Source organism: Lemur catta, chromosome 15 (genome assembly GCF_020740605.2).
Source record: "Lemur catta isolate mLemCat1 chromosome 15, mLemCat1.pri, whole genome shotgun sequence".
NCBI classification, from domain to species: Eukaryota; Metazoa; Chordata; class Mammalia; order Primates; family Lemuridae; genus Lemur; species Lemur catta.
The window spans coordinates 33,784,422-34,051,793 of record NC_059142.1 but is presented as its reverse complement, the minus strand read 5'-3'; the positions used below and the strand labels follow the sequence as shown (position 1 = coordinate 34,051,793).

The window sequence follows — 267,372 nt, the reverse complement described above, 5'->3', positions numbered from 1 at the left end:
AAAGAGCCACAGCAGACCCGAAGGAGGGAACTGTGCATCTGCTGGGGGTCCCTGCCTGCGGTGGCGGCCCCAGGAGATGGTGATGGGGTGGGACGTGGCTGTCTCTCTGCGGAGCAATGAGTGTGCTCCATGTGCGAGGGGAAGAGCGAAACGGCTGCTTAGGGACCACTGGGTGGCCTGAAGCAGGGACTGGCTGGATGCCCACCAAAGCGAACCCTGCTACTGCCAGGTCCCCTGTGACACCACACTGCCCACCTTCACTGCAGCTAGCCGTGGCCGTGGGCGGAGTTCTGGCCAGTGGAAGGTGGGTGGAAGTGACGTGCTTGTCCGTCATAAAACCCCATAAAACCTCCCACACCATCCTCCTCGTTCTCGCCAGGCTGCTGGCTGGAGGTAGACGCCCAAGGCCCATGTGGAGGCCACAGGTCAAAGACAGTAGGATCGGGTCCGTTTGTGATGTCGGGGAACACAGGCCAATTGGATTTTATATGAAGAAATATAAATATAATTCCATCACATCCAGCTACTGAAAACTTGGGGTTTGTCTGTCATTGAGGCTGGTTTCACCTTAACTAAAGTAGAGTGGAAGCCGCCAGAGCAGAGCGGCCAGTGCAGGGAGAGGCGGGAGGAGAACGGGGCAGCACCCTGGACAACACCGACGCTTAAATCACGGCTGAGAGCCAGGTGGGGCAGCAGAGACCGAGAAGGAGGCAAGAGGAGAATGAGGGTGGAGGGACTTCTGGCAGAAAAGGAGTCTGTGTTATGCTGCGATAACAGAACACCTGAGGCGGGGTCATTTATAAGGAGCAGAGATTTATTTTTACAGTTCTGGGGGCTGGGAAGTCCAAGACCCAGGGGCTGGCGTCTGGTGGGGGCCTTCCTGCCGTGTCAGCCCACAGAGAAGGTGGAAGGGCAAGAGAGGGCGGGGGGCAGCAGGGAGAAGGGGACTGAAGGCATCCTTTGATAAGGAGCCCACCCCTGCCGAGGTAGCAGCCTTAGCCCCTCCACCTGGCCCTAGGCCCCCTCCTAGCACTGTGCCATTGGGGATTAAGCCTCCAGCACATGCTTTTTGTTTTTTTTGCTCCTAACCTGGGTCATCCACTTGGGTACCAACACATGCTTCTGGGGGGACACATTCAAACTGAAGCAAGATGGAACACTATAGGTGTATTTTTTTTTTTTTCAAACTAGAAAAGGACTTTGTTGAGGGCAAGAGGATACAGACAATGTGAAAATCAAAAGCTTATCATTTAATCAACTTCCCTTTCTCTGTTGGTCAAATGGGAGTTGGATTTTATCTATATGTTTTCTAAGGGTCCTGGTCTGCTGACGAAATCTTATTTTTTTATTTTTTATTTTTATTGTAGAGATGGGGGTCTTGCTCTTGCTCAGGCTGGTCTTGAACTCTTGAGCTCAAGCGATCCTCCCACCTCAGCCTCCCAGAGTGCTAGGATTACAAGTATGAGCCACCTCGCCTGGCCTCTTTTCCCCTTTTAATAAGGACACCAGTCCTAGTGGATTAAGGGCCCACCCTAGTCCAGCATGACCTCACCTTTGCTAATTACATCTGCAACGACCCTATTTTTAAACAAGGTCACATTCTGAGGAGCTGAGGGTTAGGACTTTGACATATCTCTTGGGATGGACACAGTCAACCCAGAACACCCTATGAGGGAACTCACCTTTCCTTAGACATCCCTGACGCTGAACACCCCTGGGTGTTGGTCATGCTCACACGCCACACAGTCCCCCAGCAATGGCAGCCCTGGCAGGGCCGGGAGCTGTGGGATTTTCACGGCCAGGCCTGGGCGACCAAGAGCACAAATCCAGCTCCTGCCACCAGAACCTCCCTTCCAGGGCAATCTGGTGAGTGACAAGGTGCTGGTAATGCATAGCACGCAGCTTAGGGCACGGGCGTGCTGCCGCCAGCCCCGATAATCCCCTCCAGCCTCAGCAAGAATGTGGCAGTGGCGGGGCCGGGTCTCAGGAAGGTGGGGAAGGAGGGTGGTGGGGTGCTTGTCTTTCAGGTGGAGAGTTCTCCCCACGGACCAGCTGCAAGGGGTTAGTGGGGAGGGAGGGGCCGGGTCTCTGGCCTGAGCTTCCCGATCAACAGTCCCTGGCCAGCGCTGGGCCCCAGGGAGGCTGCAGGGAGGCTGGGGACGGTGCAAAGCCCTCTCAGCCCTGGGCCATGTTTCTAGCAGGGGGACCTAAGACTGGGTCAACTCAGGACCACGCGGGAGTCAGGCTCAGTCTGATCATTAATTCACTCCTTCGTTCTGCAAACCTTCACTCAGCAATTATCACGCACCAGATGCAGGGCCGAGGGGACAGAAAGGCAAAGCAACAGGAGAGATGCTGTCGTTGGCACCATTCAGAGGAGGAGAGGCTCGGGGCGGGGCCCTGTGTGGGAGAGGCCGGGCGCTGTCATTTGAGACCACGACTGAGGGGTGGAGTGAGCCTGGTTCCCCAGGGGACGTGCTCTAGGTGGAGGGGACAGCAAGCCTCAGGGATGGAGACGAGAACCCTGGGCCCTCCAGGGATGCAAATCCCTGGAGGCTGGGACGTGCCTAGTGCAGGGAAGCAGGTAATATGGCTGAGGAAACAGGCAGGAGTCAGATGACAAGGAGTCTCTCACCGAGCAGTTTGGATTGACTCTTCCGAGCTGGGAGTCGGCGTGGGTGGGGTTTAAGCAGATGAAGGCTTGATCCAGTTGGTGAGTTGGATCACCCTGGCTGCGGTGGGCTAGCTGCTGGGGCAGTAGGCGTTACTGGAAGTCATGGGCACCTGGGTGGTTCGTGGACCCTGTGCGAGGGGTGTGATGCACCTGCTGGTGGGGACTCTACCTTGGGAGGGTCAACACCCAGTTTAAGGCCCGAAGCCCCGGCTGGACGGAGCAGGGCCCAGGTGTTCTGTGTCTGGGAAGCGCAGCTGTTGGGATCGGCTGCCCCAGAGGCCGGGCTGCCCAAGCCAGTAACTTCTTCAAGGCCACATTGGATGGACCCCAAGGATGTTATCCAGGTGGATGGTGACCTCCGCAAGATCCCCCTCATTAGCCATTAAATGGCACAAGGTGGGGGGCGTCCCACAAGCAAAGGGTCAATTGCTAGGTGCCAAACTGTCCAGCTGAGCAGCTGGAAAACTTGCTCATGTTCTTTGTCCTTCAGGGTCTTGACAAGCCTGGGTGTGCCAAAGGCACAGCCTGGGCCAAGGCGGAGCACCCCGTGTTCTCCACTTCAGGGAGTGTCTGGGACTTGTGGTGGCAAGAGCTGACGCTGCCCCCCATCCAGACTCTTCAGGTTGAGTGTGACAGAAATCCAACGTGAGCCAGCCTAGGCAGAGAGGAAACTGCTGGGGTCCCCCAACATGCTCTGGGAAAGCCTTGCTCTCAGGCACGGCGGCATCTGGGACCCAAAGCCCACCCGGACCCTCTTCTGTCAGCTCAGCTCCTCTCTGCCCCCAGCAAGTGGTTTGTTCTCACCCGCTGTAGAGCCGGATGCTCCACTCATGGAAACGCCCAGAGCTGCAGAGCCCTGTCTTGGTTGGGGCTCGAAGGGGGTGTGGCAGCCCCCCTAGGGCCACCAGGAGAGAGGGGATGCTCCCTGAAGGGGCGATGGGGCAGACCAGAATGCGGATGTGCACCTGGCTGTCGTGGCCCCATTGTCTCTGTGTTGGACTAAGGTCCTGCCCTGTTGGTTGGGCACAGAAGCAGCTCGTGGCCCTGGTGGTAGCACAACTGCCCCCGCAGAGGTGACACAGGGAGGGGCTGGGGGGTGGGGCGGAAACAGCCCAAAGTAGAAAACAACACAAGCGTCCATCCACGGGTGAACAGAGCCACAGAGCATAGCACACACAGACAATAGTGTGTTGTTCAGCCACACAAAGGCACGGAGGGGCAGCACCCACTACAGTATGGAGGGGCCTTGAAAACATTATGCTAAACGACAGAAGCCAGACACAAAAGGCCAGTATTCACGATTCCATCTGGGTGACGTGTCCAGAACAGGCAAATCCACGGAGATAGAAAATGGTCTAGCGGTGGCCGGGGGGCTGGGGGGTGGGGGGATCAGAGAGCGACCACTGGCGGGTGTCACATGGGGGTGATGAGACGTTCTGGAGCGGAGAATGGTGGTGACTGCACAACGGTGTGAAGTGCTTGCGGCCGCTGCACTGACGCTTCCAAATGGTTAAGATGGTAAAACTGATGTTATGTGTGTTTCACCACAATCATGACAATAAAAAAAATTACATAGGCTCCCTCCGACACACACCGGGGGGCTCGCAGCACCAAGACTCGGGTGAGCACGTGAGCGGGACTAGGATGGACGCCCAGCCTGGGGACGCTGGGACAGGGGATGTACTGGCCGTCAGGCCTGTCCCGGGGAGAGTGTGGAGTGGGGGGCTGCAGGGGTGCCCCTTGGCTGGGCCCCTGTCTTCAGAAAAGGCCTGCCCTGGGGATTTTGACCTTCCCTCTCAGCAAGGTCGTCTGTCCACAAGCAGAAAAGCATGGGTGGGACGGGAAGAAGGATCTTACCCAGCCTCACCCTGTTCCTAGACCATATTACCCACCGTGAATTAATAAATTCTGTCATTGTACATGCATAGCATTGTTCTGTTGTAGGCTACTTTAAAAACATTTAAGCTGTCGATGACCAGCATGAGGCAGGCTGAATGATGGCTCCCCCCCAAATCAGGCCCTAATTCCTGGAACCTGTAAATGTTTCCTTATATGGCAAAAGATGCGATCAAGTTAAGGATTTTTAAAGGGGCAGATGGCCCTGCATTGTCTGGGTGGGCCCTAAGTGCCATCACAAATTTTCTTCCAAGAGGGAGGCAGCTGGAGATGTCACCACGGGAGAGAAGGGAGAGCTTGGAGTGACGTGGCCAGGGGCCTGGGAGCCCACAGAAGTGGGAAGAGGCAAGGACAGACCCCCTGTGAGCCTGACCCCAGAAACACGAGTGTCAGACTGTGATCTCTTGTACTGAGAATGAATAAATGTCTGCCGCTGTGAGCCACCCGGTTTACGGTAATTTGTCACAGCAGCCACAGGAAACTAATACACAGTGACCCACAGTTATCATTAAGCCACAATTAGTATAATATTCTGTCTTATTTAAAATGTAAAATGAAGGTAATTTTGCTACAAATCTTCTGACATTTTGCATCACTCAAAACTACATCAACTATTATACTTTTTTTTTTTTTTTGCGACAGGGGCTGGAGTGCAGTGGTGCAAACATAGCTCACTGTGACCTTGAACTCCTGGCCTCAAGTGATTCTCCTTCCTCCCAAAGTGCTAGGATTACAGGTGTGAGCCATCCACCGTGCCTGGCTCTGACTGTCATGCTTTTTTGGGCAGAGAAATAAAATATTTCATTGCTCATGTGTGTATGAGCAAAAACACTCATTTAATAACTATAGCATTTAAAATATGCCACAGTTTTAGAATCTCTGTTTTGATATTTTTTGACTTTTAAAAATATACTGGGAGCCTCAGAGAAGGGGGAGTGGCCTAGGCCTTTTTCTGTCTGAGAGGTCCTGGCTGCTTCTTACCAGGCCCCCGTGGGCAGATCCCTTCGACACTCTGGTGCACTGACGACCAGCACTGGGACTGTCCCACGGGGGCCTGGCTGGGCCTCCTGTGGCCACATCTGCACCACCATCCCAGCAGCAACCTCAACCACCATTCCTCGGCGCTTTCTGAGCTGTGTAAGTCACCAACTTGTGGTCTTCCCTTTCTTGCTTTCCTCGTACAACACACACACACCTAATTCTCAAGCTTCAGAGAGTCTATGGGTGACCTGGGCAGGGTCAGGGATCTGGGAATGTACTGAGGGCATCTCTAGCACCCCACAGTGTGACAGCCTCTGCCTTAGGTGCCGGTGGAGAGAGACGCCTCAACTTTGTGGACTCCAGTGAATTCTCAGCCCCAGAGAGACCAGTCCAGGGGAACCATGCATGGTCCTTGTGGACTAGGGCCAAGAGAGAGCCTCCCTGGCCGGGGGCCACCCACTGCTGTCTCGGCTTGCGGTGAGACTCTCGACATTTTCAGTTCACTGCATCCCCTTTTCCCCGCCAAGTGACATTGGTAGGTTCCCTGAGGGGCCACAGTCCTGCGTGTAGGGTTAAGGTGAGTGCCGTTGGGGCCGCACACTTCCAGACTTGTGCCTCTCCAGGAGCTAAAGGAATATGAAGCCAGAGCTACAGTCTGAATCGTGGGGGAAGAAGAAAGAGCTCTCAGAGAAATGAGGCTGAGTGTCAGGTTCCTACTGGAAAGCTACTGGTGGCAGGACAAATAGGAGCTTAGAAACCAGGAGGGTGAGTCAAGGCCGGTGGTTCAGACTGGAGACTGTGAAAATGCCGTGCTGTCTAGAAGCCTATTTATGTGCAGAGCTTGCTGTGTGGTGCAGGAGGAGCTTTAGGGCTTTGAAAAGAAAGATTTTGCCGTGGTTTGAAAGAGGGTGCCCCCTTCAAAATTCATGTGGAAACCCAATCCTCTGTGCAATAGTATTAAGAGTTGCGGCCTTTGGGACGTGATTAATTCTTGAGGGCTCATTACCCTTATAAAAGGGCTCGAGGTTGAAGGAAGCCCTCTCTTGCCCTTCTGCCCCTTCTGCCATGTGAGGACACAGCATTCGTCCCCTCCGGAGGATACAGCAACAAGGTGCCTTCTTGGAAGCAGAGGGCAGCCCTCACCAGACAGTAATCCTGTAGGCACCTTGAGGTTGGATTCCCAGTCTTTAGAACTGTGAGAAATGAATTTCTGTTGTTTATAAACTACCCAGTCTGTGCTATTTTGTTACAGCAGCAGGAACAGAGTAAGATATAGACTCTCCCATCAGGTTCCCAATCCTCTAGGCCAGGTGGGGTGAGATAGAAGAATCTTCATTTCTAACTAGCAACCCAGGTATGTGCCTAACGTGTGCATGGGTGTACATATCTACGTGTGAGTGTGTGTATCTCTGTGTATGTATATATTAATATGTATGTACTTGTGTACATGTGTGTATTTGTGTTTATGTATGTGTGTACATATATTTGTGTGTGTTTGTGTGTGTATGTATACATGTGTGTCTGTACGTGTGTGTACTTCAGTGTGTGCATGCATTTGTGTGGCTATGTGTGCATTTTCCTAGGCAGACTTGAGAAGGGCTGGTGATCAGCTGGAAGGTGGGGAGAGGGAAAGAGGGTAGTCAAAGATAAATGAGAAGTCTGACTTGGGACCTGGGGACTTCCCAAGACTCCAGGGCAATGCCTGAGCCATGCACGTATAGCTGCACAATTGCAAGCAACCGGGAAGGCAGTTTTGGTCCTAACTGCAGATGCTTCCCCAGAAAGGACCAGTGTGGCCTCAGCTGTGGCAAGCTGGCCTTTGGGACCCTCTTCATGCCTGGTTATCCTGGTTTTTCTGTGTCATCCTCAGCCTCTCCTCTCCAGTCCTGGTGGCCCGCACTGGGCAAGCGCGGTGCAGACAGTCCCAGCCGCCTGGCCGAGATCTCACAGTCCAGGCCTCATCAGATGCTCAGCCCCACCCGGCGTGCTTCGGGCACTCTGGTGGCTGCTCTTCCTAGCCTAGCCCCGCGCACTGAGTGTGGCTTCCTCTCCCCCAGACCTGCTGGGGAAAACACCTGCGTGGCTTCCCACTACCAGGGGGCTTCTCTCGGCTTTGTCTCTGCACCACTCCCAGCCGTAAGAGGGGCTGTGCAGACCATGCTGAGCTATGGCAGGAAGAGAACAACTTTTCAGTTGAGTGACAACCAAAAAGGTCTGCTCCTGGTGCAGGGAGTCCTCAATTCCAACTGAGTCCCCCTTCCTCCCCCACACCCACCCTGCAGCAGCCCAAATTTAACCATTTCATACCCAGTGTATAGGCCTGGCATCTCTGTTCAATGGAGAGTCTCAGTGGCTCCCTTCCCATTGGAGCTGAACAAGAAAGAGGTACCTATGATGCCAAAACCGGCATGGGCCTCGGGTGCGGAGAGGCTCGGAACAGTGAGGAGGAACAGCAGCTGCTACAAAGATGCGTAGGGTCAACAGAGGGACCCGAGGGCTGCAGGTGGGTGTGACAGAGCACAGGAGAGCCTAAAGCACCCACAGAAAGCCGAATCAGTGCAGTGCTGCCATTGCAAATAAGAGACACCCTGTCTGGAGGGACAGCAGGTCCAAGGTGGGTACATTCAGTAGCTCTGCAATATCACTGGAGACTCGGGTCAGTCCCTTGTCCCCTCTGCCTGTTTCCTGTCCTCTCAGGCTGGATCCCCTGGACTCAAAGACAGTTTCCATAGTTCCAGGCGTCAGACCATTAGACTCAGAGGCAAAGTTCTACAGCTTCCTTATCTTTTGTCTCCTTTTTTTTTTTTTTTTTTGAGACAGAGTCTTGCTCTGTTGCCCGGGCTAGAGTGCCGTGGCGTCAGCCTAGCTCACAGCAACCTCAAACTCCTGGGCTCAAGCGATCCTCCTGCCTCAGCCTCCTGAGTAGCTGGGACTACAGGCATGTGCCACCATGCCTGGCTAATTTTTTTCTATAGGTATTTTTAGCTGTCCAGATCATTTATTTCTATTTTCAGTAGAGACAGGGTCTTGCTCTTGCTCAGGCTGGTCTTGAACTCTTGAGCTCAAACGATCCACCGGCCTCGGCCTCCCAGAGTGCTAGGGTTACATGCGTGAGCCACCATGCCCGGCCTCTTTTGTCTCCTTTTAAAAATGAAAAACACCTTCCCCCAAGCCAGCTTCCCCTCATGTTTCATTGGCTGGAGCTGCTTCACCTGTCCACGCCGCACCAATGATTCCTCATCAGACGTAAACCCGCACAGTTGCTTTGAACAAATTAAAACCTACGCCCGTGGGGCTTGGCAGGACCCAACCTTCCTGAAGATCACAGCTACTTCCCTGAAGAGCAGGGTGAACCCAGCTGAGGCCCAGCTCGCAGGAAGAAGTGGGGGGCGGAAGGCACTGGGAGAGAGGGGAGGTGTGGGTGTTTAGGGACAGCACTCGGCTCCAAAGAAGGCTGGGATTTGAAGGCTGAGCCAGGATCCCTTGCTCCGCTTGGGCGCCGGCTGACTGTGGTCTAAGGTAACAAGGGCTGTGTTTATCAGTCCTGTCCTAGATTGTTTCAGCCACGTACACCGCTCCCCGGTACTAGCCAGGAGGGGGTTCTCAGTGAGCTCTGTGGGAGCTCGGCCGTGACCGTTGCAGGGCAGGAGGCCCAAGGGGTTGGAGTGTGGGCTGGCGGCGCCGGGGAAGCCTGGAAGGGGGGCAGCCCAGGGGAGGGGAATTTGAAGGCCCTTAGCGTCTCTGCCGTCCCATTCAAAGGGACCTCAGCTCCTTGCCAGGGCAGGAGATGGAGGGAGAGGACTGAGTCTTCTGGTCCTCTTCTGGTGGGAAGAGAAGCACAGCTTGTTGAATCCCTCTGCAAATTCGGGGGACCCTCAGATCCGAACGGTGACCCCTGCAGAGGCGTGCCTGCACAGCACCTGGAAGCCCCGGACCTAAGCGTGGCAGGCAGAGTCTGGTGCCCTCCCCACCCCAGACACCCACATTCGAATCCCTGGGACCTGTGACCGTGTTGCCTTCCATGCTGAGAGGGACTCTGCAGATGGGATTAGGTTAAAGATGCTGAGATGGGGACATCACCCCAGATTTTCCAGGTGGGCCCAGTGTAGCCACGTGGGTCTGTATGAGAGAGACAGAAGGTCAGAGAGGAAAGATGCTTCGCTGCGGCCTTTGACTTTGGAGGAGGGGCCGAGACCGAGGGGTGCAGGCCCCGGGAAGAAAAGGCAAGAAACAGATTCTCACTGTGTCAGCTCCCTCTGGCTGCTGTAACAAATGACCTCCAGTCTGGCAGTTGAAATCAACAGAAATTTCTTACAGTTCTGGAGGCCAGAAAGCTGGAACCAAGGTGTGGGCAGGGCTGCACTCCCTCTGGAGGCTCCAGGGGGACCCTGTTCTCTGACTCTTCCAGCTCCTTTGGTTTGTGGCTGCGTTGTTCCAGTACCTGCTTCCGTGGTGGCCTCGCTGTCTGTTTCTCCGTGTCTTCTCCCCAGTGTGCTCGCTTACAAGGACACAGGGACTGCACTCTGGGCCCACCTGGGAAATCCGAGAGAAGCTCCTGCTCTCAGAATCCTTCACGTAATCACATACTTTGCCATGTAAGGTCATATTCCCTCTGTTGCCATATAAGGCACCATCCGCAGGTTCCAGGGATCAGGACATGGACATAACTCTCTGCGGGCCACCGTTCAACCCACGACAACCCCCTAGAGCCTCTGGAAGGCACAGCCCTGCCCACACCCCGGCGTTGGCCCTGTGAGACTCGTTTTGGACTTCTGAACTCCAGAACGGTGAGAGAATAAATGTGTCATTTTAAACCACGACATTTGTGGTAATTTATTACCGTAGCTGCGGGAAACGAATACACTGTACTTATTGCCATGAAAAGACACACTGTGGAGTGAAGGAAGAAGGACAGGACGCTAAACAGGACTGGACAGAAATCTGCACGTGCCCGTGCGTGTGTCTGCGTGTGTGCATGTGTGTGCACACGCCTGAGAGGCCCAGACCCGAGGTGCAGCAGGCTGGCCTGTCACCCGACCCCACCCCTTCCTGCTCCCTCTCTCTTCCAGGGAAGATTTAAGGGCAGGGTCACCGTCCCCATGCGTTCTGCTCCTGTCCTTTCCTCCCTCACCTTCCTCAGTTCCCTACAGTGCCCCCAAAGCTAACTTGAAGCCAGGCCATTGGGGAGACCTCCGGGGGCAGGAAGAAGATGGAGGGAGGCAACCTGGGGCACTAAGGAGGGTCCTGCCAGGCCCGGGCTCTGGAAGGGCTGCCTTACATTTTCGCACCAGGGAAATAGGTCCAGGGAGGCAGCCCCCTCCCATCTATGTGACCTGAAGCGCTGCCACCTGGCCTGGGCTCCGCCTTCTGTCCCCGTCCCCACCGCCAAGCCTCCCCCTCCAAGGGGCTGTGGGAGCCAGGCCCAGCCCCTCATGGAGTGGGGAGGGCAGGCCAGGAGGCCCGAGCTCTGCCCGCCCGTGGGGGTGGGCTCCAAGGAGTGGGTCCTCCCTGCTTCCTCCTCCTCCCCCCTCCCACTGGCACCCACCAGCCTCACCCCACCCCTTCCCCTCGCAAAGGATCCCCTCGAGGGTCATAGACTTCCCTGGAAGGTTCTCAAGAACTCTCAAGAAATCTGCCTGTGACGACCAAACCCGCTGGGCGGACTGGAGGCTTTGAGGGGAGACCCTGACATTCTGAAGAGATGGGTCCTCCTCCTAGAGAGGAGGGGCCCGTGGCCCTCAGGGCAAGCGCGGCTACCCAGGCCTCCGCATGGCACAGGGGAGGCCATTCCCCTGTTGGCTCTTCAGAGAGAAAAGTCAATCCCTTGGTTGTCCAATTCCGAAGCAGGCAACCTGCATTTATTTAAAGATTCTCTTGGCCGGGCGCGGTGGCTCACGAATGGAATCCTAGCACTCTGGGAGGCCGAGGTGGGAGGATGGCTTGAGGTCAGGAGTTCGAGACCAGCCTGAGCAAGAGCGAGACCCCCATCTCTATAAAACATAGAAAAATTAGCCGGGCGTGGTGGCTCATGCCTGTGGTCTCAGCTACTGGGGAGGCTGAGGCAGGAGGGTGGTTTGAGCCAGGAGTTGGAGGTTGCTGTGAGCTGTGATTGCACCACTGCACTGCAGCCTGGGTGACAGAGCAAGATCTCATCTCTTTTAAAAAAAAATTAGCATCTTGACCTTATGAATAGCTTCATCCAAATAGACTCTTAACCCCTCCCCCTCTATGCTTGTCCCCCCCCCCCCCATCCTGTCTCTGGAACAGCTCAGAGTGCATTTTCAACATGATTTGGCAGTGGGAGAGTGACTGGGAGGTACAGTAGCACTTCCCGCTTCTGAGGGCTCTCTGCAGACCTGGTCCTGGGGAACCAGACCACCCACTGGGCTAAACGTCTCTGCAGCCTCCTTTGAGCTGGCTGGCTGGTGACCAAGCCCTGGGGGTCCTCTTAGAACCAGGAGACCATCTAAGCCTGAGCAATCATATCTGTTCTTCTTTTAATTTTAGTAAAATACACGTTACAGAAAACTTACCATTTTAACCACTTTAAAACATACAATTCAGTGGCATTGAGTACATTCACAGTGTTGTGTAACCATCACCACTATCTAGTTCCAGAACTTTTTCATCACCCCAAAAGGAAACCTGTTACCCACTAGCAGTCATCTCAAATTCCCTCCTACCCCCAGCCCCTGGCCACCATTTTTCTGCCTTCTAACTCCATGGATTTTCCTGTTCTGGACTTTTGGCACTAATGGAATCCAACAATTCCATTAAAAAAGTGGGCTTTTATGTCTGTCTTCTTTCACTTAGCATGATGTCTTCAAGGTTCATCCATGCCATGTGTCAGAACTTCGTTCCTTTATGTGGCTGGATAATATTCCACTGTGTGGATATGCCACGTTTCCGTATCTGCTCTCGAAGGAACTGGAAGAGGGTGGGGTCCCCAGCATAGGTCTGCCTGGAAAAATACAGCCAGGAGCACAAATGATACCCCCGGGACCACCTGTTAACCCCGCCCGTGCTTTGCCACACAGTAGCAAGGGCTTGAGGTGCCCCAGGAGCCAGAGATGCTGGCAGGGGACTCGGCTGGGGCTGACAGCCATGGGTCATGACAGGTGAGATGATCCAGCATCCGGGCTTTCTGTCCCAGAGACCCACACTCTGTACCCCTCGGGCGGCTTCCTCAAACCTCCCAGGGGACACAGGTGTGCTCCCCGGCAAGTTGGTGCCTCCCTGCACAGCCCAGCAGGGGGCGCTGGGCCAAGTGCGGTGGCAGGAGGCCGTCTCCTACCTGGGCTGCCTGCGAGCTTCCCCCTTGCTGTGCTGTTTTCTTCCTCAGTTTACTCCGCACATATTTGAGTGAGGACCACTTGCCCTTGGGAAGGATGGACTGTTTCCCTTTTCTTACTCTGTGGCTACACCTGCAACATCTTCATTCATTCACTTGTTCGACAGAACTTCACAGAACGCCCTATGCCAGCCACCACGGCGGGCGCCGGACATGCAGTGGTGTGTGAGACACGGTTCCTGCCTTGAAGTGGCCTTGGGGAGACGTGTCGCCACATTCCAGTGTCAGGCACGCTATGAGAAACAAAACGCTACGCCCAGCTCAGGGTAGGCTCACAGAAGCAGATGCCTGGCTTACGTCTGGGGAATCACCTGGAAGAGGTGACTTCTGAGCTGAGACTAGCAGGATGAGAGGACGGTTTCCCAGGTCAGGAAGTCAGGAACAGAGAGCGGTGACCATTGTCAGGGGTGCGGGGGAAGCAGAGAACTGAACCAAAGCATCACAATTTGGGCATAGACACTTTAGCAATCTAGGTTTCTGAAAAAATCATGACTTAAGAGATAAAAATAATAAACTTGCTTCTGGATATACTACTAAGATCTCAAAGAGAACTACTTCCCTACTTAGTCCGTTATGGAATGTGTGGACAGATGATATAGAGACCAAAGGAGGAATTGTGTGAATTCAGTGTGAGTCTCTAGAATGGCAAATGCGAAAGCTGAGAAGAAATCACTGGACCTGGCTCGATGTCTTTGGGGACTCGAGGTTGTCTTTGGATGTCGCGGGATCTGCAGGGACAACTTTGAAGGCAGTGGCTTGAAACCCTGGCTGCGTGTAACAATCACCTGGGCAACACTGTAGCAACTCTGATTTACCTGGTGGGGTTTGGGTTACAACATCTGGGTAGAAGGGGAAGCTTCTGGAAAGCAGACAGGAAGGAGCTACCAGAAAAGTGGGTGGGAAACCAGCAGAGGGTCACGTCCCAGATGCCCAGGGAAGAGCAGTCACAGAGGAGGAGCATGGTGAGGGGGAAGTGAGTGTTCAACAGGTCACCATACACGGAGGGAATAAGAAAAGGAGGACTGGATGTGTCATTTAGGGCCATGGTAGTCACTGGTGACTTTAGCAGCAGGTTTGTTGGCAGAGCGACCTGTGGGAGGCTGGATCAGGGAGTGCAAACAGTGAGATGTGAGTGAGGACTTGGGAGGTGAGACAACGGGGACAGAATGCAGACCGATTTTGAAAGCAGGAGACGGGCAGGGTTGTTGATGGAGGGGGCGTGGGGGGCAGAAGGAGTGACTTGATGATTTGTTTAGGATGGGGGAGACTTGAGCGTGCCCAAACGCTAATGGAAATGATCCAGCTGCGAGGAGGGGGCTGGTATTTGGGAGAGAGAAGGCATACTTGACGGTATAAAGTTCCTAAGAAGGTGGAAGGGAAGAGAAGTGTTGGGATCCAACACATTGTTGGCAGCACTGACCCTAACCAGGAGGGGCGTCTCCTCGGTTGTAACTGGAGAGGAGATGGGGAGGACGTGAGGAGGGCAGCGGGGGGGGGGGTGGCTGATTTATTGGGTGGGGGCTGAGAACATTCATCACCCGCAGTTTGCTCGTGGATGGGGTGACTGCGTCTTCAGAGGCACGTGGCCTTGACGCAGGCTCTCTCCACGCTCTCTCTTCCTTTTCTCTTGCTGTCCTCTCTCTTCTCCTAAATGGCAGCCAGACCTGAGGCCACTGTCCCAGCGATGTGTTAGCCGGGGCGTCCTGGCCACCCCCTCTCCCTGGTCCGTCTTCTCCACGTGTGGCTGGGTGTCAGGCCAGTCAGCCACGTTCACCCCGCAGCTCAGACCCTGGTCTACACCTCAGGGCCCAAGCGCCACGCCCAGACAGGTTCTACCTTCCGAGAGGGTCTCTGCACCGGGAGTGGGGCTCAGACACCAGGGCTACTGGGGACTGAGAATGCGGTACTGTCCCCTGTCCCCTTGGTCCCTGTCGTGTGTGTGTGTGTGTGTGTGTGTGTGTGGGTGTGTGCTCCCTCCCTGGGGAACGCCAGACGGGAGGGGATTAGTCACAGGACTCATTGAACCCTCACCCCGACACCCTAACAACCCCGTACCCTCAGAGATGGGGTCTTTGCCTCTGTGATCCTCGTGTACCTGAGGCCGCAGCGGGCAGGTTGGCAGATTCAACGTCACTGCCCATGGGTTGAAAACTGAAGGCACAGAGAGGCTGACTTCTTTGCACAGGACCCCACTTCCCTGCTGCTGACTCAGACTCAGGAACAACACCTCTCAGATCTTCGGGAAGCACCTCTCCTTCCTTCTGCCATGGTGCCCACTCCCCGGACTCAGGGTGAGAGAAGCCCTCCCCTCCTGGGCTCTTCCTGGCCCAAGGTGTCCTGGTGGCTCCTGACAATTGGGCCTGGCGCGTTTTCTGCCCATCCTCTGCACCCAGCAGTGTCCCCCACCATTCCACCATGAGACGGGCAGTGGCTTTCCCCACTCAGCCGTGTCATGGTCACAGACGCCCAAATACTGACCGTCATTGGTTCTTACATTTTCGATCTGATTGCTACAAGCTAGAGCAGTGACTGACCTAGATGTTTTCTGCGGTCTGTCTCTTCACTTAGCTGCACACTGGGTATTTTTTTCTCAAACCTCCACCCCCAATACCTACCCAAGACAGAGTTCAAATGGCAAAGGAAACATTTCTACAATAGAGGGTAAAATCAGGGCCTCCTTCCTGGTGGTGGTGTAGGCATGGGTCAGAAATGCTCCCCTCTGAGTCCCACTTGTAGGGACCCCTCCTCTCTAGCCACCCTTCCAGTGCCTCAAATGCTCTGTGCCACCACCTGCGTCATAGCCTTGGGTGTGCCGTCCCCTCTTGGCCCAGCTAAATGTGATTTATCCTTCAGGGCCCAGCGTTGACGTCAGTTCCTCTAGAAGCCCTCCCCTGACCTCTGTTCTGAATTGGAAACAGGGCTCCTAACCCCAGCACTGCTCCTGGAATCTGAGCTAGCCAGGTGTTCTACGTCTGCTCCAGACGACTTCCCACTGCTCACAGGTGGAGAAAATAGACCAGGGAGAGGCGGGTGGCCTGGGCCCTCTTGCAAGGTGTCAAGCACCCTGTATATTTCCTTTTAAGCACCCTCCATAATCCATCATTTATATCCGCTTGTGTATTTGTCTAATATCGGTATCCCACAGATACAGGCCATGACTTATTTTCCACCGTCTCCCCAGTTCCAAGTACAAGGCAGGGGCACAATAGCTCCTCAAAAACGCAACATATGAATGATCAGTCATCTTTTGGCCGTGGTCTGCTGGCCAGGAGTCTATTGCCAAGCACACGCCCCAGGCCCCTGTCATAAGCATCGCTGGAAGCACAGACTTGGAGAAGAGCCCCGGCTGTTCCATCTTGCACCCTAAAGGGAATTCTGGCCATGTTCTCGTCTCCGCCTCCCGCCTGGTCATGAGCGCCATCGCTGAGAAGCTGAAACCAGCCTCCCCCACAGTTCCTGCTCACTTTGGGGCTAACAATTCTAACTTGAGAGCATGCCTCATGGTAGACAGATTCCTGGGCAAAGCAACGGTTGTTTCTCTTTATCATCATCTTCATTTCATATATTCTGTAACCTTAAAATTGGATGGAGAGTGAAGAGTTTGGAGACGTCAGCAACACCAGCATGGGAGCTTGGATCAGGCAAGTGTAAAGACCTTGAACCCCTGCTAAGGGCTTCCACCCACCAATATTACTTCCACTCACAGTCCTTGGGCTGGAACCAGTTACAGGGCTTCAACCTAACTTCAAGGGATGCTGGGAAATGTAAAGGGCACAGGATAATTGGTGTGCACTAATGGTCTCTGCCACACCTTCTCTTCCTTCTTGCCTTTGAATGTTGTCATGTGAGCACTTCGAGTCATGGCAGCCATTTTGTGACCATGAGGAGAAGGTCAAGAGAATCCCGGAAAGGCTGACCTGAAGCCCTAGTGTTGTTGAGCTGCTGAAGTAGCCCTGGCACCACTTATTCTTTGACTCCTTGATAGGAGAGATGCTTTGGGAGGGTGTTCCATTACTGCTTTTGTAGCCAAAAGAACTTCAGCTGATACAATGGTGAGTGGTATGAAGAAAATAAAGCAGGGTGAAGTGTAAGGTGACTCAGGGAGAAGGTGGCAACAATCTGGGTGTAAGTGTGTGTGTGACAGCAATAGACAAGGAGGTAAGAAGAGTCTTTATGGGAAGAGTACTCGGGGCAGAAAGAACACATGTACAAAGACCCAGAGGTAAGAGCACACCTTTCATGTTTGAGAGGGAAGGCCAATGAGGCTGCAGCACAGTGGTAGAAGAGGAGAAGAGAGTCTTAATCTGTTTGTATTGCTATAAAGAAATGCCTTAGACTAGGTAATTTGTAAGGAAAAAAGTTGTATTTGGCTCACAGTTCTGCTGGCTGGATGACTGGGCATCTGGTGAAAGCCTTAGGCTGCTTCTACTCATGGCAGAAGGTGCAGGGGAGCTGGTGTGTGCAGAGATCACATGGTGAGAGAGGAAGCAAGGGCAGGGGGAGGTACCAGGCTCTTTTTAACAACCAGCTCTCCTGGGAACTAACAGAGTGAGAACTCACTCATTGCCAGGAGGCGGGCACCAAGCCATTTATGAGGGATCTGCCCTCATGACCCAAACACTTCCCACCGGGCTCCACCTCCAACATTGGGCATCGACTTTCAACATGAGGTTTGGAGGGTCCAAATATAGCAGAGAGGATGAAGACAAAGAGGCTGGGTGGGGTCTGAAAAGGCAGGGTCTCATAGATAAGTTTGGAGCTTGGCATTTTAAATTTATTGTTGTATAATTGACAAACAGTATGCTGCACATGTTTCAGGTGTACTCTTGGGTCTGTTTTCTTTCACTCAGCATAGTTATTCTGAGATCCATTCCTACTGTTGCATGCATCAAAGTTCATTCCTTTCTATTGCTCAGTTGTATTCTATTGTATGGATATATTGCAATTCGTTTAAACATTTACCTGTGGAGAAACTTTGAAGTTCTTTCTGGTTTCTGGCTGTTACAAATAAAGCTGCTATGCATGTTCAAGTACAAGTTTTATATGACTATGTCCCTTCATTTCTCTTGGGTAAATATCCAAGAGTAGAATGGTAGATGTATTAATATGCTTTTTAACAAGCAAATTATTTTACAAAATGATTGTACCATTTACAATGGTCTACAATGTCCTCATTTTCCCATTAGCAGCATACAAGTGTTTTGGTTCCACCACGTCTTGTCAACACTCAGTATGGCCGGATTTTTGTTTACCATTCATACAGCTGCTTTGCTCAAGTGTCTGCTCTGATCTTTTACCTATTTTTCACTGGGTTGTTTATTTTCTTATTATTGAGATTTGAGGGTTCTTTATATATTCTGGATACAAGTCCTTTATCAGACATATGTTTTGCAAATATCTTCTCTCAATCTGTGGCTTGTCTTTTTATTCTCTTAACAATGTCTGCAGGGCAGAAGGAACTTATGACTTTTTTCTTTCATGGATCATGTTTTGGATGATCATGTATCTAAAAACTCATTGCCAAACTCAAGGTCACCTAGATTTTTTCTTGTGTTATATTGTAGATATTTTATAGTTTTATATTTTACACTTAGCTCTTTGATCCATTTTTAGTTAATTTTTGTGAAAGGTGTGAGGTCTATTATATATATCTAGAGTTTTTTTTTTGCATATGGATGTCTGGTTGTTCCAGAGCCATCTATCGTTTCTCCATTGAGCTGCTTCCGTTCCTTTGTCACATATCAGTTGACTATATTTGTATAAGTCTATTTCTGGGTTTTTTTTTGTTTCATGGATCTATGTGTCTATTCTTTCGCCCATATCATGTTGTTTTCATCACTGTGGCTTTATAGTAAGTCTTGAAGTTGGGTACTGTCAGTCTTCCAACTTTATTTTTCTTCAGTATTCTGTTAGCTATGCTGGTATTTTGCCTTTCCGTATAAACTTTAGAATCGTTTTGTTAATATCACAAAATAGTTTGCTGGCATTTTGATTGGGATTGTGTTGAATCTATAGATCAAGTTAGGAAGAACTGACATCTTAACAATTTTGAATCATTTAATCTATAAATATGGAACATCTCTTCATATATGTAGATTTTCTTTTATATCTTTCATCAGAGTTTTGTAGTTTTTCACATATTGATCCTGTACATATCTTTCAGATTTATACCTAGGCATTTCATTTTTTCGATGCTACTATAAATGGTTTTGTCTGTTTAATTTCAAATTCCAATCATTCACTGCTGGTAAAAACGAAAGCAATTGACATTTGTATATTAACCTTGTACCCTGGAACCTTAATGGAGACAACAGAAGCCCCCAAAACCCTGGCCTTTGGCTGTTCCCAACCTTCCCAAATGATCCTCAACTTTTAGAATACAAAAGAGCGTACCACGTATAGAAAGGGCAACCATAGTTTTGTGAAACTTGTTTCAGTTATTCATGTGAATATGTGGACTGAATCACAATGAAGAATGTATTTCTATGTGTTGCAGGCAAACATTTGAAAGCCTCTGCCACAGAGGAATTTCCTTCCCCCAAGGATCACAGAGTAAAGGTGGGCTCCGTTCAGCTCAATCTCTTGTCCAGTGCCTGCCTCCTAAGGGTTTGTCCCGTGCCACCAGCGTCTCTTGCCTTGTGGGACGGAACAAGGCTTCTAGTGGTTGAGTTCACTTCTCATCTGTCTGGCCACCCAAGTTCCACCAGGTGTCCTGCTGGTAAAGTGCTGCTGGGAAGAGTTCTTTGAGACCATCTTGCCCCTCAGTTTCTGTTGTTGTTAAACAACAACAATCATAGTTTAAAAAAAAACAAGCATTGAGTCTATGGGCTTGCCAGAAAAGAGAACACACTCCAGTGAAGCAATTCACTGCGCATTTTTAGGAGGAACTAAAAAGGAGCAGGTTGTGGTGGTTGTGCCATTTCATCACGACCAGGAAGGGCCACTGGAGAGCTTGACAGGTGTATTCAATTCCTAGGGTGTAATTAATTTCCTATTCATCCATTTCCTGCTTTAAAAAATTACCACAAACTTGGTGGCTTAAAACTGTGGTCCCCAACCTCCCAGTCCGTGGACCGGTACTGGTCCATGGCCTGTTAGGGACTGGGCCTCAGAGCTCTGCCGCTCCCCCCTGCATCCGTGGAAAACTGTCTTCCATGAAACTTAGGAAGTGTGTGTGGGGGGGGAGGTGGCACAGCAGGAGGTGAGTGGTGGGCAAGTGAGGGAAGCTTCATCTGTATTTACAGCCGCTCCCCATCGCTGGCATCACCGCCTGAGCACTGCCTCCACCCCCTACCCACCTCCCATGTCCATGGAAAAATTGTCTTCCATGAAACCGGTCCTTGGTGCCAAAAAGGTTGGGGACTGCTATCCTAGATAATCCCACATGATCTCAGCTCAAGATCGTTAACTTCATTACATCTGCAAAGACCTCTTTCCAAATAAGCTCACACTCACAAGCTCTGGGGGTTAGGAGGTGAACATATGTTTTGGGGGGCTACCATCAACTCACTACATTGAACTCTTAAACTTTGCCACACCTTTTGTAACCCAGTTGTGGCTTTCTGCTTTTGTTTTGCTTTGTCATTTAAAAACTCTACCAGGAAACTCCAAGATGGAAAGTGGCTTTGGTCTTCCTCACCGTCCGAGGCCAGGAAGGTCTCCTGAAAGACGTGGCTTCTGAGATGGGTCAGGCAGCAGTTGGCCAGGAGAAGATGGAACCAGCCGGGAGCGGGGAGAGTGTCTGCCAGAGGACAACGTTTGTGTGAGAGGCTGGAGGGGCAAGACCGTGTGGAGATTTTAAAGACCTGAAAGAGCAATGTGGCAGCTGCCAGCATTTGAGAATGAGAGGGATGCCCGATAAGCCTGGAGAAGTAAACTGAGGCAGAAATCCATGGTGGCCCAGGTAAATGCTTTGGCCTCATCTTGAAGGCGTGGGGAAGCCATCTCTAAGCTAGTCTTGGAATAATGGTCAGGAATAAACCTGTTTCTCACCACCCCGCCCCCCGCACACAGTTGCACGTTTTGTGTGGTTGGCTGAGTGTGAGGGACATGCCTGGCCTTAGAGAACATGTGCCACATTGCCCGGCAGCGAGCAGGGAGGCAGAGAGACCCCGAGTCTCAGACCCTCTCCTTCTCTCCCATCCAAAGGAAGAAGAAAGGATTGAGGCAGAGAGGGCGGGAACCAACCAGCTTAGAGTTGAGTAGCCGGGGGAAGCCTTTAGGCCAGGGACACCTGCGTGGGCGGGAGGCCACGTGGCTATTTGGGGGGACTCTGCTGAGCCCCCAGGCCTGGGGAGGTGGAGCCCGGCCCTTGCTCTCCCTCAGCAGAGCACGGCGGTGGAGCCCACACCGGCCCTGCGGCCTCTGGCTTCTGCACACCCGTGTTTGTCTTGGCTGAGAGCTGCGTGGGGCTTTTTGAAGCTGATTCCACCAAGGCAAAGCGGGAGGAGTCTGGACTGGAAGGGGCCTGAGCTGGGGAAACAGAGGGGGTCCCACAGTGAGTTGACGGCAGACCCGGACGAGAGCCCAGGACTCCTGATGCCCTGTGCTGCGCTCAGCCCGAGCACCGTGGAGCTTCCCGGGTGGGTGAGGGTCCGACGCAGGCCCGACGTCCTCCAGGAAGACATCTGAGTGCTCAAAGGAGCCTAGCGTTGTGCCCCCGTGCCAGAAGTGTGCCTCCTGCTCTCGCTGCATGACACGCAGACACCCGCCGACGCCACACTCCAGCTCCCAGGGGCTCCCACACCAGCGGGCCCTCCTGGCCTGGGTGGGGGTCTCCAAGGAGGCCCAGCTGGCTGGGGGCACTGGGCCGTGCTCCACCCCCGCCAGCCCCATGATTCTCAGACCTTGATCCAGCACGTCCCCCCAACCGCCGGCTCAGCGAGGACCCTCCTATGTCCTGTTCCGCACAGATGCTGACGGGTCACGTGCCCCACAGCTGAAGGCCTCCCCCATCCGCCTCCACCATCTGCTGAGGCCCCATAATTATTCCAAGGCCCGGTGCAGCCTCACTCAGAGGGGAGAGTTCACACAGCCTTGTAATGTAACCCGGCAGAGGCTGCGCGGGCAGGGGGTCCCCAGCTGGGTAATGAGCCGCTAGCTTTATTGAATTCCCTGGCTTGGCTCTGACTAATCACTGCTTTAGCTAAGGCTGCCCATCCAGCACCCTCTCCAAGGACTTCCTTCTTCTCAGCACCCCAATTCCTGCTCCTCAAATCCTTCCTCCTCCCCAGACAAGTTTGAATGACCAAGACCAGGGCAGGAAGGGCCCCCAGGGGAACGGCCTCCCCCATCCATCTGGGAGAAAGTATGGCTGCCTTAGGTCTGGGGCCCGAGCAGGGCAGGCCAGGATGGGCTGCTGGTGCGGCTTTGCTGGGGCCACCTGTGCAGAGCCCGCCCCCACCCTGGCTCCTAAACCTGCCGACTTCCCTCTCGCCTCCCCTTTCCGGAGGCCTGGGCCCCATGGAGGGAGGGCCTCGGCAGGGGAGGCTGTGCTGTGGGCCAGGCCTTTCCAGGGAGAGATGTAGGAAACTGCCTTCCCTCCTTCGCCTGCCATCTTCTGCTCAGTCTCGGGCCCCACCCGATGTCACGCCTGTGTAGCAGCAAACCCCAGGTCTCTCCCCCCAGCACGGTAAGGGCCTCCAGCCCAGCGTTCACTCTTCTTACTGCTGTTGCGTATTTGTTTTCCGGCCAGACTATACCCTCTGTGTTGACGAAGACCATTGTTGATCTCTGTGTGCCCAGAACTTAGCACACAGTAGGTGCTTTTAAAAAACCACTTGTGGAAAGAAAGAAAATAGAGGCAAAGGGAGCAGGTACGGCAAGAGATGAGAGGTTTGGTCTGTGCATGAGTGAAGTGGCATCTCTGGGCCTCTGTGCGTCCCCGTCGCGTGTGCGGCTGATTTGGGAAATGGTATTAGCCATGTTGTCCTGTCAAGACCCTAGTGGCTCAGGAATTGTTGTGCTCTGGGTGAACCTGAGGTCAAGGTTTACACAGAGTTCACTGTCTGGGCATGACCTGCTGCCTTGGCACCTAGAGCAGGGCCTGACCCCACCCTGGAGGCTGTGATGAGCCCACGGTGCCCCCACCCTCTGACAATGGTGAAGGTCAGAAGGGGCTCTTCCGAGACATCTCACAGTCCGGCCCTCTGACCTCTCACCCTGGGTGGCAAGAGAGACTGAGCTGCGCCCGATGTCCCTGGGCAAAGGGTGAAAGGCAGGGGACACCCCCAGGCGGGCCAGGCCTCTGCCCCAGGGGCCTGAGTCGGGGAGGCCCAGTGGATGTTGGTAGTGGGCCGATGAGCCACCCCAGCCGAGCCCACCCTTGGTTTGCTGAGGGGGGGTCAACGCCAGCCACCAGGGAAGAGTGTGCGGGAGACAGTCAGACAGACACACGGACAGGAGAGGGAGCCAGAGCCTCCCGGGAGGGAGGGCCCAGGAGGAAGAGACTTCAAAGGGCTCCCAGAGCAGCTTATAAACAAGCCAGGAGGGGCAGGGTGGCCAGCGGGGGCTGGGGGGTTCTGGAGGGGATGGAAGCTTGCACGGGGCCAGGCGTGTGACAAGCACAGGCCTGGGGGCAGGCAGAGGAGGCCGTGGGGGCCTGGGTGGGCCCAGCCTAACCTCTCTGTGACTCGGTTTCCTCTCCCGCGCAGCAGAGCTCCCTCCCTCCTGGGGCTGCTGTGAGGTCAGAGCCATGGTGCAGGTGAAAGCGCTGTGTGGGCTCTGGGCCCTGATCAGATGTTATTTATTATTCTGAGCCGTGTTTTGGTGGGAGACTTGGAAGGGCTGAGAGGCAGAGTCAGAGCATTCTAGGGCCCCTGTCTTCCCTGATGCTGTTCTGAGAGCTCTCAGAGCAGAGTGGCCAGGAATGGGGCCCGGGAAGGAGAGGCCCACGGCTCCCACAGGGCCGGGCTGGGGGAGGGCAGGATGGACGGCTTCCCTGCCCCACATGCTCCCCCCACCTGCTCTGAGCCTGCCCCTCTCCCACCCCCTCCCTGATCTCGAGGGGCTCCCCAGAAACCAGCCTCCTCTCCTTGGATACTTGTCCTTGCGTAATGGGGCTGTGACAGTTTTTCTAAGTCCTGCTTAGAAATGTGTCACTGTCCATTTCCCTTTGTGATATCACAGGAGGCTGCGCAAACCACGTTGTTCCAGAGCTTGCTGAGGCCCCTGCTCCGAGCAGCTGGAACACGGGTTTATGAAATTACAGGGAATTCAAAGCAGCCGGCGTCGCCCGCTGTCTGGCTTCATTACTGGGACCAGCCTCGGAGGGAAGTTTATTCCAATAATTTAGAGGATTAGGATCTGACACCCTTCATTAGTGATTCGACATAAGCAGAAAAGACAGATCTTGCAGAATGACCCGCACAACGGGAAGGAGGCGGCTCGGGCAGGGAGAAGGCAACACACCACCCAGCTGGGAAGAGGAAAAGTCTGTAGGGTGGAAAGAAGGATCGTGTTGGCTTTTTTGCAGTCAAGTTAGATGGTGAGCTTTGTTCCTGAAGGGGAAAACGGACCTGGGGGAGGGAGAGGCCTGGGCCCAGGCCTCAGTTTCCCCATCTGTGCAATGAGAGCACTGCCGAGGGTCTTCGAGATCCTTTCCTGCTCTGATGTGTGTGGTGCCCACCCATCTGCTACCCCTGGCACATGGCAGCTCCCCAAATCCCTTGTGGTTTGGCCTTGACAAGGTACCTCTCTCTCCCGGGGCTCTCTCCGTACTGGCCTCCCCCCCCCAGGATTGGATGACCACCGCAAACACACCCTGCCTGCTGGCTGCTCCGTGGCATTTTAGATACAAGCCATTTCCTGCCACAGGGGGAGAGCTCGCCCCGGCCCCTGGCAGCTTCTGGCTCTCTTCCCGGCCCCTCCACAAATATTGCCCCTGATGTTTCAAAAATTTCTTGTCCGGTCTGTAAAAACCAGCGTCTGGGCTGTGCCTTGACAGCAGTTCTGACAGATGGATGGGGGAGGGGGCTCTGCAAGGCCCCTGCCCACACCCAGCAAGCTGGTGTCCCCGATTCCTGGATAATGGCAGGGTGCTTAGCTTCTCCGTGGGTCCGTTCCTCCCACCTAACGTGGAGGTGCCGTTTGCCGTGAAGACCAAACGAGGTGATGTGCATACAGAGACCCTGCATGTGTTGGGAGCCCTGGTGACACTACTACTGCTTACTGTGTGTGACCTTGGGCAGGTCGTTTGCCCTCCTCGACCACAGACCTTTTCCTCTGCGGAGTGGGGCCATGCGATGACACCTGCAAAGCCCCAGCGCTCGGAAGGAGCCCCCTGGAGAGGGTGCGGCGGTCGTCAGGGAGGGCAGCTCGGCCGTGCAGTGCAGTCCTGAGACACTGTTGCCGCCGCGGAGGTTTTCTTGGAGCCGACAAGTGTGTCGATGGAGGAGTGAGGAATGTGATACGTCCCGGCAGCCGGGGGAGCCGGAGCATATCTGGTATGTGTCTCTGGAATGATTTGGGGAAAATTCACCGAAGTTGGAACGTAAGACACAACTGCCCGGGACGTAGAGATACGAGCTGTCCGTGTGCGCACCCCCCACAGAGGGACCTGGGGCTGGGGTGGGAGTCAGCTTACACGGCACAGCGGCACAGCGCGGCTCAGGCCCGCCCTGGAATGGCCGTGAACTTGTTGTTTTTCCACGTCATTTGCTCTCAAATGTACTATCGAGCCGGGCGATGCTAACCGGTGGCTGCAGGTCCCTCCTGGTAACAAGTGATTGTGTGTTCTTTAGAGGTGGCTAAAGGGGAGGAGGGGGCCCAGCCCCAAGGCGTGGGGCCGGGGGGGAAAAGGAAACAAACCCTTCTTTACAGTGAGCTTGCGTGTCCCGAAGCCAGCTCCCCCCAAAGCACATGCCATTTTTGGCCCTTGAAGGGGTTAAAGGCCTCCTGGAGTCAAAAACAAGCAGGTGTCCCACCGTGCCAGATACGCTGCCTAAACTGCTTCCAGCTTTTTTTTTCCCCTTCTGCAATAAGTCTGTGATCGGCCACGGGACAGAGGCGCCAGCAGCCTGCCGGTGACAGGCATCAGGTTAGCTCGCTCCCACTCGGGTGGCGCGCCCAGGATATAAATCCAGGCTCGGGGCCCCTGCTGCGGCTCCTCTCCCTGCACACTCAGGAGAGGGAGTTTCTTTCCAAAGACCTTTCTTTTATCTGAAGCCGCACGGCCCAGCAGGCTGCACTGACTTGGTGGAGGCAGCCGGCAGCAGCAGCCTCAGCACAGCCTCAGCAAGGAAGCCTGCTGGGGTGGGGAGGGCAGGTGTCTCCAGCCCCCGAGGAGGCCCTGGTGGCCCCCAGCCCCTGGCGTCGTTGCAGGGGAGGTCTCTGGCCACCACAGACCGCACCATGGGGGCCCCGGGGTGCCGCCGGTTCTGGTCCCGCTGGGAGCAGGTGGCAGCGCCGCTGCTGCTGTTGCTGCTCGGGGTACCCGCTCGAGGCCTGGCGCTGCCGCCCATCCGCTATTCCCACGCTGGCATCTGCCCCAACGACATGAACCCCAACCTCTGGGTGGATGCACAGAGCACCTGCAAGCGGGAGTGTGAGACAGACCAGGTGAGTGGACCCGTGAGTGTGTCAGCGAGGCGGGTGGGGGCTGTGGGGTAGGGACGGCTCGGAAGTGCCCTGCAGGACTCAGGATCGTGAAGGAACACAGATCCTGTCGGCCCAGAGATAGACAGGGCACGATGCCTGTCTGTTAGCACCCAGGCCTGGAAAGAGGCAGGAGCGATGTCCAAGTTCATCAGGGACTAGGAATCCGAGGATTCCTCCTTGTCTGCCGAGGGCTGCTGTGAGCTGGTGCTGTGGCAGGCGCATAGTGGGGACTGGCACGACACCTTAGCGCACAGGCACCAGCAGCCCATCCACAGGTGAGAGAGGAATGCAGAGCTGTGCAGGGAGGGCCCAGGGTGCCATGGCCACTGAGGGCGGGGTGGGCCTGGAACCCACATCTGACAACATCTCTGAGGCCTCATTGGCCCCAGGGGTTTGGACCCTGAGAGCAGACCAGGGTGATGGCAGGCTAGGCACGAACAGTTTTGCATAGTCCCTCGGGTGTCCCTGGGAAGGAAGGGGGCTAAGTGTCAGCCTCCCAGGTGCCTCGATCCGGCTCTCTGCTCCTCCTCAGAGGACACTGCAGCAGGGCTGGGCCGGCTGTAGGGCAATTCCCTCCCAGTTCCCAAGCCATTCCCAAGGGCCATTCCTGCCCACGCCCCCGCCAGGGGCCATGGGCCACGGTACCTGCACCTGCTCCGGGCAGAGCCACGTCCTGCCCGGCCTGGGCAGCTCTGAGGACAGCACACAGTCTCCCAGAGCTCCAGGTCTGGGGTGCCATCCCCAGGGAACTTGAGACCCACAGGAGAGCACAGGGCTTCCCTGGGGACAGCGCACGGGGGACCATGCTCAGGCCTCTCAGGCCAGATGCTGCCAGCGGACATGGGGTGCTGAGCGAAAGGGAGATAAGTACTGGGGAGCCGTGGCGGCTGTTCCCGCCCAGCTAGGGTCGTGCCATTAGTTGGCTACGTTTGCAGGGAAGCCTGTTTCAATGGCACAGGCTGGCCTGCTAAGCCAGGTGGGGCCTGGGCACAGTGGACTCCGGCCCCGTGTGTCTCGGGTAGAGGCTCCTGTGTGGGGCTGGGGAGTCAGCTTGTGGGGACACTCTTGCCCTCGAGCAAAAGTGTTCTAAGGATCAGTCCGGGTTTCCTGTGCCCCGAGGACCCAGCCTGTCACGGACCTCCAGGTCCTGAAGGAGCCTTCCGGGCCAGTGTCCTAAGGAACCAGATGGCCCGCAGGCTGAGGGGCAGGTTCTCCTGCTCCCACTTTCCCTCCTGCCCTCATCTCCCCGCATGGCCATCTCCCTTGGATGCCGGCTCTGCGAGCTGCCCATCCCTGTCCCCAGCCTCCCCTGGTGTGGCCTGGAAGCCTATGCCAAACAAGGGCTGCAAAACAAAGTCCCTATTCTGAGCCAAAAGGGGTAGCGCAGTAAACAAGCCAGGCAGGCAGGCCCCGCGTAGCCGGGGTGGCGGGTATTTTCCCCCTCTTAGCTGATGTGGAATGTCAAAGAGGCTGAAATAAAAGTTGGAATGACAAGAGGCCAGCCCTAGTGGGGAGGAACTCACAGAGTTACTACCTGGTGGAGGATTAGGAGCGCTGCCCGCCTGCCCCATGGGTACGATGTGTTTTTGTTGAAAACACCACGTGAGATCCTTGTTTGTGTCGGCCCCAGGAGCATGGTGCTAATTTCGAGGAATTAAACTAATGCCTTACGTGGCTCCACAGAAAATCAGAGGGGATTACGGCCTGCCAAGTCCCCGCTGACCTTTGCCACACAAGGAGACTTTTCTTCTTGTTGCTTTCCCCCTGAAATGTCCCACACGGAGCTAAGTGCCCAGGCCCGTCTCACCTGCCTTCACTCTTGGCTTTGGGTGAACCTGGGCCCTTGTCACAGCCTCATGTGTTCCTTGTCACATGTTCCTCATGTGTGTGCTGGTCTCCTCCAGGGGGCAGAGGGTGGACAGCCTGGAACATCTGGTTTCCTTCTTGGCATCTGCTGTGAACTCTTCAAGTCGGCAGAGCATCCTCACCCCACTGGAAAAATGACAGAAAGGGCGGCCTTACTTATTCAAATTAGACCTCATTTGTGGTCACCATAGGGTATGGAAGAAAAAATGCCATTGCAGCATCCCAGCCACTAGGAGCTCGGAGCCCTTGTCTTCGGGCATCACCTCTGGGGCTCTGTATTCTCCTCGGTGAAAGGGTCGTAGGAAAACATCCCCTCTTAGAGGTCTGTGGCCCACACTGCTAGCTGTGTGACCTTGGGCAAGTTACTGAACCTCTCTGTGCCCCAGTCATCACCATCTGTAAAGTAGGGATAGTAGCTGTACCCACCTCAGGATTGTGATGGGCATAGTAAGTTGACAGATGTCCAAGTTCTTAGACGAGGACCCAGAACACAGCAAATGCCATGCAGGCATTAGCCGGGATTATCATTAGGTGTTGCTGCTCACGCTAGACGGTGAGCACGTAGTGTCCCTCCCCATGAACCATCGGGCAGGGAGCCCCTCCGCCCTTCCTTCTCCTCCCTGTTCAGGCCTCTCTCTGGCTCTTTCAGGAGTGTGAGACCTATGAGAAGTGCTGCCCCAACGTGTGTGGGACCAAGAGCTGTGTGGCGGCCCGCTACATGGATGTGAAAGGGAAGAAGGGCCCCGTGGGCATGCCCAAGGAGGCCACATGCGACCACTTCATGTGTCTGCAGCAGGGCTCCGAGTGCGACATCTGGGACGGCCAGCCCGTGTGTAAGTGCAAAGACCGCTGCGAGAAGGAGCCCAGCTTTACCTGTGCCTCGGACGGCCTCACCTACTACAATCGCTGCTACATGGACGCCGAGGCCTGCTCCAAGGGCATCACGCTGGCCGTCGTCACCTGTCGCTATCACTTCACCTGGCCCAACACGAGCCCCCTGCCACCCGAGACCACCGTGCACCCCACCACAGCCTCCCCCGAGACCCCTGGGCTGGACATGGCGGCCCCAGCCCTGCTCAACCACCCTGTGCACCAGTCGGTCACAGTGGGCGAGACAGTGAGCTTCCTCTGCGACGTGGCGGGCCGGCCCCGGCCCGAGATCACCTGGGAGAAGCAGCTGGAAGATCGGGAGAACGTGGTCATGCGGCCCAACCATGTGCGTGGCAATGTGGTGGTCACCAACATCGCCCAGCTGGTCATCTACAACGCCCAGCCCCAGGACGCCGGCATCTACACCTGCATGGCCCAGAATGCCGTGGGGGTCCTGAGGGCCGACTTCCCGCTGTCGGTGGTCAGGGGGGGTCAGGCCGCGGCCACCTCGGAGAGCAGCCCCAACGGCACGGCCTTTCCGGCAGCCGAGTGCCTGCAGCCGCCCGACAGCGAGGACTGCGGCGAGGAGCAGACGCGCTGGCACTTCGACGCCCAGGCCAATGACTGCCTCACCTTCACCTTTGGCCACTGCCACCGCAACCTCAACCACTTCGAGACCTACGAGGCCTGCGTGCTGGCCTGCATGAGCGGGCCCCTGGCAGCCTGCAGCCTGCCCGCCCTGCAGGGGCCCTGCAAGGCCTACGCGCCCCGCTGGGCCTACAACAGCCAGACGGGCCAGTGCCAGTCCTTTGTCTACGGCGGCTGCGAGGGCAACAGCAACAACTTTGAGAGCCGAGAGGCCTGCGAGGAGTCGTGCCCCTTCCCCCGGGGGAACCAGCGCTGTCGGGCCTGCAAGCCGCGGCAGAAGCTCGTGACCAGCTTCTGCCGCAGCGACTTTGTCATCCTGGGCCGGGTCTCTGAGCTGACCGAGGAGCCCGACTCGGGCCGTGCCCTGGTGACCGTGGACGAGGTCCTGAAGGACGAGAAGATGGGCCTCAAGTTCCTGGGCCGGGAGCCGCTGGAGGTCACGCTGCTCCGTGTGGACTGGGCCTGCCCCTGCCCCAACGTGACAGCGGGCGAGACGCCGCTCATCATCATGGGCGAGGTGGACGGCGGCATGGCCATGCTGCGGCCCGACAGCTTCGTGGGCGTGTCGAGCACCCGGCGGGTCAGGAAGCTCCGCGAGGTCATGCACAAGAAGACCTGCGACGTCCTCAAGGAGTTCCTGGGCTTGCACTGAAGCCCCCCACCCCTCCCCGGCCCCTTCCTGGCCCTCTCCCACCTACCCCCGCCCCGTGCCCCTCAGTCAGCAGACTGGGCAAGGGCAGATCAGACAGTCGTGGGCCGGCAGGGAAACATCCATCAGCATGTCAGAAAAAAGCCACCAGAGGGTCTCAGATCAGCTTCTATTCTTTGGGTTCTATAAAGCGTCCATTTTTTCAGCTGAGGGGGACAAAAGGGGAAGTCAGTAGACACGTGTAGGTTGTTCCCGATGACCGGTCTGGTCAGGCATTCTCCTCCCTTTGCCACCCCCAACCCCTGGCTCTCCCAGCCACCTACCCACAGCCAGGCCCGGCCAGGGTTCAGGGGACGGCCGCTGCGTGCTGGTTACAGGAGAGTTGAATGAAAGGGCTTGCAAAGGGGCAGGTGGGGGGAGACAGGAGGGCCCGGGGACTTGCAGCACAAATTCCCCACAGCCTCCTAGATCATTGTGAGCAGAGACCGCTTAGCGTTAGAGGTGGGGGCCCGAGGCATAGTCCAACCCAGCACTCAGCTGGCCCTGAGCAGGGGCTGCTGGGACAGGTGGCTCTGGGTGCTCCGCCTGTGTCTCTAAGGCCAGCGCAGCACCAGCCGAACACATCCTTCCTCTCGGCTGCGTTGGTTTGTTGATCCAATTGTGTTCACTTCAACCCAGTGGACATTCTCTGAACACCTACTGGGCGCCAGGTGCTAGGACCACAGACTTCTGTCGGTCACTGCTCGGCTCCAAGCACCCGAACACAAATGCCATGATCCCAGGGTCCCCCTAGAAGCAGGCCCGTGGGCCCCCAGCTCTCGCGTCTCCATTTGACGGGAGGTGTGCTTTCATAGGCCGCTGCACGTAAAGCAGATGGAAGCCCTGGGACCTGTTTTGGTAGCAAGAGAAATAAAGGAAGAGGAAAAGCAGGCGGGAAGGGGCAGTGGAGGAACAGGAGGGGGAGGCAGGCTTGAGGAGGAAGAGGAACCCTGCTCGCTGCTCCCATCTGGTGGTGGCCTCCGGAGCCCGCGGGAGCCGGGAGAGAGGCCCTAGGTGCGGTCTGGGAGGGAAGGTTTGGGGATGTGGCAGCTCGTTGACGATTTTCTTGTGTTTCCAGACTCCCGGGATGGGCCTGGCCACTCCCCCACGAGACAGAGGATCTGGGAGCCCCACTGTCAGCCCTGCGTCTGCCCCCACACCCTCCTCAGCCCTGCATCTGTCCCTGCCCCTCCAAGGCTAGCGAAGGTCATTGTGGGGCATCCTCATTTCTTCCTCAAATATAGGGAGGAAGATACCAATTAAAAGCTCATAGTATCAACAGCCCTTCCTGTGTGATTCCTGTGGGCTCATGTTGGGGAGGGGACGGGAAGGGAGAGTGGTAGTGGTCATTGGCTTGGTGACCTTCTGGGAGGGAAGTCTGGCCAGTGGGACCACATTTGGGTACCAGAGGGACACTGCTCATATTCAGGCCCACGTTGCAGCTCTGAGGCCCCTGAACGGTGCTGCTCTGTGAGCTAAGCACGAGAAAGCGGAGGCCAGAGAGGCAGGCAGGGGTGGGGCGTAGGCCCACAAGTTCTGACACGAAATCTGGGTGCCCAGACCCCATTATGACAGCACGGTGGGTCAGGTGCACAGCCCACGCTCCAGCACTGATGGCGTCAAATTCAGAGGTGACAAGGTGGAGGAGATGGGAGTGGGGCAGGCGGGGGCTGTGCCACCAGCTGTGACTCCCTAGGGGGGCCTCTGGGTGGGGCCTGGTCCCTGGAGGACTCTGCGGCAAAGCCCCAGGTGTGCCCAGGGCATGGGGCTTGGTTCTGAGAATGGGGACAGCGATGTCTTTGGCCTCAGGGTGGCCCAGACCTGCTCCTCACCCCTGGAGACACGTTCAGGAGCCCTGCAGCTGTGGCACTCCCCACAGCTCCTCTGTCCCCTGCAAGAGACACTGCTGCCCTGCCTGCTTGCCTGGGCTGCAGCCCAGTGGAGGACTCAGGCCCAGCCCAGCCCAGCTCAACCACAATGAGGGCACGGGGACTGGGCCGGGAGAGGGCAGACAAGCTGCTCCCTGAGAGGGGAGAGGCCAGAGGGCCGGGAGGTTCTCAGGCAGCCACTGGGGGAACACTGAGCCCCAAACTTAGCCACCAAGATGGTGTGATCTGCTACGATGACACCACTGCTCTCCAGCCTGGGCAACACGGGGAGCCCCTGTGTCTAAAACACGCGTATAAATTAAAAATAGATGGTGTGATCCCTGCTCAGGTCAGGTAGCCAGAGGGCGAGGACTGTCTCCTCAGCCCCCTAGAGGCCTGGGGACGTGGGGTCGCACCTGCTGCTGCCCAAGGTCCAGCGCATTACAGCCTGAGGAAGCCAGTGTCCACACTAGCACAGGTCACCTCCCCGTCACCGCCACTTGCACAAGTACGGGGCCTGAGCCCCGTGGCAGGGGCCAGGTGGCACTTCTGCTCCCCCAGTGGTGGTGTGAGGTTCAGGAAAATCCCACCTGAGGGGTCCCTCTCCCAAGATCACTGCCCACCCTCAGCCCCAGACCTCGAGGTCCCCGTCACACTCCAGCCCGTGAGCTCAGACTCACCCAGGTCTGTCTGGGCCCTGCCACTTACCTGCTGTCTCTCTGAGCCTCAGTTTCCCTTATCTGTAAAACAGAAGGCAGTAAGAGCACTTTACAGAGACTTGGGGAGCTCGACCCCATTAGCCTTGTAAAACAGGACAGGCTGGGAAACAGCCTGGCACGGGGTGGCTGCTGCCCCGTCTCACCCTCAGCCACCCCCTGGCCGGGACAGGGCAAGACCTATAGCCCTGCCGCCATGCTGGGCGCTGGGCCTCCCAGCTCCAGCAAACACAGCTTCAAATGTTTTATTCTGCTGTTCACAGCGTGTGGCCAAACTGAGTGCCCTACGCAGGCTGATTTGGGGTTCAGAAAATACGGGCACTTAGGGAATGGGTGGTTTAGACTCTATCATAACTTCTGACCTACTACATGGCATTTCTTTTTTTTTCCTTTCTTTTTTTGTTTTAGAAACAAGCTCTCTCTCTGTTGCCCAGGTTAGTCTCGAACTCCTGGCCTCAAGTCATCCTTCTGCCGGGCGGCATTTATTTTTCTATCCTGGAAACCAAGCCTGAGTCCCTTACCTGTGTTACCCTAGGCCTTATACAATGCCGGACATCTAGTAGGTGCTCAGTAAAGGGCGGACTGAGCTCCCGGTTGCCAGGCAGCCTGGGGAGGTCACTTCACTCAGTCAAACCCGGGAGATTTGGCCCCGGCCTGGGCCCCAGGACATGGGGAGGTTGAGCCTCCTTCACCAAAGCCAGACTCGCCTGCTTCCCTGTCTACGCTAGACACTCGCTCCTCCCCTCCTTGCATCTTTGCGGCTCTCCGTCCCCCGAAGTGCATCCCCCTGTGCGCGTCTTCACAGACCCACCCTGCGCAGCCTGTCTCCGGACCAGCCCCGGGGCTTCTGGGCAGGACAGCTTGGCTTTTTCCACCCTCCGGCCTCCCGCACCTCTGGCCTCCTAGGACACTCTGCTCCATTGTCTCGCCAGCTGCTCTGTAGTCTGATGTCACCCGCTGGACAGTGGGGCCAGAGAGAGGGGCTCGGGCTGGAATCTGCTAGGGAAGGGAGAGGACAAACACGCAGCGTCGTGGTGATGTCCCCAGGCCGTGGAGGACTCCCCGTGTCCCGTCCTCTTGTTAGAACAACATCAGCATGAGTGAGCGCTTACTATGTGACAGGCACGGGACACCAGCGCTTGTCGTCTCCCTGGCAACTGTGTGAGACAGAATGCTGTTTTGTAGGTGGGAAAACTGAGGCTGGAGGGCATGAGAAACTTGCCAGAGATCACACAGCCGGCGAGAGAGTGGCAGAGCCAGGACCTGAGTCCCGCCCGTCTGACTTTGGAGCTCGTGATGCCCACATCATGGTGTTTCTCCCCGTGTGCGACACACACACACACACACACACACCCTGCTCCACGCCATGCAGTGGGGAGTCCCACCAGGACCCCAAATATCTCCAAAGAGCAAGCCTCCAGGCAGTGCACACACACCACCCTGGCGGTTGACGACCTCGCCGTGTGACATGTCTTTCTATCACGCACATAAGCAGTCATGGCCTAGATTCCTGAGCGAGACATCAGCCTTCTGCCTACTCATCCTTCAAGACTCGGCTCCTTGGGGAAGCCTCTGCTGTCCCTCAGGCCTCGTGAGCACTCCTCTCTGAGTCTGTCCCCGTCTATACTTGCACTGATCCAGATCCGAGTAATTGCCTAGGGGCTCCAGGGGGGCTGTGGGCCCAGCTCCCACAGCTCAGGGGGGTCTGCTGGACGAACAAAGGATCCTGGGACCGAGGGCCACGCGGTGGTATTGCACCAGACAACTGCGAGGCTGGGAAGGGGCCTCTCTGGAGTCTTCCCTCCTTTTTCTCGGCTCCACCTCTTGACACCTGCTCCTCCTCCTTTTCCTCCCACCACCCCACCAGTCTGCAGCCTCCCTCCTACTCTGGGGAATGTGTGATTAATGCGGGCAGGATGGGTGGCAGGGTTCCTGGGTCCTATTCTTGGCTGTGGCCTCATTCTGGAATGTGCCCTGAGGTCAGGTGACACTCCTCTCCCCAGACTGTGTCAGGAGGAAGAATAAACCTCCAGCTGGAATTTTTCGGGGGGAGAGGGCAGGGCAGGCCATGGGCAAGGCTCCCACCCTCTCCTTCCCACCTCTCAGGCTCCCGAGCCCCTCCGTGCTGCTCTTCCAGGGTCAGGTTGGTGTCTCTGTGTCCACATCCCAGATTATCCTGGGACACAGAACTCTGGCACCTACGTCTCCAGCAACACTCTGGCCACCCTCAACCCACGAGGGAAAACAGGACTCAGCTCCAACGCTTCCCAGACTGGCCTCTCCGGAGGTGGGGCCCCTTCCCAGCATGCCTGTCGCAGGGGCACTTGGATGTTTCTGCCCCTCTCATATCTTGGGGATACTGCCAGGGACCTGGCAGGAGGAAGATGTACCCATCCTGAGAATTTGGTTTCCGTTTTGGTACGAGCGACACATCCAATTCTGTCCATAATCTAAGAGGGGACAGAGGATGGTGACTGTTTTGTCTTCTTTCAACGTGGGCAGCCAGGAAGCGAAGAGGGAGCCTGGGGTATTGTCACAGACCCTGGGCAGGAGAGCAGCGCGGTGCCGGAAGACGGGGAGTGGACGTTTGAGTACTAACAGCTCAGAACCAGCACTTCACTATACTGCCCAGTTTCATCCTCTCAACCCTCTCCAAGCTAGAAATTATTTCACTGTTCCACCGTTTGGCAGATCCCACCCTAGGTTACAACCTTCAGGAGCGCAAAGACAGGCTGTGCCTTGCTTACCTCTATCTACCAAACACAAGCCTGACCATGGAGGATATCCGATAAATATTTCTTGAATGAATGAATGAATGAATGAAGCAAGTCCTACAGACCTTATGGAGGAAGAGACAGAAGAGACGCCCTCATAGGTATTATTTCCCCTATTTTACAGATGATGAATCTGAGACTCTAAATGTTTAAAGGACACGTGCCCAAGGTCATAAGGTCAATAAATGGAAGAGCCAAGACTCAAAGCCAAGTCTGTCTGTCTGATTTTAGTGCCTAACCTCTTTCTACGGTGATATGTATATATTTCTTTCTTTCTTTCTTTCTTTCTTTTTTCTGGAGGCAGGGTCTCTCTCTGTCGCTCAGACTGGATAGCAGTGACATCATTATAGCTCACTGCAAACTTGAACTGCTGGCCTCAAGTGATCTTCCTGCCTCAGCCTCTGGAGTAGCTGGGACTACAGATGTATGCCACCACACCCCGCTAAGAGGGTGATATATATATTTTAACCATCACAGCTAAAGGCTGAGGATGAGGGTGGCTGGAGAAGAGAGAGAGAGGGAAAAGAAGACACACTCTGGGTGGTGCAGGTGGGGGCCCAGGAAGCAGAGATAAAGTATAATAATTTGGGTAGAGATGGGGACCCTCTGGGACCTCCATGGAGGCCTTAGGAACATTTCTCCAACCTTCATTCCCAGCTCTAATACCTCAGTGCACAGACCTCAGCTCTCACTGACCCTGTATTTCAAGGGCCACTCATCTTGTCAGTGTGCTACAAGGGGCAACAGAATAAAAGGAATACCAGCCTTAGGGCCCTGGTATGATCAGTAACAGACTCACAGCAATATTCATAATCATTACGACCAACGATATCACCCTGGGACCCTAATAAGAGAAGCTGGTATTCACAGGAGAGCAGAATGCAGCTTTAGTGGGACTTACACAGAGGGCAACCCATCCTTTTGCCAGTTAGATGCCCTGTTGGCAGGGTTAATAATTTCCATTACTAATAGCTAACAGCATTTAATATGTGTTCAACATGCATGATCTCATTAAATATTTGCAACCTTGTGGTGTATATATTGTTCACCTCCATTTAATGTTCTCCTCATTTCAGAGATGATGAAACTGAGGTTCATGGAGACTGAATAATTTGCTCAAGGTCCCTGGCCAACCAGGGCCCCAAACCTAGGTGTGCTATGCGATGCCAAAGCCCATGCCTAACATGTATAATACCTTCCATCACAGACTCAAGAATACTCAAATATGGTTTTCTCTCACTTTTGCTTCCTCCCTTCTTCCTGCTAATCCTAGGTTTTACTTCCTAGGATTCTCATGAAAAGGCGGGTTTAAGGCCAGCCGACCTCCCCTAAATAGGCCAAGCACATGGCCTTGAGGCTAAGCCAGAGAGAGAGAGAGAGAGAGCCTCTCACTGAAGAGGGAGTTCAAGTCATTCAACGTGGGGAAGAAAGTTATCCTTAATGCTTTATATATCCTACATACCCATCACACCAACCCTAACAAGTAGAATTTTTCAACCCTCTTTCACAGATAGGAAATCAGAGGCTGGATAGGTTGAACTCGCAGGGCACAGCTACGTAAGAGTGAGTTTGGGATTCAGTTCAAAGTCTGACCCCAAAGCCCATATTCTTTCTCATACAGAGTCACGAGGAGTGATGTTATTTGGAGGCTTAATGAAGCCTACACTATTCTAGAGCATTCTTGCTTCTTAGCAGTTGCCAAGGAGTCTAGAGGGAAAGTTGTGGGGCCTAAACATTTGTCCCTGCTGGAGATGCTGGTGTATTCTGCACCAAAGCAGGATCCGTGTTTTGCACAGAGCAGTGATGCTCTCTGAGCAGTCCCAGGTCACATGAAGGAGCTTGGCCAGCTCGTGGTGGTATTTTCAGCAGATGACAGAGTGCTCAGCCACAAAGCGAACTTAGGGGAGTCTGGAGAAGGGCATTGCCAGGGGAAGTGACCCAGGGGAGAAGCGCTTTGGGGCTGTGCATTTCTGGCTGAGATTTATACAAAGCTTTCCCTGCAAAGCCTCGTTCTTTGATTTACGTTCAAACCGGAAGACATTGCGAGCATCCAAAAAGCCAGACTGGAGCACGAACAGCTGAGCTCTGCAAAGACTTTATCTTGGCCCGGGGTAGGTGTGGTGATGGGGACAGCAGGCGGGAGTGACCTGGGGGCATCTGAGTTTGTGAACCCACACTTTCCACCAGCACCAGCTTCTGGGAGGGGGGGTACATGCGGTGATCTCTGACATCACAAAACCACAAGAGCTTTGGTCACCAAGGTAGGAGAACAAATGAGATGACCCCTAGAGGGAGCTTCTAGCCTGAGGCAGCTTCTCACATAATCATTAAACTGAAAATCCATCTTGAAGGGCAGGGATTAGAGCCACCCTCCTACACAGCCTCTGCCCCCCTCTCTACCTCCACTCTCTCCTTGCTCTTCTAACCTGTCTCCCCACCCCCTTCCTACCCCTGGGTTTGATGAATAAAGAAGTTCCAAACCACCTTGCTTTCATAATGTTTCTGTACAAAGCTTGAAACAGTGAAAAAATAAATTATAATGTCCAAATTCAAAGGCGGCTTCTCCCAGGAGAGATGGGCTGGCAGCAGAGCTTCTATTTCTGATTTCCTCTGCCTTTTTTCCCCTCAAGGGCTAGCAGCACACATTCTTCCTACTGTGGACACATCAGACGAAGGAAAAAAACCAGGACCAAGTCTTTCCTCTCCTCTGGCTGTTCCTGCATGGGAGCTGGGACTTTGCGGCAGCCCAGGCTCTCCTGGGTATTTCCAATAAACATTTGCCCACTCTTGATAGCTTGATAACTCCTCCTAGATCTAGAATCCCCCAATGGGCACGGTCTCTCCTTTTTTTTTTGTTCATACCTCTACATTGTCCTATGTATTATGATTCTTTGGGCCTGTGTGTTATCTTTTGTTAGACTGTAAGCTCCTTTAGAGGTTCTAAAGGTCTTCATAGATCACCACCAGTTCCTAACCCAGTAGGTGCTCAATAAATGTGTTGAATGGATGAATACAGGGGCTGTTTTTAATCATACCTCACCTTGTTTGGGAAAGAATTCAGGGACAAGAATGGAATCTGAGCCCAGAGCAGTCACTTGAGTCAACATCACCCTTTTGCTATCACAAGTACTAATAAAGTTCAGGACCAAAATCTTCAGCATGTGAAGTGCCTGTGGCTACTTCTCAAAGAATCTGGCTGTCCGGAGAGCAGTAGTAAAGTGAATGAGTAAAACTAGCACACAGCCCTTGAACTCTTGTATCTTATTCCACTGGCTTTTTGGCAACAGATTTCCCTTTCCTAATTGTGCCTGGCAAAGGCTGGTATTAAAATGAGTTTGGGGTTGCTGAGCATTCAACCACTTATAGGACCACGCTGGGTAAGCAGGACAGGGACACTTGCCATAAAGTGCATTTTAGATGACTTCTGAATAATCAAGTGTGGCTCTTTTGGAGTCTACCTGTTGAGGTCAACCAAAGGAGCAGTATAGCACAATGGTTCCCAATCTTGAACTTTGGAAACGGACTCCAACAGTTCATGTCCTAGCTCTACCAGCCAAGACTCTGCCACAAGCTCACTGCCTCCATTTCTTTTTCTGTAAATGGGGGGAAAAAACACAACCTTTGGAGAGGCATTATGAAATTGAAGTGAGGTAAAATGGGGCAGTATCTAGCACAGAGTAAACGCTACATGAGTGTTGCCTCTTCCTGTTACTGAGTTTCGGGGGTTGATCATTCCCTCTGGACTCCCTATGATTTTGTGATGGTGCCAAAATCTCCATCCTTCAAACAGGCAATTCTCTACATGATAGCAGCTTCCTACCCTCCTTCAAAATCTGGAAGAAAACACACAGTCATCAGGAAACCGTAGGATTCCTGGACTAGGGGTGCTTGTCCTGGATCTTAGGACTTCTGCAAAGCCTCCATCGGGCAAGTCCAGGGCGGTGCATACAGAAGCTGTCTCCTTTGCTGTTCTTTAGACCTTTCCAGACCCCGAAGGAAAGGCAGACAGAGGGCACACACCCTAGCCCCATTCTCGCCAGCTCCTCCTCTAGCAGATGCTCCTGGGGGGATAAGGTCTTACCTCTGTTGCTCTATTCCTTTTACACAGAACCCCAAAAGTTCTTTGAACTTGAGTGATTCAGAAAATAAACAAGAATCTCCTTCCAAAAAACATTTCTGTCTAGGTTACAAAAAAAAAAAAAAGGAAGAAAAGAAAAGAAAAAGTTTCCTTCTTCCACTCTTTTGCAAGATTCAGAAAGATGAATTTCCCCAGGTAAAATCCTTCATAGCTGTGTGAAAACTGGGTTGTTCTCCAAGTCTTTAGTTAAAGAGCCTCCAGTGACACCTTAGTTTCTAGAAAGGCTGCCCAGGGATTGCAGCTATCTTAAGCATCGTAGTGAAATGGTTTAGAGATCCCCAACCTGTATCCTGGAAATAGAAAAGAGTTAGAAGAAAGTCAGGCGCCAGGACCACACAGAACTTTAGAAAACAAGGAGCGGTGTTTTGGGAAAAGAGCTCTGAGGACAGTAGGCAGATCTGGATAATCAGAGTAAAAAAAGAACAGGCTTGCTCCTTACAAAACAAACCCAAATCCAACCTTCATCCTTGCTAGAAATGAATTGATGGGTGATGGAGTGGTGTTAAGGAAAAGCCAGCTGAAAGGAGTACCTGCATTTAGTGCAAAATGGAAAAAAGGGTTATGCCTAGGAAACTTGTACTAAAATGGCCAGTATTTGCAGGGTCCAAGAATGCCATTTTTTAAAACCATGCTGAGATGATACCGACAGTATTCCTTTCCATCAGTATCCAGAAGTCGTCAACTTACATCCATTTGCTAGGGACCAAGCTAGACTGATGTCATATCCATGCTCGTCACTCTTTATTTCTGGCCTAAACGAAGCACAAAATTGAAGTCAGAATCTGGTTTTAGGAGGCCACACAACCTAGCCCTCACGCTGCAAGAGTCTATAGCACCGTACTTTTCTAGCTCTCTGAACAGCACTAAAGAAGGAAGAGCAAGAGAGACCTCAAGAGCTGTAGAAAGTCACGTGGAGACCCAGCGTTTGGAAATAGCTACGACCTGGTGGCTGGTGAGGAAGTTTATGCTCGACTCCAACATTCACTGCAAAGAAAGAAAAAACCCACACACAAAAGCTATGTCTAGCTCATTTTTGTCAATGTGGTTTTTTCACGAATTATTTTTGAAACACTTGAGGAGTGTATAGACAGAAGGGATGCGACCTACAGTATATGCCAAGGTTTGTCTAAAAATATTTTACACCTGTTCTGTTCTGCACACTGGTCATATTTTATCAGTGAAGTAAGTACTCATGATGCCAGACGGAACGTGTTTTTCCTCCCAAGTCTTCAATGTTTTTCCCTTCTGTAAAGCAAACCTCCTCTTCTTTTCTACCTGCACTAAAATAAAGCTAGCACCATTATCCATATGACATATCCGCCACCACAGCTACATTTTAACTACTATTCCTGAACCAATATTGTTTAAACAAGAACTACTTCGATATTTTTCACAACAGCATGGACGGTTTAATTTAGCAAACATTTTTGGCTGTTCCCAAAAGGAATGTCAACTGGTGTACTGGGTTTAAATCAACTTGCCGATTGTATGAAAAAGAATGCTGAAACATTGGTTTCGTTTAGTGCCTCGAAACTAGAAATAACAAACTCAGTGATAGTTCTGAAGTATGAATAGAAGACCTTTTAGGATATTACAGTAGAACTTTAATTCTCTGTTGATGCAAATAACTGACTAGACAACAAAATGTTGATAAAAGACAGTTGTGGTCTTAATTTACTTTTCTGATTTCAAAGGACAGCAAATGAGACTAAAATTCTGGACTTCATGGCTTCTAAATACTGTAAGCACCTATGGACTCATGTTCTATTGATTCATGGATAATTCTTAATAGCAAAGTGATTGGTTCTTATAGCTCCCCAAGGAAGTATATTGGTATCACTGTACCCATTTTGCAGATGAATAAACTGAGTCAGCTGAGTCAAATGATTTAATATGATTAAGCAAGGAATTAGACCCATAATTTCAAATAGCCTCCAGACATGAACTGCTTCCTGATTAAATGTTTTCTTCTAAGGTTTGCCCAATTGTGAGATGATCTCAAAGTTCTCACTAATTACTATATATACAAAGCAAGTTTTTAAAAATATAAAATCTTAAAACTCACATGTTGAGGAATAGGTAACAGAGGTTTACTACTTAACAGTCAAATTCCATTAATAAGACTTTTAGCCCAATGTAAACCCCCTAAAGCCCATGTAAGAGTTTAGGAGTATTTGGTTCAAATTCTAATTTACTCAAAAATCTGAATAGTAGGCAACGTAGTTTAACAGGATTTAATCCATGCAGAAACTACAGAAATTCTCCCGAGCCGTTTTTAAATGGGCTCTTCTGTTTACTGTGCAGTTTAAACATGTTCAAAACTGTTAACAATAAAGGGCATATAAGCTTACCCATAATAGCTTATGCTTCTTAAATGTAGCCACTTTTTATTTTAAACCAAAATATATTTTGATTTTTTTCAAGAAAGGCTTTCAGAACAAGTTTGAAATGAGAAGTCATTTGGTCTCTTTTTTTCTTTCCTTTTTTTTTTTAGACAGTCTTGCTCTGTCACCTAGGCTGGAGTGCAGCAGTCTCATCATAGCTCACTGCAACCTCCAACTCCTGGGCTTAAGCAATCCTCCTGTCTCCGCCTCCTTAATAGCTGGGACTACAGGCACATGCCACCAAACCCAGCTAATTTTTCTATTTTTTGTAGAGACCAGGGTCTCGCTCTTGCTCAGGCTGGTCTTGACCTGGCCTCAAGTAATCCTCCTGCCTTGGTCTCCTAAAGTGCTAGGATTATAGACATCAGCCAACTCACCTGGCCTTAGTTTCCTTAACGTTTTAAAATAAAAGTAAAAAGACCATTTATCACAACATCTATACATATAGAAATCCTATATTACAAAGGTTTGCCTTAAGGTAGCTTTTCAAAGTAATTTAAAAATAAATCATAGGTATACATTGCTGAAGACTACTTTGGTAAGACATTCGGCCTTTCTTTAGATTGTTTATCAATATGCACAGATAAGAAATGTGTGTGAAAATAGCCACAGGGGGCCAATGGTTATAATTTTACTTAGACGTAATGGGGCCACTAAATCTACAGTCTTTAGTTTCAGGGAATCATCCAGTCGTTCTAAAATGAGAGAAGTAATTTACATGATTGATTTAAGAAAACCAACATGAGTATTGATATAACTTAATGATTTCTAAAAACATTTCCAGATAACCTGTGATTGCAGTTTACAGCCAATGGAAATATCAAATGTCTCTCTCAGAACATCATGCACCTCTGTGCATGTTTCACGCTAGATAGACCTTTCTCATTAACACTTTTGTAGAGATTCTGTAAGTCATGTGGCTAATACAAACATGGTTTTATTTCTGATTTCAAATCAGAATAGCAACTAATCTGAGGGAACAAAGCATGGTGCTTAAGAGCATGAACTCTGGAACCACTACCTGAGTTTGAATCCCAAGTCCGGCACTTATGGGCCATGCCATCTTGGGTGAGTTAAGCTTTCTGTGCCTCAGTCCTGCTCCCCTCTGCCCTGCCCCCCCAATCTTTAGAACTGCACTTGACACATAGTAAGTGCTACACCAGTATTTGTTAACTAAAAGATTTAAAAGATCAAAAGGCAGCTTCAACAAACAACAAAACTAATTTTCCAGTCATATGCACATAGATATTGATCCTGTGTCCTTTGAAAAGAATCTATCTTCCTCATATACCACAAAAACTAAAGAACTCTATCTCAGGTGACCTCCTGGGCCAAACTGATTAAGCATCAACTGACTGGCATACTAAACAACGTTGTGCTTTATTCAGCAATGGCCATTATACATGCTTGTCTTCTAATATGGCTGTTTTCCTCTTACCTGTTCTTGCACTAGAGCTGTTCTCCAGCTTCTGATAAAAGCATGCATTCCAGTCAAGAAGGATATCCATCTGGCATACCACGTCTACACAATTTTCTGTTTGTGTAGGAAAAGGGTGTTGAGGAAGGTCTCCAATCAGCATTTTCATTAGTTTAAATATGTCCAAAGAGACATACATTATTTATCTATTACAGTGGCTTGTTTTAAAATAACCTAAGTCCTGGAGGTTTGTTAGATTAAGTCTCTCAATCAATATGCCAGTACTAAGATATCTATATGTGAATGAAATTTACACTAACACGCATTAGAAAAACTTTTGAACTTGGGAGCACCTTTAGTTTCACCTTCAAAAGCTAAGTTAACTAATCACAGCAAATAAAGATTGTCATCTTTAAGGAGGCATTTTGCAGAAGGCCTACACTTGCCATCTATTATAGGTGAAAGCTATTTAAAGGAAATTTCACGATGTATCTGATTTTAGAAAAGACAAGGCAGGACAGTAAAGAAATATACTAAATTCAGAAAGCTACCTTTGGGTATCATTTTCCTCACTCATCCATGAGCTATGTAATCTTTAAGGCAGCATTTTGGACACAGGATAGGGTATTCAGAGACTGCTACAGAATCTATGCTTATAGGAGTCAAAAAGATGGGAAAGACCTATGAAGATAATGAATTCATCAAACCCTCAACCAAAACAGTCTCCACACAGAGGGCCAAAAGCATGATGGCACAGTGGGCAGGAAAAGATTTGGGACTAAGATGTAAGTTTTTGTAAAGATGTGCTAGACAAAATCAGCTTTTAAAAAAATTTCCATTCCTAATGAGCAAAAAGGGCATGAAAACAAGACTTTTGTTCATTTAAGAAAAAAATTAGCACAGAGGCTAATGCCTGTAATCCCAGCACTTTGGGAGGCCAAGGCAGGAGGATCACTTGAGGCCAGGAGTTCAAGACCAGCCTGGGCAACATAGTGAGATTTTTTACAAAATAATCAAATTAGCCAGGTGTGGTGGCATGCGCCCATAGTCCCAGCTACTCAGGAGGCTGAGGCAGAAGGGTTGCTTGAGCCCAGGAGTTTGAGGTTACAGTGATCAGGTCACTACACTCCAGCCTGGACAACACAGTGAGACCCTGTCTCAAAGAAAAAAATAATAATAATGAAGTTCTCAAGGACACCAAGCTCAAATCAAACTAATAGTTTTCATGACTATCAAGATAAAATTTCGAGGCCAGGCGCGGTGGCTCACGCCTGTAATCTTAGCACTCTGGGAGGCCGAGGCGGGTGGATCATTTGAACTCAGGAGTTCGAGACCAGCCTGAGCAAGAGCGAGACCCTGTCTCTACTAAAAAAATAGAAAGAAATTAGCTGGACAACCAAAAAAAATATATAGAAAAAATTAGCTGGGCATGGTGGCGCATGCCTGTAGTCCCAGCTACTTGGGAGGCTAAGGCAGGAGGATCACTTGAGCCCAGGAGTTTGAGGTTGCTGTGAGCTAGGCTGATGCCACGGCACTGTAGCCCGGGCAAGAGTGAGACTCTGTCTCAAAAAAACAAAGATAAAATTTCAAGTCAATCCTTCTCAAGTGTCAAACATAGGCACCAAGATGAAATTTCCCTGAGATTTTTGTCATTACATATATATATCCTTAAGATCTGAAACAGATATTCATATTTACATTAAGCTCAATATTTAAAATCTGAATGTGTGTCCCAGACTGTTACAAATTCTATTGTTTATGTACTGTCCAGTTACCTTATTCTGATTTTCAGAAAATGTTAACTTGAGCTTTTCATTTTTAAATAGGCAGTTTTCTTCCAAGCCTATAACTTCACCAAGTCTGTTGCAGAAACTAGAGCTTATAATCATTACCCGGCTTATTCTCTTACAGCTATTCAAACTCTGTGATCACAAAAGCACATAATTGGCAAGTGTTGGCAGACCAGATCTCTGCGGGTCCCACTCACTTTTCCAATACTTCTTCATAGCCTCATTCTGTCCACTAAAGGACAAAGGCCTCACCATGGAGCTGACAGAACAGCTCAGCTCTGTTATTCCCAGTGCTTGTTTCTTTAAAACTTTTTATTGCTCTAAACTGCACGGGTAAATGACAAAAGGCTTTTGTGGACTGGTGTCCAAAAAACTCATTTGAGACCAAATTTATTTCACTGGTAACTCAGAGTGTGCCAGTTTCTTACTATAAAAGTACAAAGTTATTTTTTTCTTCTAGTTCAAGACAACTTTCTCACCAATACTGTATCAACACTATATCAATGGACACTTAAACAGTGAAATGACTCATTTTACTTTAAAAATAGTGTTATTCCTTCTAACTCCTTATGATTTCGAAAAATTCCATCCTCACCAAGCCACTACAATTTGACACACTATAAGTAACTAATCTCTAAACCCCACAAACCAGGTTGGACACCCACTTGCAAAAAATATGTATGTGAACATTTCCGCTGAACACAAACATTAGCAACCTGTCCAACTGAACAGATTTTGATCATAAATTCTCTAGCTAAATACAAGGACTAGACTCTAAAGATTACTAAACAGATCGCAATCTTTTCTTTTTAAAGTTAGGTCAGCTGCTTTGTCTAAGAAAGTTTCCCGAGCTCTTCGTCTCCCATGCAAAAACAGAAAACTGACCCAATGGTCTTTCTCTCTCTCTCCATATAAATTTCAGATAAATCCTCTCGGATTACACGAGTGAATTTCATCTTATCACCTGACTCTCTTAGATGTCAGCATGCTGACACCACATTTTAAAATTTGCTAAGAGTTGGCTAATTTTAACATACCATTCCTACCATGAGACAAACGTGGACTGAAGAGGGTTGTTAAAAAAAAAAAAAAAAGCTGTCCCGAGCATTGGTCAGTCAGACTACACAGTTTATAGTTTTGACAGGACAACTTCTTATGTGGCAAAACACTAACTGGTGCACTGATTGAGCAACTGCTTTCCATTACTCCTTCATGATTCAACAAGTCCGAGTCAGATCTTTCCCCATTCTTACTTAGCATTTACAACAGAAGTTCAGAGGTAGATCTTTAGAAAATGCTTAAAAATAAAGACAATAGGCATTTTTAATTTTGAAGAATTTTAATACAAACTTAATATAAACTATTTCAGTCCCTCTTAACATGTAAGACACTGACTCAAAATACTTTTATACCATTTTTTCAAGTATTGCACAATATAGGTACAAAATTAATATTTACGATTACATTTTCTTCCATAATATATAGCAAAAATCTTTAAACTTTTAACAGAAAATACATTTTTTTAAAAAGCAAATATTCGTACATTTTAATTCCACCACTAAAGGAATATCCTGTACACAATTTTTAGAATAGTTGATGTCTTTAAGATGGATATTTTACAATTTCAGTAAAAAAAATACAACATGAAGCTGCTGCTGTCACAGATCACTGTAGTAAAAAGATATAAATGCAATACCATGTCGTAGAAACAATATATATATCCTCTGATATTTTACAAACTTTGTACTAAATTAAATTATACAATTAGAAAAGACCAATAAACCCACTTATTAGTGCCAATTTTTTATAAAAAAAAAATCAGCCATGTCCTTGCTATATCTTAAATACTGTAAGAGGCCATATCTGAGAGTATACTTTAAAATATACAGTCAGTATAAAATAACTTTGTGCTTGGTTGGCAAATGAAAAATGATGCATGTTTTGTTTTTGTAACCAAGCTTGAATGTATCCTTACTATAAGCTTAAAAAAAAAATCTCAAGGAGGTACAAAGAAAAAAAAAAAAATCCCCCTTGGGCCCGTGCATTTTAACTTGTACATTTTTTTCTTTTTTTTAGTTAGCCATAACAGGCTGGAATTGCTGGTTAGAATACTGCATGTTATTTAAGCTAAAATTCAAGCCATCTACAAAAGACTTCTCGTTGAGGCCTCCATAGGCCGCAAACACATCAAAGGCATTACTGTACTGGAGAGGACTGAGGTTAAGGGGGCTGTCACCTGGGAACATTCCATTGGTACTACTACCTTGACCCTGCATATTAGGAAAAATAAATTCCTTGGCATTAGGAGAAAGAGCAGAGGTTTTCTGCTGTTGTTGCTGCTGTGGTGGCGGTGGCGGTGGCGGTGGCTGGGATGGCTGCTGCTGTTGCTGTGGCTGCTGCTGGCTACCCAGGCCAAGCCCATACAGAGAGTGCATTGAGGACGAGATGGCTTTCTGCTTCAAGAGGTCATTCACATTCAAGCCGAGGTTGATAGGAGAAGTACGTGCAACCTTGTTGCTACGGCCACTATTCTTCATTTTGGTAGAGCCAAACTTGGTGGCAGCAAAAGTGGCAGTGGTAAAGGTTAAAGGCTGAGTGGACCGGGGCATGAAGGTAGGGCTTACAGCAGCAGAGTGACCAAAGGGAGGCGATGGAGAGCTGGACACTGATGAGGCTGGGTCACTTATGGGCATAAAAACCTGGGCCTCTGGGTTAAAGCTGTTTTTGATCTCCTTATCCAACTCACATCCATTTTCATTATTATCATCCACATAAAGCACCTTCACTGGTCCCTTTTCACCAATTTGGTAGGAAACCTCAAATGGGTCGATCCAAACACTAAGATCCTGTGGCAGATTGCCACGAACATCATCAATGTCCAAACCACTCTCTTTGGATGCTTGTTCAATCACTGGGTCCACTTTCTCCCCTACGTGTATACATCTAAACCCTGATCCTTTGTATGGCTTTTCAGGATACCAGTGCCCTTCATATTTCTTCTTAAGAAGTCTTTCAAGCTCTTCACCAAAAATGTTGACACGTCTCCTGGGAAGCTTATTGTATAAATATGAAATAATAAAATTTAGTGCTACTTGGATTTCAAGCTGCATAGCTGCTATGCCACAAAGTTAGGTTTGTTTCAACTGTCCCACCAAAAAAAAAAAAAAAAGAAAGAAAGCGTTCAGTTTGTGGCAGGCAAACAAATTTGCATTCAAAGTGCTGGTATTGTTGGTAGATTATCCTTCACCTTGAGTGATCTTGTTCCTTAAAACAAAACAAAAGCAAACATGTCCGAATAAGATGAATGTAATATAAGTCCCATGACCTTTTTGTTTACTCCTAGAGTAATTTTACTTTTGAAAATCTCTAATAGGCTACAAAGCCTGAAAAATATAATTAGTACAAAATAAAGTAACATACGATAGAGAATTGTTTAGTTCAGAATCTCATGGGAAACTGCAGATTTATAGTTAAAATGATATTTTTAAAAACCGTGTTTACTTTGTTTTTGAATGAAGTTCTAAGAAAAACATCTCCACAATATGCATTATTCTCACAAGAATATTTACTGGAAACTGTACTCAGCAGATGCCCCACATATACATGCCACTTTTAGAAAGTGGTCATTAGTTTTTATTGTTATTCACCAATTTAGAAGTAGATACTATATTTTAGTTCATTTTGAATATATACTGTCTAAATCTGCTCTGTTAACATTTAGAAATTTGAGAAGTTAGGAAAATTATTTTAATTTCCAAAGTACATGATGCTAAAATTAAAGATACTAAGTACTAAACTCGAATTGTCATCCTACTCGATGATTAGGAACCAAATCGTCCTATAGTTGCAAGCCTTAAATATACGACGGGCACACAATAATGGAGCTTCTCTGTGTTTTTTTTCAATGTGTATTTTTCTAAATCTGAAAATACCTCTTCGGCCCAAGTGTAACAAAAGTAACAATGAATTTTAAAGCTCCATTGATTATTCTGTTTAAAGGCCAGGGCATCTGAGTTTTATTCTGCTTTTAAAAATCACCTCCCTCCCTCTCACGGGAGAGCAGCCGGAGAGGCATGTATGATAAGGTCGACCTTTAAAACGTTTGCTGGATCAGCACTGGGTGGGGATAAGAAAAGATCAAGGGCAAACAGAAGATATTTGCGAAGGGGACCTATTTGTACACTGAGGTTGATTAAAAAGGACATTTAAAAATCAAGTTGGTATGAATTCGTCTGTTCCATTTTCCATATCCGTGGTGACAAAGGGAAAAGAAAAGAATCCCTGGCTGCCCCTAAACTACAAACACTTTCTAAGTCAAAAGCCTGAGCGCCGGCACGGGCAGCCGATTAAGCCCAATTGCTTGAAGGTGCAGCCGAGCCAAATTCAGGCTCGGTGGAAGGTAGTTTTAGAGCAACGCCTTAAGACAGACGGGAGTGTGAAGAAATTACATAAACAGCCAGTTGAGTCTCATTAGATTTCTGCTCACAGCCCTCGGAGCCCAAGCGCTACAGCGGCAGCAAAAGCAGGAGGAGGTGGAGGTGGAGGAGGAAGAGAGTACAAGCCTCCCCGCAGGAGGAGGAGGAGGAGGAGGAGGAGGAAGGCCACGGGAATGGAAAAGCAACCTCCCGAGGCCGAGCACCGGCACCGACCGGGTCGGGGCGCCGGCTGCAGCCGGGTCAGCCGCTCCCCTCCCCCGCCGTAACCTGACCCGCCGCTCCCCGCCCCCCGCCCGAGGCTCCTGGGACCCGGCCAGAGCCCAGGGGAGCACCGGTTCCCCGGCACCATTTTCGGTCGGACTGCAGCGTCCCCCGCGAGCTCGCTGCTCCTCCCGTGCGCCCCAACCCCCGACTCCCGTCAGCTCGCCCCGGGCCGCCCTTCCCGGTCACCCGCCCGGGCCAAGCCCGACGCGCCGCCGCCCCTCGGAGCCGCCTCCCGCGGGGCCTCGGGAGCCGCTCCCCTCGGGTCACGGCGGCTCCCCCTCCGCGCCCCGGGCCGCGACGCTGCCGGCCCCGAGCCCCCGAGGGCCGGGGCTGGACGACGCTGCAGCCCCTCCTCCGCTGCACGGCCCGGGGCTCCGGTCTCCTCGCCGACCCCGCCCGCCACCCGCGATACTTACGGGCTGCTTCGGGGCTGCTTCCAACACGGGCCGGCGGCTGGGCGGGGGAGAGGGGCGGCAGGGCGGGGACACGGGAGGGTTGGAGCGCCGAGCTGGCCGAGTGCAAGACGTTGCCGCCGCCGCCGGGCGGAGGACAGCGGCCTCGGGCGGGCCTTAGGAGCTTGCAGCTTCTGGCTCGGGGTGGCGGGGACGGGGGTCTGGCAAGCGCGCTCACTTCACACAGCCCAGTGCCCCGGCCCAGCGTCCCCGTAGTCGCCCTCTCCGCGCCGGGCCAGAGCTTCGCTCCTTCTGCCGCGGCGCGCGCCCCGCCTCTCGTTTTATATTCTCCTCCCTGCCCCCATTCCCCTCCGTGGGGGTGCGCGCGCCCGCCCCGCGTCACACAGCTTTGGGCGGTGTAACCATTCCCCTCCCTCCGCGCCCGGCGCCCCGGACCGTCTCCCGCTGGCTCCGCCCCTGCCCTGCCCCCCGACGCCATTGGCCAAGTCCCGCCTGCCCATGTCCTGACGGGCGGCGGACGGCCGGGGTGGGGAAAGTCACACCCCTCGGGCTCCTGGAGGACCAATGAACCGACGAGCTGGGGTGACTGTGGGCGGGATTAAGAGAAAAGTTGGAAAGGGATTGGGGGAGAGACGTGCCAGTGAGGGCGAAAGGGGTGGGGAAGAGCGGCCGCGCTCGGTCTAGGCGGAGAGCGCCGGGGAGAGGGGGGAGGGGAGCGGAGCCGGTGGAGCGGTGGCGGCGGATAACGCGGAGAGCCCCAGGCCCCGAGAGGGAGGGGAGAGGATACAGAAAAGGCCCTACCCGAGTGGGGCTGTGGCCGGGGGAAATCGCACTCGCGGACTAGCTACCAAGTCGGCCCCCAGCCCACCCCAGGGGAGTTCAGAGAAAGGGCGAACTGTGACCGGGACTCGTGCACCCGATTCATTGCATATTAATCACCTCAGGGCCTAGGCCAACTGCCACCCAGAGAGTGGCAACTGCAGAACCCAAAGCTGTGGTGCCGGGCTGGGGGTGGGGAAGGGCCACCTCGTCACGCCTCCCGCCCAGGTGACAGTTTAACTGCCTCCGCAGTGCCACCTCAGCCCTCCCCGTGCGAGCCGGCAGCAGCTCGGACGTGGGGATGGCTTGAGAAGGATCACATTTTATTGCAAACGTCCCAGCCCGGGCCTCCACGGCCCAGGGCGTGGCGACGCGATGCCAGACAGCGTGTGTCTCTGAGTGTCTACGTGTACGTATACGTATACACACATGCATGGTGCATTTCAAGGGCTTGCTTTAACATGGGTGCACGGAGTAAACACGATGCCTTCCTGTAATGCGCATTTAAGATAATTTCCGATTGACATACGTGAGGGAGTGGGGAAAGAGAGGGACCCAAAGGGTGCGAGCGGGTAAGCGCCTCTTTTCACAACCTGCCCCAGAGAAACACACGAAGTTACACTGGGAGTGGAATGGAGCGTCCCTCTCGGCTAAAAATATTACTCACAGGTAGCAACGACGCCTGATTGGCCGCGCTTGTCCCTTAGCAACCAGGCGATTGGCCATCTGGTATCCAGGAGACCGACGTCAAACTCCGACTGGGGAAAGGGGAGAGAAAGTCTGGGGGGAGCTAAGGAGGGGAGGGGGAGAAAGAGAAGCAATGAATGAAACGCCCATCGCCTGGCCTTCCCGTTTCCCCCTTCCTCTGCGTTCTTGGAGCACTTCCTGGAAAAACACCAGTTGGGGCGCCGCCTTCCCCTCAAAACTGCGGGGCCTGCCCTCAACCTGCTGTAAAGAAGTTAAACCGCAGCTCACCCAGGCGTGGGGTGTCCGCGGGGCGGGCCTGTGTAGACCAGCTGTGCTCCTCGGGCGCAAACCCGCTTTACGAGTCGGGCCTGGAAGCTTTTCGCTTTATGGATTCGAGATCTGGAAGTAGCCTTCTTCTCCCACCCCGACTCCCCCCCTTCTCCCTCTTAGAAGGAACCGCATTTAGAAAGGACATTTCTCAATGAGGGAAAGATGGGTTTGTGGAATGGGCTGAGGGTGGGGAGTGGTCAGGTGACCGATTTCATGTTATTGTGTAGATTCCTAAAACAGAGTTTTACTCAGTGACTCTTTAAGTTCGGTTTTTTTTTTGGTTTTTTTTTTTTTTTTTTTTTTTTTTTTTAGGATTTAGGTTTTCTATTAATAGTTGCAAACGAAAGTGGAATTAAATTGTGAAAATATGGCAAGCATTTTAAATTAAAATGCCCCTTCCTCTGCATCGAAATATCATCAAAATATCAAATATAAATTATTCATTCTGTTTGCTTTTTTTTGCTCATTCGTATGTTTTGGGGTTTTTTTTTAAATAATGACCATTAATTCCATTTGTAATAAAAATGAGTTATTTTTAATTTTATAATTAGTTGAGAACAGAAATTGCAAGAAACTAGGTAGGATATTTTGGGAATGGCTTACCAAGAGAAACACTTGATTTTTCATGTGCTCCAGAGCATAATTTCTCTTACCATTAGGCAAATAATGTTACTGTGCCAAACATCCAGAATTTCAGGACCGTGTATCTGGATTTGTAATTTGGAAAATATATTACTATAATTAGGGGAACGTATTAAGCTTGGCTGAGATTAAAATGTCTAACTAAAGATAGATGAATCATAATTTTGTCAAGCCTCTCTATACTTTTCATGAATTCTCTAAAAGGACAGCACAAATTCTCTTTTCTGAATGCCCCCAATCCATAACGTTTGTTTAAAATATGAGAGCAGTCATCCGATAGTTGCTGATTAAATATCAATAGCAGTAAATGAACATTTTAAGTCAGAAATTTAGATGTCAAAAATTTATGAGTTATTGCTGCTCAGCCAAGGGGTATGAGAGGGTTTCAAACCAAATATAAAGACACACACACACACACACAGATACACATGGAGGCCCTATCGCATACTGGAAAAAGCACTGAAAGGTAGGTATTGGAAGATCTGAGTTTCAACCCAGTTTTTATCAACTTTTAGTTTTCTCACCTACAGAAAGGGTTGGATTAGATAATCTCTAACATGTCTTTCAATAAAAAATATTCCACATTTAAAAACTCAATGTCCCTAACATAAATAATATAGTTCTTTTTCAAATATGGATTGCCAATAAAAGGGAAAGCCAATTTATATCTTTGAACATTGCCAGTCACAAAGTATAAAATGTCCTTTATCCAAGTTTTGCGCTTTAAAGAATCCCTTGTAGGGCTGATTACTATTTAACATTGAATCTGGAATTAGCTAGAGTGGACAGCTAAATGATTATTTCAATTTATGGAGGGGGAAAAAGGAAGAATTTGGTATTAGGCTCCAGGCGGTATCACAATCAAGAGGTATACCTCTCTCTGAGCAAATGATAGTCACTAGAAACCATAGCCTTTGCCTTTCACATCTTACCTTCCACACAATTCCTAGCCTCGCCTTACAATAAAGGTAGTAATTGTTTGGTAAAAAAAAAACCTTCCAATATCATTATAAAATACAGTTCTTGGAAGTGCCCTGAATTATTCCCTCATCCACACACACATACACACAGCACCTGATTTCTGAGAGAGATGTGTCCTAAACTTTCTAATTCTTATTATGTTTCCTTGCAAATTGAGGTAGGATTGCAGGAGAATGGCTATCACATAGTGTGTATTACTAAGGCTCATTGCACTTCTAGGGAATCGACCATTTACCTTTATTTGAAAAGAAGGCAACATACCAATATAATATTGTTCTTATCATTATTATTCATTTCTTTATAGACAGTCATGCAACACAACCGTAGCATACTAATTTTAAAAATGATAAACTAACCATAGAGTTATTAAAAAAACAAGAAAACCAGTCCTTCCCTAAACATTTCTCAAAGGAAGGCAACGCACTGACGTCTGAGAAGACCTCGGTGTGGTTTCCTGTGGCTTTTCGCATGGGTTTGTAAAGGAGGGCCATACATTCTCCAGAACAGCCTGGCACACAGATATTCGTAATTAAAAGATACTAGATAATGTCGAGCAAACCCATTTATCTTTGGAGCAGGCAATTCCACCGAAGCAACTTGGTCTGATAGGGGAATGTCTCCTTATAACTTCCTTACTCTCTATAATCTTGAACAAAAATCCAAACTAAATCTTGAAATTTCTCTCCATTAGCTAAGGATGAGGATATTGATTTCAGCAAGGGATTATCATGCAGGTTCTAGGAGTGATACAGTGTTCATGACATTCTGCATACAAAGAATATTTATTTAAAGTTCTCTGTGAGCAAATGTTATTAGAGTACTTTAAATACATTTAAAGCATGGGTCGCATATGTTATTATGCAGCTCTGCTTACTAAAATAGAATATAGTTTTATATATATATAAAACACCAGTTGTGGCAGACACTGTTGCCAGCTCACCCATTTCCCATGCCCCATTCTCATTCCCTGTCTTCCTGACTAAAGCGGCTATGAGAGCTAAATGTGTGTTTTCCCAGGCTTCATGGCAGTAGGGGTGGCATTGTGACACTGTTCTGCCAATAAGACATAATTAGAAGTCAGCTGGGATAGTTTCTGAGAGCACTTTGCTTTTCTTATCAAAGGAGTTCGTTCCAGTTACTACTGGCTGCATAACAAACTCTCCAAAACACCCATTTATTATGGCATGAAAATGCCCATTTTATTATACTCTTGGTCAGGAAATCAGTCAGGGCACGGGGGATGCATAGCTTGTCTCTGCTCCACGATGTCTGGAACTGCAGCTGGGAAGACTCAGCACCCAAGAATTATCTGGAGCAGATGTGTTTAACAGAACTTCCTCCGATGATGGAAATGTGCTATATCTGTGCTGTCCAATGTGATAGCCACATGTGGCTATTGAGCACTTGAAATGTGGCCAGTGTGAATGAGGAACTGAATTTTTAAAAATGTAATTTAATTCTAATTAAATTGAAATTGAAATAACCACACGTGGACAGCAGCTCCTGAATTGGACAGCAGAGATCTGAAGACTTCTTCATGCACATGTCCAGAACCTGGGCTGGGGATACTAAAAGGCTGGGCTCAATTGGCACTGTTGACCAGACACATGGTCTCTGAACTCCCCCTGCAGCTTCTCACAGCATGGCAGCTGCTTCTGAGAGGAAGCAGAGGGATTTTCCAGAAAGTGGACATTCTAAGAGAGCCACGTGGAAGCTGCATCGCCTTTTATGACCCAGCCTTGGAATTCACAAAGCACCACTTCCACCATACTCTTTTTTTTTTTATTTTTGGTGAGACAGAGTCTCGCTTTGTTCCCCAGGCTGGAGTGTGGTGGCCTCATGGTAGCTCACTGTAATCTCAAACTCCTGGGCTCAAGCGATACTCCTGCTTCAGCCTCCCAGGTAGCTGCGGCTAACAGGTGTGCACCACCATGCTTGGCTAATTTCTTTTCATTTTTTGTAGAAATGTGGGTCTCACTTTTGCTCAGGCTAATCTCGAACTCCTGACCTCAAGCAATCCTTCCACCTTGGCCTCCAAAAGTGCTAGGATTATAGGTATGAGCCACCGTGCCTGGACCCACCATGCGCTATTGTAAGTAATCACAAGCCAGATTCAAGGGGAGGGGACATAACTTCCACCTCATGTCAAAGAATTTGGGGCCATTTTTTAAAATCACCACTGAGGCATTTCTACCTTCCTCCTGCCTTGAACATGAATCTGATGGTAGGAGCTGCAGCAGCCTTCTTATAACCATGAACAAAATGTCAGTTCATCATAGAGATGGGGGCTCTCACCAATGCCGGTAACTGCCTAGGTCTGGTCCATTTTTTAAACCACATTAAGTGTTCCATGACTTGCAGCTCAAGTATCCCCAGCAAAAACACCAACATTACATCTTGAACTTGATTCTCAAAAAAAATCAAAATAATTTTTTTTCTAGTCTAGAATATCAGGGCTTCAGTGTCATTATAAAACCTGGAAATGCTTTTATAGAAAATTTGGAACACAGAAATAAAGAAGAAAATAGCAATCATCTGTAATCTCACCACGTAGTGCTAACCATCTTGCTCCATTTCTTTCTAAATGAGTTTCTATTGTGAATACAATTTTGTATCCTGCAGTTTGCCTAATATTACATTGTTCCTATTTTCCCCTGACATTAAGCATTTGTCATAATCATTATTTTTAATGATGGTGTGGTATAATCCATTCTACAGATTTAGAATAATTAACCATTGCTGGGTGTGTAAATTGCTAAAAATTTCTCTGTATTAAAAACAAACATATTTAACCAATATTTTTATATATAAATCTTTAACTATATCTCTGATTATTTCCTTGGGCTAGATTCTATAAGTGAACTTACCAGGTCAAAGAGAAGGGACATTTTTTAAGGTTCTTAATACATAATGACAATCCATTTTCCAAAGAGATTGTACTATTGTACAATCTTGGGCTAGATTCTATAAGTGAACTTACCAGGTCAAAGAGAAGGGACATTTTTTAAGGTTCTTAATACATAATGACAATCCATTTTCCAAAGAGATTGTACTATTGTACCCTCCCAGAGTATATTTATTGCACTCTTACTACATTTATAGCCATCATTGCCTACTAAATTAAAAAACAAATTCTTGGCTAATTTGATAGGTAAAATGATATGTACTATTTCTTTTTTTCGTGAGACCGAGTCTCGATCTGTTGCCCGGGATAGAGTGCTGTGGCATCAGCCTAGCTCATAGCAACTTCAAACTCCTGGGCTCAAGCGATCATCCTGCCTCAGCCTCCCAAGTAGCTGGGACTACAGGTATGCTCCACCATGCCTGGCTAATTTTTTCTATGTATATTTTTAGCTGTCCATATAATTTCTTTCTATTTTTAGTAGAGACAGGGTCTTGCTCTTGCTCAGGCTGGTCTCGAACTCCTGAGCTCAAACAATCTACCCGCCTCGGCCTCCCAGAGTGCTAGGATTACAGGCATGAGCCAGCGCGCCCAGCCTCACATTTCACATTGTTTATTGGTAATTACTTGAAATATTTCATTCTGGCTTTGAAGACTTTGCATGCTCTTGTATTGACATAGATTGACCCAGCGTGGCTCCCACTTTGTATCTCAGCTTCAGTGGAACATAGTAGAAAAATTATGAATTTGAAGTTAGAGGATTGTGTTTGAGTCTTGCTCTGCCTGATAGTAGCTGGGTATGGCTGCTCGGAGTGTCAGCCCTTGTGTAATAAATAGAAGTAATAATTACCCTCAGAGTTGTGTGAGAATCAAATGAGGTGATGCCTATGAAAATACTTTAGGAACTATCAAGCCCTACGTAGATGTTAATATTTTCTTCCTTTCTTCCTCACACCCTTCCTCCTTCCCTCCTTCTCTCTTCCCCTCTTTCTCTTTCTCTTCCTCCTTTGCTTCTTATATCTGGCAGAAATTCAAGTACCATTTGATTCAGCTCAAGTAAAAAATATGTGAAATTGCTTTTAAACTATAAGTGAGTATTATTAACACTCTCTGCTGTCCTATACAGTGTCCCCAACTCTATCATTTCCATCTTCAAAATGCCTCTCAGAATCTCATATCTTGGTGTTTTATATTATTTAATTCTTAGTTTATTTATAATAACTTTCCGTGCATTTATGTCCTGTCTCCTTTGTTGGATTCCAAGTTTTTTAGAGCAAGGACCATGTCTTATACTTTTTTACACCTTTGTACACAAGCTTTATAATGCTTTGCAGTTAATCAATATTGATTGATTGATGACTTTGCTATGTCACTGCCTAATCCAGTGAAAGAACACAGAATATTTGAGGAAGGGTAAGTGGTTCAGAGTGGCTGATGTATAAGGGTCAGAGGTGACAATCTAGAGAGGAGGCTGCATGGTAGGCAGAAGCCAGGTTATTGAGGACCTTGTATTAGGAAATTTAGAATTTTGCCTTTAATAGATGAGAAGATGGCCAGGCATGGTGGCTCATACCTGTAATCCTAGTACTTTGGGAGGCCAGGGCAGGAGGATTGCTTAAGGCCAGAAGTTTGAGACCAGCCTGGGTAACATAGCAAGACCCCCATCTCTACAAAAAAAAAAAAAAGTTAAAATATTAGCCAGGCATAGTGGTGCATGCCTGTTGTCCCAGCTACTCAAGAGGCTGAAGTGGGAGGATTGCTTGAGTCCAGGAATTCAAGGTTACGGTGAGCTGTGATCACACCACTGTACTCCAGCTTGGGTGACAGAGCTAGAACTTGTCTCTAAAAAAAAAAAACAAAAACAAAAGAAGAAGAAGAAAAGGGGAAGAATTTATTCACTGGCTCACATCTCCCACTGATCAAAGGATTCATGCTGTGTTAGATAACTATATTGCACAGGTATATGTCCTATTTCTTCAAAAGAACTAATTTGTCACTCGAGCAGGCCAGTAGCTTCTACTGCCTTGTGCCTGTGCCATCCACTGAATGCTTAATAAATATTTGGCTGAACTGACTTTTCAAGTTTCATAAAATTCAGCATTCTGCTATTTGGTCATTTGCATCGCAATGTGCTTTTCCCAATATGTGCTGTTTTATTAACCTGTTAAGTTTTATTATTTGTGCAGTACTTACACAATCACCAGATGATTACACATGCTCAGTGGCATTTGCATTCTAACGCCAAGTCATTGTTCTTCTAGTCTCAATATGGTTAATATGAAAAAATGTTAAACGGCATGTAGAATAGCTTTAAGAGATTTGATATTGACCAACACAGGAATGGCAGAAATTACAAATGGAGAGAACAAGGAGAAGGAAATAACAGAAGAAATCAGAGGGAGAAAATTGATATACCAATTAGTTAAAAATTAAAGATTTGACTAATATAATTAATAAGTTTGATTTAGTAGATATCTGTGTTCTTACAGGACTTTCCAAGAATAGACATTCTTTTCGACTATCCATGGACTGGTTTTAAAATTGCCTATGTAATATGTCAGAAAATTTCCATGCATTTTCCAAAATGAAAGCCTTATGACCCAAACTGCTCACAGAACATTAACACTAGAAATTAACAACAAATATAGAAAAACATCTATGTACAATTGGAAAGAACTTTTGAAATAGCTCTTACATTAAAGAGGAAATCAAAACTGAAATTACATGTCATTTATAGTAAGGAAATCAAAACTAAAGCAACAGATTGTTTTAGAGTAACAACAATATGATTATTATATACTGAATTCCATAGAATGCAGGTAAAGTGATAATCAGAGGAAAATTTATTTCTTAAACACATTTATTAGAAAATGAGAAAATCTGGGGGCTGGGCAAGGTGGCTCACGCCTGTAATCCTAGCACTCTGGGAGGCTGAAGCGGGCTGATCGTTTGAGCTCAGGAGTTCAAAACCAGCCTGAACAAGAGCGAGACCCTGTCTCTACTAAAAAAATGAAAGAAATCATATGGACAGCTAAAAATATATATAGAAAAAATTAGCCGGGCACGGTGGCGCATGCCTTTAGTCCCAGCTACTTGGGAGGCTGAGGCAGTAGGATCGCTTGAGCCCAGGAGTTTGAGGTTGCTGTGAGCTAGGCTGACGCCACGGCACTCTAGCCCTAGCCGGGGCAACAGAGTGAAACTCTGTCTCAAAAAAAAAAAAAAAAAAGAATTGCAAAGGGAATGGAAGCTACTTAAATGTTCATCAATAAAGGATGGTTGAATCATTTGGATATATTTTGTACTTTGTAGGTGTTGATGAGATGGATCCTTAGTGATGGAGGAAAATACTATGTATCAGGCATTGTTCTTCCTGATTTGCATCTGTTTAATTCTCGCTAAAATCCTGTAAGGAAGATACCATAACTAGTGCTTTTTTATAGATGAGGGAACTGAGGCGTAGGGGTAGGTCATTCATCTGAGAGTACGCAGCTCTGTAGGTGGCAGAGCTGGGATTTGAACCCCAATCACTTTGCTCTAGAGCCTGTGGCTTACCTGTCACCTTAAATCATGTTTGCATATAACTATGATATCCTGGGAAGATAAGAAAGCCATAGAAAAAGATAGAATAATTTCATCTTTATTAAAAGTGGAAAATATGTTCTGGTGCATAGGAAAAAGTGGTTATGTTTGACAAGGGGTAGCTTTGGGGGTGAGTGTAAAGGGCACTTCACTTTTGGCTCTATTCTTTATATGTTGCTTAAATTTTTCACAGTGAAAAGTTCCTTTTGCAATTAAAAATAAAATATTAAATAAATTTGAACATTTATTGTACTTATATATTATATATAATTTTATATAATTTATATCTATAGATATGTTCATATTTGGGGCTTCTTGGTTTATGTAGTATTTGTTTCTAAAAGCTTCCTTCAGTTCAAACTATTATCTCTTACAAAAAGGAGAACAGAATTCTCACACCCCACCTATCTGTCTACATTCCCAAACCATTCCTTTATCACTTTGGAGAGAGCTGATTTTTGTGCATTTTGAAATGCCTATCTGTTACAAGAAATCTGTAAATGGTTCGGTTAAAATGGCTTTAGCTCAACACTAACATACTCCCTAACAGAGGGAGTTTGCCCCTTTGTGGGTCTGGATTTCCCTCCCACCAGCATTGTTCGTAGGAGGGCTCCTTGCAAGATGCTCTGCAGGGTGGGGCGGAGGTGGGGATAGGAGACTAAGGAAGCCCCAGTCTAGTGGGAGAGACAGACACTTTTCAAGTCAGAAATGCAGGAGTCCTCTGGGACACCGCTTTGTGCTCATTCCGTCCCTAATTCCAACCTGCCGCAGGGCCCATCAGCCCGACCTCCTGCCTGTTGTTCCAGTGTGCCCACCACTGTCCCGGCGGTGAGCACCTCCTCCCTGGACCACCGCACCAGCCGCCCACTGGCCCTCCTGGCTTCCCTCCTGCCTGCTTTGCTAACCCATTCCCCAACCCCACAGCTGAGGGATGGATCTTCTAAAAACGGCAGATCAGACATGTGCCCATCGCCCTGCCCCCACTGGGGTGAACCCATCGCTGTCTTCGTTACTCTTAGGGTGAGGACGAAGGCCCTCACTGTGGTCTACAGACCCTGGAGCATCTGGTCCCTGCCTGCCCATCCAGCCGCAGCCCAGAGCTTGCACAACTCCCTCGGCCCCTTTACTTCCTCAATACGCTCTGCTCCCTTCCACTTCCTGGCCTTTCACTTGTCCTTCTGCCCCAGCCTCTCACCCCACCCCTCATCTCATCAACCCCTATGTAGCTTTCTGCTATCATCCCCCTTCTTGGGGGAAGCTGCCCCACCCTCGCTGTTAGAGCAAACCCCCTGCCATGTGCTGCCATCACTCCCGCTCAGGTATTTACTCAGTGGCTGTCTCCACCCCTGGGCTGTAAAGTCTGTAAAGGTAGGGCCCGTGTCTACTTCCTTCCCGTGGGATCCCTGGAACCAAGCACAGAGCCTTGCTCATAGGGTGCTCCACAAGTGCTTGTTCAAGCAACCAATGAATGGATGAATGAATGATCCAGCTGTATTACCAGACAGATTGTGGTGGGGGCAAAAGTTGCAGTGAGGTGTGGCGAGGCTGCCTTTGCCTCGGATTGGGGGAAGGCAGGGCGGGGCCCCAGGGAGGGTGTTTCTTCATGGGCAGGGAAGGGAAAAACATTCCAGACTCAGAACCTGCACGCAGGTGAGGCAGACTCTGTGGTTGCCGGGTCAGAGTGGGGAGAGGCAGAGATAAGGCTGCCATTGTGGGTGAGCCCAGCCTGGGAAGGGCCCTGCGTACCAAAAAAAGATTGAACTTTATTCTGCAGTTAATGGGGGAACCTGGCAAGGTGTTAGGCAATCTGTCCTACTCTCTTCCTCTTTCCATCCCTCCTTCTCTGTCTTCTTCCTTCTGGAGATAGTGCCAAACTGTGCTTTTGGTTGGAAAGGGGTTAGTGGGTCATTTGACTCAGTGGACCCCTTTCCTTGGCCCTGTCCCCAGATGTATAAAGCAGAGCTAGAGTAGTAGAAAGAGTGTGACACTACCCAGAGCCACTGCACTCACCCAGAGAGGTGCCTGGGAGGCCTGAAGCCCCCGGGACCCCAGCCTCAAAGGTGGATGCTAGAGGGAGGAGTTGAGGGGACAGGTGCCCATCCGTGAGAATGACAAGTTGACAGAGCTGCTGACAAGTGTCTGGGGAGGGGTGCCATCTGCCAGGGTTTCTTCTGTACTGTTTGCTTTGCCTTAAACAATCCAGAGGTTGAAAGTCATCAGCCTCCAGAGCCAGGTCTAGGGGACAAACAGGTTCCAATTTGCCCAAAGCCAGGCAAAGTCTCCTCTGTCTGGACAGAGGTTGGAGGGTAGCAGAAGCTCGAGGTGGCACCTCACTCTGAGATTCGAAGCCTCACCTTGAAGTTACCAGTGTCCCAGGGGAAGGCACTAACGCCTGGCTGGAGGTGGGGTTAAGGGAATCAAGTGCACACGGGGCCAGGCCAGCAGTTTCCAGGGGCTTAGACACCTGCTCTCCTGGCTCCTCCGCTGGTATTTTAAACCTTTCAGAGTTTCAGAACCATAGTTTCCCACTCTGCTCTTTGGGCTTGAATTTGTGCTTCAATTCAACATCACTCATTGGCACTGACTCTGCTCAAAGCCCCGTGGTAGGCTGTTGAATCAGAAAGGTGAATAACTTATGATCCCTGCTCTCAAGAGATTTATAGTCTAGTGAGGCAAACAGATACAAATAGAAACTTTCAAAGCAATGTGAAGACCTCAGAAGAGGTCAAATTCTAGTGGAATGCATCTGACTTTTTACTATCTTGATGTAACTGCCATATACAATGCATGACCTATAACACATGGCCCAATATTCTGTCATCTTTGGAATCTTTGTTTATTTTATTCTTTTCTTAGTAATATTTTGGGGTTTGAGATTATTTTTTCTGGCTACAAAGAAGGGAGGATGTGCCTCAGTCTCCTCAAAATTTCTTCTGCATTATCAATCAGCTCAGTCTCTTCTGAATTTGATCTGCCCCATGCCCTCACCTGGGCAAGGCAGATCTGTAGCAGGTGAGCTGCAAGCTGCCGAAGGAAGCAGCCACTTTATCGCTTCTCAAGAGCAGGCAGGAGGGGCCCTGACCATAAATACGTCTGTGATAAGGGCCTGAAATCCCACTGGTAGAACTTTATTCCTTTGAAGCTGCATAAGGAATGACACCTTAAATCCTGACCACTTATCAACTTTAGCAGAGATTTGTTTATAGCCAAGGGGGGTCCCAGGATGGGCCCAGGAAGAGCAGGGAGGCGCAGCCAGCTTTCCTGGCAGGCCCTGACTTTCTTCAGATTTTGAGGTGGTTTCAGTTACCTACTGTGTAACAAACCACTGCAAAATGTAGGGGTTTCAAACAGTGGTTTATTTTTCCCCACAGTGCTGTGTGTTGGCTATTTGGGCGGTTCTGCTGAGCTCACCTGGGATCACTCAGACAGCTGCAGCCATTTGACCTGGGCTGGGGGCGTCTAACACAGCCTCATTCACATGTGGCAGTTGGTGCTGGCCACCAGCTCTCCAGGTGGCCTCTCCTTCTCCAATAGACTGACCTTCATCAGCATACGGTGGTCTCAAGGTTATGAGAGGGTGATTGTAGAGGCTGGAAGACCCCGTTAGGCATAAGCTCCAGAATTTGCACATTTTTATTAATATTTCCACCACATTCTATTGGTCAAAAAAGGCCATAAAGTGCAGTTCCACCTTTAGCTTCCGCTACCCACCAACCTCGTCCAGATTCAAGGAGATAACAAAATAGCCTCGACCTCTGGATGGGGGAGCAACAGCATCGTATAGCAAAGGTGCAGGGACACAAGGAGGCATGATGCGCTGGGGCCGTTATTTTAACAATCTACCGCGGAGGTGAAGAGATGTAACCTATGGAGCGTTAGCTTCAGGACAGCAGAGAGCGGGTGTAAGCCCCCTATTATTTTGCCAGCATCTGTTTCCATGGTCTCGCCCAGGGGTCTGTTAACTTTTTCCAGCAAGGATGTAGCCTACAGATCAGTCTCCTCTTGACTCCACAGAGCCCATCAAACCACAGAGCTGCTATTTCACTGGCCCTCCTGACTGGTTCAAGCATGTTCTGCCCCAGGCCCAGTGGTGGGCTGGCAAACTGGGTGGGGACGGGCCGGGGAGACCCTGGTTAGTAGCATTTGCCAATTTCTATGGTGTAAACACTCCTACCATGGCTGATTTCAAACTACAAATGTAACATCCCTAAATAAGGAGCTCAGACTACTTACACATAATTAGCTCTTGGGTTTATTTATACAGGCCGACTTCACGCCTTTTCCTTATCTCTGGAATTTTCTAGAAAAAAGGACTACAGTTTTGAAAAAACATGAACCTTTCTTGGTGCCAAGAGAATAAAATGGGTTAAGGGGTTAAGAAGACAGAGTCTTAACTCGGAAGGCTGGGAATTCCATAGCTATTAGGCAGACTTGGAAACTAGGCGGGAGCTAAACACACCTAGTGATGTGTTTGTGTGGGCACAGATAACTTTCTGGAAGGGTGTTCACCTAACTAATAGTGGTTATTTCTGAAAATGGTAGGTGGAAATGGGAGACCTTTTTTGATGCATTTCCATACCATGTTCACTTTTTTAAAATAGTGAATATACAGTAGATTTATAATTAAATAATTAAAACTAAATAAGCGTACATAGCCTCATTGAACTTTACAGACTATCTGACTCAGGAAAACATAATTCCGGATGAATCGGGGGATTTGTCTCAGTCAGGAGTGCAACCAACACTAGGACTCGGGTCTCTGGACTTCTGATTCAGAATTCTCTCCCCCAGCTTCCAGGCTGCCCCATCTCAAATCAAATCAGAAAGAAAGTGATGGTTCTACCACCAAAAGCTTGTGGAAGTTTGGAAAACCTCATCTTGGGAGTCTGGGCATAGGTCAGAAGGGTGTCCACCGGGAGTTGCACGGGCTTGGCCAGCCACCAAAGGGCAGCCACCCAGAACCCCCTGGGGACATACCTCTGGCCCCAGAGGAAGTCTGACCACTGCTGGTGTCATTTAGCCTAAAGTAAAGCAGGTGAAGGAAATCTCAGATCTGTATCATTGGTTGGCCTGAAACATCCTCCCCACCAACTTGTTTCTGTTTTTTTTTTTTTTAGAGACAGGGTCTCGCTCTTGCTCAGGCTGGTCTCGAATTCTTGAGCTGAAGCGATCCTCCCACCTTGGCCTCCCAGAGTGCTAGGATTACAGGCACGAGCCACCATACCTGGCCACCCACCAATTTATTTCTGGACTCTCTTCTTGGGAAACGTCATCACTGATACTGAATCAATTCATTAAAAATTCTTTTCTGCAGAGTTTAGTGTTTCTTTGATTTGTTTCCCTCTTTCTTGTGCCCTGCTGCTTAAACAACCTTCGGGCTTCGGCAAAGTAAGCACAAGGCCAATCAAATGCAGCACGAAAACAAGCATCAATAAATCAATGAAAATAACACACAAAGGGCAGCCTTATCTCGCAGTGGGAGGAGAAGGCACTTGTTTTTAAGGAAAGGTCTTGTCTTGTTTGGGATGAATGTGGGAGGAGGGTCAGGGAGGCTAGTACCAGGAGACCAAGACAAATGGGAAACTGAAGGAAAAAAAAACCCTCTGAAAACAAAAAGTGCTTGAGGTGCTGACATTTCCCTTAGCTCAGAGCTATGTTCAAGGCTGAAGGGACTAGCTAGAGCCCCAGGGGGGAGATTTCTGATTTCTTTTCCGGGCTGAGCTGACCCACAGGGGCCATGGCACCCAAGCACTCGGAGGTGAAACCAGTTCGGCCCAGTCTTCATACTTTTCTTGAAACATTCCATATTTTCTACTTTATTTCTGTGTGTCCTCTTCCTTGTTAGGCTGAAGTCCCCTTGAGGGCGGCGTCCGTATCTCAGTTGCCGTAGTAGCTCTCAAAGTGCTTATCACAGTTGCTCATTCTTGGCAAGTGATCAAGAAAATGTGTGTTGAATGAAGGAATCCAATCCAAAGCCACAAAAATATCCCACATGGGCTTTACTAGTTGGTTTTTTGGGGGAGGGGTAAGCACGGAGGTTTAGGGGTGGGTGGGAAATAAAAGATTCAAATATGATCAGGCTATGTCCCTGCCTTGGCTTATAGACAGTCCAAGAGACAGACTTCAACACAGATCTGGGTTAATTGCCCATTTAGCTGCTTGCCCTGGGGCTGGTTATTTTCTACAGATTGTGTCCCAACTTGAGACTCAGGCTTCTCCTTCTCTCCCTCACCCCGGTAGGGCCACTCCAGCCCAACTGCAGAATGGCAGGACGCGAGTGGAAGAAGTGCTGGGTCCGTATCACAGTGGCTGCGAAGGCTGGTCTAAGCTCTGACATTCCGGGCAGGTTCTGGGCAACTGAGGACAAGGGGTGCAGATGGGACAAGGTATCCACTCAAAGGTGGCAGGAGCAGGAGCCGGAAGGCAGGATCCAGCCAAAGCCATTGAAGAGTGCCAAGCAGCAAATTGGAGAAATCAAGTTCCGGTGTCAGGTCCCAAAGGCAAGAGGAGGGCTGAACGTGGGAGAGGGCCCAGGTGGCCCTGGAATGGAGAGGGAGCAGGTTGGGCCGGAAGTGAGACGGCCCTTGCGTGGGTGAGTGACCTGGCGTACCCGTACCCGCAGGACGTCAGAGATGCCAGCTGTGTAGGCATGAATGCGCCAGGTCAGCACAAACGCTCGGGACAGGACAGACACCTTGTCCCTGGCTACCAAGCCTCTGCCACGTCTCTCACACGCAAGCCCCCATGGCAGCCCCAGCCCAGGAAGAGGAGCATCCTAACCTCTGCCCTGTCCCCAGCCCTGCTCCGTGACAAAGCATTTGTCCATCATCTGCAAACTGAGAAAAAGAATGTCCATGAGCTTTTTGTAAAGTTAATTTCCAGTTTAAATGGCTACCTATGCTGAGACCACGATTGTTTTACTTTTGGTAATAAGACGGCCTTTTCTTTTACGAAATCATGGTGATGGTGATAGGGTTTGTTTTGGTTTGGTTTGGTTATTAGAATTGCCCCACTGGGCTAAATTTAAAAATTGTCAGTACTTGTTCCCATATTTATGGGGGAAAATATGGGATCATCGAGTCTCAGTCTGGTCAACCTCTGCTCTAAGAAACTGAAATCCTGTCTCTGAAACTCAGATCCTGGCTGCCAAAACAATATCATCATCCTCACCTTCAGCAACAGGGTGGCATGCACTTTGCGCCAACCGGATCCTAGACCTTTAAATATGCTAATTATCTCCTCCCCAGCTTTGACCTCCTGCCCACTTACGTCTGCCAAATACCTTGATCTGGCCCTTCCTGCTCTGACCTATCCCACTGTCAACTGAGTGCCAGTTCTGATGGCTCCCTTGCTGCAGGTCATATCATGAGATTAGTTGCTGTCTCCAATGGAAGCGCATGAAAATGCTCCCTCACTAAGGCAGAAGGAGCCTCGGTTTCCAACTCTCTTTGTCCTTGTTGTGAAACGTCCCCTTCAACTACTGCTGGGAGACTGACCCATTGATTTCTGCAAAAATGTGCTCCCTGGACTCTGGCTGCTTACCTGGCAGCTGATTCTGCCTGGAACTTTGCAGGCGCCCCTCACTTCACACCAGCCAGGACCTGATTGCATATTTCATTCTTTTCTGGCTCCATCCAAACAACCAAGCTGCCTGGGGCTAAGGAGAGTGCACTCTAGGTCTGCATACAGTGGGATGTGAGACTTTAAGAAGGTATGATTGAGGTCTGCCGTTGCCTTGATGTCTAAAAAGCCCAAGAGAGAGCTGGGTGAGGTGGTGCATGTTGGTAGTCCCAGCTACACAGGAGGCTGAGATGGGAGGCTCACTTGAGCCCAGGAGTTTGGGGCTGTAGTGAGCTATGATCTCGCTTGTGAATACCCATCGTACTCTAGCCTGGGCAACATAGCGAGATCCTGTCTCAAAATAAAAAATAAAAAGATAAAAATCCCACGATTAGAGTCACCAAAAGGTGTGTGTTCGAGGCATTGTCTCCAGTGCCTGAGTCTATTGAAACCTGAGGAAAAAGGAAAAATCAGGAATACAGGTCCTGTATTCACTGAAAAATCTAATATTTTTAGATCCTAAGATAAATGCAGTTTTTTTTTAAAAAGAAAAATCTGATATTTTGTTTATCATGCATTTTTTCAAATTAATTTGGATAATTAAAAATATTACAGGGGCCGGGTGTGGTGGCTCATGCCTGTAATCTTAGCACTCCAGAGGCCAAGGCAGGAGGATCGCTTAAGCTCAGGAGTTCAAGACCAGCCTGAGTAACAGTGAGATCCCATCTCTAGTAAAAATAGAAAAATTGGCCAGGCACAGGAGTGTATTTCTGTAGTCCCAACAACTTGGGAGGCTGAGACAAGAGGATTACTTAAGCCCAGGGGTTTGAGATTGCAGTGAGCTATGAGGATGCCACTGCACTATAGCCAGGGTGACAGAGCAAGACTCTGTCTCAAAAAAAAAATAAAAATTTAAAATTAAAAAAACAGTACAGAGCTTATGCCTGTAATCCTAGCACTTTGGGATGCCGAGCCTGGAGGATCACTTGAGGCCAGGAGTTCCAGACCAGTTTGGGCAACATAGCAAGACCCCATCTCTACAAAAAATAGAAAAATTAGCTGATCATGGAGGCATGCACCTGTAGTCCCAGCTATTTGGGAGGCTGAGATAGGAGGATCACCTAAGCTTAGGAGTTTGAGGCTACAGTTAGCTATGATTGCACCACTGCACTCCAGTCTAGGTAGCAGAGCAAAACTCTGTCTCAAAAATTGCATTAAAATATTATTTATCTTGATTATTGAGTTTTGTGGCACTCCCTTAAATTTTGTGCCTGAGGTCAGTGCCTCACTGTCTTCGTCACAGTCTTGGCCCAATTATAGCTACAAAGACTTAATAAGATTTACCTGTTACCAAGCTCCTACTCTAACAGACACGGTTAGCTCATTAGATTAGCAGCTTGATACCAGCCCCATCAGCTAACATAATCTCTTTCCTGACCCCCGTCCACCCAGAAAGTAAAACCCTGCCTCAAAATCCGTAGCCAGTGGCTATGTCTCTACTCCCTGCTGCCCAAGCCTTACCAGACCCTTATAGTGACGGCCTGGTTGGGCCTTCTGCTGACACTGTCAGACCCTCTGAATACTGTGTATGACCCTAGGAAGGAGAGCCACCTGCTGCCCCACTCTGGGCCCCTGACACTAACTCCCTGGTGCAACTGGACTCTCCCATTTATCTGCATCTGACTCTCCTGGGCCCCATTCTGCCCTCCCAGAAGTCTTTCTTTACTGTCTTCTTCCTGTTAGGATCTTCCCTAAACAAATACTCTACCGCTGTGTGAGTCTTTCTGACTTCTGGGTATCATTCCTCCCCTAGGCAAGGCAACACTTGAATCAAATACTGTGCTCTCGTCCTAGACCTGAAGTCATTGCTGTAATAACCACTGAGAGTGTACCATGTGCCCCTGTACTGTGCTTTACTTGTGTTAAACCATATGCGTCTCACCATGACCTTACAAGGTGGATATTATTGTCATCTCCATTTTACGGATGAGCAAATCAAAGCCCAGAGAGGCAAAGTTACTTGCCCAAGGTCACACAGCTAGGAAGTTGCAGAAATGGGCTTTGATCCCAGTTTCTAGAGCAAAGCTCTTAACTACCCCTTTACCTGGCTTTTCTCCTTAAAGTATGAGAAGCCCTGCCCTGGAAAGTTTTGAATCAGCTGAGCCTCCAATTCGTATCCGAGCTCTTCAGCTTATAAGCTCCATGACGTGGGGAGTCATGTTAGTTCTGCAAGTCTCAGTTCTCTTATCTTGCATGGTGGTGTAAGAATTGGCATCGGGCACTCAGTACATGGCAGACACAATCGTCACCCCCATCCTTTCCTGCATTAAAACCCTAGCAACCACAAAAGTGCCAGGAGCAGGGCCTAAGGTATTTAATTCTGCACTCTGGGGATGTCAGTAACAACTGGAAAGAATAAACCCAGTTCTGTTTGGAAAGCACTCTTCTGCTGATGGAGGGGTGAATGCAGCATTTGGAGGTACGGCGCGTGGCCTCCGGGGGCTGACTGCCCAGCTTGAAGGCCAGACTCCGCAATAATGTGTGACTTTAGGCAAGTTTCTTGACTTCCCCATGCCTCTGTTATCTCATTTTTAGAGGGGGTGGGGGGAAATAATAATAGCACCTACCTTGTATAGGGATGTTACTGATTATAGAGTTCATACACACATGTACGCCCTTAGAACAGTGCCTAGAACGTACAGTAAGCTCTTCAAAGTGTGAGCTGTTCTTAGTCTCTGGGGTAAGGGGAACTGCTATGTTACCACCGTTTTGCAGTCAAGGAAACAGAGGCTCCAAGGAGTTGAAGGATTTGCTCAATATCACACAGCTTTTGCAGAAGTGGACCCAAAATTGAAATTCAGAGCCTCAGGTTAAAGGCTTGCCAGCTCCTCCATTTCTTCCAGTAGTTACTTATTTCCATTTCTGACCTGACTGCCGTTGGCTCTGATTCCCAGGCCACCGGTTTCCAACCTCATTAATGCACTTCTGCAAAAGTCAGGCTCCTCCTAACTGGCATTGCCGCTGTTCTGCGTCGGCAGCTGTCCACCCACGGCTCCTCGACGGAGCGCTGCAGGATGACGACCTTGGGTGGGGGAGACGTTTACCTCCGTAAGGTGCCTAATTATGCAAACCCCGAACATGAGAACGAAGGGGAGATTGCGGCTTGCCGGAGGATGATTGATGAGGCTGGCTGGTTTTATCTTCCCCGTTGTACAGGCCAGAGGCTTTATCGTGGGAGCAGCTCAGCGAGGTGTCTGGGTTGCTTTGTTGCAGGCGCTGGGGCAAAGGAGGCTGAACTGGGTTAATACAATGTGCCGGTGACTCACTCCCAGGAGAAGACCTGTGATGGATCATTAAGCTGTCGTGGAGCTTGTTTCAGGCCCACACCCCCAAGATGAATGCTTTCAATTTGTTTATCGGGTCTCCAACAATAGGCCACTATTCTTCCCCACAACTCAGTTACACAATCTTTCCCCGCGTGTTTTTCAGCCACCTACTGAAAATCTGTCTGTGCGCGAGCACGAGCTCTACCAAATGCCTGGCTGGCGCGTCGTCCCCGTCCTTGATGGGTACATTCACTCCGCTAGCGCTGGCTTCCCCTAAAATGGAGGGACTTATTTCTGCTGCCTGAGCTCTGGGCAGTATTTGTTCTTTCACCTCTCCACGTACCCAGCCCCAAATCCTCTCGCCCTCCCTGACCCCAAACTGGATCTACACCTCTGAATTATCCATCTTTTTATGTCTGTCCTGGCTCTTCCAATTCCCCTTTGATCTGAAGTTCTTGGGTTGATTCTTTGTAAAAAAGAAATTGTTGCGGTGGCTCATGCCTATAATCCTAGCACTCTGGGAGGCCGAGGTGGGAGGATTGCTTGAGGTCAGAAGTTTGAGACCAGCCTGAGCAAGAGTGAGACCTCGTCTCTACTAAAAATAGAAAATTAGCCAAGCACTGTGGCACGCACCTGTAGTGCCAGCTACTCAGGAAGCTGAGGCAGGAGGATCACTCGGGCCCAGGAGTTTGAGGTTGCTGTGAGCAATGATCATGCCTGGCCCAGTCAACAGTGAGACTCTGTCTCAAAAAAAAAAAAAAAAAAAAGTCTGGCCCACAATACATATTCAGTTAAAAAAAAATTTTTTTTTTTTTTGCTAGCTAGAATGTAAGAATAAGAAATATACCTACAATGGCTCAATGATCCTCTTATTTAGAAGGTGAGCATTTCTATTAGATCCAGATACAGCATAAGTTTCAAAATTGATTCAGATACTAAGTGTGTACACAGCTATGATCATTTACATTATGTAAATGATTACATGTAAATTATTCAATTTAATATTTCAACCTCACAACAGCTGCATGAGATTTCCATGTTACGGATCAGTGGCAATCAGGGATATATCAGGATCTTACAGATAGTAAATAACAGGACCAGAATTTGGACAAAGGTCAAAATAATTATTATTCTCTAAAAAATGATTGAGATTCAATTGTCTTTAAAGCATTTTGGATGCAGAAATGTCTTTCCCTTTAAGGGATATCCCCAAACTGGGTCCCTTGGCCATCTGGTTCCTCATAATTTAGCAGCCGAATAATCATGGGTTCACATCCTTCCCAAAAGTAACTGGGGGGAGATTATGAATAAGTCTTTTCCCTTCCTACATGTCACAAGTATGAAGAACTTTCCCCAGCCATCTTTCCTCAACCAAACATTTCCTGCCCAACTTGAAGACATGGTAGATTGTTACCCATGAACAAGGTACTGCCGAGCCAGGTAACATACTTGGTGCATTGTCTTGTTTTGACAAGCTTAACAGAGGGGTCTGATACCCTGTGTTCTTTACAGGTGGAAAAGCACCTTGTTGGACTCTGTAGGCTCTCATTCGCTCGTTCATTCAAAAAACATTTACAGAGGACTTCATAATCACAGTTAATAACAGTCGCTAACATTTATTGAGAGCTTAATAAGTGAGAAGCACCACTCTGCCTGCTTTACAAGTCGTAACTCACTTAATCCTCAACAATCCTCAGGCAGGAACTATTGTTATGACAGTTTTATAGATGAGCAGCCAACTGAGAGACAGAGAGGGTAAGTGACTTGCCCAAGGCCACAGAGCCTGTAGTACGCTGCCTCTCCACCGTGCACAAGGCTCTCCACCAGCTTTGGTTATATGGAGGTGAATGTGACACAGGCCCTGGCCCCAAGGACCTATGTGCTCATGCAAGAGAGACATGGAGCAGGAACAGCAGGACTCTGTGCTGGGGACACATGCAAAGTGATAAGAAGTGTAAGAAAGGAATGCTTGCTGGTTAGCTGATGACTTCCAGGAGTCGTAGAGGAGGTGACATGTTAGCTGGGTCTTAAAGGACAAGTAGGAGTTCAGTAGATTGACAAGAGTTGGGTTCGTTGTGGAATTCGACCTTTGTGCAGGGGATAGAACATGCAAACCATGGAGGTGGGACAAGAACAATTTGCTTGCAGAACAGCGAGAGGTTCCAAGGGTTGGCTCACAGGGTTCTCGGAGGGAAGCAGCAAGAAATAGGCTGGATTAGTTGGTTGGGCCAAATCTCGAAGGGTCTAAAGGAATTGTACATTATTTTGTGAGAAATGGAGATGTTTAAACAGAGGAGCGGCGTGATTAGATTTGTGTTATACTCACAGGCAATGGGGAAGATGGACAGGTGGAAGAGAGTTTAAAAAGGAAGCCAGAAAATCATCAAAAGGCAGTTGTAATCAACCAGGAAAGAGACACATCATCAGAATTGATCAGAGAACTATTTTAAGAAGTAGAATCAACAAGGCTGGATGACTCTAAAGCTTCTCACCCCGGCCTGTGTGAATGGGGAGGACGTGAACCATGGCAGGGAATAAAAGAGGAAGAGTCATTCGTTCATCTGTTTCTTTGTTGAGTAGACACTTGGTCAGAGAAGCAGAACCTGCACCAGGCACTGGGGACGCAGCAGTGACTCAGACATAGGCCTGCCCTCCAGAGCCCACAGTCTACTGGGCGAGGCCTGCGAGTAAACAGATATGCAAAGGAGTGGGTGGGCCACCCACGGAGTCAGAGTCCTTGAAGTTTGATGGTGATGTCTTGACACCCACCCTGGCTGGCATGACCAGCTGTGGAGGCAGCACTGGTTTCCTCTGGTTGGTCACTGGGCCACCCCTCACTGGGGTTGTCCAGCCTGGCTTCCCCAGGGCACAGGCCAAGAGCCTGATATAGACATTTGGGGTTGGCAGAGCTGGAGCCAGGACATGGCTTAGGAAGGTACTGCAGAAAATGGGCATCCCAGTGGGTAAGCCACGTCACTGCCCATCTGGGAAACCCAGGAGACGAACGCCAGTAGAACTGGATAGAAACCCCTAGTCCAGAGAGCCAGGGCTGGGGAAGCAAAGCCAAGAGTTTAGAGTTAGGCAGAAATAGGCAAAAACGAGCCAGAACACTCAGGGATGACTGCCCCGAACCCTGGTGGGGGGCCGGTTTCTGTTTTCCCTGATGGGCTGGTACACACGAGATGCATGGGTTCTGGGGGCTGGCAAGAAGGGTCAGAGGTAGGACTCCAACCAGTGCACCTTGTCTATAGCTGCAGAGAAGTGGCCCAGTCCCACATCCTGTCCACGGCCTCCCAGGTAACCCACAGCAATTCATCTGGTGTGCCATGGATTGCGAGGAACAAACGCTGACTATCTGATTGTTTCAGCAGGAGGCAGTAGCAGGAGACAGAGGGAGGTAGAGAGTAGAGCCAAGGGCAAAGCCGACAGACAGGGCCTGCGAGGAGAGGACTGTCCCTCACTCTCCCTCTGCAGTTTCCTCTCTTTAAAAAGAAAAAGGAATGAACAAGGTCAGCAAAATCTGGAGGCCGTGTTGAAGCTGCCCGAGCTGCTGAGCAAAGCGGGCAGTGCCTGCTGGACCATTTGGGACACCCACGGGACTCAGGGCCCCTCTGGGAACATCCAGAGTCAGCCACTGGGCGAGGGAGGTGGGCGGAGACAAAGGCGAAGGGGAGGGAGAGACACCGCAGGGCACCACATGGAAAAGGGAGAACCAGAGGAGGTCGGGAGGGGGTAGGGAAGGGAAGGCCCTGTTTCCTGTCCCTGGATTTTCACAGCTCTGCTCACAGCAGCCTCCTGTGGTGGCACCCACAGCTGATGTGGCCCCTTGGGAGGGCAGTGGGAGAAGGCTGGTGGGCGCCAATGGGAGGTGGCATGAGTTTCTGATCTGGGGGAACTTGAAGCCCACTGGCCCCTGATGGGAGATGACAACAGGTCGACTGAGCCACCCAGGGAATGAAGGTGATGCTGGTGGGGAGGGGTGAGTGCCACTGCCAACGTCCTAATGAGGAGACAAGGAAACTAGGGCCCTGCATCACCGATCATCACCACAGGCTCCTCTGGGGCTGATCACAGCATTTGGCCACATTTGCATTGATCATTCCTTGCTGTCTCTTCATTTTATTAACTTTAATTTGTAACTGGGTTGATCAGCAATTGTTCTTCCTGGAGGGTGTAATTAAGATTATAAATAAAGCCAAGCGGGGAGTTTGGACGACCCATGGCTGCATGCGTGTTCTGTGCTATAAAGAGCCCAGGGCCCCCCAGCACCCTCCCTGGAGGATGCCATTTTCCAACAATAGGTTTGTCGCCTCATTGACGCAAACAGAAAGCTGAGAGAACCCTCACACTTCACTGTTCGGAAGGAACCAAATTTGGTGACCTTCATCTTCTAGAAACCCATCAGCGTGGGCGTTTACTGTAGGAGCCTTTTGAATTTAGAGCCCATAGCATTCAATCGGTTCCAGAAGTCCCATCTCCTGTAAGAAAGCTTCCGAGGCATCCGATATGCGCGCCTTGCCCAGGCTGGGCCTGAAGTCCCTTAGACCTGCCCCTTTCTCTCTACCTGCTCCATCCAGGCTTAAGCTTAGGACCACTCAGCTTCCACCTCAATTATTCCGTGGTCCCCCGGGCTGGTCTCCCCATATGATCCATCTCCTGTGTCCACAGTGATCTTCCTGCAGCGCAGACATCTGCTGTAGCAATCCGAGACAATCCCGGACACAGCCAGTCGCCCACATCTCTGGGCCTTTGCACAGGCAATGCCCTTTCCTTTGAATACCCTTCTGCCTTCTTCACATGGAAAACTTCTATCCAGCTCCAAGGCACAGTTCTCCAGTGACTGTCACCTGACTCCTGTGACAGCCACCCCCACTTCCAGCTCCCACAGGATCTGCACTCCCTCCTCCCGTTGCTCGCACAGTAGCGCTTTACCTGCCTCTCTCTCGCCCTTACATGTCCTTCATTCCTCGGTCTGGTATTTGTCCTCTACTCTCTTAAATCCCGTGTGTCATTGTGTCATTCTGGATTTGCAGATGCATTTTGGGCAGAGAAAATATCTCTGACATTTTTTCTTCTTTAAGGCCCATTCCAGGTAAAGCTCATATGTAGATGGTGCCTAAAATGTCCCAGGTAATAGAGCAGCTGCCGCATCCATGGTAACTGTTTAACCCCCTCTGCCCGTTAGAACTTTCTGTGATGCTGGAAATGTCCTAGGTCAGCCACGTCCAACATGGTTGCCACTAACCCCATGTGGCTGTTGAGCACTTGAAATGTGACTGTTATGATGAAGAAACTAAAAAATTAGATTTGTTTCATTTTAACTTAAGTAATTTAAATTTAAATAGGTATATGTGGCCAGTGGCTACCACACCGGGCAGCACAGGTTTAGATGAAGTTTAGCTAACAAGACAGCCTACCTGCATCAAAGTCAGCACCTCACAGTGATTTTGCAATCTTTGAATACAATAAATGGCAGTAGTAACAAAGAGAGAGTAAATGTTGTTTTGGCAGCTCAAACTGGGACGTTATCACAGGCTTATCATCCCAGGCAAACTTTTGACAGTCCGGGGCCATTTCATCCGTTTAAAACATGCTGGGCCGAACGGGAGAGTGACAGCAAGTGCCTTCTAAAGAAGGCAGAGCTACGGCCATACCACCCTGAACACGCATGATCTCATCTGATCATAAAGAAGGCAGAGCATGAAAGAGCTAAGTGCACTATTCCAGGCACGAGTAGTGGTATTTTCCCAAGCATGGGAGAATGATTTCTTAGGTATCCTGAGGTCTGAGAGAGACTATACCCCAAGAGACTTACAGTGAAGATCTAAATTTATCCTAAAGGTGGTGGAGTGTGGTGGCTCATGCCTGTAATCCCAGCACTTTGGGAGGCTAAGGCAGGAGGATCCCTTACGGCCAGGAGTTCAAGACCAGCCAGGGCAATAGAGCAAGACCCCGCCTCTACGAAAAATATTTTTAAAAAATTAGCTGGATGTGGTGGCACATGTCTGTAGTCCCAGCTACTTGGGAGGCTGAGGAAGGGGGATCACTTGAGCCCAGGAATTTGAGGTTACAATGAGCTATGATAGTGCCACTACACTCTAGCCTGGAGACAGAGCAAGACCCTGTATCTAAAAAAAAAAAAAAATTAAAATAAATAAAATAAAGTAAAGTAAATTTATCCTAAAGGGCCATTTCTTGGCCCAGCCCTGAAAACTTTAAAACAAGAGGAAGGAATCAGACTATTTCAGCAGATGTTCAGTGTCGGGCTGGTAGGTTTCCTTAACTCTTGCTCCAATGGGAGATCCTTTCTCCTGCCTGTACTTTCTCACCTCTTGGCAATAAGCAAGGTGTCTGAACACAAAAAGAAAGCTCCGTGCTTTCTCTCTGGGCAGCTGCATCCTTTTGAGTTAGGGAATCCCAAAGCTCTCCGGTGACTGATTGATGGCAAGGTAGAACAATGGGTCCGTCAGGGAGGTGAGAGCTGGGCTGGGACAGGGACAGCAAAAAATCAAAGTTCTCCAGATCCATTGCTTACCCCAGTGATCAGCCTGTGCTGATGACAAGGGAGGACTCAGGGAAAGAAGCACTCCGCTGCCCTGGCCTTCGGAAGAAATAGTTTGAATGTAGGGAGGTGGCAGGCAGGGGGATAGGATCAGGCTGCCAGTATGGCAGTAGCTCTGTTTAAAAACACTCCCATGGGATGGTAAGAACTACCAAAAGGAAAATAAGTGTAGCCTTTTAGCCAACACTGTATCTGCTTAAACTCAGGTATAAATAGATCCTTAAGCGGTTCTCTACTCAGCATGGCTAGCAGAGCATGTTTAACCTCACCCATGAACAGTGACTTTGAAGAGGCAGAGGAATGTTTTCTGGTGAGGCAAAGAACCACTCTCCTAACCTGAAGCACATACAACCTTACAAAAAAAAAAGAAAAGAAAAAAACGCCCTGCTCCGTCCCTGGGGAAGAGAAAATGCCAGGACCTAGAACAGGGAAGGGCTACATTCAAAATCCCTTCCTATTCACCCACTGTAAAATGGTACAACTACTTTGGGAAACAACTGGGCGGTTTCTTAAAAAGTGAGACATACACTTAGCATACAACCCAGCAGTCCGACTTCTATTAATAGTTACTAATGCAAGAGAAATGAAAACATACATCCACGTGAAGATTTATATACAAATGTTCATAGCCTCGAATTAGAAACAACCCAAATGTCCAGACACAGGTGAGTGGATAAACAAACTGTGATATATCCATATAATAGAGTAGATTACTCTGCAATAAAAAGGAAAGAACTACTGACAGATTCAACAATACAAATGCATCTTGAAATTAATATTCTGAGAGCAAAAATCAGATGCAAGAGTGCAAACTGTGTGGTAGTGTACATGAAACAAGCAAATCTAATCTTTAGTGACAGAAAGCGGATCAGTGGCTGCCTGGGGCCAGGGGAAGGGAGTGACTGACTGAGAAGGGGACAAAAGGAGCCTTTCATGGTGGTGGAAATGTTCTGTAACTTGATTATTGTGGTAGGTGCACAAGCATATACGTTTATCAACTCATTGAACAGTACACCAAAAATAGGCACATTTTTGTAAGTTAGACCTCGATAAAGGTGATTTAAGCAATAATTCCTTCCCAAGAGCCTGGATTAGGGGCCGGAGCCTCCACCTTGTCAGAGGTGGCCACAGGCCTGCTGGCTCCTCCTACAAGGCACAGGCAAGCTCCTTTCCAGAAAGCCCAATCAAGGATCAGAGAAACCTCCCCAAGACCCCGGTGACACTGCCAAGCTGGAAAAACAGCTCGCTGGCAGCATGGAAAGGGCCCCTCTCTGGCCCTTGATCCTTAAAAGGCTGGAATTTCTGGCTGAACAAGAAGGCCTGGGCCCAGTCCCCAGGGGGCAGCTTCTCCCCAGCTCTGGGCAGGATGCCCAGCTACCCTGCACTCGCACTTGGTTCTGGCGTGCTGCCCGAGCACAGGACCAGAGGGCCCGGGCAGGTCCCCACTGCCCCAAGGCCAGGCCGTCTGCAAAGCCTGAGCACCCATGAGGCTCCCCCAGCCCAGAGAGTCACCAAGACCTTTACTCTGAATGGGGATGGTGTTAACAGGCCCCAGAGAGGGTCAGGGAGTCGGTGACAGGCCAGGGCTGGAGCCTGGACTTTGAACTCTTAGCCCCACACTCCTTCCCCCCACCCCAGTGCTTTGCTGGGGGAGGGATTTTTAGCGGGTCTGGTTCTGAAGAAGAGCTCTCCAGGCCAGGCCTGTGCGACAAAGGGACTGTGTGGCAGGGGCTGGGCAGCCTGCCCGGAGGAGAAAGGGCAGCAGACCCAAGAGCTGCTGCCACTGCTGCTGACGGTTTGTCTGAGGGCAAACTGGCCCTCAGGTGTGCTACTTGGGCCAGAGCTGGCTGAGTCCTAAGCGCTCCCCGCAGACCCCCCGGTTCCGCAGTTCGGGGCTCTTGGGGCCCCAGTGAACCTTCTGTGGGATCATGGAGAATCCTGCAGAGGTGGAGCTTGGGGCCTGGCCCAGGGATCCCCGGGGTCTCAGGAGCCCCATCTCCTCTGCCCTCTGGCTCCCTCTGTCTCGCCTTGTCTCTGTCTTGGGCTCCCCTCCCCCCTTCCCTGTTGTCACCTGCACCTGTTTTTCCTGCCTTGCTCAATCTCTCCAGTCCACAGGCTGTTTGTTCCCAGGGGTCCCCTCCCCTTATCTTTTTCCATGGCCTGCAGGTACAGTTAGTTAACTCTTCGCTGCCCACCCACTCCACACCCAAAGGGCCCTCAGCAGCAAAGCGCACCAGGGAGAGCCCAGGGCTGGGGCTGAGGAAGTCCCGAGTCTGGCCCTCCGGCTGTGTGACCCCTGCCTCATCGTGCGACCTTGAGCTGGTCACTTACCCCCACACCTCAGTTTTCTCACCTGTAAAATGAGAGCATTCTACCTTTTTATTATCCCAGCTCTGTAGCTCTTCCCAACCCCCCCCCCCACACACACACATACACACTGTGTTTTAAAATTTGGGGCTATCCAATAACACTTATCCAATAATTATTAATTCAAGAGCTGATTTCGTACGAAACAAAACCAATCAGAGCTTCTGAGCGGCGTGTCTTGATTTTTATGAAACAGAATCCGGAATTAGTAATTACTGAATAAATGTAGATTTATCATGTTCCTTGTTAAAATTCCAGCAAAGAATCTTGACATTTTAGTTAAGCCTGTGTAGCCTTCACACAGATAAATGTTCTATTTATGTTAGGCTTTTAGAAAGATAAAAAAGCAACTCCAGGTCTCCTCTTCCGTGCTCTTTTCTGGCCTGGGGTAGGGAATAGGGAGCTAGGAACAGGTGATCTTCCAGACCCCTGCGTTGCTGGGGTAGTAGGCCCACGTGTGTCCCATTGGCTGACACATCAGTCAATCATTTGGCCCCTGCATCATCAGTCCCGCCCACCAACGCCAGGCCTCCCATCAGAGGCCCACAGGCCAGCGACCTGTCTCCAGCATAAACCCCTCTGCTCTTGGCTGCTGGCCTAGCCCACAATTAACACCAGAATTCAGAGCTACTGACAGTGGAAGCAGGAAGGGGCACCTTAGGATTTCCCTAAGGGGTGGGAAAAACTGGTTGCGAGTCCAGGGGCCCAGAGCTGTTCCCCGGACCAGCTCTCGGGGGGTTAAAGCCAAGGTGCAGAGGAGAGCTGGCCCCTTCGGCCAGACCTCCTTTCATCCCACAGATGGGGAAACTGAGGCCCAGGAGAGTCACTTCCCTGCCATTCTCTTTTCCTGTCTCTCTGTCCCCTACCTATCTCTGTACCCCAGATCCCCACAGAGAAGGTCAAAGCCATGAGCTGGAGGGGGCAACCGGGGTTTGTAGTCTTGGCCCCCTCTAGTAGCTTCCAGACCTGTAGCTCCTGCTCCTAACTCCATTCCCTACTGGACACTCCACCCGATGTCTTGGAGGCGCCTCAGATTCCACCTGCTCAAACCAACCCATTATGTATTGTCCCGCTGGAGGTGGGAGATGGCCCTCTGGCTGGCTCCGCAGCTCTGCACGAGGCCGCCAGTCACCCAGGCTCTGCCTTCTGACCCCTCAGGCCCCTGGCACATCCTCTAGGCCAGGGCTCCGGGTCCTAGGAGTGTTTTCTCCTCCCTTCCCTGCAGCCTGCTTGGCCTTCTCGCACCTCAGCGCCAGCCTCTCCAGAGCCCTCCTGGACCATGTGGGGCCCTTCCGACCTCCCACCCCCCACCCACTGGAGCCAGAGGGGGATTTTTCATGTCACCTGTGATTGATCATTGGCAACCTTGGTCAAAACCTTCAGTGACTGCACACAGAGACACAGCATGTGTGGCAGAGAGTGTGGGGAGGAAGGGAGGGGTCAGCTGAAATCCTTGGGAGAAGGTGGCGAACATTCATCAACCCAAACCCTTAACGTTACAGGTGAGAAGTCTGAGGCTCAGAGACAGGGGGTGCCCAGCTTAAGGTCACCCAGCGAGGCAGAGGCAGACGCATGTTCAAGGGACGGTAATGGTCTCCCTCACCTGGCAAGCTGTCCACTCCCGACGTCCCCACTGGACACTGTACTCCAGCCACATGGGGCCTCTGTGTGCCCTAAACACATGCCCTTTCACACCTCTGCTTCCTTCTTCGTGGGGACATGCAGCTCCTCTCCTCCCCCTCCTCCACAGACCTAGCCACCTGCCCAGCCCAGCTCAAATGCCGCCTCCCCCAGGAAGCCTTCCCTGAACGCAGGTGCTGACCTCCCCTGCAGGCCGCTCTCCACATCACTCAGCGCTCTCACACTGAGGTCAGAATTACTCCTGTGCATGTCCCCCAGGAGGGGCGAGACTTGTGTCACTTACCTTCACATCTCCCAGAGCGCCTTGCACAGTGCCTGGCCTGTCGTAGGTGCTCAACGGGTCTTTCTGGAAGGAAGTATCATGTGTTTACAGTGTCATTATGAATGGCTGGCGTGGATAGTTGAGTCAGCCACCATGCTCAGCATGCGAGTCAGGGCACAGGCGTCTTTGCAACAGGCCCCACGATTAGTCCCATTTCACAGATGAGGAAACTGGGGCTCGGAGAAAATGAGTTGCTGCCCTGGGTCTTGCTGCTGGAAGGAGGCAGAGTTGGAACTCGACCTATAGTGCAGCTGATTCTAAAACCTGTGTCTCTCAGTCTCTGTTCTCTCTCTGCAGCAGGTACGACTGCACCCCTGGAGGCAGGGTGAGAAGCTGGTCAGGACCCCCACACTCTGCCTGCCCCCCATGGCCCTTCTAGCCTCGGGGACCCCTGTGGTCTAGGGCCGGAGGATGGAGACCCCTCCAGGTCCCACACAGCGGGCTCTACCCAGGCCCACTTTGTGGATGGCACCTGCCACACACTCAGAAGCTGCCCTGGAATCCCAGCCGGGTGACAAGAGTTCTCCGCTGGCCCGGGCCACAGGAACACAAAGTACCTTTACACATAACCTCTCTTTGTGCCCCGCTGGTGACGACAGATAGGGCAGGCCCAGGGCAACGTGGTAAGGTGGCAGAAGTTTGTCTTGGACCGTGTTTGCAGCCTCTCTGTCCTGTTCCCTTTCCACGGGGGGCTTCCTGCTGGCTGACCCCTTCCCGTGCTGCGGGCTGGGCTATAGGGTTTAACCCTTTTATCACCCAGAGGAACATGGAAGGGGGGAACTTCAGGCTTTATGGTAGATTCATTTTTAGAATGAAGGTGGAGGTTCTCCTTGCTCATAAAACCTGGACCACCCTGCAGTTAGTCCCAAAGAGAACTCATGGCGGTTTCGCCCCTTGGGTGCCCCCCAGTCAAAGCCCAGTGGGAAACCATGCTCTGTCCCCGCTTTGCCTCCCTGATCCGTGTCCCTGCACCCAGGCCTCCCAGATACTGTGGCTGCAAGGCCTGCGGTCCCTGCCACCGTGCCTGTGCCCTCCTGGGAACAGGTCTGGGGACTGCGGAACTCACCGTGCCTGTGTGCCAGGCCCTGCGCCAGGCCTGCACAGACACCAGCTCCCTTGGTCTTTACGAAAACCCTGACCTTTTCTCTCCATTTCATGGGCAAGGACACCGAGGCTCAGCGTGGTTCCTCAGTACTCAAGATCGCACGGCCAGGGCATGAGTTGCTGGGATCTGAGCCTTGTTCCTGTGGCTGCAAAGCCTGTGCTGCCCCAGTCCTCCCTTTCCACCTGCTTCAGCCCCCGTCCCTCCGCACAAGCGACATTCCTGCTGCCCCCAACCGCCTGGCACTGGGGTGTCCCCCGGAGAGCGGGGAGAGTGTGGGACCGGGCTCGGAGGCCAGCCAGAGATGAGGCAAGAAGACGGTTGCTCTGGAGGTGGTTCTGCTCCGGCAGTGAGGTCACTGCCCAGGGTGGCTCGTGCCTGGTTCTGTCCTCGTGGGCGGCATAACCAGCCTGAACCTCAGTTTTCTCTTTTTGGACCTGTGTACTCAAAATACCTATTTCTGGAGACCCTTGTGAGCATTAAATGAGATCATCTGAGCCAGGTGCTTCACATAGTGGCACATGACAGGTGCTCAAGGACTTGGTTGTCGGCCTGCGGTCTGGGTGGGGGCGGGGTGGGGTGGAGCCGGTGAAGAAATGACACCGAAACTCACAGGAAACTTCATCACCCAAACTGATGGCATATTCAAGGGAAGTAACAAAACGAGAAGCAAAAAAAAAAAAACGTCTAAATTTTGGCTGAGTAAAGGCAACAATATAATTACCATCATTTATAAAAACTGCTTCCATTACTGTCTAATTCCCACGAAGCGCAACAATGATTATCTCATTAACTATGTGTCAGGTTAACTTTGTTGTAGGTTTTATTTGATTAAAGCAGCGACCTCGCAACACGTATGCTCATTCCTCAGGGTCTGTGGTTTCTGGAGCAGAGTCCTCTGTCGGCAACTTTTTCTAGATTAGAAAGCATATTTCCAGGGGAGTGTTTTGTGACATTCGGTTATCTTGAACCCCAAAGCAAGGTGGGCCAGGCGGGAGGGGGACTCAGAGCTTCCCGTCAGCTCTCACCTTTGGATTTGCAAAGGCCGGTGATGAACGATGAATCGTGTGTCAGTCTTTTAAAAGGCTTTGCGGCTTTTGTATTATTCAAGTATTTTACTGTGCGCATTTGCATTCTTTTTGTGACATGTACATAGATGCCTGGTAGTGGGGGATACTGTGTTTATTGCTTTTTATTTTTTTTTTCCTAAACACATTGAAAACCTCCAGAGTTTCTATGTCCTGGGTTCTGTTTCCCCCATGAGGATAAAAGGTTGCTGTCTGTAACATGCACTTACACGCCTGACATTTTTCTCATTTTCTGATAAACGCTGGAGCCCCCCTTCCCCTCCTCGCCCCTACCTTAAAAGAGAAAAGCTGCCAACAGACAGCTTCCAGCTGCCCAGGGAGATAGCCGAGGATTTCCAATAGGGAAGCGTCACGCTTTGCCAACTCTGGGGAAGACAGAAGAAGTGGCCGGGATCACAGACCTGGGCAGTGATGCCAGGGAAGGCAGAGCTGGTGGGCGGGGCATCTCCCCCCATGCCAGGCCAGGGACACTGTGTCCTCAGGCCCTTCAGTGGCCCCTTGTTGCTGTCAGGAGCCCTAGTGGCTGTCAGCTGCCCTGTAGGAGAGTCCCTGCACCCACACTGAGCCCAAGGAGGACCCTCGCCCCGAGATCAAATGATGTGGGGTGTTCAGGAGGAAGAGTCCAGCCCCAGCACTCAACTTGGATGTGGAGAGGAAGAAGGGGGGGCAACAGAGACCCCTGTCATCGTGACAGGAAAGGGAGGCCAGAGATGTCTGGGAGAGGGAGCTCCCACTGTCCTGACTCCCCACGTCTGTGCAGGCCAAGGGCCTGCGGGTGGAAATACCAGGTGGAGATGGCCGACTCTGGTCCAGACTTAGCTCTCTGGGGGCGAGACATGAGCAAGCCTGGGTCGTTGAGGACCAGAGAGAGGAGCCCCGGACCACGAAGTGGGAGGAGGAGGGCGCTCGCTTGTTCCGTTCCCTCCTGATCAGAACGCAGCACCCACAGGTGGCCTGTGGGAACAGCCCCCAGCTGCGGGCTCCTGGGGACTGTCCTTCTCCTCCAGCCCCTGCTCCTGTGGCCTGGCTGCCTTGCCCTGGCCGCTGGGCATAAGGTCTAGGGCTGCACCGTCCAGTAGAAATATAATGCCAACTGCATGGAGAACATTTTCTAGTAGCCACATTTTTTTTAAAGTAAAAAAGAAGCAGGATGCCAAGTTGTACAGTTTCTAAATTTAATTCGTACATCTTGTCACTATGTTATAAAAGTTAACTTAAAAATCAGACAGTCACATTTACTGTTGTGCATCTAATCCTCTATGAAGTCCAAACATAACGGTCAATTGATGACATTAACACATTATTAATAAATAATAATCGTTCATATTAAAAAAAGAAACAGGTAAAATTAATTTTAGGAATATATTTTGCTTAACCCAATACATCCAGAATATTATCATTTCAACTTACAATCAAATATAAACATTTATGACATGTTTTTCATGCTCTTTTGGCACTACATGTTCAAAATCTGGTGTGTAGTTTCCTCTTGTGGCACTTTTCATTTTGTCCAATTCCATCCCCTGTGCCAGCGGCCACATGGCTCATGTCTACCACATTGGACAGCGCAGGTCTAGAGCTTTCTTTGTGCCCTGCCACTCCCCAAAGGGGAGGTCATTTGGCTTCCTCGGAGGCCCCCAGGCCAGAGCCCCTTGACCCAAGAGCAAGCCATGCTTTGGGCCCAGGGGTACCCATGTGTCTTTCCTTACAGGCCGGTGGCGGGGAGGGAAGGCGAGAGCCCTGAACCGGGCATCAGAAGGTTCTGCCACTCAGCTTGCTGTGTGACCTAAAGCAAGTCACCTCCCTTCTGTGGGGACCAGTCTCATTCTCCGTCAGGTGAGGGGTTTCCACTAGACTTGCAACTTTCAAACGCTGGAACCTGCTTTTCAAAGGCAGCTCGTGCAGAGCCCCAACATATGAATCACAGGAGAGAGGGGCTGCATTGCTTCGAGAGGGTGACGGGCCTGAGCCCTGCCTCCTCCGGCTCTCAGCCTGGAGGTCACTCCTCGGCCAGGCCCCTGGGCACAGAGGGGGAGAACCACGCACCCTAAATCAGTCTGCAACTCGCATTTTCACACCCAGTTTTCTAAACACGCAAAACTACCGTGTAGGTTGCTTCTGGACCCATATCTGTAGTAAAAGGTTGAAAACATCACTGATGATGGAGAGGGAGGAAGGAGGGTGGGTTAGGGATGACACTTCACCTCTATCGCCACCATTTTATTTTTGACTGAAAGAGACCTAATGAGAATACAGTGAAATGTTACCATTTGCTCAAGCTTAGTGATGGGTATGTGGCTATCTGAGATATTACTCTGTACTTTCCTGCATGTTTGAAATATTTTATAATTTAGATTTATTTAAAATGTTAAGAAGGGTAAACAAATAGAATCTGATCTCACCTGAGGCGTAGTTTTTTTAAAAAAATAGTGAAGTGAAATGTAACTTCCCTCACCCCCACATGGTCTCGAAGCCCTGAGCACCCTCCTCCCGCCCTGCTCTGACATCCGGGAATCTGGGTGCTCAAGTGACCAAGGGTTAGGGGTCTGGGGGGGAGGACCAAACACTCATTCAGTACGGAGTGACTGTATGTTGTTGAGGTATCAGATATATGGGGGACTCCAGGCGTTTAAGACCTGGCCCTGCTTTGGAAAGAGACTGAGGGGGAGACCTTCCCATGGCTAACCTGGGCTCCTTGCTGGCTGTTGGGGGGCCTGGGGGGTAGGCGGGATGTGCCCCTCCCTGGCTCCCCTGCTCACCAGCCTGGGGCCTCTGAATGGAGCCAGCTGCCTCCTCTTCCCTTCTCACTGCTGTTCCCCTCCGATCCCAGCCTGACCCTCCAGTGCACCGCGGATCCGCCCTGAGCTCATCTGGCTGAGTGTGGGGGGCGCTGCCCGGCTCACCCCTTTAAATGTGTGTGTCCTGCTCTGGGCCCCGTCTCTCCAAGTCATGCTGTCCCCGCATCCACAGATGAGGCCCCGAGCTTAGGAGACTTGCCAAGGTCACCGTGCTGGCCTGGGCATGGCGGGAGGGGGCAGGTCGCAGGACGGCAGCCATGGCCAGGCTCCTGCGGGGTTATTTCACCTGAGCAAACAGGTCCTGCTGGTTTGCCATTCGGAGAGAGTTTGGCCCCAGTCTCTGCAAGCTGGTTAAATGGTAACTCGTCTTTGGTTGTTTGTGGAAATGTGACAGGCTCTGGAGGAGCCGTGTGAGACCCCCCTCCCGTGTCATCCCAGCCATGCACATAACCACAGAATGCCACAGCCACGGGGGACCTTTCCTTGGGAGATTTCTTAACCGAGAGCCACTCGGCCCATTTTACAGGATAAGCCACTGAAGCAGAGAGGAGTGAAGTCACCATGAGTCACCGGCCTTCTTGGTGCACTGTGGCTGCGCCAAAGAGGTGGAGCTGACTGGGGGTGGGGTGGGGTCCACCTCACAGTCTCTGGAGAGAAGCTCTGGTTCTCCAAACAGAGCTGGATGTCCTTAGGTCCCCTGGATTGTGTGAGGGGGGTGGCGGCCCACCCCTTCCCTTTGTTCAGCACCTGCCCGGGTAGAGGTTAGAGAGCCGAGCACAGGATCTCCTCTGCTCCCGCAACACCCTTCTTGCGTAGGCAGAGCAGGTTTTACCAGCCCGGGTTACAGGCCAGGAAACGGAGTCAGCAAGATTGGGAGCCTTACTCAAAGTGCGGCAGCAGCCCAGGCCCAGGGAGACCAGGCCTCCGACGCCGGCTCAAGACGCAGGCTTGTCTGCAGCCCCCAGGCCTGCTCCAGGCCTGACCCTGCTCCTGCGAAAGAGGCCCAGGACGCCACGTGTCTGGTCTGAGTGCTGGACTGATGAAAAGACTTTTGAAATCAACAGCCACTTGGAGAGTGAGGCTTCCCTGACCTGCCCTTTCTTCATTTCGTTTCGGGCTGGTTCGGCCTGTCTCGGCCCTGAGACAGTCTGTCTGTTCACACCGAGGACGTAGTGCCAGTCATGCTGAGCAGGGCTCGCCTGTCACTGTGTGCCCACCCTGCCCCTGCCCCCTCGGTGCCAACTTTCCAGAGAAAGGAAGGGGAGAAAGAGAACCCCACCCCAGCCCACAGTCCCAGGTGGGCAGAGGGAGTTGGCTGCAGCTTTTGGAGACCTTGGGGAGGAAGGAGCCTCGCCCACCCGCTCCCAGTGTGTGAGAGCCCTAAGGTGCCAGGGTCATAATGCTCCCTAGTCAGAGATGACACGCGACGCAAGAGAGGTGCCCGTCAGACAAGCCTGGGTCACTCCTGGCCCAACACGGTCCTAGCTGTGACTTGCTTTCCTTCTTGGTACCCTGAAAATGATACCTCCTTCCTTGGCAGGTCTTGTGAAGGTGGAGTGTGGGGCCTGGCGCACAGTGGGTGCTCAACAGCTCCCCCCACGGCTCCCTGTGCCCCTGTGTTGTGATTTCACCCTCCGAGGAGTGGGGGACGCCAGGGCGTCCCCAGGAGGCAGCCTGCACCCTCACCGCCAAGGCCACTCGATGCCGTGCTGCGGGGCAAGACCTTGACTGAGGAACCTTCACAGGTCAGCGTGAGGCGGGAGCCAGGGCCGCGGGGAGGGCAGGCCAAGGGCAGCTGCCCACACCAGGCCGCAGCTGGGGCTCTCCCCACACCACGGGCGGACTTGTTTCTCATGCAAAACCATGTTATGGAAATCAGTGCTGGGTTGAGCACACTCAAGGCAAACAGTCAAGGACTGAGTCCCTGCAGCCCCCATCCGGGGCGTCTGAAGGCCTGGCCCAGCACCATGGTCACCTAGCCAGTTCTGGGCACCTTGCTAAGGCCAGAGCATGTGGCTGAGCAAGCTGGGCTCTTCCCCAAATGTGAGGGGGACACTAGCCTTGGATACTGGGGGGCCACTGTGCTGCAGGGAGGGGACAGAAAGATGCAGCCGGGGGAAGCCCATGACCTGGGAGTGGGGAGGGAGCCTCCTGCCAGGTTCTTCCACCCTTTGACCCAATTCCTCCCTCTCTGAGGCAAAGGGAAAGGGTGTGGCCGGTGTCCCAAGGCTGGCCACCATTCTTCCACGGGGCCAGGCAGCTTTGGGAGGTAAATGCGGCTCCCTTCTGCTGAGAGGAAGAGGGCAAGTCTCAGGTGGGCACAAAATTCAGCTACTGGGTAGGGGGGCTCCTTGGACCTCTATCTCACAAGGGACGCTCCTTCTCCCTCCACGTTCCAGAGCTTCTGTCCCCAGAAGCCTGCCTCCTCCAGGGCACCCCATGGTGACTTCCCCCAGTGTCGACATTGGACTGGAGCCACACTCACAGAACCGGTTTGAAACCAAACAATGGCGGTCACAGTCCAGCTGAGCAGGAGGCCTCAGCGGGGTGAGCAGGAGTCAGTTCATGGCCAAGGGGGGCAAAGGGTCCACAGGGACGCAGAGGTGGCAAAGTGACCACATGGCACCTTTCTCTTCCCCGTGACCCAACTGCAGCTTTGCAGCTTCAAGGGCAGCACACGACCTCTCCACCCAAGTGGCAGGGCCTTCCCCGGCCCCAGAGGTCCTGGGGGTGAAGGAGGGCGACTCCCCCCGGGAGCAGGAGGAAACAGCACTCAGATCTACAGCCTTCCTAAGGCAAGGGAGGAGCATTTGAGGTCAGAATGGCTGTCTTCAGTGCATGGAAGCTTCCAGAGGGATTGACCAGGGACGTGACCGCTGGTGTGGTGGGAGGTCTGCCCTCCCCCAGAGGAAGCTGAGAGCCCAGAGAGGTCCCTTGGGCCAGGGCAGGGCTGGGCGCAGGTGTCTGGGTGGAAGTTGAGCAAAGTCTGGCAGGATGGGGCACCAGGACACACTGAGACACTGCGTGGTTGAGACACTGGGTGGGGACAGACCCCAGCAATTCCCTTGGAGATGGAGAGCCCAGGGCAGGTCCCAGGCCCTGCCAGGGGACAGGCTGGTGGTGGGGGTGAGCTGGCCGGGCAGAACGCTCCCTGGATGCCTGAGGCCCTCTCCTGGAATTGTCCCCCGCCGTGTGGCTGGGGGACACCCTCACCATGTGTGCTGGGGCGGGGCGGGGACCCTAGGCAGAGCTTGGGGAAGCATATATCTGAGGGAACCCTCTGTACACACCACCCTGTCCCTGCAGAGAGCCTCCCAGGGGGATGGCAGCAAAGAGCAAGGCCAAGTAGCCGTCCCCAGCTCCCAGCTGCCTGGCCTTGCTTCTGCCCAGCACACCGTGGGTGGACTCCAACCTACAGCTTCACTGACCTCAGAAGGTCCCACCCTGTGCCTCTGACTGTTTATTTCCTGCAGAGGAGTCAGGGTTGCTGCCACCGTGCAGGGAACAGAGGTGGCTCCACCCACAGGGCCCACCCAGGCACGGGGAACCCCTGTCCGCATCCTGACTCCATCACCGTGCAGGGTACGAACCTGGGCCTGTCACACCTGCTTCCTGGGTGTGAACCCAGAAAACCCCTGAGCCACCATCCAGTCCCTAAAGTCTCCCCATCCTGTGACCTTCCTCACCAAATACGCTTGTCCTCCCCACCGAGAAGAGGTGCAGCCTGGCGGGTGCAGGGGGCTGACAGGCGGCTGTGCCTTCTCCTGCCCCAATCCCAGGCTGTCCTCCTGGATCCCACATCAAGGGGCCCAGCGGTCGGGGAGCTCAGGCTGCTCCCCAACTTTCCCTGGAAACCACCCGAAGTTACCACCACTGGATTAGATCTCCACAATTTGCCCCGTACTCATACATTAGCCATGACTTTATCTGATCCTCACTGCAAGGTGGATTGTTGGTTCTATTTTATAGGTGAGGAGACTGAGTCTCCGACAGGCCCTGTGTCTTGCTCAAAGCCACCTAGCAAGTCAGGGGCAGGGAGGGTTTTCAACCCAGGGGCAGACCCCTCACCCCCCACTCCCCCAAACCCCGGCATTGTAGAGCCCTGGTCGCCCTCCTCCATGTCGCCACGGCACCAACACCCAGGCGCCTCCATTCAGGGCCTGACTCTGCAGCCTACTGAGCTGGTGATGTCAGCGTTGCCATAGAAACGCTTCCCTGGCGTCAGGCAGGACCAGCCTCCCTGGCGCAGTTTCCCTTTGTGTGGACTTTGCAATGCGTTGCCAAGGCAGTGGGGCCTGCTGGGCGGGCTGGCATGGGGTGGAGAAGGCAGACAAAAACCCACACTGCATCCCAGCAACCAGCAGCTCACAACATGGCCCACGGCGCCCGCGGGGGGAGGGGCTGCAGGCTGGGGCCAAGGCAGTGGCCAAGGCTGTGAGGGTGGGGACAGACTGCACCTCTGCTCAGGCCCCTGGCTGGCAACAGCCTTGTGTCATCCTTAGTGCTGACCTGGGGTCCTGCTGCCTCAGAATCCCCTGGGCCTGGGTCGTGTGGAAAACGCAGACCTGCTTGGCAGGGGGTGGGTGGGGAGGAGTCCGTGGTTTAAACAAATTCCCAAGGCAATTCAGGTGTGCAATCAGTTCTGAGAACGCAGTTCAGGGGAGGATGACCTTTACTGAGCACCTAGATATGTCAGGCCCTTTTGCCTATTTCATCTTGCATGAACCTCCCCGCAACCCTGAGTGGGGGAAGGGGACAGAAGAAATTGTGTGTGTGTGTGTGTGTGTGTGTGTGTGTGTGTGTGTGTGTATTTTCATCTTCATTTCACAGTGGAAGACACTGAAACTCAAGAGAAGTTAAATCTCCTGCTCGCCCGTGGTCACCCGGCTTGGACGTGGCAGAGTTTGGATTCCAACACCAGGCTCCTCATCACCCAGGCTGGGCCGGTGGCCTGGCATCGTTCGCTTCCTCCTCCTGCTGGTTTTCCAGGAAGAATCCTCAAGCACCTCTGTAGAGCGGGCCGGCCAGAGCCTCCCACTGGAAGCCTCCCACCAGCTCCCGGATCTAAGAGGGGATTGAGCCAACCGAGAATCACAGAGCCGGCTCCTCCCCGCACCGGCTGCCTGCAGAGGCTCAGGAAGCCTGCCCGGCCTCGTAAGGGAAACCCGTGCCCTGGCCGAAGTCTCTGCCATCCTTCCCCCAGCTTGGCTGTGTGACCACACCCTCCTCTGTCCTGCAGGCTGCCCAGGCCTCCTCGCTCACTTCATGGGCTCCTGAAGTCTCTGGTTTTGCCCCTCCCCAGGGGTAGGTGGCCCCTGACCCAGTCCACCGAGATGCTCCCCCAACACCTTTCTTGGAAGTCTCCAGCAAGAAAAACCCACTGACCTCGCTGGCGACGCTTAAGAGCCTCTGTGCTTAGAACCTGCGGCCTTCCTGTGTCCCCCCTCCCCCCTCCTGCTTTCTCCGAACCTGGTTCCTCCCGCCTGCCAACTCTGAGGCTGGGAGCCCTGCCAGACTCCACAGCCCCAGGATCGGGGCTCCCCCCTCCACCTGCTTCCCCCTTATTCAAGGTGGACAAACACCAGTGATGTCGGATGAGGGCTGAACTCATGCCAGGGATACCAGGAATGGCTGGATGGTGAATGGTGATGAGACTTCTCAGCCCGTGCTGGGCACGCCTGCAGCCAGCCAGCGTTCCGGCCCCAGCCATTACCAGGCCCGGCCAATCCTTTCATCGAACAAGTATTTCCTGAAGTCTGTGTGCTACGTACTAAAAAAGCATTAAAAAAAAAAAAAAAAAAAGTCCCCAAGCAGGTCAAAAATGATGGAAGGGAATTAATAAAAGCCAAACAACCAAATAACTGTGACCCCTGCCCCCATAGAAGAGTACAGCCTGGTGGTAGTTCATGTTTAACTTTGAGATGAAGAGGAAATACACTCCCAAATACCAGCAATGGTCATCTCTAGCTGGTGCCATTGTGGGTGACTTTTACATACTTTTGCTATACTTCCCAAAGTTTCTACCCTGTCAGGTAATTTTTTGATAAGCAGAGGAGCCCCAGTAAACCCGAGCATTTCTTAAGAAGCCCTTAAGAAAGTCTGTTTACAGCCTCTGGGTGTGGGGGACAAGGCAGAGGTCAGCTGGTCCACGTGCGTGTGCCCTGCCCCCGCTGGGTCCATCTTCTCCCAACAGGGGCACACCCAGGCCAGTCGATAAGGTTGCTCAGCCCCACCTCGGCAGGCTGGGTGAGGCTACCTGGGCAGAGAGCCCGGGCTGAGGGGGCCTCTGGAGATTTTGACCCCAGCCAGAGCATCTAGGACAATCAAACGACCAAAGGGCAATGAGTGGGTCACCCCCCAGCACAGGCCCGATAACCTCCTCCCCGGCCGCGCCGGTCCGGGAAGCAGGCGGCAACAATTGGGGTGCAGGTTGTCTGAAGGGGAGGGACGCCACTGTGACCTGGCCTCAGTTTAGTCATCTGTAAATAGGGACAATAATACCTCTTGCATAGACTGTTGGGGGAATTAAATGTCCACCCCTAGAGGACAGTGGCTAGCACAGGGGAGGCACTCAGGAAACGTGGTTGAGCACAGGGACGAATGCTCTCCAGCCAGCTGTTCTCCCTTCTTGGCTTGGAAATCCTCTCCACGCTGACTGTGGAGTAAAACATCCTCCCCTTTGCAGTCTGGGTGGGCAGCCCTCTCTGCTCCCCGAATTTCTGCACGCGCACACGGGCTGCAGCAGGAAGCCCCCGGCGGAGGCGGCCCGAGGCTCTTCTTCCAGAGCACGTCTGGCACCCTGGAAGTTCTCTTGGGGCTCTGGGGCCCAGGCAGCCCTAGTTGGAACTGCCACGTCCAGCGCTACCACAGCCCAGGCAGCGGCCACAGGAATGAAAGGGATTATGGCTTTATGGGAAATTCAAACATTAAAAAAAAAAAAAAATCCCACGAAGGCCAAAAAAAGTCCATCTGGATGGGCTGCAATCTCTGTTCTAAATTTTAGCGTTGATCTTGCTAAAATAACACCTTTGCGTGTTTATCGGGACCTTCCTGTGGAATAATTTCCCCCAAAGAGGGAGACCACAGTGGTGGGAACCTCAGGCCCTTTGGCTGCCCCCAGGGCACACCAGGCACCTGTATGTCCTATGCTGAGTGACGGGCCTGCCCCCCACCATGCATCCTCAGGCACCAGTGGATCTGAGATTTTGGCAACAGTCTAAGGCATTGAGTTTTTGCCCAGCAAATAAGGCAGGGGGGCCTCTCTGGAAGCAGAGGGCGTCAGCTGCGACCTGCCTTTGCAGAAACAGGATCTGCCACAGGGCCGTGCGCTTGGGATTCTGGGACGGGGTGGAGTCCCAGAAACACCCCCTCCCCGGGCTAAGCAGATTAGTTTCCACCTGCTCTTCCCTTCAATAATCCCTGCGTTTGATTCTCTAACCACACAGGAGCCAGGCCAGGTGGAGAGAAACATGATTTCCATTTTGCAAGTGAAGAAACAGGCTCAGCAAGTGACTTACCCAAGGTTATGCGGGGACTAAATCCAAGCCCTGCAAACTAGGACCACGTCCTAGCAGATTTCCCAATGGCCGCATGTTGTCATATTCTCCCGCAAGAGACTTTCTGGCTCTTATGGCAAATGGAATTTCTTGCCCTTAGTAAATTTTATTTTTCAATCATTGCACAAACTCCATGTTAATACCCATGACAAGAACCCCAAAAGATCAAAAGATGATCCAAAACCCATGCACATCATTTATGGTATTTTCACATCTTGCTTCCAATTGTCGTTCATAGGAAAATCCTATTTCCTTGCCTCTGAGATACACATTTTTCACTTTTCTAAAACACAATTTCACTTTATAGTTGATGTATACATCTACTGTTTCTGCATTTTTTCCCCACCAAAAAAGGAAAAGAAAAATCTCTTGGGAATCAATGACGTGTCATAGAATCAAGGAAATAGGACAGGTCATTTTGTGGAGATGTCATAAAAGCATCAATGTAATGTGCTTCCCGCTTCATTCACTTCCCTTTATATCCCTCGGTGATGGCAAAGGTTTTAACGTAAGGACAACCAGCTCCAGCTGGACGAGACCCAGTATGTCCTAATCCCCGGCCAGCTGGCCACCCGGCCACCCCCACACAATGCACTTGGGCACTGTGGCTAACTTTACTATAAATCAAAACAGCCGTAGGATGTATGTAAGCCACGGTTCTAGAAATGCCCAGGGGAAATGGGAAGAAGAGAAACTGACGTTTAGTGAGCACCTACTATGTGCCAGCCCTGTGCCGTGGAATGGGAGGCGTGGTGAGGGACTCGCTCCAGCGTGTAAGAGAGAGGACGTTTCACAATTCCAAACTCAGAGCAGGGAATATTTCCAACTGAATAAGGGAGAATAACCCAGCTTGAAGAGTTCCCTGGCCCTTGGTAATTAATTAATTAGAGTCAGTTTTTTTCTTTTCCCAAAAAGTGTCTTTCAACTGAATGTCTCTTACTAAGCTGGGTATTTGCAGAGGTGTCGAGTTCCTGGTGGGCACCGCCCGTGCCTCACCGCCCCAGTCTGAGAGGGTGCCCCTCACAGTTTTTCAGAATTGGACTCTCCTGGGGGGGGGCTTGTTGAACTACAGACTGCGGGGCCCCACCCGCAGAGATTCTGAGTCAGCCATGCTAGGGTGGGGCTGGAGAATTTGCATCTCTAACAAGCTACCTGTGGATGCTGACCATACAGGTGTGCTTCCCGGAAGAGCTTTGTTAGGAAGGCCGGGCTCCCGCCCTCAGGATTCTGGCTTAATTGGCCTGGGCGCAGCCTGGGCGTCAGGATGGGCAAAGCTCCCCTGGTGGTTCTAATGTGCTGCCCAGCTTGACAAACGCCCGGGTTTATGGAAAAGCCAACAGACGTGATTAGGGTTCCTTGGGTTTCACGGAAACGTCCATCCGCCATCCTCCCAGATCAGGGCCCGCCAGGCAGTGAGTCTCTGAGGGATGGAGGGAAGCTGTCCCGTACGAGCTGTCCTGCCACACCTGTGTCTTCGAAACCAAGTACATCGTTTGCTAATGTCAGGGAAAAACTGCGTAAACCTGTTACCAAGGTTTCTGGTTTCTCTGAACAAGCTTCAGGACCACTTGGCTCTGGCCGGCTGGAGCCACCCCCTTAGAAGGGGACACACCTGCCAACTGGAGTCCCCTCACTTCCTAGTGTGTTACCCCCACTTGGCCCGAGACTCACTGATTTTAGCTGCTTGGTGCCATATGCAGCCCATCCCCTGTTGGTGGGCAGGTGTGGAGGGACAGGTGACGAGCTCAGGCCCTGCCCTGAGCCTAGAGGGGGAGGAGGGTATTAGACTGAAACTCACAAGACCTGTAATTGAATCTCAGCTGTTACTAATTTGCAGGGTGACTTTAGGTAACTAACATTGTCTCTCTATGCCTCAGTTTCCTAATCTGCAAGGTGAGAGAGGGTAAGACATGCTGATCTTCTGAGTCCTTCCTATTCTAGGGGTTGGAGAGAAAAGGGTCCACGTCCTGCCATTAAGAATTGGGAGGAGGAGACCCCTAAAGCCTGGAGGAGAGAGCTGGGCCCCAGGATGTGGGCCGGGAGAGAGGCATGGCTGTGCCTGGTCGAACCACAGGCCTGCTCCACCCACAGTTCCCCAAAGCTGGGCTCTGAGCCCCGACCTGTGGGCTCAGGCCCAGCCCAGGCGCTGTACCAGCTCTGATGCGAGTGGGTAGTGGCTGTACCCTGAGCTCTGGAGCCCGACGGGCCCAGGCCTGCGGCTTTGCCACTTTCCTGGCCATGTAGTCTCAGGCAGGGTGTTGGTACCTCTGGCAGTCCCAGTATCCTCAGGTGTAAAATGCACTGGCAATGGTTGCTCTGAGGGTCAAACGAGACAGTGCCCGAAAGCACTTCCCATGAGCCCTGCGTGTGGTAGAGGCTTAGGGGTCACCATCATTATCATTTATTAAGAGGAGACAGTCAGTTTGTTCCCTGGACCTTGTCCATTCCCCTAAAATCTCAGCCCCAGCCCCAAAATGTGTCTCTTGATGATAGGAATTGGGCTGCCCTCTTAAGTTCCTCTGATTGAGCCCAAGTTCCCTGAAATGGGGGTCTGGCCCTGCCTAAGTTCACTGGACGGTTCTCAGACCCCTACAGACCTGAGCCCCTGGAATCAGGTTGCCCCCTGCCCTGGCCCTGCTGTCCTCTCTGCCAGCTGCCATGCTTACGTGCCCTGAAGCATTCTGGACCTGGAATCAGACAGCACAACCCTCTCCAGCTGTGTGACCTTGGGCAGGTTACTTAATCTCTCTGAGCTTTTGCAATATGGGAATAATAACCTCCACTAGAGCCTAAGCTCCACTAGGGGAGGGGTGGTGTTTGCTTTATCCACCAGTAGATACCTAACATCTAGTCCAGTGCCCGGCACATAGTAGGTGCTCAAAAAATATTTGTCAAATCCATGAATGGGTTGGCCTAAGGATTAAATTAAATAATATATGCGATGCACAGTGCCAAGCATACAGTTGCCACTAAATTAATGTTTCTTGGATCTGAACCTGACTCCCTAGACTTCTGTAGTTTCCTCTTTGTGCTTTCTTGTGGCCCACTTGTTGGCGCACATCCCGGGAGCTTTGAGTGTGGATCATCAGGCTCTTGGTCACCACACCTGGCTTCCACCTACACCTCCCAATTTCCGCAGCAGAGCCAGCCCCGGGGCCTGTCCCACATCCCCAGGCCACCTCATCTATCCTAATGAACTCAACAACCACCTGTGTGTGCCTTCACTCACTCATCATTCATTCAGTCAACACACTGTAAGGATGTCTACTGTCGCCACACGTCCTCCCCAGACTCCTCCCCAAGCTTTAGATTCCTACACTTGTCTGTGGCCATACCACCCTGCACGTGCCCTATCTTGTCTGATCTCACAAGCGAAGCAGGGTCAGACCTGGTTAGTACTCAGATGGGAGATTCCTACATCTACTGGGCTACTGAATGTCTCCACCTGGACCTGCCTGGCTGCTGCAAAAGGCCAAATCGGACCTTCCTTTTCTCACACCCACTTCTCCGGGTCTCTCTAAGCTGATGGTGCCACTGTCAGCCCAGTCACCCAGGAGAGAAACCCAAGAGCTTCCCGTGACCCCCTCCAAGGCGGGTGCCCAGTCCTGACAATTTATTTCCTGCGTTCTTCTTACCTCTCGTTCCTTCCAGCCTTTTCTGTCCCAGGAGCTCTGGGATCCCCGAGTTCTCTTTCCTGGGTTTCTCCCTCCTCACTGCTCTATCCACCTCCTCTTCCTCCTTCCCACCCTCCCAGTGCTGCTCCCAGGAGGCTCTGTCTCCTGTCCCCACCTTCGATGCCTCCTAATTGCTCTCAGTCCAAGCTCTTGGCCTTTTCTTAAGGCTCCCACGGTCTAGGGTCCCTGCCACCTGCTCAGCCTCATCTCCTGCTCTCTCTGTCCCCTACTTCATAAAGAGTCCCCTGGCTGACATCTTTCTGTAGCCCACCTCCAGGGCTTGCTCCTGTCTGGAATGCTGGAATGCCTTTCCTTCCTAACCCCTTTACCTGGTCAGCCCTTACTCACCTTTCAAAGCCAGTTCAATGTCACCTGCTCCAGGAAAACTTTTCAGACCCCGCCCAACCTAGATTACAGACTCTTCAGCCCTCCTCCCCTATTACCCACACATGACTCCAGCCGGTGCACGTACCACGTTATTTTACAATTATCTGCGTGTGTGTCTGGCTTCTCCGGGCTTATTCATTGTCCTACCCCTCTGTGCTCAGTGCCTGGCACAGAGTAACCTGCTTTTCAGATACTATTACGTTGTAACAAATCACCCCATAATTTAGTGGCTATTTTGTTTTGCTCATGGTTTTGTGGGTTTGGAATTTGAGACCGTCTGAGCCAGGCAGTTCTCACTTGGGATCTGTCAGGGGCTGCACTCACCCAAACGCTCAGCCAGGCTGGATGCACAAGACGTTGCATGCACACAGCTGCAGCTGGTGCTGCTCTTGCCACCGAAGTGCCACAGGTGGCTTCTCCAGCATGGCCATCTCAGGGTAGCCAGACTTCCCCCAGAGCCAGCATCCCAAGAGAGCCGGGAGGAAGCGGCACGGCCTCGTCTGATCTAGCCTTGCAAGTCGGGCGGCGTCACTTCCACTGCATTCTGGTGGCAACCCAAAGTGAGCGACTGAGGCAAAGATGGCAAACCAAAGTCTGAGGACGCATCTGGGAAACACAAGCCACAGATGCAGCTGTGACTGTTTTTTCCCTCCAAAGAGGGATTTGGGGACTTCAGTATTTAAGGGGAGAGGGCACCCAGAAAGAAAGTGGAGGGACGGAGTGGGCAGTGAGGCCAATGGCTACATTCTTATGAGGCCCAGGACAGCTACGTTTTACATAAGATAAGGTGAACATTTGAAGAGAAAAAGGGAGTAAAGGAAGAATCAATTATGTCAATGTCCCCAGGTAGGTGGAAGAAGGATCGATCTTGTTTTGTCTCTGGTCTGCACCTGGGAAGATAAACTTGTAAATCGATGTTAGTGTGGAATCCAACAGACCTTAGTTTTAGGAGCTAGACTTATAAAGTTACAATTTGCGTGTGCTTGTTTATGGGAAGCCAGCAAGGAATTCCTTTATGAATGACCTGTGGGCAGTCCTTTGAAATGCCTGAAGCCTTCACCTTCTTGGGGGTCTGGCTAGAGAAATGTTAGTAACAGCTGTTCATTTGGACTGGCTTGTTGCACCACTCAGCCTCCAGGCTTGACCTTCCCTTTTGCATAAGAATTGGGGGGTGGTCTTGAGATTTTTATTTTCCTTTACACTGTGTATAACAAGTGAGCCACTAAGATCAACCCAAACTCAAGGAGAGGGGACAGAGGCCCCACCTTTCAATGTGAAAAGAATCAAGGAATTTGCAGACATGCTTTAAAACCACCAGAACCCTCAACCCTTTTCTGTTGGCTGAATGGTTGAAGAGAGAGATGCCAAATTGCTCCCCATCTATCCTGCCACACGAATAACGAGTTCTTTTCTTCCTGCCTCTTTCTCTTGCACCACCGTGACCCCAGCACATGTGGGGATTGGCAGGGCAGCGTGGCCTGGGGGTGGAAGAACCACAGGCTAACAGCCCACAGCTTCTGCCTCCACCTGCCTTGTGCCCGCCGGCATGAGATGCTGGGACCAGTCCCCGTCCCATCCTGGGCCAGATGTTCTCTAAGATCCTCCCTGCCTCCCACGTTCTGCTCTAAGTTTAGGTAGCTCCATAATTCCTACTTGCTTTCTGAAAAGACGGCTGAAGTACAGGCCGGCCCCAGTCTGCAAGGCTGCCCCAACCTTCGTGTTTTGGGGGGTTTGCTTCTTAATGACCCCAGCACACAGAGCACACTCCGGTGTGAGGAACTGTAATACTACAGAGAAGCATGCACAGCCAAATGTGAAATTCCCCACCACCTTCCTTTACACCCTGCCGCCCTCCAAAAGTGACTGTCCCCTTCAGTTCAAAGACTGCCCTGGCAAGTCCTTTTATATGCATGGACTTTCTCAAACCTTGTAGATTTCCAAGAAAAAGAAAGCTTTGATGGTAACATGTGGTTTGTTTTTTTCCTTTTGACATAAACAAAGTGTTCATGTTTCTGCAACTTGCTCTTTTTCGCTTAATTCTATGTCTAGCACATCTTTCCATCACCTAAGCCCCTTTAAAAAAAAAACACTCTATAATATGCTATAGGATGAATGAGCCATAATTTATTTGACCATGCTCCCCATTGTCAAACATTTTGGTAGCTTCCAATGTTTCATATTTCATGCAATCTTGCAAGGGACATCTTCAGGCGGTTTGCAGCACTCCACGGAATTGCAGGGCTGAGAACACTGCATCCCTGCGCCATGAAGTGGAGAGCTTGTGTCAAGCCAGCCAAGTTCAAATCCGGCTGCCTGCACGTTGCCAGCTGTGTGTCCTGGGCCAGCGCCCCAGAGCTCCCTGGGACCTGCTGTGCTGAGCGGAGCTAACAATAGCCCAGCCTGACGCCCGGGCAGGGGGTGCGAGGCAGAAGGGCCGGGCCGGCTTGCTGCTTATCAGAGGCCGGCTCTGGCGCCGGTTACATAATGGGCCGCTAATGCTGTTTTACTTGTCGATGGAACACAAATTAAAAGAGGAAATTATTCTCCTGATGCTCAACTCGCCTAATCCCCATCTGTCTCTCCCCTGGTCCCCCCACCCCCGCGCTGCCGAGCGCTCGCATCTAAAGGTCTTGAACGCGTTCCAGATTTCTAATTTCGTTTGCTTATGCAACCAAAAATATATGGCCGCGTTTCCTGGGGGTGATGAAGTCTATATTCTGGGCGCCAGGAGCACTAAAAACGGCAGTGCTAGGGCCCAGCGCCGTTCGCGCGTGCACCACGCGCCGGCTTTTTTTGGTTCCTCCAAGGCGCGGGCTGCTCTGCAGCTGCGGGGGCTGCAGGCGGGCATCGGGCGCGGGTTGGAGACGCCCAGGGCCGGGGAGGGCCTGGGATGGCCCGGGGGAGGCAAGAAGGGGACGAGGGGCCAGCCTGGGGCGCCCAGAGACACTGGGCAGGTGCTGGTCGCAGCCTCCTGGGTGTCCTCTCAGAACCTCAGTCTCCTCCTCCTTGGTCTTTTCTTCTCTGACTCTGACTCCTGCGTAGCGGGTGCAGGAATCCATCTTTCCTGCCTGTGCCCCACCCGCCCCCGGGATCTGTTGAAAGATGTTTATTGAAAGATTGTCTACCAAGAGGGGGTAAATGATGGAAAAAAATGAGAGAACATCAACACTCTGGAATACTGTGTAGCTGATTAAAAAAAGAATGAGGTAGATCAAGATGTTTTAACATGTATCAGATTATTAAATTTATTTTTTAAAAAAGCAAGTCACAGAAAAATACAGGGTATGGTTCTACTTGTGTTTTTAAAAATCCATGAACGTGGAAGTGGAAGGATACATGGAACTGTTAACATGGTTACCTCTGGGCTGGGAACCAAGGGTGAAGAGACTTGCTTTTTTTTTTTTGAGACAGAGTCTTGCTCTGTTGCCCGGGCTAGAGTGCCGTGGTGTCAGCCTAGCTCACAGCAACCTCAAACTCCTGAGCTCAAGCGATCCCACTGCCTCAGCCTCCCGAGTAGCTGGGACTACAGGCATGCGCCACCATGCCCGGCTAATTTTTTCTATATATATATTTTTAGCTGTCCATATAATTTCTTTCTATTTTTAGTAGAGACGAGATCTCTCTCTTGCTCAGGCTGGTCTCAAACTCCTGACCTCGAACAATCCACCCGCCTGAGCCTCCCAGAGGGCTACGATTACAGGTGATACCTGAAAGGTGTCGACTCGGGAGCCCTCTTCTTCCAGAGCGTCTCTCAGGGCCAGGGAGCTACGAGACGGTGAAGGAGGGAGACAGGCACCGAGGGCAGAGGACCCTCCCAGGCACCAGCAGGGAAAACTCCAGACGAGTCCAGGTCCTGTCTTACCACCCGACCGGGACACATTTTGAGAAGTGCGTGGTTAGGTGATTCCACTGTTGTGCGAACATCACAGGGCGAACTCGCACAGACCTAGGCGGCCCGGCCTGCAGCTCACCTAGGCCACGAGCCTGCTGCTGTGCCCAGTGCTGCAGGCAGTGGCGACACCAGCGCAAGTATTTGCACATCGAAACCTAAAAAAGGTACAGTACACACGCAGTACTATAATAATGCATATATACTCCATATAATTATGATGCCACTGTCACATATGTGGCCCATGGTTGACTGAAATGTCATTTTGTGGCACATGACTGTATGAGAAAGTGTGACAAAAGTAGAGGCCACCTCACCTGTGAGAAATTTTTAAAATATTGGTGCTGTCCAGAGGATGCCTGTGGGCTGGGGTGGGGGGAGGAGGTGTGTCGGCCAGAGCAGGTGCGGGGCCGACATTAATCTCTTTTCTCAGAGCTTGACTCCTGGGCACGTGTGTGCATGTGCGTGCACACACTTAGCACACACCTGAGGATACACACGGAACACACACGGGCACACTGTGAGAGCACGCGCACCACTCCCCCCGGGAGCATACAGAAGAGCACACGGCCACGCACACGCCCGGCGCACACCCACGCAGAGCCCTTGGGAGCCGGCTGACAAGCAGGCAAGCACACAAGACACACCGAGGCACAGATGGAGCCCCACATGTCCACACACATGAGCCTGAGCCAGCACAGACACACGCACGGCGCGCCACACGCCACCACGCACGGACGGGCACGCGCAGGTGAGCGCAGACGCGGGCGTGTGCCCAGGGTACGCACCTGCGTCCACACACCGCGTGTCTGAGGCCGCGACGGCTTCCCTGCCTCCCCATGGAAGTGCGCCCAGCGGGGGTGGGAGTGGCATCGTGTTCTAGAGGGAAGCCGAAGGAGTCCAAAGCAGTTCACAGAAGGCATATGTCCTGCGAGTATTTTTATCTCTAGCACTCATATGTCTAGCAGAGTCTGGATGGCTCCGTATTACTACCAGGAAGGAGGACAGGTGGCTGGATTTTAAAGCAGATGGCCTCTGGGTGCAGAGGAAGGAGACCCCGGTTCCCTCCACCATGGTGTTCCCTCCTCCAATATCTTGGGTCCCCCAGAGGCCTGCCCAGGCCACCCACTTCACACCAGGAAAATAGCTGGCAGGGAAGATTCCCCAGTTCCTACTCAGGTGCCTGGAGAGAGAATCTGACAGCCCCCGACCCATCCCCCCCAGGGGCTCAGCTCTCCGGAGCACTTTGGGCCACGACCATGAGTCTCAGGCCTGGGCTGTGGCCCACTGCGGGAGGCCTCTGCAGCTGCCCCAGATGTGTGCACGGATGGTATTTTCCACAGCCCCGGAGCTGGCAGGAGGTCTGGGCACATGCCCTGGCCCTCTGTCTGGTCAAGGACAAGCTGGTGCATTTCCAAAGCTATTTAATCCTTGGGTTCTGACGCACCCAGTTCACCACCAAGCAGGATCTAGTGCCCACGGATCTGATGTCAGAGGGCGGGAGTGGCCTTGGCCAGGCCCTGGCATGACTCCCTGCCTCCTGCCCGCATGGCAGCATGGCAGAGCCGGCAGGGAGCAAGGGGCGCCCCAGAGCCTTCGACTCTTGAATCACAACCATTCGTGGGGCCTGCAAACACCAGCGCGGCCCAGAAAATGATGGTGTAAAAGAATAACAAGGAAAAATAATCAGGAGCTATTACGTGCGAAGAGCAGATAAGCCAAACATTAGAATCTCATGTTTATTTTAAAACAATAATGCATTTAGGCAGAGGGAAAAGAAACTGGAAAAACTAACAGGGACTATCTTTAGGGATTTATCATTCAACAAATATTTACTGAGCACCCACTGTTTGTCAGACTGTTCTAGGTGCTGGGCGCAGAGCAGTGAAGACACAAGAACCTTTAGGGAGCTCACGTCCTGCGGAACTCACAGATAATAAAACACACAAGTTCAACATACAGTAACTTTAGTGGTGACAGGGAAACAGGTGCCATGGGAAAAGGCTGGGAGGGGGATGGCGTGGGGGGGTTGTAATTTTTAATAGATTCCATTTTTTTAGAGTAGTTCTGTATTTACAGAAAAATCAAATTTGCAGTACAAAGAGTTCCCCCCAAATTCTCCTCCTGCACCCAGTTTCTCCTGTTTTTGACATCTTACATCAGTATGGTATTAATACATTTTTGCAATGAATGAACCAGTATCAATCCATTATTATTAATTAAAGTCTACAGTTGATGCGGATCTCCTTAGTTTGCCTGATGTCCTCATTCTTTTCCAGCATCCCACGTTCCACTTCATCGTCTCGTCTCCTGAGGCTCCTCGTGGCTGTGGCAATTCCTCAGGCTTTCTTTGTTTTTGATGACCTCGACGGTCCGGTAGGTACGTGGTAGGGTGCTGCTGTGCTGGAATCTGCCTCGTGTTTTTCTCATGATTACACTGGGGGCGTGAGTTTTGGGGAGCCTATCACATTTTTATTATTAATGTATCTCGTGTCAAAGGTCCATACCATCAACGTGACTTATACTGATATCTACCTTGGTCGCCTGCCGATGTGGCATTCGCCAGGTTTCTGCACTGCAGAGCTGGTCTCCCTTGCCCCTCCCAACACCGTCCTCTTGGCTGGGAGTGCTGTGTGCAGCCCACACTTAAGGATCGGGAGTCACTTCACCCATTTAAGGGTGAAGTATCCACGTAAACTACCTGAAATTCTTCTGCATAGGATATTTGTGTTGTCTCCCCCACTTATTAATGTATTCAATCGCTTATTTATAATGGACTCACGGATATTTATTTTACAGTTGAGTTATAATCCAATAACACTTCCTTTTGCAGTTCAAGTGTTCCAGCTTTTGGCTGTTGGGAGCTCTTTCCACAGGCTCCTCTGTCCCTTTGATGCCCCTCGCTCACTGTGGTTCCTTTTGCCAAGCCCAGCCTCACTTTCCGCGACTGCAAGACGCTCCTGGCTCATCTTATATGTTTCCTGCCCCAGTCCCAGATTCAGCCATTTGTCCCAGGAGCTCTGGATCCTTTCACTGGAGAATGGTGTTAGAAACCAAGATCTGGGTGCTGGGTGTGACCTTTAATTGTTAATATGGTGGTTAACGAAGGCTACCCTGAGAAGGTGGAATGTGAGTAAGGCTTGAAGAAGGTGCAGAGTAAACCATGGGGATATTAGGGAAAGGGAGTTCCAGAAGGAGGAAACGGCAAGTGCAAAGGCCCTGAGGCAGGCATGTGAGGCAGGCATGTGCATTGCATGAGCAAGGAGGCCAGTGCGGCTGGAGCCAAATGAGCAGTGGGAGGAGATGACGTCGGAGCAGTGGTGTAGGGGACCACCATAAAGGACTTTGGCTTTTGCTCAGACTGACCGAGGAAGCAGACAAGTGAGACCATCTACTTGCTTTTTAATAAAATCACTCTGGCTGCTGTGCTGGGAACAGAACAAAGGGGCGAGGGCTGATGCTGGCCTGGACCAGTGGTAGCAGTGGAGGGGGGCCGAGGGGCTCAGGTTCTCAATGTGTTCTAATGACAGAGCTGACAGCATTTTCCGACAGACTGGATGTCAGGTGAGAGAAAGAAGGATGATGCTAAGGCTTCACGTGGTCATCTGGAAGGGGGCAGTGATCAGCCACACTGGGAGAAGTTGAGAGGAACATCACATCCTGGACACAGTACGTCTGAGACGCCCATTGTCCACGCGGGCAGAGTGGTTGGGTAGGCGGCTGTGTGCGTCTGGAGTCCAGGGGAGAGGATGGGCTGGAGGTGAGCAGTGACAGCCGCCTCCCAACCCAGCCCTGTCCCTGGGCACAGGTGACCTCAAGGCTGTGGGCTTAGGCTGCCAGGGCTTGGCCAGAACAGTGGCCAACCTGAGACCACGAGGGGAGGGAGGAGGCTCCAAGAAAACCTGGCCCTGAGGGGTCCACGCGGTGCTCGGTCAGCTTCCGAAGAACCCTTGGCTTTGCTTTGTACAAGGATGTACCGTGGACATTCGGGGCTCAGGGCATGGACAGGCCCCCGTGTGAGGCTGGGCTTTTGCTCCACCTGAGGTATCCCCAGGGTGGGGCTTGGGGGTCACATCTACTCTTTCTGCAGCTCCCAGCCTCTGGGCCCCGACCACGGTCGTCAGAGCTGCTGAGTGAATGACGGAATGAGGCCATATTCCAGAGGGCAGACTCTCTGGGCTGTGGGAGGTGACAGCATGAGGTCGCTGGCTCCTGAAGCAGAAGGAATGGAGAGGAAGGGGTGGGGGGAGTAGAGGGGAAGAAGAGAAAAGGAGAAGGGAGGGGCGGGTCCCAACGATGAGGGCAGGCGAGAGGAGGCCACATGTCCCAGGGCCATCTCCTGATCCCGCAGCTTGGTGGAGGGGCCAGCCACCAGCGGGGGCCCTTCTTGCTGCCTCCCTTTCTCTCCCAGGCCATATCTCACCCATCCACCAGTGCTGTAGGCTCGACCTTCACATCCGTATGGAATCAGACCGTGGCTGACCACACTGACGGCCTCCTCCCTGATCCAGGCCACCACGTTCTCTGACTTGTGCCTCTATAGGAACCTCCTCCCATTTTGCCCTCCACAGTCTGTGTTCGGGCAGCCAGGGTGACTCTGCTTAAACACAAACAAGATCAGCCCATCCCTTCATGAACCCTCACCTCCCAGAGCAAAAAGCCTGTCCTTGGGCTGCTGAATCTTCCCTCCACTCTCCAATCCTCACTGCGGTCCTCCCTGCCGTTCCTCCCCCAGCACACCAAGCATGCATCTGCCCCAGGGCCTTTGCACTTGCTGTGCCCTCTCCCTGGCCTGCTCTCCCCAGCCTAGTGCCTCCTTCCTGCAGCTCCTTCCTGTCTCAGCTCAGCAGTCCCCTCCTCAGAGGCCACCCCTGCCCACTCTGTCTGAAATAGACTCCCCTCCTCACCGTCGCTCACCACCCGCTTACCCAGCTTCCTTTTAAGACTTATCACTGCTTTGTTTATTTAAGTCCTCCCCACTAGATATAAGCTCCATGAGGACCAGGCCTTTGTTTTGTCCCCCAGAGTATTCTCAGCACCTGGAACAACCCCCAGGTGCTCCATTAATACTTGCCGAATGTGGAATGGATGACCATGTCTCACCTGCTGGAGTTCCGTGGGACTAGCTCAGGCCGTTCTTAGACCACAGGGGAACCTATTGTGTTAAAGATGGGAAGGAAATTCACCAAAACCTCAGGGAGCCAATCACACCCTCCTCTCAGATTTGCAGTCCCACCGAGAGTGCCCAGGACTCCTGCCTCCCACCCCCCCCCCCCCTGCCCAAGAGTCAGCCTCGCCCCAGGTCCTTCCAGGATGCCGCTTAAACATCTTGGTCCTTCCTCTTCTCCCTGGTCCACTGCCCTCCTGCCGTCAGCTCAGGGCCTCCAGAGGGGTCTGGACTTCGCTCTGGTCACCGCGAGCCAGTTTCCGCAGGGATCCGGAATGATCCTGCTAAAAGCACGTCTGAACTGCCCACTCCCAGGCTTAAATCCCTTCGGTGACCCCCAGGAGAAAGGGCGAAGTGCAGATGAGGCTGCCTCCGGCTCACGCCCCAGCGCCCTGTTCCCGCTGCTGCGAGTGCCCGTGGGCTCCGGCCTGGCACCCGCTCCTCCTCTCACGGGCTTGACTGCGATTAATGGTGTCATTGCTGTCCTCTGGACTCCCCACTTCAAGTTCTAGGGGTGCAGCCGGGCTGGGCGGAGGCCTGGGCCTCTGTCTTGGGTCTCCGTCCCACGGCAAGCCCGCTGGTCTCAGTGCGGATGTTCCCGGGGGCAGCGGACGGAGACCACAGAGCTGGCCGAGGCCCCCGGCCCATCCCTCAGGGACGCCGCTGCCCACTCGGCCCCAGACCCCAGACTCCACGGGGGGGAGACGGCTCTCTCCCCGCCAGGGCCTGACACAGAAGAGGCTCTTAGGAAACATCTGTTGACTGCTTGGTTGGATGGTTGACTCTAAATAGTAGCTTTTGGTAATTTCTTCTTTCTTCATTTTTTTATTTTCCTTTTGTAAAAAAATAATATATTATCTGTTATTTTTTAGAATAAAAAAACTTACCTTAAAAAATCATTCCTGCGGAAATGTTGACTAAAAAGTGACACTTTCTGTAGCTCCCAAAGCTGAACAGACACGTACCTGGGCCCCGCAGTCCTCGCCCTAGGTCTGCACCCCACAGCAGCGCGTCCCTGTGTGCACAGTACACAGGAACTGGAATGTTCACAGTGGCTCCGCTCACGATACCCAGGAACTAGAACCTGGGAGGCAGTAACATGGGAGAAAGAAGCTACCCACCGGCCATGGGGACGAACGGCCTCTGGCTGCCTGTGACAGGGTGGGTGGGCCTCGCAGACATGCTATTGAGCAAAAGGAAGCACAAAAGAGCAGTACGGTGAGGCTCCGTGGATACGCAGTTTAGGAGCAAGCTGCAGTAGCTCATGGGCTTAGGAGTCAGGGGAGAGGTTCCGTGGGGGTAGTACGTGGAAAGGGTGCTTCTGGGTGCTGGAGGGGTCCATGTTTTGGTTCGGGAGCCGGTTACATGGCAGCTCGTGCAGCTCGTGCAGATTCATCCAGCTGCCCACCTCGACGTGTGCAACCTTCTCTGTGTGTGCTTAACTCCAATAAAAACATTTAAAAAACCAAAAGGCATATGCCTCCTGGAGCAGGTTAAATCCCCTTCCTTTCCTGTCCAAGGGGAGGCGGGGAGCAGGTGCCTGTCCTTCCTGTGCACAACCAGGTGCCCCCTTGCCGGTGTCACCAGAGTCCCTCTCCAGCCTCTGAGACTCCTGAAGCCCCAGACTCAGGGATTTTGTTTGCATCAGGCTCTGGGGTAAATCCCACCATTGCAGGTCAGGCCTCCGTTTAGGGCCCAGAAGCAGGGCAGGGTGGAGCTTCTGGCCGGGGCCTCCCTGCCATCATTCCCGGCTCGGGTCAGGCTTGGTGTTGGGGGACGGTGCAGGGATTCAGGCTACCTGGGTCCCTGGCTTATGGCCTGTGGCCTCCCTCTGCCTTCTGGCCCCTGGGGGGCTGGTGACGGTGAAGGTGGGGCTGTCTGCACCTCAAGGCCCCCCATGCCCAGCCCCTGCCCCCAGCAGAGGGCCGGGAGCCTCACACTCTTGAGACATGGGAAGCCCAGGGCCTGGTCTGACCTTGTGCGCCAGCCCCAAAGGTCACCGTGCTCCGGCTCTCAGGGTTCAGGTTCCCGCAGTTGGGCCGGGGAGGGCGGCAATGAATCCGTGCCCAGCGGCCGGCGGGGGGCGCAGGTCCAGCGCTGCCCTCAGCTGCAGCCGGGGTGGTTATTTATAACCTCCTGACTGACCTTCAGCTGGGGCCCAGCGATCCACAGCGATTAGCATCTCCTCCCGGCCGCCCACTGTGAGCAAACACCCCTCTGTGTGCCGCCCTGGCCCGGGCCTCACAGGAGGCCCTGCAGGAAGCAGGGTGTTGACCGGAGTCTGCTCCCCTCGGCTCCTTCAGGCAGACCGGCCACGTGTGAGTTGTGGGCGGTGGAGTGAGGTTGGGGGAAGGTGCAAGAACTACTCTCATTTTCTTCTTTCCCGGGTTGCAAATGTTCTGGTCTAGCCTGGGAGGCAGTTTTATTTATAAAATAGGGCTGCCCAGCCTGGGTCTGCTCAAAGGGGTGCCCTGTCCCAAGCCAGGGGCGAGGAGGCAGCCCTGGCCAGCGGAGCACCTGCACAGCGTGGTCCCTGGAACCGCACATTGCACACTGCGTTCTCCCTTCCTGGGTGGCAGCTGAATCCCGGAGAGACAGTGACGGCATCAAGGTCCCAAGGCCGTCCACGGCAGACCCCTGGCTCTGGCTGATGGCTTTTCCCACTGGCTCCCAGAACTCCACATTGGGGTCTGGAGAAGCCTTGCCAAAGGATGCCAGGGCGGGGAGATTGGCCCATTCATTCATTCAACACATATTTGTTGGGTACCTACTAGGTGCCAGGCATAGCTAAAGCCTTTACCCTTGTGAAGATGACAGTCCCGGGAAAAGAATCCATCCCTGGACCCTGGGGTCCCCTGATGGAACCACAATCCAGGTGGTTGCTGAGAGTCTTGATGTGAGTTTCAGGGAGGGAGACTGAGGCACGGAGCGAGAGGGCCAGGCCTAGGGCACATGGGGACTGCAGCCTGGGCTATTTGCTGAGGAAGGCCAAGGCCAAGGGAGTTACCATCCCAAGCCCACGGAGGCTCAGGCTGGACGGCAGGGCCCTCCCCTGCACAGCTGCAGTGGCCTTGCACCCAGGGCAGCTGGCGAGGCTCTCACGCAGCACCCAGTCTGCGAGGTCGTTCTGGGGGAAGACACAGGAGGGGACCAGCTGAGCCGGGAGGTCTGGGGAGGGCAGTGAAGCCTCCCTTTCCGCCACGCTCTGGGACACTCAGGGGACTTTGGCTGCGTTCCCTCTCTGGGCCTCGGTTTCCCAACATGAGCCATGAGCCGGTTGGCTGAGATGAGCCCTTTCAACCTTGGCTGCCGGTGGCTGTGGATCTTCCAGACCAGAGACTCTCCCATCCAAGCCTGGCACAGCCAAGGGGACAGGCCCGGTGGAGTAGCCATGGCCAGGGGTCCCTAGTGTGGCCAACAACTTGCAGCTGTGTGTGAGGGAATAGCATGTGCACATACGTGTGCCTGAGTGAGCGTGTGGAAGTCTACGTGTGTCGAGTGTGCCTTGGTGGGTGGGAGTGTGTGTCTCGGGGTGTGTGTGGGACTCCATGTGGGGGTAAAGGAGGGGCGTGCAGCGGGAGTGGAGTGGGTGTGTGTCTGTAGGGGGGTGTGGGTGGGTGTTGGAGCAGCATCTCAGTGGTGGGGGGGCTTGAGGCAGGGGAGGAAGGCCTAGAGGCACCCCCCACCCCCACTCTGCAAACCCCTCTGCCCACACGGTCAGCTTACGGCTGGCAGGCCCTGACCAGTCAATGAACTCAGGGTCTGGAAGAGTCAGCGGCTTTTCCGACCTCTTTGCCAAATGGGATGTCAGCATGGGGGCGGGGCGGGGGTGCGGGCTGGGGAAGGTGGCAATGACTTCATGACAACTGGCTACTGAGCAGCTGGGGGGGACGGGCAGGGAACGGAGCCTGGCTGGGCGAGGAGGCCTGTCCCTTGGCCCACGTCCAGGGCAGAGGCTGGGGATCCACTCCGGGCGGGGGAGGCAGCCGGGCCACAGGCTCGTGCTTCCTCAGGACCCCTCAGTTCCTGGGAGGAGGGCTTTCCCTGGGGGATGGAGCGCTCCTGGGGGGCTTCCAGCGGGATCCCATCTCAGCTCACAGCAACCCTCTGGGGTAAAGACTCTCGTCCCTGTTTGGCAGGTGAGGAAGCTGAGGCTCAGAGAGGCAGCCGCGCGCGGCCAGGGTGAGTGGCGGAGCTGAGCTGGGCACAGGCGCGGTCCCCACTCTGCCCCACGCCGATGCCGTCCGGCCAGGGCAATCCGCAACCGCGGCTCCTCTGTGAACACTTCGAGGTTCAAGCATCGGCCTTGCCTGAATCCTCCAACCTGGTGCCTCCGGGCACACCCAAAAGGGGCTCTTTCTGGGGCTGGCCCTCCACACACGTCTCTACAACGCGGGGGCAGGCAGCACAATGACCACGTGGCCGGGCCACTGCAAGGAAGCAGAAGCCTTTCCGGTAAACGGCGGCCCTCTCTCCAAGGAGAGTTTCCCACGGGGCGCCAAGGTCCGGCCCACGCCTCCCAGGCTCCTGGGGAGAAGGCAGGTGTCGCTCCTCTGTGGGGTTGGAGGGACCTGGGATCACAGACCCAGAGGTGGGCGTGAGACTGTCTTTGTACCCAGAAGCTGAGATCAGCTCTGGGGCTGCTCTTTCTTCAGCCGTTTACTAGTTTCCCATAATACTAATCACTACCCCGGCCCGAGCTTTATAGTTTACAAAGTACTTTCACAAACATTCTCCCATTTAATCTTCACACTGGCCCTGTGATGAGGGGTTAATATACCCATTTTACAGAACAAGGAACTGAAGCTCAGCGGGGGAGGTTCTGGGGCCAGTGTCAGCTCCCACAGCCGGGAAGTGGCAGCTGCCCTGGGGTCCCTGAGCCCCGTCCAGACCCGGTGCCTTGCACAGCAGCCGCCCTCCGCAAAGCAAAGCGGCGGGTGACTGTGACTTCCCCCGTGGGGACTCCCAGCCTCTGCTCTCTTTAGTCTGGGAGCTGAGGGAAGCCCACCCCCCACTTCCCCTCCCACAGATACGGGGGGACGCACGTGACAGAGGGGAGACGTGAAGAAGTGGAAATGCCCAGTGCACGAGCCAGCTGGGGCTGCGGTGCTGGGAGGGCCCCCGAGAGCAGAGCCGGCTGCCCTTGGCATTGGCCCCGGCAGAGGAGTGGGGAGCCCCGTGCCAGCTGCTGCCATGTTCTCACCCGCCCACAGCAAAATGAGAAAAATAAGGACAATGTAGTGAGGTTGTCCTACAGCCAGACCTACTCAATCCAAAAGATCGCCCTTTCAACGGAGCTGTGTATGTTAGATCGTGTGTGTGTGTGTGTGTGTGTGTGTGTGTGTGTGTGTGTGTGTGTTTAAAAGGACCTTCCCTTTGACATTTCCTTGAATGCCCTTAACTCAGCAAAATAAAAAAACAGTGACCGTGTCGGATCCTACATTGTGTTTTTGGAAATGTTAGTGACCCGAGAGATCCGAAAGACTGGGGACCACTGAGCCAGCTCCCACGATGGCTCGAGGTGAAACCTGGCCCGGAGGGAGTTGTTTTCTGAGGGACATGTCTGGAAAACCCCAGGGGGCAAAGGGGCCTGGGTTCGTGTCCAGACTCAGACCCCACAGCCCAGACTAGACATCCCCAGGAAACCTGAGCAGAAGGAACATTCGAGTAACTGAGTAACTGTACTGGGAATTCTGAGAACAGCTTCAGGGCCAATCCTCCAGGCCACACACCCTCAGCTCCTCTCTGACCAGGAGCCAGGAGGAAATGTTCCCTTAAACAGAGAGGCAGCCAGCCTCTCACCTCTGCCTCCCCCAACGCCCCCAGGGCTGGTTCCAAAATAGGCCAATCCCTTGGAGGAGACACCGGTGGGTCTGGCTGGTGGCCTGCCCCTCTGAGAGGGCATGTCAGTAACGCAGCCGCCAAATATAGAGGGACACCGGACACCAACTGGGACCCCGGGGCCTGGGGAGCCCCGCAGGTAGGCTGCCTGCCCTACCCCCTCCCTTGAGCCCCTGCACCCCTAACCTGGGCAGCCGGGAGGCTGGCGCCCCTCACTTGGCCCGGCTCACCTGGGGACATGTCCCAGCAAGCCCAAGCGGACTGGAAGGCTGGCCCGGGAGGGCCTGGGCTGGGCATGAGCGTGGGGACACCTCTCTCTGAAGAGCACAAAGCACTTTTATAAGCGTATCTTCCCACAGGGCACTCCGAAATCAGGAGACTCAGCGGGACCGGGTGTCGCCGGCAGGGCCACTCCTGCTCTCTGTTCTTCCCAGCTTCCGAGGGAGACCACGGCCATAAAGCCGGGCTGCGGGAGGCTGAGAGGAGGGCAGGAAGCCAGGCCAAACCCCAATAAACTGCTGGTTGAATCGAATTGCAAATAATTGGTCCTGATGGCCAAGGTTGCCTCCACCCTCCTCTCCTGGGAATTAAAAGTCAAAGGGCAGAACTGCTGACGCAAATGTCAGGGGAGACACGCGGTTGGGAACAGCTGGGATCCGGCTCCGGGCTCCACCGCTCGAGGTCGCGGGCCCCAGTTGCCCTGGACACGATGTCCCCCTGGCCCGGCCCTGAGAGACACTGTTCCCGGCGCGCACACATGGAAGGGGCTCCATTCCCTTGCCCTCCTCCTGGCTCTAAGGTCTTGAATCTCAGAACTTGATTTGAGGTTCCTCAGACACCCCCCCAGAAGTGTTGGCCAGTCTTGCCAGTCGCCCTCCCCACCCCCACAGGAGGAGGAAGGAGCCTCTGCCTCCCTGCCAGGGGGAGCCTGGCTCCCAGAAACCCGCTGTGCCCCTTCCCCCCTTCCGCCCTGCCACAGGCACACCCTGGGCGGCTGCACCAGGTCTGTGCACCAGCGGTGACACCCAGTGGTCAGGGCGGGACTTGAACTTGAGCCTTGGGCACTGCCGCGGGGGACCCGTCACGGCAGCCTGAGCCCAGGGCCAGTGACTTGGGGACCCTGAGATGCAAGTGGTTTGGGAACTTGAGTTTGGTAAAGGGGCTGTTGGAGTTTGAAGTATTTTGTAGGTGCCGGTTTTTCCTAATTGAACTGAGGCTGGATCTGGGCCTAAAGCTCCCACTATCAGCAAATCAGCGTCAACATGTCTGAGAATGAACTCATCATGTTCGAGCCCTAAACCTGCTCCTCCTCCTGACTTCCCCATGTCTATTAATAGCCCCGCCACCCTCCTGGTCCCCCAGGCTGCAAACCTCTGAGTCATCTTCTAGCCTTCCCCACAGTGGGCAGGGTGCCTGGCTCTGCCCTTCCTCATGCTGTAGGTCACTGTTCCACCCTCTCCTGAGCTCATTGCCGCTGCTCAGTCAGCCAGCCTCTCACCTCTGCTGCTGCCATCAACAATGCCACCCAGTCAGACCTGAGCATGTGACCCGCCTCTACCACTTGCTGGCTGTGTGACCTCAGGCAAGTTGCTTAACCTCTCTGAGTCTCATCTTCCTCCGCTCCTCAGCTGTGAGGATAATAATCACAGTCCCTTTCTCATAAGGCATGGCATGAATGAAATGGCAGAACGTACAGAATGGAAACTACAACACACAGGAAATGCCCAACAGGGGTGAATTATTTAGAGATCATCCAGTCCAACTCCTCCATTTTATAAGCAGGGAAACTGAGGCCCAGAGAGCTGGAAGGAAAGTTCACATCTGGCATTGCGTTTCATGCTACAAAGCCAGGGACTTGAAGTTCCTCCACTCCCCCTACACCCGTCTTCACATTCTAGAACCCAGAACAAAGGGCCACACCTGAGTCCACTGGGCCCATCCCCCTGCCACACTTACCCAGGTGTTCGCCGGGTATTCTTGGGTAAGTGTGTGGGGGGGCTCGGCTACAGGAAATACTTTCTGGGATGGGGCAGCCACAGGTCATGTCCAGCAGGTGAGTCGGGCGGCCCATCTGCCGGGTGAAGACAGCTGGCTGCCCCAGGGCAGAAAACACCGGGCGTGTCCACCCGGCAGGTGTCCCGACAGGGCACACCGCCCTGCCCTCCCACCCCGGCCCCACCGCCCACTCGGCTGGGAGGGGGGAGGTGGCCGACTCGGCTTGCTCCACATCCAGGCAGCTGCTGTGACAGGCACTCCGTGAACGGGCACACGGAGTCCACACACTCCTTGAAACCGAAGGTGGGAGCCCTGTTCCTGGAAGAGGGTCATAGCCGCCATTAGATTTGCAAAGGGGACTTTTACCCCTAAATAAATGGCAGCAAGAAAAGCAGGCGGAGGGCTTTAGAATCAGATGATCCAGGTGAAACACGGGGCCACCCTGGCGTCCTTGGGCACCTATTGTCTAAGACAATTGTTCTCAAATGGGGACGATTTTGACCCCCGGGGACATTTAGCAATGTGTGGAGACGTGTTCAGTTGTCTCACCTGGGGAGGGGTGTGCCCTGCTGGCATTTAGTGGGCAGAGGCCAAGGACACTGCTAGGTACCCCGTGGGGCACAGAAGAGACCACACAACAAGGAAATGTGCAGCCGCAGTGTCATTGTGCCAAGGCTGAGGTTGGGAATGCTGCTCTCTGCGCCCTCTGTCACGGGGAAACATCTGCCGCAGCTGCCCTGCAGAGCGAGGGAGGCGACGTCTCTGAAGACCCCAGTGCCGGGCCTGGCACACGCCCCGGGGCTGCACGGGGCCTTCCTTTCCTAAGGTCGCTTGGCCTGGGACACGGCAGCCGGTGGGCAGGGGTGGGCTAGGCACAGACTCTCACCTTCGTGTGAGAATTCTCTGAAATGATCCTGATGTTCCTGCCCCGCCCGGCCTTGGGCAGAGCTTCCAGAACAGTCCTATGCCCACTTAGCAACCCTTCCCACGAGGCGGAACCAGACCCTGGGAGGAGTCGCACACCCTCTGGGCGCTCCGGGTCCTCCACCAGGGCTCCATGTGACCCGCCCCACTGGCACTTAGGAAGGGACAGGACAGAGGGAGAGGACGGGAGGTAAAACGCCTGCTCCGTGGGCCCCTCGGACCCAACCTGGAGACCCAGGGAGGGAGGAGGGTTTGTTCAGGAGCGGGGGCAGGGGTGCCCGAGAAACCTCTGGAGGGGGCGTGAAGCTGAGCCCAGGAGCCGCAAGCCCTCCCGGCCACTCAGCTCCACGGTCACTTGGGTCCCTGCAGCCTCAGCAGTGTGGGGTCAGGTGTCTCCCCTACAAAGATCGTTCCCAAATAAGTCACCGCCTTCTCCCCGGGACTGGCTGGTGTACCCAAGTTGGAATCCCCACCCGGTCCCCCGAGCTTCGCCTTGCTGGCTTACCCAGCTCAAGTGTGATATTTAATAGAGTGTGGCTACCCTGCCGGGAGGTCGCTGCCCTGGGGCCGGCTGACAGTGATGGGACCCTGAGATCCCTTTCTGGCACGGCTCACTTGTTGGGTCTCAGAGATTAAAACGCACTCCCCCGCCCTGGGTCTCAGTTTAATCGGGCAGACTCCACCGCCTTCCAAACCTCCGTGATGGATGGTGTCAGGCTGTGGGGGGAGGGGACCCAGCTGACTCCCGACAAGCCCAGACATGCAGCTGTTTCTGCAAAGGAAGCAGCAGCAAGGGGGGAAGGGCAGAGCGCTGGGCAGGGAGGGGCTGGGGGAAGAGGGGACCAAAGGACACCGGGATGATTGAGGACAATGACAAGGTTCTCAGCACTGAGGCCCAGTATCCAGGTAGGAGCTGCCACCTGCCACAGGAGTCTCTGCCCTGGGAACATTTGTGTCTTTTTTTTTTTTGAGACAGAGTCTAGCTCTGGTTGCCCAGGCTGGGGTACAGTTGCACAACCATAGCTCACTGCAGCCTCCAACCCTTGGGCTCAAGCGATCCTCCGGCCTCAGCCTCCCGAGTAGCTGGGACTACTGGGGTGTGCCACCACACCTGGCTAATTTTTTTTTTATTTTATTATTTGTAGAGACAAAGTCTTGCTACGTTAACAGCTCAGGCTGGTCTCAAACTCCTGGCCTCAAGTGATTCTCCTGCCTCAGCCTCCTAAAGTGCTGGGATTACAGGCCTGAGCCATCACACCCAGCCCAGTTTTGTCTTTTTTGGAAATTTCTTCCTGATATGTGACATCTGACCTTTACCTCTTCTTCCACAGCAGCTCTGCTGCCAATCTCAGTGGGCTGGGACACTAACTGCCCTTCACCCCCCAGCGCCACCTCTTCACACCCCGGCTCTTCCCAGGGACGTGCAGAAGCTGCAGACCATCCTTGCCTTCTGCCAGTCTTCTCTTGCAGGGGCTCCAGAGCTGGGGGGGGCATCCCGGGCTTCGTGCAAGTTCTGGGCCAGGCCCCTAAGGAAAGGGGCCAGGGAGCCCAGTCACTGCTCCCCAAAGCCTCCTACCAAGGACTCTCAACTCTCTGGCCGCCCTAACTCTCACTCAGCTTTGCTGTCATTTCCTGATGCCACACACTTCTGACATCCTTCACTTCCCCACCAAGCCTCTTCCCCAGGCCCTTCCCTTCCTCAACCAGCTTTAGCCTGGACACCCCCAGCTGCTGGGATCTGGCCTGTGGCTCTGCACAGGAGGCCAGCCAAGGGTGGAGAAGCCTGGGGGGAGCCGTCTCCCCAACCCCAGGGGGATGAGGGACAGAAGCTGTATCTGGGACCTGCTGGCTGGAGTTTTGGGCATTCATACCCACCTGAGCGTCCTGGAGCAGCCCTGAACCCTATGAGGCATCAAACTTCCCAGGCTAGAGAGTGGTGAATGCAGCTGTGAGGCGCCCTCCCCTGTGCCTCTTCCACCATGCAGCCCACCTGGCTTTGGCTCCTCTGTGTGTCCTGACCGCAGGGAGGCCTCAGGGAGCAGCGAGGGCCCTTTACCCTGCACTCTCTCCAGCTCCCCACCCCAGCCAGGGCAGCCTCCACCCTGCTGCCTCCTCCCTGCATTGCGCCAGTGTCAGGTGGCCGGGAGTGGGGCCACCAATCCCCGTCCACGTGGTGATGCCACACTCTTCCCCCTTTCCCACCAAGAGGCCCCGACACCTTCTTGCAACTAACTCTGGGGGTGAGAGTGAGGGCAACAAACCTAATCCCCACTCTTCTACTCCCAATATTTAGAATCCGGGGGCAGAAAGGGACTCTAGAACCCATCTAGCCCAACCCTGTCATTTTACGGAATAGAACACTGAGGCCCAGAGAGAAAGTGACCAGCCCGGAGCTCGTGGCTACCCAGGGCAGCTTGGGCCGGGGTCTGGGTTTCGCGGCGGGAGCCCAGCTGTGGATGTGGCGGGTGCTGTGCCTGGCGTTGGCTGCAGGAGGGCGTGGGCGGGAGGCTGGAGGTGTAGTCCAGGCACACACGCTTTCTCCCCCTAGTCCTCAGCCCTTGTCTCCTTTCCAGCAGCAGTTATAAAATCCAGGAAATAAATGCGGATTGATGGCCTATAAAGGGCTTAGTTAGTGCTGTGACCTGCTGAGTTATGTAACTGCTATTTATTATCGGCCTTGGATGAAGTTTCCATTGAAGCGACTCACTAAGCTGATTCCGTGACATTTCCTTTAGCCTGTTCAGAGGCAGCAGCAGCAGAAATTCCTTTGCAACTTCAAAAACCAGAAATTGGTGGCGTGGATGGTTTCAAAAATTTCCTTCTTTAATCCTGAGGGCCGATGTTTCTCTCATCCGCGTCACCTGCTCACCTCGGCAGTGGTCCCAGGCTCGGGGCCCTTCGGGTCCCTGGGCCACAGGCTGCCTGGCAGGGGCTGAAAGGCTGTGTCCCCTGCCCTGGGGGAAGGACAGGGGTGAGAATCTGGAGCACCTAGTGGAAAAAGCACTGAACTAAGAGTCAAGATTCTAGTCCAACTTCCGCGGCCACCGTCAGCCTCAGCTTGCTTGTTAGCAACGTGAGCTAGTTGCTTATCTACACAATTTGAGCCTCCCGGGGCGGCACCCTCCCTGGTCTGGCGTGGCCTGCCACGCTGGGGTTGACTGCCCAGTGGGGATGAGGGGCAGGGACGAGGGGCCGGCAGGCTTTGGGCACCAGCACCAGGACGGTTCACACCAACATGGCGCCACCATGTGTTCAAAAGGGAGCAGAGCCCGGGCTCTGGCAAGGCAGCTCTCCCATCTCCCACTCCTTTCCTGCTCTGGGAGGGGTGCTCTTGAGAAGCCAAAGGTCCCCCCTAATTAAGCTTCATCTCTCAGACATTCACCTCAGTTGCCAAAGGGGCCCTGGGGAGAAGCTCTCGGACTTTTGGAGACCCCGTCGCAGGTTCAAGAAGGAAAAGACCCAAGGGAAGTGCAGGACCCAGAGCTCATTTGAGCCAAGCCCCTGCTTTTGCAGATAAGGAAAACTGAGGCCCCAGAGAGAGAAGAGATGACTTTTGATGAATCAGTGATGGGGATGGGGGGGCCAACCTACAGTTCTTTATCATGACTTGGTTTTCGAGACCCTGACTTCTGGCTCACATCATACCACACCAGAGGGGTCTTTGGAAGGCAGGGCTGTCACCTTAGGGCCCCAGAAACACGGCTTTCATAGCGAGTGGGATGGTCTGATAAACCCTCAACTGGGTGAAGACCAGGACTGAGTCTCTAAATCAGCCAGGGCTGGCCTCGGGCACCCGAATTTCTGCCTATCTCCAGCCCGGCCCCTCTAGGAAGGACAAGTGCTTGAGATATCTCAATCAACATGGGATTCTCTTTTGGTGAAGAACAGGACACACTTCTGTTCCTAGTACCTATTAACAGCCCCAGGTAAATGCTCCAAGATAAAAATGTAGATGACCTACACCTGCAGTCCCTAAGCCCTGGGCCACAGACCGGTACTGGCCCGTGGCCTGCTGGGAACTGGGCCACACAGCAGGAGGTGAGCGGAGGGCAAGCGAAGCTTCATCTGCATTTACAGCCACTCCCCATCGCTCGCATCACCTCCTGAGCTCCATCGCCTGTCGGGTCAGCAGGGGCATTATTCTCATAGGCGCACGAACCCTGCTGTAAACTGTGCATGCGAGGGATCTAGGTTGCACGTTCCTTATAAGAATCTAATGCCTGATGATCTGAGGTGGAGCTGAGGTGGTGACGCTAGCACTGGGGAGTGGCTGCAAATACAGGTTGTCATTAGCAGAGAGGTTTGACTGCATGATAAATGTAATGTGCTTGAATCATCCCAAAACCATCCTCCCACCCCCGGTCCGTGGAAAAATTGTCTTCCATGAAACCAGTCCCTGGTGCCAAAAGGGACTGCTGGCCTACACTATAAAAAACTCTGTGTGTACAGCAGCACACCAGCCCAAAACGCAGCAAAAGGCAAACAGCTGAAAACTCACTCCTGGATTTGGAACTCAAAAAAGACACTGTCACTTGTCTGGGGCTGGCCAAAGGTGGGGGAAAGTAAGCTTGACGAGAAATTACAACAGGAAAAGCAACCGAGGCCTCAGTGAGGGAAGGATAGAAATATTTGTTAACTGTTGCATAATATTTCTCTGTATGATCTCATTTGTTCTTTCCAACAATCCTGTCAATAAGATACCATCACTACAATGCCACTGATGAGGAAATTCAAGTTTTTGAAAGACCACTCCACTCTCTTTAGGTGTCTTTGCACCTGAGATGTCCTACAAAAATCCTAACAGATGGAATTTTGCATCCTTGCTTGGGAGGAGTAATGCTAAGCTTTTTAATCATGTGGAAAAGCATACAACCGTCCCTGCCACCATTCCACACCCTGTGGTACATCTGATGTTAATATTTTATTTGGTTCTGTATATCTGCTCTCTACCCATTCATATACAGCGACTGTGAGTTTAATTCTTGTCATAAAGCATTATGAGCAAGATACTGAATAAATGTTTTCATGACATCTAAAAATGTCACCTTTACCACTCTTTCATGCTTCAACATGCTCTTCAATGTGCCTGCACAGGAATGAAATGAACTCTTAGATGCAAAAGAGAATATGGGTTCTCCTGCGTTTAATTTTCATGGAATGTCCCTTTTCCTGAAACGGGGGAGGATAGGGCCAGAGAAAGGTACTCCCTGAAAGGTCCAATGGGCCCGAGGTACCTCTGCTTCCTAACACAGTTCTGTTAGGACAGACACAGCCTGGAACACTGATAAATAGAGTAGAGATAAGAATATTCTGCATTCAATAGGTATCACAGGCAGCTTTTCTCTTGTTTTTATCATATTAAAAGTAGACACCATACCAGTATCATTTGTTCCACTACTGCTTCTAGCGTACAGCCACGATGCTTGATCACACACCCCCATTCCCACATCTGCTTCCCCCTACTAGCCCAGCCTCCTTGAGGGTGTCTTACTCATCATCACACACCTGACATCTAGGAACCTCCAAAGCCTGCTGCTGAGTGCCTCGCAGGGCCAGGTGGTGTGTCAGCTGCCATGACATGCATTGTTTCGTTTGGCCAAGAAGCCTTTGGGGTGTGACTCTCTTCTTAGAGCAAGGACTAGTGAAGGGTCACAACGTTAGAAAGCGGTAGACCCAGGATTCAAACCCGGGTCTCCTGGCTCGAGATCTACTACTTTCCCCAACACACCTGCAGTAGCCTCTAGTGTTTGGTTAATCTGGTTATACCACCCAACGAGGCACGTGAGCCGTTATTTGTTACGGCTGGACCTGTTTACCAATGGGCAGGGCCTCCTGGGGTCGGGCTTCTGGACCACCTGAGGACAGTAATACTCCCCAAAGGGTTTCTCTGCGGATCACTTGTGAACTGGTGGGCTAAAAGCTTTGAAAAAACTATTAAATGTTATGTAAATGCAAGCCAGGCATGACAACAAAAAGGTTATAGCTTTTTTCTATGAAAAACCTTGGAAAAACTGCCTTGCCAAGTGGATACACAGACTAATGGGACATGAAAATATTCCCTGTAAGCTTTTAATTGTAGCAGTAAGTTCAAAGTGCCCTAAACTTCAATTGCTCATGAATCAAAATGGAAAGACCATTGGGGTGAGCCTGGGGTGAGCCTGCCTGTAGGTTTACCACGTGCAGGTTCTAACCGGCTGAGAATGAATGACATGAACGAGGCTTTGCGCTCCTGGAAAATATGTTCCCAACGAAGGGATCAGAATCACCTGGTACCTGCTTTTCCAAGTACACCAGTAGAGTCTGATATTCCTGAGATGAGAGAAGGAAGGAAAACAATTTATTCTGCAAGTAGTTCCGGGGTGATTCTGGCCGTACTTTCCTGGCCTGGCTGAGAACCGCAGCTTGTAAGGGAAGTTGCTGTCCCCACTGAGCTGGGGGCTCATCTGTCCATCTCTCCTTTGGGGCCTCGACTCAAATCCTAATTCCCTTTTGTCTGTGGGTGGGAGCCAATGTTCTGCTTGTACGAGGCTAAATGCAAGGAGCTAAACTATCTGGCTTCTTTTGTATAATGTTGTTCTGATAAACTGGAAATTCTAAGAAATCAAATCCCACCCACCGGCTATCTGGGCTTCATGGGGGCTTGGGCAACCCTGGACCTGCAAGCAGGTTCTTATGTGTACAGACAACACACTCAGGCAAATTACAGCCAAGGTCACAGAAGCAGTGAACGTTAGAGCTACGATTTTTTTTTTTAGATTACTTGGCTAAACCATCCTCCCTTTTAACACATGGCAGAACTAAGGTCCAAAGAGCAGCGTCCCTGAACCTAAGCTACACATCACACTTACCTATGACACTTTACAGATGGCTGGGTCCAGACCCCAACAGAGTCTGATTCAACAGCCTGGGGTAGAGATTTATGCCTTTGTGGGTGATTCCGGGGTGCTATGTTAAAGCGACTTGCCTAGGGTCACTGTAGGGGCAGAGCCTGGACATGAGTTTAAATGAGTTTAAAATGAAATTGTATTAATTACCGAATATTTAAGGCATTCTGAGAAGTCCCCTAACTACAAAATCTTCCCTAACAAATCGGCAGCTACTAAAGATTTACGTCCATGCCTCTTGTGATCTCAGGGCTTTCCTGCCTACACTGAACTCAGAGGCCTGGGGGCTTAAGCAGCGTGACTCCACCTTGGTCTGAAAGACAGTTCTTCCACTTGGAGGTGGGGCGGGACTGCAGGCTACAGCTCTAGTTATGAGGCCGGTGCTCTTGCCCTGTTGCCCAAACAAAATTAAAATGAATGTTCTGTCCCCTGCTGCCACTCTAGCCTCTCACTAGGGTCTGGCAGGATCAGGAAGATAACTGAATGAGGCTCAAAATAATTAATCAGTTTCCAAAACAATGTGACTTGGCAGACCCTAGAGGACTAAGGGTCAGGTGGGTAAGGTCCTATAAAATTTAGAAATGAACCAGGCTATTAACTATATTCTAGAGCATCCAGTCTTACTGAACAGATGGTTGTGCCTTCATCTAGTGAACTGTCCTATTAACATGTCAGTCAGGGTGATTTTTACTATCACGTTAAAACCCCACATTTCTTGAAGACATAAACAAAACACACTGGATTACACTAAATACCACTGTGCTGAATGTGGATTCACATTGTGCAGACATGTGATCAGTTTTATAATCATCCTTCCTTTTAGAGGCTCTCCCAAGCAAGTGGGTCACATGTAAGCACACTGTATTATTAAAATCTACATTACAACCTGCCCCTTATTGCTGAGCAATCTGGCAAATGGTATGCCTTAGTATCATGTGTGGGCTGTTACTCAGCGCTCCCCACATTGCTAGAAAACCCTCTTGCCTATTACTCATATCTCATCTGAACATGTGAGCCAAGCAGACCAGCACGAGTATTTCCCACTTCAGCTGGACAGTACCAAATGGCAACAGTCCTGACCCTCAGAAATGACATATTTGATGGGGGAGATTATTGGACTTTCAAATAAAAACCAAGTTCAGACCCCCAGGAAAGGAAAAAAACAAAACAAAACAAAAAAACACACTGGACTTCATACATGTTTCATATACATATTTATATATATTTCATGTACAAAGTTACATTCTGAACCCCAGAGATTCCATAATAGAAATAAATACTGAAATAACTACATTGCTAAATGAGCTTTTTTGCTCATAGAAATGAAGCCTCAGCCTCTAAGAGATAGCAAGTGGGACATTCTAGAACCCATTTTTCAGATTATAGAGGCAAGTAAAATTCCGGTAAAATGTCTTGGACAAAAAACAAATTTAGAATATAAAATGGTTAAAATATATTCAAATATTGAGAAATGTATGACAAAATTAATGATAAAACAATTTTTAAGAGAAAGAAAAAAAGACATTTAGTGTTACAGAACAGCATAACCCTGTTAGAAAAGCATTTATGATTTCCACATTTAATTTTGTCTCCTACTCTTCCCCACGTCACAAAGTGAGACCAAATGAGTCCCTTTCTCAACATGATCAGTTAAGAAGAGTGAGCCCTAAATCTGGTCAAGTCCTTTGGTAACGGTCATAAAACTCACAAGGAAATAAATATTCAGTTCCATAGCATTTGCAAGACACATGTTCTTTAGCACAGTTAATATTGTGAAACATTTTGTTTTGCTTTATTCTTTTACTAAGGCAGCCTTTGTTAAAGGGTCTAGTCTCAAATGTAGGAAGATCTTTACAAGAAATGAACAATACAGCAATTGAGAGAAGTGCATTTTAACCTTTTCTATGCAAACACATTTAATCTGAAAAGTTACGTGCTGCATATTTTGTGCTCAAAATGTTTTACACTCTCAACAAGCTGTAGCTATTAAAGAGATTCATTCCTATTTTTAAAATTTAGATCCACACAAGTTAGAGAAGAACACTCTCAAAACTGAGTTCCTGGGGAATATTCTCCCTTTGCCTCATAGAAGATTTTACCCTGCATTTAACTGTATTAGGTTGAGGCATTTTTGTAGACCAGCAATGGCTGAACACTGGCTATTTCTTAAGGTTCGACCGCATACATAACCCAAGTATAACAAAATGAAAATTCTCAGATACCCCTTATTTCTTCCAATAGGGGTGATTTTTTTTTTTTTTTTAACATGGAGAGATCAACCTGAGGTACTCAAGCCTCTTCTCTGCCCTTAACATGGTAGCTACAGGCAGTTCACAGCCCTTTGCTGCCTGCAAGCAGCTTACACTTTGGCATTTTCTTCCGAAAGTTGCCACTTTGACCAAAGTGAACATTATAAGAATATCAACCTGTTATGGGGGCAAGGGGAAGTGAGGCAATCTGCAGAAAATATTTAACTGAAATTACAAACATAAGAACAAGCCTTCATAACAAATTATACAGGCATTTTTGTCCCTGAAGTTAATCAACAGGGCCACAGATAATCTGACATTTTTAGATAAAATAACTATATATCTATATTCCTTTAGTTAAAGCCAGTAAGTTCAAAAACAGCAATTACAACCATTGTGACCTGTTTGCATGTTTCATCTTTAACTCCTGGTTTCCTAAATTACTTTCCGCCATACCAACATGGCTGAACAACAGCAAATGGGGTCTGACTCTGGGATGTTTACTTCTTGGGATTAAATTTCCCAAACACTCTGCTGTCTCTTTCTTGTGAATTTATACACTTCCAATAAATGTTTAATAACGCTTTTTTAAGGTATTGCCAAAAATGGCTCAGATTTAAATAAGATAAAAACATAGTAAACAAGCTATGGAAAAGTGGGCTAAGTTTTGGTGTCTTGAAGAAAAGTGACTAAGTAGCTCAAGCAAAAAATTATCCTTTTAATACAGCTTTTACCAAAACAGTTCTTTTAATACATATAGTGGCCACAATTTTATTGTGTACACAATGTGCTTGTAGACACATGTGATCAAATGGATCTAAAGGCCTCCTCTGGCTCATTAAATCCCATGTACTTTATAATCTAATGCCTAATCATATATATGCATAAAAGTCACTGGTGTACTTTTTACAGACATCTTTGCATAATGGTTCAGAAAAAAATCCCTGGTACTTAACACATTAACTGCCACGTGAGTTGTATTTAACTCAAGCTAGTTTTGAGCCTGGGGCCTTATGAAGCAAAACATGGGCAAAACCTGCAGTTGGTTCGTGAAAATCTTACTTGTTGATGTTCTTATTGTTACAACTAATATTGACAATTTAATTCTAAAAACATGGATTAAGTGAATAGAAGTCAAAAAATTTCGTTTTTCTATTCATGTTTACCTTTAAATTACACTTAAGCCTGACAAGTCAAGAAAAACACTTTACCCTTATGACCTATTTTTCAAGTTTTCACATTACTTTTTACATTACTTTCAAGTTTTTATATTACTTTTTTATTGAAAAACACAGAAAACAATAAAAAATAACAATTTTTTCATTCAATTTATTCTATTTTTGTAATAAAACACTGTGACCCCAAGGAAAAAAAAATTTTTTTTCTAGTGTGGCAGTCAATGTGTTAAGAATGTTTAGGCAGTTTCAGACCTGTGTTTGCCCTCTTTTCTCTAAAGTAGTCCTTCCGATGATTGGGGGGCCTTTATCTTACAGGTTTGTATTGTTAAAATAGTACATAAAATTATATTTAGCTTTGCTTAGGAGCAATGGATAAGAAAGGGTAAATCACACATTTTCAAGAAGCTGGAGAGGGAAAAAATTGCAGCATCATGGTTTTTAAAAACTTACTAAACAAAATCAGTTAAACCCAGACTCTAATCTATTCTTTTAAATGGGCATTGTGAGTGAAACAAGTGTAATGTCAACCTTTGCTTTACGGTATCTTGGCTTTGTTCTCTTCTCCTTCATAGCTTTCCCCTTTGAAGACGTTTTAAGCTCAAAGGGGTGTAAAACCTTATGTTATTTACATACAAAATACCAAGTATAAACAAAAGAAAATAAGTTTTCTAATTAAATCCCTCATTCAGTAGGTTAGGACAGCATCCATCACCGCTACAGTTTTACTCTTATTAACAGATAAGAGCAGTCCAGGAACATTTGGCAAACAGGTGAATGTTTTTACATGGACAAAACTCAACCTACCACCACCATCCTCTGGTACAAGGAATACAAAACACAATTTCCTTTTAAAAAAAATCCTCCCAGTGCTGAAGTATCTTTTAAGCTTCCCAGAGTATTTTCTAAGCTTTATAAATAATAAGCCTTTCAGACATGTCAGTATGAAATGAGTGAGACTAGTCTCAAAAAGAAAAAATCAAAATACTCAGAAAAGCAGGCCTCATAAACTTTAGAGCTCTAATAAGTCAGAAACAGGAAACGTTTATTTAAATACTGTAGTCTTAATTTCTTTAATATAAAACCCCCCAAAATCTGATGAAAACAAAGTTTTATATACCATATAAACAAGATTTGTCAGATTTGAAAGTGAAAGTTAGAGTAATTTACAGTTAGCTTTTAGCCCTCTCGGGACATTTAGATAAATCCTGATAATCCACTTGATATTAGTGTGTGTCAATTTTATGATACATTGGGGAAAACTTTGCTATTGTACTTAATAGTACAGTTTCATTCATTAAGTGATTTCCATTAATTCCATTATTAGTGACAGCTAAAAAGTGATCCCATCAAATGAAGTGAGTGACATTAGACTGGCAGAGTAAACCACATTTGGATTGCTTTCTATAATTTACCAGTTTGTAGAAAGTAAACATTCTTTGATTTGCTCATAATATACTGAAACTGCCTATAACACTGGTGCAGGAAAACGGCTAGTTCCTCTGTATTGTTATGGTAGAACAGATTTTGTAATATAAGGTTAACAGGAAAAAAATGCTCACACATTATGTGGTGAAACTTATTTCACAAAAAGAGCATTAAATAAAGGGGAAAAGGGAAAATAAACCATGCAGAAGAGACGGCGTCCCCAGCTCCACCTGTTTCCTATGGGCTCACTCGCTGCCATACATCACTTGCCACACTATCAAGTGACTCCTTTCTGCTTTGGTGACAGAAGGCTCAAGTGGAAGATCCTCTCCAAGAAGTTCTGATTCTCCACCTTCATCACCTAGTGGATGACAAAAAGACTTGGGTTAGGTTAAACACAGAAAATATAGGAGGATGTGAATCAGAAATAGTGTTCATGGTTCCACGAATAAGATGCACAAAGTCTGTCTGACTTCCATTGCAGAGAAGACAATAAAAGAAATACCACGAGTCAGAATCTTCATTCATATTCACCCAAGCCACTGCCTGACTTTCCAAAAGGTTAATTCATTTTTCAGACTACATTTATAAAATCAAGTTCACTATACCATGTCGGAAAGTCATCCTGCTGTGTCTGCATATTGGTGTTAACAGAAATGGGAAGCTAAGAAGGCAAAGCTGTCCAATTCTGTGTTCATCCAAAATAAACAGAGCCTACTCTCATTTATTTAAATCTAAGAATTGAGATTAAATAGTGCTCTAAAATGTGTAAGCATGGGTATAGAGCACACAAACTCAACCCAAATAACTCATGCTTATTATGAGTGATAGGTGTAACATTCTCCAGTTGTGAATAACTGACACAAGCATATGGAAATTAAAATCGTCTCCCTATAGCACTACAAGATGGCAGATTCATCACCTACTATACTGGGTTTTTCTTTCAATGATTTTCAAGTTTAGGATAGGTTATGAATTAACAGTACATGGTGGAAATGAAGAAACTAAGAGACTGGAGTAGCAGCTAGGCTACAGGTTCTTCTGCAAGGCAGCTGAGTGAATGTGACAACTGAGGTTCTGATCAAAGGCACTGGCTTCCAAGGCCCTGTGGGGGCACACCACACTGCTCTGCACAAGCTTGTATCAGTTACATTTGTTGTTAAAGAGCAAGGTTATTTTGGCACAATCCAGTGACGACTTGTCTAGTGGGGTGGATTCTTCAGCAGAATCCCAGAAACATGTACACCAAGGGACAAAGACAATCCACTGATTTACTAGAATTTTGTAATGTGCCTTACGTGAATTTCAGCTAGACAAAGAAAATATTGATACCATTGACTAGAAACAGTGGGAGAGAAAAATCCCTAAACATCAACATTTTTCTCTGTAGGCTAAACTCTCTTACCCCACCCCCTAGTGGCCTTTTAAAAGCAATGTCAAACTATACAGAAGAGCACACTCAGGACAAAATCCCATTTCCGAACTGAAATGTAACCGGGAGGCTAGAATGTACAAAACAATTAAGTTGAGGCTGGGGATGGTGGCTCACACTTGTAATCCCAGAGCTTTGGGAGGCTGAGGCAGGAGGATTGGTTGAGACTAGGAGTTCAAGACCAGCCTGAGCAACACAATGAGCCCTTGTCTCTAAAAAAAATTAAAAAATTAGCCAGGCATGGTGACACACACCTGTAGTCCCAGCTACTTAGGAGGCTGTGGCAGGAGGATTGCTTGAGCCCAGGAGTTTGAGGTTACAGTGAACTATGATCGTGCCACTGTACTGCAGCCTGGGCAACACAGTGTAACCTTGTTTTGAAATAAATAAATAAGTAAATAAAATTTAAATAAAATTTAAGCTCTTAAATTTAAAAAATTACAATGATAATGACAAATTAATTGGCTGAGGCAAAGGCCATTGGCATTTGTTTTTTTTCTGAGACAGAGTCTCGCTCTGTTGCCTGGGCTAGAGTGAGTGCTGTGGCGTCAGCCTAGCTCACAGCAACCTCAAACTCCTGGGCTCAAGCAATCCTCCTGCCTCAACCTCCCAAGGAGCTGGGACTACAGGCGTGTGCCACCATGCCCGGCTAATATTTTTCTATATATATTTTTAGTTGGCCAGATAATCTCTTTCTATTTTTAGTAGAGATGGGGTCTCGCTCTTGCTCAGGCTGGTCTCGAACTCCTGACCTCAAGCAATCCACCCGCCTCGGCCTCCCAGAATGCTAGGATTACAGGCGTGAGCCACTGCGCCCAGCCTTGCATTTGTTTTTTTGAGTTGTATTGAAGATTTTTATGTGTAGAGAAAAATTATCAGGCACGAGTGATAGCTGATGCCTGTAATCTCAGCACTTTGGGAGGCAGAGGTGGGAGGAATGCTTGAGCCCATGAGTTCAAGACCAGCCTGGGTGACAAGAGCCTATCTCTATAAATAATTTTTAAAAATTAGCCAGGTGTGGTGGCTTGCACCTATAGTCCTAGCGACTCAGGTGAGCCTGGGAGTTGAAGGTTACAATGAACTGTGATCACCCCACTGCACTCCATTCTGGCAGTCTGCGTACAGAGCGAAACCCTGTCTCTCTCTGTCTCTCTCTCTCTCTCTCTCTCTCACACACACACACACACACACAAATCCTATTGTCTAGGGTCTCTACATCCTAAGATTTAAGTTACACCGTTAAAAATATGGGACTGTTGGAATCCATTTCTCATTGTTAAAATATTACAGGAAATGAAAATGGAAATGGAACAAAAAAAAGATCAAATTCAATGTTTAAAAAAAAGTATATTCAGTATTAAAATTAGCCTATGCTAAAGACAAGTCTATTTTTTAGGCTGGATCAACTAGAGATACTGCCAAAACCGGTTAAGCAATTTTTATGCTATTTTCAGGATCCACAATGGAAAGAATTTTTAGTAGAAATGGAAAAACCACAGAGATTTTATTAACATACTCCTTAGTATGGTTCTAACTGCCATACTGCACTCTAAGAAAAAGCTACAAAAATCACCCCAGCTAAATGGACCCCCTTATAATTCTTCTCTTATAAAGGAATTCTAACCAATAGTCAATTATTTAAAAATAATGGAAAGGACTCCATTCCTGCTGAATTATTGGACAAAATCAATTTCTAAACATAACACTCTTCCCCCCCTATAAAAGTGTCAATAAGTCTTTTGCATCCGATATTCTGACTTACACTAATCACATATGGCACACTGTCATTTATATGACCCTACATTTTTAACTTTATTACAGAATTCATATCTAAAGCAAGTATTTGTCACTGATCTACAGCATTATTATATTTCCTAAAACCATTTAGTGTCTTATGTTTGGGAACTTTTTGAATCACTGAGATTTTGGGTTAGTACAAGGGATCTGTTTATTTATAGCAAATAAATAAATTTATATTTGCACAGTGCTTTACAGTTTACAAAGCACAACTCTTGCATAAATATCAATTCTCTTTTCAGTTTCTCTTTTCTTTGTACCTCTCCGGCCATTCCTTCTTAGATTCCTCAAAAAGCTCTGATGATCTTTAAATGGAGTATTAACTCAGGGTCCTAACCTCTTCTTTTAGCTCCTACATACTTTTCTTGGGTGAACTCACCAAGCCTCATGGCTTTTAGTACCACTGCATGCCAAAAGCCCCCCAGTCCCTCTTTCCTAAGATGTAAGACCTGTATACCTAGAAGCTTAGTGGGACTCTCCCACTTAAATCACCACTGTGCTCTTCAAGGTCAACATGTCCAACGCTGGACTCCTCCTTACCTCCTTGCAGATCTGCTTCTGCTGTTCTACAGGAGCTCTGAGTGAACAGATCACTCCCTCTTTCCTCACACCCTGGTGGTTACCAATTCCCCATCATGCTTCTTCTCTATTCCCACTGTTACTACCTTACTTAGGTATTCATTTTTCCTTAACATGTGTTCCTCTCTCTAGCCTTGAACCTCCAATCCATTTTTCATGCAAATCTAATCACACTGTTCCTACAGTGACCCTTTGCTTGAAAGATAAAGTACAGATTCTTTAATTTGGTATATAAAGGCCTCCCATACTCTAGCCCTTCCCTCCCTTTCTAGACTAGAAATTCATACTTTCTTCTACTCCATGCTCTCATCATTTTAAAACAGTTTTTCTTTAATTAAAATTGTTTCACATCTTTACACATTTGGTCAAGCTATTCTCTTACCTTGGAATGCCAATCCCCAGCCCCTTCCTAATTCAATCCTTTAGACTAATACTGTGCCCGGCCTCTTAAGTGTCATTTCTTGACTTCCTTCTCACCCCAACTCTGGAAAGAACTAACTACTCATCGACAGCATGTCTATAACACTTTGATTTATTAATATTAATACATCTCTATCTCTACACTCTTCTATAATCTATTGGATGAAGGTTTTGATTTGTTTCTGTATCTCAAGTTTAAGGCTCACAGGCACATAGCAGATGCTCAATAAATGTTTGCGGAAAAAAAGAACAAATGAAATCAGTTTTGATACAAACAACCCTTTATGAAGTATTTTTACTTCTTCACTTTGCAGGTGAGGAAACTAAGCTCTTAGAGGGTGAATGATTTGCCCAAGGCCTTCTGACTGTAAACCTTATGCTCTTCACATAAAACTTAATATATGACCACACATCACTATTTCTAATATTCTTTGAAACAAATATACTTTGGTATGAAAAGAAATACCAAAAAAAAAAAAAAAAAAGGAAAAAAATGAAAAGAAATACAAAATCCTTTCCCAAGTAAAGAATTCAAAGGGAATCTCTTAGAAATCATTAGAAATCAGAGTGGTTTTTTATTTATTGTGGGTAAAAACACCAGTCACAGAACACAATGGAAACTGAGCTCCCAGAACTGAAGACGACTCACCCATTCGGAAGTCAATGTAGCCCTCTCCTCCACTGATGACAAGCATTGACTTTGAGGGTGCCTGGCTGCCAGGCTCCTGTGCAGATGGCCCTGCTTTGTCAGCTGTTAGATCTGTGCCACTGTTGCCACTCTGTGGGCTGATGACTTGACCTATTTTATACAGGAACAAAAGTGAATATTACTTATCACAGACAGGGGTGAGGGAAATTGTTGTTTTTTTCTAAATATTTTCAGAGTTAAACAAAGAGGTAGGAATATTTTCAAGTACAAATATTTTCAAGTACTGGGGAAGCTAGAAGGCTCTCCATGATCAGAAAACATCTATATCAAGGTTACAAGAGCCCAATCTGAACATCTAAATAAAGCAAATTTGTACCAAAGGAGGAAGAGTTCCAAAATCCAGTATGAGATATATGTATGGCAAGGTGGGTTTCAGCTACGTGCTTCAAACTATTAATACTATATTCTTTTGATCTGAGAAATAGTGGAAGGTCTATTCCCTGAAAAGGAGTGTGCTCATTTGTATAAAAGACTACGAAAAGTCTTCAACTTAAGCCTTATGAGTTTGTATATTCATAAGTAACATTTAAATTTATTCCAAATCCATGGCTTTTCTTCTCATATTTAAGGAAAGTACATCTTATCTTAAATTTAGATTATGCAAATAAAATTACCAGTAAATGTGCCATTTGTTCTAAAGCTTAAGTTCTAAGGTACCTTGAGCATGAAATGGTAGCATGAACAAATGAGCAATCTTTCAGGCATTCGTCTCAGAAAGCTTTGACTGTGGGTTATTTTTTTCCTTGCCAAAATATACTGTCTTTTGGTCAAATTACACAGATCATGCCTCCAGGAGCTAGCGGGACAGTCATATGATGCAATATACCATAAAAAATTAATTTATGTTGAAAGTGGATAGGATAGTTTGATGTATCCCCACAGGGCTTCATTCATGCATTACTCAATTATACTTCGGAAGAAATCAAGCCTGCTAGAAATAACTTCTGTCAGTAGACTAGTTAGTTCTGCCACGGAAGCAAGAGCATAGGGGTATAAAAATAAGGACAAACCACCGGGCGCGGTGGCTCACGCCTATAATCCTAGCCCTCTGGGAGGCCGAGGCGGGTGGATCGCTCAAGGTCAGGAGTTCGAGACCAGCCTGAGCGAGATCCCGTCTCTACTAAAAATAGAAATAAAAATTATCTGGCCAACTAAAAATATATATAGAAAAAATTAGCCAGGCATGGTGGCACATGCCTGTAGTCCCAGCTACTCGGGAGGCTGAGGCAGTGGGATCACTTAAGCCCAGGAGTTTGAGGTTGCTGTGAGCTAGGCTGACGCCATGGCACTCACTCTAGCCCGGGCAACAAAGTGAGACTCTGTCTCAAAAAAAAAAAAAAGGCCAACCAGAATGGTTTAACCCTTAGGGCCAAATGGCTTGACAACAAACAATGCTGCCAACGCTGCCAATTTTAGGTTTATACCTAACAGAAAAGTTTTGTATATCTGCACAGGGTGCACTGCAATATTATTTTTAATAGTGAAAGAAAAAAAAAGGGAAGAAACCTAGAGACCTATCAACAGGAAAATGAATAAAATATAGCACATTTATTCAGACACGAGAATATCAGAGTTCTATGTATGAACACGAATAAATCTGAAAAAGTGAGAAGTAGAAGAATATGTATAAAACGTAACATTTAAGTTGAAAACCAAAAAAAAAATTATATTTTGTTTATAAATATATTTAAGCATAGTAGAAACACAAAAAACGTAGGCAGGAGGATAGCTGTCAACTTCCACATACTGGTTACAGATGGAGAAGGCAGGGAGAGGGAATGGGGTTAGATAAGGACATAATTGAGACTCAAGGGGGACTCTGATATTTTATTTCTTTTTTTTAAAAAGCAAAAAAAAAACGCTGCTATTACCATAAATCTCCTTTCTAGAAATTTATCCTAAGGAAATGACTATCCAAATAACCTTGCTTTATTAATTTAATCATTTAATCTTTGGAATACCTTTGGGAAAATGAGTGTGTTGGTTAATTGTATGTGTCAGCTTAGCTTGGCTATCGTACCCAGATATTTGGTGGAACACCAGTCTAGATATTGCTGTGAAAGTATTTTTTAAATGTGATCAACATTTAAATCAGCAGTCTTTGAGTAAAGCGGATTACTCTCCTTAATGTGGGTGGGCCACATCTAATCACTTGAAAGCCTTAAGAGAAAAAGACTGAGGACCCCTGATGAATAAAAATGTTGCCTCCATATTGCTTTCAGCCTTGAATTGCAATAGCGACTCTCCCCTGGGTCTCCAGCCTGCCTGCCTGCCCTGCAGATTTCAGATTTGCCAGCCCTCACAGTCATGTGAGCCAATTCCTTAAAATCTCTCTTATTTTCTCTACACACACACACACACACACACACACACACACACACACACACACACACATTCTGTTGATTCTGTTTCTCTGGAGAACTCTAATACAGGGAAACACCACCGTTTCTAGGTCACACAGTTGGTGTGGTAAAGTCAGATGTGAACTTTGTCTAACTCCTAAATTTGTCTCTTATGGGAAAAAAAAATTAAAAATATGGGTCCTGCTTCTAGATGGTAACATCATTTTAGTATTGTTAATGGACAGAACATTTTTCACTGGACATTATCACTAGTACCTTTTGTCTGGATGGTGCTTTAGAATTCTCAATAGCATTTTCACAACAAATGAGGTAGGCAGAGCAGACATTAATCACTTCCACTTAGGAATGAGGAAATGAGTGACTTGCTCAAGGTTAGTGGTAGAGACAGGAGGCCCAGACCCCAGGGCTTCTAGTCCACACACTGCTAAAGGTACCAGAGTACACTCCCCATCTCCTCCTGCAGACAGTACTGGTAATACAGGCTTCTTTCTAGTGACTTCCTTCATGAGGTCAAGACCATTTTTGGCATTCTGCTGTGACAAAATAACACTATTGCTTTTCAAAAGTAAGCGAGTCTCTTAAAGAAAAAATCAAGATATTTGTTTTTGGAGGTAGGGGAGATATTCCAAAATAACTTCATTGAAGTATCCATACACCACTGTATTCATACCTCTGTTACAAGACTTCTTTCATATAATATATTGAAATTAAATGCAATTCCAGTCCTTAGCATTAGACCAGGTAGTGGAACCAAGGGATGACAGAAGAGAGACAATTACACATCTCAACAGAATAATGTAACGTACCTGGAACAGCCACAAAGAATTTCACAGCATCCCGGTGCCCATGGAAGCAAAGCTGTGCATGTGCCATTGAACAATAGGGTATAAATGTTCCTGGAGTCACTTTATCGCTGTTTTCATCACCATATACGCGGATTACACTTCCAGGACGATTTCCTGGTGCTCCTGAGGTTTTATTTGCTGCAACAGAAAAACCAAATACCAAATATTTTCCCCTAGAAAATAGTAATGATGCAAGAGGTTACTGGTTAATCCTTATGATATTATCTAAAAGCTACAGCCAGTTGAGATAAAACAAGGGCAGCATTGCCAATTCAAGACAAAGCTAAGGGAAAAAAGATACAGCATGCTAGTTATTTTTAAGTACCTCAGTAAATGGAGTAGGGGATTTTGCCAGTCTAGCAATAACTAACCTTGCTTTTTAAATGCATCTATTAATTTTTTTAAATCATTTCAGTTAACAAAAGAAAACAGATTTGAGTCTTAGGTGTGTCTGTTTTGGTTTTAATCCTCATTTTAGAAAACTACTTATTATATAAATAGATGTATTTTTAAATAAAATCTTTTTTATGTTTCATCTTATTTTGCTCCCTGTAAGAATATTTCCCTTGAGGGGGTGGTAAAAAGTTGTGCTTTTAAGAATCCAGCCACTATAATAGAGTAGCTTTTATTTACGAGACTGATGGTTTGCTGGGTTATTATAGAATGACCAGACTCACAAAACATCCCCAATTCCATGGGCAAGAAAGTGAATGAAAGAAACAGGATCAGTAATACGAGTAAACAATGTAAATTAATGACAGTTTAAGAGATGTTCCATGTTTATATTGGAAAGAAAACAAAGTCTGAAAGGAAGTTCAGCTGCAACAAAAGATGATAAATAGACTAAGCTGCTGAGCAGTTTGGTGGCCATGTAACAAACATTAAAAAAAAAAACAAAACACCTGCTGCAATGCAGTGACTGCAAGTGGATGACATTTAGGAACAGTCAAGAGGGTATTCTAGAGAAGTGGGAACAGCCTCCCAGTGGCTATAGAAGCCAGGAGGAAGAGTTTGGTTCAGGATCTGCACTTACCCCTCAGCCCCAGTAAACGTCCCTGGTGGAGGATTACGGCTAAAGCGAGAAAGGAGGAAAGGGGACATGGAGAGGTGCATGACAGGGAGGAGAGAATTATTGTGAGCCACCACTCTCAGCGTCTTCTATCTGGTAACCTGCGCTCAAAGCTCCTAGCGAAATTAACAGGATCCCACTTGGCATAATACCAAGTAACACATAAAGTTCTTAACCAATGCTTCCAGAGAATATCTGCTCAAAAAAGACCATTTGATTTACACTGATTTGGGTGTTTTTTTTTAATTATAAAGCAATTTTAGTGAAACTGAATCAAAACAGTGAGAACTTAATGAGGAGCATTTCCTAAACGCTAAAACTTTTCCTTTACTTTTCTGTTTGTGCATGTGTGTTTTTTTTAAAGAAATTCTGTTCCAGTAAGTGCATTAAAATGAAACTCTCTCTTAAACAGCTGGGATAAAGAATGTGGGTTTCTTTAAAGGCTCCAGATATACCTTCTAGTCTTTCTTACTCCCTTTCCCCTGAAAAAAGGTAGGGCGATTCTCAGGTATGGGTTTATTGACTTATTTTATGGACTTACAGCATTTGTTTTCAAACTATTCCTTGCCCATGAATTTTACAACACAAAAACACTTACTTAATGGATGATCAATGCAATGGAACATCACATGAGAAACAATGCATATTTTTTTCACAAAAAAAGAAATCACATTCTTTTAAAACAGAGAATAGATGGTTTGTCTGCAGTATAAGGAAAGGCTTTCTGACCTCCTGAGGAACGTCAACTTTTTTTAAACCTCAAATAAGGCACACGGAATATCCTAAACTATCTGCCAAGGAGATAGGCAAAACTAGGATGAATGCTAGGTAGTGTTTCTGGACACTGGTGTAATAAAGTTGAAGAAAAATGGACTTCAATTTTTATTTCAAAGATAAAATAGGACTGTGATTCCTGAATTGAGAAAAACAGCTTCTCACAATGAAACACTTTTAATTATGAACACTGAGGAAGAGTAACAACAGTTAGACCCTTGCCATCAGTTTGATTTCTGAGTTACCACAGATTTGCCAATATATAAACAATTCCCGCTACTTAAATTCTAGACATAACTACTTCCTGCAACTCTCCTATTTGTCCTGTGGCAGTTATCTAAAAATATACTTACTTTCTGTCAATGGGATGGAGATAATGACACCATTTCCTGTCCCCACCCACAAACGATTGCAAGACACCATAAGAGCTGTGATCCTCACAAAAGAGAAGCCCAGTTTTCCAGTACCTGTAAGGGAGGGAGGGAACATTTTATTGAGAAACTATAGCTGACAGTGTTTTAGATTTCAAGCCCCTTAAAGTAGCAGGATTAATACAACAGAGAAAAAATGTGACCAGAGCTAGATGGATGTTTCCTGAACGTGCACATCAAAGCAAACTCTTACTTGGCCGTATCATCTATCTGATAATTCAGAGTTAATGGGGTAAAAAAATTCTAAAAGTGGGTAGCATTACATTATTAGTCAGAAGAAAGGTACACAAGAAATAAGGTATATCAGGAAATATGACAGAGGATTTAATTTAGCAGCTGCAAAACCAAACCAAAACACAAAACAAAACAAAAAATTCCAACAAAAAACAGAGTTTACTAGATTGGGAAATCAAATGTCCTTTGATTTTAAAAGCTGAAAAAGTTCTAGTTTGTTGTAAATTTCTTTGCACAGATAAAAACAACCTTTGCTAACAAAACCTGCACTTTTCCCCTTGTTTATACATTTAGGTTCTAAAGCAGTTTAGAAATATTAGGATATAAATAATTTAGGGAAAATGGATGCATTTTTGTATAATATTTGAAGTGAACTTTTACAACTGATCTTATTTTCAGTGACATGAGAGGCAAATTATTAAACAGACAATACATTTAAGACAGATAGTATTAGTCATTCATAAGTTCTACCTACAACAACTGAGGGCATGTTCATAGAACCACAGGTTACAAGGACCCTTTACTACCATTCAGTTTAAGCTAGAAACCTTTAACCCATAGTCAAAGTATAACCCTGAAATTAGTTTGTGTTTGTGTGTACATACATGCCTGAATCTAGGGAGAGTCATAACTATAATTAGGTTCTCTGAGGGCAGGAACCCTAAAAAAGTTAAAAACTACTGATCCAGTTCAACCTTTCATCATTAAAGGAATAATTTATGACATCCCTAATAGTCTATAGCTCTGGGTTAGGTGATAAGGATATAGCAGAAAATAAGACAGAGATGGTCCCTGCCCCTCATGGGGCTTAAATCTGTGGGGAAGACAGTGAAGACGAATCACATAATACCAGTACAATCATAGTAATGACAAGCCAGCAAAGAAATAGCATGACAGGACCTAAGCGAAGGTCTCTCCTGGAATGACACATAGCCCATGATCTGAAAACTAAGTAAAAAGAGACAAAGAGCATCCAAGGCAGAGGATACAGCACATACAAGAATCCTGAAATGGGAAGGAGCTTGTTGAGCTGTGTGTGGGTCAGTATGGGTAGAAGAGAGTGAGCAAGGAGAGGGGTCCAGCCCATGTCAGTTCTCCTAGTCATGGGACAAAATATCACCTCACCTAAAGGCAAGAGTAGAGGTATGTCAAGGTAATATTTGCACATTAGTTACCAGGCAGAGAACAGATTGGAGTGGAAACAGGGAGCCCAGTTAGGAGGCTCACGGTTTTTCCAGGGGAAAGGATGGTTGCTTGGGGTAGGGGGAGAGTGGTCGAGACAAAGTAGTAATTGATTTGAGATATTTTTGGAGACAGACTTGACAGGCCCCAGTGATGGATCAGATGTGGGGAATAAGAGAGAGGGAGTCAAAAATGATTCCGGTTTCTGTCAAGAACCACAGGATCGACTGGAGCATCTGTTTGACAGTTTTGGTGACAAAAGTTCACTATTCCTCAGGCAACTTACTCATTGGTTCCAGACAGCATTTTAGACCATTTAAAAATAAAACAAAAGCCAGGTGCAGTGGCTCACACCTGTAATCCCAGCACTTTGGGAGACTGAGGTGGCAGGATTGCTTGAGGCCAAGAGTTCAAGACCAGCCTGGGCAACATGAGACCCTGTCTCTACAAAAATTTAAAAAAATAAAAAAATTAGCCAGGCGTGGTGGTGCACACCTGTAGTCCTAGCTACTTGGGAAGCTGAGACAGGAGGTGTTTGAGGTTACGGTGAGCTATGATCATGCCAGTGCACTCTAGCCTGGGTGACAGAGTGAGATCCTGTCTCAAAAATAAAAATATAAATATAATAAACAAATAAATAACAAAATAAAAAAGATAAAACAAGAGCTGAATGTGGTGCTGGGCACCCATAGTCCCAGCTACTCTGGAGGCTGAGGCAGGAGGAACCCTTGAGCCCAGGAGTCTGAGTCCAACATGGGCAACATCGTGAGACTGCATCTCTAAAAATATATAAGCAAATAAATAAAACATTCTTTTTCATTGGCAAAGACAAAATGTTTTGGAAGCTTACCTAACATTTTGCTTACGTAAGGCTCAATGTCCACATCCTGCAGATGTTGGTAAGTGTGTGCATGATAGAGACGGAGCGTGGAATCCAAACGGATGGAGACCCATACACCATCGCCCACCCATGCAAGCTGTCGCACTTGGCTCTCCTTCCTGGGGTGTGCATCAAATGATTTCTAGGAGAGATTGTCCAATCACAAAGTTACTTTTATTACACAGGAGTTCATATTTTAAAACTGTTAATTTGCACAATTTGGCAGACTTATTTATTAAAGAGAAGCATAAATATTATATACTAAACATATGATTACTCTTACATACACAGTTGCTTTCATCCTAGAATGCAAAACAAAATGAACCACAGGATGTTGGACCTAGCACTATACAGAATATCAATTTATGAAAGCAATATTGGCACAATACTGACATATCCACACTATGTAACAGTGTTCAACAGAAAGATTTTGCTCTCTGGATTTTGCGTTGACATAGAGCAATACATGAAGTAAGATCTTATTTGTAATTTTAAAAAAAGGAACCCACATTGCTGCGTATGTGTGTGTATAGGCTGAGCATCCCTCATCCAAAAATCTGAAATCCAAAATGCTCCAAAATCAGAAACTTTTTGAGTGCCAACATGACAGTATAAATTATCTGGAACACATTATTTTTTTTACTGTACTAATGGCATTCCTTATTTTTTACTGTTAAGTTTTTATGTGTGAGAAAGTATAAGAAAATGATTGCTTACTGGTAGCATATAAATTCTGAGTCAGGAATGACAGTGATGCCAAACAACTAGAGATTATCCATATGTGTGACTGAGATAGTGATACATTCCCTTTCTGATGGTTTAATGTACACTAACTTTGCTTCATTAACAACATTATTAAGAATATTGTATAAAATTAGACCGGGCGAGACGGCTCACGCCTGTAATCCTAGCACTCTGGGAGGCAGAGGTGGGCGGATCGCTCGAGGTCAGGAGTTCGAGACCAGCCTGAGCAAGAGCGAGACCCCGTCTCTACTAAAAATAGAAAGAAATAATCTGGCCAACTAAAATATATATAGAAAAAATTAGCCGGGCATGGTGGCACATGCCTGTAGTCACAGCTCCTTGGGAGGCTGAGGCAGTAGGATCGTTTAAGCCCAGGAGTTTGAGGTTGCTGTGAGCTAGGCTGACGCCATGGCACTCACTCTAGCCAGGGCAACAAAGTGACACTCCGTCTCAAAAAAAAAAAAAAAAAAAAAAAGAATATTGTATAAATTACCTTCAATCTATGTGTATAAGGTATATAAGAAGCATAGATAAATTTCACATTTAGACTTGGGTCCCATCCCCAAGATATCTCATTATGTATATGCAAATATTTCAAAATCCTAAAAAATCTAAAATCCAAAACATTCTGGTCTCAAGAATTTCAAATAAGGGATACTCAACCTGTATATATATCTGGATATAAAGAATAGATATGAAAAATAAACACCAAATGGTTAGCTTTGGGCCTTCCAAGAAAGAGAATTCGATTTGGGGCAGGGGAGAAGGATAATTTTCACCTGCTGTAAATTTTTTAAACAATTAGAATGAATTTGTGTATTGTGGCAAAAAAATTATAAGAAAACAATGCTAAAAGATTTTTGTTTTTACAACCAATTTCCACTCATTTCTTGGTCTGAGACACATATGTGGATGTGGCTGGATACACATGGTAGGGGTGGGGACTCGGGAATCTTTTTCTCAACCAATCCTTATGTAATTAAACCTATCAAGAACCATGTATTCAAATAAAACATGTATTAACTCTAAGGATACAAATGCAGACACATGTTTAAATATTCTTATGTGAATCCTCCTTCCTTTTAAAAAAAACCTTCCTATTCTCACAATCAAAGGTGGCAAGAGCTGAAAGCAATACGGAAAGCTAAGACACCCAAATATATTGCTGAAGTGTCCTAAAACACAAAGATTAAGAAAACAATTTCTAAAGAAGCTGAAAATAGTTATAGTCGTATAGTCTTTGAGTAATACAAATTGAGTAAGTACAGAAAACATAGGCTAACTTGCCTCTATTTTCATGGCCTTTGGCTGAACCACATAGATTTTGTTCCTATAGCCACACCAGACTTTGTCATGGACGACAGTCATGCATCGGATGGAATGATGAGGCCGTCCGAGGTCTAAGAGGTGATAGTTTGACAAATCCCACTGCCCATCTTTAAAATAAGAAATAGATTATAGTTAACGCATACCACCTTTTACTTGATTTCAACACAAGAAACATTCTATTTGGTTCTATAATTAAACTTAGTGATGAGGCAACCAAAATACCATGTATTACATATACTTTTTATTTGTAGAGACTGGGTTCTCTTATTCTATAATCTGCAAAGTTGGAAGAGACCTTAAAGGTCATCGGATCCAACCCGACACCCAACCCCCTTTAAAAATGCTCTCAAGGCTGGGTGTGGTGGCTCATGCCCTGTAATTCTAGCACTCTGGGAGGCCGAGGTGGGAGGATTGCTTGAGGTTAGGAGTTTGAGACCAGGCTGAGCAAGAGTGAGACCCTATCTCTACTAAAAATAGAAAGAAATTAGCCAAGCAACTAAAAATAGAAAAAACTAGCTGGGTGTGGTGGTGCATGTCTGTAAGTCCCAGTTACTCGGGAGGCTGAGGCAGGAGGATCGCTTAAGCACAGAAGTTTGAGGTTGCTGTTAGCTAGGATGATGTCATGGGACTCTGGCCTGGGCAACAGAGCAAGACTCTGCCTTAAAAAAAAAAAAAAAAAAACTGCTCCCAAAAGCAGTGATATAGTTATCTGTTTGTAATAATATTCTTAGAATTAGAATGGACTTAAGTTTATTTGGGGGATATTATCTCACTCACTTGCATTTTGATGTATTTGAGGCAACTCATTACTAACACTTCAGGGATTGTGCATACTATATATTTAGTGATAATAGAAATACGAATGAGAACCAACCTCCAGAAGCCTGCTTTGGTTTGTTAGCTTTGCTTGAACAATTTCAGTGAAAGAGCTACCTCACAAAGCAGCTGTTCTATTTTCAGACAGCTATAAATGTCTGAAAAATATTCCCCATACCTAGCTAAAGCCTGCCTCCTTGTATGTAATCACCCATTGGTCTGCAGTTTTGCCCAGGAGAAACCCAAGAATAAATTCAGTCCAAACTTCTCTGTTACAGTCCTATGTCTTCTCCTTTCAAAACCAAGCATCTCTGGCATGTGCTTTGTACCCATCACAGTTTATAGACCCTGCATCCTAATCTATTTTGTTGAAGTCCGTTGAATATACTCTTACCTAGCGTAGAAGAGCAAGATTATCACCATTCCTGTTTTGGACACTTTATTTTCATGAGGCTTAAGGCATTAACTAAGTCATATTGAGTTTACAGTCAACCTTTAGATAATTCTCATTCTTCAGACTTACTTCCCCCATCTTGCTCTTTTGAACCCAAATGTAGGGCTTTGCATTGATTCTTACTAAATGTATTTTGTTTTTCTTGTTCTGTCAATATAATTTTGGATTCAGTTTACCTAACATTTTTTATTCCGTTTTTTCTAGGCTCTTCCACTTACTAGCTGAGTGACCATGAACTGAAATGCTCTGTGCCCCAGTTTCCTCATCTATAAAATGAGGATGACAGCAGAACCGTCCTCATAAGTTGTTGTGAGGATTAGATACAGATAAAGTCTATAAAGGGCCTGAACAAGGTAAAACAGAGCCCTCTCACTCTTTGATGATACGGAGTCATTAACCAGCAATCTCTAGGTACTAATCAATTACAAAGGCACCTAACTATCATCTACCCCACATTTCTCCAAGCCCAAAAGGATATGAGACATTGGGAAGAGTCTTTCTAAAATCCAAATTCTGCATATCATCTATGTTTCATAATGTTTCCCTGATCTACCAACCTAGTGGGTAGGAAATGAAGTATTTTTGGTTGACAACATATACAAAGAAGTTTAGAACTAAATGCCCTTAATTTAATTATTCAAGGTATGTTTCCTGATACCATCACCCCTTCATTTATAGATAAAATAATGGTTAAAGGGGAATAATACAAGTAATGTGATATGAAAATGATTAAATCTTATGCAATTAAAAATTATTTTTAAGAACTCCAAATGTAAGTGGATCCAAACTATTTTTAAAACATGGGACTATGGCCGGGCCCAGTGGCTCACGTCCATAATCCTAGCACTCCGGGGGCCAAGGCAGGAGGATCACTTGAGGTCAGGAGTTCGAGATCAGCCTAAGCAAGAGTAAGACCCCATCTCTACAAAAAATAGAATATAGCCAGGCATGGTCGTTCATACCTGTAGTCCCAGCTACTCGGGCAGGAGAATTGCTTAAGCCCAGGAGTTTGAGATTGCAGTGAGCTATCATGATGCCACTGTGCTCTAGCCAGGGTGACAGAGCAAGACTATGTCTCAAAAAAAAAAAAAAAAAAAAAAAGGACCAGAAAAAAATATCCTCACCAAATTTCTCCTGATTGAATAAGTATACAAATGAAAAACAAATGCTTCTATATCACATTATATAAGAGTACCAGAACATGCTGAACTGCTTGTTCATTATGGTAAATATATTTTCCCTGAGTTATGTTGTTTATTTTTTCAAGACAGGGTCTTGCTTTGTCACCCAGGCTGGAGTGCAATGGTGTCATCATAGCTCACTGCAGCCTTGAACTCCTGGCCTCAAGCGATCCTCCTGCCTCGGCTTCCCAAAGTGCTGGGATTACAGGCATGAGCCACATCGCCCAGGCTTTCCCTGAGGTATACTGTTAATGTATACCTCCACATAGGCACTACTATACTAACTGATGTCACACATTGTTTTGGGTCTTTTGGATGGTTTTGTTTTGTTTTGTTTTGAGAGAGGGACTTGCTCTGTCACCTGAGCTAGAGTACAGTAGTGTACTTGCAGCTCACTGCAACCTCAAACTCCTGGGCTCAAGTGATCCTCCTGGCTCAGCCTCTCAAATACCTAGGACTACAGGTGCACACTGCTACGCCAGGGCAATGTTTATTTTTTGTAGAGACGGGGTCTCCCTATGTTGTCAGGCTGGTCTCAAACTCCTGGCCTCAAGTGATTCTCCTACCTTGGCCTCCCTAAGTGCTATGATTACAGATTGGAGCCATCACGCCAGGCCTTATACATTGTTAGTATTCAGCTTAAACCTTTATTCTTTCTTCTACTAAGTATTATTTCTTCAAACCATAAAGTCAATCTGCTGAAAATGCTTTGCAAAGCAAAAAGTTATTCATAACCACTCACCAACTCCTCTGTGAAAGATTGCAAGGGTGCCATCAGCCAGGGCCACTAAAACAATTCCTTTCACGTGTCTGCAAACAGGAAAAGGGATTTCAGAACTCTCCATTCAGGAATACAGAAGGGACTATATGCCACTGAACTTGTTCAAAGCCTTATAAAGGACCAATCTGTGACGAGATGAGGAGCTTACACCAGAACATAAATGAATACACTGCTTTCTTCATTGTGAATATCCTGCATGAAAAAATGTCAGCTGAACTACATAAGTAGCATTGTGGAATCTCAGTTATTTCATTTTCTGGCCCGAGCTCCTGCTCTCATTACAGACGGTCAACAACAAAGTCCACAGACCAGAGACACACACCTTGAGTGGAACTAACAGAGTCAGCCCTATGGACTCTCTGATTTTTGCTAGTCACCATATAGAAAAAGACTAGATCAACTAGATCAACATATTCACAAACTATCAATAATATTTTAAAACAAATATAAATTAATAGGTATTGGTTCTCTCCCTGAAGGACTAAAGAACTAGTATGGTTAAGGAATCAATCTGGCAAGTTTTTTCTTCTACTTAGTTTTCTGTTTTAATTTTTGTTACAGAATTTCATTCTCACTCAACTTCTCTAGTTCCATAAAAAGGGTTTAAAAAAGGCAAACAACCTGGATACTGACTTAGTCATGAAATGCATCTTAGCTTCAGAAGTCTTAAAATCTAGTTTATACCAAAATACATAGTTTTAACAGGAAGAATTTCAAAAATAAAACTTACACAATACTGAGAATCGAATCTTTAAGTTTAATGGAATGGAGACATTTCCTCCACTGGGCTACAGATGAATGGACATACAAACTGCAAGAACAAAGTCAAGACTGGTAAGGCATAGAGAACATCAAGACACTGCTTAAACCCCATAATAACCACAAAGTTCATTCAGGAGGAAAAAGAATAATGTACAGATTTTGCTGCTGCTTTGGTACAATGGTCGGAAAACAAAAATGAGAGTAAAGGTAGGCCCGAGGCACAAACAGAAACATAGGAAGACTGAAAAGCAAGAACTAGTACAGTGCATAGTCAGTTAGTTTCAGGGCACCCCACGCTTTAGAGTCCTTGGCTAAAGCCCTCTTTTGGAATTACCTTACTTCTCCACTACACTATAACTTTTGTTTGACAAAGTGGTCCACATAGGGGGTGATAAACTGTGGCCTACAGACCAAATCCAGCCTGCCACCTGTTTTCACACAGCCTGAAAACTAAGAATAGTTTTTACGTTTTTAAATGGTTGGGGAAAAAAATCAAGAGTATTCCATGACAGGGGAGATTTATATGAAATTCGAATTTTAGGGCCCATAAACAAAGTTATATCGGAACATAGTCAACATTTAAGTTTGCCAACCCCTCATTTTATAGTATTGGACCCATATGGAAAAGACATACTAGAGGTTGAGTATCCCATCCAAAATGCTTGGGACCAGAATTGTTTTGGATTTCTGATTTTTTCAGATTATGGAATATCTGCATTATACATAGCAGTTGAGTATCTTTAATCTGAAAACCCGAAATCTAAAATGCTCCAATGAGTATTTCCTTTGAGCATGACCTGTGAGCGTCAGCACTCAAAAAAGTTTCAGATTTTGGATTTTTGGATTAGGGATGCTGAACCTGTAGTAACCTTGCTTAACCTCTGGAAATGCACAATTTTGTAAAACTCCTCATACTACTAGAAAGTGAACAAATTGTGTAATGTGATTATCCTCTGAGCTTTCACACTGTGATTTGTTCTGCCTTTCCTAGTAACTCTACTAAATAGCTATGTTGGGGATTGGGCCCTCCCTGCAGCAAAACACATTAGTTTAATCCCAGCTTCCCTGCCCACACTGTAGCCTTATACATCAAACATTCTCTGTTTCTGTGCTGTTCAGGATCTTCTATTTCTGGATAACCCAGATTTAAAAATTTTATTTACCTCTTCTTCCAAGAATATTATATAAAGGGAACATTCTGTGATCCAAAAAAAAAAAAAAAACATATGGTTTACCATTCAGAACCAATACAAGCCCAGTTTATGTGGTAATTGCAATATAATTTCAAATTTTGTGGGTATATAAAATCCTCTGCGTTAATACTCACTTTTTGTTTGTATTTGTGTTGACCACCTTTTACTTATCTTCTTATTCCAAAATCAAAAGTAAAAGAATAAAGATACTCTAATATTTAAAGTGTTGGCACTTACCAGCCATTTTGTGCTCCTAGCCACATAGTTGGTAACAGACTACTCATTTTCTGGGCTTCTTCTCTCACCAGGTCTTGTTCATTTGGCAATACTGGTATTTGATCTTTATATGCCTCTGAGTCATTACTGGGAAGGTGAGGCAAAAGGAAAAAAATGTGAGTATGCTTAGCTATAGTTTTCAGGGACTGAACATTTCTACATTTCAGTTTATAGTTTAAAAAAAAAATCAAACATTAAAATTCCAGAAAATTCAAAGTTAAATGCTTACCTCAAATATATTTCAACAATTGTACCAGAAATATTAACTAGGAGGCCCAAGGTACAAATAAGGGAGTAAGACATGGTAATGAAATACGGCAGTTAATACTCAGACTATAATTATGGCTCTCCCTTAGTTATTGTGAATTGTACCACAGTTTCTTCTTGGAGTGAGAGAGGAGGGAGGGATGGTTTGTTTTAAAGCGCCCCCCCAACACACACACACAGGAGGGTGATATATAAAGAATTTCCAGCATGGTGGCTCACACCTGTAATCCTTAGCATTCTGGGAGGCCGAGGCAAGAGGATTGCTTGAGTTCGGGAGTTCAAGAGCAGTCTGAGCAAGAGCGAGACCCTGTCTCTACTAAAAATAGAAAAATTAGCCAGGTGTGGTGGCGTGCACCTGCAGACCCAGCTAATTCAGAAGGCTGAGGGCAAGAGGATCACTAGAGACCAGGAGTTTGAGGTTACAGTAAGCTATGATCGTGCCACTGCACTCCAGCCTGGGCAACAGAGAGACTCTGTCTCAAAAAAAAAAAAAAAAGAATTTCCTAAAATAAATTAATAAACTGAAATATGCTTAATATTCTATCACAAAACCTTTCTTTTGAATCATCAGGGCACAATTAGTAAATGATGTATAACTGGACTATAAACTTCAATACATGACTTTATTTTTAAATTAATAGATGTTAATTGACTCTTGGCTGCTCTATACACTAACAGTAAGAATATTAAACTTTACAGATTAAAGGATCCAGTTTAAAGAGACACTCCTGCCCCCATCTAGAGGGAATCTAGCAAAGGCAGGGAAGAAAATAAAAGAATTCACAAAATGGGCCTAGGTTAACCAACCCTTTAAGGAAGAGCCTAAAACCAATTGTTTTCTAATAAAATATTTGCATGAAAATTAAATAGAAAAAGTTCATTCAAGCCCATTTAGATAACTCAAACTTCATGGCCAATTTTGCTGATAACTGGAGTGGAAGTGAGAGTAGGGGTAGGGATTAAAATGACAAAGTTACTAATACAATGGAAGACAGCAAGTACAACAATTTTTTAAAAAATCATACAAGAGGAGAAAATGACCAAGAAGATTTTGACCCATATACAATCATAGGCTGCAAAACGACACTGTGGTCCAGTGGTGTACTGCATACACAATGGTGGTTCTGTAAGATTATATTAAATAATACCATATTTTTACTGAACCTTTTCTATGTTTAGATATGTTTAGATACACAAATTTTTACCATTGTGTTACAACTGCCTACAGTATTCGGGACAGTTACATGCTGTACAGGTTTGTAGTCTAGGAGTAATAGGCTATACCATCTAGGTTTGTGTAAGTGTACACTGTGATGTTCGCACAGCAATGAAATCACCTAATGCTGCCTTTCTTAGAACATATCCCCATTGTAAAGCAACACATGATTGTGCTTTTATAGACAAGATTTTTTTTTTTAAGTTGTAAGGAACAGAGAAGAAATGTGGGGAAAATGTCCAGAGAGGATGAAGGGAAGGGAATAAATGAAGACAAAGCAGGGATAGGAAATAACACTTTGCAGTCTGCCACAATAATGCCAATTAGTGGGAATATTTTAGCTGTTTGAGATTATTTTGGTTTCTTTTATTTGTGCACTTTGCCCAGTTTCCTAAGTTGTTGACCCATTGTCATACCTTGACTGGTACACTGGGGAGAGGTCTTCTGGGATTTGAACTCCCAAAGGATCTGTGAAGACATGCTCTGTGTACACACCAGCTTGGGAACTGTCCGCAGTATCTTCAGCTGACCCTGCATTGCCTTCTGTGGCTTCAGTTGCTTCTTCTGCTGTTGGAACATTTTCATCAACCTCACTATTTTCTGGTTCCATTTCTACAAAGTAAATAAAACACTCTTAACTATTCCTAGTCTGAGCTTTTCTCCTCCAATAATTTCGGCATACAGACCTCTACTACAGAATCCCACTCCGCCCACCCACTCTTCCATGCTGTATCATGAAATTGAGAATTCTTAATGTCTTTTAGCCATCATTACAACTTCTTTCAAGCTCTTTCATCCTTGTTACCTTAAGATCTAAATTCAGCCCACAATGTGGCATCTGGGGTAGCCTTAGTCTCTATACAGATGGCATGTAAGGAGAATAGATTTACCTGGTGCTTTTTCTATCACTGGGGAAGCACCGTTGGTACTAGGGGAAGTGGCAGCTCCTGTCACACCTTCTGCAGAGCAACCAACCACTGTGATGCCTCCCAAAAGGCTGTCTGTCTCTGCCGAGCTGTTGCTTGTCATGCTTCCACATAAAGACGCTTTGTCTACCTGACCAGACTCTAAAAGATCTTCTCCTGCAGGGTAGTCTGTTTCTCGTGCGCCTGAAAGGGAATATAAACCTTCTTTTAATAGCTAAGTAAACTCCTATAAATAGCATTTTTTCCACTAAAGCAACCATAGATTTGAAATGAGAGTGCGCAGGTGAGATATACAGCTACGTGAATACAGGTAGCATTAAGTTTATTTAAACTTATCTTCACAAAATGGAAAGGTACTTAAAAATATAATTCTTCTAGTAATACAAGTAAGTGCAAATAAACACCACGAAAATGTCAAAAATGACACTTCTGTTCTTAATGAGCTCCTCAGCAGCCAAAAGGTTAAAAACAATCTAATTATATATATATATATATATATATATATCTGACAAGTCAGCAGAAAAAAATGTTTAATGATCAAGATTACTATTTGAAATATAGACTTTTATCCACTACTGTTAAAAATTAAATACCCTAAGTGTATACAGTGACTTAGGTATGAGTAAAACATTTTAAAACAAAGCATTTATGATATAAAGATAAACTTCCTCAGTTTATTTAGAAAATTTTTATTCATATCACATTAAAAATTTTTATTGTAGTAAAATATAACATAAAATTTGCCATTTAAACTATTTTAAAGTGTACAATTCAGTGGCATTAATTACATTCACAATGTTTTGTAGCCATCACTGCTATTTCTAAAACTTCTCCATTGCCCCACATAAAACTCTGTACTCATTAAATAATAACTCCTCATTCTTGCCTCCCTCACCCCAGTCCCTGGTAACCTCTATTCTATTTCTGTCTCTGTGAATTTGCCTATTCTAGGTATTGCATATAAGTGGAATCATACACTATTTGTCCATTTGTGTCTGGCTTATTTCCTTTAACACAATGTTCCCAGGGCTCATCCATGTTACAGCGTGTACCAGAACATCTACCTGTAGTAAACAATAATGTATTGTCCACGTAAAAATTTGGTAAGAGGGTAGACCTCATATTGAGTGTTCTTACTGCAATAAAAAAATAAAATAAAATAAAAACCTTCAATCCTGTTTATGGCTGAATAACATTCCATTGTATGGCTGTATCACAAACCTCTTTAATTTTTAAATTAATGTCTTAATATCATATATTGAATCCAGAACTTTAGAAGACCTTCCCTTGTTAATCAATCTAAATAGCCCCTTGCCCTTGCCTCCTAGTTACCTTCTTCTCACATTACTGTTGTTTTATTTTCTTCATGGCATTTTTCACTATCTGAAAATACCTTATTTTTTCAATGGTTCCAGTTTATTTCCAATCTTCCCCAACTAGAACATACTCCATGACAACAAGGTACATAACCACACCTCCAGCAGCCAAATCAGATCCTGTCAGGAAGGAGGTGTGCATGGAGGGAAGGGATGGAAGGGCCAGAGAGAGGCACGCCTCACTCTTACCTGGTACACTTGCAATGCACAGAATATGAGAGTTGCAAACAGAGAAACTGTCCAGGATGTTGCCCGGTTGAATAGCATCAATGATGATAACTTTTGTAGCTGAATGAGTACTGGTACAGATCCAGACTAGACTGGATAACTCTTCTTGATTTTTTAACTCCTTCTGCTGTTCCTGAGTAGACAAAGTAAGGAAAATGAATATTTAAAATGATATGTGTGTACAAATGTTCATATGACTGTGCTGTTACAGTAAAGGGCAATACTATTTCAAAATTTATTTCCAGATTATTTGTAAGGGTAAAAATACATCTATATTAATTAATAGATTAAAAACCTAGCAGTTAGAGCAGATCAGTGATAAAAAATGTTCTTTCGTTGTGATTGTGGTAGTGATTACCTAGGTGTACACATTTGTCAAAACTGTGACCTGTACCCGTTTCAAGTGTACACCTTATTGTATATAAATTATACCTCAATAAAAGTGACTTAAAAGGGTGGTGAGGGAGAGTAAGCAAAGGCATAGTAATCCCAATTAGAAGTTGGACCAGAAGTAAACTCTGAACCAAGGAGCTAAACTAATAGTCTCATAAACCAGATCAAATGTTAACATACACTTACCTTAAGTTCCTGATCTAACTTATCTAAGCTACTCTGAGATGCACTTCGCTGTTTACTGCCTTCTGTATCCAAAGCAGCAACATCCTTGTAAAATACACTTGCTCCAACAACAGAGCCACCGTCTCTGGTCTTCCCACCAGATAAATTGACTCCAACAGCACACCACAGCTTCTCAGGTGGGGGAAAAAGAAAAGGGTATTAAATCTAGAAATGCGAAGAAAACACTTTTCTTTTCACGGTTTCTTACTTTTCTTAACATTCTAGTTATTTTCATTTTTCCTTAAAATAACTAATGGCTGTATATGTAGGTATTTAATATAGTCTAAAACTATAAAATGAACAATAGAAGTAGTATTTAAATTTTTTTGGTTTTAGGAAAAAAAACTTATCCAGAGTTTAGGAAATATCTCCTTTAACTTCATAATGAACTTACCTTCATTGATGTATCTTTTTCATCTAGAGGTCTGAGATACACAGGCACGGGTAAATTTTTCATCTTGTTTTCACCTTGACCATTGGTTACCTAACGGTGAGAGGGGAGAGAAAAAGACACATTGGTAAACCTCATTAAAAGTGGACTTCTTACAGAACCACTGAGACATGGGCAAGCACTGCTATTACAGATTTACTTCTTGAAATCAACTTTAAGTTGATTTTGTCACTCTTATTTGAAAAATAAACAGAAAAATCAAGTAGCAATTAGATAAACTATAACAGGATACTTATGGGAGGTCAGAAGAGAGGTACTGATTCATGTGCACGTGCACACGTGTGTTTGTACACAGATGTGTGAGTCTTTTAGGCGTAGGGCATATGGAGTAGACAGGTAAAGTTCCTGAAGAGCTGAACTAAGTTTTAAGTGAACAATTTGAAAGTCTCCATCCATGCCAATGGTTTTTAAACACTTTCAAACAATGATACTGCTTTTTAAAAAATGAAATCTTCAAATATTAAAACTGCCCTGGTTAAAGCGCAGCTAGGTACCTCAAGTTTTATGTACCTGGCCACCCTGTTGACCCTTCTCCTCACAGACTCAGAGGCATTTCATTTGAGCTCCATGTTGCTAGAAAACAGCCTGAAAACCAGCACCCTGTGGCACTTCTGTAGACATGTGCCAAGTCCATGCAGCTTGACATGAGCAGTGCTGGGGCGTGTACTGCAACTCCTTCACACCTAAGACACTCCCCTCACCCTGTTATTTCCCGCCGGGTGCTCTTACCACGTTCACATGTTACCTGTTTGTACTTCTGAGGCAGACTCCAGCCAAAAGCCTGCACTCTACCATCTTCCTTCTGAACATGTGCCTTTACCTGACGATACTGTTCTCTCTTTTGTTCTCTGCGTGAGGCTAAACTGGCTTCAGTTCTAAAAGGAAGAAGGATTTCCTCTTCAAATTAAGTGAATACAACAGCTTTATCTTCCCTCTCTCATCATAACAGCAAAAACAACAAAAAATTACATGATTTCAAATTAATTTATTCACACTAAAATAGCTTTAAAAAGTGTTACACTAAAGCTAGTCTTTTTAACTTTGTGCAGTGCCTGAGCTTTTAACAGGTTAGCAAGCAGCCTATTATGTTAAACTGAATCATCAGCCATCAAATGCCTATTAGGTTTTAGATGTTGGTCATATGAAAGGGAAAAAATTCTTAAGTATTTTTGGCTCTTTTGTTATTCATTCAAGAAATATTTACTGAGAATTTTCTAATGCCAAAATGCCAGAAGTGACTAAAAGATCAATAAATCAATATCTGCTTAGGAAGATAATATTGGTCAAATTTTAGATCCCACTAACTTGTTTCAGAAGACAAAAATGAAAAATGATTTGGTAAGCTTTGGAGCTATGGAATAAAATATTATGAAAATGATTCTGAAAATAATTTGCCTTTTTTTTAGCCATTTAAATTTTCATGAGGTGACTTGCTATGTACGCTGCAGTTAACAAATCTACCTATATGTCAGATACTTTACAGATACTGTATAATTTAATGCTAATATCTTTGAGATAAATTATCAGACGCATTTCACAAGCAGAGAAACCAGGGCTCTGAGAGGTTGATTTGCCTGAGTGTACGTACATAATGAGTAGCAGAGTTAAGATGAAAACCAAGTCCTTTTGACACCAAAGGAAATGTTCAAACTTTTAGGATAAAGGCTCATATAAGCCTTTAACATTTCTATTAATATTTATCAATGTTGTCATACCAGCAAAAATGAGGCATTTAAAAAAATTCCTTCTCTTTATGAAAACTGAAATGCAATTTTCATAAAAAATGCTGATGATAAGAAATCTACTTAAAGGTAGCCAAGTTACAGAAATAGTTTTTTTTTTAAAATAGATCTTAAACTTTATAGCTGATGTGATAAGGGGCAAGAGTATTTTGAACCATTAACTTATTTAGGGCATAACCATTAGTCTGGAAAATACTTACTCTTCACTAAGGAAATCAAAGGCTTTGGACTTATCCCCTGGGAGCTGAGATAAGGTGCTGCTTCTTTTCTTGACAGAAGGAGTAACATGAGAGGTGGGTGCATTGTACTTCAGATTAACAGGTGGTTCAGGCTTCTTAGTCGTATTACTTGAGGAGCTGAAAAGTCGGCTGAAACTAAACAGAAAAAAGCGTGTGTGTATGACATGCACTGTCAAGAACAATCAATGATTTTCCACAAACTTTTATGCTCAAGAAAATTCCAAAGCACTTTTATAAGGCAATGAGTTAGAAACTGGCAAAAACAGTTTTTGCAGTTGCATGCTACAGGCTTAATTAACAATAATTCACAGCCAAACTCAGACATTCAGGGAAGAGAAACCATTGCTTAGAATGGCAGGTACCAGTTCTCTAACTAGCAATTTCCATAATGAAAGGAAGAAGCTCTTGAGTAAAGGGAACTTCTACTGAATAAATAAAAGGGTTCCTTTAGCTAGCTACTACTTGGTGCAATATAAAGCTGGTTGTTAAACAATAAAGTTATAGCTGCATGATTTGAATAGAAGCTTAGTATGCCAGTTCTAGAAATAGTCTGCTATAATAAAGTACTAGAACAGATAGATACTAACACACATCTCATACGTTTTCTGATTAAGCTCAATTTAAATAACTACTTTCATGTCCACTTTTTAAACAATTGTCACTTCTATTAATTAGCAGATTCACCAAAACGGGGGAGGTAAGTTTTAACTATAGTAAACACACAGTACTTCTGGCACAAACATAATGCAAGTTCAACAGGTACAAATACTGCTCAAACCCCACAAATGCTAAATTTCTTATCTTCACTTTGTGAAGTTCCTTACAATCACATAATCAGTGAATCAGGAACTTACTTAATGGGGATACAGGTAATTATCAACTCTATAAATAAGTCCCCCATTATTTTATTTAAATTTGGCAGAGGAATGCACCAAATGCATAACCAACATGATGCAGCTTACGACAGCTTATCTTTTGTCCTCAAGAACAGCCTTACCGAGTTGGTACGCTACATATCAAAAAGAAAAAATTCAGTTTAGCTATTTACCCCCAATTTTTAAAAAAATTAAAGAAAAATGGACACAAAATCATTCTTGAAAATAAATTTTAACTGTAATCTTCTTGTCTCAAAGTGCTGTTTAAAGTCTTTTTTGTTTGTTTTTTAATACTTACAACTGCCAAATGCTTGACCTTTTTTTTTCTTGCATGGCTGGATTTTCTCGTGATGCCCTACGTCAAAAAAAAAAAACAAAAACAAAAACAAAAAACAGAAAGAAAGAAGGGAAAGGGAAAAGGAAAGGGAAAGGGAAAGAAAGAAAAACGAAAAGAAAAAGAATGAAAGAAAGAAATGCGTTATCAGTGAGGTGTTCTAGCTTTCTACCTGAAGAACAAGGGACCCAAGAAGTTCATGGGATACACAGAGGAGAGTCAACAATTAAATTCAGTAAATACTATAGTTACTTTGACCTACCATGTGTCAGTCAATCTGCTAAAGCTAATACTACCAAGATACATAAAATACCGTACTTCCCTCTAGAGCTCAGTCTAATGATTGAAGGTTGTTATCTGTGCTAGACAGATAGCCACTGTGACTGATAATATTTAAACATTTTTATTAAAAAGATATCCTCTAACTCTTCCGTTTATCAAAATATTGTCTTGTAAATCCCTGTCTTTATCTAAAAGTCATATCATCTGTACTCTCAGCTCTCACAAAATAGCCCGTAACTTTACCATTCTGATGGGTCACTTTTCACAGGAGTAAAACTTCTCTATCACTGAAAAGATGGACAGGGAAAGGAAAAGGATAAACTGGATTGACAGCTAATTCAAAATTTCAGGTAATAAGACATTCCAAACTGATTTAATAGGCAGTAAGAATTCTGCATCATGATCAGAGCTCCCTTTCCACTTCTTTTTTAAAGAACTAAATTTAAAACATCTTTTAATTCAATGAACAAGTTAAAAGTAAGCTACTATTTCCTTTCACTTGTTGACTACCACTTGGCTGCTAAAAGTTAAAAATAGCAATGAAAAGTGGAGTCTGCCTATATGCTTTCAGTTTTTAAAATACTTATTCAGTATTTATTTAATATCCATTAAATGATACAGTTAAGAACATACTTCTTAGTTTACTCGTTTCCTTATCCAATCTGATCTCCTTCCTCTTCAGCAGCTATAAACAATTACAATTATAGAAAATTGCAAAATGTGTTACACAAAATACTTCCTTCTAGTATGGCACTGGTAAAGGATCCATAAACTAATAAATAATGTAATCTTAAGAAAGTAAAAGCTGAAGGTTAGAAAATATGCTTATAAACTTAAAAACAATGTGTATTGTTATTGGTAAATCTGATGTGACAATCCAAACTCAAAAATACAGGTAAATTAGGGGGCAACTAATTTATAAATTTTTCATGAGCTCTTTCTAAATTAAAGTAAGGAATACTGTTACTAAGAATACGACCATTAGATGGCAGCATTAGGTGAGGTTTAAGATCCAATTGACTGAAAGATGTTAATGGAAGGTATACTTTGCATGAATAGTTTGAAAATAGGGAAAAAATTCAAGCAATAGTATTTCACAGGAAGACACTGAATAAAAATAATTTATTTTCCTGTGTTACATAAAAATTTTGATATTTTCCTGACATTACTGCAAAGGAAGTATCAATTTCTATTCTTTTGAAAAATGACCATCATTCCTAAATAATAACAATGGCTTTTTGGAGGTTGTGGGAACGTCCTCCAAGATCCCTTACTGGCCTAAAAGGCACCTACTTTGATTGTACTCTGTTCCTAATTCCAACTGTTACTTCAGAAAGTGTCTCCTAGTAAACAGAGAAAGTGGCTTGGACCCCCAAGGCATGACTCTAGTCCTGAGTGAAGTAATATTTAAACCTACAAACCAATAGTAGGAAAACACTCTAGAACTTCTCATACCGAATCATCTCTGTCCATCGAACAGCTTCTTGAAGCTCCATCAGTCTCTCTTTATACTGGTTTCTCTCCATGAGAACACGGGCCATTTCTACTCTAGTAAACCGCTTCCTCTGGGCTGTGGGAATATCACTCTATAATGATGAGAAGATGACAGATCACTCTGGGAGCCTATATATGTTTTTTGCTTATCTCAGACTTAAGCAAAATCTTTAGGCTTTTAAATATTCCTCAGTTACTAATCTAATAAATCACTTAAAGAAAAATGGCCTTATAGGAAATCAAGAAGGGGGAGGGGGAAAAAGGGAGGGGGTCAAAACCTGCCTAACAGGTACAATGAATACTACTTGGGTTAGGGGCACACTAATAGCCCTTACTTAAGCATTACAAAAGCTACCCATGTAACAAAAACATTTGTACCCTCCCTTAACATTTTGCAATTAAAAATTAAAATATAAAGCTACTACAAATAAGAAAAAAAGAAAAGAAAAATGGCCTTATAAAAATAGAATCGATAAAGAGATTTAGATAATTACGTATGACTGAAAAGATAAAAGGTAGGCAATTTAATTTCTGAATGTAAACACAGATATTTAAACATATTATAAAGGAATTACGAAGAATAAAGCATACAGATTTCAAACTAAAATCAAAAAATTTAACTGTTATCTATGTAGATTTAATATGTTCTTGTAAGTTCCACCTGGAAATACTGCTCTAACATTATTTTAAATTCATGTTCTATAACAACTGTCATTCAGAAAATAGTTACAAGTTAGTTCCAAAAGAGGTTCATTCATCTCAAACTACCAATCCATATATACACACCCAATGCCAGCATAAAGGGTAAACCTATTGCCTAGTTACCAAGGTACCCAACATATGAGTCAATACAACACCAACAGAAATACAACAAAATAGAGAGAACTATATTAATCAGAATTATTCTTAGAATAAAGGATGTGAATATGAGGTAACTACAGGGGTAAGACCCCAAAGGGGCATGCTCAAGTCTACTTTCTTCTGATGCTGATTTCTGAAGTCTTTTCTGGGGAAGAAGGTGGGTCTAACTGTAGAGTTTTTGTTTTGCTAAATGGAATATGTACATTTGGGATCAAAGCTGAAAGAGTTGGGACAGTAAGAAAGAGGCTAAGCTTAGCCTTCAGCAGTTTTCCTCCTTTGTTCTCCCGACACAGAATTTGGCCTCTCCTTTAAATAAAATGATAAAGGATCTTCAATTTGCAACACAGCAATCCCACTGCTAGGTATATACTCCGGGAAAACTATGGCTTCTATACATCTGGACACTTGTACTATCATGTTTGTAACAACAGCACTGTGATAGTAAAAAGCTGAAGACTAAATATACTAATACATTAACAGGAAAAAAGATACATAAATTATAAAATATTTATATAATGGGGTATCATAAAGCAGTGACCATGGATGAACTATAGCACTATATACTACAACATGAGTGAGTCTCAAAAACATACAACTGAGTAAAACAAGTCTCCAAGATTAAATACACCTATAGTATGAAACACAAAAACAATGAAAACTAAGCCATACTTTATAGAGATACATATGTTATATAATAAAACTAGTTTTTTTAAAGTTAAGCAAATGAGGCCGGGCGCGGTGGCTCATGCCTGTAATCTTAGCACTCTGGGAGGCTGAGGCAGGTGGATCGCTCGAGGTCAGGAGTTCGAGACCAGCCTGAGCAAGAGCGAGACCCCGTCTCTACTAAAAAAAAAATAGAAAGAAATTATCTGGCCAACTAAAAATATATATAGAAAAAATTAGCCGGGGATGGTGGCGCATGCCTGTAGTCCCAGCTACTCGGGAGGCTGAGGCAGTAGGATCCCTTAAGCCCAGGAGTCTGAGGTTGCTGTGAGCTAGGCTGACGCCACGGCACTCACTGTAGCCGGGCAACAGAGCAAGACTCTGTCTCAAAAAAAAAAAAAAAAAAAGTTAAGCAAATGATAAATATAGGATAGTGGTTTCTTCTGGAGGGGAGGAGCACAGAGTAGTTTCAATGTTTGGTAATTTTCTTGTTCTTAGATTGGATGGTAGGTATGTTCATAGTGTTAACTTATTATATAGTCTATTACTCACATATGTTACATATATTTTTGTATGTATCAAATATTATATTAAAAACACTCATTAAAAAAAAAAAAATCTCAAGCCTGACCTTTGACCTGCAAACACCCGATATAAAAATGATAGTCTAGCTATCAACAGAATTGACAATATGCTAATAATACTGGCAAGAAGTATGTATTTATTCTTTTGTATTTATGTATGTTGACAACAATATGGGCTAATTGGCTAGTACTAAAGTTTTAGACTTTATCTTTTTATGTTTAATACTATTAAACAATTTTTATTATTAAGCTTTCATATTTCTAAATCAAAATTTTAGACAAAACAATAGGAATGGAAAAAATCCCAAATATCTCAGTTGGTCCTTGAACTTGAACATGCAAACACAGATCTGAGCACAGAGATACAGAGGGAAAATGAGCAGGTCCCATATAGCTAGAAAGTAAGCTTGTGGATACCATGTAGAAGTATGAGCTATTCCACTCATGACTGTAAACATGTCTTCTGACTTTTTAAAATCTTTATAACGTTATATCCAAAGCTTATTTAGCAAGATTTTCCCAAAATACCAAAATGTGGTAAAGAAAAAAAGTCCAAAATTGTAAACCTACATCATCATCATCTTTTGCTTTTTGCCTTGCATCTTCAGCTTCTGCACGAGCTCTAGTGGGGAAAAAACAAAACATGTTATTTGAATTGAGTTCATCTTTTCAAAAAAATGAAAGAGTAGGTCAACAATTTTAACTACCACTAAAGGATTATTTTTCTTTTTCCAAACAGGGTATTTAGCTGCCTTTATTTAGTAGAATATTATCATAGCACTGTTTTCAGAAAAAAAAAAAAAAAATAACAGGTATTACAGAAAGCTGAGTGAAGGAAAATAATGAATGTTTTTAATTTCCTTATTATCAGAACAAAGACATTTGAACAATTCTCTAACTCTTTTCATGTCATGACAGATAGTCACAAAAAATCACAGGCTAGTAACTGGAGGGGCCTGCTCACAGCAGAGGCAATCAGCCAGGGAACTTCCAGGCTTGCGTGGGCTGAAGGCTTTTGTCTCAGAGTTACACCTGTAACCCTCTGTGGTACAACTGACAAAGAGTTTGGTTTAGAAAAACACAGTCAAAACTTACTTCCTAAGCTCTTCCTCTAATTCTCGGTTCTTTTCCTCTAGCTTCAGTTTGGCTTGTTTCACGGCCTCCAGTTCCCCTTGCAGCACATCTTTCTCACAGGTCAGTTCATCCACTTTTGCTATCAAATCATTCTTCACTACATTCAAAGCATTTCTAAGAAACACATATTTCAAGTGTGTCATTACAAATAAATATTCTTTTCATCTTTCAGCTTATTCCTTTGTAGACTAAAGTAATTGTACAGTCATAAAGCTGAATGACTGAATACTTCAAGACATTCTACCTGATGTTGCTCATAAAGGCAAAAAGAACATAAAGCAACTAAGATCTAAGTTATTGCTCTTCCCACTTATCAAACAAAGAATAAATGGATAAAGCAAGACAGACCACCAATTAATAAAAAGTCAAAATTAAGTAAGATTAACTTTAAAAAACAGCATTCATTATCTCAGGAGCAGAAAATAGGAAAAAAAAAGCATTCATAAGGCTACTATTATTAATAAGTTCTGAAAAGATATTACCCAATCAATAAAGTTATTCCTTGATGTTACCTTTAATAATTAGTGAGAAAACAGCCTAAACTGGAAAGTCTAGGTAGTCTACAGTGAAGGAAAAAAATCTAAGATCCAGTTCCTCTGGGTACAGTGGGCATAGGACCTCATTACAGCTACATTCTGTCTTGGATATATACAGATGTTCCAAAGTTGCTGTGACACAGCAAACTTGCAAAGGGACATGGTCACTTTTCCACATCACTGAGGACCTGTCCCGCTAAATGTGCTTGAGGGCCTAAGACTCCCCAGAGTGCACCCAAGAGCTTGTAGCTATGGAGGACAGCTCTGAAGAGGTAGGCCAGGTATGGATCGAAACATTTGTGCAGAAATAAAAAAAAAAATAGACACATCTCAGGGGAAGCAGCAAAATAAGTGTAGGACACATCCAGAAGATTAAGAGAAAGGCATGAATACTTGTGGAGTAGAAATAAGGTGAAGATCTGTGTGTCTGCAAAAAACAGCAATGAAACATACCCGTATCAGGGCAAGGTCGGTCCCACTACCTATTTGTGTGGGTGAATGTGTATGTGTAAACACATGCAGAGAAGGGGAGAAAGAGGGGGATGAAGACTGCATGAGTGCTGTGTTAAACTGATGAAATGCCATTGACTTGGACAAGAAGAAAATTCTGTACCTTTTGTTCCTTTTAAAAATCTCATATAGAACTTACTTGGTTTCCAACAGTTGTGTATTTTCTAATATAAGATTCTCAACTTCACGACCCATTCCTATCAAAAGAAAAAGGATAAAGACTTTGAAAACAAATTTATCAAAAATTAGATATATTTATAATATAATAAGCTATAATCACATATTTTATTTTAGAAATTTTATCTGTCCTTTAGTAATCTTATTTTGCCTATAATTTCATTTCACATATCTACTTGTATGGATTACAAAATTATAAATAATTATGCATCACAAAACAAACCTAAAGACTTTGTTGGCTAACTATTTATATCCGTTAGTCTATATTTTATTTTTCATAGACAATATTTCAAAAGTATCAAGACTTTTCTGCCAAATATTCTAACAATATTCTAGCATTACTTAGGAAAAAAAAGAACAGCATTAATATGGATTAGAAATTGTTCCCAAATCACAGTCGATATTGTAGGCTTTTGCCTAAAAATTAGATCTTATTAACAGAGAACAGGCAGAAACAAGGCCAAAGAAAGACAGAACCCCAAGGCAGATGAAACCTTACCAAAGAAATTATGGTCTTAAAGCCCATGCATTCCATGTAAAGCAAAAACAAAGAACAAGAAATGTTTTATGTAAGAAACAGCATGAAAACAGATTATTAATCTATAAAGTTTTATGCATGATATGAAAAACATCTGGAATCACAATGTTATGATTTAATGCATAATGATGTGCAAAAGACAGAAACAAAGATGATTTCCTTCATTTGTAAGGATGCTCTCTAATATACCTAAAAAATGCTTCACCAACGCTTTCTTACAACAAAATTGAATATAATTAGACTGAAAACCCAAAATCAATACAAACTTTCCTTCAAAGTGTCACTTAAGAAATAATATTCAGTTGTTAGTTTTAGAACTGTGTTTAATATTTTAATGAGTGCTGTAAGATAGGCATAGAGAGCATTCAATGCAAGATCTAATGGAATTGTCCCTAGAGAGAATAAAGCTATTTAATTTGCTTCTCATAAAAAACTAAAGAAATGAAATAACACACTAAGGAATATCACTCAGCAAACAAAAAAACAAAGCAAAACAAAACAAAAAACCCCACCACTCCATCATCATTCCAAGAAATTGTGAGCTAATGTTGGAAAATCACATACAATGGGAGAAGTAATATTGATAACCCAGGTAAACAAGAAGGAAATATTTCTAAAGAAAACTACATAAGGCAAAAGAGTTAACGTGTCCCTTTATTTAAAAAAAGTAATATTCCAATTGATTTAAAAATTATTTAAAACAAACAAAACCAACCCAAGAATGCTAAAACTTTATTTAGTGTTCACAAATGGACTTATGTTTTGTATTATAATTTTCTCAAATATTCTCAAAGACCAGGGTACATCTACCAGGAAGAATTAAATATCGGAAATAGTAGCTTATTTAATCATCTGTGTATACTCCACAAACTAAAAAAAATAAATAAAACAAAACTTTTTTTAAAAGTTTCCAAATTCCAACTCCAAAATGATTTCTAGCAAGATATTTGCTTTAAACACTAATGTTGACTTTTTAATAAAGTTATAGAGACAGAAGAAATAGAGTTTAGACTGGCCGAAAAAAGTTTATATAATAACTGTTTGCAATATACTCTCAAGCATTTAGATGAGCATAAAAGCTAAAAATACATGTAGGGCAAAAAAAAAAAAAAATAGTTGAGCAGAAAAAAATGATGAGAAAGCACTAAATGAGAACAGCAGCCAAGAACACCTAGCTTAAAAAGCAGTAACATTATTCAAAAGCATACACACCAGAATATTCCCCTAGGTAAGCAGCCCAAGAGAAAAATGAATGAGAATCTCAATTAGATTATTTTCAGAAAGCAAGAACAAAACTCATTTATCTTAAAATGAGAGAGAGAAGACAAAGAAATTGAAAAGATGTAGAGAAACCATTAACTAAACACAATAAAGTATGAATATTAATAGGAAAAACCTGGAATCTGTACTATATGAGAAACATATCCTATAGCATAGTTTCTAAAGTTTATGTTAAATTTACAAATTCCCAGTGAATAGTTCTCTATAATATCCGATCAATAAGATTATCCAAAATGTTCATTTTGAAAAGTACCAATAAAAACAAACTCATTACAACTATAAGAAAAACATAATTTCAAGTGGCCTCATTTCTATTCAAGACTTACGCCCAACATAAACTTAGATCTAATATATTTGGAAAAGTTACCTACTAAAAACAAGCAAAAAAACCTGCCTGGCAGTTCCTAAAATCTTATTAGTCTCATTTGCATTTTAGTACCAATTCTCAAGCAAGTTCCATAGATGGGTTTCAGAGTTACCTGGCAATCGCTTGAGAATGTATATACCACTTTATCCAGTTCTATACGTGCATTTTTCCAATGGTATACTGCTCTCTTACAAATTCTCTTATAAAGGATTTTTAATCCCAAAAGGTAAAGAATCACAGATTTAGAGGTGAAACAAAAGTGTCAGAACTATTTAGTAACCCCATCCCCTTAGTTGCTACACGCTAAAGACGCAACAGTAAAAGCAAAAGACATGGTTGTCTTGGCCACATTAAGCTTATTGTCTATCCAGGGAGACAGGTACATAAAAAATGACAGTCAACTGTAAAGAGCAACATAATAAAATGCAGTGCCACGAGAATACTTTCAGGGACAACTGAGCTTTAATTAGAGGATCAAGGCAGAATCCCTGGAGGATGTATCATTTAAGCAGTGGCAAGAAATATAGATATATACATATATTTAGGAGAGGGAACAAAACACGCCTTGGTGACTGGTTGTGAGGGAAGAGTGAGAGGTCTCGGATGGAGAGATGAGTGGATGGCAAGGCTACTCATTCACTGAGAGTACATGTTGGTGCAAGAACAGCCTTGGGGGACAGGACAATAAAGATGACAAACTGAGTTTCAGGCATGTCAAATGTAAAGCCCTACAAATCATCTTAGGCGTGTCTAGCAGGCAGTTTGGAAATAAGTCTGGGACTTCAGAAAAAGATCTGGGGTGGAGATAAAAACTTGGGAGTAGTTACTCATGAAAACCAAGAAACAATGAGAGCAAATATGGTATTCAAAACAAAGAAGGCCTAGGATAGGAACACAGGCTGTAGATCCTGCTAAGCTGATTGAAAAGGAAGAGTCAGAGGTAAGAAAAGATGCAGGCAAGAGTAGTATCACAGAAACCCAGCAAAGAGAGTTTTAAAGACAAATGCTATTGAGAAGTCATGTGAAATAACTGAAGGAACCACTGGATATAGCAAATAAGAAGGTTATTTCAGGCAAGCTGAGTATGGGGGAGAATGTCAAATTGTAGTAGGATGAAGAGCAAGTAGGACTGGCAAAGTCCTGCCAGTTAAGGTAGCCACACTTTAAAGAAGTCTATTTTGTTCACTGACCTATCGCAAGTATCTGTAACAGTGCCTGGCTCATAACAGACACCTCATCAACATTGTTGCATAACCGTAGTCCCAGCTACTCCAAAGGCTGAGGCAGGAGGATTACTTGAGACCAGGAGTTTGACACTAACCTGGACAACATAGCAAGACCCTGTCTCACACACACACACACACAAAATATTGTTGCATAAAGGCCTGACTAGAAGTGGGAGGTGTGTGAGTGATGGGTAGGCAGTGGGGATACTGGGTCAGAGGAAGGCAGTATTTTTATTTTTAAATGAAAAAACCTAAACATGTTTAAATGATAATGGAAAGAAGTCAACAGAGATGCTGAAGTTAAAAATACATGAGATAATTAAGGGGAAAAAATCTCAAGAGCAGGACGTTTGAATGTATGATTTCCAAGTTCTAGAATGTGGCCATGGGGAATGAGTGACTAAAGTAAATGGAGAATGGGTCACTGAAAATAAGAAACTCAGGGGATGAGACACCAATCAAGATAAAGGACAGGGCCAGGTGCGGTAGCTCATGCCTGTAATCCTAGCACTCTGGGAGGCCGAGGCGGGTGGATCGCTCGAGGTCAGGAGTTCTGAGACCAGCCTGAGCAAGAGCGAGACCCCGTCTCTACTAAAAATAGAAAGAAATTATCTGGCCAACTAAAAATATATATAGAAAAAATTAGCCGGGCATGGTGGCGCATGCCTGTAGTCCCAGCTACTTGGGAGGCTGAGGCAGGAGGATCGCTTAAGCCCAGGAGTCTGAGGTTGCTGTGAGCTAGGCTGACGCCACAGCACTCACTCTAGCCTGGGAAACAGAGCGAGACTCTGTCTCAAAAAAAAAAAAAAAAGATAAAGGACAAATGTTGGGATTACCTCTTTTAAATTATTAAAATCAGAAAAATGTGATCTCAGTACTGAATCCATGTAAAATGATTAAAAGAAAGTAATACCCTGCAACAAGAGAAAGGTTTTATAATAATATGGTAATGAGAAAAATGAATGAGTTATAGAAGTGGACTGTGTACTTATCCTTGGCCTTTATCAACCCAAAGGCCATCAAGGAATCTTGGGGAACAATTTTGTTGGCTTAACTATATTCTATTTCATGAGTATTACCTCAAATTGATATCACTGAATTATACAGAAGAGAAGCCAAGGAACAAATATGTTCCTTGAAAACTTCATTTAACATCTTTGACCAGCTGGACGAGGTGGCTCCTGCCTGTAATCCTAGCAGGCTGAGGCAGGAAAATGGCTTGAGTTCAAGACTAGCCTGAGCAAGAGTGAGACCCCGTCTCTACTAAAAATAGAAAAATTAGCCGGGTGTGGTGGCACATGTCTGTAGTCCCAGCTACTCGGGAGGCTGAGGCAGGAAGATCGCTTGAACCTAGGAGTTTGAGGTTGCTGTGAGCTAGGCTGACGAACTGCACTCTAGCCCGAGTGACAGAGCAAGACTTTGTCTCAAAAAAAAAAAAACAAACAACAACAACAAAAACCCAACCCTCCCCCAAAAATATCTTTGACTAAAGGTATTCATGCAGATGTAAGTCACTAAACTTAAGGTAATAAAATACTCTAATCTGGAATATTCTAAAAATAAATATATCAACATCTTCAAAATGGAAAAGATAGTTTTTTTCTGGAGACAGAGTCTCGCTCTTTTGCCCTGGCTAGAGTGCCATGGCGTCAGCCTACCTCACAGCAACCTCAAACTCCTGGTCTTAAGCAAGCCTTCTGCCTCAGCCTTCCAAGTTGCTGGGACTACAGGCATGCGCCACCATGCCCGGCTAATTTTTTCTATATATTTTTAGTTGTCCAGATAATTTCTTTCTATTTTTTAGTAGAGATGGGGTCTCGCTCTTGCTCAGGCTGGTCTCGAACTCCTGACCTCGAGCGATCCTCCTGCCTTGGCCTCCCAGAGTGCTAGGATTACAGGTGTGAGCCACCGTGCCCGGCCAAAAAGACAGTTTTGAGTCTATTTCTTGTCTTCAAAGTGGAAAACTAAAGCATCAAGATTTTGCTTTTAATCTATTACGCTTAATATTTTCTGACTTTCAGAAAACACCTGTCCCCTAAAGAGACAGGATCTCACTCTTTCACACAGGGTGGAGTGCCATGGTGCAATCATATTATAGCTCATTGTAAACTTGAACTTCTGGGCTCAAGTGATACTCCTGCCTCAGCCCCGGAGCAGCCGGGACTATAGGTGCACATGCCCAGCTAATTTATTTTTGTGTAGACATGGGGTCTATGTTGTCCAGGCTGGTCTCAAACTCCTAGCCTCAAGTGATCCTCCTACCTCAGCCTCCCAAGGTGCTGGGATTATAGGCATGAGCCACCGCACTGGACCATTTCTAATTCCTTTTTTTTGTTTTTTATTTCAAAGTATTACGGGGTACAAATGATTTTGGTTGCATGGATCGCTTTTATGATGCTAGAGTCATGGTTATAAGACCCTTCCTAATTCTCCTCACTACTGGATTATGAGGCAACATAGTATACAAATCGTATTCAGAAGTACTTCATTCCTTTTTTTAAATTTTTAACTTTTTTTTTTAAGGCTAATCAAGTGAAGCAGTGGGAGTGGAGAACGAACAAAGGAAACTGTAACTGGTTGTGATCAATTAGTTGTAAAGACCACTGCACTTGGACCAGCCAGTACTTCATTCTTATTAATATAAAGAGGCAGCATAAAAGAATTTTGGGAGATGCTGTATGTTGATTCTGGTGGTGGTTACACAACTCTATGCATTTGTCAAAACTCAAGAAATTGTACATCAAAAAGAGTGAATTTTACTATACTGAATATAAATTTTTAAATTCTTCTAACATTATTTGCACCTGTCCCTCAATTTTGCCAGGGAGCCAGTTTCTTAAACCAATTAAATCTTAAAAGAAACTTTTCATGTGCAATTTGATGTTAACAAAAATTAAAGTATACATTTAAATGTAAAAATGGAGTATTCCTGAAGAATTAATCTTTCCTAGCCCTCCTTAAGAAATGTAATTCACTCAATTTCTTCCACAGTTTCACTTAGACTTTAATAGTGGCAGTCCATTTATGTCTAACTAGAAATAATTATATATACATAGTTTCAATCTCTTCTACTCGATAGACCTTGAGACACAACTTGTGTTTCCTTCTAAAAATATTTAACAACATAATTGGCAATCAATGAATTTAACATAAATTAATGGAAGCAATGTCACTCTATATTCATAAGAACTTTGTGACAAAGAGTACCTTTTGAGAACAGTGTAGGCTGTACTATAATTACACTAATAAGTGCAAAATGCTTTTGTAGTCCAGTATCTATTCTAAAGGCATAAATGTTTAATTCTATATAGTTTTTAATTTCTTAGGATCTTAAGTTTTAAGAAAGGTATACCAAAGCTAATTCACCTTAGTAAGAATCATATAATTACTGCTGACAGGAACTTTAGAGATTACCTAGAGCAGGCACTGGTAAACTTTTTCTGTAAAGGGCCAGATGGTAAATATTTTAGGCTTTGGGGGCCATATGATCTCTGCCACAAACTACTCAACTCTGCTGCTGTTGGGCAAAAGTAGCCACAGACAATAAGTAAACAAATGAGGGTGGCTGTGTTCGAATAAAACTTTACTGACACACACACAGGTCAGCTGGATTTGGCCCATGGAGGCACAGTTTGCCAGACCCCTGAACCAGAGTCCAGGTCCTTCATTTTACACAAGAAGAAACCAAGGTCCAGAAAGGTTAAGCTATTTGGTAAAGGTCACCAGCCAAACAGCAAGAGTCAAATACAGTATTCTTTTCAAACCATGTGTTCTTCAACAACGCAAACTTTAAAGTGATTATATTTCCCACAGAGCTAAAACATAATAATCTGTGAAAGCTCAGAAAAATAAAGTGTTATAATTTTTTAATTAAGGTCAACAGAATTTAATGAAATTTATTTAAGCCAGGAACTAACTATCCATCAATCCAAACACACACACACCACTGTGTTCCTATGTATAATATCTGTCTTGGAATACTGCAGAAGTTCAATAAATTATGTTATACGAATTCAAAACACATACTTAAATGCAATTCAATTTTAGGCATATCCATATGTGAATATGCTTCCATTTAAAACTTTCATGATCTCAAAAGAATATGTTCCCAGTAATTACCTAAAAGGGCAATAACCCTGTACCACTGAGCAGTTGAAGACATTTTAAAGGAATTTTCAATTAAATAATTTTTAAAATCTATTTTTAAAACAGTATGATACTTCTTCAGATGAGCTGCCATACCTAGTAAATCTGCTCCTTCATCCACATCTCCAATTAGGCCTGAGCCCGCTGAAGACAGTTCTTCAAAGAGAGATTCTGTATTGCGATCAAAAGCTTTGTTCTCTATGCCTTTGGTGGGAGTGCTATGCAACAAAAACAACAAAACCAAATCAACAAATTAGAAGGACTTTTTTTTCTTTATTTTTTTTATTTCAGCATATTATGGGGAGAAGGACTTTTTTGACAGTTTAAAATGAATACAGTGGGCTAAGCTACAAAGGAATTTCCTACCTATATAATTTACATTTACTACAAAATATAATTTTAAAAGATTCTCAAAGGTTTCCTAAGGAATTCTCAATAAGCTCCACAGAGATAACTGGTACAGAAATTACAGAATGTTTTTGTTGTGAGATCCCAGCAAACACAATAAGGGCGGCTACTTTGCTCTGTACTAGGTGCTAGTCTAAGTGCTTTCCATAGATTACCTATTTAATATCATAACTACTATAAAAAGAAGGTGCTGCTATAACCCCGATTTTACAGATGAGGAAACTAAAGAGGTTAAGAAACATGCTTGCCAAGATCATTCAGCAAATGAATGGAAAAGGCAGGATTCAAACCCAGGTCATTTGGTTTCAGAATCTTTGATCTTAACTACCATGTTATATGTTGTCTGGTATAATTTAGCATGGCTTTTTAATTTTTCTTTGAAGAACAATTGTTTTAAGGACAATTTGACAGCATCTATTAAAATTTAAAATGCAAATACCTACTGACCCAAGAATTTTATGCCAAAAAATCCTACAAAAACCTTGTCACAAGAAGGCAATTATGTATGTAAAGGATGGTCAGAGTAGCATTTTAATACTGGCAAAAAATTGAAATGACCTACGTGACCATTAATAGGTGACAGATGAAATAAGTTACAGATATAAAGTTAAAGTTTTTAACTTTATGGTTAAAAACATTAAACTAGAACTTTATAAACTAAAGAAACTCATTACACTAAAGATTTTTTTTTAAAAAAAACAAAGTTGTAAAGCTGTATATTGTAAGCCCTTTTTTATAGGAGCATGGAGGGGTATGGGGAAGTGTGTATGTTTGTGCCTCAATGCTATTGTAACAGAAAAACTCTGTACAGGATTTCCAGTTAAACACTGTAAACTGAACATAGTAATTTATCACCTAATAAGTAATTCTGAAACCTAACTAAAATAACAGTTAAGAAATTAAAAAGGTATACATCTAAAAGGGAATAGAAAAAGAAATTAGAGCAGATGAAATGTGAACAAAATTCTGTAAGATGGAAAACAGATGGACACACAGTAGAAACTGATTTAACAGACCAGAGAAAGCTGAAACCTAAGCCACTGGGGGTTAGGGAAGAGGTCAGTATGCTGCCAGATCCCTGAAAGGCCTCAGATTTCAAAGTATTAGCAACTTGGGAGACAGCATGCCAGGCAGACACGAACCAGGGATGGGATAAAAGACTACAACGAGAGGCAGGATGAGAGCTAGATGCAATCCTCCAGGAGAGGGAGATCTCCCTTCTCTCAGCACAGCTCCCTGAACAATGGAAGCCATGTTTAAATGTTACAGGCAGGAAACCGGAGAATCAGCGTTACCTACTTAAGTATGAGGAAAACAGCCAAAGAACATCAAGCCTCTATTATAAAACAGCCCAAAACAAAAGAGAACATGTGTGACACGGGCACTAAGAACAAAAAGAGATAATGCAGGCAGCAGCAGCAAAACACAAACACAAACCTTAATGTTTTTTTCAGAATAAATGTTGTTTCCATAAAAGAACAGCAGGATGATATAAAAAATAACCAACCAAGAAAAAGAAAAAAACTTAGAGAAACAAATCAATGATGGTTTAAGGAAATCTGTCAGAAATTAGAACAAAAGTAGAAGAGATGGAAAAAGGGGGGGAAAAGAAATTTTGAGGATCAGTCCAGGATTTTCAACATATACCTAACAGGCATTCTAGAATGAGAGTGGAAAAAACAAAAATAGGAAGAAAGAGAATTTCTTAGAACTGGGAGATATGGATTTTCAGATGAAAAGACTTACTTCGTGTAAGAAGATACAAAAGAAGACTCCTACGTAGACCAAGCATAGCATCATGAATTTTTTAAAAAGAAAAAAGGGGGGGGAGGGGAGATAAAGTTTTTTTTGTTTTTTTTTTTTTTTTGAGACAGAGTCTCACTCTGTTGCCTGGGCTAGAGTGCTGTGGCATCAGCCTAGCTCACAGCAACCTCAAACTCCTGGGCTCAAGCAATCCTCCTGCCTCAGCCTCCTGAGTAGCTAGGACTACAGGCATGCACCACCATGCCCGGCTAATTTTTCTATATATATTTTTAGCTGTCCATATAATTTCTTTCTATTTTTAGTAGAGACGGGGTCTCGGTCTTGCTCAGGCTGGTCTCGAACTCCTGAGCTCAAACAATCCACCCGCCTTGGCCTGCCAGAGTGCTAGGATTACAGGCGTGAGCCACCACGCCCAGCCTAAAGTAAAGATCTTAAAAGCTTCCAGAAAGTATATATAAATAAGTGAGAAAGAACCCAAATGGCACCAACCTGAACTCAACATGACAAATGAAGCAATGTCTTCACAATTCTGAAAAGTTTTCAAACCTATAATTCTATATCTAACCAAACTATCAAACGTGTCTTCAAATGACATTTGTCACACTCAAGTTGATAGTTCTCAAAAAATTTTACTTGTCATCCACCTTTTGCTCAAAAAGCTAGTAAAGATGTGTTCTGTGAAACAAAGGCATAAATCAAGAAGCAAGAAGATGTGGGATCCAGGAAACAGGTGATACAACAGAAGAGAGAGGTGAAGAGAATACCCGGGGTGATAGTGAGGGCATATTCCAGAATCAGAGTAAATATGACAAGTCTAGATTGGAGCATGAGAATAGAAGGCCACAGGAGAGAGAGCCCTAGGAAATAGACAGGTTTCATGTTTGGTCATACTGAAGATGTTTACTAATTCCAAAAGAGAACACAATGTTATAAAAGAAAGGAAATATAATTATAGTATATTCTGTCGTTAAGCTGTGATTAATATTTACAGAGTCACAATGATATAGACAATGAGTATTAGTTTAACAAAATTAAGATATAATGATACTGGCAGGATGAAAGAAAGGATGGTAGTTGAAGGAATTATGTCCTTTTTACCTTCTACCATAGAAAGTCAAGAGCTAATGTCTCAGCCTTTTTCAACCAGGATTCCTCATTTGATCCAGAGCACACAGAAAATGATTTGAGTGACTACTTTCTCAATTCTCCCAAGGAAAGTACAGACCCAGGACCAGTCTGGATATACAGGAATATAGCTAATCCATTATGTACAAGGATACCTTAGGGCAGTGGTCCCCAACCTTTTTGGCACCAGGGACGGGTCTGGAAGACAATTTTTCCCCCATGGGGTTGGGGGGCGGTGGTGGGGAAGCAGAGCTAGGCAGTGATGCGAGAAATGGGAACAGCTGTAAATACAGATGAAGCTTCGCTCACTCTCCCACAACTCACCCTCCGCTCACCCACAGCTCACCCTGACCCCCAAGCGCCCCCACCTACCGCTGCTCACTCAGAGTTTACCCACCACTTACCTCCTGCTGTGTAGCTCAGTATCTAAGTTTCATGGAAGCTAATTTTTCCACAGACAGGGGTGGGAGAGGGGAGGTGGAGCTCAGGCAGTGACAAACCCGGTTCCTAATAGGCCATGGACCGGTACCAGTCTGCGGCCAGGAGTTGGGGACCGCAGCCTTAGGGCACTAGGACTTAGTTCTCTCACAGAACCCCAGCTGAGAAAGGGAAGGATGAAGGAAGAGCTGCACAAGCATGTTATTTAGATACCTGAAGACAAACAGTGTAAGACAAAGCTAAGAAGTAACAGAGGTTGCCTCTTTGGAGTGGGAATAGGGGTTGGTAGGGGCAAGGGACTATTACCCTTCCTATTTTGTATTACCATCTGACTTGAAAACTGCAGACATGTATTTATCTAACAAAAATAAAAATTAAACTTTTAAAAAGAGGTTTAGAATGACAAAACTACACAAACTGATAGTAAGTAGCTCCATCTCCTAGGCTTAGGAAAGGGTGAATAAGAAACAAATTTTCACTTTTTGTACTCTGCATTATTTAAACTTTTAAATAAGCAATAAAAGGTCCGGGTGCAGTGGCTCACACCTATAATCCTAGCACTCTGGGAGGCCAAGGCAGTAGGACTGCTTGAGGATAGGAGCTCAAGACCAGCCTGAAGAAGAGCAAGATCTGTCTCTACAAAAAATAGAAAAATTAGTCAGGCGTGGTGGTGTGCACCTGTAGTCCCAGCTACTGGGGAGGCTGAGGGGGGAGGATCGTTTGAGCCCAGGAGTTTGAGGTTGCAGGGAGCTATGATGACACCACTGCACTCTAGCTGGGGCAACAGAGTGAAACCCTGTCTCAAAAACAAAAACTAACCAAACAAACAAACAAAAAAAACCGAAGGAAAAAATATTTTAATAAGACAGAGCCTTTGAAATCAAAGTCCTAGATTTGAATCCCAGCTCCACCTCTTGCTAGTTTGGTAATCTCAGACAAATTATTTGGACAAATTCTAAGTCTCCTTATCTATAAAATGGGGATGAAGACATCTACCTCCTAAGGTTGTAATTAAGATCAAATTATATAAAATAATGATGATGAAAACAATAATATTAGTTAACATTTATTGAACAGGGCACTTTGGCGATGATTTAACATAGTGATTCATTTAATCCTGATAACCATCTGAGATAGTAACATAATCCCCTTTTATAAGTAAGAAAACATACCTAAGATTCAAACCCAGGCAGGATTTGAACCCACAGAGTCTTTCTTACTCTAGGGTCCATGCTTTTAACCACTGCAGCATACTGCACAATACTTAGCAGAGATCAATAAATGCCATGTATTCTTATGGTCATTTCTAGTTAAAGGATAAAATTTATGGAAGAAATTCAAAGAATGTCAGTAGCTCCTGACATTCTTGAGCATCAGTATATTTCAGATAACCCTGATTAAGATGATATCTAAACATTTTTTACCTACTATTAAACAGCCTTCCCATGGAAAATGATTCTAAAATGAAATTAATTTTTTCCAGTAGTGAGATCATTATAGTTCTGAAGGAAGAAGTACATTCTCTTCTTCCTGATCTTGGAGAAGGAACCCAGTTTGTTCAAATTGCTACTTCCTTCACTCCTGCTTCTTTGTTTCAAGTTACAGAAAGTACGAGATATCTCTTATCTCTCTCTCTCTCTTTTTTTTTTGACACAGAGTCTCACTCTGTTACCCGGGCTAGAGTGCCATGGCGTCAGTGTAGCTCACAGCAACCTCAAACTCCTGGGCTCAAGCAATCTTCCTGCCTCAGCCTCCCAAGTAGCTGGGACTACAGGCATGTGCCATCATGCCCAGCTAATTTTTTCTATATATATATTTTTAGTTATCCAGCTAATTTCTTTCTATTTTTAGTAGAGATGGGGCCTCGCTCTTGCTCAGGCTGGTCTGAAACTCCTGACCTCAAGCGATCCTCCCACCTCAGCCTCCCAGAGTGCTAGGATTCCAGGCATGGGCCAACATGCCTGGCCTGAGATACCTCTTGGCTATCTGTTTTTCCTCCATCTGCTATAGTCTGAATGTATCCCCTCTAAAATTCAGGTATTGTCAATGTGATCGTATTAAGATGTGGGGCCTTTACAAGGTGATTAGGCCATAAGGGCTCCTCCTTATGGGGACTGGAGCCCTTCCAAAGAGGCTCCCCCTCAGTGTTAGGGCTCACCTGCTCTCCTGCCATGTGAGGATGCAGAGTTCCTCGCCTCTAAAGGATATAGCAACAAGGCATCAGCTTGAAAATAAAGTGCAGCCCACTAGACAACCGAACCTGCCAGTGCCTTGATGTTGGATTTCCTAGCCTCCAGAAATGTGAGAAAATAAATTTTTGTTCTTTATAAATTACCCAGTCTCAGGTATTTTGACAGCAACACAAAACTGACTAAAACATCCTTCCAACTCCTGCTACTGATTCATGAGGCTACAAAGGTACATTTCACAAAAAATTTAAACCATGTACAATGTCCAGTTTCAAGAATAAAAACTGGAATATAATACCAACATTTCTTCAACAAAACATCTGAATTCATTTTGTCCAGTCAGAGAACAGAGAATAGTGTTTATGAGAGTGGGGAAAAGGAAAATAAGATGTCTTAATCTGACATTTACGGTACCTTGAACCTTTATATCCACTGAGATCTTTGTCCATATCCAACTCAGGGGTGGATTCAATGATTGCTTGAACTTCTGACTTCTCTTCATTTTCAGCATTACCTAAGGAAAGGACATGATGAAATAAATATATGTGTATTACATAATGCCCCTAACATGAAAATCCTGTTGCTTTTATGGTTATAAGAACAGCATTTGAACATTAAAAAATAGTAAAAGAGTGGGTTCCAGGAAACACAGCATTAGATAGTATGTCATATATTCAGTTAACTGTGAATATCACAAGCTAGTAAGCAACGAAGAAAAATTTTCATTTGTGTTTTTTGGGATATACAGTGCAGTCTATTCAAGGCCTTGCTTTCATTCCTATTTCAAGGGTGGGGGGAAAAGAACTAAAGACAAATACTAATAAACCAAGGTAGGGGACAGAAAAGAATTTTCCTCCTGCCTTTTACACTCTCTGATCTCCCAGCCCCTAACATTTTAGTCTCTAAGACTTGATTTAATCATTATCTCTTTTAAGCTTGTTTACAACTGAATAAAATGAATTACAGCCGTTCCTTTGTAATTTGTGGGGGCTGGTTCCAGGACCCCCCCACTATACCAAAATCCTCGATGCATGGGTCCCTTATATAAAATGGTGCATTATTTACATATAACCTATGTACAACCTTCTGTATACTTCAAATCATCTCTAGATTACTTTAAAACCTAATATAATGAAAATGCTATGTAAGTAGTTGTTATACTGTATTGTTTAGGGACTATGACCCAAAAAAAGTATGTACATGTTGAATACAGATGCAACCATTTTATTTTTTCCAATATTTTCAGTCCATGGTTGGTTGAATCCACGAATGCAGAACCCATGGTTATGGAAGGCTGACTGACTGTATCTAACTATTTTATAAATATAAAGCAGGCAACACCCCAAAGACATATTTTCTCATACTCAAATCATCTGAGTTTAGTAAATATTTTGCTACTAAGAAAAGAATGAGGGTCATTTACCTGTAGATACATTTCTAGTTTCTTGGGCTACCTGTACTTCAATGTGCTTGCTTATCTCTGATTTATTTGTTATATCTGTAACCTTCACAAATCCTTCATTATCTTCCTTTAAGGGAGTATCAGTAGGAATTGTTGCCACATCTGAATTAGCTGTTGATGCTGGAGTAGTAGCTTTAGATCCACCTTGGCTAACATCAGAAAGTTCATCCTACAAATAAAAATAATTAGGAAGAAAATTTTAGCTCAGTAATTTATTCTAAATCACTTTTAAAATGGGTTAAAAAATAAACTTGCCCAGAGAAAGTTCTATTTTAAAAAAAGGCAATAAAAAGTTACTGATTACCAATAAACAATCTCTCTAGATTATTTGCAAATAATTGAGAAATATTTAAGTAAATGGTATTTTTCCAGACATATGAGATTTTTCTAAACAGAAAATTTGAAAATAAAAGTAAACTGGAGGTATTAGCAATAAAATTATACATTAATGCTAACATCAATTTTTAATGGCTGTTGCAATATTGTATAATCACTTGATAATAAAGACCTACTTTAAAACACTTAGAACACATACTCTGCAGTAGCAGCTCTAACACAGCAATAGGATAACCAAATTCTTAATCTTGGGATAGTTTCATAAAGTTTGGTCTTAAAACATCCTGCATGTAAATATTTGAAGTGCTTGCTAAAAGGGCACCTTCTAGCCATGCAGTGTTGTGCACCTGTGGTCCCAATGACTGGAAGCTGAGACAGGAGGATAGCTTAGCCCAGGAGTTCAAGGCTAGCCTGGGCAACATAGCAAGATCTCTGTCTCTTAAAATGGAGAGGAGGGATATATTCTAAGTTCAACTCTAGACTTAATGCACAAAACTTTGGGCCATGAGATCAAGTAATCTGCATTTTAACAAGCAACCCAGCTTATTTATATACGCTTTAAAATTTGATTACCATTCTAGGGTCTACAGATAAGCTTTGAGAGGAACATACACATTGAAATTACATGCAAAAATTTTTGTGTATTTTTCTAGGAAAAGAACATACGGCTTTTATCAGATTTTCAAAGGGGTTTGTGGCTCCAAAATAATTAAAAACAATTGTCCAATGGCAACCAAGAATGAGGAAGTTCTTTTGGAGTACCTAGGTCTTAAGGAAAGAGAACTTGGCTGGACAAGGTGGCTCATGCCTACAGTCCTAACATTCTGGAAGGCTGAGGCAGGAAGATCACTTGAGATCAGGAGTTCAAGACCAGCCTGAGCAAAAGCAAGACCCCATCTCTACAATAAATAGAAAAAAATCAGTTAGGTGCGGTGGTATGCACCTGTAGTCCCAGCTACTTGGGAGGCTGAGGCAGGAGAATGGCTTGAGCCCAGGAGTTTGAGGTCGCAGTAAGCTATGATGATGCCACTGCACTCTAGCAGGGGCGACAGAGTGAAACTTTGTCTCCAAAAAAATAAAAATAAAAAAAAGAGAGAGAACTTGACAAAAGTTTACTACTACTACTAATAATAATTATAAATAATAAGGATTTGGGTAAAATCAGTGAATTTACCATTCACTAAGTGTATGACCCTAGGTAAGTTAAGTATTCTTTGTATATCTATGTTGTCTCATCTGTAAAATAGAGATAATGGTACCTACTTCATAGGATTATTGTTAGTTATTCTATATAATGACTTGGCAATGTGCTTCACACGTACTAAAAAAATGTTTACAATGTTAAGTATTATTATAATTTATAATTGTAATTATAATTATTAATATTTGTATAATTGTATGTTTTTATAAATGTAAAGTATATTTCCTATGACAAATAGAGAGCTCTTTATTCCTTCAACAATCCACTTACATTCTTCATCCCTATCCCAGGCTTTTTTTTTTTTTTTAATGATGAGAAATGTAGAAAGTCAATGAATGTGAGTGGCACACCCAGTGTTGGAATACCTTAGCTGCACTGGTGGGCTTGGGCTCTAGCAAATGGATAAAACCCCAAGTATTCTTAAACTGAAGACCTTCAATCCAGTAAATCCTTGCTATGCTCAACTTTTGACAGTTTATACTGTACTTGCCCTTGTACAATAATCCGTCAGCTACTCATTACCTTATTGCTCATCATCATTTTAAGAAACACATATACCCATGACAGACAATGACCTATTTACCAAAATTGAATCTTCTCTTGAGATTCTGAATCCATCAAAAGGAAAAAAAAAAAAACAAAAAACCCCAGCATGTCCATGCTAGAGTACAAGACTTACTTAAATATATGTTAAATTGGAAAAAATACGTATACTTTCAAAGAAATAATCAAAGCTAGCAAGGCATAGTAGTGCTACTCAGGAGGTTAAGGCAGCAAGATTGCTTGAGCTAGGTGTTCTAGACCAGGCTGGACAACATAGTGAGACCTCATCTTTAAAAATAAAAAAAAATTTTTTAAAGATGCATACACATTGCCATTTATAACAGTAAAAAACTGCAAACAAATTCATAGAAGCAAAGAGTGAAATGGTAGTTGTCAGGGCTAGGAGGAGAGGGAAATGGGAGTTATTAATCAATAGGCATACAGTTTTAGTCTAGCAAGACACATAACCACTTCTTCAGCCTTACTTCTTAAGAAATAAAAACAAGAAAAAAGCTCTAGAGATTTGCTGTACCACGGTGTACCTATAATAAACAATAATGTGGCCAGGCGCGGTGGCTCACGCCTGTAATCCTAGCACTCTGGGAGGCCGAGGAGGGAGGATCGCTCGAGGTCAGGAGTTCGAGACCAGCCTGAGCAAGAGCAAGACCCTGTCTCTACCAAAAATAGAACAAAATTATCTGGACAACTAAAAATATATAGAAAAAATTAGCCGGGCATGGTGGCACATGCCTGTAGTCTCAGCTACTTGGGAGGCTGAGGCAGAAGAATTGCTTGAGCCTGGGAGTTTGAGGTTTCTGTGAGCTAGGCTACGCCACGGCACTCTAGCTTGGGCAACAAACTGAGACTCTGTCTCAAAAAACAAACAAACAAAAAAAACAATAATGTGTTATATACTTGAAATTTTAAGACAGTAGGTCTCATGTTAAGTGGTCTTTACCACAATAAAACAAACAATAAAACATTGCAAACTTGAATGTCCCAAAATAAGAGAGTAAGTAAACTGTGGTACACATTATACAGCAATTAAAAACTTGTTGCAGAATATTTACCGAGATGCAAAATATTCACAATATTTTACAGAGACGGTGAGGATTAAAACAGTGTTATACAGTATGATCAATTAAATATACATACATATCAGAATATAAAATGATCTATGAAGTATGGTCCCAAAGTTTTTAAAAAAGCATATAAAGTAACTATAGATAGTACACAAACTTTTTTCCTGCTCATAATACTTTTGTATTCTTTCCAAGTGCAGCCCCTCGACTGAATCCAAACTTTACAGAACAAATCCCTTTATTAAAAGGGATTTAAATCCATTATTAAAATGATTTGTTCTGTAAAATTTGGATTCAGTCAAAAGGCCACATTCAAGGATCCAGAAGGCCACATGTGGCCCCAAGGCCGCAGGTTTCTCACCCCAATGAAGAAAACTTTGAGGAAAAAAAAATCCATTCATACTATTTATGAATTGGGGGCTATCGTTATTGGCTTGTGTTTAAGATAACTTTGTTTGGCTGGGCACAGTGGCTCACGTCTATAATCCTTGCACGTTAGGAGGCCGAGGCGTAAGGATCACTTGAGGCTAGGGGTTCCAGACTAGTGTGGGCAACATAGTGAGAGTCCTGTCTCTACAAAAAATAAAAATATTAGCTGGGCACGGTGGCACATGCCTGTAGTTCCAGCTGCTCGGGAGGATCCCTTGAGCCCAAGAACTTGAGGTTGAAGTGAGCTGTGATCACACCACTGCACTCCAGCCTGGGTGACAAAGCTGGATCCCAACTCTTAAAAAAAAATTTTAAAAATTAAATATAAATAAATGATTATCTGTCATGTGAAGTACACTACTGGCCATACACTAATAAAATTATCTGAACTGTACAATTATTTTCTTATTTGCATCTCATACTAGGCTGATTTTCAATGAGAAGGAAGACAAACCAAAGAAATAAATAGCTTAATTCTTTATCACCTCCTCCTCCCTTAAAATTAAAAGATAAAATTGCTGACTATTTTCTCCAGCTGGTAACTGGCACCTAATATAGAAGTATCTGACAAAAATCTGCTAAGTCCAGCAAATTAGCTTGTTTGGAGTAGTTAAGTCAGAAAAACTGATGATAATATTTCCAGAGCCAAAGAGGCCTGTATTGAAGACAGCTCCCAGTCCCTCTGAGCACCACTCTCTTTGTCTTTGCTTTGATGTGTACCCTATTAAAAAATAAAAGTGGTATTATTTTGATTAATTTAACAGCCTAGCTAACTCATATTTGTTTTGTCATATACATGGATTCCCATTCTTTAAAGGTTTGGAATTTAATACACATTTAAAAATACAAAATAGTCCAGGTGCAGTGGCTCACACCTGCAATTCCAGCACTTTAGGAGGCCGAGGTAGAAGGACTGCTTGAGGCCAGGAGTTTGAGGCCAGCCTGGGCAACACAGCAAGACCCTGTCTCTACAAAAAATTTTAAAGGTTGGCTGGGCATGGTGGTGCATACCTGCAGTCCCAGCTACTCAGGAGACTGAGGTGGGAAGTTTGTTTGAGCCCAGAATTCGAGGTTACACTGAACTATGATCAGGCCACTGCACTCCAGCCTGCGCAACAGAGTGAGACCCTGTCTCATAAGTTAATTAATTAATTAAAAAGTCTATCTTCTTGACAAAAAGTGTTGATGAAAGCACTTAAACCTATATCAAGACTGTGGATTCAGAAAGCCCTAGAGAATATAAAGTTCATCTATACTGAGAAAATTGATACACCTTTGAAACCATTTGAAAAATAAATAATTTGAGATCAATCTTGGACTTTTGTAATTTACCTCTTGAAAGTAGAAAAATTATTACTTCTTCTTCCTTATCATTCCAGTCTCCCACCTCTCAAAAAGTCTGGTTATTTTCACTTTAAAAAAATTTGTACTTAGGAATTAAAGTGTTCGCAATATATACAGTTTGGCAAAAGCCCACCTCCCAAATTCATTTGTGGATCTGGGAGCATGAAATAAAATAACCAGGGGAGAGTTGAATCTCAAACAGAAAAAGGATTATAATACCTCAAAGATCCCAGGGTTTTAGGCTACAAGGAAGTGGTAAATCAGGATCTACTTAGAAGAAAATGATGTTTTAAATTTGTCCTAGACTATCCAAATAACATGAGATTTATTATATTTATGTGTAACTTACTTCCCTTTTATACTTACCACATAAAAATATTTTACACTCTTTAAAATAGCTCACTGTGTGGGCTGTACTTGAGAGTGGAGGACGGAAAAGTTCTGAATTTTAGGGGAATAGTTTGCAAAAAGTATTTCTCCTTGGTCTCCCAGGCAGTAGTGACATAAAGTTCCTAAGATTAGCAGAAAAGAAGTCTGCCACACCATTTGGCTAGGGGCATAATATTTTTACACTATACCTCACTATCTGCCTCTAACTAAAGACAAAATGAAGAGAGACAAGCTTAAATATCAACCTGTTAAAAGATAAAATATATTACTTTTGGTCAACTGTACACTCATAAGATAATACAGTCATATGCCACATAACAAAGTTTTGGTCAACAATGAATTTCATATATGATGGTGGTCCCCTGAGATTACAACGGAGCTGAAAAATTCCTATTGCCTTAATGAGGTTATAGCCATCATAATGTCACAGCACAATATATTACTCATGTTTGTGATGATGCTGCTGTAAACAAACCTACAGCGCTGCCAGGCATAAAAAAGTAGAGCCCATACAATTATGTGCAGTGGGTAATACCTGATAATAAATGACTATGTTACTGGTTTATGTATTTACTATATTTTCTAACATTATTTTACAATGTCCTCCTTCTACTTATAAAAAAAAAAGCTAACAGTGAAACAGCCTTCGGCAGGTCCTTCAGGAGACCACACCGTCATCATCGGAGATGACGGCTCCATACAGGTCATTGACCCTGAAGACCTTCCAGTGGGAGAAGATGTGGAGGTAGAAGACAATGATATTGATGATCCTGATCCTATGTAGGCCTAGGCTAGTGTGTGTTTGTCTCAGTTTCAACACAAAGGTTTAAAAAGGAAAAAAAATTAAATAAATTTTAATAGAAAAAAGCTCATAAAGAAAATATTTTGTGTAGCTGTACAATGTGTTTGTGTTTTAAGCTAAGAGTTATTACAAAAGAGTGAAAAAGTTTAAGAAATTTAAAAAGTTTATAGAGTAAAAGGTTTCAAGTAAGCTAAGGTTAATTTATTATTGAAGAAAGAAAAAAACACTTTTATAAATTTAATGTAGCCTAAGTATACAGTGTTTATAAAATCTACAGTAATCTACAGCAATGTCCTAGGACTTCACATTCAATCACCACTCACTCATTGACTCATCCAGAGCAGCTTTCAGTCTTGCAAGCTCCATTCATTGTAAGTGCCCCACATAAGTGTACCATATTTTTTTCTGAAATCTTTTATACCGTATTTTTACTATACCTTTTTTATGTTTACATATGTTCACAGACACAAATACTTACCATGGTGTTCCAACTGCCCACAGTACTCATTACGGTAACATGTTGTACAGGTTTGCAGCCTAGAACAATAGCTCATACCACATAGACTAATGCATAATAGGTTATACCATCCTGGTTTGTGTAAGTACACTCTATGATGTTTGCACAATGACAAAATCACCTCACAATGCATTTCTCAGAACATGTCTCTGTTGGTAAGCGATGAATGATTGTATACACAAAACTAGGGAAAATTCTTATTAGTACCTAAATGAAAACTAAAAGTATTTATTATGAATTATTCATCAAAAAGTTTCAAGGTAGATATATGCTATTATTTCACATTCAATCTGTGGCTTCTTGAGACTGTAAATTTCTATTTTATATTATATTAGACTTTGTAGGTCATGTGACAGGCTGTACTGGTTTGGCTAACAGTCTTGATTGCAAAAAATGCCGCTTCAGTTATTTGAAGACCACTGCCTAGCCTATCAAATCCTAATGTCTGACATCATTAAAATATCTTTTTCAATGGCATGAGTAGTACAAAACATGGAGATTTACACAGTTGTCAAGTATCTTTCTGACAAACTTACTTATTTTGTAATCTCATTTTCCCCTCTTCAAAGTCCTTAAGGAATAGTCCCATTATTGGCTGTACATGTCATTGGAGAATGTCCATAAAAAGCAAGGACCTGATTTGGAACTGTAGCACTATATAAAAGAATGGCGCACACCTGTGCATGTTTAAATTGTGTTTTCAAACAATAGATGTAACTCAAAGATAATAAGCCAATGGCCAACAAGCACATGAAAAGGTGATGAACATCACTAATCATCAAAGATATACAAATCAAAACCACAATGAAGTATCACCTCACTCACATTAGGATGGCTACTATTTAAAAAAAAAACCCTCAAAATAGAAAATAACAATGTTGGTGAGGATGTAAAGAAATCAGTACTCTTGTGTACTGTTGGTAGGACTGTAAAATGATGCAACTGCTCTGGAAAACAGTATAGAGGGTCCTTAAAAAAATTAAAAATAGAACTACCGGTCTGGTGCATGTAATCGTAGCACTCTGGGAGGCTGAGGCAGGAGGATCACTTGAGCCCAAGAGTTAGAGGTTGCAGCGAGCTACAATAATGCCAGTGCACTCTAGCCTAGCAACAGAGAGAGATACGGTCTCAAAAAAAAAAAAAAAACGAAAGAAAGAAAGAAAGAAAGAAAAAAAAAAAGAACTACCATATTATCCAGCAATCTAAAGTCTGGGTATATATCCAAAAGTGAAAATAGGGTCTCAAAGATATATTTGTATACTCATTTTCGTAAAAGCATTATGCACAATAGCCATGAGGTGGAAAAAACCCAAATGTCCATCAACAGATAAATAGATAAACAAAATGTGGTATAGACATACACTAAAGTATTATTCAGCCTTAAAAAGGAAGGAAATCCTGTCACATGGTATAATATAGATAAACCCTGAAGATATTATGCTAAGTGAAATAAGCCAATCTCAAAAAGATAAATACTACAATGGTTCTATTTATACTGGTATCTATTAATAATGTGTGAGGTCAAATTCATAGAAACACAAAGTAGAATGGTGGTTACTAGGTGCTGGCATTGAGGTGGAAAGGGAAATTATTGTTTAATGGATGTAGAGTTTTAAGTTTACAAGATAAAAAGTTTAGGTGATCTGTTTTGTAATAATATGAACATACTTAACACTACTAAACTATGTACTTAAAAATGGTTAAGACAGTAAATATGTGTTTTACCACACATACAAAAAACAGTGTTATTACTTTTAGTTTCACTTGAGACACTGTGGTAAAAGCAATATGGTCTTTATGCTATTTTATTACTGGTTTAGATATCAAGCTAAAAGCCTACAAGCCATTCAAAATATTTCCAATTGTTCCATTCATCGAATGTACCATGCACTTAGTGCCATATAGAATATAAACGTCATGTGTTATCTGGGATTGCACCATAACTACTTACTTTCTAACAGACTATAAACTACATTTACAACCATAGAAAATAAGTTATCCCATTAAGGACAACTTACAAACACTACATTTTCGAATGTAGTGTTTTCCTAAGTAGCTTGAACTTCATCCAAAATAAGCTAAGTAAAAGGGCAAACAACTCTGTTACATAAATTTATCTGTCTTTTAGATTTGAAGGTTTTAAGCCAATGAAAATAAAAAAAAATTATTACACAAATAACTAGGCCAATATAAAATTCCTCACTATAAAACACGCATCACCTTATAATTTTTATATTTACATTTCTTTCTCCCTAAGTAAGTTTCTAAAGCAGTTCTTAAACTCTTCTGATTTACAATTCTATGGCATAAAAAAAGTCACAAAATTCTGTGTGTACATGTGTTTTTCTAGAGAGTTTCAAATAATTTGATTCCTAAAGGAATTTGTGACCCAAAGAAAACAATGAAAACCAAAACTCTAGACACTGACATTTAGGTAAAATACATCTAGATATAAATAGTATTGTAGGTTCAGGAGAATTCAGATTATTAAAAGAAAGGTATGAATGTCCTAACACTGAGGATATTTCTGAAGGAAGAAGACACAGTTTCATTGTCAATGCTGGAGAGCTTCCATGGACCCAGGGTCAACCCTGGACCTAGCAGTGCCCAGCGCAAGCCTTGTCACACAGGCTATTAACAGGTGTTTGCTGAATAAAGCCAGACTGGAGCTAAAGAATCTATTAAACTAGGGAAGCAGCCCACAGTAAAATGACACACTGGACTATCTCCTGATACGTACATTTGGCCCTGCGGAAGGTATCTGTGGCAAAGTATACTAGTTTTCCTACCTAGAGCTAGATAAATGGAAACAGAGTCTGAATTTCCATAGGATTTACTTGTATTTTTTTCTCCTTTAATTTTAAAATGCTTACTTTGGAGGAGGAGTAAATTACAGATTAAAATAAAGCCCTGGCAACCATCGTAGAGGAAATAGTTTTCTATTTCAGTGAATAACATCAATAGTCTCCCAAACCAAGCAACTGATTTCTTGAGAACAGCAGTTGAGGAAGTAACCAGTAGTTAATCACTTTTGTTTACTTTACGTAATATGTTTTGAAACACCATTCTCACCTCCTGTTCTATAGCCTTCAGAGGTTCAGGACTATTGCTGACCTGGGAAGAGGGAAAGATTACAAAAGAGAAAAAAATTATGTATTTACTAGGTTTTCACATATTTGTATTTTTGGCTTGTACTATCTCTCAGGATACAAAATTCATTCATCTGTTATGTTAGTACTATGTTTAAAATGAAGGTGTGAGGGTTTTGTTTTGTTTTAAGATTACCTCCTTTAAGACTCTCGTTCTCTTTGCTTATCAAGTCTTAAAGAAAAAAAACCAAACTCTAGTTTATTTAAGTGATATCATGGTTCAGAAGCCACTGTGTGGATTAGTGTTATACCTTATATTTGTTGATAAGCAGCTTATCACTTAACCCTTTTTTCTACTCTATGAAATCTTCCTGACATTTATTCTAGTCACTCTGTTTAACATACTAATTCAGTGTGGCATACTTCGAAAAGTTTACTACACCCTCCTTTCTCCTCCTATCATTTCTAAAACTGTTAAATAACACTAATGATTGAAGGGTCACCAAGACTCAAATCTTTTTTCTTTCCAAGATCAAGGTACTGAAATATTAAAACAAATTTTAAAAAAATTTTTTCATAAAAACATCTATTTATTCATATTCTTTATTTCTATCTATACATTTTCCCTCTATGGGACAGAATTTCTCTTAAACACAAAGCAAACTCAAGTTTTAAACACTCTTGGTCTGGAAAGTCATCAAAGTATTTTTTGAGGCTGCTAGCTCTCAGTTAATACAGCTGCTGGCTCTCAGTTAATTCCCTCAAAAAACACAGATTAGCAAGGCATGATCACTTTATAGAAGCCAGATTGCCTCTTATTTATTAGATTTTTTTCTAGCTTTATTAATATCATTGACAAATAAAAATGGTACATAGTTAAGGTATAAAACTTGATGTTTTGATATACATTGTGAAATAATCACTACAATCAAGCCAATTAACATATCTAACGCTTCACATAATTACTTTTTTTTTTCCCTCTCTTTTTTCGGTGATGAAAGCACTTACTTTGATTCTGGATTCTCAACATCTTTAACCATTCTCAACTATTCATTTCATCAAAAACTAGGTAAAAATTTGGGTGGTTCTCCCTATGTAAAAGTAGAATGATTGTCAAGATACATTATAAAATGAAAAAAAAAAAGCAAGCTGTAGGAAGATAATTATAATATAAATTCATTTATCTTAAAAAGACATTATGTAAGTATGTGCTATCTATGTACATATGTAAAGAAAAAGGTCCAAAGGATACATCAACTATTACAACGATGGGGGAGGGAGTGAAATTTAGAGTTGGAGAAACTTTCCATTTTTAATCTATAGTCTTCAAAGTTATTAAAAATCGTGAAACTGAATTAATGTAACTTTTTTTTAAGAGATGGGGTATCACTGTGTTGGCCAAGTGGAGTGCATGGCTACTCACAGGCATGATTACACTACACTGTAGCCTAAAACTCCTGGCTTCAAGCAGTCCTCCCACCTCAGCCAGCCTCCCGAGTAGTAATATAACTTTTTAAGAGAAAGTATTAAGCCTGTTTTATAAAATATCTAGACCTCTGAGCACCTTAACAACATTCTAATACATGGCATTGTGCCTAACATAGTGAGTATCAATAAATATTTTTGAAAGTGAAAAAGCAAGGTCATTTTCTTCAACAGGAAATATTTAAAACAACTTTTCCTATTCTAAAAGCTTGCTTAAAGATTAAACATCTGTAGAAGCCACATTCAAAATATAAGCTTCCAACACCATCATTTTCAAACAGTGTTGTTTATTTAGACTTTTACCAATTTTCCTACATAAGCATCTTGGTCAATATACAACACAGTAAATATACCAAAAAGAAAAAAAAATCCACTAACAGAGAACTAATTCCACTCCCCCTTCCCCAAGAAAAGTTTTTTTTTTTTTTGGAGACAGGTTCTTACTCTGTTGCCTGGGCTAGAGTGCAGTGGCATCATCGTAGCTCACTGCAACCTCAAACTCCTGGGTTCAAGTGATCCTGCTGCCTTAGCCTCCGAAGTAGCTGGGACTACAGGTGTGCGCCACCATACCCAGCTAATTTTTTTTTCCAGCTTATTATGGGGGTACAAAAGCTCAGGTTATATATATTGCCCATGTCCAGCCCATCCCCCTGGGTCAGAGCCTCAAGCGTGTCCATTCCCCAGACAGTGTGCCTGGCACTCACCATGTAGTCATACCTCCATCCCCTCCCCCCACCCCCCCACCTCCCCGAGTCAGCACCTTCAAACATGACCATTCCCCAGACGGTGCGCAACGCACTCATCATGTAGGCATACACCCATCCCCTCCCCCCACCCCCCATTTTTTAAAAAATTTTTGTAGACACAGAGTTGCCATGTTGCTTAGGCTGGTCTCAAACTCCCAGCCTCAAGCAATCCTCCCACCTCAGCCTTCCAACGTGCTAGAAGTGAGCCACTGCGCCTGGCCCCCAAGCATAAGTTCAAAAGGGGAAACAATACAAAAAGATTGAAAGGACTGAATCTTTACCCTTTTTCTCCTTCAAACCCTGTTTTCTATGAGTGGTTCCCAAAGTTATCAAATGAAGATAAATATGAGGAAAAAAGTTTATAAGTAAAAATTGAGGTTATAGAACAAATTCCTTATCCACTGTCACAAGCAAAAACAATATGAAATATTATAACATATAATCCATTTTTTCTTAAAATCCTATTTTTATTTTCCCCTACTGTATACACTAATATAAAATCTATATGGAGGTAATACAGAGTATAAACTAACAGAAAAACCCAACAGGAGCATCAAAGAAAGAGAATGCCCAAAAGCAAGGAGATTCTAAGCATTAAATACACTTAATGCCTACATATTGGTTCCTGAATAGCATTCTCCCAAAAAAATGAGCCAGGGCTCCTTGAAGAAGTAGATTTTTTAGGGCTGGGGCAGGGAAAACATAAGAGCTTGGAGCATCTTACAGTGCCAGTAAGGAAGGAAGTCCTCAAAAACGGATGGGGCATATCTAAAGAGTACAGGAGACAACCTGAAAGAGCTCCCAATGGCAAAAGCTGGAACAATTGAACAATTCGAGAAACCAAAAAAAATAACAGGTTTGGATAGCCCACAGAATAAAATATATATCTCCATTGAGTCCAAACTGAATGGAGGGAGGGAAGGAAGAGGATAGCTCTCTCTTACAGAAGCATTCCAATTAATGTAGAGGGATGAAAAAAAACAGAAAACAATCATTAGTAATATTTTATTTGTAATTCTTGTAGGCAAGATCCACTGATGGAGGCTAAAATCAGGGGATGAAAGTTTGAGCAGAAACAGGATATTTGCATAGTGTCAAAGTATATCCACCAAGATATTTTTTAATTATAAAAGGAAAAACAGTAACTTTACAATGGAGAAATCTGACACATACCAGCTGAACTAAGTGACCAAAGTTAACATTACTACTAGTAAGACTTATCAACATTATTTACACTTTGACATAACAGTAAAATAATAAGAAAAGATATAAGGCTTGTGTGGTATTTTTACCAAAAATGTATAGCCTCAGTCTAATCATGAGAAATCATCAGAGAAGCCCAAATGGAGAGATGTTCTACAAAATAACTAACCAGTACTCTTTAATTTTTTTTTTTTTTTTGAGACAGAGTCTCACTCTGTTGCCCGGGCTAGAGTGAGTGCCATGGCAACAGCCTAGCTCACAGCAACCTCAAACTCCTGGGCTGAAGCGATCTTACTGCCTCAGCCTCCCGAGTAGCTGGGACTACAGACATGCGCCACCATGCCCAGCTAATTTTTTCTATATATATTTTTAGTTGGCCAGATAATTTCTTCTATTTTTAGTAGAGACGGGGGTCTCACTCTTGCTCAGGCTGGTCTTGAACTCCTGACCTCGAGCGATCCACCCGCCTCGGCCTCCCAGAGTGCTAGGATTACAGGTGTGAGCCACCGCGCCTGGCCCAGTACTCTTTAATTTTAAAAAGTCTTACGATCATGAAAGACAAGAAAAGATCGATGAATTGTCACACATTGGAAAGGCTGAGACATAACGACTAAATGCAATGTGGGATCCTGGATTGGATCCCAGAACAGAAAAAGAACACTAGTAAAAAAGCTGGTGAAACCTGAATACAAGTCAGCAGTTTAGCTAATAGTATTGTACCAATGTTAATTTCTTAGTTTTGATAATTATACTATGGTTAGCTAACATTAAGGGATACTGGGTGAAGAGTATATGAGACTTCTGTACTATTTTTACAACTTTTCTGTAAGTCTAAAATTACTTCAAAAAAAGTTTTTAGGCTGGGCATGGTGGCTCTTGCCTATAATTGTAGCACTTTCAGAGGCTGTGGTGAGAAAATCACTTCAGGTCAGGAGTTCGAGACCAGCCTGAGCAAGAGCAAGACCCTGTCTCTACAAAAAAATAGAAAAATTAGTCAGGCGTGGTGGTGTGCACCTGTAGTCCCAGCTACTCAGGAGGCTGAGACAGGAGAATCACCTGAGCCCAGGAGTTTGAGGTGGCAGTGAGCTATGATGACATCACTGCACTCTAGCCAGGGCAACTGAGACCCCGTCTCAAAAACAGCAAAAAGAAAAAGAAAAAAAGTTTTTGAAGACTGAGAGCTTTAACTGTTTCATAATTTAAAATTACACATGCATTTTATAATAGGAATCTTTCATAATAGACAATACAGAAATACAGTTCAACTACTATAAAAATTCAAGCTTGGGAATTCAAGAGAATTCAAGCTTGGGAAAACTCAGGAACAATTTTAGAATTTAACCACAAAGGGAGGAGGATGGAAAATTCTTTTCAACAAGAATGCTGGCTCTGTTTAGACATTTCCCACTCTGTATGCTAAGCACATCCCCTGAAGAATGCAGCACACATTGACCACTGGCTTTACATACCAAACTATGCTAACAAGAACTCACAGGAGTTCTACTAAAGTATTTCAAGTCACATGGTTTTAAAAGAGCTCTTTAAATTTTTCATAAGTAGGTACCTACCTAATTTCTTTCTAGCTTTTTCTCAGTTCTAAAAGTCACATTCTACTAATAATCAACAACCAGAATACTCTTCAAAGAAAAAAAAAATACTTTTCTGGAGTATGTATACATATGTGTGTATGTGTGTGTGTGCATTATCCCATCCATATAATTTTCATGCTGTTTGCTAGGCCTTGGTTGGTTATTCACCACATTATTATTGGTAATAATAAAAGACTAGGAAAAATGATGGTGTCCCATCAAGGAAGAAGACTTGAATTGCAATTGGGATACATGATTCCTTTCCCCTGCCCACCTTCTAGGATTCTGATGTATCAATTACCTTTCTTCACTCTCTTGTGTTCAATTTTTCTTTCTATTCAATTCTCTTCTGAGCACACAAACAACCTAGTCTCTCCCATTCTAAAAGTACCTCTAACCTGTCAACTTCCACCTCAAGTTATGCTTTTTCTCTCCTTCCACCACCACCTTTCTTAAGTAGTCTGTACTTCCTACTTCCTCCTTTTATAATGCACATTTACTCCTGTTATTGGCCCTACAACTCTAACGACTCAAACCTACACCTACAAATGTACAAATTTAGTCCTCATTCTACTCTTTTCTCCACACCATCTAACCCTGCTGACAACTCCTTCCATTCTAGAACTCTCTTGGCCCTTGACTTCTAGGGCTGAAGTCTCTTATGGTCTCTCCTCTCTGCCACTACAACCCCCTACTCATGCCCTTCTCTTCCTATACATCTTCTTTCTCCTCCATTCCAGCCTCCTCACCCCCCACATACACACAGATGCTGCCTTCCTCACCTGCTCAGGCTCACGCTCTATGCCTGGCACCTCTCCTTGGGGAGGGTCCCATCACCCTATTTAGAATATGATGCCCCCGAAGCCAGGCTGCCCCTCTACAGGGATGTCCTTGACACGGCTGGGGCTCTAACTTTCTACACCAGGCCATCCCTTCATGGATACCCTCCTAATCTTGCTTGGTTGTGATACCAACCCCACTCCTGCCTCACCCTGCTGAGCCTAACCTTGCTCTGCCCTACCTGTGGCCTCAGGACTGAATTGTGCAGAAAGGAAAGAGGAAGGGAAGGTAAAGCAATACTATACCATCTTAATAATTAAAGCTTTATAGTCTTAATATCTGGCAAGGCAAGTTCTTGTCTTGGTTATACTTGCCCTTTTGTTCTCTAATTCCTTCTTTATTTGCAGCTTGTTCGTGAATGTAATTCAGTTAAATGAACAGCCTCACCTTATCATTTTGCCCATTCCCAGCCTTATAGCACTTTTTTTTTAACAGAACAGTTTTGGTCATTTAACATAAGGAGTTTCTTTTTATCAATTTCCCTAGACGTCCCCAGAAAAAAATTTCTTTTAATGATGCAATATAAAACTCCTCCAGCCAGGTGCAGTCAGATGTGCCTATAGTCACAGCTACTTGGGAGGCTGAGGTGAATCAGTTGAGCCCAGGAGTTCTAGTCCAGTCTGGGAAACATAGTGGAGCCTTGTCTCTTAAAAAAAAAAAAAAAAAAAAGTAAAATAAATAAATAAAGCTGGACAATTTAATGCCAGCAAAAGTTTAAAACAAACGAAAAATCCTCTGCTGTCTGCCTTGAACTGATCTCTAAACTCAATTCAAGGACTATCAATAGGGTATCAAGTAAGGGTTTATGTAAACTGTGACATTTGGATCGGCCTTTAAAGAGGGTGTTTCTACTGGTGGTGACCTAAGCAAGGTAAAACATATATATTTGGGGAAACTATAAAGAAAAGCAGGTCGGGCGAGGTGGCTCACCCCTGTAATCCTAGCACTCTGGGAGGCCGAGGCGGGAGGATCGCTTGAGGTCAGGAGTTCGAGACCAGCCTGAGCAAGAGTGAGACCCCGTCTCTACTAAAAATAGAAAGAAATTATATGGACAGCTAAAAATATATATAGGAAAAAAAAATAAGCTGGGCATGGTGGCACATGCCTGTAGTCCCAGCTACTTGGGAGGCTGAGGCAGAACAACTGCTTAAGCCCAGGAGTTTGAAGTTGCTGTGAGCTAGGCTGATGCCACGGCACTCTAGCCCAGGCAACAGAGTGAGAGGAAAGAAAGGAAGAAAGAAAGAAGAGAGAGAGAGAGAGAGAGAGAGGGAAAGAGGGAAAGAGGGAAAGAAAGGAAGGAAGGAAGGAAGGAAGGAAGGAAGGAAGGAAGGAAGGAAGGAAGGAAGGAAGGAAGGAAGGAAGGAAAGGAAAGGAAAGGAAAGGAAAGGAAAGAAGGAAGGAAGGAAGGAAGGAAGGAAGGAAGGAAGGAAGGAAGGAAGGAAGGAAAGAGAGAGAGAGAGAGAGAGAGAGGAAAGGAAAGGAAGGAAGGAAGGAAAGAGAGAAAGAAAGAAAAAGAAAGAAGGAAAGAAGGAAAGAAAGAAAGAAGGAAAGAAAGAAAGAAAGAAAGAAAAGAAAAGCAATTGGATACAGAGGCCTGGAGTTCAGGGAAGGGATCAAGGTTAGGATTCAAATTTGTGAATCTTGATGCGTGGATGGCATTTACAGAAATGGAATTTGATCTACCCAGATTAAGAGCAAGGCTGAGGTTTAAGCCCTGGGGTATCCCAACACTGAGAGGTCCAAAAGTAGAAGAGAATCCAGCAATAGAGAAGGAGCAGTGAAGAAAACTAGTTGGGGGGCCAGCAGGGGATGGTAGCAAGCTAAAGCAAGAAGCATTTCAAGAAGCTGAATGTATTCAAATACATCAAATGCTGTTAAAAAGAAAGATGAAGACTGAGAATGTTCTGTTAGATTTGGAAAGATGGGTGCTTTTGGCAATCTTGACAAAAGGCATGTTGGTGCAGTTGGTAGGACTGAAAGCCTGAAGAGTGGGGTGAAGAGAAAACCACCGTTCTTCAAACATGCCAGTATGTCCCTACCCCAGGGCCTTTACAGTTGCTATTAATATCTTATCTTCCTCAAACCCTCTTTCAGATCTTTCCATGCACCTGCATGTTCCCATGTCAGGGTGCAAGTCACCTTCTCCAAGGCCTTCCCTCACCACCCTAAAATAAGCACCCATCCCTACTAATTACTCTCTAGCTTACCTTGCTTTCCTAATAGCACATAACAATACTTGAAATTCTATTATTTTATTTATTCATGTACTTGTTTATCAATCTCCATAAGTGTGAGATAAATCAAGAAATAATATGTACCGAAAAAAGAAGAAACAACATGTACAAATAAATTCTCCTTTCTAAGAACTTGAGGGCAGGCAAGGTGGTTCACTCCTATAATCCTAGGACTTTCGGAGGCCAAGGTGGGAGGATTGCTTGAGCCCAGTAGTTCGGGACCAGCCTGAGAAACATAGAGTGACCCCTACAAAAAAATGTAAAAATTAGCCAGGCGTGGTGGTGCGAGCATGTAGCCTAGCTACTTGAGAGGCTGAAGTGGGAGGATCACTTGAGCCCAGGAGTTTGAGGTTGCAGGGAGCTGTGATGACACCGCTGTACTCTAGCCCTGGCAACAGAGCTTTGGAAAAAAGAGAGAGAAAAAACTTGTACGTTTTCTAGGTGCATGATTCCTAGAAAATCCACTGGATTATTTATAACCTCACTGACTATAGGTCTCTTACAGTGAGAAATTTGCAGTGTAGCAACAAAGAAGGGCTGTAACTTTATGATCACTGGCAAATCCCCTCATCTGCTATTCTGCCACAGAATTTTCTATTGTTCTCTGTTTCCTTGGTTATAACCCATCATGTGACTTTCTCACAGAACATTTTTGCCTTAACCTTACTTCACAGAAAAATTGTGCTAGTAAAATTAAGGTAATTATAATTCACACTTTTGGTTTTCTTCATAATGAAGTCAAAACATGCTCTAAATACAGCTAGGTCATCCCGAAGTCCTCAGGAGAAATGAGAGTTGTAGGATATTTTAAATTAGAGAGAGTCTAGTCTAATTCCTGTTACATCATATGGCCCATGAGTAAACCCTAAACCTGACTTCCAGCCTTTGTAAGGTTAGAGAAAGATAGTGGTTAATGACAAGGGCTTAGGTGAATAATAAAATACTGTATATGCCCTAATCAGTAGACATACTTCACACTGGACTTTTGCCATTTTATAACGTACCACCTCATTCCTGGAAATCCTCACCTGTTGCCTATCCCATTTAGTGGCTCCATGTCCAGACCAAGTAGAAATAGATAGGATTTTGTTTTAGAAACTCTGGGGAATACTTCCCTTAGTATCTCTAGGGAGGACACAAAAAACTCCCTACTTAAGTTTATACGAATAATCTGCTAAACGGTTTATAACTTGCCAGTAAAGTTCTGCCACAGCACGTCATTGGATTAAATAACAAGAGAATTATAATAATCTTTTCTTAAGGTATACTTTTGGATAGCAATTAAAATATAGTTACCATATGGGATACATTTTTGATGTATTAAAATTATCCCTCCTACTTAATTTTGTTTTGGGAAAGGTGGCATGGCAAGTAGGCGATGGAGAGATGAGATGTTTTGGAAGATCTATTAAGCCTCCAGGCAGGCTAAAAAAGCCACTGTGGCCGTAGGAGTAAAGAATGAGAGAGTTTCCCAGTGGTATTGCTGTGTATTAATACTGAGCACTATTAGCTTCTAACAAATTGAGCAAGAAGGAGAAAAAGGTGAGGTAAACCTTACTGTTAATAGTTTTTATTAAGAGAAAAGCTATCCAATATTTACTGACTGCTTGTTGTTTTGAGCACATTTCCAAAGTCAACAGAATGATTCTGAATGACTCCCCATTTCTAGAGCTGAAAGACCATTTATATTATTGCAAAAGATTCTTTCTAACATCTAAAACAAATAATTCATTCAACAAACATGTTCTGAGTGCCTACCATGTGGTAAACGCTTTTCTAAGTGTGAGGGATACAGCAGAAAATAAACCTCTTGGAATTTATGTTCTTAGTGAAGAGAAACACATGAGGCAAATATATACAGTAAATGACTTAGTATCTTAGAAGCACTGTAAGAGCTATCTCAAAATACTTAGACCATGATAAGTATTACCGAGAAAAATAAAGCAGAAAAAGGAGATAAGATATAAGTAATTCACTTGTGTTCATTGTAGGTGGCCTATTTGTTTCATGATAAAGTAGATTTTATAACGTAACGAAGGATCTTTTATAATCAATATTCCCTTGTAAGTATTCCATTTTATAAGACATAGATCATAACTTTAAATATTTTTTTCAGAATGTTACAAGGAAATAAATATTTTTTAAATTTAATTATTATTTATCTCCACGCTTAGAGTATATTATTGATTATGCCTATTACAAGTTGATGACAAGTTGTTGGTCAAGAATATAACCTATAATGAACTAACACCAAATCTTTTTAGCTAAACACAATGCATTTTTGTATACTGCTTTATGAAGTTGTTTTGAGGAAGGAACAGTGTTTAAATAAAACTGTACTAAATTGTGAAGCTTTAGACAGTGAACCAAGGATTTCAGGTAATAGTGATTTTCAGTTCTAAAAAACATAATTAGGCTCACTAGTCACCCCACCCTAAATTCAAAATATATAGCCTTTATCAAATAGAAACTAATTTTTGTCACTAGTATGCTAATCAAGATGTAATAATGCTTCACTTTGTTTTCCTACATAACTTGAAATAGAACAGTAAAAAAATAATACTCTTTGGGAAGAGCTTGCTTCCAATTTAAAAAAAGACACCAATTTTATAAACTAAAATGTATATAAACTATTACATTTTATTATGCTTTGGTTGTCTAGTACTTCAATTAGAATAAGAAATCTTACAATAAAATATAAATTGCCAATTTCAGCAGAATAAAGTTTACCTTCAGGCTGGTATGAGAACGTGGTTGACTTAATTCCTGAAATTTCCATTGCTCTGATCCAGGGGTCTCGCCTCCTTTCTGAGTGTCAGGTGTAAGCAATCCATCTCCAGCAGGTAACGGGAAAATCCCTAATGATATAGGGCGTTCTTTTCTATTTTGAGAGGGGAGAAAAAATTAAGCATTTATTTTTTATTTGTCATGACTATAAACAATAAGCCTGGACTGTCACTGCTTTAGAATCATCACCTTAAATAATACTGTCTGCCCATATGAACAAGTAGACTTATCAAAAAGAAAGAACTGAGTCTCGTAAGATTTTTTGGTTTTTTGTTTTGTTTTATCTTTTCAGATAGGGTTCTGCTCTGTTGTCTGTGCTAGAGTGCAGCAGGGATCATCATAGCTCACTGAAGCCTCAAACTCCTGGGCTCAAGCAATCTTCCTGCCTCAGCCTCCTGAGAGTAGCTGGGACTGTAGGTGTGCTACCACACCTGGCTAATTTTTATTTTCATATTTAGCAGAGACGGCAGTCTCACTATGTTGCTCAGGCTGGTCTTGAACTTGCTTCAAGCAATCCTCCCGCCTTGGCCTCCCAAAGTGCTAGGATTATAGGCATGAGACATCATACTCAGCCAGAATTTCATATTTTTTAAAATATTTATTTTTTTAGAGTCAAGGTCTTACTCTGTCACCCAGGCTGGAGTGCAGTGGCATCATCACAGCTCACTGCAGCCTTGAACTCCTGACTCTTAGGCTCAAGTGATCCTCCTACATGAGCCTCCCAAGTACCTGGGACTACAGGGGAGTGCCGCCATGCCCAGCTAATTGTTTTTTTTTTTTTAATTTTTCGTAGAAACAGGGTCTGGCTATGTTATACAGCCTGGTTTTGAACTCCTGGGCTCAAGCGATCCTCCCATCTTGGCCTTCCAAACTGCTAGCTAGGATTATAGGTGTGAGCCACCTTGCCTGGATGCATAGACTTAAATTAGCCTCAAGAAATCAACTAAGAAAAATGGTAAGAAATAGTTTAGGAAATCATATAAGTTACTGATGAGCTCCTTGCCTAGGAAGAAGTCAGTGGTCTGGTCTGACCTAGAAAAGAACTGCCGAGTTTTTAATCATACTTAGGTTAGCCCTAGGAGGACCTGCAACCCCTTCCTTTGGAAGTGAGCCCAACCCTTGTTTGTAGACTTTCCAAATCCTCACACTAATCCCTGGATGTTTACTGAAGCCTCTTCAGGGTATGCCTTTTCTGCCTAGAGGAAAATCAATATATTATCTAAATCAGGGCTACTGATTAAATGGTAAAAAGAACTCAAAAGAGCTCTATTATTCCTAAAGTAGGAAACTCTATTTTTCTACAGAACCACCATATGAGTTCCTTTCAAGCACAGTACATAAGAGAAAACCATTGCCAGTTTTTTCCAAAAACAGAGGCCAAAAAATTCTATAAAAGACTGTTGAATTTCCAGTGCTTTGTGGGAAATTTCAATGAACAAGAGTTATAATTTTAATAATAATAGAATTTCAACAAGAAATACATCCTTTGTTGGTGCACATAAGATTCCAAATCAGAGTGCTTTTAGAGAGTAGAAACAAGCTTACTAACAGGTCATACTGGGTCACTAACTCAAAAGTGTAGAAATCGGAAAGAAATAAGACACTAAAAGGTTTACTGCCTCCCAGAATTCATACCTCTACTGGTAAGAATGTAAGTTAGAAAAAGAAACAGTGAGGTTGTAAATGAAAGCGGGAAAATACTAAGTTTTGCTAAATAAGTCTTTTATTCTATAAATTCATTTTTATACCAAGAAACTTAAGCCAATTTTGAAATCTGCCCTCACTTAACAAAAACGATGTGTTCTTCCATTCCTAACAATCAAAAGGGATTAGTAAAACTGTCAGAACATCTTACAGATTAGGTGAAGCAAAAGGGTTGAGAGGTTGTATTTCATTAAAGTTATATGCACAAGGAAATAAAATTTAAAAGCAGGACTTTTCCCTAGTAGGGGTGGGGAACCTGTGGCCTTCTGATTTCACGACTGTTCTTTTTTAAGCACCAAAGCCAGGAAGAAAAGCTTCATTTTTCTCTGCTGCACCCCTTTTTAAAAAAGGATTTGTTGTGTAAAATTTGGATTCAGTCCAAAGGCCACACTTAAGGACCCAGAAGGCCACAAGTTGCCTTAAGGCAGCAGGTTCCCCACCCCTCAATCTAAGTTTGTGATTATAAGCTGCCAGAACAACCAAATGACAAAAATTAAAGTAACTAGTCAGCTATTCTGTTTACACCAGTTATTCCTAAATCCTGGTCAGCAACAAACTTTTTTAATTCCATGGCAAAAAGAGGCATTATTATTTATTTCCTTAGAGGACCACACAGTACACATTGCACACATACAAATGTCCATACAACATAGAACTGTTCTTTCTTGAGGAATTACTGACTCTTATTTTAAACTACATCTTTCCTGCTTCTTTGACTTAAAATGCCCTTTCTTTCCTCAAATGATGGTGACAGTTATTGGTAGCTGGATTTTTTTTCGCGTCTGTACTTGATAAAATAAAAACATGTCAACCTGATGTTTATCCTCCAATTGTGGGGGGAGGGACATATTTTGGGAACTGAAAATTCAAGAGGTCTAAGAGCTACTAGTTGACTTTTATTTATATTCTAACATACCTTAATGACTTAAGCAAAAAGTGACTGGGAATTTAATCAGATTGGGTCTAACCAAAAGTCTTCTAATCCAAAATGCAAAGACAACCAGGAAGATAATATAGCCTTCAAGTGAATCCATCATACTGCTAACAGAAATCAAAATACAAGCCTGTCACTAGAGTTATATACGTGATAACACATTCATTTTTACACATACCAAATACTGAAAAGTTGAAAACTACTGGAAGAAGGAGTCTTCTATGAATTCAAATTTTACTTTCCTACTTCAGTCAACTAAATCTATCATCAAAAACACAAATAGAATTTCCACCTTTTCATCTTGCTTGTATCAATTATTCAGAAACTGCTCTATAGGGAGGGTGCCTCTATTCAGAGACTGACAACTATCTGTCAAGTGGGTCAATGATGCTCTGGGTAACATTGCTCCAACTCTAGAAAAATAATATCACTTCATACTCTTCTTCTCTCCTTATTTGACTGACAAATTACATTAAGAGTTGGGGAGCAGTGAGGAGAAGGACATGTAATTGACAAATTACATTAAGAGTTGGGGAGCAGTGAGGAGAAGGACATGTAATTAGGCAAGTTCATTAGAATCCTACTTTTGAAAAGAAACCTTGAAAGGTAAACATTAGTCCTGGTCTATGTTGGTATGCATATTTGGTACTCTATGTATTAAATACTTCAGTAAAACTCAGAGAAGGAAAAAAAACAAATGGGATACATATGGAAAAATATCAAGTGGCAGATTTAAACCCCCAGATTGAAACATCTGCTATTACTGTCTAAAAAACAAACCTATCAACCATCAGAATCCTTGTTATAATCTTTTGTTTAATTGCCTTTGTTCCATATAGCCATTTTTTAGTTGGGTATTTAAATATTAGCTGATGTGTTTAATTTTGCAAATACATTTTTAAAACAGTTTTTTGGCTATATTCACATTTAATATAATACAACTAATTAGTAAAATTTACTTTATACATAAAGGGCAGTAAAAAAAAATTACATTTGTTGAACACCCACCATGTGGCAGGTATTAAGCTACATGATTTATTTAGATTTTTTCATCTAATCCTTCTCAAGAAATAGGGATTATTTTCCCAGCATTCAGAGTAGAAAAAGTGATGCTCAGGACTTCAGGCACTAGTAACTGGCAGAGTTGCCATTCTAAGCCAGGTCTGCTCAACTCCAAGGCTCATGTGCTTTCCCTGGAACTTCCCACTTGGAATTTAACAGTTTTTTGATAATTTAATCTTAATCTCGAAGGCTCTGATATCTTTATTCAATCAGATCAGCAGCAACTTTGGTGTCAAGGAACTTTTAAAAATTTAATCATAATATATTTTATCAATAAAACAGCTGGACCTAAAACAGTTCTGCTAAAAATGGGGTATAAGTGACTATGGAATTTATTTACTTGTGTAATTTACCATATATCTTACAACTATAATTAAATACAAAATAATAATCTCACTTGATTTTTAAAACCACCCTATGGGGTAAGGCCCTCCAGAGGAGCAAACTCAGGCAGAGAGATTAAGCAACTTGCCAAAGGTCCCGCAGCCACATGTGGCAGAGCACTTGCAACCAGGCAGTTCAACTCCAAAGCCTCGTACCCACTTGCACAACACCACATAGCACAGCACGGCACGGCCCTCTCAATTGGAACCTAAACCTAAGACAGCCCCTTAACATTAGTCTTATTTTAACATTCTACATATTCTTGAGGTCAGGAGTTTCTAATTCCTTCAAATCCTAAACATACATAAATATATATACAAATCTTTTATGTATCAAAATATATACAAATAAGATTGTTCCTGATTTTTGTAAATCAGGAAAAAATAAATAAAAACAAGTCTCTAGTTTTAAACCACAGATGAAATCTAACTTCTGGGTCTTAAACTAATATTAAACATGAACTGACCTATGAATAAGGAACACACTGAGGAAATTTACTACGTTAATTCCTCTCAATTTATCTAAATCCACAATTAGGATTTGAATATTGGGGAGGGGGGCCAAAAATAAGGATTTGAATATTTTTATAAACATTTAAGTAATGAATAAAAACTATACACTATGAACTTTCATTTAAAACCATGCATAAAGCAGAAATCTGAACAAATCATAGAGTTTTAGTTTGATGAGTTATTAAACAAAAGAAACCAAAATCTTAAATGTCTAAGATGTAAAAGATGGCTCTTACGGAGTGTAAGTGGGGTGAACAGCAGTATAGCTACAGAGATTAATAACTACCCCCACAAACAGGCATGGATATTTGTCACCCAAGACTACAAAGAAAAGAAAGGGAGACATCCGACAAAACAATAGTGAATAGGCTTTGTAAAGCTTTCACAACTTTGATGTGTAAATAATGGGGGAAATGCATTCCCTACCCTAAAAGGTTTTAAATCCTTTCACTTTAAAATATATTTTGTTTTAAAAGGGAAATATTTAAATTGTCAGTTCCCGTGAGCTATTATCAAAAATTGCAAAAGTAGTGCCTGAACTTCAGTCAGTCAAAGGATGAGTAAAACAAAATAAACATATGGCCTGTGTCTAATCAACTGCAAGTCCCAGCATAAAAGATACTTGCCCCCAAATGCTCGGAAGATAAACGCAAAGGTTGTATAAACTTGGACCCGGTGCTCTACTCTTGCTCTCCTTTTACTCTTTGAACATTCTGCTTAAAACAAGACCACACTGACCTTGTACTTGTGTGTAAGAACAATATGAAAATCATTTTCTTTTATCAGTAGTTTCCAAACACAAAGCCGTATTCCTAAGTGATGGCCTATAAATTACTATAAATAAAAATTGAAACACTAGCTTCAGGCCATTTTCCATTGTTTCAATCTGCAACAGAAATGGTTACAAAGCCGACCCATGAAGCTAAAAATTTAAGAAAAACCAGCTAAACAGGGGCTTCCAAGAGAGACTGGAGTACCTGAGTATCCTTGGTAGATTCTGCGTCAGAGCTGGCACACCGGTAGAAATAGAAAAGTGCACAAGCAGCAAAACAGAGAGAGATACTAAGATAGCAGAATTAATGACCACCGCCCCGCCAACAAAGCCAAACACAAACAGCAGCATGCATCCGGGACTCATGGCGCTGTGCTGGCATGGTGAAACACCGGAACCAGGAGGCCTACACGGGGGCCAAAGGGGTATCTTTGTAGTGAGGATCTGTCATTCAGCTGCTGCCACAAAAACAATGCCATCAGCAGCAGCTTTCCACTCCATCCTGCAGCAGCTCCCAAGCGATGACGTCATTCCCCTCTCCCCACCTCATAACCATAGAGCTGCTGCTCCTAGCATTTATGCAGCAACCCAGAGCGACAGCCAGCCTATTAACTATTTTCCCCTCCACTAAGAGTCCTGGCTTAGCTTATTGGCTACACTGTCTGGAGATCTACATAATTTATTCACACTCCTACATCAAACAGATGGCCAGCTAACCCTTTCAAACATGCCTCTCTGTAACAAAACGGACTTTAAACCAAATTACACAGGAGAAATGAAAAATTTCAGCATTCCCACAAAGTAGAATGTTTTTAACCTAGCGTAGTCTCCACTAAGTATCAGAAAACAATCAAAATACCTCAATATGCTGCATATATGGCAATGGCTCACAATGTGCCTTTTTAATAGCGAAGGCTGTTTCTATTTTTCCATGCTATTCTCTCCTGTAGCATTCTACCACAGTGGAGAGCTTTTTGAATCGGCCTAACTATTGTTCCAGGATTAAAGAACAGAGAAAAACAGAAACAAACAGATTATTTATCATACTTTTTCTCAAGGCAAAATGTATAACAAAGCTTACCTAATTCTACTATGAGCTGTGGATTCTAGTTGATCACTCCCTGAGAGCTGATGAAGTTTTGTTCTTTCTAAGTGTTCCATATAATTATGAATCATCTATTTTAAAGAAAAAAAAATACATAAAATATAAGACTAATACCTGGAATAAAAACATAGTGTTATAACAAGAGAAACATTTCTGTATAATTTTCTTATTTATCAGAAATACTCAATTCCACGTAAAAGAATATTAAGGAATGAAATTTTTTTAATGGCAAAGGAATATGCAGATGCTTACATTTAAGGATACTGGTGTCCATAAAAGTAGCCAATATCTTACTTAGCTGAGCAAAAACCTTTTTTTAGCAATATGTGATGCTATTAAATGAAATAATATCAACATAACAAATTAGTATATAGACAGTGGTGAGGAGGTAATAAGAGACCACTGGTTAAAAATAATAGATAGCATTTGAGAAACTCATTCACTAAAACGGGAAACAACAAAAAAATTAACGGAAAAAAAACTTGAGAAGAAACCATACCCTTATGTGTTGATCTTTTCCTTTTTAAAGGAGACTGACAGAGCAAAGATAACTTTCAATTTAATTTAACTAAATACCATGATGTTTGTTTCTGTAGATTTAGTTGAAAGAATCCTAAAATATTTTCTCCTTTGCTTGAGGTTAATTTATTGGCATCACTACTTAATATAATCACCTATAATAATAGCAGCAAATTAATAAAAATGAAAAAACTCACAACACTGAGTCTTAGAAAAGGAATCATATGATAGACAAGCTGAATGTGGAAGTAAAACTTCAGTAATATAAAGTACATAAATTATCAAGAAACTCTAGGGTCCTATTTGATTTTTATTTATTTTAAAAAGACAGGGCATCACTACATTGCCCAGGCTGAATTTGAACTCCTGGACTCAAGCAATCCCAGTAGCTGGCACTACAGGTGTGCCACTTGGCCCCGCTCCCTATTTGATTCTTGACAATCTATAGTTTCACTTTAAAGAAGCCTAAATCTGGAATTAAGATATATAAAATGACAACAAATTTCAATCATAAAACCAAAAAACCTTTACTAGAGATACTAACATGATATCAATTTTAAAAAACAAGAAATGGTATGGTAGTATTTTAAAGGGGATAAATATTAAGAAGAAAAGATTGGAGTCTTGGGAATATTACTTAAATTCTTAACACTGTAGCATGGACTAACTTTGGAAGTTACTAAACGTTAGCATTTAATAAGAGGGATTTCAATCTCAATATAACTTAAAACAGGCATTGCAGCATATTAAATAACTACTGAAATAAAATCAAATACATTTTTAAAAATTTACTTTAAGAAAGCATGCATTTGGTACGAAAATTTCACTTGGCATGTACAAAACTTAAGAAATAAGTTAATTTTAAGGAGTTATTTATTGCCAAATAAACAAAAAGCTGAACTCTGATGATGTATGAAATAAAATGAATTAATCAGACTATTCCTAAGACTAGTCCAAAAAAGAAATGCTATTAACAAAGAAAAATTAATATAGATTCACAAAGATATGGCATTTAAAATTATTTTAATTTATATCCTTTCTATCTTAAATTTATAGATTTTATCACCATTTAAAGAACAGTTTTACAAAAACAGAGCTTTTGCCTTTGTGTTAGCAAGTCAGAAATAATAAGCTATTTTCTTCTTGTATCAGGAAAAACTTTCAGAAAAAAATTAAACATTTGTTTAATCAAACTGATTTGATTGTTGGGCCTAATCAATGTCAATTTAAATTTTCAAAAGTTTTTAGAAAGCCTAAATTGAATTCTTGTAAAGAATTCAAGAGAGTAATCATATGGGATCGATTTGTTCAAATGGAAGAACCTAAGTTTCTTTAAGCATTCAAATAAAGAAAACAGAAACTTCTCCCTGGCCAGGCACAGTGGCTCACTCCTGTAATCCTAACACTCTGGGAGGCCAAGGCAGGAGGATCCCCTGAGCTCAGGAGTTCAAGACCAGCCTGAGCAAGACTGAGACCCTATCTCTACTAAAAATAGAAAAATTAGCCAGGCGTGTCGGTGTGCACTTGTAGCCCCAGCTACTCAGGAGGCTGAGGCAGGAGGATCACTTGAGCCCAGGAGTTTGAGGTTGCTGTGAGCTAGGCTGATGCCATGGCACTCTAGCTCAGGCAACAGAGTGAGACTCACTCTCTCTCTTTCTCTCTCTTTCTCTCAGAAAACAAAGAAACTTCCCCCAGATTACTTTTATAGTAATCTATGCATTCAATATACAAAAATTAAAAACAAAACACAAAGATACAATCAGTTCTCCCCTAAATAGCCCATTCTATAGATTGATTCTCTATTGTCTTAAATACTTAAATAAAAAGATTGAAAATTTAGAAAATGCTGAATTCTAAGCCTTCTTTAAATGAGTGATATCAAATAATCGCAGAATGGTCTATATAATGAAATTGGTCCTAACCCAACCGAACTAGCACTTACTAGGAGAAAACAGTAACAACAAAAGTGCAGCTATCAATTATTGAGCACCAGCTACATGTCAGCCAGTGCATTTATAGCCTTTTTTTTTTCATTTAATCCTTACAATATCACTTGTCCAAGTTAACTGGCTAGTTACTGATTAACTTTTCAAACTATCATTAGCTTTGGGGCCAGAACTCAGGTCCAGCTGACTCAGTCATCTGAGCAGTTAAGCACTGCAGGACTCAGGCTATATCTGCCCTTTTAGTTAATCCTCTAGGCAAGCAATGAGCTCATTGTCCTTTCTTCCTCACACCCACAAAAAAACCCCACATCCTAAAGCATTTCCTGATGTCAGAAATAATATGCACTATATTCTATAAATGCACAAAAATGTAAAAAAAATAAATTATACATAAAAGTTTAAGTTTTAATAATAGGGTTTTACAGTATAACTCTGATTTAAGATAATCTACTTTTGGGTCCACCAGGCCCATCCCTCCTGATCTCAGAACTGCAATTCTCAATTTTCTCAGGTATGCACATTAATTCACACATACTCAGGATTCAATTCTGCAATTAACAACTGGAGTCACTGAGAAAGATACCAAGCAAACTACCTGGAAAATCCTGGTCTGGGTAAAACCCCAACTTCCCTCCCTGGAGATATCTTCACTGCAGAGGTCGACTGTCAGTAAGCATTAACTAAGGCAATGATGAATGAAGATTTAGAGACAAGTGGCATGGATCCTTTTAATCATTTTGGCCTTGAATCTTTCCATACGCAGCCCCCAAATCACATACCTATATGCTGATAAAACCACTAATCTTAAAGTTGTTGAGATGCCGTAAAGCAAAGAGGCATAGAAAAATGTCTCATGTATTCAGCACATGGAACCCCAAAATGCTATTAAAAGTTCAGGCAACGAAATGAGACAAACCTGGCTTCAAATCCAGTCACTAACTAGTTTGGGATTTGGGGCAAATCACTTCATAGTCTCTTTCTAAACCTCAATCTGTAAAACAGGAATGGATGACAGAGTTTGGTCAGAGTATGAAAGGAGAATGCATTTAAATACTCCCTGATGTGAGATCACCCCAGGACTCCCAGGCTGGCAAGGGGTTCACCTTTTTTGGTTGTCAGGGGACATACACATGTGGCCTGAGTGGTTCACAACCACTTGACCTTTATATTTCCTCCACTGCCTTCTTTACCACATGTCTTCTTTTAATCAAATTCAGTAATGTATATAAATTTTGGATTTGATTAGAGAACAGTTATTCACGTTACAAAAAGAGCCATAGTAGGTCTTCCTCAAGCAGCAAACAATGTGTTTGATAAAAGTGCTATTTATACAACTATTTTGTGCCTATAAAAGATATTATCTTCTTTGGAAGTAATAGTGAAAAGGTTAAGGTTAAACCCTTTCAGACCTCTTTTCCCCGAAGGTTTCCACAGTTTCCCTTTAAAGGGTACCTAGCTCTTTGGCTTTAAATAGCTATTTATAATTGCTAATTGAATGACATCTCTAGACCTGATGTTTAAACAGAGAAAATTGTGGACTAGAGTAGAGCAGACACATATTTCAAAGCAGCCATGTCTGTGTTACATAAACCTTCCTGAGGCAAAACAAAATAAAAGGAATCTGTCAGGGCAGAGGACAGAAGCTGCTTATGACTGAGGGAGGGGATCCTATGAAAAGAGCTGCAGCTTGGGAAAGCTGTCTTGGTTACTGGATAGGCCCAGCTTTCTGACTTGGTAATTAAAATTTTCCTGAGATTTTTTTTTTCTTCCTGAATAGACAGAAAAATTATTATATCTTTTCATTTGAAATTAATGTCAGTTGTTTCCCTATAGGAACCTATCTTCACTTTTATTGAATAAATATATGGGAAAAATAAGAAATTTCACTTGACAGTTGATTTTTTAAGAATACACGTTTTATAAACACTTCAACCTAACACATAATTTAATAATCCTCAATTATTACAAAGGTTAGAACTTCACTGAAAAAAACAAAAGCAGTATTCATTACTCCATTACTCATCACTATCACTTACTTATAATAGTAAGTAAAATACAAACATTCTCCAAATAATATTTGTAATTATCAGCATTGACAAGGAATACTTGGGTAAACATATGTACAGGACATTGTTTTTTGTTTTTTGTTTTTTTTTTTGAGACAGAGTCTCACTGTTGCCCGGGCTAGAGTGAGTGTCGTGGCGTCAGCCTAGCTCACAGCAACCTCAAACTCCTGGGCTCAAGCAATCCTCCTGCCTCAGCCTCCCGAGTAGCTGGGACTACAGGCACACGCCACCATGCCCGGCTCATTTTTTTTTTTCTATATATATTTTTAGTTGGCCAGATAATTTCTTTCTATTTTTAGTAGAAACGAGGTCTCGCTCAGGCTGGTCTCAAACTCCTGACCTTGAGCAATCCACCCGCCTCAGCCTCCCAGAGGGCTAGGATTACAGGTGTGAGCCACCGCGCCTGACCCAGGACATTGTTTAGGCACTGAAATGAATGGTATAAAAAGAATCAACAATAGGTTTTTAAAAACCAATTGTTATTTTAATAGCCTTTATATCCATCAAATGTCATCTTATTAAAATGTGGGTATTTTTTACATACTGGAAAAATTCCATGTAACATGCTCCTGTCTTCCCAGAGCTCTATGGTTCCAGTCCTTCTTGGCCAATCTTTTCACTCTACCACTAGATGTCAATTCTGTGAAACTTCATGCTTTGGGTGTAACTATTAAGCTATGATTGTAATAATCAAACCTCAGGGCTAACAGGAAGAAATTCTAACCCCTCCCCAAGAAAGTGTTAACCACATTATTCCGAAGCAAATGAAACTGAGTGTGGTGGGGTTTTCTGTTCCTTAAAAACAACATAGGTCTCTACCAGAGGCAGGATAAGAGATCACATAAACTAGTGGAAAGAAAACTGAGAACTAAGACTGGAACCATCTGTATCGTGGGAGAGATAGAACTAGAAAAGGAAAAAATGAGAAGAATTATTCTTATTTGGTATGTGAACCCCAGACTGACAGTGATACACAAAAACAAGTTTCACATTAAGGAGATAGAAACAAATGCAACACATGAAAGGCTGACAGAGAATCATAAAAAGAAGGTTAAAAAAACCCTCAAGTACATTTTCTAATTTAATTTGGAGAGGTTATGTGCTGAAATTGTTAATTTAAAATTCACACAGAAAACCTGCTTTAGAGTCATTCTGATTTAACATATTGTAATTTGTGTTTATGTTGTTATCAGCTTAATGCAAATAAGCCCTTATGCTGGATTATAAATCCAGAGATCCTTACCAATAATTTACCAATCTATCATTTCCAAACTGGTAACAAAATCAGTTCCTCTCATCTTAGCATCATGTAAACTTTTCATTAGGTGCACATGAGTTTTTGCTTTGCTAGCCAAGGAATTATTATTCTGTGGATACTGATTCACTATGTGAAAGGTTAATTCCAGATGAAAAATAAGAAAAGTTGACATTTGGTAACCAGGTAAATGCCTCATGAAATTTAATGTTTTCTGGAAATAACCACCAAGAATTATTCTGATTTTCAAATAAAAATAAGACATACTTTCCAAGGTTCATTTGTTTGTCTCAAGATTAGCAATGGTAAGAATAACCCAGGAACCCACCTCAGTGTGTCTTTGATGTAATGCATTATATTCCTTCTTCAGTTCTGCTTCTCTTTCTTCAAGTCTGCTAACTGAAATTAAGATACATACACTTAATCAAAACAAAATATAAGAAATTTACTTGAAAAATCCATCTTTATAACTTGGAATGGGTTATCTATAATTGTTAGCAACTTTAGGACTCTGCTCCATACAGAAGTCTTTACAAAGCAGTGACTTCATTTCATCATCCTTAATAAATAAAACATTGCAGGGGGGGGCGGGGGGAAATGGGGCAAACATCAGATTGGTTCTCTAATATGCCTGTGTTTATCAGGTCATCCCCCTAAATAGATTTTTAACATGATATAGAACTATTTCTTTCAAAAACATTTATAAATCATCTCATAAAAATTTTAACCTCGGATTAAGGCCCAAATCATTGATTTCTAACACTATTCCAGGTCTTTTTCAGTACTGGCAGTTTGTGAAAGTGTCATTATTTACAAGTACCATTTTCTGCTTCAGGTCTTCTCAATTTCAGGGACTCGTCTTCTTTTATTTAGCTCCCTCTGCTGATGGGTTTTGTGAGTGGCACTGACGTGGGATAGTGCTCACAGAGTACAGCTTACAGGTATTTTTTAGAAAGTTTTACACCCCTAGAGACAGAGTATCAACACAGGATTTCGCAGGAAAGAATAACTAATAGCAAAGAGGGATGATTCAGAGAGGAGGTGGAGTCCAAGCAAGACCACAGAAAAATTACGATAGTTAAGACAGATGGTAATAAGAGTGTTCCAGACACTGTTACCACAGAGAAGGGAACAAAATCATGCCAGTGGAGAGGCAGAGGGGAGACTGGCCAGCCTGGAGGAGCTCATGCTGGCTAAGGAGCAGTGGGGAGACAGTCTGGTGGGGAGAAATAAAATTGGTGCAAGGAGAGCTTGTCAAGATACTCATTTAAGTCTGTTTGAAAGCCTTAGCTTGTTGGAAATGTTCTCTTGGTGTAAGGGCCAGCTAGTTACAATCATATAAGGCTGGTTGTAATTTACAGCCTGTGACTATGGCAGCCAGCTGTAGAAGGAACTACTATAAACTGATACTCTAACAACACATAAATGTTTTATATGCTTCACGTTAACACACCAGACACCAAACAAAACACTACTTGCACTTCCCAGTAAACTCATTTTGGGGTTTGTGTGCCTTTATTTGTCATTTGTTTGAATATCTTGAAAATATATGATTAACTAGGAAAATTGTAGTTCTTTTTGTTTTGATTTGTTTCTAATTCAAACCTGTATGTCATTGGCTCATTAAGTTTACACCAGCGAATAAACACACACTACAGTACCCGTGGAGCACATCTTAATCATGCCAAGCAAGCATCAAGTATACCTGTCGCTCATCTTATCCTGTGGCTGAAGGTGATAAGAAGCAAACTTGTTATGAAGATGTGCTGAGATAATACAAGAGATGCTAAAAACATCATAACAATTTTTATTTAAAAACAGGAAATCCAAGCAAATTATAGATATTAGTAATAATTTCAAAATAAACATTTTCTATTACTTCCTGCCAATTAAACTTATCTAAAAACTTAAGGGAATCCTGAGACTACTTGACAAACTATATCTATTTTCAATTGTTCATCTTTGTAAATCAATCTTTTTTTGTTAATGTACAACCAAAACAAAAAATTGGATGCTGAGGCTAAAATAAAATCCAACTATTATTCATAACCCTCTAATGCAAATTTATAGTCAATAGCTCAGCCTCATTATTTTTGTCAGCTACTCTGATATGAATTCAAAATAAATTTATATCACCATCACTAATAGCAACTAACCTTATGTAGAGCTTATTATCTAAGAACTGTATATAAACTAACTTAACTGCACCTGACATTAACCTTATGATGAAAATATTACTATTACATTCATTTTAGAGATGAGGAAACGTAGGCAAATCGGGGTTCACTAACTTGCCCAAAGTCATACAGGTAGTTAATGGCAAAACAAGGATTCCTAACATAGTCTGGCTCCAGAATCTACGTTCTTAATTACCATGCTATACTGCCTCTCAAGAAATACTCCTTTTTGGCTTGAGGCCAGGAGTTTGAGACTAGCCTGAGCAACACAGTGAGATTCTGTATCTACAAAAAAATAAAAAAAATTAGCCAGATGCAGTGGCTTGTGCCTGTAGTCCTAGCTACTCAGAAGACTGAGGTGGGAGTATTGCCTGATCCCAAAGATGTAGGCTGCAGTGAGCTATGATTGCACCACTACGTTCTAGCCTGGGTGACAGAGCAAGACCTTGTCTCTTAAAAAAAAAAAAAAAAGAAAGAGGCCTGGCGTGGTGGCTCACGCCTATAATCCTAGCACTGTGGGATATAATCCTAGCACTCTGGGAGGCCAAGGCAGGAGGGTCACTTGAGCTCAGGAGTTCGAGACCAGCCTGAGCAAGAGCGAGACCCCATCTCTACTAAAAAATGTAAAACATTAGCCGGGCATGGTGGCACATTCTGTAGTCCCAGCTACAAAGGAGACTGAGGCAGGAGGATTGCTTAAGCCCAGGAGTTTGAGGTTGCTGTGAGCTAGGCTGATGCCATGGCACTCTACCCTGGGCAACAGAGTGAGACTCTGTCCCAAAAAAAAAGAAAGAAAGAAAGAAAGAAAGAAAGAAAGAAAGAAAGAAAGAAAGAAAGAAAGAAAAGAAGGAAGGAAGGAAGGGAAGGGAAGGGAAGGGAAGGGAAGGGAAGGGAAGGGAAGGGAAGGGAAGGGAAGGGAAGGGAAGGGAAGGGAAGGAAGAAAGAAAGAAAGAAAGAAAGAAAGAAAGAAAGAAAGAAAGAAAGAAAGAAAGAAAGAAAGAAAGAAAGAAAGAAAGAAAGAAAGAAAGAAAGAAAGAAAGAAAGAAAGAAAGAAAAAGGAATATTCCTTTTAATCTGTTTTACATATTAGAGTTTAAGGCTGGGCATGGTGGCTCACGCCTGTAATCCTAGCACTCTGGGAGGCCGAGGCAGGTGGATCGCTCGAGGTCAGGAGTTCGAGACCAGCCTGAGCAAGAGCGAGACCCCATCTCTACTAAAAATAGAAAGAAATTATCTGGCCAACTAAAAATATATATAGAAAAAATAAGCTGGGCACGGTGGCGCATGCCTGTAATCCCAGCTACTCGGGAGGCTGAGGCAGTAGGATCGCTTAAGCCCAGGAGTTTGAGGTTGCTGTGAGCTAGGCTGACGCCACGGCACTCTAGCTCCGGCAACAGAGTGACACTCTGTCTCAAAAAAAAAAAAAGAAAAGGAAAAAGAGCTTATTTAACATTTCACTTTGGTAGAGGGGAGTATGTTTCAAACAAAAAACTCCTCTGTTCTTATGAAAATAACCTAGTCACGGATACCTTAACACAAAGACATCAAACTACAAAGCAAAATATGTACCCCACTTTATTAATCATCAGGGAGATCACATTAAAACCAAAATGCAACACCACCACCCATCAGAATGGCTAACATGAAAAATATCATACATCAAGTGTTGGTATGGATGTGGAACAACTGTAACTTTCATATACTACTGGTCCCAGTATGCCCATTTTGAAAACTGTTTGTAAGATTTAATAAAATTGAATGTTTGCCAACCCTATGACAAAACACTTTCATTGCAGGAAGTACACACATGTGTCCCCCAAACGCATTTAAAACAATGTTCAAAGAAGTGCTATTTGTAATCATCCAAACCTGAAAACCTAACTTGTCCAGCAACAGCAGAATGGATAACTATTCATGTACTGGAATACTACACAATGTGAATGAACAAATTATTGCCACATAAATCATGAACTAACCTCACAAACATGATGTTGAGAGAGAGCAGCAGAAACAAAAGAATATAAAGTTCAAAGACATACAGAACTAACTGGAAGTATTAGAAGTCAGGATAGTGGTTACAACTGGGGAGGAGTTAGTGACCTGATAAATTTCTGACTGCACAGTCTCTCGCCACTCCAGTCCAAACACAATGTGTATCCATTCACATAGGCACTTTCTTTGGCTTGAACACTCATTCTTCTGAATACTCATTCTGACAACCACTATGAGTTCAACATGTGGCATAGATTTAAACAGACTATTCAGAACCATTACAAAGAAGTTGTGCTGCTCTTAATTTAGAATTCACAGAGAAAATAGTAAAAATGTTACCAAATTAGAGAATTATAAAAAGAAAGAAAGATGGGCACCATGGGAGATAAACTAGAATTACTCTTTTGAAAGTCATTTTGGTAGTATCTATTAAATAAGCAATATGTACATCCCTTGACACAGTATAACCATTCTTCTTTATTCTACAGACACTTGCACTAATACCCAAAGATATGAAAGTGGATGTCCTGTGCAACACATCTTGTAATAGCCTCCAAATTGGAACCACCTCCAAATTTGTCATTAGGAAGTTGATTAAGTGAGTTATGATAGTTTTATGATAGAATACAATGCAGTGGCTTTGCTACTGCCTTGTTATGCAACCTTGGGTAAATTAACCTCTCTGGGGCCTCAGTGTCCTTACTTGCACATGAGAAATAATAATAGTCTATCCGAGTTGATATCAGAAATGAGTTAATATTTGTAAAGGACATAGAACAGTACCTGGCACACGTGTTTTTTAAATAAAATACAACAATTAAAGATACCTGCTTTAAAAATGCTATATATATCTAAGTGTACTGACATGGAATGATGCCTAGAACTAAATGGAAGGATATTGAAAATATATTGATAAAAATAAAAAATACAAACAACATGATGCCACTAAGATGTCTACAAAGCCAAAACTGGACTGTTTCCCCCAAAGTTGACCTTTCCCATAGTCAGTCTTCTTACTTGGGCAAAAATCTCGCAGCCATCCTTTCACTTTCTCTTTCCTTCATATTGAATATCCAATCTATCAGCAAATTCTGCCCATTCTATGCTTAAAGTAAATCTAGAATCTGACCACTCCATCACTCCCATCTTGGTCCAAGAATCAGAGTGGTCCCTTTGTTACAACAGATAAACCTACATTGACACATGCTTATCACCCAAATTACATCGTTTACGTTAGTGCTCACTTTAGGTGTTGTATACTCTGTAAGTTTTGACAAATGTATAATGACATGTATCTACCATTACAGTATCATACAAAACATGTTCACTGCCTTAAAAATCCTCTGTGTTCCACCTATTCATCCCTGAGTACCAACCCCAAATCCCTGGAAACCACTGATCTTTTTATTGTCTCCATAGTTTTGCCTCTCTTAGAATGTCATATAGTTGGAATCATCTAGCACCTAGCCTATTCAGATTGGCTTCTTTCACTTAGTAATAAGCATTTGAGGTTATTCTATGTCTTCTCATGGCTTGATAGCTCATTTCCTTTTGGCAGTGAATAATATTTGATTGCCTACATTACCACAGTTTATGCCTGTTATTTTAATAAGAACCAAAAGTCTTAAAATTACAAGCCTTAAACACTCACCATCTCTTCTATGCAAAGTTAATTTTCTTAATCCACAAAAAGTGGTATTTAAAGATATTTTCAACTAGTATAGATGCGTTTTAGAAACTTGTATGCTGACAGATGATGTCCACTTTTTCACTAGGTTTTCAATATAAAATAAATCACAAGTACACTTAAACTAAGCTCTGTCTCAGCTTTTTATATAAATATATGTTCTTATCTGTTTAATAACAGGCAAAATATTAAATTTTGCATCATCTAAAATAAAACCAAATAATCTCATGGTTAAAATGTTTACATAAATTACACTGGAATCTGCAGAAATGATAATCAGCTCCTCTAACATAAGTATTATCTACTTCTATCTGCTTCCATCTCCAGTACAAGAGTAAATTATAGCCTAGTCATCTCAGTCTACTTACTTGTGGCCCTTAACTAATTTATTTTTCTTTCCCATTAAAATTAAACAGAAAGTTTATCATTGTGTATACTTATATTCAGATGTGTCATTGTTAACTAATTATACAAATCAAAACAAGATTAAGAATATATTACCTACTACTGGTAGGCAATCACAGGGTTATATAGATGGTTTAAACATGAAGTTCCCCATTTATGGACTAAGAACTAAACAAGTCAGGATGCCAAGGGGAAATCCAAGGAATATCTTCCCAAAGTGGTAGTTCATTATATTTAACTCTGCAAAACTACATACTATAGATTTTAAGATAGCTAAGTTAGAGTTTCAGTTGTTTCTAGCTCTAAGAGGATATATAGGCACTTAAAACCAGAAGTAAGGGGGTGTCACAAAATGTAGTATATCCATATAATAGAATATTATTCAGTCCTGAAAAGGAATGAAGTACAGATGCTACAACATGAATAAACTTTATGCAGGGGGAAGCAAGGAATAAAGAGTGAGTGCTAACAGGTATTGGGAGGGTTCTTTTTTCAGGTGATGAAATGCTCTGGAATTAGATAGTGGCAGTAGTTGCACAACCTTGTAAATATACTAAAACACCACTAAATTGTACAATCTGAAGTGGTGGATTTTTAGCAGAGCTTGGTGGTGTGTGCCTGTAGTCCCAGCTACTCGGGAGGCCGAGGTAGAAGGATCACTTCAGCCCAGGAGTTTGAGGTTACAGTGAGCTACGATGATACTACTGCACTCTATCCTGAGTGAAAAGCTAGACCCTGTCTCAGAAATAAATAAATAAATAAACAAACAAACAAACAAATAAATAAATAAATAAATAAAGTGGTGGGTTTATGGTATGTGGATTAGATTTCAGTTTTTTAAAAGGTTATTCAAAACCTATCCCTAAATAGCCAGGCATAGTGGCATATGCCTATAATTCCAGCTACTCAGGAGACTGAGGCAGCAGGATCGCTTGAGTCTAGGAGTTTGAGGTTGCAGTGAGCTATGATGATGCCACTACATTCTAGAGAAAGCTCCTGTCACCCCCACCAAAAAAAAAAAAAAAAACCTATCCCTTTATACAGCATGAAGAAATGACTTCTTAATAATAAAGAAAAAGAAAGGCAAATGGTGAGGGAACAAAAAAACTCAACATTTAGTAAATGTTGAATAAATTAATAAATATGCAGTGAAGACTTTTAAAACAATGATAAAATCAAGCCAGAGGAACCCTGAAGTTATATTTTTAAAAAGCAGATTATATAAGCACAAATCATAAATGCTATATTTTCATTAAAATGTCCCCCTCTTCTCTTCCTCAGATAATTCACAGCAGAGAGAACAGGCAGATGTTGTTAAGCCTTAAGTACATTCACTTCCTTGCCTGAACACTTGAGCAAAATCAACACATGGAAGCAGGGTGTAGAATGATGGACAGTGGAGACACCGAGGGGTGAGGGAGGATGGGAGGTTGCTTGGTGGGTACAATGTACATTGCTCCAGTAAAGGATGCACTGAAGGCCCTGACTTCACCACAGTGCAATATATCCATGTAGCAAAACTGCACTTGTACCCCATGAATATATACAAATAAAAATTTAAAAAACAAAACACTGAGCAAATTGTTAAGCTGAGGCAGAGACTGGCCAGATGTTAATTAACCAAAGCAGTTTCTTCTTTTTCTTGGACACACAGACTATATATCCCAGCCCCCGCAGTTAGCCTCTGACTGAACGATAGCCAGTGAAATAGAAGTAAAAGTGATGTGCACCACTCCTAGGCCTGGTGCAGTAAAAACTTTCTACATGTAATCCTCCATTCCTTTTCCCCTTCCTTAATGCAGGTGAATACAACAAACTTGGAAGCTATAAATTGGAAAGTGCCTGTGTTTCCAAAGAAGCCACCCACTTACTCCAAACATCTACTTTTTACACTTTACATGAGCAAGAAATAGCATATAACATTTGAGTCATTATATATAATTTCTGTGGCTTGTTTGCTACAGCAACTAGTTAGCCTAACCTATATTAGTTTATAAACACATATTAAAGTCCTCTTAAAAGTTACCATTCTAAATCATCAAAGATATGTCACCCCATCATGCTTTAAGAATAGTTTATGTCTGTTATTCTGGAAGATTTTCAGAATGCTATTCTGGCAATTTAATCTCTCTTCTATAAAACACACAGCAAGAACCTAGACAGAAACTATCTAAGACTTTATATTTCATGTTTTCTTTGCCCCATACTGTGATTCTAAATTTTCTTATAGTATTATCTTTTTAGGTATATATAATGCAAATCATATAATACAAAGATCATATCATATGATCATATAATTGATCAAATAATGCAGCAGTCCCCAACCTTTCTGGTACTAGTGATCAGTTTCATGGAAGACAATTTTTCTATCAACTAGGGGTGGGGATGGTTTCGGGATGATTCAAGAGCATTACATTTATTGTACAGTCAAACCTCTCTGTTAACGATAATCTGTATTTGCAGCCACTCCCCAGTGCTAGCATCACCACCTCAGCTCCACCTCAGATCATCAAGCACTAGATTCACATAAGGAGCATGCAACCTACATCCCTCATATACACAGTTTACAGGAGAGTTCATGCTCCTAGGAGAATCTAATGCTGCAGCTGATCTAACAGGAGGCAGAGCTTATGTAGTGATGCAAGTGATGGGGAGCGGCTATAAATGCAGATGAAGCTTCGCTTGCTTGCCCACTGCTTACCTCCTGCTGTGTGGCCTGGTTCCTAACAGGCCACAGACTGGTACTGGTTTGTGGTCCAGGGGTTGGCGACCACAGATATAATACATAGAATATATTTTATATATACATACACTAATTGAGATCATATAACATAAATTCAGAACCTCACACTCTTTTCTATAAATACCTACAGTAACTCAGTACAACAACATATCCAATGAAGCCAGTTTACTCAAGGCCTAAGTCATATGAAATGGCATAAATACTTTTGAGAAGTACCTTTCAACCTAGGGAAGAGCCACCTCTTAAAAGTCCTGAATGCCACTAAGGAATTAGTTAAAGGTAAAAGAAAAGGGAAGTAGAAGGGAAGGGGAAAGCAGGAAAGAAAAGCCCATCTGGGCAAGGACTGTAGACATTCCTGAAACCTCAAGTACTATAAAGTTACCTTATGCCTATATTGTCATTACATTGGAAGTATATTAAATGATCATTTCTTGTTTAATAGCAGCTCCCAAGTGACCCTAAACTTCAAAATGATCTCAGGAAAAATCCTAAAACCTTATCATTTTACTAGCTACAACCTGAGCCTAACTGGAAATAAACAAGATTCTAGTCATCCTTCCTCTCCCAAAACAACAGATAACTAAACTGCCATTTTTTTAACTGCTAATTTTCTGGAGAGAAAAAAAAATTAAATCATGGCATCTAAAAAAAAAAGGTGAAGGGGGGGCAAGAAAAAAGAATAATCAAAAGACTAATCCAAAACTTCCCCCTTATAATAAATAACTAATGGAAATACTTCAGCCTTGTTTTAAATGCTCTTTCTATCCATCTTTCCAAAGAGCAAGAGGATATGATTAAGGCAGGAAGAGCCACCTGCTCTGCCGGCTCAAAATCAGAGCTTACCTCCTTAGATTGATGGCCTTTGCCAAGTTTGGAACACCTTCCATCTCTGTTGTCTTCTGCCCCATCAGACTGCTGATAGGCCTATGGGGGGAAGAAAGAGAAACAGACCTGCTAGAATGCCACATCCAACTCATTATTTGCCTTCTCAAAAGGAATCATCAGTCCTACGGTTCATGGAAGGCAGACAATCCAACTGTTACCAGGCCTCAGAAGATTGACTTTAGTCTTTCAGAAACTTCTCCTTGAACAATTTAGCATCAAAGTCCCAAAAGGTAAGCAAAAATCAAAGACTGACTTAAGAGCAAACAAATCTCACTCAGACAACCACATCAAAACAGTAATAAAAATGACTCCTCCATCAACTAAGTCCTTCACTATGTCTCTAAACTTCAAAAGATATTCAGAGAATACTGTATGTTATTAATCAAAGACACAATGTGAAATTATAAATATTTTAAAGCTCTCACTTATCAATGATCATATCCTTAAAACAGAATAGAATAATATCAAAGAATCCCAGTAGTAGAAATTTCTAGCAATCTGACACAGTCACTGTCTCAAAGAGGTTACCTAAGCCATTCACAACAGAAAATTGACTATCCTTCTAAATCTCTATGTAGGGAGAGTCCGTGCTCTACCTCAGCACATATTCCTATGTATCATCCTCATGGTCAACAAATACTACCTCATGACCAACCAAAACCAACAAATTCATGTCCTCTAATTTAATCTTCCAAAGTTACAGAAAAACAGCGTGGTATCTCCCTTATCCATCCCTTTATATGACTGAAGGAGTAATCAAATCCTCCATTTTTCTCCAAGCTAAATCACCATAAATCCTTCAACTTACTCATAAATTAATTTTCTATGATATCTTTAGTTCTAGATATTAATTATACACTATAACCGTAAGGTTCTCAATAGATGACACTATACTATAAAAATAAAAAAGCCCAAATACAGATAATAAAACATAAAACAGAGCTGAAAACCACATAGTATTACCTAATAAAGCAGAAGTAATAAAATGTCAGCATTTGCGTAAATCATCTTGTGCCTAATTTTCTACTTTCCCTATCATATATAGGCTCTTAAAAAAGAAACAGCTCTTAAATAAAGTTTACTCAATATACAGATATACTAAATCTTACAAAGAACTAGATTCTGGATATATGGACTAAGAGTAACTATCTAATTAACTTCCTTGCCTTTTCTTTAAAAATCAAGAGATACAAATCTGACACTACTAAGGCTGCCTTATTTAAAAAATCCTTTCAACAAAAATACAAATCATCACTAGTCTACTTTATCATTCTAAAAATTATGTAGAAGGAATTGTCTATTGACAAGATAAAACTAAAACAGAAGAAGCGATTTATTATGGTATTATTCAATTTTTTCAGAGTGACAGAAAATATTTAGACTCTCTCAAATATTAACTTTGATATGAAACTATACCTGGTAACTTTAAGACAGTTTATATGCTATGAAAATTCTCAATTTATCAATCATATCATTAATACACACATCTTGAAGGTCTGTTTTAAGCCATTTATTTCTTTAAAATAAAAATTATGTTAATGATTATACTACCTTCCAGTATTTTCCATCTAGTATAGTGCTTATTCTTATGACCAAGAAATAAGAAGTGTTTTCCTTCCAATAATCATATTTCAAGGTGAAGGATTTAAGGTATTTGACACCAAATTTAAAAAGCAATAAATGTTAAATGGGCGATAGAAAAGTTAAAGGTTAGAGTACAAGGCTCTAACACATTTCTCTTCAGTTGTCAACATTTTTCTATTTAAACAAAAATTCATTCAAAGGAAGAAAGGGCAGAATCAGAGAAGAGACTTTAAGTAGCTTAAAATCACTGCTATCTAAATCTTTCCAACTTCTCACCAAAAGACAATGGCTCTATACTCCAGGGACATGTAATCTATTGTAAACTCAGAGAGCTTGAGGGCAATAGAAACTTCCTAAGAGAGAATCAAATAACAAATGTTTTTATACCGGCTCTGGGTAATAATATATTGTAAATAATGGTTCAAATTCGTAAGTTATCATAAACATACTAGAACTTGTTACTAATACTTCTCCAATTCTATTCACATTGAAACAGTCAAACACTATTTATATATCAAGAACCACAAAAATGTTTATATTCCTTAACCTACTTCCTTAAATACATTCTAGGAAAATTATCAAGAGGGGAAAACCTATAGGTGTAAAAAATATTTACTGTAAATATGACTCACTACACTAGAAAAAAGGTCCAACCAACCAACAGGCGAAGTTTTTTGTTTTGCTTTAATTTACTTATATTAATTTAACCCTGATTCATTCCTTCACAGAGATTTCAGATAGCTTAAAAGAACACATCATAATATATTCATTATATATGCATAAAATTTAGATCAAGGAAAAAAATATGCTATCCAGGTAAGGTTCAAACTTGGTTGTTATGGCTGCACTTCAAAGCTTATTCTTAGTTTCTAGGTAACCAAGACAAAAAATGAAGTGGCCATTAAATAATTCTCATTAGGAAAGAAGAAAGCATAGTTCCTCAGGAAAAACAAGAATTATTGGCCAGGCACAGTGGCTCACACCTGTAATCCTAGCACTCTGGGAGGTGGGAGGATCACTTGAAGCCAGGAATTCAAGACTAGCCTGAGCAAGAGCGTGACCCCTATCTCTACAAAAACAGAAAAAATTAGCCAGATGTAGTAGCATGCGCCTGTAGTCGAAGCTACTCAGGAGGCTGAGGCAGGAAGATCGTTTGAGCCCAGGAGTCTGAGGCTGCGGTGAGCTGTGATGATGCCACTGCAGTCTACCCAGGGCAACAGAGTGATATTCCGTCTCAAAAAAAAAAAAAAGAATCATTAATAGATGACATAGTTGTTTCTGGATGTTGGATGTAGGCAGATATAAAAAAATAATTAACGAATATATAACAAGGAAAATACTTATCATAATGTTAAAGAAAAAACACAAAATTATATGTATACTTTAACTGCTGTGATATAAAAACATGATACATGTGGAAAAAAGACTAGAAGGCAATACACATAATCTTCCCTCTCTTCCCCCCAAAACTATGATTTCCTTGACCAAAAGGACCATATCATGTTCTTCTGTCTCACAACCATACCTAGGCAGAATGCTAGGCACATTATAGTAGTAGTTTAATATTTTTAACTGTATTAAAATGTCTATATTTACTTCACTCATTTAAGGTAATATTTGGCTTACAAGACAGAAATACTCAACATATGACAGAGAAATAAATATAAAAAGTGTTTTTTTGACAAAGAACCCATTACTGCCACTCTATGAACGGCAAAGTAGATTAGAGACTCCTTACACAGTTGAAAAGCACTAACAGGTCTTTCTCAATTCACAACTTCCTTATTCCACACCACATGTATTTCAGATTCTTCCTTAAGGTTCACAAGATGTTAATTGCCGAGAAGTATTATAACTCCCAGATAAGTAAAATATAGCATTTTAAAAAATGCTTTATTCATATTGGAAAATAAAAAATATTTCTTACGTTAGTTCAAATTTTGAAAAGAGAGCAACCAGAAATCTCCAAAATCAAACATGATCACAAAATTATAACAAATTTTTTATAGATTCAACTTCTCCATGTCGTTAAATCATACCACAATGTATGTCTTTTAATTCAGTTCCTATTTCTTTACTTTTTCTTGCTTCTCAAATAGCAAAGAACTGCAACCAAAATTTCCCTTTTTAACATAGGACGTAGTCTTTAGAGCAGAACGTGGATTTTTATCATGACTACTTTTTTCCCAGAATATTATGGGGGTACAAACGGTTTCATTACATAAATTGCCTTTGCACCACCCGACAAGTGTGTCCATTCCCCATCCATATTGTGTCTACTTTTTAAAAGGCATTGGGCCCTATAACATACATATCAAAATTGACATACTCAGTCTTTTAAAATTAAAGACTCTAACAGATTACACAAACATAAACATGAAAATTGGACAAGGTATAGTTATTATACAGCACTCCAAAAAATGGCAATGAACAGGAAAAACTGCACCCACAAGCCTCCCCAACTACAGGTACCACCAACAGTAATTACAGTGGTCCTAAATAAATGCTTATTTTAAATTAGATGTTGGGTTACATTTACTTTAACAAAAAAGTAGTATATATTTTCTTTAAAAAACAAAAATTAATTGTAGAATTCAGATACTTGGATAGCCCAAATAATCTTTTTCCTATAATACAAAAAAGAAATTTTCTGATAAATATTTATTTAAATTTGTTTTCATCTTTTAAAAAGCACATATTCCCAGTCCTGGCTTTCCAATAGTATATGGCAATGATGATACTTAAAGATTATCTTCTACCAGCACCATTTTAAAAAACTAAAAGGCTTTGATTCATATTGGAGATTTTGGGGAAGAAAAGCTAAGGGAGTAAAGTGAAAAAATAGCCAAATATTTTCCCCCCAAAAAATGTTGAGGGGATGTTTTAATATGGTAAAATAAGGACTGGGAAAGAATTTTGAAGATACATTTAGATTTCATATTATACCCAGTCAAGCCTTTGAGAAAGATAGAAGGAAAAGAGAGAAAAACAATTAGAAAAGAAAAAGACTCCAAAGTCTCAAAGACAGGAGAAGGGAGTAAGCTCCAAAGCCTTAATAAAAGATGGCTCTTCATAACCTCAGTTCATGGAAAAAGCGATTTCATGTTATCAACTTTGTGCATCTGAATGGTCGATTTTGACTAACCAGAGTTTTAAGTTCTTTAATGATTTAGACACCAAGATTTATTTCAGAATGGGATAGCAGACTTCCAGGGGAGAAATTCTTTGGAAGATAATATATTAATAGCAAAAATAAAGCTTTCAGATCAAATTAAGCTCAATACCATATCTAATACTTGGTAAAGAATTTCCTCCTCCTTCCTCTAGAGTACTAGCAACTATTTTTTAATCATACCTAATTTTTTAATGTCTTTGCATTAAAATGGAAAATGTTATAATTAATACTTTTGGAGAGAGGAATGAGAGGATGGGTCCCATAGAACATGACAATTCCAAAAAAGTTAGATATGACTCACTGGACTGGAAAACAAATCTGAGACACCAAAAAAGACACATTTAAAACACTCAAAATATTCTCCTAAATTGATCACTTTTCCTGAATTAAGCAACTACTATATTTTGTTTACATTTACTAGAAAAGAACAGGAAACAGATTTTTTAATTTTAGTAATAAAAGGGCCAACATATATGTGAAAGAATCAGTAATTCACTCCAGTTAGTTACGTTTATAAAAAAAGAAGCAGTATCTCCTCTGAATGTGAGAGAGACAACTTTAAGACATTTTGATATCAAAACTGCAATTTCAAGTATAAGGTAATTCTTCCTCTAATATCTCCCTTACCACAGAAGCATTATCTTTAATGCATAAAAGGGTTTTAGACAAGGAATTCCTTCCTAAGCCAAAAAAAAATTTTCTTACCAAAAACTTGATACTCTTCAGAAATCAAGAAGAAAATTTAATATGTATAACAATGAAAGGTAGGCTAGTTCTGCCCACTGTGCCTTTACTGTTTGGGTCTAAAATACTATATAATTCCTGATATAAAAGCACAGTCAGGTTAGGATTAAAATACCACCACTAAAAGCTAAATTTTCTTTTTCCTTGAATAAAGAACACTTAACTCTTGAAACATGCTAAAAGCTTGCAACTGGCATTTTTCCACATAAGTGGTACTCATAGTAATGACTCCAATAATATATTTGTTAGTGTTTGCACCGTGGAGTCCATCATATAGCTAAGACAATAAATGTCTATAGCAGAATCACAGAAGTCACTCTAATAAAGGAAGGGTACAAAACTCTAGGTATCTACAAGCCTAAAAATACAAAGACATGACACATGGCTCATTTTGTTTCACTCAGGTTAACTTCTGTTACCAAACATCCATTGGCTCTCTTCTATGACATCTGCTTAATAGCTACAAGAGTTCTCCTTGAATTCTAAATTGCTTGAACTCCAGATTTCCAGGGATTTTGATTTAGCTCTATTAGGCCCTTCCATAATACTAGAGGGAGCAGTCAGTTCTCATACACACCAGAGAGGCCTGGTAGGAAGGTTATCCACCACGAATGACAGCACCTTACCAGCAGGTATCACTATGTATGTAGCCTTCATGAGTAATGTGTAACTGCCTGGCCATCTTTTGCTCCCTATGATTCTGAAAGTTTACTCTGGTGGGAAGGACAAGCAGAGAGCTCAATATCTATCTGTATCAGATATGAAAATAGGCCAAAGTTTCTCAGCATTTCTGTTCTAATTTTGACTTAATTAGGTCTGTTTGCATTAGCCAGAAAGAGAAAATCATCCTTGAGGTTTGAAACAATAATTATTTTAAAAATCAAGAATGAAATATTTAAAATAAAATGATTCTAAAAATGAAGTTCTGTTCCCCTAAATGCCCTCACTTTTCCATTAGAAAGAAACAAAAAAGAGATTTCAGTGTTTTTATACAAACTTCAAAGCTAGAATTTTTCTTACATTTTTACATTTCAAAGCAATACAGAAAAAAGGGAACTTTGTGTACTTGATCAAAATTGGAAGAAATGATCCACATGCACACAACCTGCATAAATAGAGCATAATGTTAACTACAAACAAAGGCTGAGAACTAAATTGAAGAAGTGAGTCATATAGGTAACTTTAGTTATTTCTGTATACATGGGTACCATGTGAATGAAAAAGAACTAACCCCGGCTCCAGGTCTCACTCTTGAGTATGGGATGACAATCTCAAGCACAGATTTGGAACTCTAGTCAAATGGTCAGGATGAGTCATGGCACTATTAGAGTCCACTCTTTAATGTGCACTTTATGAGGAGACGTATTTTTACTTACTCTGGTCAGCATAGTTTTTTGCTTTGAGTTCAAGTTGTCTCGTTTGAGATTCTAAAGACTCCACTCGGGTCTGTAAGTCCTTTTTTTCCTGTTCTTGAGAGTCTTCAAATTCAATGAATTTCTAATAAAAAAGAACAATATATATTTTCATCAGAGAAATGAAACCCTTTTTACATTTTCAACTCCTGTGTTTCACAGTATCAATAATCACAGATAGTATTAACTACTTAAAAAAATCTCACGGCCAGGCATGGTGGCTCATGCCTGTAATCTTAGCACTCTGGGAGGCCAAGGTGGGAGGATCGCTTGAGCTCAGGAGTTCGAGACCAGCCTGAGCAAGAGCAAGACCCCATCTCTACTAAAAATAGAAAAATTTGCTGGGGATGGTGGTGTACACCTGTAATCCCAGCTACTTGGGAGGCTGAGGCAGGAGAATCACTTGAGCCCAGGAGTTTGAGGTTGCTGTGAGCTAGGCTGATGCCACAGTACTCTTGCCCAGGTGACAGAGCAAGACTCCGTCCTTGAGTTGACTTTTTGTTTTTCTGTAAAAATCAGGTTTAAAAAACTCCAAATATAGAAGGAAAAATACGACAAAATAACTCATTTATTAAGGTGTTTCCACTTCATTCCGAAGATCATAAATATTTCTTACTATAAATATATAAATCCCTTAACCAGTATACTTGCATATTCATCTTGAGTTCAAGACACAAAATTTTTAATCCATAACATGTACAACAGACAGCAAAAGAATGATGGAATAATCAATAAATATCTGTTAAATGATTATCTGATTTGGAATTTAAATTCCTTAAGAAAAGGGCATGTGCTAATGAATATCTCCACCAATCAAATCTAATTTACTAAAACTGTCCTTGTCAAGGGGATTATTGTTAAAGTACAATCATCAAATCTCAGTTTTCATCTTAATTGTTCTATCAGTAACATTTGACAAATGATCACTCAACCCTTCTTAAAATTTTTTTTCCCATTTGACTTCCAGGACTTTTCCTTATTTTCCTCCTACTTTACCAGCTCTTTCTTGGTCTTCTTTGATGGTACCTCCTCTTCTCCCTAACTTCTTAACATTGGCAAGTTCAGTCCTTGGACACATTTTCTCTTATGTGTTTATGCTTATTGCCTGGTGATTTCATCCAGTTTCTTGGCTTTAAATACTAACTATGTGCTGACAACTTCCAAATTTCTATCTCTAGCCCAGACCTGAACTCCAGCAGCTTAAATTTAGCATGTGAAAACCTGCTCCTCTCCTGGTCTTCTCTAGCTCATTAAATTACTGTGGTCAATTGCTCAGGCCAAAAATTCTGGAGTCAGTTTTGACTCTTCTGTTTCTCTGTTACCTCATATATTTAACCCAACAGCAAATCTATCTTCATATCTGACCACTTTTCATCATCTCCACCACCACCATGGTCTGTGCCACCATTATTTATTGCCTGAATTACTGCAACAGCAATCACCTCCTAATTGGTCTCCTTACTTCCACCCTTCTCCCTCTACAATGCATTCTCAATACAGTAATTAGGGGATCCTTTAAAAAGTAAGTCAGATCAATTTACTCCTCTGCTCAAAACCCTCTGATGGTTTATATTCTTCACTATAGCCCATACCGTACCCCTTCTAGGGTCTACACAATCTGCTCTTACCAATGTCTTACTTTAACATCATTCCCTATTTCTCTTCCTCCCCTCTCCTTCCCACTCTGATTCAAGCCTCTTTGCACAGTTCCTCCAACACACCAAGCCTTTGCACTTGCTTCCTACTGCCTGAAATCCTCTTCCTCCAGATATCCAAATGGCTTGCTCCCTCCTCACCTCCTTCACATCTTTGTTCAAATGTCACCTGCTTAGTAAGACCATCCTTAGCCATCCTATTTAAAACTGCAATAGCTACTTCCTATTTCCCCTCCCTGCTTGTTTTCTCCAGAGCACTTATCCCCACCTAACGTGCTATATATTTTATTAATTTATCTTATGTATTATCTGCCTGTCTTTACTAGAATGTAGGTTCCAGGAAGGCAGGGATTTTTATTTCGTTCACTGCTGTAGTCATAGTGCAAAGAATGATGAAGGAATATAGCAGGTTCGCAAATATTGTTAAACAAATGAATAAATAAATGAATAAAACTTTCAGAGTGAAAGAATTGAAACCCATATAGAAAAATGTATAATTTGCAAAAAAAAAAAAACCACTTGTATCTAAGTGTGATAATTTTAACTTAAGTGTGATAGTATCTAATATGAAGTTTTCAGTCCATTATCTATTTTATCTGTCCTCAAACTTTTCAATCACTGTAGAAGACATTGTTTTGGGTCTTATACACTGCCTTTCTTTGGGGAATTTCCTCTCCCCAGTTTCATGCTAATTATATTCAGTCCATGTAATTTGATTGGTGATGACTCCATCACCCTAGGCATGGGCACATGACTTGAACCAGACTTTTCAGAGTCCTCTCTGGGACATCTGCCAGTTATTAGGAAGAATACTACCTTCTCTTCCTCTGTAATCTTAAACTCTAAAAACCTAACAGGCTTAAGCTGCAGGCTGACATCTTTTTCCATCATAGAAGAGCAGGCCTGAGACTAAACCCAATATAGAGAAAACCAAACAGCAAGGGCAAGGAAAATTCTACTTAAAGACACCATTTAAATACCCGGTTCAGTAGTTCCTGGAGCCAGAATTTTCCCAGTGTTTTTTTGTTTTAAGTTACATAAACCAATGCCTTTAAATACCATTAAGAGGAGATAGCTTGAACTCCTCTTTTACATAAGCTTGTTTGAGCTGGTTTCTATCATCAAAAACTGAAAATACCCTAATATATCAGTCACCTATTTTCTGTCAAGAGCCATTTGATTCAATGTTTTCCTGGTCTTTGAAGCTTCAAACCTACAACCTCTAAAACATTGGTTCTTAATAATTAGTGGTCCACAGACCTATTTGGAAATTTGATACATCTATGAACCATGTTTCCCCAGAAAAAAAAATGTCCCCATAGATCCCAAATTCTGCCTGTTTTTCTCAGGGGGCTCAGAGACTCCTTAAGTCCAACCCCAAGTTTGGCATCCCTCCCTATACTTTTCTGTAAAAATATTTCATATTTGTGAGCCTTCTGGGAAAATCCAAACTGTTGTTATTTTTTTCAGAATATTAATCTAAAGATAACTATAGGCTGGGTGCATGGTGGCTCACACCTATAATCCTAGCACTTTGAGAGGCCAACGCAGGAGGATTGCTTGAGGCAAGGAGACCGGCCTGAGTAACATAGTGAGACCTCATCTCTACAAAAATAGCCAGGTGCGGTGGCATTTCCTGTAATTCCAGCTACTCGGGAGGCTGAACCTGGAGCGTTGCTTGAGCTCAGGAGTTGGAGGTTACAGTGAGCTGTGATCATACCACTGCACTCTTGCCTGGGTGAAAGAGTGACACCCTGTCTCCAATGAATGAATGAATGAATGAATGAATGAGCAAACTGACAAATTTTTCATTCATTCAAGAAACATTTACTGACTACTATGTGCCAGGCAAAGGGGACATGACTGTGAGTACCCCACTACCCCTTCCTTCCAAGCATCCTCTTGCTACAGCTGAATGTAAGCATATAATATAAAGTTACATTAAATAGAAAAGCAGCAACTATGAAGTCTGAGTAAGTTATTTCAATATTTTGCCTACGTATACAAGCAAAGACTAAGAATTAATAAGAAAATATAATTACCTTTTGGCCTGCTTTGAAAATGATACTCCCTTGGCTAACTTAACTACTGTATCTGGGTAAGTAACCAGAAATTCTTATTTTAGGCTTTTTTTGTGCTATGTTGAAAATAGTGTTTTAAAGAACATACAACATATGTGTTTACCAAATAACACTTAAAATGCTGTGATATTAAACTGCTAACAAAAACCTTTACTGCCACTTTGCTTATTCAGAGCTCCTTTCTGACTGATAGAAGAAACATCATAATGGACACACAGCTTCGTGTCTGCTTTGCTTCTTAGCCACCCAGTTTGGCTACCAAAGAGCATGAATAATCTATAACTGCTTAGCAGTCACTACTACATGCTTATTGTACAAGTATATTACTTAGACCTCCCTAGATGATTCAAGCTTCAGAATTTTTCACATTTTATTATGACTACTAAGGCTTTATATCCATTTCAATGTAAGTAAACATGGTAAAAAAGAAGAGAGTTTTTTTTTTTTAAGTGGTATGATACATCTTAGACTGGCAGGGCTATTTATCTCCAAACAGAAATAATGTACAGCTGCCACTCTCATTTAAAATGATAATCACTAATACCCAACAAAAATAATTATTCCTCAGTTCTGAGAAGGGCATCCTAATAGATCACACAGGGCACTAAAATCCTAGTAGATAAACTTAATAGCTTTCAGAGAGTAATCAAGAAAAAGTAACAAGTAACTAAAATTTTCTAAACTGTTACCCAAGAAAAATATCTACTACGTAGGCTAGTTTGGGGCCATTGTTTTGTGAAATATCCCTGATAATAATAATATAGGTAACCTTGGGAACAGAAGATACTATATAGGGTAGAATAGCTCAGGAAGCAGGACACTGATACGTACAAAAATACTTCAGAAAATGGTATAGCTCTATATAGCAATTAGCAATAATGTGAAAGTAAGAGACACTAATATAAGAATTTAAGAAAGAGAAAATTAGAACAGAAATAGGAAAGGTGCCATGAAATTCAATCAGATGCCAAAATAGAGCTCTTTGTAGAAAAAGACTTGGATTCATGGCCCTAATAAAAGTCCTTTTTCCTGGACGGGGGCTAGCAATAGAGTATAAGGGAAGTAATAAGAACGGTTTCTTTTTTCTATTTAACTATCACTTCCATTCTATAAACAAAATAATTAGACAATAGGTGGTAAGGGTTACACTAAAAAGAAAGCTCTCCAACAGGGCTTTCCTGTTTCTCTTCTATGCTCAGAAATCCTAGGACTAGAGGCACATGTGAAGTTCTGCTGAACCTCATTACTAGCTTTGTAGAGTTCAAAAATGGCTGACTCTTTTTTTAAAAAGTCATCTTGATTTACATGTCTGCTTTCTATTCCTATAATTTCAACTTAACACACAAACTAATTGGGATAACATAAAAATAGGAACATACCCCATTCTGTCACTTTCTAGTGAAAGAAAAAATTGTTGTCACAATTAAATGAAGCCACACACCTATTCAAAATGACTGTTCTCCAGATGTCAGGAGAAGTACAGAACAGGCAGTCAGGCAGTATTAAAGATATTTATTATACACTAAGTAATATCATTCATAAGATTTATTCTTAGATAAATTAACACGTTAAATATAAAACTAAAACTCTTTACCCACCCATCTAATAGAAGCACTTACTTCATGACAGCCATCAAAGACCCCTAGCAAACATTAACAATATAACATGCTAAGGAGCTATAATGGAAGCATAGAGGAACAAATGACTTAAATCTGCTTTAAAAAAGAGAAGCCATTTCAGTTGACCCTAAAAGGAACAGTTTACCTGAAAAAGTGGGGTAAGGATATTCCAGGCAGAGATAGAAGCACATGTGAAAGCACAGAGGCATAAAGATCATGGCACGCCTGGGAAATTACAATTTGGTATTAAAATTTGAGTTGATGTAAAGGTAAATCATAAACCAAAGAATAAGTTGAGATTCTCTCCTTTGATTCACAAAGGGAGTAAATAGGCAAATAAAATCCCATTCATCCATCCATGTTTTCAACACAAAACTTGAATCCCTATTGTTTTTAAGTATTCTAAGGTGCTAGGAATGTAGCAGGTTACCTTTATTTATTTATTTATTTTTTTGAGACAGAGTCTCACTTTGTTGCCCGGGCTAGAGTGAGTGCCGTGGCATCAGTCTAACTCACAGCAACCTCAAACTCCTGGGCTTAAGCAATCCTAGTGCCTCAGCCTCCCAAGTAGCTGGGACTACAGGCATGCGCCACCATGCCTAGCTAATTTTTTCTATATATATTTTTAGTTGGCCAGATAATTTCTTTCTATTTTTACTAGAGACAGGGTCTCGCTCTTGCTCAGGCTGGTCTCGAACTCCTGACCTTGAGCGATCCACCCGCCTCGGCCTCCCAGAGCGCTAGGATTACAGGCGCCCGGCCTTTGGAATGTAGCAGTTTACAAGACAGCCCTGGTCCCTATGTTCCATTGCCTGAAACTTAGCAGAAAACAAAAGACAGTAAATGTGGACATTTTATACAAAAGATGGATTTGCAAAGATCTTGTATAATTCAACTGTCACCTAATTTGGGGTTAATGCTGATAAGAGATGGCTAACATTTCTGTTACTACCTAAGTAACACCAACATAGGATAACAGTACAAACTTGGTTTAGAACTCAGTCTCAGGCTTGCATATGAAATGATTCTTGAAGATTTTTCTGAAACAAGGAGTTAACATTTCAAACTCTCAATATGAAATAAAACTTTTAAAAATCACATAGTTCAAGTCTGCACGAAATGTAACCACACCGTAATCATATATGGGAACAAGAAATAGTATAAGATATCAAAAGTGTAAAAGTGTATAACTTTATAAAAAGATTCAAGGAAGACATCCCCAAAACATTTAAACAGAGACAGGAAAGATAATTATTATTAATAAGTTCATCAACTAAAGAGAAGCCAAAAGAAACCAAAAGAAGTCCAGAATGGCCAACCTTAGAGACATGGGAGAGAGAATGGACTGAGATGAGGCTGGAAAAGAGAGGAGGACCAAATCATAAATGGCCTTTAAGGACACTGGCATACCGAGGATACTCAACACTACTCATACTTTGACAAGCTCAATCTAATGAGGATGTAGGGGACAGCAAGGGGTTGAAGGGGAGAAGGGAGTATTTCAAGGGAGACTGAAGTCCAAATGAAAAATGATTATGAACAGCAGCAGTGAGGACAGAGCAATGAGGATGAATTCAAGACATTTAGGAGGTAAAATAAACAGGATTGATGACTGACAGCATGTAAGGAACAGGGAGAAAGAAAGGTAAGGAAAAAAGTCTAGATTTCTGGTTTGACCAATGGTGTGGATAGTGCTATCACTTATTCAATGGGGGAGAAGGTATGGGTTATATAACAAACAGATGAGAGGGATGGTATGGGTAATAAAACTGATTTTCAGTATTAAGGTGAGCTACCTGTGAGGTATTCAAGTGCACATATGGAATAGTTAGTTATAAATAAGGTATCTCTGGGAGTAAAACTGGTATAACTCACCTGGAAGTTAGCAATGTATCTCAAAAACCCTTCAAGAATGTATTAAAAATAATAATCTTTTAAAAGGGTTTTTGATACAAAATGTTATATGTAGTATGATACTTTTATAAACTGGAAGAATACATAAGCAAAGGAAAAGGTATGGAGGCAGAAATACAACACCATATAGCTGGGCACAGTGGCACACACTTGTGGTCCCAGCTACTCAGGGAGGATTGCTTGAGCCCAGGAATTCAAGGCTGTAGTGTGCTATGGTTGAGCCTGTAATTAGCCACTGCACTCCAGCCTGGGCAACAGAGCAAGATCCCACCCCCTCTAAAAATAAAATAAAACAAAAAAAATACCACTATGTAATGTATTCTTTCTATTGTTATTGTATTGGCTATTTATCAGTGGTAGGATTTAGTGTGATTTTATCTTTTTTCTATAGCCTTATCCTTAAATAGTCTAAAGGTTTTTTTTTCTCTTATAGTAACCATGGATTTACGTATTTTAAAAACTAAAGGAAGTGAGGGAAATGCAAATGGTGGTGAAAGAGCTAAATACAAACTCAAATTCATTGGCAATTCAGCTTTGAAAAGCTTAGTATATCAAGCATTAATAATACCATTTAAGGGCTACGCGCAGTGGCTCACACCTGAAATCCTAGCCTCTGGGAGCCCAAGGTGGGAGGATTGTTTGAGGTCTGGAGTTCAAGACCAGCCTGAGCAAGACCCAGGCCCTGTCTCTACAAAAAATAGAAAAGTTAGCCAGGGGTGGTGGCTTGTGCCTGTAGTCCCAGTTAGTTGGGAGGCTAAAGCAGGAGAATTGTTTGAGCCTTGGAGTTTGAGGTTGCCGTGAGCTATGACACCATGGCACTCTAGCAGGAGTGACAGAGTGAGACTCTTGTCTAAAAAAAAAAAAAATACCATTTAGCAAAAAATGATTATGTTTTTCTAAATGTAGTTAATCAAAATCAAAGTCTTAAATGGAATATTGAAGGAGAAGGAAATCAATGTGAAGAGATAATCCCATTTTAATTATATGCAATTCATGTTTTATGCCATGATAGTGTGTTAGATCTGCTGAAGTAAAAAGCTAAAACACAAGAATGATGTACCTCAGGTCTAAGAATACAGAAGTGTGGATGTATTCCAAAAAGCCTGTAGAAAGACTGTACAAAACAGATAAATTATATAGATTACATTTTTTCTGTTTTTTTTTTTTTTCTTTTTTTTTGAGACAGTCTCACTCTGTTGCCCTGGGTTAGAGTGCTGTGGCATCAGCCTAGCTCACAGCAACCTCAAACTCCTGGGCTCAAGCAATCCTTCTGCGCCTCCATGCCCAGCTAATTTTTTTCTATATTTTTAGTTGTCCATCTAATTTCTTTCTATTTTTTTTTAGTAGAGATGATGTCTCGCTCTTGCTTAGGCTGGTCTCGAAGTCCTGAACTCAAGCAATCCTCCCACCTCGGCCTCCTAGAGTGCTAGGATTACAGGCGTGATCCATCATGCCCAGCACATTTTTTAAATATTTTAAAGGTATTCACAACAAAGTTCCCAGTAGGGGCCGGGCGCGGTGGCTCACACCTGTAATCTTAGCCCTCTGGGAGGCCGAGGCAGGTGGATCGCTCAAGGTCAGGAGTTCGAGATCAGCCTGAGCGAGACCCCGTCTCTACTAAAAATACAAAGAAATTATCTGGACAACTAAAAATATATATAGAAAAAATTAGCCGGGCATGGTGGCGCATGCCTGTAGTCCCAGCTACTCGGGAGGCTGAGGCAGTAGGATCACTTAAGTCCAGGAGTTTGAGGTTGCTGTGAGCTAGGCTGACGCCACCGCACTCACTCTAGCCCGGGCAACAGAGTGAGACTCTGTCTCAAAAAACAAAACAAAACAAAACAACAAAAAAAACCAAAGTTCCCAGTAGGACTAGGTGGTTTCCTTTTATTACTATAATTTGCATACAGTAGTATTTTTATGCAAAGTAAATAGGATTTTGGAGGTTTTACCCTAGCCAGAGACATTCTGAAGAAGGAAAAGAAAAGTAAATAAATGCTCTTAGGTCATCTATGGACATTCATAACTGACTTAATATGATTTAACTTCTTGTCAGTAGCATGACTTTATAAAGTTGGTCACCCTCCACACCATACTTGGGAAACATTTGAATAATCATGATGGCTTAAAGCAACAGCAAAATCATGGCAGGAGGGGAGCAGCTTTTCAAATTACCCCTGAAAATTCTGGCTAGCCCCCGCAGCATAGGAGAGTTTGTTAGATCCCTGAGGTGTATTCATATAGAGTACACATCCTTCTCCCCTTCTCTGTCTTTGTCTGTCTGCCTGTTTCTCTCTCTCATACACACACACTTTTTTTAAAGGGTGAGGGGAGGAGTAAGAGCCAATGAATGAGATTTTTCAGCACATGTAATAAACACATCTTCACTAAATACCCATTTCCCTCTTCAATAACAGGCCATCAACAACATAGATATAACTTCAGACGGAACTCTCCTGGGAGCAACTAGACACTGTTTAGGGAAAAAAAAAATTAGTGGACAATACAGACTTATGTCAGGATTTAAAAAGAATAAGCTTTGTGATGAAGCACGCTTTCAAGTCCAGATGGCTTATAGGGATTGCTTTGCCCTACTGTTCTGGAGAAAAACAAATGAATACTTTGAAAAGATGAGCTCCCAAAAATTAAAAAAAAAGAAATCCTTAGAGATTGTTGTTCGTTGGAATAAAGGTGTAGAAGACCAAAACAAAGAAAAGAAAAGGAAAAAAAGCCATTTAAATAGTTACTTTGACTACAGTACTTGTCTAAAAAATAACATTGTAGCCAGGCACAGTGGCGTGGGCCTATAATCTCAGCAATTTGGGAGGCTGAGGTGAGAGGGAGGATTGCTTGAACCCAGGAGTTCAAGACTAGCCTGGGCAACATAGTGAGCCCCTATCTCTAACTAAATAAATTAAATAAATAAAACTAGCAAATAAAAGGCTAACACTGCTAAATGTCCATCATGATATCATCTTCCCCCTCACTCCGCATAGTGAGAAGAGCGAAATATTTCTGTCAAATTAAGTAATTATTATTAAATTCAGTTAAGTGTAATTGTTTTTCGATGTAGTGTCTTTTAAAAAATAAGAGAGGATAGAAAACCATATTAAATAATGCTCAAGGGACGTGATCCCCCCAAATCCAAAATGTGGAAAAAATTCTAACACAAATGATTTGGTTTCTTCAAAAATAATGTCAAGGAGGAAAAAGAGAAAAGGAGAAAGAACTTCTACACATTAAGAGAAACTTAAGAGACATATTAAACTAAGTATAAATGTGCAGGCCATCTTGTTTGGATCCTGACTAAAAATAACCAACTATAAAGCTATATTTATGAGACAATTAGGAAATGTAAATATTGGTTAATTATTAAATATTATTAAAGAATAATTATTTATAACTTTTAGGTATGATAATATAATAGAATTGCAGTTATGTTTTTTAAAAAGCCCTATCTCTTAGAGATACACTGATATACAGTCTTTGACTTGCTTTAAAATTATGGTGGAAATGCTGAAGGGAAGTTGGGATGTGCACATGAAAAAATACTAGGTTCATGTTGATAACTGCTAAAGTAGAATGATAGGTATATGGGACTTCATTATACTATTCTCTTTAATGTTTGGATATTTCTACAATAAAAAGTTAAAAAAGAAAAAACTTGGAACAAAATATTAGCAATATTTATACGAAAAATTTTACAACAAAAAACATGCTGTCATTAAAAAGCAAATATATCTAGCCTGGGCAACAGAGTGAGACTTTGTCTCAAAAAAAAAAAAAAAAAAAAAAAAATCCAAGCAAATATATATGCAAAAAGGGGCATCTACAAGGGCACTCACTGAAATGCTGCTTATAACAGTTCAAAACTGGAAGGTAAATGTCCATCAACATACAGTAGATAAGAAAATTATGACAGATTCATATTATGGAAACTATATACCAGAGAACTGGTATGGAGGTGAGGGTAGGGTTGAAAACAGGGGGGTTGAGTGGAAGTCTAAAATCAGTAGTTATTGCAGTAATATCCCTATCAGGACACCAGCCCCATCTCAAAGTGGCCAAGTGGCCCTCCTTGCTCCTCCACAGAGGAGTTAGAAAGTTTTTTCTGAATAAACTCAACCACAGAGATTTTAGACTACAGACCTTCTAGGCACAGCCAGGCAGGTGCCAAATGAAAAGAGTAATTAAGTGGAAGTCTACATACTGAACAATAATACTGACAGCCCCCTTTCTGTTCCTGCCTCACCCAGGCTGCCATAATGTAGATTACTAGGCTTATCTACCAGTTACCCCCACAAAGAGATTATCCTTCTCTGGAAAAACACAAATGTCTCTGAGAATGGAGCCAGGGATACTGAAATCTGGGTTCCCAATAAGCAGTAAACTGCATCAAGGCACACAAAGCTTCTGGCCCTCCTTTTTTAGTGCCTCACTTAAAATGTGAAGGAATAATTAAGGGTTATAAGGTACTTGAAGCTCCAATCTGAAAGAGAGAAATTAAACTATTAGGGAAAAAAAAATGGGACTCTGAAGAAACAGACAAAGCAGGGAACAAATATAAACTATAATTAATATACTCAGAGACCAAAGAAAGTCATTGCTCCCATAAAATCAGAATAGTATGCTATTTTTAAAAAAGGAGTGGGGAGGGAAGCAAAAACAAGAAAGAGCTCTTGGAAATTATTAAAGTATGAGTTGAAAAATCAAGCACTTTTTCTTTCTTATACAAACTACACCTTAGGGTAACCACAAAGTTGATGAGGGGAAGTTCTCCTTTATAAGAAAATCTAGATAATAAATGCTAAAGGAATAATTGGGTTAGAATAGCATCATTTCCCAACCCTTAATGATAGAATAGGGAATATTCAGTCATTATTCAGATTTTCCAGGTTGTCTCATACATGCTTTTACAATCAAGATCCAAACAAGGTCCATACATTGTATTTGGATAATACATCTCTTAAGTCACTTTTAAACTATAGATTCCCCAGTCCTTTTCACCCAAGTGAAAATCATAGAATAGTATGAAGCTATTAAATAGGATAATTTAGATCTATCTATGTACTTCCAGGCATAGGTTGCTGTCAGTTATGAGTGAATGAAACTGAATAGGCAATTCACAAAAAAGTACAATCATCAATAAATGTAATAAAACATGCTCAACCTCACTAGTGATCTGAGAAAAGCAAATTAAAACAAGAGGGTTTCATATGTGAGATTGGAAACAGAAACTAAAAAGTATGATAGTGCCAAGTTGGCAAAGATACAGGGAAATAAGAACTCTTACACACTACTGATGGGAAAACAAATCACTACACTCCCATGACAAGCAATGAGGCCCATCTAGTTAAGTACAAATACATACCCTAATATTTGGCATCCTATTTCTAAAATGCCTATCTTTGAGAAGCTCTTACCAAGTGTTACTGCAACAATATTTGTAATATATAATGTGGTAATGAAGAACGAATAAATAGTGGTATATTCTATGATGAAATACCTAGCAGTTAAAACAAAAGAATTAGATGTATATGTATATATTAACATGGCCAAATATAAAAAAAGTAAAAATAATAAAATGCAAAATTATTTGAGATGTAATAGTGTGATATTATGAAATACATATTTGGTCTTAGACCCCATTTCCTGACACACAACTCCTAAAATCCTTAGAATCTCCACAGTGATGTTTTTTTGTATGCTACTGAGTTGACCAGTGGCTGGCAGCCCTGAGGCAGTTTAAGGATAGGGGCTGGTCACCAGAAAGACCAAGGCATGACCAGAGGCTTGGGACTTTCAGCCCACCCTGGTGATCTGAGCAGGAGCTGAAGGTGCAGTTGATCACCAATGGCCAATAGTTTAGTCAACCATGTCTACATAATAAAGCTTCCATAAAAACCCAAAAGAGCAGGGTTCATTCAGAGAGCTGAATACCTGGGGGTTCCTGGAGGATGGAGCACCCCTTCTCCCATAGTTTGCCTTATGCATCTTTTCAACTGTATCCTTTGTTACAAACCAGTAAACCTAAGTGTTTCCCTGAGTTCTGTAAGCCACTCTAGCAAATTAACTGAAACTGAGGATGGGGTTGTGGGAACCCCAATTTACAGCCAGTTGGTCGAAATAACCTGGGGCTTGCTATTGGCATTGGAAGTTGGGGGGAGTGTCAGTCTTGGGTACCTCAACCTGTGGGATCTGATGCTATCTTGCTATCTCCAGGTAGACAAGGTCAGAAGTGAATTAAATGACACTCAGCTGGTGTCCACTGCAGAACTGATTGCTTACTTATTGATGAGGAAAAAACCCACACATTTTGTCACATAAGTCTTCTGTGTTGGTTGGTGGTGGTGCTGATGTTGTGATAGCAGAGGGAAAACAGTTTGTGTTTTTTTTTCACTCATCAGTAACATTTAAAAAAAAATTTTAAGCTCCCAAAGCAATACTATACATAGTCTATAGATACATATATCTCAGTAAATGTCTAAAACCACGAAATTCACAGGTCACTTTTGTTCTCCTTCTCAGTACCACTTCACTACCCAGATGACTTTATCTTTATCTTGATGTTCTGAATTTTTTAAGAAATAAATATTTTCAGTAAAAATAAACTGCCAATATTTTACTGAGTCATGAGTAGATGGATGTTTTTTACATTATTCTCTTTACTCTTCTATTTTATGTAATTTTTTTTGAAAGAGTGAGGAAAGTTTTGTGATTCCAGTAAAATACGATTGAGTTTCTCTGAAATATTGGTTCTTGAGTTTGAGGGAGGGGTGAGGCAGTTATAATCACAAACACCCTGAGAGATTTTTTCCAAAGACTCAGGCCCAGCCTACCAGCACTTCTTCCAAGGAGAGTCTCACAAGCTTGTGGGGGTGGGAGTGGGCAGGTTCAAAGAATTAGCTATTTTGGAAACATTCCTCCAGGTGGTTGGGGGTCCCACCTAGTGTAATGAGAAGTCAGCAAGGGTAGCTAAACCCAGAATGGATACTGACTTCTACAGTCCCCTTGAAGCCTCAAACCAATTCCTAACTACCCTCTCTGCCTTAGCATAGTTGTCATTCAACTGCTCTGTATGAACAAGGAAAGATATCCAAGACAATTTACGAGTTAAAAAGAAAATCAAGATACAGTATACTATATACGGTATGATCCCAAACAATTTAAAATATATTCATATATGAAAGTGCATCTGAAAGACTGGATATCCAGCTGTTAATAATGAGTTCTCAGCTGGGCGCGGTGGCTCATGCCTGTAATCCTAGCACTCTGGGAGGCCGAGGTGGGTGGATTGTTCGAGCTCAGCAGTTCGAGACCAGCCTAAGCAAGAGCGAGACCCTGTCTCTACTAAAAATAGAAAGAAATTAGCTGGATAACTAAAAATATATATAGAAAAAATTACCCGGGCATGGTGGCGCATGCCTTTAGTCCCAGCTACTTGGGAGGCTGAGGCAGTAGGATTGCTTGAGCCCAGGAGTTTGAGGTTGCTGTGAGCTAGGCTGACACCACGGCACTCTAGCCTGGGCAACAGAGTGAGACTCTGTCTCAAAAAAATATATATATACATATATATATACATATAATGAGTTCTCTCTAACAGGGAGGATTCTGGAAGTACTTCCACAATGCTTTGTTCATTTTTGTTGTTGTTGTTTTAAAAAGTGCACATATTTTTCTGCAAACAGGAACAATAAATAAAAACTAATAAAACCATTAGATAAAATAGTAGCCAAACAAGAACCACACACATGGAAAAATTTACTCACTGCCTAAAAGTATCATCCCTAATTGTATAAATACACTCAAACTTTACTATTTATATTTAACTCAATATGTCCTTCACTATTTTCCTTGCATCTCAGGTCTATTTTATAGTCCTAATTAGTCCTGTGACTAATCACCATGGCAAACACAGACATTTTCTACTGTCTTACCCAAAAATACAAGAAAAGAGAAGAGCTCATTGGCCTGTGACTGAGGTTATCAAGCAGGAATTGATTACCACACCCACAAAGCCTGAAAAAGTGTAGTACAAGTTAAGTAGACCTTATCTTCTTCCCTACTCTGAATGGGGGGGAGGGGGAGAGTAGACCTTATCTGAAATGCTTGGGATCAGAATTGTTTCAGATTTCAAATTTGAGAATATTTGCATACACATAGTGAGACATCTTGGGGATGGGACTGAAGTCTAAACTTAAAATTCATTTATGTTTCAAATACACCTTATACAAATATCCTGAGGGTAATTTTATATAATATTTTTAATGATTTTGTGCATGAAACAAAGTTTGTATACACTGAACCATCAAAAAGCAAAGGTGTCACTATTTCAGCCACCCATGGAGATAATCTGTGCTTTGGCATCACCATCATTTCTGACTCTGAATTTATGTCATTGATAAACAATCATTTTCTTACACTTATTCACACATAAGTACTTAACAGTAAAAAAAATATGACATACCATTAATACAATGAAAAAATGTGTTCAGGGTAACCTGTGGCATCATGTTGGTACTCAAAAAGTTTCAGATTTTGGAGCATTTCATACTTTCAAATTAGGGATGCTCAACTGCACTATGAAGTTTACTACCTCAGCCAAGAGATGCTTTACTGATTTTGTTATATGGTTTTGTGCTTCTGTAGGTATGGGATCAGTATCTTACATTTGTGACTTTAATTTAGAGATATTAAAAACTTGACACTGTGGTTTCAACACATGATTATGTTACGAAAATATTCTTCTATTATTAAAAAAATTAGAAATTGCTATCCTGAAAAATGGAGTACATGATTATTAAAGAACATTTAGAAAATATCTACAAAGAAAAAAATAGTGGATAACTATTTTTTTTACAGTTTTTTTCTGTGGGTTTTTAAAAAAATTTAATGGGAATTTTCAAACATACACAAAAGTAGAGAATAATAAAATAAACCCCTATGTACCACCACCCAATTTCAACAATTATCAGTATATGGGGACTCATTTTATTGGTATTCTTCCTCTTTTCCCCCAGCAAATTTCAACACCATACCCTTTCAGTTACAAAAACTTTAGTATGTATTAAAGTTACATTTTTATATACAATCATCCCTCCATGTCCACAGGTTCTGCATCCACAGGTTCAACCAACTGAAGATCAAAAATATTAGAAAAAAATAAAAATAAAAAATAACAATATACCAATAGAAAAAAATACAAATTAAAAATAATACAGCATAACAACCATTTACATAGCATGTACATTGTATTAGGTATCATAAGTAATCTAGAGATGATATAAAGTATATGGGATAGCCAGAAAGTGGCTCATGCCTGTAATCCTAGCACTCTGGGAGGCCAAGGCAGGAGGACTGCTTAAGGTCTGGAGTTCTAGACCAGCCTGAGGAAGAGCAAGACCCTGTCTCTACAAAAAAATCGAAAAATTAGCTGGGTGTGGTGGTGCATGCCTGTAGTTCCAGCTACTCTGGAGGCTGAGGCAGGAGGATTGCTTGAGCCCAGGAGTTTGAGGTTACAGTGAGCTATGATGACACCACTGCTCTCTAGCCTGGGTGAGAGAGCGAGACCTCATCTCAAAAAAAAAAAAAAAAAGTATATGGGAGGACATGCATAAGTTATATACAAATATGTCATTTTATATAAGAGATTTGATCATCCTTGGATTTGGGTGTCCATGGGACTCCTGGGACCAATCCCCTGCAGATACCAAGGGACAGCTGTGTGTGTGTGTGTGTGTGTGTGTGTGTGTGTGTGTGTGTGTGTGTTGTATACACATATATCTCTATTTTATCATTTTGATTAAAAGTCATCAATGGCCTCCCACTAGAATACAGTACAATCTTAGAATATAACCCAAACTCTCCAACTTGGCCAGCCAGACCCTGTAAGTTATTTGCTCCTCCATGCCTCTCCTATCTCTATTACCTCCCATTCCCTTCCTCTAGAGTGGCTGACTTCTTTTAAACTGGTGCCTTCCTCAGCACTTCATTCTATCAGCCTGGAACACCCTCCTCTGATAATCTCCTCATGCATCATGTCATAATAGAAATGCTATGTCCCCAAGTGGCCTTCCCTGACCATCCTACCAAAGAGAGGACTCAGTCATCATTTTAGCTTTTCACATATAATTTTAAGTTTCAGGTACATACATATGCCTTTTGGGGGGGATTAATTTTATACTACTCAAATTTAACTTGAATTATAAAATTAGACTTCTTTCTTGTCAAAAGCAAAATATTTCCAGATGTCAGAAAAAAATCACACCCAGACCTAAAAATGTGTCTGAATAGCTCTGAATCATCTCAATAGATAAGAAAAGGCATTTGACAAAATTCAACATTGCTTCATGATAAAAACACTCTGTAAACTAGGAATAGAAGGAAACTCCTTCAACCTGATAAAGAACATCTACAAAACTCTACAACTAACAACCATGATTTTTTTTTTAATATTTTTAGTTTTTTGGAACCTTAATAGCCAACAATTTTATTAATATCACACAAGTTTGCTGATTTATAATATATTCTGGAAATTACCAACATCACATTGACATCAAAGTTGCTTTCCTTAAACAGTTTTTTTTTTTTTTTTTTTTAAGAGACAGGGTCTCATTCTGTCGCCCAGGCTGGGGTGCAGTGGCACAATTATAGCTCACTGTAACCTCCAACTCCTGGACTCATGCAATCCTCTCACCTCAGCCTCCCAAATAGCTAGGACTAAAGACTACAGGTGCTGATTTTATTTTTATTTTTATAGAGACAGGGTCTCACTATGTTGCCCAGGCTGGTCTCAAATTCCTGGCCTCAAGCAGTCCTCCTGCCTCAGCCTTGCAAAGTGCTGGGATTACAGGCATCAGCCGTTGCACCTGGTCAACTAACATCATACTTAATGGTGAAAGACTAAATGCTTTCTCTCTAAGTTCAGGAACAAGAAGATAAGAATTCCACTCTTGTTACTTCTATTCAATAGTGTACTGGAGGTTCTATTCAGAGCAATTAGGCAAGAAAATAAAATAAAAGGCATCCAGATTGGAAAGAAAGACGTAAAGCATCCTCTATTTGCAGATAACATGCCATTGTATACTGTTAATAAAAATCTTAAGGAATCCACAAAAAAGTATTAGAACTATAAATGAGTTCATCAAGGTTGCAGGATACACAAGATCAACGTACAAAAATCAAGTGTAGTTCTAAACATTTGCAATGAACAATCAGAAAATGAAATTAAGAAAATAATTTCATTTATGATTGCATTAGAAAGAATAAGATACACGGAAATAAATTTAACAAAAGAAGCACAAAGTTTATACCCTGACAACTACAAAACATTGTTAAAAGAAATTAAAGAAGACCTAATTAAATGGGAAGACATCCAATGTTCATGGACTGTAAGACTTAATATTGTTAAGATGGTAATATTCCCCAAATTAATCTATAGATTCAACAAAATCCTATGAAAATCTCAGCTAGCTTCTTTGCAGAAATCGACAAATTGATCATGAAATTCATAGGACCCAGAATAACCAAAACAATCCTGAAAAAGAACAAAGTTGGAGGACTCACACTTCCCAATTTCAAAACTTACTACAAAGCTACATTAATGAAGACAGGGTGGTACTGGTATAGGAACAGACATATAGATCAATGGAATAGAATTGAGAGTTCAGAAATTGTCAATTGATTTTTAACAAGGGCACCAAAACAATCCAATGGGGAAAGAACAGCCTCTTCAACAAATGCTGCAACACAACTGGATATCCACATGCAAAGAAATTAATTTGGATTCCTACCTTCATACCATATATAAAAATTAACTGAAAATGGGTCAAAGACCTAAATGTAAGAGCAAAAACTATAAACAGTCGTAGAAGAAATCATGGGTGTAAGTCTTGGTAACCTCAGACTAGGCAATGTTTCTTATATATACACTAAGAATACAAAGAAAAAATAGATACAAAGGACTTCATCAAAATTAAAAACTTTTATGCTTCAAATGGCATCATCAAGAAAGTGAAAAGACAACCAGTTAAGTATGGGAGAAAATATCAGCAAATCACGTATCTGATAACAGACTTGCATATACATACAGTGGAATATTATTCAGCCTTAAAAAGGAATGAGGCTGGGCGTGGTGGCTCACGCCTGTAATCCTAGCAGTCTGGGAGGCTGAGGCGGGAGGACTGCTGGAGCTCAGTAGTTCAAGACCAGCCTGAACAGCCCCATCTCTACTAAAAATAGAAAGAAATTAGCTGGACAACTAAACATAGAAAAAATAAGCTGGGTGTAGTGGTGCACGCCTGTAGTCCCAGCTACTCGGGAGGCTGAGGCAGGAGGATCATTTGAGCCCAGGAGTTTCAGGTTGCTGTGAGCTAAGCTGATGCCATATAGCATTCTAGCCCACGCAACAGAGTGAAACTCTGTCTCAAATAAATAAATAAATAGGAATGAAATAATGATATATGCTAAAATATGGATGAATCTTGAAAACATTATGTTAAGTGAAATAAGTCCGACACAAAAGAACAAAATATGGTATGATGGTATGGGAAATTTTACCCCCCACACACACCACATACAAAGGACAAATATCATATGATTCTACTTATATGAGGTCCCTAGAATAGTTAAATTCATAGGGACCAAAAGTGGAATAGAGGTTACTAAGGGCTAAAAGGAGGGGAGAATTAGAGCTATTGTTTAATTGGTATGTTGTTCCAGTTTGGGATCATGAAAAAGTTCTGGAGATGGACTGTAGTGATGGTTACATGAAAATGTGGTACTTAATACCATTGAATTATATACTTAAAAGTGATTAAACTTTGAAATAAAAAAAAATGTTTAACTAAAATTGTTTGTACCCCATAATACTTTCAAATAAAAAAGAGAAAGTTTGACCAAAATTTTCTGTACTCTGTGATACTTTAAAATTTTTTAAAAGTGATTAAAATGGTGAATTTTATGTTTCGTATACTTTACAATGAAAAAATTTTTAGAGGGCAGGTACAGTAGCTCACACTTGTAATCCCAGCACTTTGGGAGGCCAACGTAGGAGGATCACTTGAGGCCAGGAGTTCAAAACCAGTCTCAGCAACATAGAGAAACTCTGTCTCTGCAATGAGCTATGATCGTGCCACTGCATTCCAGCTTGGATAACAGAGCAAGACCATCTCAAAACAATAATACTACATGATAATGATAAAATAATAATAAAACAAGTGTCAAACTGAAATTTCAGAGATATCAACTGTCAAACTTCATATGTAAGGAAATCAGACATTTCATACTTAATAACCTAATACTAATTAAGACTCATCATTCTTAAAAGAGCAACTCACAACTGAAAGCACAAAAAAAAAATCGGAAGGGAAGGGAAGGGAATGGATAAAAAAAATAAAAAGAGAAAAAAAATCATCACTCTGAATCACTGTGAATCACAGTTATAAACCATATTGCATTATATAGTCTGTGATGCCTTCAAGATAAAAATCCAAACTTGACAACATAGTCCTTTACTCTCTCTCTGGCCCCTGATTACAGATTCAACCTCAAATCTTGCCACTCCCCCATATGGCAGAAAACTACCGTATTTTTTTAAAGAACATATGGAAAACTAATACTTGCTACTTACATATATTGAAAAATTAAATGTCATGTTTTTGTAATTCTCTGAATACGTCACATATTTTCAAATCTCTCATACTTTGCCTGTGACACATGACCCAGTTAAATGTCACCCTTTCTCTTAGAAGCCATCCCTCAGGTCAAGTTAGCCATTTAGCACCTTGCACATATAGTACTTATTCATAACAATTACATAAGATTATTGGTTTTTGTTTTGGTTTTTTTTTTTGAGACATGGTGTCAGTCTATTTCCCTGGCTAGAGTGCAGTGGCATCATCATAGCTCACTGCAACCTCAAACTCCCAGGCTCAAGCAATACTCTTGCCTCAACCTCAGAAGTAGCTGGGACTACAGGTGCATACCACATCAGGCTAATTTTTCTTTTTATTCTTTTTGTGGCGATGGGGTCTTACTATGTTGCTCAGGCTGGTCTCAAACTCCTGGCCTCAAGCAATCCTCCTGCCTCAGCATTACAAAGTGCTGAGATTACAGAGGTGAGCCACTGCGCCTGGCCCTAATTATTATTTATATCAGCTACCCCAGTAGACCATAAACTCAAGGGCAGTACCCTGAACTATTCATTCTTGACCCCACACTCTGGGCACAAAACATTTAATTAACATCTGCTTTGTAAGTGAATAAATGGGACAGATAGGTAGGTAGGTAGATAATCAGACATACAGGTAACATTTAGTAACTATTAACTAAATGCCTGGAGCTTTGAAAAACTCATTTTTCTTGTTTAATCCTCACAACATCCCTATGAGATTATTACTACAGATTGAGGATTCCTAATCCAAAATGCTCCAAAATCTAAAACTTTTTGAGCATGGACATGATACCACAGGTGGAAAATTCCACATCTAACTAACCTCGTGTATACAAACTTTGTTTTAAGCATAAAATTATTAAAAATATTATGTAAAATTACCTTCAGGGTATGTGTATAATGTGTATATGAAACAAAACAAATGATTTTCAAGTTTAGACATGGGTCTCATCCCCAAGATATCTCATTATGTATACAAATATTCAAATATTCCAAAATCCAAAAAAATTCAAAATCTGAAACACTTCTGATCCCAAGTACTTCAGCTATGAGATACTGAACCTGTATTACAGTATTATTCCCTATTTACAGATGAAGAAACTTGATTACACAGTCAAAAAGTAACAGAGCCAGGATTTTGAACTAAGGCCAGCTGAATATATTGTCCTTGGCCACTGCACTATATTACTTTTTGTAACTTTCAGTATCCTGTTTCAGTGACACCTGTCATCTATTAGGTATAAAGACAACATGTAAGTACTTATCTCTAATAGAGACCCTCCTTAATTTGCTATTTATAACCTATTAAGGGCTAAGAAACTATTTTATTTAAAATAAGGTAAATAAGTACTTTGCCTTTAAATGTTTCTTCAATAAGTCAAGATCATGAACTTTAATGCACAGAGCTTGGAACATTTATTTCAGCGGTTCAGAAATTTCTGTTGAATTCCTGGCTCTCAGCCAGTTTAATTAAAATTGAGCAAATTACTGACTGAATTCCTATCCCAAAATAAAAGCATTCTTTAAAGAGTTAAAACTAAACAAACCCATAAATGAGTAATTTCTGTCAAATGTTTCCCAAATCACATTGAACAAGTTTAAGTAGACTATTTCCATAGTAGAGCCATAGACAAACAATTGTCTTTTTAAAAACTTACCCTTCTGGTTTACAAAAGACTGGTTTGATTCTACACTTGTTTAACTTTTTAAGAGGTGTTTGTTTTTGAATAGGTAGCCATACCAAAAAAAAAAAAAAAAATGAGGCTAAAACAACAGTTAACTGAAAGAAAATTCAAACTGAGGATTTGATAATTAAAATTAAAAATTTGATGTATATCATAACAACCTAGCAGAAGTTTTTAGAAATTAATAGATTTCAATGCCCAAAAAATAAATGTTTATTCTTCTTCAGAACAAATGTTTTCTTCAGAAATAAATGTTGTTTTACTAACAATTTTACTTGTTTCTGTAGGGAACTGCTGAATTCTAATTAGAAATGTCTAACATAAGATTCTATGCAAATAGTTAAAATCAAGTTTTGGCACTTAATCTTCATTTGTGTAGAAAATTTATTCACACAGACCAACTTATTTCTCAGCCAGTAACTCAGAAACAAATATTTGTGGCTAAGGTGAATAAAAATATAACAGAGGGCCACTACTAAGTTCAAGATAATCAGAGAATCATGGTACAAAAAGGACTTGATCACCCAGCCCAACTTTTGCAAATGCAGAATTCCTACAATACTTCTGACAGTAATTCCAATAATCTTAATATTTCTGTTTTTAAAATGCATAAATATTTATAGAATACTACATATAAGACAATGTAGGTAAAGTATCTGAAATAACTATACCCAGTAGAAGTCATGGTTTTTCTGTATATGCAAAAGTCAAAGGACTTATTGAAAAACTTTTTGGAAGTTTCAGCATAACTTGGCATCAATAGTAAGAACAATAATTTGAATGCACAAAGAGAACTTTAAATGGCTAGCCTTAGCAATTTGACCTTTAGCACATTCATCCATCCAACCAAGAAATATCTATGAATTACCTACTGCATCCTAGTAGTCTGGTGAGGGAATAAAAGCAGTTAGTTAGTTTGGAAGTGCTATGAGACTAGGACAATATGCTGCAAGAGGATATAAGATGTGCACAATCCATACTTGGGTGATTACAAAAGGCATTCCAGACTTGAAACCTGAAAGATGAATAAAGATCAATTACGGGATAATTTTAGTTGTCCACTCATGGATTCAGAAATATTCACTTGGCCATTCTTATGTGTCAGCTACTGGGATACAGTGGTGAATGACACAAAGTTCCAGCTCTTTGGAGTTTGCATTCATGGTGAGAGATGCTGGTGGTCTGTACCAGAGTAGTAGAAATGGATTTGGAAAGAAGTAAAGAGATTCCAGAGATATCGAAAAGTTAAAAACAAAAGAAGGTTAACAACGGAGGTGTGGGAGAGAGAAGAGTTAGGGATGGTGACTAGATTTCTGGCCAGGTAGATGGTGATATCCTTTACAAGGATAGGTAACAAAGGAGGAGCCACCTTGGGAGATATTCACATCCAATAAACAATGATAATATGGATCCAAAACTCCAGAGAGAGGGAGAGAGAGAGAGAGATCGATCTGGCCTTAAAGTTCTTAATAGGTTTAAGTTCCATAAGGGAAGGACCTTGTCTGTTTTATTGACAAGTGTTTCCCCAATGAGCACAGTACCAGGCACATAGCTGGCACTCAATATAAATATGTGTTAAATGAATGAGATATACATTTTGGAATAATCAGCAAATGGTAATTGAACCCATGGGAATGGATAATACCAGCAAGGCAGTATGTAGAGTGAAAACTAAAGAGGACCTTAGAAGGAACACCAAGGCACACCAACACTGATGTGAATGAAAGGAATTCACAGAATGGTCAGACAGATAAGAGAAAAACCAAGAGATTTCAAAGTTGCACAGCCTAAATATAATGTTTCTCAAAGGAAGGAGTCGCCAAAAGAGTCAAATGTTGCTGAGAAGTATGAGAAGAAATAAGACAGAAAACAGAAGAAATGTTGAAAACTTACTTTTTTGAACTTTCAAGAATAATGAGTAGGAGATACTCTGAATATGTATGTCTAAAGTTTCAGATCTAAATAATTATCTTAAAAGATTATTTGCTGCATGGGCAGCTTAACCTTTTATAAACTTGTTTGTTCCATCTAAAGTGCCTGCCTCTTTACTCTTTGTCCCATCACCCTGTTGATTTCCTGCATGGCATCTATCAGAATCTGTATGTAATTAACTGGTTTGTTTCCTCTTTATTACAATACAAACTCCAAAGAAGCAAAGGCTATCTTCCTTGTCTTTTGTCTGTGGCTATATCCCAAGAACCAAGTACCATGCCTGCTTCAATAAATATCTGTTCTTTCTGAGCATCTGTGTGTCTATTTACCTTTCTATTTACTTATGGGAATAGGATAAGATAGAACTAAAAGATCATGGCATTCCCTTTTAGCCCTTAAAAAAACTGCAGGAAGAACAAGTCAAAATACGTTTTAAAGGGCAATAATAGAATCCAGAATCACAAAAATTCTAGGCCTATTTTCTGGAAAGAACTTATCACCAGCCCTTTAAATTACAAGTAAAAAAATTTCTCAGGCTCTATCATCTTAGTGGAGAAGCAAGCAGTAGGAATAAGGTATCTTGGAAATACATGATAATAGTAAAAAAAAAAAAAAAAAAAGCTCCTAGCAGAAACATTAAACGTAGAGTCAGTTTCTCAATTTCTGCATCTCAAAGTTTCAAAGGGGAGGAAAAAAATCCTTAATATTTTTTATGCTATAATTTTAAAACAAAACTAACCAATTTTAATTCAGTTTTATAGATCTCAAATTGAAATTTTCTTTTTTAAAACTAACACCTTGCTCATGAAATTAAATTGAAATTTCTTGGGTTGGGCATGGTGGCTCACGCCTATAATCCTAGCACTCTGGGAGGCGGGAGGATCACTTGAAGCCAGGAGGTGAAGGCCAGCCTGAGCAAGAGTGAGACCCTCCCTGTCTCTACTAAAAATAGAAAATATTACCCTGGTGGTTGGGGGAGGGGAGATGTGCCTGTAGTCCCAGCTACTTGGGAGACTGAGGTAGGAGGATGGCTTGAGCCCAGGAATTTGAGGTTGCTCTGAGGTAGGCTGACACCATGGCACTCTAGCCTGGGCAACAGAGTGAGACTCTGTCTCATAAAAAGAAAAGAAATTTCTTATAGAAAAGTAACTAAAGTGTAAACAATCATTTTCTCCTTTCCAGAGGAGTTACATTAATTCATTATAAAAATATTAACAGCCTATTTATTTCTACAATAATTGACATACACTATGCTCTTAAAAATTAATTCAAATGGAAGCTGGGCACAGTGGCATGTACCCATAGTTCCAACCCAGCCTGGGCAACACGGGGAGATCCTGTCTCAATCAATCAATCAATCAATCAATCAACTGAATGGAATATTAGCAAATGTTCTCGAATGTAAGTAATATTGTGGTTATATGGGAGAATGTTCTCATTTTTTAGGAGATAAGTGTGTTAAGTACTGAGAGGTGAAGTGTCATAATGTCTGGAATTTACTTTCAAATGGTTTAGCAATTAAAAAATGTATATGTATGTATGTGTGCCTGTGTGTATACTCACATCCACACATGTATCTACACAGATAAATAAATAAAACTACTGAATCTAAATGTGTGTATACAGATAACAAATGTACATTTAATGTTTCTGTAGGTTTGAAAATTTTCCTAATGTAATTTCCTGGAACTGGCGAGGGGAACTTACTGAAAAAGTTTACTAACCTTAAAAAAAAAAAAATAGTATTTAAAGTTCCTAATGCCATCAACTTCAACACTTCTCCGCTGTATTAATATGTAAATTCCCATGGCTCAGTTCAAACATTTTTGGGCACGCATGTTATGCCAACAATTAAAGACTGGAATTCCTAAGAAAATAAAATGCAGGCTGAGGCAGTGGCTCACGCCTATAATCTTAGCACTCTGGAAGGCCAAGGGGGACGTGGGGGGATAACTTGAGCTCAGGAGTTCGAGACCAGCCTGAGCAAGAGTGAGACCCTGTCTCTACTAAAAAAATAGAAAAAACTAGCTGGGCGTGGTGGCATGTGCCTATAGTCCCAGCTACTCAGGAGGCTGAGGCAGGAGCATCCCTTGAGCCCAGGAGTTTAAGGTTGCTGTGAGCTAGGCTCAGGCCATGGCACTCTAGCCTGGGCAACAGAGCGAGACTGTATCATTCATTCATAAATAAATAGATAGATAGATAAAATGTAGTACTGTATTTAAACCAATAACTAAATATCACTGGCCAAGATTTCAAAATGTAAAATAGAATTTATATACATACATCGCTAAATATCAGCTTTTCGAATACACACACTACATAAATTATTAAACTGGGTCTTTGTTGAATTTTGTGACTTCAACCTAATAATTTATTTAGGTAACAGCTGTATTCATTATTAGTGCTGAGCAGAGTAAAAAAGGTGTTTTAAAATAACTCAGCCAGGCCAGGCGCGGTGGCTCACACCTGTAATCCTAGCACTCTGGGAGGCCGAGGCGGGTGGATCACTCGAGGTCAGGAGTTCTAGACCAGCCTGAGCAAGAGCGAGACCCCTGTCTCTACTAAAAATAGAAAGAAATTATCTGGCCAACTAAAATATATATATAGAAAAAATTGGCCGGGCATGGTGGCGCATGCCTGTAGTCCCAGCTACTTGGGAGGCTGAGGCAGGAGGATTGCTTGAGCCCAGGAGTTTGAGGTTGCTGTGAGCTAGGCTGATGCCACGGCACTTACTCTAGCCTGGGCAACGCAGCGAGACTCTGTCTCAAAAAAAAAAAAAAACAAACAAAAAAACTCAGCCATTAGTCAACGGAACAAAAGAATATACTTGCTAGGTTCTAACACCAGTTCTCCTGGGAACCAAAGGTTTGATATGATTGAAGTACACAACATGCAGTTAAAAGGTAATCTAAGAATTCCAAAGCGGGAATCTTCTAGTCTCTTAAACACAAAATTAGATGTGTGACCTACGGGACATACTCCAGCAGTCTATCAAGTAGTCTTTCATCTACCCTTTGATTAGAGGTACCAGATTCAGTTAGGTACTATACCCAGTTTTGTATTCTCTCTTGTGGGTTGTTTTTTGTTTTTTTTTTTTTTTAAGAGACAGAGTTCTCCCTATGTTGCCCAGGCTGGTCTCAAACTCCTGGTCTCAAGCAATCCTCCCACCTTGGCCTCCCACAGTGTTGGGATTACAGGTGTGGGGTGCCGTGCCCAGTCTGAAGTGTATTTTCAGACATATGGGTTTCATGTACAAAATAATGTAGGTAATATAGAAATCAATGAATCACCAGAATATATTCTGGGCATTCTAAAACTTAGATTTGAATTAATAAATTAAGATCTTTATTCCAGTGACCCTTTATCTAACTGAACCAACAGAGAAATTAAGTCAGCACCTGAGACAATTCTTGGGCCAAAAACTGTTAGAAACTGAAGAAACCACAAGATACTGGTTTTCAAAAACCACTGAACACTTACCACAAAGGGGATTTATTTATAAAATGAGTTTGAAAACTTTAATAAATAACATGTATACTCAAACATATAAGATGCCAAATGCTAACATGCCATGGACCAGCAACTCATTCTTTTGTATTGACAGATCATCCGAACTGCCCTTCACCTGCTGCTCCGCTTTTGTGAAATGAAACCTAAATTATAGCAAAGCTAAATTCCCCAGGACCCAGAGTTAACGTAAATAAAGCTAAAAATCTCAAGAACTATTCTAATTTAAATGACAAGTGATTGTGTGGGCTAACAGCACAAAATAAACAATGTTGAAGTAAAAGTAGAATTTCTGCTTCTTAACTTCCAAAATCCTTAATTGCCACCATCAACAATTTTAACCTACAAGTATACAAAATTACTCTTTTATTCCTTTCACTTGAAAAAGTCACAAAACTCAGTGAAAAGACTTCAAATTTTCCCTTTTAAATGTTTATTAAAGAGATTAATTTAACTGTCATTATAGATTATTTTACAAACAAATCAAAATTAACTTCTTCAATAGTTTTGATTAAAATATTTTTATGAATGAATGAGAACTATGACACAAAAAAGAGCACTGAATGTCAGTGTCTATTTTCCTGCCTATGAGTCTTATGGCTCCAATGTTCATACACTTCCAAAGACAACAACTTGATTAAAGTCTTCATAAAAAAACAATTTTTTTACTGCTTTAAATGATGATTCATTGGGGAAAAATTAGAAAATTCTTAGTGGTATCTCTCACCTCAGCACTTAATCATCTTTTTTTTTTTTTTTTTTTTTTTTTTAAGTAAAAAGCCACAGAGGGCCGGGCGCAGTGGCTCACGCCTGTAATCCTAGCCCTCTGGGAGGCCGAGGAGAGAGGATCGCTTGAGGTCAGGAGTTCGAGACCAGCCTGAGCGAGACCCCGTCTCTACTAAAAATAGAAATAAAAATTATCTGGACAACTGAAAATATATATAGAAAAATTTAGCCGGGCATGGTGGCACATGCCTGTAGTCCCAGCTACTCAGGAGGCTGAGGCAGGAGGATTGCTTAAGCCCAGGAGTTTGAGGTTGCTGTGAGCTAGGCTGATGCCACGGCACTCACTCTAGCCCAGGCCACAGAGTGAGACTCTGTCTCAAAAAAAAAAAAAAAAAAGCTACAGAGAAGAAGTGGTCACAAAAATCACAACATCTCTTCATATATGCTTCTATCATGAAAGGAAGGAGATACGAGGTATTTAGGGAGAATGAAGATGGCGCATCTTCATTTTTATGTGCAATCTCCCTCTACTCAGTGATGCTAAATAAACTGTTACTGTGAAAATAATGGTGATAAGACACAAGACCCACAGGATTACTTGAAAATAAATTCCTAAGAAAAAGGTTCTTTAAACTCATGTGCCTACTTTTTGGAGAATCTTTTTTTTTTTTTAATTAAAGCAATTCATGCCTGTTTTAAAAGAATTAGAATGTGCACAAAAACATGAAAAAACACTAACATATCCAAGAAAAACATCTCTCTCAGATCAATTTTCTTTTCTTTTCTTTCTTTTTTTTTTTTTGAGACAGAGTCTCGCTCTGCTGCCTGAGCTAGAGTGCCGTGGCGTCAGCCTAGCTCACAGCAACCTCAAACTCCTGGGCTCAAGCGATCCTACTGCCTCAGCCTCCCGAGTAGCTGGGACTACAGACATGTGCCACCATGCCATGCCTGGCTAATTTTTGCTATATATATTTTTAGTTGGCCAGATAATTTCTTTCTATTTTTATTAGAGACGGGGTCTTGCTCTTGCTCTGGCTGGTCTTGAACTCCTGAGCTCAAAGGATCCTCCCTCCTCGGCCTCCCAGAGTGCTAGAATTACAGGCGTGAGCCACCACGCCCGGCCTTCAGATCAATTTTCTATCCAGATTTTTATTTTAAAAAGTCACTGACTTAAAAATAAGTTATTCAACAGCTTCACAGGGCTTATTCTGGATAGAGTAGACAGGAGGCCTCGCTGAAAAAGTGAAATTTAAACTGGACACAAAGTTAGGCGATAACCAGGGAAAGCTCTAAGGGAAGAATATTCTAGGGTAAAAGAACAGCATGGGAGAAGGAGAAGGACAGGTCTTGGTTAAGAAATGGAAAAATGTGTCCCAGAGAGCCCAAAGGGGAAAGTGAGGGGATAAAATGACAGATTTCTTGATTAGTATTTGAAACTGATTCAAATCTACCTACAATCCGCCCTGCTTAAGAGCTGTTAATGAATCACTAAAACAGCAAAAGTAACTCCACACAAGAAATGCAAATGAAAGCAAAGAAAAAAACAAAGATATTCAAATTAAGTCCTATCATTATAAAAAAGATTAAATTTCTAACTCCTTGCTGAGAATTCCTGCAAGCAAGAGATTATAGTACCTCACACTGTTCCTAAAACATTCTCACCATTTATATACCCTCCTCAATTTCCACAAAGGTGCTCAGCAGGTACTTTACACTCTCTGGTGATGGATAATTTCCATGCTTTCAAACTACTTTTGCTGTAAATAGCCAGAGGCACTTTTTTTTTTTAATCAGTCAGTTCTCCCCACCCCAACAAGAGTAGGTTCAGAGCAACTCCCATCCTGAGGCACTTTTGCTGTAATAACAGACTGTTAGACTCTATATTAAAGGCACAAAGCACCCACAGAAAATTAAACACAGAATTCACTCCACATATTGGCCCAAGAGAGATTGGATTTTTGGGTACTAGGCAAAACTTGATTTATGGTCTTACTTGAAGACTGATAATGAGGTGGTTTTATGTTTGTGGCCTTGGAGTTGGCTCATCTAGCATTTCATCAGTGTTCTCTGTGCTCAGGTCACGGCCCTTTGCCCAAAGGTTACTACGGAGAATTTATAGATGTGACTGAAAAAGTATACACTACAAAGAAACTCACTGGATAACCTAGTTTTAAAAAGTCATTTACTTAAAACTAATATAAAACCCAGAGTCTAGCCCTTGGTCAGTTTTATTTTCTGATTCTGCAACCTGTAGCAGACGGTTTTCTCTGCACGTGAGACCTTGGCATTTTGCCTGTGTTTGCATGGACTGACAGAAGTTTAAGGCTGGAGGGAGCATTTCCTTTACCTGAGGTTGTACTGGACCTGCTCCTCACCTGTGTGTATATGGGGTTAATTCCCCAGTCTCTTCCATGTATATCCACACACTGCCAAGGGCCTGTATGTGCACCAAGAAGCAGCAAGCCATCTCAGAAGCAGCACTGGACCTGTGTTCTACAAAAAGCGCTAATAAACTAGCAGAAATTGTGATCCCATCATTATTTGATTTTTCAACTCTTCCTTCCCTACATGAAAGGAAATACTCTTGAAATAAAGTCAATTGTGTTTGGCATATTCAATGGCATTGCTTTGAGAAAACTGGATCACAAAATCAGAACTAAAAACCATCACTACAGTCAAGCTTTAAAAAAAAAGAAAGAAAAAGCACTATTTAACCAGGTGCAAAGGTACATGTGACAAAACATAGTTTAATGGTATTACCATTTAGTGTTAGGAAACAAACTACTAAACAAATCTCACATCCTAAAATTTTCCAATTATTTTTGAAAAATAACATGTCATTCCTTCAATAATTAGTTATTTAGTCTGCTTCAATCACCATGTATTTAGCCAGGTGTGCTGGGTGCTCAGGAAACAAAAACAAACAGAACACTTCGCCTGCCTTAGATAAGTTCCACAGAAATAATGCCAACGCTGGCTGAAAGTTAAAATCCTTGACACTCTCAAGAAGCCAAAGACCTATCACTTGCACCTCAGAACTCCAAAAGGTTCACAGACTCTAGGTGAGCACACCCAGGTCACTGCTCAGGTGTTAGAGTTAACAGCCCCGCAAGTACACCTGTCAAATGCAGTCTGAGAAGAAAACTCAAGAGAGGAAAAGTGTTGTCACCTATACCGCCGCAACCCCGCCCCTCCCAGCACTTTTCATAAATAAACAAAGCGTTTTAAGGGGAACTGTCCAAGGTTACCACCTGATACGGAGGAATGCTTTGGCGTGGGATAACAGTAAAATAAAATTGTATACTCTATATATTTATTGAGCACTGCTATACAACATCTAAGTGTTGACAAAGTGTCAACTAAGGCACCTAGAACGCAAAATAAGACCTCTTTCTCGACAGGATTAAAACGTCAAGAGGAAACTGACCGAAAGAGGGAGATCTCTAACTTCCCAAAGCAGCAGCAACCCCCAGGAAAGGTACTGGAACCAGCGGAAGTTACATATCCAGGACAGAAGTGTCCCCCTCCCCAAGGATAAAAGTTTGAACCGCCATCTGACTATCCTACGGTGGTCGGAAACTTCCCTGAACAACAAGCAACCAGACACCCTAAAATCTCCGCCCTTGGCCAACCCCAGGTGCCCTCATGCCAGGCTGTCGCTTCCTGCCTGGGCCTTGCCTCCCCATCTCACTCCCTCTCCCGGACACTCACTGGCCTGCCTTGGCTCCCAACGCCGGCCTGGGTCCCGGGATACCTCGAGGCCGCCGGGCTCGGTCTCGGGGGGCCTCGGCCTCAGGCCCGCCCTCCAGAAGGCCCGGTGCGCCTCCTGTCCCCGACCGGGCCGCGACCCCCGGTCCCCGGCCGCCCTTGGGGCCGGATCCCGCGGCCCCCGCCCTGCCCGCCGGCCCTCACCTCCTCGGCGTGCTTGCGCAGAGCCTTCTCCCGCTCGTACTGGGTGATGAGCTGCTCGTTGTCGTCCCGCAGCAGCTCCAGCTCCACCTGGTGCTCCTGGTCCTGCGCGAACACCGAGTCCAGGTTCTCCAGCACGGCCACCACCAGTGGCATCAGCTCCTTGACCACCTCCTCGTCATAGCGCCCGATGAGCCGCTCGAACTCGCGGTAGATGGAGCCGGCCAGGCCGGACACCCGCTCCGACATCACGGCCCCGGAGCCGCCGGGCTCCTCCTGGTACACCACACCGTCCTCCAGCTCCATGGTGGCAGGCAGGCGGGCGGCCCGGGGCGTCGCCGGCTGAGGGGCGGCACGGGCCCGCACGGGACGGCCCGGGCTGGCGCTGGGGCTGGGCCCGGCGGGGCGGGGGCCGGGACCGGGGCCGGGGCCGGAGAAGGGGAGGGGTGGGGTGTGCGCCCTCACCCCAACCGCCGCTGCACCAACTGCCGGGGCGGCCCGGCCGCGCGCGCCGCACGTCATCCGCGGGGCGGGGCCGGCGCCGCGTCGGCCCGAGGGGCGGGGCGCCGCGGGAGGCCGGGCGCGGCCGGGGGCGGGGCCGTGCGTCATGGTGCGCCGGCGGAGGGAAGCCGTGGCGTCAACATCCGGCGCCGTGCGGCCGGCGCGGACGCCAATGGGGGAGACGCCGAGCGGAGGGTGGGGAGAAGTGTCAGACCGAGGCGAGGCGGGTTTGTAGGGCTGGTCCCAAAGGAAAGGGAGGGGTTCTGGAAGAGTACCTAGCGGTCCATAATTAGCATAGCTAACATTTCTATCGCTTTTTACAGCTCACAAAGAGCTTTCTCATTTGAGCCTCACAACAGGCGTGGCGCGGTAGACGTTTGGACCCCGTTTCCCAGACAAAGAAACTAGGCCCAGAAAAGTTGTGGTTCACTCAAGGTCACGCAGCTAGAACGGGAAAGGAGCCGAGCCAGGACTCAAACCAGTTCTTCTGATTGAGAATTCCGGATTAAAAACAAATGGGAAACGAGGGGGAGGGAAGCAACCGTAACCAGGAGAGGTTCTGTTAAGGTGGTCTCAAATAGGATAGCATTGTTTGGCTATGGGGAAAAATAAGGATAGCGTAAAACAGGAAGTGCAACGCATTCTAGAGAAGGGTAAAACTGTAACGCCAAATCTTACACTTTTCCAGAAACTGAGATTGCTACTCCTGGCCAATTTCGGAGAGTGGCATTTCCAGGTTCCAGCCACCCTCCTCCTCTCCCCTAGTCTTGAAGAGGGGCGGAGAGGGTAAGTGGGAGGTTGAGGAGTAGAGGAAGAAAGGGGTGGAGTCACTGGAGTGAATAAGTCCCATGATGATTGAGGTCGCCGCCGCCTGGGAGAGCGTCACGTGTGGGGAATGACACAACACCCAAGCCTAGGGCAGGCTGAGGCAAGGGTCACTTCTCGGTGTTCTCATCTAGCTGCTGCAAATACGGAGGAAGACACGCTCAAAAGTCCCTTCTCTCTGCCTGTGGGTGACTCAGGAGTTCTCCGTCCCGACTCATTTAAGAATAGGGAGAGGGAAGTCAGGACTTGTATAAACAAGGGTTTAATGGGGGAATCGGCCACCTTCCCGGATCGTAAATACCCTCAACTTGGTGTTTTCAAGTTCACGTTCTTCCCACCAAGCATGAGCTAGTCCCTCAAAGTCTCCCACAAATGACCCACCTGGAGACCCACAAAAACAGTATGGAGGTTGAGTGAGAGCAAATGTGTAAACTCAAGAGGACAAAGATGAAAATACTGTTAAGTGTCAGGACTGAATTTGCGGCCTGTGCTGTCTCCTTTTCTCACCTGCACTTCACATCCACCCTTACGGTGTTTGTGTATGTGTCTGGGTTATAGGAATGCCGACCAGCTGGTTAGGTGTGAGCCCCAAGTGCCCTTTCTCTTCTTAACCTCACATTTGAAAATAAGAAAAAGTCTTGAGCTGAGTTTCTGTTTTCTTTTCTCTTCCTGAGGGCTCTCACTCAGGCAATCTGTAAGTGTGCCTCTATTTTCCTGGAAGTCAGAAGAGCAGAAAACTTCGGGCAAGGCTTTACTTTGTCTTTCTGCGATATGATCATACACACAGAATTCAGAGGAAAAAATGTCGATTCTCAGGTATGAGATTATAATTAAGCGTTCTTCGTAATAAGTATGCTTCTTTAGTTAAAAGTTCAACATAGAAAGCTATGAGATATATTTATGTCTTGATTTTAAGCCTCTGGTAGTGATCAGAGATCACATTTACTTATTTAAAATAAAATTCAGTTAAATATCCATAAACTGATGAATGGATAAATAAAATGTGCCAAGGCTGGGCGCGGTGGTTCGCACCTGTAATCCTAGCACTCCGGGAGGCCAAGACAGGAGTATTGCTTGAGTTCAGGAGTTCGAGACCAGCCTGAGCAAGAGTGAGACCCTGTCTCCACTAAAAATAGAAAAATTAGCCAGGTGTCGTGGTTTGTACCTGTAGTCCCAGCTACTCAGGAGGCTGAGGCAGGAGGATTGCTTGAACTCAGGAGTTTGAGGTTGCTGTGAGCTAGGCTGACGCCACGGCACTCACTCTAGCCCGGGCAACAGAGCGAGACTCTGTCTCAAAAAAAAAAAAAAAAAGTATTCCATGTGCATACAGTGGACTATAATTTGGCAATAGAAAATACATATTACAACATGGATGAACCTTGAAAATATTATGCTAAGTAAAAAGTCAGTTGTGAAGGACAACATATTGTATGATTCTATACATATGAAAAGTGCAGAAGAGTCAAATCTATAGAGAGAGTAAATTAGTAGTTGCCTACAGCTGGTGGGGAATGAGGGTGGGATGAGGGGAAATGGGAGTGACTGCCAGTGGGTAAGGGGTTGCTTTTTGGGGTAATGAAAATATTCTAAAATTGATTGTATTGATGAGTACACACTAAGTATACTAAAAGAAGGCCTGGTGCAGCAACTCACCCTGTAATCCCAGGATTTGGGGAGGCTGAGGAGGGAGGATCGCTTGAGCCCAGGTGTTCGAGACCAGCCTGGGCAACATAGTAAGACCACATCTCTGAAAAAATTTTTTAAATGACCTAAGTGTGATGGTGTGTGCCTCTGGATCCAGCCACTCAGGAGGCTTAGGTGGGAGGATCACTTGAGCCCAGGAAATTGAGGCTACCATGAGCTATGATCCTGCCACTACATCAGCCTGGGCAGCAGAGTGAGACCTTATCTCAAAAAGTAAACAAATAAATATACTAAAAGGCATTTAATTTTACACATTAGATGGGTGAATTGTATGGTATGTGAATTATATCTCAATAAAGCTTTTAAAAAATAAATGAAATAAAATTTATGGCTATAATGACTTTATAGTAGACCCAATGGAAACACAAAATTCGATGTGATAGAGTGGGAAGAAAATGGTGTTGAAATTGGGAAATTTGTGTCCTAATATGAGCTGGTCATTTTGAATAACTTAGATGAGGAAAAAAAGAGCAAATATTACAGTTATTGAGCAAATGTTAATAGTTACTAAGTACCTACTGGGTGCTAGTCACTGCTATGGGGACTGTGAGCCTCAGCTTCTTCATCTGGACAATTAAGGTGTTTATTAGAGATTTTGTAAAGGTTTCTTGCAATTCTAAAGCCCTAAGATTCTCTTGCAAGTAGCAGTGACAGACGGGAGACAGGGCCTTGAAATTTTAGACCCGTTAATGAACTCTTAATTATATAGACGGTAATACTACCTCCTATACTCACCTGACTGGATAGAGTCCCAACACTCGTCTCTAACCCCCAAGGGCTGACATTATCATTAAAGACTAAGAGGGTTTTTTTGTTTGTTTGTTTTGTTTTGTTTTTGAGACAGGGTCTCGCTCTGTTGCCCTATTTCCTGGGCTAGAGTGCAGTGGCATCTTCACTGCTCACTTTAACTCAAACTCCTGGGCTTGAGCAATCCTCCTGCTTCAGCCTCCTGAATAGCTGGGACTACGGGTGCATGCTGCCACACCCAGCTAGTTTTTCTATTTTTTGTAGGCACAGGGTCTCACTATGTTGATCAGGCTGGTCTCGAACTCCTGGCCTCTAAGGATCCTCCTACCTGGGCCTCCCAAAGTGTTGAGATTACAGGCGTGAGCCAGTGTACCAGGCCATAAGACTAAGAGTTGGTAAGGGAAAACTAGGCACCTATGGACTTTAGAATGAGTGTTTACTTTTGATTCCTAAAAGGAAGGAAATTCCATGTCAGGAGATTCCTTGGCCTTGCAAAAATAGTGAGGACAGTCATGGGGGCGGTGGGGAGAAATTAATGAGAGTAGGAAGGGAGGAGTTTCTTCCTTAGCACAATAACTATAATCATTGGAAGGCTGAAATTACTAGTCTTGTTGTTTGTCTGGCCTTCTGGAACTTTTACAGTTATTTCTATGCGAATCAATTTCTCTGGTTTCACAAACTACATTTTCCCACCTGGAGAGAGAGAGTCACTGAAAAAGAAGGGAAAGAGAGGGCTCCCAGGGCGCAAGGCACTGGTCATGGCAGTGTGAAATGATAAGTGATTCATTACTCCACACAAACTAGAACATGCTTGGTGAGACAGTCTAGCAATGGAATTCCAGGCTCTTGAAAAGTGCCAGAGTATTTTTCTGAGTCTTCAGTTTTTCCTTTTTAAGTCGTTTTCATGTGCCAAGACAAGATGGGTAAAAGTATCCAAGTTGAAATTAGAAGGCCTCTGGACAAGAACTATTCTGTTTTACTCAACCCCATACCCCCCACCTCCACCAAGAGCTTTGGACTAGCAGAAATTGCATCTAAGAAGAGAAGGCTGAACATATGGCTGCAGCAGGAATCCTGGTATCTGAGACTGTTTTGTTTTTGTCTTTGTTTTTTAGAGACGTGGTCTCCCTCTGTCGCCCAGGCTGGAGTGCAGAGGCCTGATCATAACTCACTGTAACCTCAAACTCCTAGGCTCAAGTGATCCTCAGCTTCCCTAGTAGCTTGGTCTACAGGTGTGCACCACCACACCTAGCTAATTTTTTTAAATTTTTTGTAGACACAGGTCTCACTAAGTTGCCCAGGCTGCTCTTGAACTCCTTGGCCTCCAAAGTGCTGAGGTTCCAGGCCTGAGCTATTGTACCTGCCTAAGGCTATTTTTGATGGAGCCAAGGGTATTCGCCATATTGTGTTCAGGTCTATTTTCTGTCTCCACTTCCTTCTGACTTGGGTTCAGTGGATGAAGAGGAAGCCCATCACCACCTCTCAGCATGGTTTTTACACAGAAAGCTGAAGTTCACACCGAGAATAAAAGACATGTTTTCAGGCCAGGCAAGGTGGATCGTGTCTGTAATCTTAGCACTCTGGGAGGCTGAGGCAGGAGGATCACTTGAGCTCAAGAGTTCAAGACCAACGTGAGCAAGAGTGAGACCCTGTCTCTACTAAAAACAGAAAAATTAGCCGGGCATGGTGGCACTCCTGTAGTCTCAGCTACTAAGGAGGCTGAGGCAGGAAGATTGCTTGAGCCCAGGAGTTTGAGGTTGCGGTGAGCTAGGCTGATGCCATGGCACTCTACTCAGGACAACAGAGTGAGACTCTGTTTCAAAAAAAAAAAGAGAATTTTAGGAAACATCACACAAACCCAGAGCCCATCCAAAAGAGTCTTTAGATAGATTTCATTGGGGATGACATTGCAAATTCATCATAGTTAAGAAGTTAATTTTGGCACATTTGTTAATAGTCAAGCTTGGAAAGGAATGGAGGTGAGAAGAAACCATGTAAATTTTCTATTTTTTTTTTCTTTTTTTTTTCACCGATTCCTGCACTGAACATTTAAGTTTTCTAAATTCCAATTTGTTTGTGTATGTGATTTTGGGGAAAGGGCTCAATGACCCAAAACATCACTCCTGAAATCCACCATCTTTAAGAATTCCGTGCAATTCAGCCAGCATTTGTTACCTATTCAGTGCTGGTTCCTGTGCTAGACCCAAAGTGGAAGTGCTAGGCCCAAGATCAAGATAAATCAGGCACAATGCTTGTACCCAAGATGAGCTGTCTAGTAAGGGAGGGAGGCAAACCTGGGAACAATAAATGGATATTCAGTATGAAAGTGCTACAATCTAAGTATGAACAAAGTGCTATGATGGTGAAGAGGAAAGAACAGTGAGCTATGTTAACACTCTGGAGCACATTGAAATGAAGACCTCCTGGAGGATTTTGCCAAGGGGAAGGTAACACAGGCAGAGGTTTGACTTGGAGGTTAACTCACATCATCATTTAGAGAAGCAGAGAAAATATTATTTATTTGTTTTGTCTAAACCTAATCTGGCCTACTTTCTGAGTCCTCACTCACTGAACAGACCCAGTTGAAAGGAAAACTTGGTCTAAACCAATTATGGAAACAGTCCCCTTAGGTCATGTGTAGTCTCTCTTGGGTAATAATGTCGAGTCTTTGAGCTAACCTTTCTTCCTCCTGTTCTTCCCCTTAAGAATATTTAGAATACAGGGGAGAAGTGTGGCTTCTGCCACTTGATCATGATGGATAAAGAGGTATGGAGTCTTTGGATCCATGCAGTGACCTTTGCTCTCTATCTCCTGGTCTGTAAACAATGTTTCTTGCTCTCTTGGTCTCTGGATATCCAAGTG

At 44.0% G+C, this 267,372-nt stretch overlaps 4 protein-coding genes and 3 long non-coding RNA genes across 17 annotated transcripts; 3 read left to right on the top strand and 4 right to left on the bottom strand.

The window, feature by feature from the left end:
• Window positions 1-8,864: 8,864 nt before the first annotated feature.
• Window positions 8,865-10,371, top strand: LOC123620140. The gene is made up of 2 exons (XR_006728772.1): window positions 8,865-9,070; window positions 9,960-10,371. It is a non-coding gene; the product is annotated as an uncharacterized LOC123620140 (long non-coding RNA).
• A 15,669-nt stretch (window positions 10,372-26,040) lies between these two features.
• Window positions 26,041-31,849, top strand: WFIKKN2 (WAP, follistatin/kazal, immunoglobulin, kunitz and netrin domain containing 2). Its single transcript, XM_045569477.1, has 2 exons — window positions 26,041-26,459; window positions 29,014-31,849. The coding sequence occupies exons 1-2, from the start codon at window positions 26,253-26,255 to the stop codon at window positions 30,532-30,534; spliced, it is 1,728 nt and encodes a 575-aa protein (XP_045425433.1). The 5' UTR covers window positions 26,041-26,252; the 3' UTR covers window positions 30,535-31,849.
• Window positions 31,850-46,977: 15,128 nt separating this feature from the next.
• Window positions 46,978-51,065, bottom strand: TOB1 (transducer of ERBB2, 1). The gene is made up of 2 exons (XM_045569628.1): window positions 50,774-51,065; window positions 46,978-48,921 (listed from the first exon to the last, which is right to left on the bottom strand). Exon 2 carries the CDS (start codon window positions 48,765-48,767, stop codon window positions 47,730-47,732), a length of 1,038 nt encoding a protein of 345 aa, XP_045425584.1. The 5' UTR covers window positions 48,768-48,921; window positions 50,774-51,065; the 3' UTR covers window positions 46,978-47,729.
• A 37,054-nt stretch (window positions 51,066-88,119) lies between these two features.
• On the top strand, window positions 88,120-93,434 carry LOC123650600. Of its 4 annotated transcripts, none has more exons than XR_006739428.1 (4): window positions 88,120-88,773; window positions 89,017-89,221; window positions 89,876-90,291; window positions 92,307-93,434. XR_006739428.1 is itself a non-coding variant. In XM_045569488.1 (4 exons), the coding sequence occupies exon 4, from the start codon at window positions 90,548-90,550 to the stop codon at window positions 91,679-91,681; it is 1,134 nt and encodes a 377-aa protein (XP_045425444.1). In that variant the 5' UTR covers window positions 88,120-88,773; window positions 89,017-89,221; window positions 89,876-90,023; window positions 90,131-90,547; the 3' UTR covers window positions 91,682-93,434. The 4 variants fall into 4 exon arrangements, 2 of the variants coding, with proteins under 2 accessions (XP_045425444.1, XP_045425443.1); XR_006739427.1 differs by having other exon boundaries at window positions 89,876-92,630; window positions 92,716-93,434; XM_045569488.1 differs by having other exon boundaries at window positions 89,876-90,023; window positions 90,131-93,434.
• A 12,933-nt stretch (window positions 93,435-106,367) lies between these two features.
• On the bottom strand, window positions 106,368-108,228 carry LOC123621121. The gene is made up of 3 exons (XR_006729011.1): window positions 108,086-108,228; window positions 107,406-107,579; window positions 106,368-107,194 (listed from the first exon to the last, which is right to left on the bottom strand). It is a non-coding gene; the product is annotated as an uncharacterized LOC123621121 (long non-coding RNA).
• Window positions 108,229-108,267: 39 nt separating this feature from the next.
• LOC123621120 lies at window positions 108,268-114,505 on the bottom strand. The gene is made up of 5 exons (XR_006729010.1): window positions 114,221-114,505; window positions 110,950-111,276; window positions 109,271-109,332; window positions 109,115-109,164; window positions 108,268-108,982 (listed from the first exon to the last, which is right to left on the bottom strand). It is a non-coding gene; the product is annotated as an uncharacterized LOC123621120 (long non-coding RNA).
• Window positions 114,506-128,241: 13,736 nt separating this feature from the next.
• Window positions 128,242-261,214, bottom strand: SPAG9 (sperm associated antigen 9). Of its 8 annotated transcripts, none has more exons than XM_045526945.1 (31): window positions 260,737-261,214; window positions 227,998-228,118; window positions 211,558-211,628; window positions 205,420-205,514; window positions 198,914-199,064; window positions 188,070-188,111; window positions 178,315-178,522; window positions 177,306-177,405; window positions 171,064-171,185; window positions 163,372-163,429; window positions 162,148-162,300; window positions 161,623-161,674; window positions 158,906-159,036; window positions 157,133-157,189; window positions 155,921-156,094; window positions 154,724-154,853; window positions 153,922-154,011; window positions 153,489-153,656; window positions 152,871-153,042; window positions 151,270-151,488; window positions 150,796-150,991; window positions 148,858-148,983; window positions 147,396-147,476; window positions 146,627-146,694; window positions 143,392-143,540; window positions 141,331-141,502; window positions 138,987-139,100; window positions 137,824-137,862; window positions 136,752-136,928; window positions 133,523-133,672; window positions 128,242-129,006 (listed from the first exon to the last, which is right to left on the bottom strand). In XM_045526945.1, the coding sequence occupies exons 1-31, from the start codon at window positions 261,037-261,039 to the stop codon at window positions 128,891-128,893; spliced, it is 4,005 nt and encodes a 1,334-aa protein (XP_045382901.1). In that variant the 5' UTR covers window positions 261,040-261,214; the 3' UTR covers window positions 128,242-128,890. The 8 variants fall into 8 exon arrangements, with proteins under 8 accessions (XP_045382901.1, XP_045382905.1, XP_045382903.1 ...); XM_045526949.1 differs by having other exon boundaries at window positions 150,796-150,946; XM_045526947.1 differs by lacking the exon at window positions 137,824-137,862.
• Between the last annotated feature and the right edge of the window lie 6,158 nt (window positions 261,215-267,372).

Excerpts from the sequence above, each read along its gene's own strand:
- WFIKKN2 (XM_045569477.1), top strand. The coding sequence starts at position 26,253 with ATGGGGGCCCCGGGGTGCCGCCGGTTCTGGTCCCGCTGGGAGCAGGTG. Across the intron at positions 26,460-29,013 it reads GGGAGTGTGAGACAGACCAG|GAGTGTGAGACCTATGAGAA; the intron begins GTGAGTGGACCC and ends TGGCTCTTTCAG.
- TOB1 (XM_045569628.1), bottom strand. The coding sequence starts at position 48,767 with ATGCAGCTTGAAATCCAAGTAGCACTAAATTTTATTATTTCATATTTA.
- LOC123650600 (XM_045569487.1), top strand. The coding sequence starts at position 90,548 with ATGGAGAGCCCAGGGCAGGTCCCAGGCCCTGCCAGGGGACAGGCTGGT.
- SPAG9 (XM_045526945.1), bottom strand. The coding sequence starts at position 261,039 with ATGGAGCTGGAGGACGGTGTGGTGTACCAGGAGGAGCCCGGCGGCTCC. Across the intron at positions 177,406-178,314 it reads AACTAGAAATGTATCTACAG|GTAATGCTGAAAATGAAGAG; the intron begins GTAAATGACCCT and ends TCCTTTCCTTAG. Across the intron at positions 162,301-163,371 it reads ACACAACTGTTGGAAACCAA|AAATGCTTTGAATGTAGTGA; the intron begins GTAAGTTCTATA and ends TGTGTTTCTTAG.